Source organism: Anomaloglossus baeobatrachus, chromosome 4 (genome assembly GCF_048569485.1).
Source record: "Anomaloglossus baeobatrachus isolate aAnoBae1 chromosome 4, aAnoBae1.hap1, whole genome shotgun sequence".
In the NCBI taxonomy this organism is placed as follows: Eukaryota; Metazoa; Chordata; class Amphibia; order Anura; family Aromobatidae; genus Anomaloglossus; species Anomaloglossus baeobatrachus.
Window position 1 is genome coordinate 650,953,856 of NC_134356.1, and position 288,358 is coordinate 651,242,213.

At 48.0% G+C, this 288,358-nt stretch overlaps 1 protein-coding gene across 2 annotated transcripts; it reads right to left on the minus strand.

Annotated features, from left to right (window-relative positions):
• Positions 1-114,462: 114,462 nt before the first annotated feature.
• On the minus strand, positions 114,463-232,086 carry DSN1 (DSN1 component of MIS12 kinetochore complex). Of its 2 annotated transcripts, XM_075346478.1 has the most exons (11): positions 232,009-232,076; positions 230,853-230,992; positions 224,638-224,874; positions 216,462-216,535; positions 165,809-165,881; positions 163,216-163,303; positions 152,418-152,471; positions 142,794-142,883; positions 132,471-132,618; positions 114,680-114,767; positions 114,463-114,574 (listed from the first exon to the last, which is right to left on the minus strand). In XM_075346478.1, the coding sequence occupies exons 3-11, from the start codon at positions 224,861-224,863 to the stop codon at positions 114,507-114,509; spliced, it is 909 nt and encodes a 302-aa protein (XP_075202593.1). In that variant the 5' UTR covers positions 224,864-224,874; positions 230,853-230,992; positions 232,009-232,076; the 3' UTR covers positions 114,463-114,506. The 2 variants fall into 2 exon arrangements, with proteins under 2 accessions (XP_075202593.1, XP_075202592.1); XM_075346477.1 differs by lacking the exon at positions 230,853-230,992 and having other exon boundaries at positions 232,009-232,086.
• Between the last annotated feature and the right edge of the window lie 56,272 nt (positions 232,087-288,358).

Genomic DNA, 288,358 nt, shown 5'->3' on the forward strand with positions numbered 1-288,358 from the left:
CACTGGCCTTGGCACTAGACAGGGTGAGTGGATGGACAGTTAAGGACTAGACACATGACGGTGATTAGAGGAAAGACTCATTTAGAGACGTTAGGGGAGCACAGGGGCTAGACACCAGTTAGTGTCAGGACGTGTCACAGCCCCTGCTCACTATCATCAGGGCCTTCCTCTCCCTTTGCATCCCCGTAGTACCTCTGTGTTTACTGTGCATGATACTAGTGGGCCAATGGACGCAGAACGGACTTTTCCAGCACCAACCTACATCGATCTTATTAGTATGTTTATTAGAGATTGCTTGCTCATCAGTTTAAGGTACACAATTTGAAAGGGGAAGGGGTAGTAACAGTGTGTCATTCTAGCTGGCCTCCATGCAAGACCACAGTAGAATTTATTGTCCTTCATCTGGTGTGGGGTTGTGAGTCTTTTGTTCCACTCTGGAAGGGACTTCTCTAATACACAATCCTGCAGACAAGGACAGAGATTGGGCTTCAGAAACTTTCATACTCTGAACTTCATGTAGAAAATATCTAAGTGAGAGGGTGTGATGAAGTTTTCTGCCCATCCAAAGGGCTGATGCCAGGAGAGATACAACAATAAGCCACGCATTTGGTTTGTGAGGGAGTTGTTGCTTTGAGGTGGAGGGGTGAGGATCTGTTGCTGCGGCCAGGTCCTAGTGCCAATGAATGGACTATAGAGGTTGGAGCTGGATACACGTCCTACTGTCCTGATCACCGTCATCTTGATTTGAGCAACGATCCTAAGGACTATTGTTCATACAATTCCAACCCACAACCTTAGATTTCCACACCCTCATTATTAGAAAAATAGAGTAATAGCATAATATTAATAAATACAGAAAATGAACAAGTAATAACTGAAGGATCAATTAGCTCAAGCAATTGAAATTTTCCAAGCCAAATGGTTTCGATAAGAAGAGATTTTAATTCAATACAAAGGACTTGGTTAAAAAAAATCTTGCCAACGTAAGCAATACATGACTATAACTAGTACACTATATACACTATACAGCTCAACTGTGACTCTTTTGGAGCTATTTTCACAGCCAGGGCCGAGGGCACCAGCTGTCTTGAATAGAAAACTTATTAATAATTATATTACCTTGTGGGAGAATATTCCTGAAAGCCATCCATCTGTATATGTTCTAGTGAGTGAACATGATTGAAGTACTCAGGGTGTATCTGTTTTGATCTAAACAGTAATTAGAATTTAATCTTAGAGTTTAATCTAATGCAAAGTATTTGAAGTAATACATCAGTAAAGCATAGAGGTTAATGCTTTTGATAAATAAAGTCTTTGTCAGATAAGTTTTAAGAGAACTAAAAAGAAGTGATGACATTTTGTATAAGGCAGAACAACTAAATGCACCCAAAATAGCTGTCCTCCAGAATGAATTAAACTATCTCTTTAGTGCCAATGCAAACGAGGAAAAACTTGGCGGCAATCACCATACAATAAAATCTTCTTCTTCATTAGTGTAAATCGATTAAAGGCGACACAACCAGGCACAGGGAGTTATAGCAAAAAACGTTGATTTTTTTTTGTATGATGTGTGCAGCCAATTTTTTCATAATTTGCATTGGACTTTTATGACCGTTTTGTGGTAGATATACATATAAGAAACAATTAGAGCTAAACAAAAATGGAAAAGGAGAGAAATATATTATAGACCGAAGAAAAACTCCTAAAAAATATATATTTTATTAGACTATTAAAATACAAATATTAAAAACTCTGTAATATAAAAATGACCACTATATTCAGACAAACATCATGTGAGGTAAGTGCAAAAAGGCAAACAACTGGTGAGTGCATAGTGTTGTATAACTCAATGTATTCAACAAACTAAATAACAAAGACACTACTCAGTGATGGCCAAGGTGGCTAGCAGGGGAATGCCTTTTCTCTACCTTTCTCCTACCTACCAGTGGAGGTGTACCATTCCTTTTTTGGGTACACCCTTCTCCATGATGGCTGCCTCTAGAAGAGCGGGGAGGCACCCAAAAAATGATGGTGCACCTCCGCTGGTAGGTAGGAGAAAGGGAGAGAAAAGCTAGTCCCCTGCTAGTGTAGCACCCCTGAGTCACTCAGGGCAATACTAGGTACTGCATCCTCACCAGGATGCAGGGCCTACCCCCTAGGATCTGGAAAACCAGTGCCAGTAACAGCAACACACACCAAAATCCCAGTTCCGACTCCACACCAAGGGTCACTGCTAGTTGGACACAAGGGGATGGCCACTTAGAGGGTGGAGCCAGACCAGAGGCAACTAGGCAGCCTGGTGGGAGGGGACTACAGGCAGACTCTAGTAGTGAGTGAAAGTGGAAAGACGTGCCTGAGAGCTGGGTCATGTAACACAGCTCTCAGGCACAGGAGAGTGGTCGCCAGAGCAGCACTACCTACTACGTACCGGTGGGACCAGAGCATGCACGGGGCACAGGGCCCTAGGTCAGGCAACAGTTTCAGACAGCCTGGCAAACACCTGCACAGTGAGGGGACCTTCACAGACCTTGCTGACCTACAGATCCGGGGGCACCAGCAGTAAAGCAAGGATCAGGATTCGGGACACAGACCAGCCCTACAGGGTCCACACTGCCCACCGTATGGACAACGAGACTGCCACACAAAAGGGGCAGTTGGGCCTCAAACGCTCCACCCTATGGGAACCCAACCACACTGAGAGTGCCGGGGACAGAGCAACCGAGTCACCAAGCTGGGACTGGCTATCCAGGGACCTGAACCGGTCGTCCAAGGGCCCGGAGTGAGTAGAGACTGTTAATTACAACCCCGGTGTGGTCTCCTTTATTTCCAAGCAAGCATCTCCATTATACAAGTCCCCTGGCTCAGCCATACCTGCGGAGGGCCTACCACCATAGCTGCCATCACCACCAGCCCAGGGGTACAGCTACTCAGCAGCAGCGGTTCCATCCTATTAACCGCAACCCGCAGGTGGTGTCACACAAATGACTTTAATCTCCCCTGTAAATACAATCCATTAAAAAACACCCAGGGCATGGGCCCGGGCAACGTCCACCAAAGTGACATTCCCCAAGTGCAAACCGCCCGGTACCGAGTACCCCATTTCCTGGGCGACATATTAGCCCAGAGTATATTTTTTAGGACTTTTTCTATAGTCTATAATAGATATACATATAGAAAAGGGAGCAGATAAAAGCTTGTTCTTTACATATTTGGCATTTCACAGAAATACACACATTGGCCCTAATATGCTCCAGTCTCTTAAGCAAAATCTACTAGAGACCCAATAAATCCACTTTCTGTTTTTTTCATACCTATTACCAAGAATCCATCTAAAAACAGAATCATCTGTTATTTCAATCAGCTTCAATAAAAACCACAGCTTCTGGGTTTGAAACTAGAAATCAGCAAATCCATTGAAATTCAAATTCACTTATATTGGCGAATTTTACCAGGAAATTCAATTTGTGGCGAATCGATTTGCAGTGAATCAAAACTACTACAAAACCTTCAATTGCACGAAAAGTTGTAAATGACACTCACTCCCCCAGCTTTCTCTCATTATGACTTAAGCCTGTAATATTCTCTTTTCCTCACACTAATCTTCTTTAGGGTTGAGCAGACCCGAACTCTAAAGTTGGGGTTTCATAACACCGGATATCTGGTGAACATGGTCTTTTAACAGTCTATCCGGTTCCAGTTCGGGTTTGTCATCCAAATAAAACTTGTTGAAAGAATGCAGAGCAGCCAATTATTATGCTTTTCCAATGTGGGCACTTCTGGCCCCATCACAGCCATGTCAAGTATTGGCATGGCTGTGATTGGCCAGCGTTCCACTTGAAAAAAAAAAAAGGTTGATTGCCTCCTTATTTTTTTATAATAAGAGAGGGTAAAACAGACAGCTATGGGCTGAAACTCCCAGAAGTCTGCTTTATCTAGGCTGTTTATCAAAAATAGAGGTGATCCCCCTATGATTTATTTATTTATTTTTTAATTATCTAAATAAATAAATTAAAAAAACCAGAGTGAAGTCTCCCTAATATTTGATAACCACCCAAGGTAAAGCAGACAGCCGGGAACCTATTTCATCATGTCTGTAGCATACCAGGGAAAGTGCACGACTGAATCCCACGCCCACGGCTACTGCCCCTGACCTCATTTGTTGTGGTCAGTAGGATGTTGGTATCCTGCATGAAAACAGGGAGACTGTGAGCCTTGGCACAGAGAACGGAGCTCCTGAAGTTGAGTGACCTGAAGTGGTGCTTCAAAAAGACAGTGATGCTGAGAAAATGGTGACTAACTTGGCAGACTACAGTGTTACTCCTAAGATGATGGCGACATGTGGCCTGAAGAAAAGTGACCCTGTCTAGCATGGGTGGAGACGATGTAGGAGTGTCAGCCATGAAGAAAGGAGGCACTGAAGAGTGAGTCCGGCCTGAGAAGGGAAGACCCCACCAAAAAGTAGTCCGGTGGATGATGAAAATCAAGCCCAGAGGAGGAAGCACCCACAAGAGGGTGGTTTGGTAACCTAAGAGACGCCTGTTGATGAATGAAGCCCAGCATGTGAGAGAGGCATGGCTGTGGGCACGGTTGGCTGAACAGATGGGTGATGTAACAGGATTTTGGCACCCGAAGAGGCAGGCCCTGCAACGCAATAAGTGCACATCACTGGGCTGGCTAGCGCTATTTTGTGAGAGATGACATCAAGCCAGGGAGGCTGCAGCTGCCAAAAAGATGAAGCCCACACCCACCGCACTCTGATTGCAGCCATAATGGAAGAGCTGAAATGTACCAATATTACAAAGCCTGATGAGAAGTTGAGTGTTATGAGCGAAGTGAATCAGTGTTTTAAATTTGTTTCATGTAAACTTAATGCAGTTTTTAACTGTTGTGTAGTTGTCTCTAGTAACCGTGCACGCAGAACTGCAAAGTGTGAACTAGACTTGAAGCCAAGAAGTACCACTGTTCCCAGGTAACACCTCCAACCTACTCTACCATGCACCCATTCCGACGTGTCTATAGTGTGCTGGGCCGGGCACAGGACTGCATCCCTCACCCATGACTACCGCCCCTAGCCATGTTACATGGGGGACAATAAAGAGGTTTTGTAGTGGGTGAACACACTAAAGGGCACTTTACACACAGCGACATCGCTAGCGATGTCGCTGGTGAAAACCCGCCCCGTCAGTTATGCGTCACGGGCAAATTGCTGCCCGTGGCGCACAACATCACTAAGAACGGTCACACGAACTTACCTGCCTAGCGACGTCACTGTGGCCGGTGAACCACCTCCTTTCTAAGGGGGCGGCTCGTGTGGCGTCACAGCGATGTCACTAAGTGGCCACCCAATAGAAGCGGAGGGGCGGAGATGAGTGGGTGTAACATCCAGCCTTCCTCATTGCCGATGGACGCAGGTACGGTGATTTTCCTCGTTCCTGCGGTGTCACACATAGCGATGTGTGCTGCCGCAGGAACGACGAACAACCTGCGTCCTGCAACAACAACGATAATTGGGATTAGAACGACGCATCAATGATCAACGATAAGGTAAGTAATTTTGATCGTTAACGGTCGTTCATGCGTTTCACACGCAACGACGTCGCTAACGAGGCCGGATGTGCGTCACGAATTCCGTAACCCCAACGACAGCTCGTTAGCGATGTCGTTGCGTGTAAAGTGGCCTTAAGGCACGTCAGTTGGGGCACTATTTGTGTATTTGTGCTCCGATACTTGTTCCGACCCTTTGTTTATTAGTTGGAGTCATGCCCTTCTGTGACTTTGCTGAAAAATTTTTTCCTTTTTGGTGAGGGGGCACAATTTGGCTTAAGGAGCCCATGATTTATTTATGAACTCTTGTTTGAGGCCTATTATTGTCAAAGTTTGGGCCCAAAAAAAGACCTTCTGGCATTCTGGTGAGGCAGTCCAACTCTGGAAGTCGAGGCATTCCTGTCCTCACATTCAGTTATATTGAAGAACAACTTTCTGAGAAAACAGAATTGAAGAAGCTGAAATGTAGAATCAGGTCATTAATGTGTGGTTACTGTCATCCTGTCGGAAAGATTCAAGATATTACAAGCCAGACTGTCGGCATGCTTGTTGTGATGAGCAGAGAAGAGCAGAGGCGGGAGAGCTTTTCAATGATTTAATGTAGTTTCCTCTATGTGAATATATAACCAGACTTTAATTCAGTCTAACTACATTATAAATCCATGTTTAATTTTGTTTTGACTCTGTGCTATATAACTTTACTGACTATTGTGCCTTCCCTGGATGGAGCTCATTATAGCTGCACTGTATTTAATCTTCATTCCTCCATAGTGTGAATGATGCATTTTTCCAGTGTCGTAGAGCAACTGGATGATTAGGACGCTGAGGCTATATGGCGACACTAAAGTAGCACTGATAGGTCCCTTTCATTAGCTTTACGAGTACTACTAATCTGTCAGACATGTTATGCCTTTTACGAGCCCTATTAAATGTCTGCTTGGAAACATAACGCAATCCGTGAGCTGTTTCCCATTTATAATAGTAGAGGTAAACGTCGGGTGATACCGGGCACTTACAAGAAAAGCCATGTCTTAAGGAAAAGAAATCTAATATTTGTTTAGAGATTTTGAATATTTCATTATATAAGCAATGATTAGACTCAAATGGCTTTCAGTGGTTTATCCTCAACCTCCTCTCTATTAAGGGCACTTAACGGACAATTCCAATGGCTCTTCCACATGGAAATGAAGCTTATGTGATGTCAAAGTACCTGTAGCTCTGTTTCCCAAATTAATGAGTTTAGTCAAAACTAAGTGATGGCTGGTCTTTATTTTGAGGTGTCTCCAGAACTACTCGTATCCCTATTCCCTTACCAAGACTGAATTTGCGATGCTAAAGGGGTTTTCCACCTTTGGAGACTTTGTTTTTACTTAAAGGGAAGCCGACAGCTGATAAAATGCTGTCCAATGCATAGGCAGCATGTATGAAACACTGGCTCCATGATTTGAGGTTCAGATCAATAAATAAGAATATCATCAAAAATGCATATATTATATAGAGTCATTACACACAGAGGGATCTATTCCTATATATTATAGTCATTACACACAGAGGGATCTATTTCTATATATTATATAGAAGCATTACACACAGAGAGATCTATTTCTATATATTATATAGAGTCTTTACACACAGAAAGATCTATTTCTATATATTATATAGAGTCATTACACACAGAGGGATCTATTTCTATATATTATATAGAGTCATTACACACAGACTGATCTATTCCTATATACTGTATTATATAGAGTCATTACATACAGAGTGATCTATTTCTATATATTATATAGAGTCACTATACACAAAGGGATCTATTTCTGTATATTATATAGAGTCATTACATACAGAGTGATCTATTTCTATATATCATATAGAGTCATGTAGATTCTCTATGGGGTTTAGGTCAGGAGAGTTTGCTGGGCAATCAAGCACAGTGATACTGTGATTATTAAACCAGGTATTGGTACTTTTGGCAGTGTGGACAGGGGCCAAGTCCTGCTGGAAAATTAAATTTCCATCTCTAATAAGCTTGTCGGCAGAGGGAAGCATGAAGTGCTGTAAAATATCCTGGTAGACGGCTGTGCTGACTTTGGTCTTGACAAAACACAGTAGACCAACACCAGCAGATAATATGGCTCCCCAAACCCTCACTGATTGTGGAGACTTCACATTAGACCTCAAGCAGCTTGGATTATGACCTCTCCACTCTTCCTCCAGACTCTGAGACCTTGATTTCCAAATGAAATGCAAAATTTACTTTCATCTGAAAACAACTCATTGGAGCACTGAGCAACAATTCAGTTCTTTTTCTCCTTGACCCAGGTAAGACGCTTCTGGCATTGTCTATTGGTCATGAGTGGCTTGACACAAGGAATGTGACAGTTGTAGCCCATGTTCTGGATACATCTTGAAGCACTGACTCCAGCAGCAGTCCACTCCTCATAAATATCCCTCCAATTTTTGAATAGCCATTTCTTAAGAATCCTTTCTAGCCTGTGGTTATCCCGGTTGCTTGTGTACCTTTTTCTACCACACTTTTTTCTTCCACTCAACTTTTCATTAATATGCTTAAGCACTCAGTGAACAGCCAGTGTCTTTAGCAATGACTTTTTGTGGCTTACCCTCCTTGTGGAGTGTGTAAACAACTGCCTTCTGGAGATCTGTAAAGTCAGCAGTCTTCCCCATGGTTGTGTAGCCTACTGAACCAGACTAAGGGACCATTTTAAATGCTTAGGAAGCCTTTGAAGGTGTTTTGTAGTAATTATTCTAATTTTATGAGATGCTGACGTTTGGGTTTTCATTGGCTGTAAGCCATAATCATCAACATTAACAGAAATAAACACTTGAAATAGATCACTCTGTAATGACTCCATATAATATATGCATTTCCCTTTTTGTATTGAATTACTGAAATATATTAATTTTTGATGATATTGTAATTTATTGAGATACACTTGTAGTTCCTCTGTCTGCTGAGCTGTTGCCTTTTATTCCCTGTTCAAAGGCTGAGGGTTTCTATTGTCTTTGTTTTCCCTTCTTGGTTTCTTCTCACCAGGTGTCTCTTATTTCCCATTTGTGGTTTGCCCTATCACATTCTGGATTTGGTTACACATTTTTTTAATACATTTATACCTCTCACCTTACTTTCTTGCTGGCTATATCTCTATGAGAATCTATCTATAGAAGTTCCAGTTCTTCAGCTTAGAATGTTTACCTTTGAGTAAACAACAGTTGAGTGCTGGCTGTGTTTTGCTTTTGTTTTCCTTAGGAGCGTCTATTCCTGGTACCTAATTTAGGTTTATCTCATTCTGGGTTTGTGTTTGTTCCTGCACACCTTACTCTCCCTTTGTTGGCAGTTTCTGGCAGCCTCATCTCATATCCTTCAGGAGGCACGTGAAAACTCTTTGACAGCCTTTTAGGGAGCGAGGTCTGAGGTGGTGCTTTTAGTTGTGCAGCTACGGTCTTTAAATCTGTACAGGGATTTGTGGAGTGCAGTGGCTCCTTCCCCCTTTTTCACTACCTATGTGTTATGATCCGGAACCATGGAAGACCACCATAACTCATTGGTAAAAGGTGACAAGAGCATTGGCAACTAATCTGGCCGCCATCCCCTTACTAACCATCAACACTAGAAGTAGCCGAGGGGTGAACTAACATCCTGTGCACCGCGAACCCAGCCGGAGAACTAGCTATACTAAAGGAAGGAAAGATGAACAACTCTCTGCCTCAGAAAATAGACAACACGGAGAAAAGGCTGTGGAAAAACAAGCGCAATAGGGTCTTACCCCAATATGTGAGGGGTAGGGAGGGGGGAGTAAAATTACTCACCAATTGCAGTTGTGAGAAGCCACAACTACTATAACCGCATATATCATAGATCCAGGGCTGCAGCCACCAAAACCGGTAGATAACAGAAAGCACAAGAGAGAGGTGTTCAATGCCGCGCCAATAGATCACTTCAGCAGATGTTCAGATCAGTGTCACTTTATTGTTATTCAGGTCAACGCGTTTCTGGAGCATCTGCCCCCTTCATCAGGACCACCAGGAATAGAAATAACATCCAATCACAATTGGATGTTATTTCTATTCCTGGTGGTCCTGATGAAGGGGGCAGATGCTCCAGAAATGCGTCGACCTGAATAACAATAAAGTGACACTGATCTGAACATCTGCTGAAGTGATCTATTGGCGCGGCATTGAACACCTCTCTCTTGTGCTTTCTGTTATCAGAAAATAGACAAAGAATAGCAAGCCCCCCCACATTCAAAGACTGTGGTGATATAGGAAAACACAATACACAGATAGATGATAGGATTTAGCAAAAGGTGAGGCCCCCACTGACTAAAATAGGAAAGGACAGGAAAGGGGTCTGATGGTGGCCAGAGAAAAACCCTGCAAAATTCCAAATTCCTGATAGTACAAAAAGGCCCTCAGATCACACGATCTGCACTCCGTCCTATACCAGGCGCTCTTGTCATACCAATGAACAGAAAACAAGAATCATTACAAGTTCAAAAAGCCACAAACACATGGACTTATAGGAGCTATACTCCAAACATAACTGCAGGGAGTTTCCCAGCTAAGCAACTGAGAGGGAAAATCCCTGCATGCAAATAAACTGAAAACAACCACAGCAAATGACAAACTCAGATAAGAGTAAAAGAACCAACCAACAAATAAAGAGCAAAGCACTTATCTGGGGTAGATGTGGTGTGGAGCAGAATGAAGCAGGCTGGTGAACAAAGAACAACTGACATCCGGCATAGCCTGCTATCAGTTCAGGATTTAAATAAGCAGAGCGTTAGCAATGGAAACGGCCATTGCTCAACACACCTGGTCTATGTCCAAACCATTCCTGGCCACAAGAGGGAGCCTCCCAGCAGCCAAAGCATAACTGACATTCACAAAACCCATGTGTGTTAGAAGCATAATAGTTTTGCAACAAAAAGGTTGTGAGGGACTTGAGACAGCTCACTGGTTTTACCCTTCATTTGATGTTTCTTGTGTGGTTCCTTGGTAATGAGACACCTTTTAATAGTCCACCAGTTGAACCAGATGTTATTATATTTCACTAAGTGACAGGAATGTATTTTAATTACTGATAGATTTCAGCTGGTGTCATGACTTTCCATGCCTATATGTACTTCTTTCTTCATATGTTCAATACTATTTCCCTGTATTATTTCTCACTATTACACATAAGGTAATTTTTGGTAATCTGTGGTTTTATTCTTTGCCAATGTGGATTGGATGGGCTGTTATAGACATTTGATCAGAAATGTCAATAGCACCTTTAGAAATATATTTACCTAGAAAATTGGTGCCATGTTCAATACTTTTTCACTCATATACGTAGAATTTTTTTTGGTCATGAAAACAATTAACAAACAACATCCATTACACATTTCCTCACATATATCACCATAACCTTAATAATAACCTAAGCGACATTTTTTAGGCTAAATTGTGAATCGTATGCGAAAATAAAAGGCAGTGGTGGAATATTATTTTCATTATCTATGAGTCAAAAAAATGAGTATTCCAAATGTATACTGTATATGCCCCAAATGATGTGAAAGTGTGTCATCACAGGTTTCTGCACAATCTTTCTCTTCCCGTGCAAGGCACAACCCCCATGGTTCTGGGTCCCTATCTTGCAGTAATGCCTCCACCAGCATTCACAAATCCTAGTGACACCCTTCACCACACCTGTCAGGCACACCAGTGGGCTGTTTAAGCTGGAATAGGGCCTCCCACCTAGGGATCAGGCAGGGAGGTGGGAGGTGACAAGTTAGTTAGCTCTAGGGGAGCGAAGTGAGCAGTTAGCTCCAAGGGAGCAGAGTGAGCAGTTGGCTCCAGGGGAGCAAAGAGCGAGGAGCTGAGTGGTAGCCCTCGAGCTGTGAGGAGCTCGAGGAAGCTGGGAGTTGGAGCTCCCAGAGGAGAAGTATCCTAGGTTGCAGGCGGTGGTCTGGACCCGGAGGAGTTGGAGACCCGGTCACGGGAGGGCAATTAACCTGCGGAGGACAGGGCCTCTATGGACTGTTCCCATCAGCTCAAGCTCCTTTGCTAGCCACAGCAGGGAGCGGGGCCCGGAAAGCTCCAGGCTGACGGGCCAAAACGGAGAATCTAAATTCAGGAGCCAGGAGAGAGGCCACAGACCACTAGGCAGTGCTGCAGGGGACGGGACTGAGATGAGCTCCCCTCAGGAGACAGCGGCAGTCAGAGACTTGGTTTACTACGTTGTCAGTGTCTGCATTCTTCTGAATGAGTACCTGATTAACCGCTGCAACCGGCGAGCCTGCAAGCCCCTGCATTCCCAAGGCACCATCCAGAGTCCCGGGCTAATCCCCTACCTGTGGAGGGTCACGTCAGCTAGCTGCCCTGCTCCATCTTCCCAGGTACTCCCAATGGCAGCGGCGATACTCCCTATTATCGCACACCACGGGTGGCGTCACGAACTATATCTCCCCTGTAAATAGCCCCTTCTTCATTTGAGTGTGGCCCCTAGCCCCCGGGTCTGGAGACCCTCGAGCTGCAAGCAATCATCACCCGGATCCGAGCGGTTCTACGGCTGCAGGAGCAGCACAAAAGAATAAAATTCTTACATCAAACAAAACTCTATACAACTAAAGCCATGTGAAGATTCTATTGTGATAGAAGTGGGTTAATAATATGAGATTTCAGCAACGTGCATTGCCAATTTTATACTTGTCTCTTGTCTGCTCTAGATTTTTGACATTGGTAAGATGAACACGTGGATTGAGGTCATTCATGATTCTGATCCCAATTCCTTATCTGATATGGCCCCAAACCATCACATTTTACACCAATTTTTCTAAAGAAAAAAAGATCTCCCTCAGTGCCTATTTAATTTTCCAAAATAGTTCCTACAAGAAAGAAGATTGAAGAAAACTTAAATTTTTAAACTTTACATTTATCAGTTCAAATCATATTAAAACCATTAGAGGTTGTTTATAAAGCAGAATAGAGAAAAAAATATTTTAGAGCAGCTTCGGATCTACAGTGAAACAAACAGAAGAAGACAATAGGGATATTTACGAAAGGGAATCCATCAACATTATTTCAGACCACAAACTATTTATATGCTCACGTATGTCTTTCATAGACAAGTCCAGCAATAACTTTACATGGCCAGTCCACTTCTCTGAAAGTGGAAGATTAGCATGTGAATTGATATGCAAATGAGAATGTAGATCTGAATCCTCTGTCACTCCAGCTCTAATTCCCCCCCATTACCACCGCCACCTCTTTGGCTGACAGCTTTTATGCTGTGTGACTTCAGGCAAAGGAGCCAGCAGTAAAACAAGAGGATGTGGCACTGGGAAGGGTATAGAGCTTGAGTGACAGAGATCTACAAATGGATCTTCAGCCTAATTTCCATAACCACTCAAATGCAGATTTCTCAGGAATGGAAAAACAGACTGGCCATGTAAAGGTACTGCTGGACTTGTCTTTGAAAAAGTTACATACAGGGGCGGACATGTCATTGGTGCTACCTGTGCTGCCGCACAGGGACCCAAGAGGTTGGAGGCCCATTTCTACTTCCATATCAGGTGGAATTTTTACTTTTGATGAGCTATTGGATTGAAAAAAGGCCCATATACTGTTCTTGCATAGGGGCCCATTTTTATCTGTGTCCGCCAGTGGTTACATACATATATAGTTTGATAAAATCCTGATGATAAATTTCGTTTAAGCAATGTGCACAAGAATTCTGTCAAAAAGTTGCAAAAATTGGTTGAAAAAACAGACATCCTTCAAGTCTAACCAAATATAAATGCAAGAAATATAGGTGCAAACATAATGCATAAACCAATATTGCCTAAAAGAGCAAATTGTTCCCTCTTGATCCCAAGTGTCAATCGACTTGGAAAATGTTCTTATGTTTGCATTGTATATCTTATTTTCCTAAAAACAAAAACCATTGAAGCTCTTTTAAAACCTCCGACGGTCCTTCTTGTGACCAATTCTTGAGGTACGCTGTTCCACCGATTAATAGTTCTTCTGTTAAAGAAGCCTCTTCTCTTTCTCTCCAGACGTAAGGAGTGCCACTTTGGCTTTTGAGTTGATTTTACATAAAACCTTTTGATTTCGTAACTTTAATTCCATCAGATAACTGGAACAAGTAAGTTCATGAATGTTTCCTGTCACCGGTAGATTACAAATAGATATAATACATTTATTAGACTGAACATCTGCTGTACAGACTCAGTTTTTGCACTACATATTTCGAATGATATAGTAAAAATCTGTATCAAGTTCTGAGTTCTGATTCCTGATTTTCAAGTGCTTATTTTTATTAAAATTGACTCATAAATGTACACAAGGAATATTGTCCTTGAATAGCCCTACTTTATCAATTACACAGCTTTCTCTACTAGTGATCAATTGACAGTCTACCTGAACTTGCATTTCGAACTAACCTAAGGTGAACATGTTCAAGTCTAGGTTTTTCTTTTCATTAGACATTGATACCATGTAAAAAAATATTTGCTGGTAGATCCAAAAAAAATTTTCTCAGCCAAGCAGTAGAATGCTGCTGAAGCATCTATAGGATCCTTATAGGATCAGGTCCTATCGGAACAATTCAGAGCAATACAAATCAGGTATCTACCTCCATTACTATCAGGATTCATTCTACAATTGAACTATAAATAGATAACCTGCAATTTTCATTTCTACAGGTCATTTTTAACACTCCATCCATATAGGCCACAGATAGTGAGCCCTCCTGTGTTTCACATAAAGGTATCTGCACTCAGGCTGCTCACATAGAATCTCACACGTTATATTATTTCCAATAGGTGATTTTGCATTTTCTCTTTTTTTTTTTTTTTTTTAAGGAACCCATCCTTAACTCCACTTTTTCTTCAAATTATCCAATTTTAGTCAACAAAAAGGGCTACCATCGGGTAATAAAATAAATCTCTTTACCCCCGTTTCATTATACCTGTCATCCCAAATACAAATACACTTACCCCTGTTTGTCTCTTCTCTTGACGGTTTTTCACACCTACCCAGTTGGCTCTTCACTGCCACTCTGAGCCTCCATTTTAGTGCATTACCCTGAATTAATTTTGTATTTATTTAATAAAACCTATATATTTTTATATTACCACTATTATAGCGTATCATTTACCACATTCTCACCCATATCTAATTATTTTATTTATTTTTCTGACCGACACCACCACATAAACCCCTTCTTACCCACTCTAGTGAGTGCAGTAGTACTTGTATTATATTTACCCTAACTCTGACAGGCTTCCGCAGACCCTGCCTACTACCTGCAGCTCCTACTAGTTATAACACAGTTACAACTAGGTTCGCCCCTCCCCTATTATCCCCCTGGGTGAGCGCTATTGTCCATTTTTAATTTATATATGTTGTTTGCCTAAAATACAAAGGAAATGTGTCATCTTTAACTTTCTGCCTTTTAGAGATCATTTAATCTTCAACTTGCTTAACTTTCACAAGTAATTTTGACCAGAGGTGCCCAAAGTTTGGCATGCCACTGTATCTCGTACATATTTTATAGACAAACTATGCAACTGCTTTGGGCCCCAGACCTGGTTATTCAGTTCTTTTGCTATTGGATGGTAAGAATCTTTGCAGAACTGTTAAAGCACTGCTCCAGCACGTTTTTCACCACTAGAGTGGTGCTTTTAATCTATGGTCTTATATTCACCCTTCATCTTCTATCACCACTGCTCCTGTCAGTGTCCAGCAGTTTGTGACCTTCCGGATCACTCCAGTATTTCACTCCTTAATGAGAGTTTATGAGCACCTGGCTCTGGCCTAGTTGTGGCTCTCAGAGTTGTATTGAGAGATTGTGAAGCCAGTCAGAAGTTTTGGTTACAAAATGGTGCTGCAGGACCAGAGCAACACCAACAAAAGGTAGATGCCAAAGGGTAAGTATAATAACAGGAACAGTGACCTTAGACTACTGTAGAAGCACCACTCCAGTGCTGGGTAAAAAAAAATACTGGATTGGTGCGTTAACAAATCGGTTGGAAGCAATTTGAGCCAAGGTGAAACCATTTTTATGCCCTTCTGATTTCGATGGGAAAAACCTGCATCATAATGGGGAGCCTTTATTAAATTCTTTATTAAAGTTTTGGTTTTCCCACTTCTTACGCATGCTAATGTAGTGCCCCGGAAGCCATCAGGGTGCTACAAGGTTCTGCATCCCCACCAGGATGCAGGGCCTACCCCCTAGGGCCCCGGAAGACCAATGCTGGTAACACACAAAAACTCCAGGTAATCCCAGTTTCTCCCCAACAATCCTCAATACAATGGTACAAAGCTAGGGTCGGACCAATGGATGGCCACCTAGAGGTGGAGCCAATCCAGTCCGCTAGTTGACCAGGTGGGAGGGGCAGATGGAGGAGAGATAGTCAGAGAAATTTGAGGAGAGAGGAGAGTGAAGGTGGACATGAGGAGACATACTGATGAGGGGTTAACAGTAACCTGGTACCCAGGAGAGTAGTTGCCGGTAGAGTACTCCCAGATCTACGCACCGATGGGGTACAGGACCCTAGGACAGGAAAGAGCTCCAAGCCGACCTGTTAACACCTGCACAACGAGGGGACCATCAAGGACCTTGCTGATCCTAAGAATCCAAAGACTCAGTAGCAAAGGGAGGACTAGGGACAGGACCAGAAGCTCCAACCCCACTGGGTTCACGCTACCGTCAGGCGGACAGAAGTGGACAAAGCACCGGATGGGGACCCCCAGTTGCTCTACGCCACGGGGACCCATTACTAGAGACAGGTGCAGGGGAAGAAGGTACCAGATCACTACACTGGCACTGGGACGAAGGGAACCTGGAGGTGAAACCAGCTGGCCTCGAGTAACCAGTTACCATCAACCAGCAGTGAGTAAAAACCAGTTGCACTAAACCTCTGTGTGGACTACCTTCTTCTGACACCCGTCACATCACCCATCCTCTGGGGCCTGGCCCTGCTTGTGGAGGGCCTACCATCCGGGCTGCAATTAACACCAGCCCCAGTAGTGACTTTCTGCAGCGGCGGCTCCATCTAAATAGCCGCAACACCGCAAGTGGCATCATGTATGAACACTAATCTAATCCCCTGCAAATACACCCCCATTACAAAAAGGGCCCAGGGTACGGAATCTGGCAACGGCCACCACCGTGACATTCCCAAGATAGACACTGCTCGGGACCGAGTACCCCATATCCCTGAGCGCGACACTAATGCCGCCAGATTCTACAAATATTAGCTTTAGAAAAATATATCTTTTATCTAGATGATTGAAATTGCGTGCATTTCATTTAAATTTTAAAGTAAGAAAAAAAGAGAGAGTGCGGGTTTATTCAATACAGAAATGTGAAATTCAATCCCTAGCTTGATTAGTTATTTAAGCTTCATTCTCCATTGTGTTGACTCTGCGCAGTGTGAAAGGAAAAGGAACTTTTAGGTTTTGTGTCTCTTGTCATAACATTGCATTAGCTTTTACCTTGTTTCCTATTTCTATTGTATTTCATTTAAGTGCACATTCACAGATGGCAATCATAGCGCGTAACTCGTTTAGGTTTCTATTCTTTCCTCAATATTATGTATCAAGTTAGACGTATTGTCTGATATTCATTTCATATATTAAATTGAACTTTTTACGTCATTGAATAGTGAACCACTATCCTAGACCCCACATTTTAATTAGCGGGAGCTTAAAGAGAGCCTGTCATTAAATTCAAACCACGGGCAGTATGAATCGAAACCTGGCTGGATGATTGCTGCCACTTATAGTCATGGCCAAGTGTTATCACCCTTGAAATTGTTCCAGAAAATTAAGTATTTCACCCAAAAAATTATTGTAATTACACACGTTTATTTACTTTGTGTGTATTCGAACAACATAAAAAAATACAGAGAAAGAAAGGCAAATTGGACATAGTTTTACACAAAACTCCAAAAATTTGCTGGACAAAATTATTGGCACCCTCAACTTAATATTTGGTTGCACATCATTTGACATGAATAACTGCAATCAGACACTCCCTATAACCATCAACAAGCTTCTTACACCTCTTAAATGGAATTTTGGACTATTCTTTCGCAAACTGCTCCAGGTTTCTCTAATTTGAAGGCTTTCTTCCAATAGCAATGTTAAGATCTCTCCACAGGTGCTCAATGGGATTTAGATACAGACTCATGGCTGCCACTTCAGAACTCTCCAGCGCTTTCTTTCCATTCATTTATGGGGGCTTCTTTGAAACCCAAAATCTTTTGGTAATCTTCAGATTTCATGATGACTAGCACACAGTCAACTTAGTGAGTTGAGACACACTGTACTTCTGGGGTGGTGCTCAAGTAGGATCCAAAACCGTCTCAAGTAGATGTAGAAACTTGGCACTCAAAATAAATGTGAATAGTCGTCTTTTATTGAGAACTTGTAGGACCAGCACAAGCACAGACGTTTCGGTCAAAGACCTTCATCAGTGTGCGTGCAGGGGGTCCTCAGAAGGTAAAGCAACTTGGCAACTGACATAGTGAGGTATGATGCGACACCGTCAGGTATTACCTTGCATATTTATTTTTTTATGCTGTTCACCTTGTGGTATAAGTGATTAGGTGGCTTTATTCCTCTGATCAGTATGATTATAGCAATGCCAGATTTATATTTTTTTTTTAGGTTTGGCTACAGTCACACTAAAAATGCTTTTTTTTTTACAAAATAAATGTTTTTGCATGACTGAATTTTGAATGCTATAGTTTTTTTTTGTTTTTTTATTTTTCTGTCGACAATCATGTGAGGGCTTGTTTTTTACAGGATGAGTTTAACTTTTTATTGGTAACATTTTTTTCTGTTGACTAACATTTTTGGCCACATAATATTTTTTGATCGCTTTCTATTCCACTTTTTGTGAGACAGAATCAAGAAGAATCAAGAAGAAACAGCAACTCAGGAATAGTTTTGGGCATTTATTTTACACTGTTCATCGTGATAAGTGGTGAGTTTTATTCTTAAGGTCAGTACGATTACTGTGATATAATTTATATAGTTTTTTATGCTTTGCCAGTTTTACACCATAAAAACTATTTTATAGGAAAAAAAACAGTTTTTGCATTGCTGTATTCTGAGATTTATAATGTTTTTTTTTTTTTGCTGATGGAGCTGTATGCTGGCTTGTTTTTTGCGGGACAAGATGATGTTTTCAGAGGTACCATTTATATATTACTTTTTGATCGCACTTTATTTTATTTTTTTGTAAGCTGTATGATGAAAAGACAATGTTCTGTCAGGTAAGCCAAGTCCCTGGCAGCGATCGCGGGACACAGTATTCTGTGCCCTCACGATCGCCAGGACATAACAGTACCACCTTGATTGGTAAGTACAGTACCAGAAAATAGGATGTACAGATACATCTATGGTTGTAAAGGTGTTAAAAGTATTGTTCGATCTAAATCCACAAGTCTGTAGCCACTGTATGTCACTCCGTGACTGCAGACTTGTGAATCCTCGCATAACACACACTGCACTGTGAGGTTTCGCTGGTGTCAGAGCCATAACCACAAGTTGATGAAATGCATACTCCAGGCCACATTACGACCAAATGGGAGCAGCTTCGCTCAATACACTTCCATATCGCATACTTGTTGTGGTCATGTGACAGCGTACTTCAAGAAAATGGTGCCAGAGAAGGCACATGCGCAGATTGAGGTCTCGGGAGCTGAGATCTCATTCTGCGCTTGCGCCACCTCCGGTGCTGATTTCTTGATGTGCCTTATGCCGCAAGTACACCCCCTTCTCCCAGCCCAGGGCCCGCAGCATCGCTTGACTCGTTTCGCTGATGGCTTCCTATGACCACGTGCAGCCCCAGAAAGTTACATTCGGTCTATAAGATGGACCATAAGACGGGCCCCCATTTTTACATTACAAAATCTTTTTTTCCTATTTCCTCCCTTAAATTTGGTGTGCGTCTTATAGTTCGGTGCGTCTTATAATCCAAACAATATGGTATTCATATTATGAGAAGGTACACCTATTGAATTGGACCAGTTTATACCGTTCCCTAACAATAATAATCAGAACCTTACATTCACTCATGATTGTCACCACAAATCAATACACTTTCTAGTTTTAGAAACTTTTAGAAATGGATATAGGATAGATACACAAAATCCCTTCAAGGCCTGGATTTGAATAGCTGCATTGAATCATCTAGTTGCCACCATTGCCCCTGGTTAGAGAATATTCCCAAAGGACAATTTAAAAGGTTAAAAAGGAACTTGTTCCAATGTAAATGACTTCACTTCATAATCACAGATCATTAAAAAGAAATGTTAGAATATGGATAAAGTGCTTTTAGCAGATGAGGATATAATAGAAAAAACTATGGTTGCTAGTTTTTCAAACATCACACCAGATGGGAGATCTAACAGTAATAATATAGTTATAGTTCAATTCTAAACTGATTATAAAAAATGTTAGAAAAAATTAAAACATGATCCTTTAATAAGTCTATTTATTTCTGAACAAATTTATTATAGGGGCTCAAAAAACCTTAAAGATTCCTTCACACGTAGATATATTAGAGCAAATAATTTGGCTTCACTCATCGCTTTTGGTGCTTTATGTGTATGCTATGTTAATTTTGTTTTGGGGGATGGTTGGGGGTTTCATTGCTATTAATGTTATTACTTTATAAATATGCAGCACATACCATTTGTTGTTAGATATACACAATACTAACTTATGTATTGAATTTGAAGGAGAATATTAAAGCTCACAGGACCTAGGAAGAAGCCATCAGGCGAAACTCAGAGTCAATGAAGAAAAAACAAAAAAGTTAGCACTAAATGTGCACTACAGCACTAAAAATTCCAACTGTACTTATTATAAATTTGAGATTTTTGGCAAAAAAATTGCAATTTCTTGAGCCACCCCGCCACTCCACGGCAAATCTCATTTGGGGCAGTCCTAACACTAAAATATTTTTATAAAATGTGCCAAACGGCCTCACATATGAAATAGTAGAACTGCTCTTAGCAGCACTCACCTGGTCTATTTCAGTCCCGTATCCATGACTGAGTCATGGCTGTGGGCGGGACAGGTCCAAGCAAATGCTGCATGAAGTAAATAGCCTGTGGACAGGGCCTGATGACTGAATGTGAACAGTCACCAATCGCCAAAATCTAGACAGATGGAATACATCCTAAATTGGGGTGCATAGCAAGGTGGGGGTCAGTCACCGAACAATTCAATGAAGAAACTCAGAGTCAGGCTAGGGTTGGCTTATCTATATTCTTATTGTTTTATTTTGCAATTTGACCACATTGTTTCTGTTAATTATGCCAAGAAAGAAAAAGAATATACCCACAGAGGGATCACCAAAAAACAATTGTAAAAATAGAAAATCTTTATTACAAATAGGAAGACATATGGAACTCCATACTGGGAGTGAACATACAATGAACAATTAAAAACCATTTAAAACATACACAGATCCCCTAAGCAAAAGCACATATGGGATAAATACTAGATAGATAAATATTGTACCACACCCTTAACAACCAACAATCTTATGGCTTGCTATATCATATACATAATGATGTTAGTCATGAAAAAATGATATACCTTATATCAGCAACACAATAATCAAGGTTGACAGCACTTATAGGCACAAAAAAAAAAAAAAACTTCATAGACATGTGAAGGAATTGTATAGCATCTATAATACAAAGGCAATTCCTATGGATCTTTCAGACCATAGGGACATATAGACAGGAACCCTGAATAAGGCTTGGCTGTATTCGATAAGATGTGTAAGCGAGGTTCAGCATACCACTCCTGCACCGAAAATGATAGTAATAGAGCAAATATGATATATTTGACCAGTACAAAATGCTAAAATAGGACAGAACCCCGCTTAAACAATCATTCCTAAAGGCTAATGCATCTAGTTGGAGCATACACACAGCACATAAGGCATAAGGTAACTAGCACATGCAGAAAATGCACAATGAATACATGCTGTTTGCTGTGTGGGCCGATCAAAAAAAAAAAAAAAAAATTGCCAAACAGCCTCTTCAGCCGCCCAGGTATAATAAGGTCCCAACTCACTGTCCTAGTTTACCACAGAGCAAAAGCCAGGTTGCAAAGAAGGGTGGGATGCTTTGGCAAAGTTACCCCACGCGTATCGCCCCCAAACAGGAGGCTTCCTCAGGGGAAGAAAAATAGACAGTGTGCAGTCCAGAGTGTGTCCTATTTAAGTCACAGAGCAAATTAGATAATCACTCACCAGCCTGCAGCTTTGGGAGGTGCAGTGTTATGGTATACAGCGTTTTTTTTTTTTTTTTTCTTCTCTTTTTCTCTTTTCTTTCTTTTTCTCCTTCTTGTGCATGGCGGCCGCCATTTTGGCCGAATCATATGATGCAAGATTAATGAGCATTTCCCACTGACTTACATTGCGTCCGCTACTCGTAACGAATATGGAATTAGCGGATAGTATTCACTAAGAGCATAGCGACTACGATTAGTCAGCTACTCGCTCAACACGAAATATAACAAAATCTTTTGGATAACTCTTATCTGGCTGGGCCAGCACCGAATATTTGAAGAATGGAAGTGAAGGAGGATTGCATGTCTGTCACACCAAGGTTTTTGTTTTCCATCTACATGCCAATGCTGTAAATGTGCTAGAGGAGAGCAATTCTGGTACATATTTAACGTGCAGCAAAAATCATGTTTGTGAAAAAGTGCAATCTACTACTTTAACTTTATGGAAATGTTTGGGCTGCTTCTTTGGCCTGTTTCACACATTACTGATTTTGGTACGTTTGTGCTTTTTTTTATATGTACCAGAATCACTGACAGACGCAGACCCATTATAATCAATGGGTCTGTGCACACATCAGTGATTTTTCACTGACAGTGTCTCCATGCAGCGTACACGCGTGTCCGTGATTGCCGCACGAAGATGTGGTGCCCTGGACAAGCCAGGTGGTCACAGGTACTGCAACAACACACCCCACACCCCGGCTAGGCACACCGAAGTCAGACAAAAATCCTTGTTGCCTCCCTCCAGGGGCTGATGTCCAAACCAGGGGGTGGAGCCAGGCAGTTGGCCCCACCCACCGAGGAGTTCACAGTCCTGGATGCGGGAAAAGGCAGTGAGATCGGTTAGGGAAGTGGTAGTAGAGGAGACTGACCGTGTCCGGGTGCGTGGCCCGGGCACATACAGCAAGGTTGGCAGACAGTGGTGACCGTCTGCAGGCGAGGCAGATTGACGTGAACCGTAAGGACCGGGGACGGGCGGTGGCCCGCCGGTACCGAATCGGGAAGCGAAGAGAAGCCAGCACCATTCGGCAGGGCCTACAGACCCCGACCAGGCTTGGAGTCGCTGTAAAACCGGTCAAATCCGTTAGCGAAGGGAACCTCCGGGGTTTCCCAGCAGTCAAGACCCGATTGAAGGCAACAGCTCAAACCGTGAAGGGAAATACAGTCACCGCCAAGGCTACAGTTCCTAGGGCCAGAGCCTGCGGGCAAAAGGGGCTCCCTCAGCATCCATCCAAGCTGGGGAGCGGGTTACCGGTGGGAAGCCACCAGAACCGAGAACACAACACAGGTGCAGGGAAAGGCAGTCACCGCTAACCTACCGGGAGAAGAACCACCACAGCCATCTGTGGGACCCTTCCATCCAGCCGTTTGTTTTACCGAAGACTTTGTGTTCATCATTGGCTGAGTGAGTACCACTGTGCCGTGTGGCACCGCGCTGCCCCCGCGACCCTGCACCTCACCAGGTCCCGTAACCCACCTGCCATCCTCCCCTCACCGGGCCCCGGGACAACCAACCCCCCTACCCACGGAGGGGAAAAACAACATCCAAGCTGCTCCCTGTCATCGCTCCCGGGATCCCCGTCCAGAGCAGCGGTGCTGTTACAACCTCACCACAACCGTAGGTGGCGTCACGGACAGTAAATCCCCAAAATCATTCCCCTTTTCACTCACGGGCGAGGAGCGCCGCTCGAGTCCCCGGGATCCGGCCCACCGCTCGAGCCACCACCAAGCAGCAGCAGCAGCCGGACCCGAGCAGTGGGTGAGCGCAGCGTCCCCTCCTCCTCCCGCGACAACTTGGCGTCACGAACAGGATCTTACCGCTCTGCTGTCTAGTAGAGGTGCGCCTTGTGACCGCCGGAGGTGTCTGGCCGAAAAATTTGAGAAGCCGCCATTTTGGGCGCGAAAAATCCCCGCTCGTGCGTCTCCTCGAGCATGCATTGGAGGCGCGAAAGCCGAAACCCCGCCTCTGTAGAGGAGGAGCCGGGAAAAGACTAAGGGGGACGGAAACAAGATGTCCGCGCCCAACGGAGCGGCTGGAGGAGCGGCGGTCGCAGCCGCCGCGGTCCCAGCTCTCACTCAGGTGATGCCGTTCTCCTTGCCCTATGTGCCCGGAGCTACCTGGCTGCCGCAGTACAATGGGAAGCCTGACGCGTTGCAGGTCTTCCGGAAGAAGCTTAGCCCGCTATTAGAACTGTACCCCCTGACTGATAAGCAACGGGCAGCGGTAGTGCTAGGGCAGCTAACCGGCGCGGCTGAGCAGGAGGCGGAGAACTGGGCCGAAGGGGACCGGGCCTCTGTAGCCACCATCTTTGAGAAGCTGCTGACTGCCTTTGAGACCCGTACCGAAGCCGAGCTGCGGATGCAGATTTATCAATGCCGGCAACGGCCTGTGGATAGCATTCGGGACTACGCCTTGCGTCTGCAAACCGCCCTCCGCACACTAAAGCGGGTAGACACCATTAATGATGCGGACAGCAACAAAATATTAGTTGAGCAGTTTGTGCAGGGGATGAGTTCCTCGGGGGACCGCAAACAACTCCGGCTGTGGGCCCTAGAACACCCTGATGTGGACTTTGCCGTGTTAAAGGAACGGGCCATTAAAGCGCTGCAGCCCCCAGCATCGGAAGTCCTCGAGACAGCCCCATGGCCAACTGATACGGCTCCCGTCGTGGTGGCCCCTGCTCTCTCAACGCCCCCAGTACCTGCAGCCCCAAGTGGAATGATGGAGGAACTGGCTGCCCAGGTCCGCCGCATGGATGGGGACCTCGCCAAGATCCTCGCCGCACTCCAGCCTCCGACCAGGTCCCAGCCCCCGGGGAAGATGCAGCTCGCCGACAGCCCTGAGGACGTCCCCTGGATGCAGCGGAGAAGGGCCAATGACTCACGGTATGGACCTCCGATTTGTTACAGGTGCAGCAAGCCCGGCCACTACTCCCGACGGTGTCCGTTAAACGAGCAACCCCTGGGGCCACGGGCCAATCCTCAGGAGTAGAATCCAGTGGCTCCCCCGACTGGCAGGACCGGTACATCAGAGCCCGGCCCATCATTCCCCTGGCAGTGGACGGCATCCCGCTGATGGCTCTCCTGGACACTGGATCTCAGGTAACCACAATACCATACACACTGTATCAACGGTATTGGGGGAAGGACGAACTAGCCCCCCCAGATGGCAGCATGACACTGATTGCCGCTGATGGACTCCCATTGACCCAAGTGGGGTACAAACAAGTGGCTATAACTATGGGACAAGCTGAACTGCAACACCAGGGGTTGATTGTGATAATGAATGAACCCAGTGATCATAACCCAAAAGTGGTGCTAGGGATTAATGTGATGGAGCACTGTATGAGTGAGGTGCTGACCCTACTGCAGCAGCTGGCCGCCACAGCGGCGGGGAGCCGACAGAGAGCTGTGCAGCGTGAGATTCGGGCCCTGATGTATCGCCAGCATGTGAACTCAACAGGAGGAGAGATTGGAGGAGTGAGAGTGATGGATGCGGCCCCTTTGATTGTGCCTCCCAGGAGTGAGATGATGATTTGGTGTAGGGCAGCGGTAGGGCCCCAAGGGTGAGACTACCCCACCATGATAGAGCCCATGTCCTCCGAACACTGGCCCACAGTAATGGCTGCCCGAGGGGTGGTAGACCTCAAGAAAGGGAGAGTGCCCGTACGAGTGCTGAACTGTGGGGAGGAAGAGGTTAGGCTTCCCCGGTACGCTACCCTTGCCAAATTGCTCACTCTAGATCCCCACACCATCCATGAGGCCGTCCCCCCGATCTCACCGCCTACCGCCAGTTCTCACCCATCCCTGGGGAAGTTAGACGAGTGGTGTCAAGAGCTACACGTCGGCACTAATGATACCCCTACACATCACAAGGAAGGGGTATACCGGGTGGTACAGGAGTATGAGCGGGTTTTTAGCAAACATCCTCTAGATTTTGGGCAGATTGAAGGGGTCCAACACCCCATCCCTACCGGTGAACACCCCCCTATTAAAGAGAGATACAGGCCTATTCCCCCTGCACACTACCAATGCGCCAAAGACATGTTGAGGAACATGAAGGAGGCGGGGTTTATTAGGGTCAGCTGTAGTCCCTGGGCCGCACCGTTGGTGTTGGTTAAGAAGAAGGATGGCACCATGCGGATGTGTGTGGATTACCGGAAAATTAACCAGATAACGCATAAGGATGCATACCCTCTTCCCCGTATTGAAGAGTCCCTGGCCGCGCTGAGAACCGCTACCTTCTTCTCTACCCTTGACTTCACCAGTGGGTACTGGCAGGTGGCCGTGGCACCTGAAGACCGAGAGAAGACTGCCTTCGCCACTCCTATGGGACTCTGTGAGTTCAACAGCATGCTGTTCGGGCTGTGCAATGCCCCCGGAACCTTCCAACGGCTGATGGAATGCTGTCTGGGGCACCTAAATTTCGAGACCGTCTTGCTGTACTTAGATGATATGATTGTGTACTCACAGATGTATGAAGCCCACCTGGAGCACCTAGCCGAGGTGTTCGCGTCCCTTGCCAAGTATGGGATGAAGTTAAAACCCTCAAAGTGTCATCTGCTGAAGCCCAGAGTGCAGTACCTTGGACATGTGGTAGGTGCGGAAGGTGTCGCCCCCGACCCCGAGACCGACCACAGTGAGGGAAGTGAGGCAGTTCCTGGGCCTGGTGGGATATTACCGTCGCTTCATTAAGGGGTACACGAAACTGGCTGCCCCCATGCAAGACCTCCTTGTGGGACAGACCAAGGGTGGTAGACCCCTAGGAGCCCCATTGGTGTGGGAAGAAAAGCATGAAGAATCCTTCTGCCAGCTGAGAGCGGCTCTGACCGGGGAGGAAATCCTAGCGTACCCCGACTACAGCCGCCCATTCATCCTCTACACCGATGCCAGCAATGTGGGCTTGGGGACTGTTCTATCCCAGGTCCAAGATGGAAGGGAGAAGGTGATTGCTTATGCTAGCCGAAAACTCCGACCGACTGAGAGGAATCCGGAGAACTACAGCTCTTTTAAGCTTGAGCTCTTAGCACTGGTGTGGGCTATCACCGAGCGGTTCCGCCATTACCTGGCAGCAGCCAAGTTCACCGCTTAAACGGACAATAACCCGCTAACCCATCTAGATACAGCCAAGCTGGGCGCGCTGGAGCAGTGGTGGGTGGCCAGGTTAGCCAACTACGATTTCACCATCAAGTACCGGGCCGGCCGTACCAACGTTAATGCCGATGCACTCTCCCGGATGCCCCACCTGTTGGAAGAGGGGCCAGAGGATGATGACCTCGAAGAGATCGAGTTGCCTGCGTTTCACCGGCCGCTAGCTGAGAAAGTGCATGTCCATCAACAACGGGTGAACCTAGACCCGCTGCCCAGCCAGGAGTGGCAAGAAGCTCAGGACCAGGCATCTGCTGTCCGTCTGGTCAAGACCCTGGTGGAACAGGGTTCTGCTGGGATAGACCCTGCCACCCCTGCCGAAGCCCAACGTCTGTGGCGAGAACGGACCCGGCTGTACCTACACCAGGGGAAATTGTATCGTGAGCTGATAAACCCGAAGACCCACGAGAAGGTCCGCCAGCTAGTGATTCCCCAGGCTAACGTACCCACCATCTTGCAAGCCTACCATGATGGTGCTGGGCACTTCGGGTGAAAGAAGCTGGAGGTGTTTTTGAGAGAGCGGTTCTATTGGAGTGGAATGCGGGAATCTGTAGAGGCCTGGTGCCGAGAATGCGGCCCCTGCGCATTGAGAAGGAAGGACGAGGCCAGCCAGAAGGCACCCCTACACCCGATCATTATGCATCAACCGCTGGAGCTGGTTGCCCTCGACCATGTGAAGCTCACCTCCAGCCGAAGTGGGTACACCTACGCTCTGACCATTGTAGACCACTATTCAAGGTTCATGGTGGTTGTCCCAGTTAAGGACTTAACCGGCCGTACCGCCGCTAGAGCATTCCAGGCTTATTTCTGTCGACCGCATGGGTACCCCGAGAGAGTGCTTACCGACCAGGGTCCGGCCTTTGAAGCAGAGGTTTTCCAATAATTCTGCCAGTTGTACGGCTGCAAGAAAATCCGGACCACGCCTTACCATGCCCAAACCAATGGCATGTGTGAAAAGATGAACCACTTGGTTCTGGGCCTCCTCAAGACGTTACCATTGGAAGAGCGGAACCTTGTGGCCGGAGAAACTACCTGACCTGGTCGATATGTATAATAACATCCCTCCCAGCTCCACGAAATGTACTCCAGCATACCTGATGAGGGCTTGCCCCGGCAGGCTACCAGTGGACTTAGAAATGGGGTTGGAAGCCCCAGAAGCACTCCCTTCGACAGCTGGATGAGACACCCGGCGGAGAGCACAGTACCGACAGGTCCAAGAATATGTTGAAAAGAACTTGTTCCGGAGTCGGGGACAGCAGGAGCAGTGCTTCAACAAAAAGGCGCCTGCCAGTCCCTTCCAGCCTGGGGATGTGGTACTAAAGCGGAAAAGAAGGACCCACAAGCTGGATGATCAATGGGAAAGGACCCCGTATGTTGTACAGCCCACTGGATGGGAGAATGGGAAGGCCTACCAGATCAGCCGTGACCAGGGGAGGACTTTGGCCACGGTTTCCCGGGACCATCTAAAGCAATGCCCACCACCATTGAGGGAAGCAGCTGAAGCTCCAGTTCCCCAACCGGCAGAGAAAGAAAAAGAGGTGATCCATACCATGATGGGTGATTTCCCGGCAGACTGGCCTACGCAGAACGGCGCAGTGATTCTTCCAGTGATACTGTTCCCACAACCCGTGGATGAAGAAGTGATGGAAGTTATTGACCATGAGCCAGTGCCCAGGGATGTACCTGTACCCAGCTCCCCTACGCCTCCGCCTACCCCACACGATAGCAGGGAGGAGGAACTAGTTGTTCCCTCTGCCCCACTGCCTGCCACCACTGACACCGCGCCCCGAAGGTCCACCCGTCCCAACCTAGGTAGACCCCCACTTAGGTACCGGGAAACTACTCTTTAAAGGGGGCTTTGTGTGTTGAGTGTAAAGTTAAGAAACTTTGAATGATAAGAATGATCAACCAAAGTTTACCTGATTGGAACTGTGATTAAACCGGCCGTTGCCGGCAACTAGTCCCCGTGGGGACTTCCTGCAACCGTTGCGTAAGGGACTTCTTACAGACAAGCCTGAGAAATTGCAGGGCAACCACAAACTGGTGGAATGTAAATAATATTTGGCTTAATCCGTTGCCGCCTCTGGAGAGGCTGATTTGGGAGGATGGGCCTGGAGGAAAGGGATGGCCCAGGCCCGCCACTACCATAACCGGTGGCGATCCTCCGGGGGTTCAGGGGTCCCCATGGACACGGGTCCCCTGAAAGAGACAAAACCCGCTCGGGCAACTTGGGTCTGGACTGGGGTCAAGGGGTGCTGCCCACATCTTAGGGGCAGAATCAGGGCCAGGTTGTTTGGGTGGGAGAAGAGCGGAAGCCGTACCGTTATAAAATGTTTGTGATGTTTTTACATGTGTCTTTTACCGTTTTCTATCTTTTTGCAGTTAACAAAAATAAAACCGGTGATGGACGGGCAGCCCGCGGACGATCTGCATTTTACTAAGGGGGAATGTGGCACCCTGGACAAGCCAGGTCGTCACAGGTACTGCAACAACACACCCCACACCCCGGCTAGGCACACCGAAGTCAGACAAAAATCCTTGTTGCCTCCCTCCAGGGGCTGATGTCCACACCAGGGGGTGGAGCCAGGCAGTTGGCCCCACCCACCGAGGAGTTCACAGTCCTGGAGGTGGGAAAAGGCAGTGAGATCGGTTAGGGAAGAGGTAGTAGAGGAGACTGACCATGTCCGGGTGCGTGACCCGGGCACATACAGCAAGGTTGGCAGACGGTGGTGACCGTCTGCAGACGAGGCAGATTGACGTGAACCGTAAGGACCGGGGACGGGCGGTGGCCCGCCGGTACCGGATCGGGGAGCGAAGAGAAGCCAGCACCATTCGGCAGGGCCTACAGACCCCGACCAGGCTTGCAGTCACCGTAAAACCGGTCAAATCCGTTAGCGAAGGGAACCTCCGGGGTTTCCTAGCAGTCAAGACCCGATTGAAGGCAACAGCTCAAACCGTGAAGGGAAATACAGTCACCACCAAGGCTACAGTTCCCAGGGCCAGAGCCTGCGGGCAAAAGGGGCTCCCTCAGCATCCATCCAAGCTGGGGAGCGGGTTACCGGTGGAAAGCCACCAGAACCGAGAACACAACACAGGTGCAGGGAAAGGCAGTCACTGCCAACCTACCGGGAGAAGAACCACCGCAGCCGTCTGTGGGACCCGTCCATCCAGCCGTTTGTTTTACCGGAGACTTTGTGTTCATCATTGGCTGAGTGAGTACCACTGTGCCGTGCGGCACCGCGCTGCCCCCGCGACCCTCCACTTCACCAGGTCCTGTAACCCACCTGTCATCCTCCCCTCACCAGGCCCCGGGACAACCAACCCCCCTACCCATGGAGGGGAAAAACAACATCCAAGCTGCTCCCTGTCATCGCTCCCGGGATCCCCGTCCAGAGCAGCGGTGGTGTCACAACCTCACCACAACCGTGGGTGGCGTCACGGACAATAAATCCCCAAAATCATTCCCCTTTTCACTCACGGGCGAGGAGCGCCGCTCAAGTGCCCGGGATCCGGCCCACCGCTCGAGCCACCACCGAGCAGCAGCAGCAGCCAGACCCGAGCAGTGGGTGAGCGCAGCGTCCCCTCCTCCGTCCACGACAGAGACAAGTCCGTTTTTTTCTGGCATCACTGATGTCCCACGGACCACACTATGGTGGACTAGAAAAACACGTACATATAAAATAAAAAACATTTTCAACTCACCTTTCAAGCAACGCTCTCTGCAGCCTCTGCTCTCTGCAGCTTCCTGGCCGGCTCATGCATAATCATGAATGCAGCCAGAGAGGACCCAGAAGTAGCTGCAGAGAGCGGCAGGCAGAATTTGCAGAGCCGAGGAGTTCAACACCCTGGAGAGCACTAACATGACAGGTGAGTTTACATCCATATGCAATGCCAGATCACGGATCACGGATTGAACATGGACAACCACCGTGTGCCGTGAATCATGGCACATGGAGGGACATAAGCGTTTTTACACGTCAGTAAAGAACGTCTGTGTGTTTTACTGATGTGTGAAACAGGCCTTTGAACTTGCCTGCATCAGCCTTAGTTTTACATTTACAAAGTGGGTTTGTGTTTGACTATTGTTTAACCAACTGTATTTCAGTGAAAATGTTTGAAAACCTGACTGCAGACCATAGGGGGAGACATCACTAGTGCAGCGGTGGCCCCTTGTTGGCTTCCTCCTGCTCCACTGTAGTTGTTGGACAAGTCTTTCCCTAAGTACACAAATGAGAGAGAACAGTCAGTCACCTAGAGTAGAGAGGGGAATAGTTGGCTTTTCAAGTTTTATTACTTTAGTGGTGAAAAAAATCAGAAATTAAAAAAAAAAAAGAAAAGTTATTGTGTCACCATTTTTTGATGATAGTATTGTTTAATTTATTCAGTCAATATTGCCATGTGAGGGCTTATTTTTTTTGACATGTGAGACGTTCCTCTTACTACCATTTTGGGATAGATATTTTTTGATCACTTCATTTTTGCAATGTTGTGGCAACATCCCCCCCCCCCAAAAAAAAAAAAATCACAATTTTGTCATTTTTAATTTTTTACTGTTTTTGGTGTATAGATAGTGGGTTAATTATTTTTAAATTTAAGCTCTAATAGAGCAGATCTTTTTCGATGCTTGGATGCCGTCATACTGCATATATATATATATATATATATATATATATATATATATAATCTTTTTTTTTATTATTTTTTTCTTTGTATTATCATTATTTTTAATGGGGAAACCTGGGTTGATTTGACCTTTTGGATTTTTTTTTCAGTTTTTTGAAAACTTTTTTTCCCACCGTATTTGGTAGTATTTGTTTGAACCTGAAATAATCTGAACACTTGCACTATACATATTACTATACTGGGGTATTGGTGCATCTAGTAAAAATCACAGTCTCCTTAGAAGCCCGCAAGAGACATGGTTTCAAAAGATAAAAATAGCAACAAAAAGAGGACAATGTCCTCCAAAAATTAAGTATTACTCACAGCAAGTTGGGCTGCAGTGTGTACATCGCCCAGTCCAAAAGCTAATGCTCTACCAGGATACAGCTAAACCCCCACTAATGTGGAAGCGTCACAGGTGCAGGAGAAGCAGATCACACACACACACACACACCTCCATGGAATGGAGGGGAGGCGAATGCTAGATGATAAAACTGCACACTAGTGGCTTACATAGAGCGCTGTTCACATGCAGATGGCACAGTCACAAACCCGCAGCCTATTAGGTGACGCCCTTCTATTAGATCAGGCGGGCTGACAAGCCGTACCCCACAGTGTATCATGCACGGACAGACACTCTACAATGCAAGGCCCAACAGAAAGGGGCCTGGCTGCATCCTGCACAAACAAAAAAATATGAGGTTTTTGTTGGTATTTATGGCCATTATGTGGCGCCCTGGACAAGCCAGGACGTCACAGGTACTACAACAACACACCCCACACCCCGGCTAGGCACACCTAAGTCAAACAAAAATCCTTGTTGCCTCCCTCCAGGGGCTGATGTCCACACCAGGGGGTGGAGCCAGGCGGTTGGCCCCACCCACCGAGGAGTTCACAGTCCTGGAGGCGGGAAAAGGCAGTCAGAACAGTTTTGGAGTTTGAGAAGTGAAGTGGTAGAGGAGCAGCCTGACTGTATCCGGGTGCGTGGCCCGGGCACATGCAGCAAGGTTGGCAGACGGTGGTGACCGTCTGCAGGAGAGGCTGATTGGAGCGAACCGTAAGGACCGGGGACGGGCGGTGGCCCGCCGGTACTGGATCGGGGAGTAAAGAGAAGCCAGCACCATTCGGCAGGGCCGACGGACCCCGACCAGGCTAGGAGTCACCGTAAAACTGGTCAAATCCATTAGCGAAGGGAACCTCCAGGGTTTCCCAGCAGTCAAGACCCAATTGAAGGCAACAGCTCACACCGCAAAGGGAAACACAGTTACCGCCAAGGCTACAGTTCCCAGGGCCAGAGCCTGTGGGCAAAAGGGGCTCCCTCAGCATCCATCCAAGCTGGGGAGCGGGTTACCGGTGGGAAGCCATTGGAAACGTAAACACAACACAGGTGCAGGTAAAGGCAGTCACCATCAACCTACCGGGAGGAGAAACACCGCAGCCGTCTGTGGGACCCGTCCATCTAGCCGTTTGTTTTACTGGAGACTTTGCATTATTCATTGGCTGAGTGAGTACCACCATGCCGTGCGGCACAGCGCTGCCCCCGCGACCCTGCACCTCACCAGGCCCCGTAACCCGCCTGTCATCCCTCCCCTTACCGGGCCCCGGGACAACCAAACCCCCTACCCACGAAGGGGAGAACCAACATCCAAGCTGCTCCCTGTCATCGCTCCCGGGATCCCCGTCCAGAGCAGCGGTGGTGTCACAACCTCACCACAACCGTGGGTGGCGTCACGGACAATATCCCCAAACCACACACCACCCCCTTTCACTCACGGGCGAGGAACGCCGCTCGAGTCCCCAGGATCCGGCCCACCACCGAGCAGCAGCAGCAGCAGCCGGACCCGAGCAGTGGGTGAGCGCAGCGTCCCCTCCTCCGCCCGCGACAACTTGGCATCACGAACAGGATCTTACCGCTATGCCGTCTGGTAGAGGTGCGCCTTGTGACTGCTGGAGGTGTCCGGCCAAAAAATTTGAGAAGCCGCCATTTTGGGCGCGAAAAATCCCCGCGCCACCACCGAGCAGCAGCAGCAGCAGCCGGACCCGACCAGTGGGTGAGCGCAGCGTCCCCTCCTCCGCCCGCGACAATAAAACGTAAGCCTACACCCTCGTCACGGGACCTCATGTCTGTAGGTCCCTACACTAAATGTAAAAATAGCAACAAAAAGAGGACAATGTCCTCCAAAAATTAAGTATTACCGTATTTTTCGCTTTATAAGACGCACCGGATTATAAGACGCACCCCCAAATTTGGTGAAGGAATAGAGAATTTTTTTTAATAAATGGGGTCCGTCTAATAATGCCAGTGTCTGTCTAACAACTCATATAGAGTATATGTCCCTCATAGCCCCCATCCTAAAATTAGCCCCCTTAATCTGGATATGGCCACCTTATATTGAATATAGCCCCCTTGGGCTGGCACACGTCCCCCAGTGATGCAACATGTCCCCTATGGCTGGCACGCTGCCCCCTGTGGCTGGCACAAACTGGCCCCCTGTGGCTGGCACACACGCTACCCCCCTGTGGCTGGCACACACGCTGCCCCCTGTGGCTGTCACACACGCTGCCCCCTGTGGCTGGCACACACACTGCCCTCTGTGGCTGGCACACACGCTGGCCCCTGTGGCTGGCACAAACTGGCCCCCTGTGGCTGGCACACATGCTACCCCCTGTGGCTGGCACACACTCTGCCCCCTGTGGTTGTCACACACGCTGCCCCCTGTGGCTGGCACACACGCTGCCCCCTGTGGCTGGCACACACCCTGGCCCCTGTGGCTGGCACACACGCTGGCCCCTGTGGCTGGCACACACGCTGGCCCCTGTGGCTGGCACACACGCTGGCCCCTGTGGCTGGCACACACGCTGGCCCCTGTGGCTGGCACACACCCTGGCCCCTGTGGCTAGCACACACCCTGGCCCCTGTGGCTGACACACACGCTGGCCCCTGTGGCTGGCACACACGCTGGCCCCTGTGGCCGGCACACACGCTGGCCCCTGTGGCTGGCACACTTGCTGGCCCCTGTGGCTTGCACACACCCTGGCCCCTGTGGCTGTCACACACGCTGCCCCCTGTGGCTGTCACACACGCTGGCCCCTGTGGCTGGCACACACGCTGGCCCCTGTGGCTGGCACACACCCTGGCCCCTGTGGCTAGCACACACCCTGGCCCCTGTGGCTGGCACACACGCTGGCCCCTGTGGCTGGCACACACGCTGGCCCCTGTGGCCGGCACACACGCTGGCCCCTGTGGCTGGCACACTTGCTGGCCCCTGTGGCTTGCACACACCCTGGCCCCTGTGGCTAGCACACACCCTGGCCCCTGTGGCTGGCACACACGCTGGCCCCTGTGGCTGGCACACACGCTGGCCCCTGTGGCTAGCACACACGCTGGCCCCTGTGGCTGGCACACACGCTGGCCCCTGTGGCTGGCACACACGCTGGCCCCTGTGGCTAGCACACACGCTGGCCCCTGTGGCTGGCACACACGCTGGCCCCTGTGGCTGGTACACACGCTGCCCCATGCTGCTGCTTTTAGTAAAATAAACTCTTTCCTTACCTTCTCCAGCGCTGTGCTCCCTCGTGTACCCCTCCTCAGGGTTGAACTCCGGCCTCCTGCATTTCCTGGTTCACAGTCCCCGTCATGTGATCGGCACAGCAGTGTGTTATCTCTGCATGCCTGATCATAGCGGCAGGAGGGAGACGGCAGATGCTGGAGGAGGTGAGTAACGAGTTTATTATTTTACTATGGGTAGCAGCATGGGGGCCATAGATAACACAGGGGGAGGGGGCATTTGTGAGCAAAGGGAAGCACGGGCAGATATAATATGCACAGCTCCCCCAGCCCATCACCGCGGTGCAATTTCAGCACCACAGGGGTGGACAGCAGCTGTGCATATTATATGAGCGGGTGCAGGAGATCAAACGCTGCCGCCCTCAGCTTCACAAGTCTATACCAGCCTCCACCAGCTCCCCCAGCACCGCTCCAGAGCGGCCCCACCTCCCCTGGACCCTGCAGTATATAATCCGTATATTCGGTTTATAAGACGCACCCCCTACTTTCCCCCAAAATTTGGGGGAACAAAAGTGCGTCTTATAAAGCGAAAAATACGGTACTCACAGCAAGTTGGGCTGCAGTGTGTACATCGCCCAGGCCAAAAGCTAATGCTCTACCAGGATACAGCTAAACCCCCACTAATGTGGAAGCGTCACAGGTGCAGGAGAAGCAGATCACACACACACCTCCATGCAGCTCACTGTTCTATCTTCACTAAACTGAACTGAAGTGCTTTCCTTGCTCTGTCTGCAATTACATCCTTTCCTCCATCCACTGTGCTCTGGCTCTCCAGTTACTACTCTACTGCTCTTCCTGTGTTCCTATTCTAGCCTATTAACTACTTAACTACCACTGTCTTTCTCACTCCTGCAGCTTGGTCCCTAGTAGTGTTGAGCGGACCCGGATCGTCAAAATCTGGATCTGCACGGTTTGAGTGGCAGATCCGAGTCCGACACGGATGCGGGATTCCGGGTGCACGCTCCGGATTCCGTTTTTTTTTTTTTTATCTCTCTCTCCTCTCTCTCTCTCCCCAATACCCCCCCCCCCCGGATTCCACTCCCCATTGACATATATGGTGGCGGATTCCAGATCGGATCCGGACTTCTTTATCAACCCGCCGCAGATCCGCCGGACCCGGATTATTTCCAGTCCGCTCAACTCTAGTCCCTAGTTATAACTAGAACATTCTATCTTAATATACCTATGACTGATACTTACTATAGTTTACTCCATATTATCCTACTTAACACTTCTATATTTTACACATTATTAATACCATTTTTCCTGTAATAAAACACCTTACATAAAACATGTTACACTCTATATATATTCAGCATAAAGCACATTTGCAGCACAGGACTGTGCATTATGGAAAACACTGTATAATAGGAGGGGGAGCGAATCGACCACCTCCTACAGGCACATAGAATGACACTCCTCCATGGTGGCACGCTGCTAATGTCACTGTCACAGTTTGACAGTGTTATTTAACAGGTTGACATTTTCAGAAAGCGCTCCACTCCACTCTCGGCTGTTGAAGGCAGTTCATGACTGTAACACATTGTCATAACATGCTGGATTCGGGGTGACAAATTTTACAAATACACAATACTACGTTGTGACGTAGATGTACCACAGATGTCGGTAAGAAGTTAAAGAAAATTTATTTGCAGAGTGGAGAGAAAAAAGTATCACAAAGAGGGCAACTCCCCCCCCCCCACAACATAGGAGGAAAACACATGAGGAGGAAATGTGTGCTAGGTATATTCCAGATACTGGGAGAAAAGGGTGGATCCCAGATTTCAGAAGGTTATAGATCCAAACGTACTGGACAGGATACTGAGCCAATGGAAGAGGAAGGTGGCTATGACAAGCAAAAAAAGGGGCGTAAAATAAGATGGTAGAAGGGGCTTCACAGTTTGTGTCACTTTTGTTAACCTCATAAATGCTCTTGTACCGCCCCGTGCTCGGCTGCGGGTCCGGGCTCGTTGGTGGGTGGCTGGAGTGCCTCTGGACCCGGGGTCACTTCACTCTGAAAGGGGATGCTGGCGCTTTTGGTGGGGGTTAGTTAGGTGCACGGCCGGAGCCGCGCTTGAGTTCATGACGCCACCCACGGGATGTGGTGAAGGTAGACACCATCGCTGCAGTTACGGGGCACCTGGGAGAGATGGTCATGCAGCAAGATGTTAACCCCTTCGTGGGCAGGGATGGTGGCCCCGGGACCCGCTGGGTGTTAGTACCTGGGCGGTGCAGGGCGGTGCACGGCCGGTTTGCACTGTTGAACTCACTGTTATTGACACACACAAGTCAAGTTGATGGTGGTCGGTGCCCGCAGCCGGCTGCGTCTGGTCCTCTACCCAGTTCGGTGGTCTTGGCCTTTCTCCTGCACCATGTTGTGTATTTGGGCTGCCTGCGCTTCAGCGATGGGAGTCCGCTCCCTGGCATTGTGAATGTCGGGAGAGCCCTTTTGCTCGTAGACGCTGGCCAGTGGGATCTCTATGCCTGTGCGGTGGCTTTCTATCCCCCTCGTTGGGCTGTTGTCTTCAGTGGGTGGGAAAGGACCTATAGTCCAGACCGCAATCAGTCAATTAACTCAGTCCAGTGGATTCTGGACCTCATTTCAGGGTCTGTGTACCCCCCTGTGTGCTCCGGTTTCTGAGTCGGTTCCCCGGGTCGGTACCGGTGGGCCACTACCCTGTCCTGGTCCACCACGGTTCCACCGAGCCATCTTCCCAGCTCCTGCAGGCTAAGGCCACCATATGCCTCCTAGCCAAAGGTGCCCGGTCTCCAACCCCGGTACCTGTCAGATTTTTGCAGACCTGGGCACGGGCCTGCTTTCACTCTCCTTCACTCCTACCAACTAATCTGCCTGTGTTTCCTGCCTCAGGCCCTCTGAACTCCTCAGTGGACGTGGCCAACCACCTGGCTCTGCCCCCTGGTGTGTTCATCAAGCACTGAGGGAGGTGACAAGGTTTTAATGGTTGGCTGATTACACCTTTTTGGGGGACAGGTGTAGTGCGGGGGTCTATCTGTGATTACCTGGCTAGTCCAGGGCGTCACACTCTCCAAACATCATATTCTCCGAATCACCACTTCCCAGGTTCATCTGGAGCCCCCATCTCTAAGGGGTACTTTGTACGCTGCGACATCGCAAGCCGATTCTGCGATGTCGAGCGCAATAGTCCCCGCCCCCGTCGCAGCAGCGATATCTTGTGATTACTGCCGTAGCGAACATTATCGCTACGACAGCTTCACACGCACTTACCTGCCCGGTGACGTCGCTCTGGCCGGCGACCCGCCTCCTTATTAAGGGGGCGGGTCGTGCGGCGTCATAGCGACGTCACACGGCAGGTAGCCAATAAGAGTGGAGGGACGGAGATGAGCTGGACGTAAACATCCCGCCCACCTCCTTCCTTCCGCAGAGCCGCTTCTCACAACATCGTACCTGTCACTGCTGCCAAATTATTGAAATGTTGGAGCCTACACCGATGATACGATAACGATGCTTTTGCGCTCGTTAATCGTATCAAAAAGGATTTACACATTACGATATCGACTGCGACGCCGGATGTGCGTCACTTTCGATTTGACCCCACCGATATCGCACGTCCAATGTCGTAGTGTGCAAAGCCCGCCTAAGACTAGGGCATTGGCTGCATTATGTATCTGTTTTTAAGTCTTTGGTGAAGTTGTGCCCATGCGGCAATACCCCCTAAAGGTGAGCACCCCCACTATCAATATATTGGTCCTACTGTTATTGATGGCATTTAATACATATTGAATATAACCAAAAATGCTGGACTAATTTAAAATGACGCTTGATTTTATCTAACACACCCATTGTCTAGTCGTTTAAGACAAAGGGACTTTCCCTGGATCATAAGACATACTTTTATTAATACATGCTGTCACGATCGGGGGGTAACAAGTGGGAGTCACACCCCTCCTTTATACCTCCCGACCGACAGACAGAGCACGTGACGCGCTCTCTAGCGCCCCTCTTATAGTCAGGCCAATTATGGAATTGCCCGAAAATAAGCAAAGAGGCCGCTATTCTACTATGCCGATGGTTGAAGGGTTCCCGGTGAGAGTAAGGTATATATTCCCCCGACTTCAGCAGACAGAATATATTAAAATCTCCCTGAATCTCACCGGCCGCCCCACAATGACCCCTGACATAAACTCGCTGCCACCAACCGATTTACGGTAACTATTAATCGAGCACACAGACGTGGGATTCAAAATCGAGATAACAGAACAGCCCAAGAATAATTATATAATTTAATCGGCCTAAGCCACACTAGAAACTACAATATATACAATAGGGAATCTACAGAATATACAGTTAGGTCAGATTACAGTTAAAGATAAAGTATGGGTTACAAACAGGCATACAGTTCAAGCAGTTACCTTGTGCGTCTGGCCACAGGGGGGTGCTGTTAGACCAGGTTTCCAGGAACGTTTCCCACAGGTGTATCCACACGTGACCCTCGGCAAAAGAACAAGCTAAAATGTCCGAACTGTGGTTATCAACCTGACCGAATCCCTGTCCCCTCCTGCCTTCGTGACCTCAGAGGGAAGCACTGCCCCTCCCCCGGCCTTGAGTCAGAGTAATATCCCAGAAGGGACTATTACCCGCAACTCCGGACTGGGAGGTCCGAGCGGGACGGTTCTGGTGTCATCAGATCCGCCCGGGTCCCCTCTGCATTTTGAGTCCAAGCACGACTCATTTACCGGACTCCTACTAGCAGTTCTCTATATCTCGCAGCCCCAGGGCGCCACATAGACTTCGAGGATATGCAGAGATTCAGCTCGAAGTCCAATTCTAACGATGTAGGGGGTGTATGGCTGAGGCACACGGTAATATCATAACTGTGTATGATATTACGGAGCCAGCAGTATGCTCTCCTGCTGTGACTAGCTTCCTTTTGGTTTTGCTAGGTCCCTATCCACTCGCTTTGATGAATGGATACAACCCCCCAGGGGGTCTTCCTCTCTCCTTGTTGTAAAGGCCTGACGGGACACCTAATCTTCATATCATAGGAGATTGCTTTTGGATGTGTTGCTGGGATTTGACACCTTTCCAGATGTTGGGCATCTGAGAAGCAGCTCTGTATGTGTGAAGGGAGGGGGGGTGACATCAGGAGGGCTGACTGGCATGACTGAATATCATACTTTATCGTCATATCTTCGGATTTACCTCACACATGCTGAGTTAGCTTAATATAACATTATGAAATGCATATATATATATATATATATATATATATATATATATATATATATTACTCAACATAAGCTCTTTTAGCTACTTAACCAATAGGATTATAGTAGGCACCCCTGGCCCTCAGCCAGGGGCTTCTTATATTATTCCTTGTACTTCCTCAATAAATCAGAATTCTGCATTGATCATGACTGGCTGTCTTTGATTTGTGTGGAGATATATATTGCATGCGATAAAGGCCTTTAATTACTAATTTGGAGTGCAGGTGTCAAAGAGTGATACGTATCATGTGAATAGCATCAACCTAAATTTAAAACCATATCACTACTGTTGTAATTACAATTTTTTATACCTACTGCCTATACTCCTGGGGCAAAACTCTGAAACTTAATTCAGTCTGCAGACTGCATTTCAGGTGTCTCAAATCAATGAAGAAATGAAGATTGTAGACTGAAACTTTATTACATAAAGGTAACCCCTGACGTGTGAAAATTATTTTCTTTCTCTTCTATCTATCTAGGAAAAACTTTCTGACAGTGAGGGCAGTCAGAGAGTGTAACAGGCTAACACAGGAGGTAGTGACGGCAGTCAGAGAGTGGAACAGACGAATACGGGTGGTAGTGAAGGCAATGAGAGTGGAACAGGCTACCATAGGAGGTAATAAGGGCAGTCAAAGAGTGGAACAGGCTACCACAGGAGGAAATGAGGGCAGTTAGAGAGTGGAACAGGTGTAAGGAGGTGTAGGGCTCTGCCCACCCCAGACCTGCAAACCTGTCATATACTAAGGGTATTGTGTTAAGTGTATGGTGTAATGTGTTTAAACGGCCACTAGGTGGTCACAATGTGTAAGCTGCTTCCCTGGTTCTCCTGGGCTAGAAGGAGTTTGTGAAGGGGAGGTGCTTAGTTTGAAAAATGACAGTTAAAAAGTCAGTTAGTGTGAGGAGAGTCCCTGAGGGAGAGGAGCAGGCTGCGTCTGTGAGAGACTTGGTGGAGGAAAATCCCAATAACTTTAATTTGGCGTGACCTCCAAAGACATACAGATAGGGACTCTAGATTGTGAGCCCCAATGGGGACAGTGTTGCCAATTTATGTAAAGCGCTGTGGAATTAATAGCGCTATATAAATGAATAAAATTATTAATTATTATTATTATTATTACCTTGTGGGTCAAATCCGGGTGCCAGACACACAGTGTGGCCCGGGTGGTGGCCATTCCCTGGCGGAGACTTAACAAATCCCCTCAGGCAATGAAAGGTCAGAGTAGCTCCTGACTGACCGGAAAAATGGTTGATTCTGCTGTGGATAGTGAAGCCGAAGGGGAGGAAGAGTAGCTTAGGGACTCCAACGGGAGCCTAAGTACTAGGGAAGCAGTTGACTGGAAAAATGTATAAATTATCCATTGCTATTGGTAACCCCTTCGAGAAACAAGAATGTGCCCACCACAGACAAGATAAAGAACTGTTTTTGAAGATGTTGACAAGTAAAGAAGTTTGGTTAAAAGAACCTGTGACCGTGTCAGTTCTTGTGACACATGAAGAAAAAGTATGCTTATTACTGTATTGCACTAAAGTGGTGGTCGGGGTGCAGAGGAAGAACACCAGGCTGTGTGGCAGCCAAACAGCAAGCTCTGCCATGACTACAACGGCTCTTTTAACACAGGCTAAAACGGGAGGTAATGAGGGCAGTCAGAGAGTGGAACAGGCAACAATGGGGGGTAGTGAGGGCAGTCAGACAGTGGAACAGGCTACCATGGGAGGTAGTGAGGGCAGTCAGACAGTGGAACAGGCTACCACGGGAGGTAGTGAGCTCTCCATCAATGGCAATCGTCAAGTGGAAGATGGATAAACATATAGCTGGGATGATTTAGGAAAACCTGCACCTTCAGGGGGTTGGACCCAATGGCCCTTGAGGTCCTTTACAACCCTATGATCCCAAACAACATTCTATGATCTAGCTATCTATTTATGTATCTATATCTATCTACCATCCACCAAAATATAAAAAATACTCATGATATAGCAATTAACTGCACAATTCTGTTCAGTTGGGATGGAGAATGGTAATGAGATGCTATAGGGTTATAATTATACCAAAATTAATTGGCGTCACACACCCACTGCTTTGCTGTATGAGAATGAAAAACACATTGGTACATGGAGAATGCTTGTTCCGCAGTGACTGAATAGCAGAAGTAATATGTATTGTTGCCAGGCTCCAATCTGCCATGGAGAAATCAGCAGTGTATCGGAAATGGCTTGGAAGAGATAATTTGGGGCCTCATCCAGCTGGTCCCATTCCAGGACTTGTTCTTTGCAAACTGTTGTTTTATCTTGGGTTGTAATTGTCATGGCTGAACCTTTTACTGGCTATTTTATGGGGAAGAAATAAGATTAGCATTCATTTTACTATAGAGGAGTACAGCTGCGGCATTTGTATTTAAACCTTATATGATAATAAAAAAAAAAAATAAGACGTCTTTAAGGCAGCCGGCAGCCCTACTACTTCCAAATTTGTGACAAGTGTTTTCTTCTGAACTATAGATAGCAGGAGCAAATGGAGGATATTCAAACAGGGAGATCCAAGTGCGTTGGTGCACTTTGCATAAATTACATTACATATTTTTACATTTTTTATCTCTCTAAGGTAAAAAATCGGATTCCGGAGATACCATTCATCGTAATGATCAGATCCGTCCTACTAAAGCTTAAAATTTCCCCATACAAGTCATCATCATAAAGACAGGAAACACTAAAATACAATAGGCATGATAACTGGTTCTAAATCTGTTACCACCAGGCTGACCTCTCTGGTGATATCTGCCAGGATAGGAAGCAATGACGTCCTATCATTTGGTTACCTGATTGCTAAGGCCGCAAATGTCATGTGACTAAAATGGGACTTGATTGGTGGGCATCTGATGATGTCTTGTTTGCTGCAGCCAATCACAGGCCTCATCAGGTGATTGATGTATGGGACATTATCACTTATGTATCACAGAAAAGATAATTTGGAGTTACACTACACTTTATTAACTTACAGAAAAAGTTACCGTATTATTCGGATTATAATACACACTTTTCCTCCCAAAAATTTGAGAGGAAAATGAGAGGTGCATTTTATAATCTAAATGTAGCTTAGTGGTAGGTGGTGAAGAGTGGTAGCAGGAGGAAGGGGCAATGCTGCAGGTCCTGTGCTGGGGCTGTGGGTAATGTGCTGCAGACAGTGAGGCAGGGGCCACCATGAAAATGTCAGCAATTTGGGCTTCAAATAATGGCGTCTGGAGTTGGCGCGTGCGCAGATGAAGCTCCCGGCTCAAGATTTCATCTGCGCACGCACCACCTCCAGTCCATTGATCTCCCGCCAGCAGACTTAAAGAAAATGGTGCCCAGATGTGGCACTTGCACAGATGAGATCTCAGCTTGCCATTGAGCCAATAGCTCAATATAGCCGACAGTATCTAGGACAGCATCTGGGACACCTACCGTACCGCCCACTGCATCGTCCTTCTCCACGACCACCCCCGCATCCTGTGACACTGCTCCACCACTGCTGCCGCCTCCCCCAGGTAAGACACCACCAGATTATAAGATGGACCCCATTTTCTTTTCACCTTTTTTTTCTTTAAATTTAGGGTGCATCTTATAATCCAGTACATTTTATAAACCGAAAAATACAGTAACTCCTAAAAAAAACCCATTTTATTATTTCCAACATTAATATGGCAATCATGCAATAAAGATAAGAATTATGAATTATAACACAATGAAAACAACATGACAAAACATAATGCACAAATTAGCTATAGAGGTGCAACAACAGTAAAATTGTATATGGTATAACCTAAGGTAAGTGCTAGACTGGCCCTGGAAATGCCTAATAATTTCCCTGCCTAGCAACAGAGGTGTACACCCTAATTGTATTTAATACACTATGCCTCCGTTCCGCGTAGACTGTCCCAAAACACCCTTCAATGCTCTACATTAAGATGCCATGGATGTGCTCTTAGGGTGAGATAGTATAAAGAGAGGAACAAAGAAAGGAAGGCAGAGTCATGTAGAACTTGGATGTACAGAAGAAAAAAAAATGTTCATACAGTGGAACCTCGCTTAAAGAGTAACCCAGTTAATGAGAATTTTGCTTAACAAGCAAAGCTTGCTGTAAATTTGTAACTCGGTTTACGAGCAAGCTTTGCTGTATGAGCAAAATACTCACCGCATACACTTCCGGTTCCGTACATCCACCGCGCTCTAACCCGCTCTTGCAGTCCACAAACACACACAAGCACGCACAAACACACAAAAAAAACCACACATGCACACACATACAGTGTTATGCTCACCTTACCTTCCGTTCCATCGCCGGCCTCATGGTTCTTTGTAGTTCACCGGTACATCGCAACGAGGGAGGAATCCTCGCGGCAAACTACAAGACCCAGGAGGCCGGCGATAGAATGGAAGGTAAGGTGAGCATAACATGTGTACCTTCCGTTCCATCGCCGGCCTCCTGGGTCTTATAGTTCGCCGCTCCGGGATGTGTATCCGCAACCATAGCGACGAGGCAGGAACATCCCCTGTCAGACGCTAATCAAAGGCAGCGCGCTGACCAATCAGAGGCAAGCGGCTCCTGCCTTTGATGTCAGCGCTCTGGGTGCGGAAGTTCCTCCCTCATCGTGATGGTTACCCGATACACAGCCCGTACTAGCGAACAGCAAGTCCCAGGAGACTGGCGATGGAACGGAAGGTAAGGTGAGCATAATATGTGTGTATGCGTGCGTGCGTGCTTGTGTGTGTTTGTGTGAGTTTGTGCGTGTTTGTACGTGTTTGTGTGTGCTTGTGCATGTGTAGAATGGCACAATAGGTTGTGGAACGAATTGTCTACATTGCAATGATTTCCTATGGGAAATCTTGCTTTGCTGAACGAGTAACTTGGTTAACAAGCACACTCCCAGAATGGATTGTTCTCGTTAACCAAGGTTCCACTGTACTACAAACAGTACACCACCAGTCAGTTCACCTACATATAAACAAAGAACAGAAGTGTAATGATAATACACATCTATAAGGTACACAAAATAGGCAAAAAAGACAAAATGGGAAAAGCCATTTCCTTGCTTATGTATATAATAAGTAACAAATCCCAAGATGTACAAAACCCAAGGAGAGAAACCACTCTGCAGTTTGCAGTTGAAAAGTTCCAAGGGTCGATTAAGGACAGAAAACAAAAGCAATTGCAAGTGATCTAGTCGATTGTAAAGTAAAAAGAGTATACGTTTCCATATTGGACAATCCACGTGGGAAGTGATGGATATTTCTTCTTCAGACGCAGATTACTCGGATACCAAGAGGAATCTTCAAATTAATACACAAAGGGAGAAGAATTATGGGAGACAGGACAACAGTATTTTTTTTGAGCAACAGAGACCTAAGAAGTCTTGGGGCAAATCTAGATGAGGACAAGAAAGGAGAGAAAATTTGCAGCTTCCGGCGCATCCTTTACCTCGGCAGCGTCTCCTTCCTCTTCTTCTTTTTTAGAGAAGAGAGCATAGCAAACCAACTATGATCTGAGCGAGAAGCAAGGACGTCCCATCAACAGGTAAATAATAGCAGCAACAACAACAAAATTATCAATTTGACTTCATATATTTTGACTCCATTGAAAAAGAAGGTCCTAAATAGAGGATTATCATATGCCCCCACTAATTTGAGTGGTTAAAGGAATGATATCCACCTCTTTGCTCAAAAGTTAAAATAAATTAAAAAACCATGATAAAAAGAATTTTTGGAGTTAGGTAACTCAGATGAGGATCTTTCTGCAATAAGAACTCTGACCATAGCACCCCACCCATGGCATCCTATTGTAGGTTGCTGAAGGGTGTTTGGGGACAGTCTACAAATGGGGACACCATATATTATATACAATTAGGGTGTACACCGCCACTTCTAGGAAGGGAAATTATTAGGGATTATTAGGGCCAGTCTAGCACTCACCAAAATTGCCAAATTAAATTTTGCAACTAGACAAACTTCAATGTAATGAGAAAGGATAGGAATTATTTAGCCGTGATCCCCAAAAAATATTTTTATAAGTTCATCAAAACAAAAACTCAGGAAATAAATTTGAAAGACTGGTGCATGTGTGCCGCCCCCGTGCCAGCAGCCGGCGCTGCTCGGGTCCGGGCCTTCAGGGGTGGTGGCTCGAGGGTCTCCGAACCCGGGGGTCTCGCGGACACGCCAAATAAAAGGGGGGAGGTATATGTACGGGCTGGGCCGTATTAAGTTCGTAACGCCACCCACAGTGCGTGGTGAATTTGGGACACCACCACTGCAGTTATGAGGCGCCCGGGGGAGATGTTATGCAGCAAGTTGTTAACCCCTCCGTGGGCAGGGATGGTGGCCCCGGGGCCCGGTGGCTCGGTGCGGGGGATAGTGACCGCAGGGGGTGCTGGTGTACTCACTGTTAGTAAATCACACGAGTCTCTGGTAAACCAAGGTGATGGTCGGTTGCATTAAGGGTCCCCCACCCGGCTGGTGGTCTCTATCTCTGTCCTCTGCACTGTTTTAAGTAGAAATGACTTCCCAGTTTTAAAGGTAGGAGTCCGCTCCCGGCTGGATGTGGCCTAAGGTGCCGTGCCCGCAGACGCTAGCCCGTGGGATCTATGGGCCCTGGTGGTGACCTCTTATCCCTAATCGGTGGGCTGTTGTCTTCTATGAGGGACTTTGGGTGGGACAGGACCTCTAGTCCTGGCCTCAATTGGTTAATTAACCAGTCCGCTTGATTCCGGTTTCTGGCTTCAGGGTTCGAGTACCCCCCTTGTGCTACGGTCCCGGGTCGGTTCCCCGTGTCGGTACCAGCGGGCTACAACCCTGTCCCAGTCCACCTCAGTTCCACCGAGCCGTCTTCCTGTCTCCTGCTGATGGAGACCACCGTCTGCCACCTAGCCAGAGGCACCATGGCTCCTACCCTGGTACCGTTCAATCTGGACTTCTACTGCTGGAGCTATACTTAGCTCCAGCCCACACTCCTCTCCAACTTGAACTCTAAAACTTATCTGCTTGCTTTCCCGCCCCGGGCTGTCTAGACCCCTAGGTGGGCGTGTTCCAACCGCCTGGTCACGTCCACTGGTGTGTCTATCTTTCCCTAAGGGGGGGTGACTAGGGTTTCAGGTCTGCTGTGTGTTGCCTTATTAGGGAAGGTGTTATGCAGGGGCCTAACTGTGACTACCTGGTTTTGCCAGGGCGTCACATTCCCCCTTGCTTAAATACAGACCGTCCGCGGGCTGTCTGACCACCACCATTTATTGAACTAGAAAAAAGAGATAAAACGGGTAAAAGATTTAACAATTATAATAACATATTTACATAGAAGTATATTTTAACTCTTCCCTTACGGGAGGCATTTTGCTTAAATGTTGCACATATAAACAACCAGGACGGGACGGACCGGGTCCGTCTCACCTCACCCACCCAAAACAACCTAGCCCTGATGCCACCTCTAAAACACAGGTTGGCACCCCTTGCCCAAGTCCAGGTTAGGTCCGGGTGTTGCCCAAACGGGCCAGGTAAAAAGTTCCTTACCTGGCAGTCCTTTCCAGGGACCCCACGTCCAGGGGACCCCTGACCCGGAGGATAGTCGCCGGTCCAAATGGTGACTGGGCCTTGGCCGACTCTACCACAGGCCCTTCCTCCAATCAGCCTCTCCGGAGACTGTTGCATGGTGAGAAGGTAGGTCTGGGGCTATTTACAAGACCCAAAAGTTTATGGGTTGGCTTGCAAGTTCTAAGCCATTGTCTTTTTAAACAGGGTTGTATCTGTCACAAGGGAACTGTAAACTCAACATGGTCCCACCGGGGACTTAAACTTTGGGTAGCCTGGGAACCGCTACCCAAGTTTCTTAATCTCCATCAGGTGAAGTTGGCGGGGAGAGGTGGGCATGGTGCTGGGCCTCGGTTTTTGCCATCTCTTCACATCGAGGGTAAACCACCCCCTCTCCCCGCAGTGCCGGGTGTAGACCACTAACTGCCCGGGCTCCAGGTCTCGGTCGGGATGACCGACGGGCAAATGCGGGTATACATCCCTCCGGGTCACGAATATCTTGGCCTCCAGGCCCGGCTCGAAGATAAAACCCTATCCCCTCTGGGGGTAAAAGTGCCGGATCTGGCCCTGGTAGACCAGGCCCCGCACCCGGAAAGTAGCATTCCGCAAATTGTCCTTCTCCGTGTAGGTCCGGGACAGGACCTCCGCCTTCCGCTTTTCCCGGGCAGCAATTTCTTTACCCAGCTGCCGCCGCTGCCTCTCCCAGTACGGAGCTTCTGCTGCTTACTCCGGGTCAACCTGCGCAGGAGACGGGCCCAGCCGGAGTCCCTCAGTGCCGGCTACAATCGACACCTTCTGCAATGGGGGACCCTGCTGTGATGTGGCCTGCTCTGCTGCCTGGCAGCTACATCACCGCCGTGCCTCAGCCGAGGCCGGGTATCTGGCAGCAAGCAGTGAGACTTTCGCTACTGGCTTCCAGTCGGGGACTGCCTCCGCTGTGGCCGGGTCGACTGCCGGGGCCGTTATCATCACGGACACTGTGTCCTCCGGGACCGGGATCAATGCTTGGCTCAGGGCCGGACGGGGCACCTTCCTGGCATGGGTTTTGCATGGGGCTGGGATGGATGCCAGGGCGGTGACGGGCGTGCTGTCGGCGGCTTCCTCAGGCAGGTCCTTGTGGGCCAGTGGAACAGACAACACTGCCGGTGCTGGTGGCAGCAGACCGAGCGGGGTATCAGCGGTAGGTGTGGGCAGTGAGGGAGGCAGTGTGGCAGGCAGGGGCAGGCCGGGCCCCTTAGCCTGGTTGGCCGGTCCCTGAGGGACATAGGGGCATGGGTAGCTTACCCGCTCCTCCAAGGTTGCCTCCACTTCACAGTCCGAACGGCTGCAGCCAACTCCGCCATCTCGGCTGTCCATCATTTAAGGATAAAGCGCGCCTGTGCCTGGATCCGGCGGCACATGCGCTCCGTCTAGGCTTCTACCCAGGCAGCTGTTCCGGGCACGGGCCCCTGCACTCCGGGCTTGCCAGACAGGTCAGACATGTTGCTCTGATGGTGTCCAGGAACAAGAAGGGTGGCAGGGTCCTGGAGTCCCTGCCCTTTATCTGTTCGGTCACATGCTGTAGAATCTTCACCCGCCCCCCCCTTAGTCTTTTGCTGGCACTCCTCTTTCAGGCCTGCTAGTTTTGTTTTTCGACTTCCGGCCTCGCTTTTCGGCCGCGTTCCCAGGAGGCGGGGCTTCGGCTTTCACGCCCTTTTCGCGGGGAAGAAGACGCTGGGCTGCAGTTTTCGCGCCTAAAAATGGTGACCAAAATGGCAACTTCAGAAAATTTAGCAACGGATCACCGCTGACTGTCCAATACAAGGCGCACTTCCACAAGGTAAGTGGATGGGTAAGTATCCTGCTCATGATGCCAGGTTTCGGGGTGGGCCGCCCCCGTGCCAGCAGCCGGCACTGCTCGGGTCCAGACCTTCAGGGGTGGTGGCTCGAGGGTCTCCGGACCCGGGGGTCTCGCGGACATGCCGAATAAAAGGGGGGAGGTATATATACAGGCTGGGCCGTATTAGGTTCGTGACGCCACCCACCGCTGCAGTTATGGGGCGCCCGGGGGAGATGCTATGCAGCAAGTTGTTAACCCCTCCATGGGCAGGGATGGTGGCCCCAGGGCCTGGTGGCTCGGTGCGGGGGATAGTGACCGCAGGGGGTGCTGGTGTACTCACTGTTAGTAAAACACACGAGTCTCTGGTAAACCAAGGTGATGGTGGCCGGTGCCGCGGCCGGTAGCATTAAGGGTCCCCCACCCGGCTGGTGGTCTCTATCTCTGTCCTCTGCACTGTTTTAAGTAGAAATGACTTCCCAGTTTGAAAGGTAGGAGTCCGCTCCCGGCTGGATGTGGCCTAAGGCGCCGTGCCCGCAGATGCTAGCCCGTGGGATCTATGGGCCTTGGCGGTGACCTCTTATCCCTAATCAGTGGGCTGTTGTCTTCTATGAGGGACTTTTGGTGGGACAGGACCTCTAGTCCTGGTTGTGATGACATGGACACTCCTGGGTTAAAGTTTCTTAACATTCAGCCAGACGTATTGTTCTTTTGTGTATTACCTCATGTTTGCTTAGCTATTGTTTCTCTAGACCCTTCCAGTAATCATTGTAATGTAGTTGTGTATTGCTAATCTAATGTAAATTACCTTAGTAGCCATTGTCGAGTCTGTGACTTGCAGACTACATATAGATATCCTTAGTCTTGCTATGCACATCATTTATATGAACATTATCCATGCAGCTTGAAATTCATCCAATGGGAGAAGCAATCTTGTCCAACCAATCCGATGAGGACGCAGTGTATCCAAGTGGAAGGCTGTGGCTATAAAAGGGATTTCTTTAAGTCACCAGGTTGTTGTTGATGGATGTGCATGATCCAGTCTAAGCTCCTAGCAGCTGGCTAGAGGATCAGGATACCTTGTGGCTTCAATCTAGGGACTCCGGTTCCGATTGGAGACCATATCCACAGTCTAGGGATTTCGACTCCGGCTGCCAGGATTATATCATCATACCAGAAACTACTTAAGGAGGAAACCCAGGTTGGGACAAATCGGTCACCTGGTACAGACTTTGCAGACCTCAGCCAGCTTCCTAAATCTGGTGTTATTCCAGTCACGGTGGGTGCCCGCCGAAAGTGGGGTGTTGCTGGAATGGAGTAATTAGCCCTGGAACATCTGAGGCATGGACATTCTAAATCCCTGGTGAGCCAGCGGAAGGGTGAGACTCTGTTGCCTGTTACATTTGTGTGTTTTGCTGGTTATGTGTTATGTGCCGTTAATATTTTGGGGATCCAATAAAGTCTAATTATTGTGGTTCCCTCAACCTGTGTTGTCTGAGAAGTGTTCCGTCCACGGTTAAGGAGGCCGGCGTTCAGTTGGGATGAGCCCTGAGCCACGCTGTCTTTCTAAAGGCGACTGGGCCAGAGGACGAGAGCACCCACTGAGCCCTGTGTCTCCACAATTGGTGGCAGCAGTGGGATCCTACTCAGCCTGGTTTACCCAGGGGAGCTGCAGCGGACTGGTGTTCGCGGACACCGTCCAGGGCTCAACAACCAGGGAGGCACATAAGCATACCTAGCGGGCCATAGGGGAGGCATTCAGGTTTCGAACACTGCCATGTCCAACCCCACCAGCTCAGCCATGGGACAAGGACAAGAGAGGAGATACGACCGCAGCAGTAAATGGATGCTACAGGATCTGTGCCGGAGACGAAAGATTGACTACAGGAACGCTGACACTCGGTCAGACTTGATCTGGAAATTAGTCCATTGGGATGCCCAAAATGATGCAGAGGACGATGAGGATCCCGCCGATATTGACCCAGAGGATTTAAACTATGTGCCACATCATAGATCTAGTGACAATCGGGAATCAACTTGGTCCAAAATGGCCCAAGCCACAGCGTTGTTGGCTGCATTGGGGCGCCTAAATCCTCAAGAGAAGAGAGGGCTTATGTTCTGGAATATGTTTATGGGATTCAAGCTGCCGTACTGCTAACTCCAGCTGCACGAGAAGGATAGTCCCATTACCCAGCGGAAGCTGCGCCAAAACAAAGGACTACAAACAGGGCCTGTGACTCACCCAATCTATGGCGCTGTTATACATGTGGGTGCCATGGACATATAGATAAAGATTGTCTCCAAAACCAAGGCCGCATGCTTGGAGCCCATCTGCCAGCTCAGCCGGTCAAGAGCCAGGGACTACGAGACACTGGTTCCTCCATTACCGTGGTAAGCCCAGTTATTGTTTCCCCAGAAGACCCTTTACCAGATTCCCAATTATCCATCTCCCTGGCTGAGGGCCAGCGCTCAGACATCCCTCTGGCATATGTGCAGTTGGACCTAAGGACCGACCAGGGAGAGGTCGAGGTGCAGCTTGTGGACAGCCTCCCCACACCTGATATTTTGGGGACCAACCAGGAAGTGATCGATGTGGGGCTTGTGAAGACCCTCCCCATACCAGTCATTGTGGAGACTGACCAGAGGAAGGCTGATGTGGAGCTTATGGACACCGTCCCCACACCAGATATTTTGGAAAATGATCAGGGAGAGGTTGATGTGAGACCTGTGAACAGTCTCCCCACACCTGTCATTGTGGAAACTGACCAGAGCAAGGCTGATGTGGAGCTTATGAACAGCATCCCCACACCTGTTATTTTGGGGTCTGACCAGGAAGAGGTCCATATGCAGTTTATGGATAGCCTCCCCACACCTGTTGTTTCGGGGACTAACCAGGAGAAAATTGAGGTCGTGTTCATGGATGGCCCCACCAAGCCTGTTGTTTTGGATACCACCCAGAGGGGAGTGGAAGTGGGGCGTGTGGATTACCTGCTCACACGAGTTATTTTGGAGTATGACCTAGGACAAGGACTATCCAGTCAGTTTGAAGCAGCCATCACCCACTTCCAAGCCAAGCAGGACCCTGATGTGGATCTTTCTAACATCTTTTCCAAGTATAATTCACATTCCCAGTCTCCAGCATCCACTTCTGAGCCAAGAACCGTGAGTAAGCCTAACCACACTGTGGCTATTGACTGGGGGAAGTTGATAGTAAGAAATGTATGCAAGCCCAACTCATGGACTCCACCTTAGTGCTTGTCCGCAATATGGCTGCTCAACTTGGGGAAGGTAATCAGGGGGAGGTGTATAGATGCAAGCCTCTGTTGCTGGCCTCACCATTAAAAAGGACAATGCCGTCAAGAGGAGAAGGATGTTCGGAAGCCTATCATGTCTGGCTAATATTAAGAAGGGGGAGGAATGTGACGACATGGACTCTCATGGGTTAAAGTTTCTTAACATTCAGCCAGACGTATTGTTCTTTTGTGTATTACTTCATGTTTGCTTAGCTATTGTTTCTCCAGACCCTTCCAGTAATCATTGTAATGTAGTTGTGTATTGCTAATCTAATGTAAATTACCTTAGTAGCCATTGTCGAGTCTGTGACTTGCAGACTTCATGTAGATATCCTCAGTCTTTCTATTCACATCATTTAAATGAACATCATCCATGCAGCTTGAAATTCATCCAATGGGAGAAGCAATCTTGTCCAACCAATCCGATGAGGACGCAGTGTATCCAAGTGGAAGGCTGTGGCTATAAAAGGGATTTCTTTAAGTCACCAGGTGGCTGTTGATGGATGTGCATGATCCAGTCTAAGCTCCTAGGAGCTGGCTAGAGGATCAGGATACCTTGTGGCTTCAATCTAGGAACTCCGGTTCCGATTGGAGACCATATCCACAGTCTAGGGATTTCGACTTCGGCTGCCAGGATTATATCATCATACCAGAGACTACTTAAGAAGGAAACCCAGGTTGGGACAAATCGGTCACCTGGTACAGACTTTGCAGACCTCAGCCAGCTTCCTAAATCTGGCGTTATTCCAGTCACGGTGGGTGCCCGCCGAAAGCGGGGTGTTGCTGGATTGGAGTAATTAGCCCTGGAACATCTGAGGCATGGACATTCTAAATCCCTGGTGAGCCAGCGGAAGAGTGAGACTCTGTTGCCTGTTACATTTGTGTGTTTTGCTGGTTATGTGTTATGTGCCGTTAATATTTTGGGGATCCAATAAAGTCTAATTATTGAGGTTCCCTCACCCTGTGTTGTCTGAGTAGTGTTCCACCCACGGTTAAGGAGGCCGCTGTTCAGTTGGGATGAGCCCTGAGCCACGCTGTCTTTCTAAAGGCAGCTTGGCCAGAGGACGAGAGCACCCACTGAGCCCCGTGTCTCCACACTGGCCTCAATCAGTTAATTAACCAGTCCGCTTGATTCCGGTTTCTGGCTTCAGGGTTCAAGTACCCCCCTTGTGCTGCAGTTTCCGGGTCGGTTCCCCGTGTCAGAACCAGCGGGCTACAAACCTGTCCCAGTCCAACTCGGTTCCACCGAGCCGTCTTCCCGTCTCCTGCTGATGGAGACCACCGTCTGCCACCTAGCCAGAGGCACCATGTCTCCTACCCTGGTACCGTTCAATCTGGACTTTTACTGCTGGAGCTACAATTAGCTCCAGCCCACACTCCTCTCCAACTTGAACTCTAAAACTTATCTGCTTGCTTTCCCGCCCCAGGCTGTCTAGACCCCTAGGTGGGCGTGTTCCAACCGCCTGGTCACGTCCACTGGTGTGTCTATCTTTCCCTAAGCGGGGGTGACTAGGGTATCAGGTCGGCTGTGTGTTGCCTAATGAGGGAAGGTGTTATGCAGGGGCCTAACTGTGACTGTAATATATCAGACACATTCATAAATATATAGTTTTTTTTATTTTATCTGAATATCATATTTTATATTTCAAAAAGATAACAATACATAGAGTGCTGGTGCTCACAGAGGATTAAAAACCCCCACCCCATAAAAACATCCAGAACCAAACTGGTGCGTTGTGGAACCAATATAATCAATAAATATATATGACTGAGTATCAAAAATTTCATGAGAAGAACCCCCAATTACCACTCACAGCATGCATAAAGTGCTAGTGCATTCATATACTAATATAGACCGCCAATAAAGGCCCAAAACCAATTGATTTGAATAGCAACAGAATCGATTATTGAGTACTCTATAATATAAATATGTCACCATATAATTGCAATTCAAATCATTCATAAGGTAAAGGGCTTTTAGCCACATGTCTGGGTAGCCATTATAGTTACCGTTATGGCTGGAGGGTAAGACAGAGGAAACCAGTAATAATAATCCAAATTGGTGAACCACAACGCCCAGCACCTCGACGCGCGTTTCGCCTCTCGCTTCGTCAGGAGGTGCTGGGGTAGCTGCGGGGTCACCCATTTGTATTGTGAAGCCCACCTGAAGTCCATTATGGCGCGCGCCGCGCGAAGGAGTCTGCGTCATCCATCTCAGTCGGCGTCCCAGAGGAGATCCTGCGCGTGCTCGAGGAAAACTCCCTCTATTGGGCGCCAGCCGGGAAGGGGAGGCAGACTCCGACACGCAGAGCGGGCTCTGACATCAGTGCAGCCTTGTGGCCATTTTAAAGAAGGGCAAAAGTAATGGCAACCATAACGAGCAGGTATAACGGGAAATAAGAGCAGCAGATCCATATTTAGTGACAGTAACAATCATATATATATGAAGCAATCCCCATATACCGGCATAAAAATATAATTCAATGAGTATAGGAGATCCTGATAAGTACATGTACAACAAAGTGAGATCTACATAGTATAATGAACATACACATATGTATATATCATGTTTAAGTTGCAAGATCTATCACATGAGAACAGTTTCAAACAAATCCCAATCCTCGGTCTCCATATATATTGAAAGTAATGATTTTCACATTGGTCATTTTCCATGCTCTGCAATATTTCGTCCATATAATCCATATATATACTTCATCCCATCAGGTGCTCGACATGGGTGCATGACGGATTCTATGTAAAAAGACATATATATATACTGATATTAGAAGGTGACCATACAGATTAAAAAGTGAGATAGTCGGCAGCAAACAAAATGTCAGAAACCTAACCCTCATACCTAATCCTCTATTCTAATCCTACATAAACCGAACCATCAAATTATAAGAGGACCATACCCACAGAGAGCGGAGAGAGCAGGGCGGAAAAACAAGGAGGCTTATTGGGCAGATCACGTATTGGAGAATCCCGTCACAAGAATGGCTTGAAGGATATAAAATCATTCAGACCATTCGGTTTTTCAGTCTCCAACACCGTGATCCACCTGACCTCTTTTTGTGCGAGAGTTTTCTTAGGGTCACCCCCCCTAGGGCTCAAATAGATCCTATCAATGCCTCGAAATTTAAGAAGGCGCCAGTTGCAATTATGATTTTCCTTAAAATGCTTGGGGATGTTTTTTAGCATTTCAATTTCCTCCAATTTAACAATCTTGGCAGCCTTCTTAATATCCCTGATGTGCTCAAGGATCCTCACCCTCAATTCACGAGAGGTGAGGCCCACGTAGATGAGCCCACAGGGACATTTAGCCCAATAGATCACATAGGTCGTCCTACAATTGATACTATGAACTATCTTAAAATCCCTATCATTGGCTGAGTTATGAAAGGTAGTTGCCCTTTCCATCTGTAAACAGGCCCCACAATCCCCACAACTAGAGGAACCCCATCTGGGTCCCCTAGTTTTCTCCAAGAAGTTCGAGGGCGGAGGTATATAGTGGCTTTTCACCATTATGTCCTTGAGGGTCCTGGATCTCCGCGGGGTAATAAAGGGTCTGTCTGACAGAATGGACTTCAAGTCCCTGTCTGACAAAAGTATAGGCCAATATCTTTCAATTACCTGTTTCATTTCAAACCATTTGGAATGGTACGGTGTTATCAGTCTCACCTGGTTGTCTATTTTCCTTGCAGCTGGTCGTAACAGGTCATCCCTTGATGTTGTTCTGGCCCTATCATAGCCACGTTGAATGGCCTGATCATTATAAGATCTATTTCTAAACCTTTTTTTTAATTCCAGGGCTTGGCCCTCAAACAAGTCAGAATCTGAACATATACGACGGGCTCTAAGGAACTGACCTGTTGGGACTGAGTTAATCACTTGTGGAGGGTGAAACGATCTGGCATTCAAGAGGGAGTTGACAGCTGTAACTTTTCCTATGGATGTCATAATGGACTTCAGGTGGGCTTCACAATACAAATGGGTGACCCCGCAGCTACCCCAGCACCTCCTGACGAAGCGAGAGGCGAAACGCGCGTCGAGGTGCTGGGCGTTGTGGTTCACCAATTTGGATTATTATTACTGGTTTCCTCTGTCTTACCCTCCAGCCATAACGGTAACTATAATGGCTACCCAGACATGTGGCTAAAAGCCCTTTACCTTATGAATGATTTGAATTGCAATTATATGGTGACATATTTATATTATAGAGTACTCAATAATCGATTCTGTTGCTATTCAAATCAATTGGTTTTGGGCCTTTATTGGCGGTCTATATTAGTATATGAATGCACTAGCACTTTATGCATGCTGTGAGTGGTAATTGGGGGTTCTTCTCATGAAATTTTTGATACTCAGTCATATATATTTATTGATTATATTGGTTCCACAACGCACCAGTTTGGTTCTGGATGTTTTTATGGGGTGGGGGTTTTTAATCCTCTGTGAGCACCAGCACTCTATGTATTGTTATCTTTTTGAAATATAAAATATGATATTCAGATAAAATAAAAAAAAACTATATATTTATGAATGTGTCTGATATATTATTGTGACCCTTTTGGGAACAGCGCTCTCCTCTTATCGGGGTGTATGTATTTCTCAGTGAGACCTGCTGTAATAAGTACTATTAAGTTATGATATGGATCTGTATCCTCTTTTTTGGTTTAAGCCTAACTGTGACTACCTGGTTTTGCCAGGGCGTCACACATGACTTTGTTAATCCCAGGATATTTTGAGCAATCAGGACTAAGCATCAAAAGTAAATTCGTCAACAACTCTGCACCACATTTGGTTCAAAAATAGAATATAAAATGTTAGTCTGTATTACAGACAAGCGGACCCGTGGATCTTCAGTTCAGCAGATTCAGCCTGACTTTAGACAAATTTCTGTTCTGTACCCGAACTTGACCAGAACCTCATTGGAAGTCACTGATTTGGCAGTTCGGCTCTCTGCCCACATACAACCAGCCTGCCATAAAGAGTCAGCCATCTTCTATTGCCACCCCTCCAGTCGATCTCCCAAGATTTGTGGCCTGCCAACAGCTCCAGTCTATCATGGAGGGCTAAAGAGGTCACATCTTAATCCAGCTCTATAAGAGCTTTGTTTTGGCTCTCAGAGTTGCATTGAGAGCTTACCACCTAACATCTCACTTCTAGCAAGTCACAAGTTACAGCGGTTGCCTGATAATTCAGCTGCAAGTCTAAACATTCACCATAAATATCCATGGTTTAAAAACAATGATACATTTTTGTAAGTTTACTGGGGTGTTTTTTAAATAGCATGTTGGAGTAGGTAGATTGTTCTACAATTTCCACGTCAAAAACTGCTTAAAATACTCTTTAAATAAGCACCATATTGAGTTTGAAAGGAATAAAATTGTGTACACACTGCTGTTTTTTTGACAATTTTTAGCATTGCAAAAAAAGAAAGCATGTCAACATGTCATAAACCATTTCAACCTTAAAAAAACCCCTAAATTTGGCAACTGAATGAATAAGTATATATATATATATATATATATATATATATATATATATATATATATATATATACATATATATATATATATACAGAATATACAGTGCCTTGCGAAAGTATTCGGCCCCCTTGAATATTTCAACCTTTTCCCATATTTCAGGCTTCAAACATAAACATAAAAATGTTAATGTTCTGGTGAAGAATCAACAACAAGTGGGACACAGTTGTGAAGTTGAACGAAATTTATTGCTTATTTTAAACTTTTAAAAAAAATAAATAACTGAAAATTGGAGCGTGCAATATTATTCCTCCCCTTTAGGTTAATACTTTGTAGCGCCACCTTTTGCTGCTATTACAGCACAAGTCGCTTGGGGTATGTGTCTATCAGTTTTGCACATCGAGAGACTGAAATTAATGCCTATTCTTCCTTTGCAAAGAGCTGGAGCTGAGTGAGGTTGGATGGAGAGCGTTTGTGAACAGCAGTTTTCAGCTCTTTCCACAGATTCTCGATTGGATTCAGATCTGGACTGTGACTTGGCCATTCTAACACCTGGATACGTTTATTTGTGAACCATTCCATTGTAGATTTTGCTTTATGTTTGGGATCATTGTTGGGAATTAATTTTTTTTCCCTATGGGAAAAATTGGCTTCTACTCTGTGGGTTTTTGCCTTCCCCTGGTTCAACACTGCAGAACAGCTGCACTAAAAATAGGCTGAACTAAATGGACATAAGGTTTTCCTTCAGCCTTAGAAACTAAGTTACTATGTTACTAAATAGCCAGACAAATACATGCAATTAAAACAAATTTTTCAAAAACCACATCAGAAAATAAAAATTGTGTTGTCAAACGATATGGAGGGATGAATTTCTGATGTACATTTTTCTTGAAAATCACAATGGATTTTTCAATCTCAAATATCTCTGTATAAATATCGTATTTTCTAGATTGTAAGATGCTTTTTTTTCCCCAATGTGGGTGCATCTTACAAAACAGATATGGCTAACCGAGGTAGTGGTAGAGTGGGGTCATAGGAGACAGGGTTGCAGGACGCACTCAGGGTTGTCGTGACGGGTGCCATTGATTGGCGGGTGGGCTGCGGGGGTGTCACAGGATAGGGTATCTCGGTGGCGGCTGCATTGAGCTGACTGCCGGATCCAATGAATCGCCAGTGGTTGACGTGATGAACTTCAAGAAAATGGCTGTGGAGGTGGCGCGTGCGCAGATTAACACGATGAACTTCAAGAAAATTGCCGCAGAGTCCTATCTGCACATGCGCTGCCTCCTCAGCCATTTTCTTGAATTTTATCATGTCAACCGCGGTTGATTCAATGGAGCCAGCAGTCAGCTCAATGCACCCGCCGCTGAGACACCTCGTCCTGTGATACCCCTGCAGTCCGGTCACCCACAGATTAATTGCGCCTGCCACAACACCCCCGAGTGCATCCTGTGACCCTACCTTCTATGACCCTGCTCCACCACGGCCGCCCCAGTAAGCCATATCAGATTCAACGGAGCCCGCTGTTAGATTAATGGTGCCCACTGTGACACTCCTGAGCCTGCAGTATCGCCGACCCTCCTGAGCCACAACACCCCCTCCCCTGAATTTGCAGCATCGCTTACCCTGCTTCTTGTGACCTTCCTGAGCGGCTCCAACCCCGCCGCTCCCCTGGTGAGCATTAGGATTAAGACGCACTAGGATTATAAGACAGACCCTCATTTTAACAATAAAAAATATTTTTTCCTATTTTCCTCCTCTAAATTTTGGGTGCGTCTTATAATCCGATGCGTCTTATAAAATGAAAATTACGGTATATGATGTAGTGACATTTTTCATGCAGAGTATCTTTAATTATGTGCTTGCAGTGAAAAACAATTATTTCTTATTAGTTCTTTTAAATTTGCTGTTTCTTTTTGTACATTTTCCTAAAATATCTATTACAACTTTCAGTTTGATCCAATAATGCAATGAATCCATAAGACATTTTTTTTTTTTCGGAAATGTCATCTAATTATAAATGTCATGAATCATCATGCAATATTTTCATCTCTATATTTTTAAGATGTCGGCGTATTCAGTATTTCTCAAAAGGAAGGATATTACGCAGAATTTTGCCACAAAAGAAATTTAGAACGCATTCATCAAGAAGCAAATGAGGGCCAGGTTTGTTGGAACGCTAGTCCTCGAAAAAGGCATATTTCAAGAGGAAAAAAAGAGAGATTTGTACATCACTATTTCGGGTCTATCACATCTCCCCCCGTTCCTTCTGCTCTTGCGGCGTGTATGAGAAATTCTCCATAAAAAGAGGATATTTTTAAAACTTGGCAGTCGGAGGTAGAAAGACATAAGCATTTAATGATCTTTGCAGAAGCTTGCCGTTAACGGATGTGCCTTTAAGTGTCTGCCAAAATTAAACTTCCAAGGTCAGATACTGTCACAATCAGCAAAGCAATCATATGTGTATAGGGCGTAAAGGGTCAGCACTATGTAGACATATGAAAAATACAATTATTTAGGGCAAAAAGCCTCCCGAAGTGATGATTTTCTATGACCTGGAATAATAATTGAACATTTTTTTTCTTCTCGATGTACCTTCGCATTGAGTAATGAGATATGTTATTGGGTTGGATTTCTCATTCTTGCTCCAAGACTACCCCCACCTCCTAAAATCGAAAACTCTTCATCTCTATCTTCACTAGAGGAGAAAGGCAATATGGTTTGTTTGTGATTTATGCATGGCCAATAATCTACCCACCTCTTGTCACCCGTCACATAAAAGGTGGAAATATTAAGAACACAGCAATTAACCGTGTGGTGTGAAGTTCATGGATGCCCACATTTTTCAAGGATTAGCTTTGCTGCTCCGGGGAAAGCAAAAGCTCTTTCAGGCAAAGCGGAAGAAAGCTCAGAGAGTTTATTTAAGGTGTACGGTTTGTCAAAGCTGTGTGCCGCATTAATAATCTAGACAACGCGTCGGTACACACACAGCTGGGAACGTTGTTCTACATTTGTTTTATTGCTATGCTCAGGTTCTTTAAAACAGCAAGTTGCCTCTATGCAAGGCTCGGCTTATTCTCTGGAAAGGATGGGGTCGTAGAAGCGCTTCCCACATCATGTTTATGGTTATACAGAAGAGGCTTATGACAAAAAGATATTTGATACAGCGGCATACACCTTCCATTGACTTTTACTGTTATTGTGTATTTAGCATACAATGGCTTCTAAAGAGGACAGGCAGGCTACACTGGTAGGGAATAGAGATAAGCGGACCCAGCGGTGGGTTCAGCTGGACTTTACGAAAAGTTCGGGTTTGGACCCAGACTTGACCTGAACCCTAATAAAAGTCTCTGATTGGACAGTTATTAATATTTATTTATAGAGCACCATTAATTCCATGGTGCTGTACATGAGAAGGCGGTTACATACAGAATACATATACAAGTTACAATAGAAAGACTGGTACAGAGGGAAGAGGACATTCTATAGGATTTTGGGAAGGAAACAGTAGATGTGGTGTAGGTTGGGCAGCAGTTCCGCACGGTGGTGGGGCGGCAGCTCTCCGCCCACATACAGCCAGCCATATACAGAACACTTCTAGGGGAGGGTGGGCAGGCTTTTTCAATTTTATTTTTTTTTTTTGGTGCACCTTACATCCAATAATGTTGTTGATACCCCCAGTGCGAGCCAATCAAACACTTCAAGCAGCTGTCAATGGGCTGAGCACCAAGCGTACCAGAACATAGTGATGCTCGCTCAAGCGGTCAGCATACGTAAAGCAGCCTAACTCGAATATTGATTGTTTTTTTAGTAAAGTTGGTACAAATACCAAATTTTACTTTTCAGGTGTGCTCATCTCGAGTAGGGAACCTCATTCTTTTTAATATCAATGTCATTGCAATTCAATGGTCACATGATACAATACTTCCATCCAGAGATAACTCTGCTGTTCTGTTCGCATTTACTATAAACTTGTACTGTTTCAAGTCAATATGACCCGGCCTATTAAAATCTTGTTTTTAAGCTACTGTGTTTTATTTGACTACCCATTTCATTATTAAACTGTATGTCTTGAAGCTGAAATGACACAGAGGGGCACAAATGGTGTCTTATCCGGTGATACCAGAAAGAATTTAAATAGGTGCACTAACCTGGTGCGGTTGTGTTATAGACACAACCACTATAACCCCATGTTGAGGAAGTCTGCTGCAGAACCCAGGAAGATAGCGTTGGAAGAGATGGAAAAAAGGGTTAATCCGCGCTGCCAAAAGAAGATCACTGAAGATCAATGGGGACTAATGTACATTATTGATTTTTTTTCCTGAAGAAGGGGTCACACAGCTCCGAAACGTGTAGAACAATAAAACCCGATGTCTTAATACACATTGATCTTCAGTGATCTTCTTCTGGCAGCGCAGATTAACCCTTTTCTTCCATCTCCTCCAACATTATTAAACTGTATGTGAATATGGTTGATCATAAGCAAATGTAAAATGAAATTAAAACTTTTTTTTTTTTCAGAAAAAAGGTTACACGAACTGTTTGCAATTATGTTCGCTTTATAGCATTCTGCACACAAATAAACGTGCTTTAGATTTCTATTACTATAACATGAAAGCTAACTAAATCTAACTTTGTGATAACATTTTATAAAACAACAAATGATAAATAATAAAAACTTCAGTTTTTCTTTTTTGGTTCTAAAAAGGTTGAACAGGTTCATGCATTTTTACATTGAACACAATAATAAAAACACATGTTCTTTATATAGATAGTTTGCACACACACACACCCAGCACATGTCAGACTTGTTGTATTGTCACAAGAAGATGGACAGAAGCTTTCTCTCTTCCTTTTTTGGCTGGTAGCTGTGCTGGTGGAGGCCGTGGAGACTCTTTCTGGTAGCTGTGCTGGCGGAGGCCGTGGAGACTCTTTCTGGTAGCTGTGCTGGTGGAGGCCGTGGAGTCTCTTTCTGGTAGCTGTGCTGGTGGAGAGCGTGGAGTCTCTTTCTGGTAGCTGTGCTGGTCGAGGCTGTAGAGTCACTTTGTGGTAGCTGTGCTGGTGGAGGCCATGGAGTCTCTTTCTGGTAGCTGTGCTGGTGGAGGCCATAGAGTCTCTTTGTGGTAGCTGTGCTGGTGGAGGCCGTGGAGTCTCTTTGTGGTAGCTGTGCTGGTGGAGGCCGTGGAGTCTCTTTCTGGTAGCTGTGCTGGTGGAGGCCGTGTAGTCTCTTTCTGGTAGATGTGCTGGTGGAGGCCGTGGAGTCTCTTTCTGGTAGCTGTGCTGGTGGAGAGCGTGGAGTCTCTTTGTGGTAGCTGTGCTGGTGGAGGCCGTGGAGTCTCTTTCTGGTAGCTGTGCTGGTCGAGGCCGTGGAGTCTCTTTCTGGTAGCTGTGCTGGTGGAGGCCGTGGAGTCTCTTTGTGGTAGCTGTGCTGGTGGAGGCCGTGGAGTCTCTTTCTGGTAGCTGTGCTGGTGGAGGCCGTGTAGTCTCTTTCTGGTAGATGTGCTGGTGGAGGCCGTGGAGTCTCTTTCTGGTAGCTGTGCTGGTGGAGAGCGTGGAGTCTCTTTGTGGTAGCTGTGCTGGTGGAGGCCGTGGAGTCTCTTTCTGGTAGCTGTGCTGGTCGAGGCCGTGGAGTCTCTTTCTGGTAGCTGTGCTGGTGGAGGCCGTGGAGTCTCTTTCTGGTAGATGTGCTGGTGGAGAGCGTGGAGTCTCTTTCTGGTAGCTGTGCTGGTGGAGGCCGTAGAGTCTCTTTGTGGTAGCTGTGCTGGTGGAGGTCGTGGAGTCTCTTTCTGGTAATTGTGCTGGAGGATACTCGCAGCAGCGGATATTGTAGGAACGGCCAGTGTGGGGAGTGGCAGCAGCAGCACCAGATTTGACATGCACTGAAACACAGACAGGAATCAGCAAGAACACAAAGCACAGCAACAACAGTGGTAGCACAAAGGAACCTGAGAACAAGCAATGTATAGAACTCATTGCCCAGGTACCTCCCTTAAGTGTAGGGTGCCTTAAAGGGGTGGTTCACCCATTTTTTTTATTTTCTATATGAGTGTAACTTACCATTTTAGGTGTTTTCTTCATTGGCCTCTATTTGCACTTCTGGCATTGAGCGGCGCTATCCTGCACGCTCAGTGCCGGTCACATGACCCCCTGGTGCTGTGCCCGCTAGTATCCTCTCACGTCCCATCAAGTTCCGGGCTCTCAAACTGGACGGGTACGTCAGAGGATGCTGGTGTCACTCACAGTGATTGACAGGGCTGTGGGCGATATCTACCACACATCACAGCCCAGCATCAAGGGGAGGATCCGGAGGGCACCTATAGGACGCAAGACACTGACCAGCTTGTGACATGCAGCACCGCATGTGTCAGAGCAGAGCATGTCACCGCTCTACTCTGTCACCTGTCCTGCTGCAAGGGACCAACTGTCTCTACTCTGTCACCTGCTCCACAAGTAACAGAGTGGAGCAAGTTGGTGACGGAGCACCTCTCTCCCCCCTCTCTTCTCTCCACCCCTCTTCTCTCCCCTCTTTCCCCCCTCTTTCTTTTCCCTCCCTCTCTCTTTTCCCTCCCTGTCTCTCTTTTCCCTCTCTCTCTTCCCTCTCTCTCTCTCTGAAAGCGCCATTTTCTGGGGTGGCTGTGGACTGCAATTCGTAGCGGGGGGGGGGGGCAGAAAGATTGGGCCACCTTGCACTGCGGATTCCAATCCCCAGCTGCCTAGTTGTACCTGGCTGGTAAAAAAATGAGCAAAGCCCACGTATTTTTTTTTTTTTTTTTATTATTATTTCATGAAATTCATGAAATAATTTAAAAAAGGGCTTCCCTGTATTCCCCAGACAAATAGGCAGCTGGGGTTTTTTTTTACCCAATTATTTTTTGCACATGTTGCGCCGGCTAATAATCATAATTTATGTACACACACACCCACACACACAAACACACACACACACACACACACACACTATGAACTATATGAGAACAAGCAGAAGATAGATGCTTTCTTCCTCTGGTTGTGCAGAGCTGGGAGCTTCTGCTGTCTCTGCTGTGATTGCTCTCAGTGCATCCACAGGGAAGAAGCAGGGAGGAGTCTTTGGATGGAGAGGAGAGCTGAGTGGGTGTGTTAGATACATTAGATACAGCCCTAGAGCCACAAAGAATTATGGGAGTTGTAGTAACTGAACCCAGGAAGTCAGAAGAGAGATTAACCCCATCAGTGCTGGAACCAGGAATGAGGATGTGCTGCTAGAGCACAATAAAAGGTAATATTGCTGAAAAAACATAATAGATATGTGGAGAGGCACATATTAGCAAGATTTATGAGAAAAAAAAAATCAGTTTTGGTAACTGGACAACTTCTATAAATACTTGCTGCCTGTTAGCCATGCTGAAAGGCACTTCCAGATTGGGGCATACTCACTCTTCAAGAAAAGAGGCATGTCTGAGCGAGCACCCTAAGGGCTCTCTTGGGGGGCCTGTGTGGCATGTGCAGGCCAAGGGAGACAGCAGCAAGAATCAGGGATGGACCAGACACCAATGGGCGGCCAAGAAGGTGGGAGTTCCGGTGTCCCCACCGGGAGAGGGGAGCCGGACAGTGTGGGAATGCCACTATGAACATTACACTGGACACATGCAAAGCATTTTTGTGATTTTGGTGTGCCAGGGTTGTCTATTAATTAATTCCTTGTGCTATAAATGCTTGGATGACCAAGTCAGGCATTGTAGAAAATACACGCTGTGTCTTTGTCATGAAATGAGGATATAGTATAGGTGATAGCAGAGCATTATATATGTATGTATATCGGTATGAGCGGTTTCTGCAGGGGTGTCCTAGCTGCTCAACTTGAGGGGCTGGTGAAGAAGACAGAGATAACAATGTAAGTAGATGGTGGTCAGATATCGGAAGAGGTGAGGTTATACAGAGAACAGTGACAAGGTAAAAATGAAGTTTACTGTATGTCTGTGTGAGTAGGGTGCATGTGGTGGACCAATGATGAAACAAATTACAAGAATTTGCTGTTGACTCGTGGGTGTCAATGAGGATATTGAAATCACTTATGATGACGGCGGAAGTGTCAGCAGAGAGAAAGTGAAGAAACAATGTGGAAAAGTAGCAATAAAGGCAGAAGCAGAGCCTTAAGGTCAGTATATGATAGCCACTTGTTGGTTGAATATACTGGCAGAGTGAACGTCAAAAGAAGGGAGGATAAGGAAGGGTAAAGGTGGGTTTGGGTTTCAGGTGCAGTTGGTAGAACCAAGAAGGCAAAACTCCTTCACAATGTTTATTGCCAAGGTGATTAGTGTGAGTGAAGTCAAGGCCACCGTAACAGTGTAGCGGGGAGGCTGTGTCACTGGGTGTCCGGCATTCTGTGAAACCCAGGAAAGATAGATTGCGAGAACTATAGAGGTTGTGAATAATATGGAACTTATTGCAGGCTGCACAGGTGCTCCGTTGTTCTCCATGGAGAGGGAGCAGTGGTGAAGGTCAAGTGGATGGGATTTAACATACCTCTTAACTCTTACAGAGTAGAATGAGGAATAAATTAAAAGGTGTGCATAGAACACCTGGTCACAAGAAGATAATTCTTTAATTCATTGAATAGGCGTCAGAATAGCATTATGTCATCCCTGCGCCCAAAGAGAAGGAGTTACATAGTGATGAAGACATCTGACAAATGGAGTGAGTAAGAGGGGGTCCAGACAAAGCCGTGACTTGCCAAGGACAATGAGACTGCCCCCTCAAATCTGGACAGTCATACTGTATCTGCAACGGTTGAGAGCTATGGTTTTGGATAGGAGATGTAGAAGTATCTAGTAGCTGGGGATTCATAAGAGGAAATAATAGAGGTCATCATTAGCTGTGGATGTCCAGGATTAGGATATATGTCACCAGCAGTTAGGAGAAGCTGAGAGAGAAAAAAAGAGGTGGGGGAAACGAGAATGCATGGTCTGTTTTGGGTTCTAACCCCTTAACGAACCTTTGTTGTGGGCCCACATGTTTCCCCGCACATGTTGGCTAATCTGATCAGCCGACATGTGAAGTTAACAGGAGCGGGTGGTACTGTCACGTGGCAATCTAACCCTCTCCAACGGAGTTTGTGCCATTCACCACTGCCACAATTCGGGTCCACCCATCACTAATTGTGATGTAACTTCTGATTTCTAGCCAGTCGGAAATTACAGTCTGAAGATGGCTCCGAGGGACAGGTACAATGTTGGTAATAAGTAAAGATGGCGGACAAGGAGAATAAGACGGGGAGAAGGATACTAAAATCACCACTCAAGTGGTGAATACCCCACCCCCCTCTGCTGGAGTGGTGCTTTAAAAAGAATAGTACAAGGGATACATGTGATAGAGTGTAGCACGTTATTAGAACTTGACCCATGAACATCGGGATAATTTTGTGCAGGTAAAAAATATATATGGAAATTTAGAGATATATAAAAACTAAAAAAATGATAATATGGAATATTGGGTGTGATGATAGAACAGGATTTCTTTAAATAAAAAAAGTAAAAAATTATTTCATTTGTATTGTTATAATAAAGCATGGTAGTAAAATATTAAAATGGTCTGAGGATTTATATTAAATAATTTGTTTAAATGCTTTTGTATAAAAGTGTATTAAAATAGCTCATTTGTGTTTGACAGAAATATCCTTAGTTATGTGTTGTGATAAATAACCTTTAATTGTATTATAGTATGAATGTGTATAATAACATTTCTAAAATATGATGGATGCATAAAAAAAGATTTTAAAAAATATTTTTTTTTACCAAAAAAAGTAATTATTAATTTATGTATAAAAAGGGAAAACTTTTTTTTTTAATCATGTTAAAGTTATGTAAAACTAGAAAAGATATATTAACTCCTTCACCTTAATGACCGGACCATTTTTTGCAATTCTGACCAGTGTCACTTTGAAAGGAATGAATGTTTCACATGCATTTATGTCTTTTTAGATCAATTAAGAAATGTGCTCCTCAGAGCATCTGGGGGCATCACAACCCGGATCAGACTCCAATCAGAGGACAATAAAACTTTCACACTACTTATCTATGAACTGCTGCAATATTTATGGCCACAAGTTTGCCCCTTGCCATACTGATCGCACTGCTTCACATAACTTGTCTTTACTGCTCCATTCTATGTCCTGTTGTGTATAAATATGTGACTCCAGATCTTGTGTTATGCTGAGCCTGATGAAGACACCTGAGTAGTCTCGAAAGCTGCTATTATTACCATCTTTTCAGTTAGCCATTAAAAGGTATCAACTACTGAGGACTCTCCGTTCTTTTAAACAATTTTGAAAGGTTATAATTCTGGAACATTTCAACGGATCCAGGTGATTCTGACATTATATTCTGGTTACATATTGTACTTCATGATAGTTGTAAATTTAGGCCGATACTTGTTGCATTTATTTGTGAAAATATTGTAAATTTGGCGAAAATTTTTAAAATTTTGCAATTTTAAAACTTTGATTTTTTTTCCCCTTAAATCCAAGAGTTACGTAACAGTAAATAGTTACTAAATAACATTTCCCACATGTCTACTTTACATCAGCGCAATTTGGAAACTTATTTTTATTTTGTTAAAAGGGTGAAAAGTTCATCTGCAATATCTCATTTTCCAACAAAATTTACAAAACCATTTTTTTAGGGACCACATCACATTTGAAGTGACTGAGAGGCTTAGGTGACAGATAACACCCAAAAGTGACACCATTCTAAAAACTGCACCCCTCACACTGCTCAGAACCACATCCAAGAAGTTTATTAACCCATTGATGCTTCACAGGAACTAAAGCAATGTGGAAGGAAACAAATTAAAATTTTACTTTTTCCCACAAAAATGGCATTTTAGCCATACAATTTTGCATTTTCACAAGGGTAATAAGAGAAAATGCATCACACAATTTCTTGTGCAAGTTCTTCTGTGTACGCCTATACCTCATATGTGGTGGAAATCAACTGTTTGGGCACATGGCAGGGCTCAGAAGGGAAGGGGAGCTGTGGAGACACGGGGGTCAGTGGGTGCTCTCGTCCGCTGATCCGGCCGCCTTTAGAAAGACAGCATGGCTCAGGGCTCATCCCAACTGAACGCCCGACCTCCTTAACTGTGGGCGGAGCACTACTCAGACAACACAGGATGAGGGAATCACAATATTAAGACTTTTCTGGATCCCCAAACAATTAACGGCATATGGCACATAACCAGCAAAACCACAGAATGTAACCGGCAACAGTTTCTCACCCTTCCGCTGGCTCACCAGGGCTTAGAATATCTGTGCCTCAGAGCTTCCAGGGCTACTCACTCCAAACCAGCAACACCCCGCTTTCGGCAGGCACCCACTGAGAATGGAATAACACCGGATTTAGGAAGCTGGCTGAGGACTGCAAAGCCTGTAGTAAGGTGACTGTGTTGTCCCAAGCTGGATTCCTTTCTTAGGTAGTCCTTGATATTTCAGCCGAATCCTTGCATTCGATGCTGAAGTCCATGTAGTATTGTAATCCAGGTTCGATTATGGCTTTCCAATCGGATCTGCAAATCCTAGATTTGTATTATGTAGCAAATGTCCTCCTTCTTATACCCCTGAGCTCTCCATTCAGACCATTGGGGTCTTCACGATTTGTGGATAACACTGGGCTCTTATTGGCTAGATTTCAAGCCGTATACAAAATATCCCTAGTAGTAATGCAATGGGAAGTTCGCATAATTGTTTTGCCTGGGTATCTGACCTTCATGGCCAAGGCAATTACATGAGTCAACAAGAACTTTAACACTAGACTCCTAAGAGTCTTGTAGAGACAATGAGGGGCTTATCCCCCATTTATAAACAAACTATCATCATGTCTGGCTGAATTTTAAGAAACTTAACCCATGCTAGGCACTGACAGAGTCCATGTCGTCACAAGCACCATTTGGATTTTTAAGGCAAAATTAGCTGGAATCATCATTTGCAGATGCTATGTCGTGTTTGGAGACCCCCTGATGTGCCTAAACAGTGGAGCTCCCACACAAAAGACCCCATTTTAGAAACTAGACCCCTCAAGGAATTGATCTAGATGTTTGGTGAGCAACTTGAATACCCTGGTGCTTCAGAGAATTTTATAACATTGAGCCGTGAAAATAAAAAAAAAAAATACAATTTTACTACAAAATTGTTATTTCAACAGCTTTTTTCCCAAAAGGATATCAACAAAAAAATGCACCATAAACTTTATTGTGCAATTTCTCTTGAGTATGCCAATACCTTATATGTGGTGGAAATTAACTGTTTGGGCACACACCAGGGCTCGGAAGGGAAAAAGCGCTATTTGACTGCAAAATTGTCTGGAACCATTAGCGGATGCTATGTCACATTCGGAAAGCCCCTTATGTGCTTAAATATAAAAATAGCCACTAAAGAGGAGCGCTGGGGAAGCTGGAAGGTAAGAGATTCATGTGCCTCCTGCAAGAATGCTCAACTACTTTCCAATCTCCCATGTAAGTGTAAACCAAGATCAGAACATGCAAAGCCACCTCAACATTGAGTATAGTTTTTAAGATGGATGCTCACATCTTTCAAACATAACACTGGTCATAAATGTCAAGGATGGGAATAACCTTTTATAACAGATATCCAGTCATGGATCAAGAAAAATATGTGAAAGATAAAATTATACTTTAACAAAGGTGAAAATCACTAGTAAAGTGCAGCGTTGCTTTTCTTTTCTCTACACTCTGTCACTTGTAATGTGGACAGAAAAGATTCTGAGCAGAAAATGGTGCCAAAGTGATTGGTTTTTAATCCTTTCCTGCCGCACACAATTTTTCATTTTTGTGTGTTTGTATTTTTAGTCTTCTTATCCCAAGAGTCATGATATTTTTATTTTTCTGTTGACTTGGCCTGGTTTGGTTTTTTTTGTCGAAACGTTGTAGTTTTGAAAAAAAATCAGTAATTTCACCAAATAATGGACTAGAAAACATCAATGTACCTGTGCACAGGCTTATTGTTTTTTTTTTTCTTGGCCAGCTGTAGTTTTGATTGCCAAGATAAGGGGGTACATAATTATTTAGATTGCTTTTTATTATATTTTTGGGAGAGACGCAAAGACCAAAATGATGTATTGATTCTTCTGTGCTTTTTGGCATTTGCCAAATAATGTAAAATAATAATATATTTTTGTAAAAAATCTGACTTTTATAGACACGGCAATACAATATATGTAAATATTTTTGCTTGTCTCTTTATTTTTAAAGCGTAACTATTGTCTTAATTTTTATTTAATAAATTAATAGTAGACTTTGTAATGTATTGTATTGGATAAAAATGCTTCCTTCTCCTCCCGGATTGATCTTTCACTCTCTATATTGGTGAGTAATATCTGTACTTTGTGAAAACACATTTACCCATTATTAAGATGGGAGATGACAGTTGGTGCTTTTAAAACTCTATGAATGAGGGAGGAGCTAGAGGCCACCACAGACAGAAAAGGGAGGAGCTAGAAACCGCCACAGACAGAAGGGAGGAGCTAGAGGCCGCCACAGAGAGAAGGGAGGAGCTAGAGGCCACCACAGAGAGGAGGGAGGAGCTAGAGGCCACCACAGAGAGGAGGGAGGAGCTAGAGGCCACCACAGCCATAGGAGGGAGGAGCTAGAGGCCGCCACGGCCATAGAAGGAAGGAACTAGAGGCCGCCACGGCCATAGGAGGAGCTAGAAGCAGACACAGGAGAGAGACGCTAGAGGCAAACACAGAAGGACAAAAGGAGGGAGGAGCTAGAGGCAAGCACAGAGGAGGGATGACCTAGAGGCAGACACAGAGGAAGGAGGAACTAGAGGCAGACACAGAGTAGGGAGGAACTAGAGGCAGATACAGAGGAGGGAGGATCTAGAGGCAAGCACAGAAAAGGGAGGAGCTAGGGGCCAACACAGACAGAAATAAAAGGAGGAGGGAGGGGCTGGAGCCCAACACAGAGTGGAGAGAAGAGCTAGAGGCCGACACAGACATAGTGGAGGGAAAAGCTAAAGGTCAACACAGTTAGAAGGGGAGGATCTAGAGTCCGACACAGACAGAGGGTGAGGAACTAGAGGCTGACACAGACACTGAGGAGGTAGAAGAGAGAGGAGCTAGAGGCAGACATAGACACAGGGAGGGAGGAGCTGGAGGCCAACACAGACATAGGAGGGGGATGAGCTAAAGGCCAACACAGACAGAGGAAGGAGAGGAGCTAGAGGCAGACACAGAAATTCTGCTGCAAGTTCTCCTGAAATGACAGTTACAATTCTCCATAGAACTTAATGAGCACCAACTGTCATCTATCTCAGTAATGAGAAAATTTGTATTCACTGAAGACACATCTTAAGCCTGCTTTACACGCTGCAATCTATCTTACAATGTGTCGGCGGGGTCACGTCGTAAGTGACGCAAATCCGGCATTGTAAGTACATTGCAGTGTGTGACAGGTACGTGCGATTGCGATTGAACGTTAAAACGTTCATCGCATACACATCGTACCTGTCTCTAGAATTGCACGTTAGATTGTTCATCGTACCCGGGGTAGCACACATCGCAGTGTGTGACACCCCGGGAACGATGAACAGATCTTACCTACGTCCTGTGGCTCCCGGCCCACAATGCAGAAGGAAGGAGGTGGGTGGGATGATTACATCCCCCTAAGCTCCCCCCCTCCGCTTCTATTGGCCGGCTGCCATGTGACGTTGCTGTGACGCCGAACGTCCCTCCCACTCCAGGAAGTGGACGTTCGCCGCCCACAGCGAGGTCGTATGGACGAGTAAGTTCGTGTGACGGGGGTTACTCGTATGTGCGGCACGTTCAACAAATTGAACGTGCCACACATACGAAGGGGGCGTTGCAAATCGCATACGAAATCGTATGCGAAATTGCAACGTGTAAAGCAGGCTTTACACTGAATTGAGATTTTTGAGAATGAAAGATTATTCCAGGAAGAGAAAGAAACAGATTTCTCTAATTAGGTATATTACATTTCTTGTTTGTTTTCACATGTACTATTGATTTAGAAAGGGGGGGGGGTAATAAAACAATGATTACACTTTTTAAATAATATTTTAAAAAAACCCTTTATTTTCACTTGGATTTTTAGTTCCTCTAGAGGAAATGAACATAAAATTGTCTAATTGCTTGTTTTTTAATGCTACAGCATTGCAGTATATAAAGTGAGTGAAAGTCTCTTATGATCCTTACTCTGATCACGCCATACATCTCAGCACCGCTCCTGTTGTGTCAATATGGCCAGCTTGCCTGACCAGTGACGGAGACAGGGGGAATGTGTGATGGGCCTTAGTTCTTCAAGGACAAATAGACATAATTTGCCCAGGTCTGTATGAGACTGTACAGCTATTCTGATGTTTGTGGAATACTGAATCGAATGTACCCATGGATCTTTACACCTTCAAAAGTCTCCTGATGAACCCCTATGCCTAATATGGTTTAGGGGGGAAATGCATTGAGGTGGAAGACTTGAGGATATTTGTATGCTATTACTACTTACAACATATTGTTGGCTGGCTCCATCTATACCGGATTGATGTGCCTCCGACTAAGGCCGGTGTCACACTTGCGAGTGCCACTCGTGTATCTCACGCGAGTCTGGCGTTGCATCACTCGGCACGGACTCACACTCTCCTCACAGGAACGAGTTGGTTGCATAAAGATACATGCAACCGACCCGCTCCCTTGAGGAGAGTGTGAGTCCGTGCCGGGTGATGCAACGCGAGACCTGAGTGAGATACACGCAAGTGTCACACCGGCTTAACATCACTAATCGTATGAAGGTGGAAGAGCTAGGTAGCTAAGTAAGTCTGTACGTAACCGACTAAACACTACTAACCTCATGGAGGATGGAGGTGGAAGTCATGGAGGAGATTCCATCCAGGAGGCGGAATGAATGTGGTGCCAACTATAAGAGGCATTTTGAAAAAGTTGGATGCTACTAATTCCCTGTGTTATCCGTTATATACCTGGTTAGGTGGACTTCTTAAGTCAATGACTATATGGTCCAACTATTTTTCTATGATGTGGGTTATCTTTAACACAGCCAACTTTGCATGTGTACTACTTTAACAAATCAAACTTTTTTTTTCTCTCATATGGGCAGGTGTTTGAATGTTGTATGGATCTGGTAAATGTGTAACTATCTGTATGACAAAAAGAAGGACAACATTTATATATATACAGTATTTACCTAATGGGGTTTTCTTAGGTTTGTTAAAAGTAGAGAGGCTAACCATTATTAGGTATCTATTGATTAATATATTGGATAGTAATTCACATATATGGAAACATTTTGCTATACATGGCCATGGAATATAGGCCTCTCATCGTTTTTGTTATATTATTTTGAATTTTTCCTACTGTCTCATCACCTGTTTCTTCTCTGCCTATTGCCCTGTCTTTCTCTTTATGTCAGCATATGGTTGCTGACCAGGCTATTAGGACAGGGGAGGAAAAGGAGAGGGCCCTTTAGGATGAGTCGCTGCGGAGTGGGGGCAACCTTTTACCTTATGGTGGTCTTCCGCTGGATAGGCAGGATATCAGAGATAGGGAAAAGCATAGGGTGAGTATTTATTTATAGGCCTCCCCTTATGATAATAACGGCATTGTTTTTTAGTCTGTTCATAATATTCTTAATATTTGTAACTGTATTTGTGGGGGTTTTTTTTGTGGGTGATTTTATCTTTAAAGGGAACCTGTCAGGTCCCATATGCATTCTAACCTAGAAGTAAGGTGATGTGTGGCCTAGTAACCCCTTCCTATGCATCCCTGTGTTGTAATATTGTGTAATATGAATGTATAAAAATATGTTTTATTACTTACATGTTCCCTATGTAAATGATCAGAGGCACTAGCCCCCTGGGCGTCGCATCGCTCTGTTGGCATTTGCATGGTTTCCAAGGTATCACGTCCCTGTGGGCGTGATACCATGGATTTAAATGAGTGACGTCACCGTCGCTACTTGGATCCTGCACGTGCACGCTTACCATCCCCGCATCCTTGTTTTCCGGGTGCTTGCTTCTAGTCTTCAGATACGCTCTGCGCATGGTTGGAACCGCAGGAATCTTTTGAGCATGCGGAGTGCCTGTCTGAAGACGAGAAGCAAGCACCTGGATAACAAGACTGCGGGAATGGCAAGTGTGCACGCGCAAGATATCAAGGAGCGACGGTAACGTCGCTCATGTAAATACATGGTATCACGCCCACAGGGGCGTGATACCACGGAAAGCATACAAACGCCCACATGGTGATGCGATACTAGGCTACACATCACCCTGCTTCTAGGTTAGAATGCATACGGGAGCTGATGGGTTCCCTTTAATTATAATAGAGAATTGATTGGGGTAAAACTTATTTAGATGTTATTCTGTAAACACAATAGCAGTGACAGGAGGCTTCAGCAGACCTTTATCATTTTTATGCAACAGAACCCTACAATCGCACCACAGGCAGGTGATGAGGTGAAAAGTGATTGTGCCATTTACATGCCAACATCTAGGACGAACAGTGACATTTTAAGAGAATCAATGACATATAAGATAATCTGTCAATTGGATTAACTCTCTTAAGTAGTCTATATGGCCATTCAGGTCATGGAAAGTTAACTAAAATTATATCAACGTTTCTGTGATCCGATGTCTTATTTCAGAGTAATTAAAGTTTTTATTAATATGTAAATGAGCTGTTAATTTATGGGCTGGACATATAGCTCCCTGAGAATCTCCCTCCACAGATTATTTTAAATCAATGGGGGAACTAGCAGTATGAAACATGTAACGACTGACAGTCTGCTCTCCTGATTTACATGTCTCCCACTGGTACCGCTCCCTTTGACTTAAAATAAGCTCTAGAGGCAAATTTTCAGCTAGAGTTATGCCTGGCCCATAGCTCTTATCAACTCCTTTACATATTAAGAAAACTTGGATTACTCTGGAAAAAGACATTGGATTGCAGATATCAAGGTATCATTTTATTCAAATTTTCATGACCTACATGCACATATAGATGGCTTAGAAGGGATGGTCTAATCGACAGATTCCCTTTAAGGGGTTAAGAAGCAACTTATAGAGGCAGGTAAAACATACTCAATACCCATTTTGTGTGGAGCAGCCGTAACTCCTGAGCCTGCTCCATAAAACTGCACTTGAGATATGCTAGAGATCTACGGCACATGTCGAATGGTGGCTAAAGGGGTTGTACATGATGAGAAAAACATGGCTGTTTTTGTGTTGACAGTTTGCATGCTAATACAGCTCAACCTCATTCAATTAATAGGGAGCTGATTTGCAAACCCAAGCCCAACCTAAGGAAAAGTGTGAGGCTACTTTTGACATCCTGAGCAACCTCTTAAAGATGGTGCACTATTTCGATGACCCCTACTCATTCCCCTTTTTCGCCCCTGTAAAAATTAATAAGCCTACACTTCCAGTGTGGTTGTGGTTCCAGCGATGTCTGAAGCCACATTCCTGGACTTGGGTCCCGCAACCAATAAGCACCTGGCGTCTGTAACCTTGCATTTGGACATTTGAGCAGAATGTGAGCGCTGTGCTGACTTCCTGCTCAAGTGTCGGAAGTTGAACGATTGGTTGTGGGTCTCGCGTGTCATAACAACGTCACATGGGTCCCGGGAACACGACTTCAGACATTGCTGAAATCACACCTGCACCGGATGCGAGTATAGGCTTATTTATTTTTATGGGGGCAAACAAGGGGAATGAGTAAGGGTTGTCCAAGTAGTGGACAACCCCTTTAAATTTATATAATCGAATAATTTTAACTCTATGTGTATGGGAATGGAACCAGATTTGGAGTTTTATATCAGTAAAATACATCTCAAATTGCTTAAATAAAATGGCATAGTCACTCACTTGAAGGGTATATTCACAAAGACATCTTGAAGTTGCCGGCAAACCCACTGAGTATACCCTAAATAAGGAATCATGTGCTGGACTTAAACGAGGCAATAACAAACTGATGGGTCTCATTGAACTAATATTAGTATCTATTACTATATGTAAAGTAAAAGCCCACATTATATAGAAACTGGGAACCTCTTATCGTCTGCCGCAACATTAATATGGAAATGCCAAGGGAACGGCCCATAAAGTTTACAATGTTATTATAACTGGAAGACAAACTACCATATGGGGATCTCCGCCCTACAATAAACATTGATTATGGATATTATGCTGTATTTATCCACATCGCGTGGAATATTTTAGAATTTGAATTATTTCACGTTTCTATGAGTGATGATCATATTTACAGGTTTAGGCACTTTCAGGCATTTCCGGATGATAAACGAAATGCAATCTAGCCCTTCTGCAGTTTTGTGTAATACATGCAGCATAAAGAACGACCGGCGCCAAGAAGCGGCTGATTCTAACAAATAGGATTCTTATTGAAGGCACAGACGATATTACAGTTTGCTCATTGGCACTCTATGACTAGAGGTCTATCTAGGGACACACACAGTTCAATAATATTCATAAATAAAAATAGCGCGGACCCGAGCTCTACCGGAATTATACTTTCATGAGAACCTGTGCTTTGTATTCTGGAGGACTTAAAGATTTGTCGTTTTAACAACCTTGGCAGAAGGAACGAGACATCTTCGCTTGACTTCGCTCCTCCATATTCTCAGGGTACCTCAGGGAAAGCGGCAGCAGTAGGCTGCAGTATGTGCTAAACAAGGGTTCTTGTGTGTGCGACCATCGTACCTTTGTTCTTTCATTACTCAAATGTATTTTCTATGGAGCAGAGACGTAATACAGGAAAATTTAATGTGAAGGGTTGTAAAACATTGATAAAAAGGATTCCCTTTGTCCAGAAACAATACCACTTTTGGGCATATGCTATAACGGATTTGCTTGAAAACAGTTCAATATACAGTGTGTCCACCGCCATTAATTTGAGACGGTGGCAGCTATAGACATAGAAGCGGTATCTAGGTATAGTAAAGTAGCCATGCGCTACGCAATGAAACCACCTATAGCGCCACATGGTGGAAAACAACGGAGTTAGCATTTTTATCTCGAAAACGTAACGAGATAGAGAAAAAAGTGAAATACAAAGTTACAGGGCATCAACAATTCAATACGAATCGACCCCTTGCATGCAGAAATCCTTTGATATGAAACCCATGACCACCCCCCCCAAAAACATCATTGAATGCTGGTCACGCATATGGCGCTTATTTATCTTTGATGCTCAAAGTGGCCACCATCACCTGCAATGCACTTCTGGCCTCTGGACAGCATACTGTATCTTGCTGCACGTTTTGCAATATGGTAGGTGACACGTTTGCACAAGCATCTGTGATACGTCGTCGTAGGTACTGCAATGTTGGTGGAGGGGTTGCATACACCTGCTGTTTGATGTGCCTCACAGTAAAGAAGTCCAATGGGGTCAGGTCAGGTGAGCGGGGAGGCCACTCCACGCAGCCACCATACCCAATGACTTGTAGAAAGGTCTCCATGAGGTATCGCTTCACGTCCGCAGCCTTGTGAGTTTTACACGTTCTAATCATAGCATTTCTGTATGCAAGTTGTCGATTCGTATTGAATTGATGATGCCCTACAACTTTGTAATTCACTTTTTTCCTCTATCTTGTTCCGTTTGAGATAAAAATGCTAACTCCATTGTTTTCCACCAGGTGGCGCTATAGGTGGTTTCATTGCGTAGCGCATGGCTACTTTACTATACCTAGACACCATTTCTGTGCCTATAGCTGCAGCCGTTCTCAAGTTAATGGCGGTGGACAGGATATGGGTGGACACACTGTATACATTGCATACACCAAAATGCAAATGTTATCAAATCACTATTACATTCATTCTAAAATTAATTCATAAGGATTGTTCAGCAAAATTCTTTTTTTTTTTAAATGGGCTGAGACTGGATTAATACTTTCTCCCAACATTCACCGTAAATATACAGCACAAGTCAGGAACAGGCCTACTCTGTACTTGGAGGGTGGAGACTGTGTTACACAGCTAGCGCTTGCCGCTAAAAACAGTAATCATAGCTAACTCGGATCACTGTAGTTTAACCAATAAAAGGGTATCTCTCAGCAGGTTTTTGCTACTTTGTCTGAGAGCAGCATGATGCAGGCATAAAGACTCTGAATCCAATGATGTATCACTCAGATTGTGTTCTGCAAACAAGAATTTTTAGATTTAGTCATGTAGCAAAGCTGAGAGAGCTGTCCTCGCCCAAACCATCATCTCTATAGAGATTGTACGTTGACACTGAGGTGTGCCAGACTGCAGTGCATGTGACATTGTAGTCCAAGCAATTGAGGTCCTGATGCTTAAACAATCATAGCAAATAAACAACAGATTGGACCTTGACAAGACAAGAAATCCCTGAATTATCTGTGTTAACCCTTGCAGCATGCTGGTTTCAGCTTACATAGCAAAAATCTGTTGACCGCTTTTAAACGGAACTTGTCATCTCCCCAAACTTTAACAACCTTTTGATATTGGGTTAATCTTAACATTACAATGCTGTGCAGTCATCTTCCTGAAAGTGCAAACAATGAACTTGCCACTCCTTTTTTGCTGTATAAAGGGGTTGGACCCTACTTGAGCTAAAAGTTATACAGGAGTGCCTTGTTCATATTTATAACCTTACTGAAAGTGTAGCTGTCAAGCAAATATGAACTTTATTTCTCTAGGAGCCGCTGGCTTTCAGTCAGAGTGGTGGTTACATTCACCCCTCAGTACACGGTGAGCAGCAGCTGTAAGCACGCCTCGACACTTTGACACTTTGATGGACAGTTCAGTTTGCAACGCATTCGCGTACAGCAAGCTGTCAAAGTGCCAGGGTAGGATTAATACCGCCAATCATAATGCTGTGAGGGATGACTAACTTCTTCATGCATGCCTTTATGACTTACAACCAGCGGCTACCAGGAGGAAGTGCATTTTCTCTTGGTGGCTGGACTTTTAGTATAAAGGCTAGACAGCATTGTTACCCTATTTACCTGCAGATTAATACTATATCTGCAGGTTAATAGCGTTTTGGGGACATGGTAAGTTCTCTTTAAATGCTGCTGTCAATCACTAACTGGTATTTAGAGAGCACTTAATTGTATTTTTTTAATTTATACAATCTTCCAATTGATGATCTACTGATTCTGGAACAATTTTTATTTTCCTTCTGTGGCTCTTCTGTTCCAAACTTACTGCCCTGGTAATTTTCCCTTCAACGATGGGCATGTACCACAGAACTTGGGAACGATTGATTGCGTTTTAATTGGCCTGCGTCATAGAGGAGAAGTGATACATAGCCAGTTTGTCTTGGAAAATGTGTTTCATTATTTCCGAGGGGCTTAATTTTGGAGCAAAGGTACACAGAAGACAATCCCTTTTCAATTACTATATTTCGCAATGAAAAATAAAAACAGCCTGTACTACCCTCTGGTACTGGTGCCGTTTTAGCAACATCAGTGTCCTGTGACATTGTTATTCCATGTGAGTCCTGCAGCCAATCAGTGGCTGCTAATGGGCCACTTCACTTTCACTTCCTTCAGATAAAACTGACGTCAGAGGAAGAAAGCAACAGTTCTGACTTCCTTTCGATGTCAATTCCGTCCATAGGAAGGAAGTATGAAGTGGTACTCGAAAGCTAGCGCCACTGTTGCTGGAACGTTGATGGCACTGTAGGTGAACATACTGTTTTTAATTTACATGTGAGAATATAGTAATTGAGAAGAAATTGTATGGACAACTCTTTTACGACACATGACGTGCTATGTACATCATGGGTCTTCTCTCTGCCTTTGATGCGGGCCCACACGCTGAGTCTGCATCTATCAATGGAGATGAAGGCTGAATCATTCAACCTTCATCTGCCTCTAATAGCAGTGGTTTTTAGTGGTGCTTCTCCTGCGGCTGTTAACTTGTTAAATGCTGCTGTCAATCTCTGACAGTGGGGTTTAAAATACGCTGGATGGGGCGCCCTCTTCTGAGCCCTCATCGGCGATGTCGATGAGTTGTCAAGACAGTCATGGGTTTGCTAATGACTCCTATGAGTCTGTCATCTTTGCTGTGGCATTGCTGTATACAGAACAAGTGATCAGACTATTGCAGATACATGTCCCGTAATAAGACTATTAAAGTAAAACTAAGTAAAAAAAATGATTTCAAAAATATGAAAAAAAAAAAGTTAAAATCACCCCTTTTCAATCACAAAAATTAAGAAAAAAAAATCCCAAAAAACACATATTTGGTATCAATGCATTCGTAAAAGTCCGATCTGTCAAAATATAAAAATAGATAAAACAGATTGATAAACAGCATAACGAGAAAAAAAAAAATTACAAACCACCCGAATGAAAAATTTTTGGCAGTTGCATCAACAGGAAAAAAAAAAAAATGAAATAACAGGTGATCCAGTCTGTGATGTGACTGCTGAAAACTCATCTGGATACATCAAGACGAGTCTAGTAAAGCCCGCTTTACACGCTGCAATATATCTTATAATGTGTCGGCGGGGTCACGTCGTAAGTGACGCACATCCGGCATTGTAAGGTACATTGCAGTGTGTGACAGGTACGTGCGATTGAACGGTAAAACGTTCATCGCATACACATCGTACCTTTCTCTAGAATTGCACGTCAGATTGTTCATCGTACCCGGGGTAGCACACATTGCAGTGTGTGACACCCCGGGAACGATGAACACATCTTACCTGCGTCCTGCAGCTCCCGGCTGACAATGCGGAAGGAAGGAGGTGGGTGGGATGTTTACGTCCTGCTCATCTCCGCCCCTCCAATTCTATTGGCCGGCTGCCATGTGACGTCGATGTGACACCGAACATCCCTCCCACTCCAGGAAGTGGACGTTCGCCGCCCACATCGAGGACGTATAGACGGGTAAGTACGTGTGACGGGGGTTAATCGTTTGTGCGGCACGTTCAACAAATTGAACGTGCCGCACATACGATGGGGGCGTTGCAAATCGCATACGATATTGTATGCGCAATTGCAACGTGTAAAGCAGGCTTAAGATGCCTAGTGGTCAGAGTGAAAATTGCAAAGTGATATGGAAAATGTAAAAGAAAAAACATAAAAAAATTGAACTAAAAATAGATTTATTCTTAAGATCTGCTTTAAACAATAGGACATTTTCGGATGACACATTTTAAGGGGTGCTTCACACACAGCGAGCTCGCTGCCGAGATCGCTGCTGAGTCACGCTTTTTGTGACGCAGCAGTGACCTCATTAGCGATCTCGCTGTGTGTGACACTGAGCAGCGATCTGGCCCCTGCTGCGAGATCGCTGCTCGTTACACACAGCCCTGGTTCGTTTTCTTCAAAGCCGCTCTCCTGCTGTGACACACAGATCGCTGTGTGTGACAGCAAGAGAGCGACAAATGAAGCGAGCAGGGAGCAGGAGCCGGCGTCTGACAGCTGAGGTAAGCTGTATCCAAGATAAACATCGGGTAACCAAGGTGGTTACCCGATATTTACCTTAGTTACCAGCCTCTGCAGCTCTCACGCTGCCTGTGCTGCCGGCTCCGGCTCTCTGCACATGTAGCTGCTGTACACATCGGGTTAATTAACCCGATGTGTACAGCAGCTAGGAGAGCAAGGAGCCAGCGCTAAGCGGTGTGCGCGGCTCCCTGCTCTCTGCACATGTAGCTGCATTACACATCGGGTTAATTAACCCGTTGTGTACTGTAGCTAGGAGAGCAAGGAGCCAGCGCTCAGTGTGCGCGGCTCCCTGCTCCCTGCTCACACTGGTAACTAATGTAAACATCGGGTAACCATACCCGATGTTTACCTTAGTTACCAGTCTCCGCAGCTTCCAGACGGCGGCTCCGTGCAAGCGCAGCGTCGCTTGCACGTCGCTGCTGGCTGGGGGCTGTTCACTGGTCGCTGGTGAGATCTGCCTGTTTGACAGCTCACCAGCGACCATGTAGCGATGCAGCAGCGATCCTGACCAGGTCAGATCGCTGGTCGGATCGCTGCTGCATCGCTAAGTGTGAAGGTACCCTAAGAAAAAGAATAGTGATGCTTTATTATCACTTTACTCCTGAAAAGATAACCAAGGAATGGCACAATGCATAGTCCTAAGGTGGCGGGGTGTTGAGATTAGATAACGCAGAGATTGGTACTAAACAGATGTTAGGAGAATAGATATGTTCCTTCCAATCATCTTCTCTTCACCTTTGTGTCACCAGCTCTGACATTGGTATTAATATAATCTCTGGACAAACTCAAAAAAGAAGTGGCCTCAAAAAGCAAAAGTGACCATGGATACATTTGGTCGATCCTGACATATCTGATCGCTGGCTGTAATCTCCTCTATGGTCCAGATAAATGTCTATAGGGATGTTACCTGGACACAATTGCAGTATATCACCACATTATGCACTAGCAGCCTGCTTTGCTAATTGCATTTTTCCTGTGTTTTCCCTTTTTTTTTTATGTATTTTTGGTATAAATTTGAAGAAATGTATTTTTTTTATGCATTTTTAAATCCTGGGACTGTGCACTTTAAAAACGCAACTGCTTTTTTAACGTGTATTTTTTTCCCCCACATTACACGTGGGAGCCTTTGACCATGTACTTATGTAGAGTGAATACTGTTTTTTTTTTTTCTGTGAGTTTTTTGCAAAAAAAATTGCAGCAAAACAAAAAAAACCCAAACACTCCATTATGATCAGTGAAGACTGTAAGGCAATTTGCGCACGTTGCTTTTTTTCTGCGTTTTGGCTGCGTTTACAACTGCACTGTGTCATTGACAAAATGCATGCATTCTGATTCCCCAGCAAAGTCTATGAGAATCATGCAAAATCTGTGCGCCCGATGCTTTTTGAAAAGCAGCGTTTTGATTGTCAAAAATGTCAAAATCTCTGCGTTTGAAGAAGCAACATGTCAATTGTTTTTGCCATTTTTGGCTGCGTTCTACACCCATTGAAATCAATGAGTTGTAGAAAAACACTGCCAAAATACTCAGCAGTGCGCTTGCACTGCATTATTGTTGCAATCCGCATGTTTTTTTAACATAACAAAAGGCAGGTCTTTAGTCTCTCTCTCTCTCTCTCTCCCACCCCCTCTCTCATACTCACCAATCCACGATCACCGGCACGGCACTGCACGGCGTTCACACTGTGGCGGCTTATTCTCTTTTGAAAATGCCAGCCGCTCATTAATCCATCACGTATTCCCTGCATCCCCTGCCCATCGGCGCCTATGATTGGTTGCAGTGAGACAGCTGTCACTCAGCGTGGGGGCGTGTCTGACTGCAATCAATCACAGCCACCGCTGGGCGTGTCTATATCGAGCAGTAAAAAAAAAAATAATTGAGAAAAAAAAAACGACATGCGGTCCCCCCAATTTGGATACTAGCCAGGGTAAAGCCACATGGCTGAAGGCTGGTATTCTCAGGATGGGGAGCTCCACGTTATGGGGAGCCCCTTAACCCAACAATATCAGCCAGCAGCCGCCCGGAATTGCCGCATCCATTAGATGCGACAGTCCCGGGACTTTACCCGGCTCATCCCAAATTGTCCTGGTGCGGTGGCAAACGGGGTAATAAGGAGTTAATGGCAGCAGCCCATAGCTGCCACTAAGTCCTAGGTTAATCATGGTAGGCGTCTCCCCGAGATACCTTCCATGATTAACCTATAAGTTAAAGAAAATAAACACACACATCCAAAAAATCGCATGAATTCTCCAGGAATGTGCTCACATTGCGTTCTGCCAAACGCGTCTCAGAATGCAGCTTTTTCGGCTGCGTTCTGAGACGCACAGGCAGTGACTTACACGCTGCGGAATAGAATGCAACGTGCGCACTTGGTCTTAGTGTATTTTGGTATGGATACCTAAAGAAAATAAAGCATTTATGCTACATGTCAACACAACCATCAGTTTTTAAAATAAATAAATAAAATATAAAAATGCACAGTTCTACACTATCTTTAACCCCTTCATGACATACGACATAGTAACATCATATGTTGTGTCCCTGCCTTTGATGTGGGCTCACACAGTGACAGCCGGAGAGGAGTTACAGTTCTGGCGATTAAAGCACCACGCCAGCATTTTTTTCCCTCAGCGCTAAAGTGACGCTTTAAGGATAAGTGCAGCGGATACAATATGATAATGTACCTCAGCTCAGATCACAGCTGCGGAGGAGAGGGCGGGTGTTGCAGAGTAGAGGGAGGGATTAATCTCCCCATCTCCTCCATTCTCAGCTGATGCGATTATCACACTACACTCTTATGTCATCTAAGTGCAGTCCAATGTTTCACTTGCACCCATAGACTTGTATGGGTGTGAGTGACACGTCTCTTGCTGACAATCGCAGCCTGATGCAAATTATCGCTCATCCAAAATCTGGGAAAAAAAAAAGTCGTCTACCTGCTCTCCCTTATTGAATAACATTGGTTCGAGTGCAATGTGAGATTTTCTCGCATTGCACGAGTCCAAGTCATACGCTCAAGTGAGTGTACCTTAAATGTAAGCCCCCCTATACTCACCTTCAGGCGTCCATCATTTTCTGTGTCTCTTTGGTCCAGTGCTGCCATGTTGTGTCCGTAACCTCTGACTGGCTGGAAGTCAGAAGTTACATAAGCTCCCAATGCAAGTCTATGAGAGCCGGAATGAGGCTTTCATAGACTTATTGAGTTGTGACCTCTGGTGCTCTCCAGGAAACATCAGAGCAGCCAACAGGTCCCAAATCGCAGGAGCCTGACTGCAGTGGCGGTGATAGATGATGAAGCCGCTAGAGGATAAGTAGATGACCGAGGACAGGGGGCTTAGATTTAAAGCACCACTCCAGCAGTGGAATAATATATATAAAAAAACCAAAAACAAACAACAAACCACTGGAGTGCTGCTTTAGGCATTTGCATTCCGATTTCAATCTTTGAGAGCTGCATTTATATGAAATGCACATCAGCTCTTATCGGTTCCATACTATGCAATGACAGGACACAGATGGGTTACTATTATCGCCAGGGGTCCATCAAACACTTTTCTTGCTGTTATCTCAGTCATCCTGTGAAGCTGAGGTGTAGGCTGTGCTCCATAGGAGAGAGATTTTCACTACATACTGCAAATCTATAGCTATGAGTAAGAAAATGTAGTCCGAAACGCGTAAAAGTCTTCTACAAAATTGCACATTGTATGGTTTTAGGTCCCCCCCCCCCACACTTTTTTTGGAATTTTTTAAAGAGTAGGGAATAAAGTTGATTTTATTAATACTTCAACCGGACAAGATACTAGATTTTTTCTCCAGAAACATGCAATACTATAGCAGCATGTAGTACAAGCAAATCAAATCACAGGTTAAAGCCCCTAAGGGGACTAAAGGAAAAAAGCGTAAGAAATAAAAGAAGTTTTAAAAATATATTTAAAAGTTCCAATTACACTCCTTTTACTCAGTTAAAAAGGCAAAAAAAATAAGACATTTAAAATCTCGATCTGTAAAAATCCAACTTATTAAAATATGGAATTAATCCAAATCGATAATCACCATAAAAAAAAACAAAAAAAAACAAACAAAAAAACCCAAAGATTAGAATGGCAGAATTGCGTTTTTCCGGTAACTCGTCTGTAAAGAAATGTAATAATAAGCAATCAAAGCATCGCACATACAAGAAATTGGTATAAAAACGTTATCTCACAGCTGAAAAACCAAAGCCATAACCCCCACATCCCAGAGGTTACGCTACCTGTGAACATGGCCTGATACTGTATTGCAAATTAAGCTTGTTGGAAACATAACTCTACAGGACCCGTCCGGCTACATCCATTGAAAAAGAAAAAAGGGACACATCCATCGATAGACATGAAATGGACTGCACATGGGTGAATAGTAGCTCACGTGCTAGTACACATGGGCAATTTTTCACAGAAATTCACATGCAATTTTGCAGAGCAAATGAGTGACTGTAATCAGCAAATAGCTCCTGTACCCGTCCACTATACAGACGAGCACGTAGAGCCGGTCAGGTCTGCAATCTGTGAACGTGACTGGTCTGCAAAGTTAAGCGCTCGTCAGAAATAAGGCTAGGAGGGGAAAAAAAACAAAACAAAAAAGGGGTCACAGACCATAAAAGAAGCAGAGAATCCAAATAGAATGCAAATCTCTGCACAGCATTCACAAAGGTATGGAAGCTGGAGAAACCTCTAACCTGGTTTATTTCATGTGTCCAAGCTTAAACAGTTGACCCACAAGTATTATTTAGAGTCAAATGCATTAGTAAGAAAATAATTTGAAAACTAAAGCATGGTTTTTCTCATTGTAAAAAGTTTAACACTGCCACAGAGACTTAGCACAGGGCTATATCATAGAAAACTTTGTTTCCATATACAATGAAAAAGTGTATGGCTCAGAATCATTAGCCTAAACGATGTGCGTACAGGAATTAAAAGCACCAAATTCTTTAAAGTGGCTAAAGGCCCCTTTACACACTGAGACTTTCTAGCGATCCCACCAGCGATCCCAACCTGGCCAGGATCGCTACAAAGTCTCTGGTGAGTCGCTGATGAGCTGTCAAACAGGCAGGCCCAACCACGCAGCAGCGATATGGACCTGCAGAACGACCTCGCTGGTTATTGGGCACGTGTTAAAGCAGCTATTTGAAAGGGAAGTCACTAACGAAGTCGTTGTAACGGTGTCAATCACACCGATGCATGCTGCTCAGCGGGAAACAAAGGACCAAAAAATGGTCCTGAAAGATTTTTAGCGATCAGCAACCTCACAGCGGGAGCCAGGTCGCTGATGCGTTTCACACACTGCAATGTCGCTGGGGAGGTCGCTATTACGTCACAAAACTGGAGACGTTACAGCGATGTCGTTAGTAATGTTGCAGTGTATAAAGGGGCCTTTACTCTTCTCGGTGGTCTGCAGTACTGAAGATTTCCCGGAAAAAATGCTTGAGCTCCCCCGTTGACTTCCATTATATTTGGTTATTCCAGAAGCGTCCATCCAAACATTAACAGGTCATCAAGGCCGGTTTCACACATCCGGCATTTCGCCCCTTTGCTGGATCCGTCACACTCCAGTACAGTGCAATACAGTACAATGGCATCGCGGAAGACTCCGGTCACATGCTGTCATGTGACCGGAGCATGTGACCAGAGCTTGCCGCGATGCCATTGTACTGTATTGCACTGTACTGGAGTGTGACGGATCCAGCAAAGCGGCAAAATGCCGGGTGTGTGAAACCAGCCTAAGAGTACCAAGCACCAGAGGATGGTAGCGCTTATTCATCACCTCTGTGCACCTGGCCAGAAAATAATACTCCCAGAGTAACATTTCTGGGGTTAAGAAACGCTGCTAGTTTTGAAGAATGTGACGTGTTTAGCCGTGCTCTGTCCTATCCTTAACTCTGCACATTTCTGAAAACCTTATAACCAACATGAAAATGCCCCCCACCCCCCAACAAAAGGCTTTTTTTTTGAGCATTACGAGTTGTTCAAAAATTTTGCTACTAATAAAAACAGTTTTATGCCACCTTGACGTTTCAGCCCTTATGTTTTTAAAGAAGTTATCCACTACCCTACTCATTTCATTTTTTCTTCATCTATCATGCTTTTTCTTACCACTAAATGCATTCATACCCTTATTATAGTAATATAAATCGTTCATCATGCAGATATCATCACTTGGTGTCTCCCAGCAGTAACTATGATGTTTACATAAATCTATTCCCCCTCCCCAGGCTTACTCTGTGCTAACACAAGGTCCATAATGCATTGCTGCAGCCTGTGAAACAGCACTTAGCTCACCCCCTCCCTTCTCCACCATGTGCGGCTATATATATATATATTGGGAAATACCAAGTCTCAGAGCAGCCAAGGGTAGGTACCAGCTCATCTCATCTTTCATTTTCGGATGGCCAGTATAGCCCTGTCACTGTTTGTTATGCAAGTTTCAGCTGTTCATGGCAGTGATTGGAACTCTTTGCTTTTGCAATGCAGATAGCAGCACTTCACTAGGTGTCAGCCATTGCTGGATTAAACAGTCGGCAAAGGTTGCATGAGGCAGACTAGCGATTCAATCCTAAATGTCCATAGCCTCTTTCAGAAACCCAGTGACAACTTAATTTCATTTTGTTTGATTTCTGTGCCAGAAAAGGAATTATCAGACATAACAGAGGAGGAAGAATCTGCATGACAATCCAGTAATAGGTTATCCCTGGTGAGATGCGCTCATAGAAGCTATACATCCAATATAAGTATATTACAAAATATAAAGTTTAGAAGAAGGGGGCGATAAAAGTAGTGTAAAACCTTCTTAAGTGGATCTTATAGTAGAGAGCAAATGTTTTTGCAAATCAGTCCTCTCTTTTACTAGCCGTACAAGTTCTTCTGCATACACTTCTTACAAAGTACCATGCATTTCCATAATTTGAGGTTACTTCTTTTAACCATTTCATTGATTTCCAAACCCTAAAAGGTAGTTAAAAGGGATAACAAAAGATGGAGCATTTGTACAGCAAGGTAGTTTGTACAATGTGCTGCGCATTATGTTCATTTTTTGCAAATACCCGGTTTCCAACGAAAAAAACCCCACAACCATGGGGGAGGGAGAATCCCAGATTCTGATGGAGTATTTTGGAGTAGACACTACTGATTCATTAAGAAGCTCACGCCCTTTAATGAATGAGGCCAGACATATAGTGGCTTTTGCCGTTATGTACACTTTGCCACATATCTTACTCCAGCCCCTGTGTGTAGCAAACGTTAATGCTAGTCATGAATTTGACAAACGGGGGTCCCTGCGCCCTGTTCTGCTCCAGCTATACACACTTGGTGAGAATGGCATGAACACGCCACAAGTTGCATTTGTTTGTGTAAAAAAGTGACTATTCAAAGCTTTAAGCCATAAAACTAGCAAAAAAGAAGGGAATTTTGTTTACTTACCGTAAATTCCTTTTCTTCTAGCTCCAATTGGGAGACCCAGACAGTGGGTGTATAGCTACTGCCTCTGGAGGCCGCACAAAGAACTACACTTAAAAGTGTAAGGCCCCTCCCCTTCTGGCTATACACCCTCCCGTAGGAGTACGGATTCCTCAGTTTTAGTACCAAAGCAAGAAGGAGGAAAGCCAATAACAGTTTCAAAAACAAATTCAATCCGATAACGAGATCGGAGAACTTAAGAAACAACATGAACAACATGTGCACCCGAAAAACGAAACCCTAAGAACAAATAGGGCGGGTGCTGGGTCTCCCAATTGGAGCTAGAAGAAAAGGAATTTACGGTAAGTAAACAAAATTCCCTTCTTCTTTTTCGCTCCTAATTGGGAGACCCAGACAGTGGGACGTCCAAAAGCAGTCCCTGGGTGGGTAAAAAGATACCCCAAGAACGGGCTGTCAGACAGCCTCTTCCTACAGGTGGGCCACCGCCGCCTGAAGGACCTGTCTACCTAGGCTGGCATCTGCCGAAGCGTAGGTATGCACTTGATAGTGTTTGGTAAACGTGTGCAGACTCGACCAGGTAGCCGCCTGGCACACTTGCTGAGCCGTAGCCTGATGCCGCAATGCCCAGGACGCACCCACGGCTCTGGTAGAATGGGCCTTCAGTCCAGATGGAATCGGAAGCCCAGCAGAACGGTATGTGTGAAGAATTGGTTCCTTTATCCACCGCGCCAGGGTGGATTTGGAAGCTTGCGATCCCTTATGCTGACCAGCGACTAGGACAAAGAGCGCATCAGAACGGCGTAGAGACGCCGTGCGAGAGATGTAAATCCTGAGTGCTCTCACCAGGTCCAACAGATGTAAACCCTTTTCAAATTGGTGAACTGGATGCGGACACAAAGATGGCAAAGTGATATCCTGATTGAGATGAAAGGAAGAAACCACCTTGGGAGAAAACTCTGGAATTGGACGCAGTACTACCTTGTCTTGGTGAAACACCAGGAAGGGAGATTTGCAAGATAACGCCGCCAGCTCTGACACTCTCCGAAGAGACGTGACCGCCACAAGAAAAACCACCTTTTGTGAAAGCCGAGAAAGGGAAACCTCTTTCAAAGGCTCGAAAGGCGGCTTCTGGAGAGCAATGAGAACCTTGTTCAGATCCCAGGGTTCCAATGGCCGTCTGTAAGGAGGAACGATATGACGAACTCCTTGGAGAAACGTGCGTACTTTAGAAAGCCGTGCCAAGCGCTTCTGAAAGAATACAGATAGCGCGGAGACTTGACCCTTAAGAGAGCTAAGCGACAAACATTTTTCCAACCCAGACTGCAGGAAGGAAAGAAAAATTGGCAATGCAAATGGCCAGGGGGAAAACCCTTGAGCCAAGCACCACGCTAAGAATATCTTCCACGTCCTGTGATAGATCTTAGCTGAGGATGGTTTTCTAGCCTGTCTCATTGTGGCAGCAACTTCATGAGATAAACCTGAGGCCGCTAGGATCCAGGACTCAATGGCCACACAGTCAGGTTCAGGGCCGCAGAATTCAGATGGAAAAACGGCCCTTGAGACAGCAAATCTGGACGGTCTGGTAGTGTCCACGGTTGGCCTACCGTGAGATGCCACAGATCCGGGTACCACGACCTTCTTGGCCAATCTGGAGCGACGAGTATGGCTCGATGGCAGTCGGACCTGATTTTCCGGAGAACTCTGGGTAACAATGCTAGAGGTGGAAACACATAGGGGAGTCGGAATTGCGACCAATCCTGAACCAAGGCGTCTGCCGCCAGTGCTCGGTGATCGTGAGACCGTGCCATGAAAACTGGGACCTTGTTGTTGTGCCGTGACGCCATGAGATCGACGTCCGGCGTCCCCCAGCGGCAACAGATCTGCTGAAACACGTCCGGGTGAAGGGACCATTCTCCTGCGTCCATGCCCTGGCGACTGAGAAAGTCTGCTTCCCAGTTTTCCACGCCTGGGATGTGAACTGCGGATATGGTGGACGCTCTGCTTTCCACCCACATCAAAATCCGCTGGACTTCTTGAAAAGCCTGGCGACTGCGTGTTCCCCCTTGGTGGTTGATGTACGCCACCGCCGTGGAATTGTCCGACTGAATCCGAATCTGCTTGCCTTCCAGCCATTGTTGGAAGGCTCGCAGGGCAAGATAGATTGCTCTGATTTCCAGAACATTGATCTGCAGGGTGGACTCTTCCTGAGTCCACGTCCCCTGAGCCCTGTGGTGGAGAAACACCGCTCCCCACCCTGAAAGGCTCGCATCCGTCGTGACCACTGCCCAGGACGGGGGAAGGAACGACTTTCCCTGTGACAATGAGGTGGGGAGAAGCCACCAACGCAGAGAGTCCTTGGCAGTCTGAGAGAGGGAAACAGTCCTGTCGAGGGACGTCGATTTCCCATCCCATTGGCGTAGGATGTCCCATTGTAGAGGGCGCAGATGAAACTGCGCGAACGGGACTGCCTCCATTGCTGCTACCATCTTTCCTAGGAAATGCATGAGGCGCCTCAGTGAGTGCGACTGGCTCTGAAGGAGAGATTGCACTCCAGTCCGTAGCGAACACTGCTTGTCCAGTGGAAGCTTCACTATCGCTGAGAGAGTATGAAACTCCATGCCAAGATAAGTCAGAGATTGGGTCGGGGTTAGATGAGACTTTGGAAAGTTGATAATCCACCCGAAACTCTGGAGAGTGTCTAGTGCCACCTTCAGACTGTGCTGGCATGCCTCTTGAGAGGGTGCCTTTATAAGCAGGTCGTCTAGATACGGGATGACCGAGTGACCCTGCGAGTGCAGAACAGCTACTACTGCTGCCATGACCTTGGTGAAGACCCGGGGGGCTGTTGCCAGACCGAAAGGTAACGCTACGAACTGCAGGTGTTCGTCGTGTATGACGAAGCGTAGGAAACGCTGATGCTCTGGTGCAATCGGCACGTGGAGATACGCATCTTTGATATCTATTGATGCTAGAAAATCTCCTTGAGACATTGAGGCTATGACGGAGCGTAGGGATTCCATCCGGAACCTCCTGACTTTTACATGTCTGTTGAGCAACTTTAGATCCAGGACGGGTCGATACGAACCGTCCTTTTTTGGGACCACAAACAGATTGGAGTAAAAACCGTGACCTTGTTCCTGAAGAGGGACGGAGGTCACCACTCCTTCCGCCTTTAGAGCGGCCACCGCCTGCAACAGAGCATCGGCTCGGTCTGGTGGTGGAGAAGTTCTGAAGAAATGAGTTGGCGGACGAGAACTGAACTCTATCCTGTACCCGTGAGACAGAATATCCCTCACCCAACGGTCTTTGACGCGTGACAGCCAAATGTCGCCAAAGTGGGAAAGCCTCCCACCGACCGCGGGTGTGGGAATCGGAGACTGCAAGTCAGGAGGACGCCGTCTTGGCAACGGTTCCTCCGGCTGTCCTTTTTGGGCGTGACTGAGACCTCCAAGAATCTGAGCGTCTCTGGTCTTTTTGAGTCTTTTTTGACGAGGCGAATTGGGACCTGCCCGGTCCTCGAAAGGACCGATAACCAGACTGACCCCTCCTCTGTTGGGGTTTGTTTTGTCTGTGTTGCGGTAAGGATGAGTCCTTACCCTTGGAGTGTTTGATGATTTCATCCAAACGCTCTCCAAACAATCGGTCACGAGAAAAAGGCAAGTTGGTTAAGCACTTCTTGGAATGAGAATCTGCTTTCCAATGTCTCAACCACAGGGCCCTACGCAAAACAACGGAGTTGGCTGACGCCACTGCCGTGCGGCTTGTAGCGTCAAGAACAGCATTAATCGCGTACGACGCGAATGCCGTCATTTGCGAAGTCAATGGTGCTACCTGCGGGGCAAATGCACGTGTGACTGAGTCGACTCGCGCAAGCCCGGCTGAGATAGCTTGGAGTGCCCATACGGCCGCAAACGAAGGCGCCAATGACGCTCCAATTGCTTCATAGATGGATTTCAGCCAGAGCTCCATCTGCCTGTCAGTGGCATCTTTAAGTGCCGCTCCATCTTCAACTGCAACCAAGGATCTAGCTGCCAGCCTGGAAATTGGAGGATCCACTTTTGGACACTGGGTCCAACCCTTGACCACCTCAGGGGGAAAAGGGTAGCGTGTATCTTTAAGCCGTTTAGGAAAACGCCTTTCAGGATAAGCGTGGGGTTTCTGGATTGCGTCTCTAAAGTCAGCGTGGTCCAGAAAAGTGCTTAACGTACGCTTAGGGTATCTGAAATGGATTCTCTCGTGCTGCGAAGCTGACTCCTCTGCAAGAGGAGCTGGTGGGGAAATATTTAACATCTTATTGATGTTAAATATAAGATCATTAACTATGGCGTCACCATCTGGTGTATCTAGATTGAGAGCGGTCCCAGGATCAGAATCCTGATCAGTTACGTCCGCCTCATCACCCATAGATTCATCTCGCTGGGATCCTGACCATTGAGATGAATGTGAAGGCCCGTCATAGCGAGCCCGCTTAGGCTGCCCGGGGCCATCGTCCGAGTCAGAGTCTTCACCCTGAGGTGTAGATGCCCGTCCCGGAGCTTGGAGGTAATTCAGCTGAGGGGGACCAGGGGGCAATGATTGCACAGTGTCCGTGGCCTGAAGTACAGGCCTAGCTCGCAATGTGTCAAGAATTTGTGACATAGTGAGAGACATTCTGTCAGCAAAAGCTGCAAACTCAGTTCCTGTCACCTGGACAGCATTCACAGGTGGTACACCCTGGGTCACGTCCAGCAGAGGTCCCGACTGTGCAAGCGCCGCAGGGGCCGAGCACTGCACACAATGGGGGTCCGTGGAGCCTGCCGGTAGAAAAGTCCCACATGCGGTGCAGGAAGCATATAATGTCTGTGCCTTGGCACCCTTGCGTTTTACGGACGACATGCTGCTGGCTCTCTGCAATGTGAGAGAGTCTATAGCCAAAGGGCGACCAGCGCTATGTAATACCAAGTATTTGTAGAAACAAAATACTAAGAATAGTACTGGCACAAGAGGGGGTGAGCCCTGAGGGCTGCTTACCGCCCGCTGAATAGCGGGTAAGAGGCGCAGAAATCCTTGTCTGGGTCTCCCCGGCTCCCCTCTGCAGCTCAGCGTGTCAGCAGGAATGGCTGCCGGCGTCTGTGGAGAGGGGCGGTCCGTGGGAGTTTCCAAACAAAAGTGCGGGAAACAGTGTCCCCTCTGTGCCGATTGTGAGGGCTGGAGTATGTAAAAACGACTCCAGCCCTCGGCGCTGATGCACTGGCCAGCGTCCCGCCCCTCTCCTGACTGGCAGGTCTGGGGGCGGGAACGAACGGAAGCAGGCCGCAAAAGCCGGGGACTCGAGTTATCAGCGCGGCCGCCGTAAAAGCGCGGGCCGCGCTGAAGTCCCCGGCGCACCACAAGTGCCAGCCGCGCCGCAGTCCCAGCGGCCGGCGCGACCGATTCCCAGAAGTGGCCAGCGTCCCGCCCCTCTCCTGACTGGCAGGTCTGGGGGCGGGAACGAACGGAAGCAGGCCGCAAAAGCCGGGGACTCGAGTTATCAGCGCGGCCGCCGTAAAAGCGCAGGCCGCGCTGAAGTCCCCGGCGCACTACAAGTGCCAGCCGCGCCGCAGTCCCAGCGGCCGGCGCGACCGATTCCCAGACGTGTGCCTGCTTCAGCGAAGCTGAATGAGGCCATGGCACAAGCGCCGTAGCGCTGATGTCCCCCGGCGCACTACAACACCCAGCATGCTGCGGTGTGAGCGCCAAATGCACGGGGACACAGAGTACCTTGAGGAAGCAGGGCCATGTCCCTGATGTACTCCGCTCCATCCAGCATCTTCTCCAGGGGCTGTAGATGGAGCACGGTCTCAGTGCCTGGAGACCGGTAAATCCCACTTCACCCAGAGCCCTGTAAAAAGGGATGGGGAAGGAATCAGCATGTGGGCTCCTGCCGCCGTACCCGCAATGGGTACCTCAACCTTACAAACACCTCCGACATACAGTGGGGTGAGAAGGGAGCATGCTGGGAGCCCTGTATGGGCCCTCTTTTCTTCCATCCGACATAGTCAGCAGCTGCTGCTGACTAAAAACAATGGAGCTATGCGTGCGTGTCTGACCTCCTGCGCACAAAGCTAAAACTGAGGAATCCGTACTCCTACGGGAGGGTGTATAGCCAGAAGGGGAGGGGCCTTACACTTTTAAGTGTAGTTCTTTGTGCGGCCTCCAGAGGCAGTAGCTATACACCCACTGTCTGGGTCTCCCAATTAGGAGCGAAAAAGAAAAAAGCTTTGATCAAGTGCCCCATTGTGTGCACAAAACCTCAATGCTGGCTGCAATTTGTTTATAATAATAATAAATAATAATCAGAATCCGCATTACATACCATCACCTTGTCTAGTGCTGAATCTCTGCCGCTGCCCCACTTGTCTGTTATTGTCTGCAATGTTCACTTCATGGTGACAGCATTGCAGCCGGTGAGCTGTGTAGCCCTTGCCTCAAATCGACAGCACAAGCTGCTGAATCCACAGATTGCTAACATGATATTAATAGCACTACAGATAAACACCAGAAGCCGCTACAGACTCAGCAGTGGAACTGGGAGGGTAGTGAGTAGAGCATATAAACAAAAAAAATAGACAAAAAACAAACTGTATCAGGGTTTACTCAAAAAGCCTCTTTAAGAGGGGCGTGGCCTGACGATGGTGCATGCAGGAGGGCTATGAATTCTAAGGCTCCTGAGACCACTGGCTTTCCTCAGCCTGGGAGACAGGTGCTGCAGGTTTGTGTTGGAGCTATTACATCCCCTCACCTCTCTGCACATGGAAGAGCTTTTATTACTGTTATCAGGAACCGGCCAGTACTCAGAACAGCAAAGTTGCAGTAAGTAAAGGGAAGCATTGAATTACCAAGATGGCTGACGCTGAGTGAGAGACTGAGCAGCAGAAACAAGCTGGGAGAGGTGGGTGAGAACCATCCTAGCTGGGACCTCTTGTTTCTTAACTCCAGGGAAAGCTTGAGGGATTTACTATATGTGGAGATTAACTAGTTAATATCAACACTGGAGCTACTGATAAGACAGAGCTGCAGGTAAACAGGGGGCCCTGTGTGACAGCCTCTCAGCAGGAGAGTGATAATCACCAAACAGTTGATCAACTCTCAGGCTATGTGTCCACGGTAGAATGTACCTGCGGATTTTTCTGCATGAAAATCCGCGACTTTCGCGGCAAATCCGCACCCGCGGATTTGCCGCGGATTTTGATGCGGATTTTTTTTTTTCCCCCATTCTATACCCAAAATCCGCACCAAATCTGCAACAAACAATTGACATGCTGCAGATTTTTCCGGATCAAAATCCGCGGCAAATCTGCAGCGGAAAAATCCGCAGCATGGACACAGCATTTCCAAAATGCCATTGAAATGGCTTGGAAGTGCCGCTGCTGCAGATTTTCGGGAAATCCGCGGCAAATCCGCGGCAAAATCCTCGGTAAATCCGCAGCGTGGGCACATAGCCTCATGCTGCCAGTGCACGTCTTGTGAAAGCCTGCAAATTAAAAGACTAAAATCCAGCTGAAAGTCAGACTGACACACTAGTGCCTGTTTGTAATAACACAATAAACCGTCCCAATACACCTTAATGCTCAATTCACAAACACTGATCTAGATTGCAGCACTTGCTGAGCACAAGGATAAAAAGAACTTAACCCAAACAATTATGTTTTATAAGTCTCTGCCCAGTGGATAAGCTGTGTGGCATCTGCAGCATCTCGGGTCTCACGTGCTGACCGGGTTCTGGCACCCATGTGTGCCCCTGGCTGCCAAGAGACCAAGTTACTGAGAAGGCATTACTGGGCATTTTAGAGCTACCTCCCTGCCAGAGACCCTACATCCTGACCAGTGTCTGCCATAAAAATCTCGTTTTCCTGGATTTTTGGAGCCCACCTCTTTCTAGTGTGCCCTGTTATACTCGCATGGAAGCAATATGGCTCCTAAAAAAGCCCCAGCCACCCCAATTGCTGGGATGAGTGCACCCAAATCTAAAGCCAAGGATGGGAACATACAGAAATTCTTGGCTGAACCCCCAGACGTGTCCCTGGCGGTCACACCAGTCTCCTGCGGGGTCCCTTAGGGATCCCTGGACCCGCACTCCACTGAACCCCTGGCTTCCAAGGCTCACTTCTCTGAAGCCTCTGATTCTGTACTGTGAGACATTAAAGACCTGCGCTCCAGAATGTCCGAAATACCTACTAAAACGGACATGGAGTGCTACATATCCCGCCTTGAAAGTCTCTGCAGAGCTGAAACACAGGGACTCAGCACCTCTATCTCACAGATTTCTGACAGAGTTACAGCTACAGAAACGGCCGTTGCTGAAACAATCGCTGCTCAGTCTGAATATGCTAAGACTCTACATCTTCATGCGGACCAAATCTCTTCTCTCTTCAACCTAATGGAAGACTCCGAAAATAGGTACCGCCGCAACAACATACGCATCAGGGGTCTCCCAGAAGCGACAGGACTGTTGGATCTTGTTTTTACATTACAAGGTCTACTGAATAATCTGCTGGACAGACCCCCAAACGCAGTCATTATCTTTGACAGGGCCCATCGAGCCTTGAGGCCTAGATCTCGACCCCAACATCCCAAGAGTCGTTATATGTCGCCTTCACTACTATCATGAGGAGGAGATCATGAAACAGGCCCGGCTCAAAGGCCCTTTTGACTTTGATGGGGCTGTGGTCCATATCATGACAGATCTATCCAGGGCTACACTAATCAAGCGTAGAGCACTCCAACCCATCACAGAAGCTCTCAGGAGAGGGAAATCCCCTATTCGTGGGGGTTCCCTTTAAAGTTGCAGGTCCGTCATCATAGAGGTCTTTTTAGTCTCCGAGGCCCGTCCGACCTGAGCTACTTCCTGGAAGGACTGGAATTACCCACAATCTCAATTCCGAATTGGCCCTCTAATCCATACTCACCCTTCCGCCGTGGTGAAGAGAGACGTCGACCTTCATCCTCTCAAAGACCCTGGAGACGTGGTGTTGCGGGACCTCGCATGGCCGAGCAGTGACTTTGTCCTGATGGTTCTCTTGGTCTGCTCCTCCATGAGATATGTTCATGTTGTAGCTAGGACTGAGTACCTATGACCTGTGGGCTGACGCTTGCCCATCCGTTCATAATTGAACATTTGACTCATCCTGGTATTTGTATACATAATGAGCATTATTTCATTTTGGCACTCTCTCCTTGTGCTCTAATACCCTCCCTCCTCCCGTCCTTCCCTCCCTTCTCCCCCCTCCCCAACCTCCTTGTCCCCCCCCTTTTTTCTTTTTGCTTCCCTTTGTCAGGGAGAGGGCTCTATTTTGATCTTGATGGGAATGTTTTCTTGTTGCAGTTATCAAATGTTTTAGCTAATGTATTGATTGATATTTTGTTGCTGTCTCCCTGGTGGAGTGTTTGTCTGGCGGTTTCGGCGTTTCTGTTGCTAGACTCACCCCACTAGGGACACTTGTTTTTCAAGTGTGACTGTATTGACCCATCTTAGGCCTTTTAGTCTTTTTTTGCCTCAATCTAAGAGCGAGGCCAGAGCCTATACTCTTGGTAGGCTTTCCTCTTTAAGTTTTTCGGTCTCTACTTTTTCTTGCTTGTACTCCCTCTTTTCTCTCTTACCTCACCTTCTTCCTTGTTCTGCCTACCTCTCTCATCCCTCCCCCGACCCTCGCCTGTCCTACCCCTCTACTGCTTGGGACTCCCTACATTTTAGAAATCCAAGTTTGTCTTAACCGGTACACACTATGGTCTCCTTGATGTTTGCATCGCTGAATGTACAAGGGTTTAATACCCCGCAAAAGCACAACCAGATCTTGCACGGTATGCACAAAATGGGAGTCCAGGTATTCCTGTTACAGGAGATTCACTTTAAGTGTGGTCATGTGCTGGATATCCCCAACAAATACTACACGCTTTGGAATCATGCTCCCAACCCTTTGGTGAGATCAAAAGGGGTCAGTATTGCGCTACATAAAAATTTTCCATGCACGGTGACAGAGGTTAGCACTAATCCACACGGCAGATTCCTATTTGTCTACTTTGTACTCTATAACCAAAAATACACAGGTCGCTAATTTTTATCTCCCTAATAAAGGTCAGACAGTTGCCGAGGCTAGATCCTGAAGAGACTGGAGACTTTTGCAACTGGACATCTGATCATTAGTGGAGATTTTAATTTACCTCTGAACCCGAAGCTCGACACGTCAGCCGGTAAGTCGGTGATTTCACACAGTCAGCTAGCAACTCTTAGGTCCGCTATGCATTCGAGTAGGGTTGTTGACATCTGGCATCTACTCTATCCGACGGTCAAGGACTTTTCACATTTTTCGGTAGTACACAATTCGTATAGCCATATTGATTTTTTTCCTGATTAGCCATAACCTGCTCTCCTAGTCCCCCGCTGCTTCCATCAGCCCAGGGAATTGGTCTGACCATGCCCCTGTCTACGTGACTCTGAATCCCCCAACTCTCCTTCTAAGTCCTGGAACTGGAGACTCAACCCTAATCTCCTCCTAGATCCAGATGTTAAAGACAGGATATCCATGACTTCCTTCAGTACCATGCAGATGACAATACCCCTCTTCCCACTAAGTGGGAAGCACTGAAGTGCGTAACCAGAGGGGTACTTATATGAGAAGGAGCTAGACTCGAGAGACAAAGCTAAACAGATTCAGGATCTTCTTTCCAAAATCCATCCCTTGGAACAAACACAAAGTGACTCCTGACCAGGATACCTTACTCAAACTGACTAAGACGAGGGAAGACCTTAAATCAGTACTCGACTTGGCTCACACTAAATTTAGAGAACGCTCCCAACAGTTTTTTTTATGAGTTTGCAGATAAGTGTGGGGGTCTCTTGGCAAGACATATCCACCCGAAAACAGTGGCAACGTATGTCCCCTCGATTAAGATGTCTGACAAACAAACGGTGCATCACCCCACTAACATCGCTTTAGCCTTTGAGAAGTATTACGAGACATTATATAACATCAACGACAACTCTGTAGCCCCCACTAACTCCCGGCTTCTGGAGAAAATGGACAACTACCTGTTAGACATGCCGCTTCCCTCCCTATTAGCGGAAACAGCTGATGAGTTGGATTCCCCATTCTCACTAGAGGTCACCCAAGTAGTGTCCTCTTCTCCCCCAACAAAAGCCCAGGCCCAGATGGCTTTTCTACCAAATTTTACCAAACGTTTCTAACGGAGCTGGCACCTTTTCTTACTAAGGTCTTCAACTCCATCTCCAAAGACCATCTTTGAAGAAACAATCACTGTCTGCTACTATCACGGTAATTCCCAAGCCGGGCAAGGACACCTTGCTCTGCTCAAGCCATCGCCCTATATCTCTAATTAATGTGGATGTGAAGCGGTTTGCTAAACTTCTGGCTAACAGACAGAGTCCTTCTCTGCCGCTATTGATACATAATGACCAGGTAGGGTTTGTACCTGGCAGAGAAGCTAGAGACAATACTATTAAATCGATCCTAGTTATCTCCCAAATGTTGAAGCTAAAAACACCAGCCTGTGTGTTGTCAGTAGATGAAGAGAAAGCCTTTGATAGGGTCAGTTGGCCATTCCTTGGGCGTGTGCTTGAGCGGGCAGCTTTCGGTCCAAGCTTTAGAGAAAAAGGTTCTAGCATTGTATATTCTCCCTACAGCCAAGATTCGCTGTAATGGAATTTTTTCCAACTCTTTCAATATCAGAAATGGGACTCGACAAGGATGTCCTCTGTCCACCCCTTCTGTATGCATTGGTGATGGAACATCTAGCCATAGCAAATCAGGAAGAACTCTGATATTCATGGGATCTGCATAGGTAAAAAACACCCCTCAAACTGGCCCTATATGCTGACGACCTCCTCCTCTACATCGTGAACCCTGAAATATCTCTCCCATCTATCCTGAAGGAGTTTGAGTGCTATGCTGTGGTTAGTAATTTCAAGGGTAATATGCTAAACGTAAATCCTCTTTGCAAGAAGCCTTTCCCTTTAAATGATGTGCCACTGCTCTGAAATTTCTAAGGACTTATCTAATGCCAGACCCTTCACATCTATTTAATTTGAACTACAAACCACTACTGCAGTGCATTGACGCCGATCTTCAGGCTTACAATTAGCGGGCTCTGTCCTTGTTTGGACGTATCAACGTTTTAAAAATGGATGTCCTCCACAAACTCCTTTTTCTTTTTCAAGCAGTTCCTATAGCCGTACCCAGATTCTTCTTTGCCCATCTTTGACGGATCACGACAGCTTTTGTATGGGGAAAAAAAAGTAAACCCCGACTGGCCGCCTTTAAATACTTGATGAGATGTAAGACAAAAGGGGGCACAGGACTTCCAGATTTATGCTTATATCATACATCAGCTATCCTCACCAGAGTAGTAGATTGGTTTCATGGGGCTGAGACGAAGCAGTGGGTGAATATTGAGGCTAATCTTTTAGATTAAAGATTTCAAAAAACTGACCCGCACATCCTACAAGTGTGTATAGGTGCCAGCTGAAAAAACCTAGCAAATACAAAATGGATACAGCCGCACACTAAATACCATCAATGTATAAGGGAACTCTGGTACTGCATTACTGCTATATGAAAAAGAAGGGAATTTTGTTTACTTACCGTAAATTCCTTTTCTTCTAGCTCCAATTGGGAGACCCAGACAATTGGGTGTATAGCTATGCCTCCGGAGGCCACACAAAGTATTACACTAAAAGTGTAAAGCCCCTCCCCTTCAGCCTATACACACCCCCCGTACTGCTACGGGCTCATCAGTTTTGGTGCAAAAGCCAGAAGGAGGAAAAAATTATAAACTGGTTTAAAGTAAATTCAATCCGAAGGAATATCGGAGAACTGAAACCATTTAACATGAACAACATGTGTATACAAAAAACAGGGGCGGGTGCTGGGTCTCCCAATTGGAGCTAGAAGAAAAGGAATTTACGGTAAGTAAACAAAATTCCCTTCTTCTTTGTCGCTCCTAATTGGGAGACCCAGACAATTGGGACGTCCAAAAGCAGTCCCTGGGTGGGTAAATAATACCTCATAATAGAGCCGTAACGGCTCCGTCCTACAGGTGGGCAACTGCCGCCTGAAGGACTCGCCTACCTAGGCTGGCATCTGCCGAAGCATAGGTATGCATCTGATAGTGTTTCGTGAAAGTGTGCAGGCTCGACCAGGTAGTTGCCTGACACATCTGCTGAGCCGTAGCCTGGTGTCGCAAGGCCCAGGACGCTCCCACGGCCCTGGTAGAATGGGCCATCAGTCCTGAGGGAACCGGAAGCCCCGAGGAACGGTAAGCTTCGAGAATTGGTTCCTTGATCCACCGAGCCAGGGTTGATTTGGAAGCTTGTGTCCCTTTACGCTGGCCAGCGACAAGGACAAAGAGAGCATCGGAGCGGCGCAGGGGCGCCGTACGAGAAATGTAGATTCTGAGTGCTCTCACCAGATCTAACAAGTGCAAATCCTTTTCACATTGGTGAACTGGATGAGGACAAAACGAGGGTAAGGAGATGTCCTGATTGAGATGAAAAGTGGGCAAGGCAAATGGCCAGGGAGAAAACGCCTGAGCAGAGCACCACGACAGGAATATTTTCCACGTCCTGTGGTAGATCTTGGCGGACGTTGGTTTCCTAGCCTGTCTCATAGTGGCAATGACCTCTTGAGATAATCCTGAAGACGCTAGGATCCAGGACTCAATGGCCACACAGTCAGGTTGAGGGCCGCAGAATTCAGATGGAAAAACGACCCTTGAGACAGCAAATCTGGTCGGTCTGGCAGTGCCCACGGTTGGCCGACCGTGAGATGCCACAGATCCGGGTACCACGACCTCCTCGGCCAGTCTGGAGCGACGAGGATGGCGCGGCGGCAGTCGGCCCTTATCTTGCGTAACACTCTGGGCAACAGAGCCAGAGGAAGAAACACATAAGGAAGCTGAAACTGCGACCAATCCTGAACTAAGGCGTCTGCCGCCAGAGCTCTGTGATCTTGAGATCGAGCCATGAATGTTGGGACCTTGTTGTTGTGCCGTGACGCCATTAGGTCGACGTCTGGCATCCCCCAGCGGCAACAGATCTCCTGAAACACGTCCGGGTGAAGTGACCATTCCCCTGCGTCCATGCCCTGGCGACTGAGAAAGTCTGCTTCCCAGTTTTCTACGCCCGGGATGTGAACTGCTGATATGGTGGATGCTGTGGCTTCCACCCACAGCAGAATCCTCCGGACTTCCTGGAAGGCTTGCCGACTGCGTGTCCCACCTTGGTGGTTGATGTAAGCCACCGCTGTGGAGTTGTCCGACTGAATTCGGATCTGCTTGCTTTCCAGCCACTGCTGGAACGCTTTTAGGGCAAGATACACTGCCCTGATCTCCAGAACATTGATCTGAAGTGAGGACTCTTGCTGAGTCCACGTACCCTGAGCCCTGTGGTGGAGAAAAACTGCTCCCCACCCTGACAGGCTTGCGTCCGTCGTGACCACCGCCCAGGATGGGGGTAGGAAGGATTTCCCTTTCGATAATGAGGTGGGAAGAAGCCACCACCGAAGGGAAGCTTTGGTTGCTTGAGAGAGGGAGACGTTCCTGTCTAGGGACGTCGGCCTCCTGTCCCACTTGCGTAGGATGTCCCATTGAAGAGGACGCAGGTGAAACTGCGCGAAAGGGATTGCTTCCATTGCTGCCACCATCTTCCCCAGGAAGTGCATGAGGTGCGTCAAGGGGTGTGACCGACCTTGAAGGAGAGATTGTACCCCTGTGTGTAGTGAACGCTGTTTGTCCAGCGGAAGCTTCACTATCGCTGGAAGAGTATGAAACTCCATGCCAAGATATGTCAGTGATTGGACCGGTGTCAGATTTGACTTTGGAAAATTGATGATCCACCCGAAACTCTGGAGAATCTCCAGAGTAACGTTGAGGCTGTGTTGGCATGCCTCTTGAGAGGGTGCCTTGACCAGCAGATCGTCTAAGTAAGGTATCACTGAGTGACCCTGAGAGTGGAGGACCGCAACTACTGTAGCCATGACCTTGGTGACAACCCTTGGGGCTGTCGCCAGGCCGAACGGCAGTGCCGCGAACTGAAGGTGTTCGTCTCCTATGGCGAAGCGCAAGAAGCGCTGATGCTCTGGAGCAATTGGTACGTGGAGATAAGCATCCTTGATATCGATCGATGCTAGGAAATCTCCTTGGGACATTGAGGCGATGACGGAGCGGAGGGATTCCATCCGGAACCGCCTGGTCCTTACGTGTTTGTTGAGCAGTTTTAGGTCCAAAACAGGACGGAAGGACCCGTCCTTCTTTGGAACCACAAACAGGTTGGAGTAGAAACCGTGACCCTGTTGCTGAAGAGGAACCGGGACCACCACTCCTTCTGCCTTCAGAATGCCCACCGCCTGCAGAAGAGCCTCGGCTCGCTCGGGAGGCGGAGATGTTCTGAAGAATCGAGTCGGAGGACGAGAGCTGAACCCTATCCTGTAACCGTGAGACAAAATGTCTCTCACCCAACGGTCTTTTACTTGTGGCAGCCAGGTGTCGCAAAAGCGGGAGAGCCTGCCACCGACCGAGGATGCGGTGTGAGGAGGCCGTAAGTCATGAGGAAGCCGCCTTGGTAGCGGCACCTCCGGCGGTCTTTTTAGGGCGTGATTTAGACCGCCATGCGTCGGCGTTCCTCTGATCCTTCTGAGGCCGTTTGGACGAGGAGGATTGTGACCTGCCCGCACCCCGAAAGGATCGAAACCTCGACTGTCCCCTCCTCTGTTGGGGTGTTTTTGGTTTGGCTTGGGGTAAGGATGTTTCCTTTCCCTTGGATTGTTTGATGATTTCATCCAATCTCTCACCAAACAAACGGTCGCCAGAAAATGGCAATCCAGTTAAGCCCTTTTTGGAAGCCGAATCTGCCTTCCATTCCCGCAGCCACAAGGCCCTGCGTATTACCACCGAATTGGCGGCTGCAACCGCCGTACGGGTCGCAGAGTCCAGGACAGCATTAATAGCGTAGGACGCAAATGCCGACGTTTGAGAGGTTATGGACGCCACCTGCGGCGCAGACGTACGTGAGTGCGTTAATTTGCGCCTGACCAGCTGAGATAGCTTGGAGTGCCCATACGGCTGCGAATGCTGGAGCAAAAGACGCGCCGATAGCTTCATAGATGGATTTCAACCAGAGCTCCATCTGTCTGTCAGTGGCATCCTTGAGTGAAGCTCCATCTTCCACTGCAACTATGGATCTAGCCGCCAGTCTGGAGATTGGAGGATCCACCTTGGGACACTGAGTCCAGCCCTTGACCACGTCAGGGGGAAAAGGGTAATGTGTATCCTTAAGGCGCTTGGAAAAACGCTTATCTGGATAAGCTCGGTGTTTCTGGACTGCCTCTCTGAAGTCAGAGTGGTCCAGAAACATACTCTTTGTACGCTTGGGAAACCTGAAACGGAATTTCTCCTGCTGAGAAGCTGACTCCTCCACTGGAGGAGCTGAGGGAGAAATATCCAACATTTCATTGAAGGACGCAATAAGATCATTCACTATGGCGTCCCCATCAGGAGTATCAAGGTTGAGAGCGGCTTCAGGATCAGAATCCTGATCAGCTACCTCCGCTTCATCATACAGAGAGTCCTCTCGCTGAGACCCTGAACATTGTGATGATGTCGAGGGAATTTCATAGCGAGCTCGCTTAGTCGGTCTGGGGCTGCGGTCCGTGTCAGAGACCTCACCCTGGGATCCATGAGACACCCCGGGAAGACATTGCTGTTCCAACTGAGGGGAACCAGGGGACAATGATAACACAGTGCCCCTGGCTTGAGATGCCGGCCTGGACTGCAAGGCTTCTAATATCTTAGCCATAGTCTCAGAAAGTCTTTCAGTAAAAACTGCAAACTCCGTCCCTGTCACCTGGACAGTGTTAACAGGTGGTTCTCCCTGGGCCACCCCTAGCAGAGGCTCCGGCTGAGAAAGTGCCACAGGGGCCGAGCATTGCACACAATGAGGGTCAGTGGAACCTGCCGGCAGTATAGCCGTACATGCTGCACAGGCAGCATAGTAAGTCTGTGCCATGGCACCCTTGCTATTTGTGGACGACATGCTGTTGTCTCCTCTGAGCAATACAGGAGGGTAAATAGCCACAAATCAACAGTGCACCCTACAGTGTAAAGTATAGACTATAATCATATAAACTATAAATACACTTCTGCACTAGTGGGGCCAGCACCACAGGTGCTGCTTACCGCCTGCGCAAAGCGTTTGTGTGGGCACCAGAATTCCTGCCTGGGTCTCTTTGAGCTTGTCTCTCCTCTCCAGCGTTAGCAGAGCTGAGAGGAATGGCTGCCAGCGTCCTGGGGAGAGGAGGGAGCCGTGGGCATGACCCAGAAAAGTGCGGGAACTGGTGCCCCACTGTGCAGAGTGAGGGGGGTGGAGTATGCAAAGCATGCTCCAGCCCTCAGGGCTGCCGACCTGTACAGCGTCCCGCCCTTCCCCTGACTGGCAGGGCTGGGGGCGGGAAAAGAATGAGACTAGGCCGCAGAAGCCGGGGACTATAGTTATAAGCGCGGCCGCCGTATAAGCGCGGTCGGCGCGGAAGTCCCCGGCGCACTAACAGTCCCAGCCGTGCCGCAGGCATAACCATGGCAGCGGCGGTCAGTGCGGCAGTCCCCCTACACAAATACACTCAGCGACGCTGAGTGTATAGTGGCACACATGCAGCCAGCGCTGCTGTCCCCGGTGCACTAGCACACCCAGCAATGCTGGAGTGTTGCTGTGCGCAGTCCCCACGGGGACACAGAGTACCTCCAAGTAGCAGGGCCATGTCCCTGAACGATACTCGGCTCCTATCCAGCAGGGTCCTCAGGAGCTGTGGATGGAGCACGGTCTCCTGTGCCTGGAGACCGATGGGATCCCACTTCACCCAGAGCCCTAATTGAGGGATGGGGAAGGAAAGCAGCATGTGGGCTCCAGCCTGCGTACCCGCAATGGATACCTCAACCTTAACAACACCGCCGACAAAAGTGGGGTGAGAAGGGAGCATGCTGGGGGCCCTGTTATGGGCCCTCTTTTCTTCCATCCGACATAGTCAGCAGCTGCTGCTGACTAAGCTGTGGAGCTATGCGTGGATGTCTGACCTCCTTCGCACAAAGCATAAAAACTGATGAGCCCGTAGCAGTACGGGGGGTGTATAGGCTGAAGGGGAGGGGCTTTACACTTTTAGTGTAATACTTTGTGTGGCCTCCGGAGGCATAGCTATACACCCAATTGTCTGGGTCTCCCAATTAGGAGCGACAAAGAAATGAGATTTTTAGTTTATGAATTGGCCAATGCATGTATGCCGGAAACCAACGGCAAGGTAAATCTCAATATTCTAGGTACCTAACTAAAATGCCACTATCTAGGTTAAAAACATCCATGTCTGGGCTTACATGCATTGGCCAATTCATAAACTAAAAATCTCATTTTTTCATATAGCAGTAATGCAGTACCAGAGTTCCCTTATACATTGATGGCATTTAGTGTGCGGCTGTATCAATTTTGTATTTGCTAGGTTTTTTCAGCTGGCACCTACACACACTTGTAGGATGTACGGGTCAGTTTTTTGAAATATTTGCAGTGAGTTTCTGACTGAGCACTCCGCCCTATAAACCAGGCTGTGTTCATAATCCCTATACCAGGAGTCCTAGCTGCCCAGACATGGAGGTTAGTCCAGATAGTGGCATTTCAAGTTAGATTTTTAGTCTAGCTGCCTAGACATGGATGTTTTTAACCTAGATAGTGGCATTTTAGTTAGGTACCCGGAATATTGAGATTTACCTTGCAGTTTGTTTCCGTGCTTACATGCATTGGCCAATTCATAAAACTAAAAATCTCATTTTTTCATATAGCAGTAATGCAGTACCAGAGTTCCCTTATACATTGATGGCATTTAGTGTGCGGCTGTATCTATTTTGAATCTTTTAGATTAGACCTTGACCTCCTTGCCCTGGATCGCAAAACATAGAAGACCTACGAGCATTTTGAATTGCCCTCTGACAAGGGACCTACTCATCATTTGGGACAGAACTAACGTGCATTTTAATCTGTCTGAAGCATGGGGCCCCCTGACACCCCTTTTTGATAATCCCGACGGCTGTTTGTGTGGACAGGTATGATCTGGTCTTCATCCCAGAGGCCTAGGGTTGGCGCTACTCTGCTCGGAGCGCCTTCTCTGCAAACCTTACAGCATTTCCGAGCCGCCTTCCCTGATCAACAATTCCAGTGGTTCATGTACTTGCAGTTGCAATCGTTCATCTACTCTGCTCGCTCAGCCTCCGACCTGGCCAGGGTCTGTACCAACTTTGAATTCCTTTTGATCCAACTAAAATCCCTATCCCAACATAATTTCCCAGATTTACTCCATTTTAATTGACCCAATCGATTCTGATCCAGTCGGGTATGTGAAATGCTGGGAGAAAGATCTGGGGAGTGCTTCCTCTGACCTGGATTGGGCAAAAGCTTATATGTGTGTACATAGACTTCCCTTGCCTTATAAAGGTGCAGGAAAAATACTTTAAGATCATTTCCCGTTGGTACAGGTGTCCAAAGGAGCTACACAAAATCTTCCCAACCATCCCTGACACTTGTTGGAGATGTAATGCTGCTGAGGGGATCCATGCTACATATCTGGTGGTCCTGCCCGATAATTCAGGAATTGTGGCGTAAAGTTTTCCAAATTCATAATCACATCACGGGGCTGACAATCACATGCTCTCCGCAGATCGGTCTCTTGTCCATGATCCCTGGAGCTTTCAAAGAGATCAAGCAAGGTCTTCTCCATCATTTTGTTGCCGCGACCAGAGCGATCATCCCGAGAAAGTGGAAGTCGGGTGTAACCCCAACAATTCTGGAGTGGTTGGTGGAAATGGATCACATTTGCAGGATGGAGAAACTATCCTCCCACTCTGAGCTCCAGCCGAGCAAGTTTTTCAGCTCTTGGACGCCGTGCCTTCTATTTAGAGAATCCGCTGATTTCGAGGTAATCCTTTCCTCTTAGGAACCAATCGCTTAATTATTGCTCGGTTCGTGCTGAGAGGTGGAGTGTAGACCTCCTTAAACCGATTGTGTTCCAAGGGAGACCCCAAGTCCCTCCTCCCCCTTCTCTTTCTTTTTCTGATCTGTCTTTCCTCTCATTTGAATTCTTCTTTGCTTAACATTTTTCTCTTTCCAGTTTTTATTAATCTAAATTTAGTGCTTCAGAAATAAACGTTCTTATTTTCATTGACTCATTACCTAAGTCCACATGGAGAATTGTGTGTACTTGATCTCTTATTGCGATTATCTTTATTTCCTCGATATGTGGAAGTATTCATGCACAAACTGAAAATATGCCAGTTAGTTACTTATACCTGATCATGTATGATATTTTCTCCTTTTCAATAAACATTTTTGAGAAAAAAAAAAGCTTCTTTAAAATACAAGTGGCAATGTATATTGATGCTAATACAACCCACTGGGTAGTCCCTGAGCAATATATATATATATATATATATATATATATATATATACACACACACACATATATATACACACACACACATACACACAGTTCATTAAAAATATAGGATTTCAAAAATATTTGACCCCCTAACCTTAAGCACCACTAGGCAATGTACAGATGAAAAGTGAAATTCATTTACAGGCCTGTCATAACCGCACAATGCAGATGTGACTGCATCAAAGTAGACCAGCACAGGTAGCTGCAGTTTTACGATAGAACCAATGCATTTTTGCTGCCACTTTGCAATTTACATGCTATTAAAAATACTGTTTGGCTATCCTTCACCACTGCAATTTAGCAGCATTGCCTGAGCATGTGCAGTGTAGAGATTACAAGCTTTTCTTCTCCAATAGATTTGTGAGCACTGCAGTGAAGCTGGCCTGATCGCACGGTATGATTTTATTGCCCCAGTGCTGCATAGGGAAAGCTTCCGCTGCTTGCAGAATTGGAGGACTGAACTAGGACAAGAAGGAAAAGAAGGGAATTTTGTTTACTTACCGTAAATTCCTTTTCTTCTAGCTCCAATTGGGAGACCCAGACAATTGGGTGTATAGCTTCTGCCTCCGGAGGCCACACCAAGTATTACACTTAAAAGTGTAAAGCCCCTCCCCTTCTGCCTATACACCCCCCCGTGCATCACGGGCTCCTCAGTTTTGGTGCAAAAGCAGGAAGGAGGAAACTTATAAACTGGTCTAAAGTAAATTCAATCCGAAGGAAGTTCGGAAAACTGAAAACCATTCAACATGAACAACATGTGTACACAAAGAACAACAGCCCGAAGGGAACAGGGGCGGGTGCTGGGTCTCCCAATTGGAGCTAGAAGAAAAGGAATTTACGGTAAGTAAACAAAATTCCCTTCTTCTTTGTCGCTCCATTGGGAGACCCAGACAATTGGGACGTCCAAAAGCAGTCCCTGGGTGGGTAAAATAATACCTCGTAATAGAGCCGTAAAACGGCCCCTTCCTACAGGTGGGCAACCGCCGCCTGAAGGATTCGCCTACCTAGGCTGGCATCTGCCGAAGCATAGGTATGCACCTGATAGTGTTTCGTGAAAGTGTGCAGGCTCGACCAGGTAGCCGCCTGACACACCTGCTGAGCCGTAGCCTGGTGCCGCAAAGCCCAGGACGCACCCACGGCTCTGGTAGAATGGGCCTTCAGCCCTGATGGAACCGGAAGCCCAGAAGAACGGTAGGCTTCGAAAATTGGTTCCTTGATCCACCGAGCCAGGGTTGATTTGGAAGCTTGTGACCCTTTACGCTGGCCAGCGACAAGGACAAAGAGTGCATCCGAGCGGCGCAGGGGCGCCGTACGAGAAATGTAGAGTCTGAGTGCTCTCACCTCCTCCTTCGCACAAAGCATAAAAACTGAGGAGCCCGTGATGCACGGGGGGGTGTATAGGCAGAAGGGGAGGGGCTTTACACTTTTAAGTGTAATACTTTGTGTGGCCTCCGGAGGCAGAAGCTATACACCCAATTGTCTGGGTCTTCCAATGGAGCGACAAAGAAAAGAGGAGTCTTGCTCATCTGGTCATTGTACAGGATGAAAACCTCTTCAAATGCATTAGGAGACAGATTGGTTTTCGATTTGGACCATTTCAAAGCTAAACTAGTAGGAGGAACTGCTGAAGTGCAGCCATCCCTGGACTCTATAGAGAAGTCACTTTTGTGCTAAAAAGACAAGGCTAAAGAGGACTAGTCGTGACCATTGCCTATGGATGTTAAATGAGCAAACAAAAAGAAAGTGACAACAATCCATTATTCACCATCTGACAGCACGAGCGACTGTTCAAGGCCGGGGCCACACGGGGTTATGTGCGAGTCCTCGCATGATACGTGGCTCATGCTGGCAGCACAGCGGGAGTTGAGTGTCATTGAGACTGTGGTACAATCGTGCAATCAGAACACAGCTGTGGGGGTCAGGCCGGCACTGAGGAGGGGAGGGCCGGCACTGAGGAGGGGCAGAAGGGATTTATCTCCCTCCTCAGTTGCCGGCAATTGCGATTCTCGCACTGCTCTCTCGTTACACCGGTATAACGCGAGTGCAGTGCGATGTTTCTCTCGCCCCACAGATTTGTATGGGTGCGAGTGAAACAAGCTCGCATTACACTCGCAGTATGCTGCGACTGTTTTCTCGGTCCGATTAGGGCTGAGAAAATAAATCACTCATGGGAGCGGGCACATAGTAATATTGGTGTGAGTGGAATGCGATTTTTTACTGCATTCAAGTCGCTTCATTTTTCTTGCAGTATGTCTTAGGCCTAATGGTCACAATTGTGCCTTAGGCATCGCTAAAGAAAAACGGAAAATGTCCTAATAAAAATGGGGACTGTAAATGTGACATGCTCCCTTTAAATCTTGCTAGACAGAACTACTGTACATGTCTCTTAAAGCAATACACATAATAGCCACTCTTAGAGTATAAGAGGGGTTGTCTTATTTTTTTAATTTAAAAGGAGCGAGAGGCTTCCCCACCTTCAGACTTCCTGCTCTTTACAGATCTGACCAGTAATGTCAATGGAGCTTGGCAGAACAGTGTGCGGCTGCACTCCAACATCGGAGGAGCACAGTGGCCTTGAAGCCGGAAATATCCAATCCGTACAAGAGCTATACAAAATGGCTTGTAACCGCTAAGCTCCTTGCTGAAAAACACAGTGGTGGCCAGTATTTGGACAACAAACAGAATTTTTATTTTTACATAGGACGTAAATTGCAAAAGTTGTTTTTTTTTTTTTACAAGGACTTTGCAATTTAACCCATTAAAACAACCTGTACACATGGTCTCCACTATGTTTTGAGTGGTGTGTTTGAGTTTCTGTTCTCCCATGTCCGAGTCCGTTTGTGAGGTTTTGTCTGTGTTTTCCGGCCCGCCCAAAGGGTGTGGGAGAAGGGGAGTAAGATCGGGGTACGGCCCAGAGTTAGGACCACGCTGGGGGGACGGGGGGGGGGGGGGGGCTCGGCCCGGAGTTAGGACCACGCGCGGGGGGGGGGGGGGGGGGGGGGGCTCAAAACTGGCTACCATCAAGCCTACCTCTGAGATCAGGGACAACGCAGGGTCTAAGTCTGAGGACCAGCCTAAGGTCACCTGTCATTACATTCCTCATGGTGACAGTCCATCAAACAAACAGAGGTGGTGCTGGGCAAGAAATAGAGCTGGATTGACAATGGAATCTGATCCACAAAAGCTCAACCTAACCTGAAAACCATTTCCCAGAAAGGACTGAACGGGATATGTAAATGTATTGATGGACTTGTTTTAGGATTATGGGATGGATTTTTAAACTTTAAACTACCATTGTTTGTGTCTGTGGAAGAGAACAAATCACAGACTGTTCAAATTTGTTACAAAAGTGGGATCACATTTACATCATCTATCCCGTATTTACAGTTAAGAGAGACTCGAGATATGCAAGTCATCATTACAAACATGGTCACAGTTTAATAACAATATCTCCACTTTACACTATTTTTTGTAAACTTTCAAAAATGTTCGAACTGGCGAGTCTTCCATCGGTTTAAAAGATTGGGATTCTGAAAATGGGAGAAAAAAAAAAAAAAGCAGAAATCTTTATATTTTTTCATTTTACAAGTAAACCTCATGTGCTCATAGTGATCGCAAAATAACAGAAGACTTACTCAGCTGCGTCGATAAATGCCATAAATGGGTGGAGTTGTCACTCAAGAAGGAGTTTAACAAACTGGTTGACTGTTGAAGATTATCAATCTGAAATAGAGTAAAAAATAAAAAGTATAATTAAATAATTATATAATTAATATATAAAGCTGTGTGTGTGTGTGTGTGTGTGTGTGTGTCGCCGCTAAAGGAATCCGCACCATCGCATTTACAATCACGAAATTTTGCACAGATGCCCCATGTGACTCAGGGAACATCATAGACGGGTGGTTTGCTGTGACAGCTAGAGAGCTAGAGGAATCCAGCTGTGGAGCGACAGGCTCCACAGCTGGAGTCCTCCAGCTATCACAGCAAACCACCTTAGTGACTTCAGTAACGCCCTGAACCTGGCCATGACTTAATCGCTGCGACACCCGCCATATTGCGGGACCTGTAGCTGTGATGTCAGGGGTTCACCCTAGTTTATTCTGATCGCTGCAGCTCTGTCCACACTCACAGCTGGCAGCCATGCTGTATGACCGCTGGCTGTGACAGGACAAGGATGTAGCAGAGCTGGAAGCGTCGTGGGACCTAGTGTGGATTACTTCGGACCTGGAGGGGTGTTTGGGGGTTAATAAAGTGGTGAAAGAAGGTGGCTTTTTATTTTATTTCAAATAAAGGATTTTTTGGGCTGTTTGTGGTTATTTACTTTCACTTACATATTAGTGATTTAGGCTCTCAGAGACGCATGACATCACTAACCTAGGGCTTAGTGGCAGCTATGGGCTGCTGCCATTAACTCCTTACTATCCAGATTGCCACCGCACCAGGGCAACGGGAACAGCCGAGTCCAGTGCCAGAATTGGAGCATCTTATGGATGCACCAATTCTGCGGCGGCTGTGGGCGGCTATTGTTAGGCTGGAAAGGGCCAAATAACGATGATGTCTGCTGCACCTTGGCTGGTATTAGAAAAATGAGGGGATCCCACGTCAATTTTTTTTAATAAATCAAATAATTAAAACAAAAAAGTGTGGGATCCCGTCTATTTTAACCAGACAAGGTACAGCAGAGAGCTGAGGTTTGCAGCCTGCAACTGCTGCTGTTCCTGTGCTGGATATGAAAAATGGGGGGACCCCATGTTATTTTTTTTTTTACCTAAAAAAAAAAAAAAAGATAAAAAAAAGCTAACCAAGCTGGCTATCCCTCTATCAAGCTATTCTATTATTTATTTCTATGTATTCTGTTCTTTCTTATTATCTAATCTATATGTTCTTATTATCAATATCTATCTACCCACCTAGCTATTCTATTTTATCTATCATATTTTGTTTCTCCTTTAAAAAACCGCAATGACAAAAACGCACCTATATTACAAGCATTTTTTGGGACAATTCCAGGCTCTCTCTGACAAGGTGCAGTTTTGATTGCAGTTTGTGTGCAGAAAAAACTGCAGCGTGCGCATGTAGCCTTAAAGAGAACCTGACCTCTGATAAATGCATGGCCCGTGGATGGCTGAGCATCAGCCACTAGCTGTATGATTACAACTCTGTACGTTTGAAATGCGCCAACGTTTCAGAGAAAAGTATACTTTTAATAGCCGCTGTGGACCGAGCAGCACTGGAGACTAGTTGAACCAGAGTCTCTATCCCCCCCCCCCCCTCCCTCCCGCTGCCCAGAACTGACAGGTCGGTGTACGCTTTTGTTCCCCAACAGTTCTATACATGCACGCAAGCATACAGAGTAGTATCACCTGGTAAAGGTAGTCCAGGGTGGGAGTGTGCACTCACCTGGCAGTGTTGTGTGAAGGCACAATACCTACTGATGAGTAACTGCTGCGGCTAAGTCACTAGAGGAGACTACCTTTTTCTACGTATTAAATAGTACAGAAGGGCAATATCGCGTAGCATGGGCTGTGCTGCGGTATGTGATATTGTCCTCTTCTATTAAGTGCATGTATAGACAGAGACCTGTCAATCCAGGGCAGCGGGCAGGAAGAAGCAGCTGGGGACCCGCCTGCCTGACTAGTCTACAATGCTCCTTGGTCCAGTGTTCCAGAGTCGCACATACCCGGCTGTGATCAGACAGCCAGTAGCGGATACATGCTGCCCCAGGATTGGGCAGAAAGTCTCAGATGTCGGGTTCGTTTTAAGCAGTCTTCACATATCTGGGTTTTGCAAACCAATTATGGACTGGCCACAGGTCTCACAATCTAAACTTGACAGCCTTATATATCAGGCTGTTGAGTTTGGGTCATAGTGTCCTCAGACCGAAAACCACTGTTTATTTTTCCTGGCTTAGGTCAGTTTTACACATCATGCAAGAAGGAGTTCCCTGTTGGTGAGCTCTTGCTTTCAGTACTGTCTCAAAAAAATAAAAAATAAAATGAAAAAAAAAACAAACAAACAAAACACTCCACCCCGAAAAGGAGTCTTAACAGGGTTTTTTGACCTCTCTGAAGTAGGCTTGCAATATAAGCCCTACTCCAATAATAAGGCCAGAATCACACTTGCTAGTGCCTCGCGTGTAACTCGCGCGAGTCTCTCATTGAATCACCCGGCATGGCCGGACACTATGCATACAGGAGCGTCTGAGCTGCATAGAGATACATGCAACCGACCCGCTCATGTCAGGGGAGTGTGCGGCCGTGCCGGGTTCTACCATGAGAGACTCACGCGAGTTACTAGCAAGTGTGATTCTGGCCTAAGCCCTAGTTTTGTACTCAAACAGTATCCTGAAACAGGGCTTGTGTAGCCCTAATTCATTGTCCTTTTGTGTTGCTCTAAGCCCAGGCTAATTAAGTGAATGAATATTCACCCTCTTCCCCACCCAGAATTCCATCCACTGTCTGAACCCTGCACTCACTGTCTATGCCTGCAGTACTGGGACTCTTCACGAGGATTGCATTGCAGTCCTCGGTGGCTCCCCAGCACTTTGTGTGACAGCTGTATAGACAAACACTATCAATCACTGAGATCAGGAATGCCGCTGTTGATTGCGATAAGCAAGCACATGGCTAATTAAGTGAATGAATATTCAGCCTACTCTCCTATAAACCCGCACACCACTATGAGTCCAACACGGGCAACTGCACTCTATGCTTGCTGTATTACTGGTATTGCAATCATCGGTGGCAGCATTTCTGATCTCAGAAATATACGCTGCCACTCTATGCAACTGTCACTGTCAGCTCAGAAGAGATAATGAGGATTGTGGGCACTAATAAAGCAGGAAATATAAGACACCTTCTGAAAATAAGCCCTAGCACATTTTTCAAAGTAGAAATAAATACAAACCCCTGTTATTTTCTGGAAAGCCCAACAGTCCCAAAATGGTTTGGCAAAAATGAGGAAAATGGCAAAATGAAAACATGTCGTAAAATGTCCTTTAATTCGTTTAATGAAAAAGCAAAGGTTCGAAACCTTTCAAGTGAAGAAATTCTAAAGGAACACGAAGGAGTTAAGAAATCTCAAATGCTCCTTTTCTTGGCACCAAGCATCGGAGGGATTTTGACTTGCACAGCACATATTGCTATAATTTTAAGCTGTTCTTCCTGACATATTAAATTATTTCTCTATTTCCGTGACTGACGCACCTGCTGCAAGTCTTCAGAAAAATGTCAGAGCTCTTACATGTATAAAACAGATGAATTCTAGACGCAATAACACAAAACCAAAGCAAATACATACTAGTTACACGTACATATAACCAAATCTCCAGGTCATTGGCTTTGGCAAATCAAATTTCTTATGTATTCTGTATTTCTGATAACATGACGATTTCTTAAAAGTGGTTTTGCACAATTTTTATTAAGTCACATATTTGCAGTGTTTTATCTAATTTTTTTTTGGAGGAAAAGGCAATGAAGAGATATTAAAGAGAACCAACCACATGGATTTTGCTCAATGAGGTAAAGGCAGTGCCATACAGGCACTAGGATGCGGAATCCAGGCATACCTGTTCTAGAAAGATCTGATGCTTGGTTGATTAAATGTCGTTAAAGAAGTAGTGGAGCCGATTACCTACGGTTCGTAGTTGCTATAGTATAGTATCAGTTTTGTTACACGGACCAAAACCGGTCCTAGAATATTAAGTAAGGTGCATGTGCAGTTAGAAGCTCCACTGCTGTGACCTGTAGATGTACACCATGTACTGTCACAACATGCCCAATTCACATCTGACATGGCCAGCAGTGTGAGCAGCCTCTTCTTACCTCAGCACCCCTGATATACCCTGATGAGCAAAATGTTTTCAACGTTTGACTTTCAGGCTCCATATCTCACCATCCACTACAGCTTAGCATGTGTGATGACCTTACTTTTACACTGTGTGCGGAATTATTAGGCAAGTTGTATTTTAGAGGATTTTTTTTATTTTTGATCAACAACTATGTTCTCAATCAACCCAAAAGACTCAAATATCAAAGCCTAATATTTTTGGAAGTTGGAGTGGTTTTTTTTTTAGATTTGGCTATCTTAGGGGGATATCTGTTTGTGCAGGTAACTATTACTGTGCAGAATTATTAGGCAACTTAAAAACCAAACATATTCCCATCTCACTTGTTTATTTTCACCAGGTAAACCAATATAACTGCACAAAATTTAGAAACAAACATTTCTGACATGCAAAAACAAAAAAAAAAAAAATAAATTAGTGAACAATATAGCCACCTAATAATATAATAATCTTTATTTCTATAGCGCCAACATATTCCGTAGCGCTTTACAATTCAGGAGGATCATATACAAACAAGTAACAGTTATAGAAATACAATATTTAGAGGGGAAAAAAAATACAACCCTGCTCGTGAGAGCTTACAATCTACAATGAGATGGGGGGAGAGGCAAGGTTCAAGTGCTTATTTACAATGACAATCCAACCATCTATCGGAAATGGGGCTGGATAATGGTTTCCTGGACCAGTGGGCCCGAGCCTTGAGATGCCTTTGGGTGCCATGGAGTTTGATGTGGAGTTATGTTGTGAGAGGTTGTAGAGGGACTATGTGAATCGAATCTGATTAGGGAGTGTGATAGGCCGCCCTAAAAAGATGCGTCTTTAGGGTGCGTCTGAAGCTGAGTAAGTTGTGATTTGTCCTAACTTCTTGGGGTAGAGCGTTCCAGAGGGTTGGTGCAGCTCGGAAGAAGTCTTGGATCCGGGAGTGGGAGGTTCGAGTTAGTGTGGATGTTAGTCGAAAGTCGCTTGCAGAGCGTAGAGAACGGGTGGGATGATAGACAGAGGAGGGTGGAGATGTAGGGGGGTGCTGCACTGTGGAGAGCTTTGTGGGTGAGAACAAGCAGTTTGAATTGGATCCTATGATATATGGGCAGCCAGTGCAATGACTGGCACAGAGCAGAGGCATCCGAGTAGCGGTTAGCCAGATAGGTGACCCTGGCTGCTGCATTAAGGATTGACTGTAGAGGAGAGAGTCTAGTTAGGGGGAGACCAATTAATAGAGAGTTACAGTAGTCCAAGCGAGAGTGGATCAGGGCCACGGTGAGGGTTTTTGTCGTTTCCATAGTGAGAAAGGGGCGGATTCCAGAGATGTTCTTGAGGTGCAAGCGGCAGGTGCGGGCAAGAGATTGTATGTGGGAGGTGAAGGAGAGATCAGTGTCAAGTATAACCCCCAGGCAGCGGGCTTGCGGCCTAGGACTTATCGTTGTGCCACACACAGAGAGGGAGATGTCAGGTTGAGGAAAGTTGGAAGATGGAGGGAAAAGAAGAAGTTCAGTTTTGGAAAGGTTAAGTTTCAGATAGAGAGCAGACATGATGTTACACACTGCAGTCAGGCAATCACTTGTGTTCTGTAGTACAGCGGGGGTGAGCTCAGGGGAGGAGGTGTATAGCTGTGTGTCATCAGCATAAAGATGGTACTGAAAGCCAAATCTGCTGATGGTCTGTCCAATTGGGGCAGTGTAGAGGGAGAAAAGAAGAGGGCCAAGGACTGAACCTTGAGGGACCCCAACAGTGAGAGGAAGAGGAGAAGATGTGGAGCCAGCAAATGATACACTGAATGAGTGGCCAGAAAGATAGGATGAGAACCAGGAGAGCACAGTGTCCTTTAGGCCGATAGAATGGAGCATAGCGAGAAGGAGATGGTGGTCAACAGTGTCAAAGGCAGCAGAAAGGTCAAGAAGAATAAGCAGAGAGTGGTCACCGTTACGTTTTGCTGTCAATAGGTCATTGGTCACTTTGACAAGGGCAGTTTCTGTTGAGTGTAAAGGGCGGAAGCCAGACTGTAAAGGATCTAGAAGAGAGTGGGAGGAGAGGTAGCGGGTGAGACGAGAGTAGACCAGGCGCTCCAAGAGTTTGGAGATGAAGGGGAGATTAGAGACTGGTCTGTAGTTGCTTGTGCAGGACGGATCAAGAGAAGGTTTTTTTAATAATGGAGTAATGATAGAGTGTTTGAGGGAGGAGGGGAAGATACCAGAAGAGAGAGAGAGATTGAAGATTTTAGTTAGGTGAGTGGCGACAACCGGAGAGAGGGACTGGAGTAGAGGTGTGGGGAAGGGATCAGTAGGGCAAGTGGTAGGACGAGAAGAAGAGAGGAGCCTGGAGACTTCCTCCTCTGTGACTGGGTCAAATGTGGAGAGTGAGCTGGATGGGATATGGGGAGGGATGGGATTCACAGGGCTTGGTGGCTGGGAGCTGATCTCTTGGCGGATGTTTTTTATTTTCTCTGTGAAATGCGAGGCTAGGTCATCAGCATGAAGGGCTGTGACAGGGGTCTGTACTTTGGGACTGAGGAGGGAGTGAAAGGTGTCAAAGAGTTTTTTTGGATTGTTGGCAAGTGGGGAAATAAGGGTGGTGAAGTAGGTCTGTTTGGCGAGGTGAAGGGAATAGTTATAGGTCCTTAACATGAACTTGTAGTGGATGAAGTTTTCTGGTGTGCGGGTTTTCCTCCATAGGCGTTCGGCGCTCCTGGAGCATCGCTGAAGAAGTAGAGTTACCTTTCTTTATGATGACACTCAACAGCCTACCATCCGTAGATTCTGTCAGTTGTCGAAGAATATGGAGTGTGAAACCCTGAAGACCCAGAGTGTGAAACTCCGAAGAATATGGAGTGTGAAAAGGACGACATAGTACTCGAGTGTAACTTGTCTTGTAGAATATTCATGTATAACTCAGCGTTGAGACCACTATGGTCAACTATCTTCTGGATCTCGGCTGGAGAAGGACTCGGACCTATAGCTGAGGCTAGATCCTAGTGCCTGTGTATGGACTGTTTCAGCTTGGAGATCAGTGGCCACGTGGGATTGTGTTTTGTTGTTCACCCTGTTGGACTCAATGAACTCATAAGGACCATTGCCATATTTTCCCTGGCGTCGGAATACCGGGAGGCGCCCCCAGATCTGTTTTGTAGTGGACTTCTTCCAGACTTTAAGGATTTATATTCATGTTTGGTGCTTCATCTTTGTGGTTCCAATAAAGCCCTTTGGATTGTTCCTTGGCCTGGCGTCCCTTACTGCTCTGTCGCATACCCCGTCACAGCATGCTCCAATTATTTAGCCCCCAGCTAGTCGAATCCTTCGAAAAACGGATCCATCGCATCAGTTTTGCCACAATCTGAAAAAGGATTGTGACTGATGGCAAAAAAAACGATGTGTGAAAGGGGCCTAACTCAGACAGGTGAGTATTCGATAAGTACCCGATTTAAAAAAACAAGACTAGGTAGTGGTGGTCCTGACATACTGCTAGTCAGATCCCTGGGCGCTAGAAAAGTGCTTTGTTACAGTATCTGAAGAAGAGTCACTTTCATGCCCACAGCACGTCTTGCAGAGGAAAGAGAAAAAAAGCTCAGAACAGAAGTAACTCGCCACCTGTCTTCTCATAGCAGTTGTCAAAACAGAGCAGCAAGCATGAAGATCGCTCGCAGAGCCTTCTACAAACAGGTTTAGGTTTAAACCAGTAGATATATCAGTGAAGAGCCGAAAGGGCATTTGTTTTCTTGCAGAATATAATTAACTTCACCATGTAGAAGAGATGTATTCAATGTTACATAAAATTTTCAAGCTGTCCTTAAACAAAGAGCTGTTAGCAAAATCGAAATGGTCACCTAAAAAATGTTTACATGCTACAATGAATCCCTTTGGACACGTGAAGTACATACATGTAACATATCAGGCGCTGCTGCATAGAGCGGGCTCAGGAGCCGAGCCAGCTCAATATATGGCTGTATAACACAGCTGGCATCAGCAAACGCCTGCCCACGACTGCTGCCAATTAGGCGCGTTGTGAGAATCACACTGACTGCAGACTTGCACCCCAAATTACTTTAATTTCTAAATTTACTGATCCTAAGAAAATTAATGTTGATATATAGCTGTATGAGGGATTTTATTTTTTATGCAAGCAGCTGATTACATTGGTACCATTTTGGGTTATATCAGGGGTGTCGCTAGCATCAAAGATATGGGGCTCCGGTCTCAAATTTCTTGCCCGAAGCTCATGACCTCCTGAGACCGCTGCACTGAAATGTATTACCATCACCATAACACCATTCAATCCAGTGATAGAGAAGGGGGTTTGTCTCTCGCTGCGCTATCACTGCTAGTCTCCTAGGCCGCAGACATTTTAAAGTGGCCTCTTAGGCCCAGTGCCCACGCTGTGTAGTTCTGACACATATTTTCAGAAATCTGCATCAAAATCCGCAGTGTGGGCACTGGGCTTTACTGTGGCCAGCCAAAGGCACACCTGTGCAATAATCATGGCAGCTAATCAGCATCTTGATATGTGACACGCGTGAGGTGGATGGATTATCTCTGCAAAGGAGAAGTGATCACTAAGGCTGCTTTCACACATCCGGTTTTTCCTGTGCGGCACAATCCGGCACTTTGCAGGAAAAACGCAACAGTTTTTTTTTATGCCGGTTGCGTTTTTCCTGCATAGACTTTAATTAGTGCTGCATTGTGCCGCATGGGCTTGCGTTCAGTCCGTTTTTTGCCGCATGCGGCAGATTTAGCCGATGCGGCGGCCGGATGGAATGTTGCCTGGCACGGTTTTTTGTGCGGCAAAAAAAACCGCATTGCGCCGCATGTGGTTTTTGCCACTGCGCATGCTCAGTAGCATGCCGCAAGCGGCAAAAACCGGATGGGCTGCATTTAAAAAACTTATGCAAAGGATGCGGCTTTTTCGCCGCATCCGTTGCATAGGTTTTAGAGCCGGACTGGCCGGCTCTGCACCTACCGGATGTGTGAAAGCAGCCTAAGACTACTCTCACACATCAGGTTTTTGCCGTCAGGCACAATCCGGCGAAATGCGGATAAAACGGATCTGGCACTGGATCCGTTTTTTCCTCATAGTCTTGTATTAGTGCTGGATTATGCCGCATGGCCTTGTGTTTGATCCGGCGTGCGACGGATCCAGCAAGAGTTGTCTGTGCGGCCGCCGGAAGCAACGCACCATGTACGGCCTCTTTCACACATCACTTTTTGCCATCATGTGCAATCCGGCGATTTTTGTAAAAAAAAACAGATCCGGCGCCGGATCCATTTTTCCTCAGTATTTTTGAGCCGGATTGCGCCGCATGGCCTGGTGTTTGATCTGGCGTGCGACGGATCCGGCGAAATTTGTCTGTGCGGCCGCTGGAAGCAACGCACAATGCAACGTTTGCGTACGGCAAAAAAACCAGATGGCGACGGATCCAGCGCCGTCTTTTTTTTTTACCATGGAAGCCTATGGGCGCCGGACTTGTTGTCATCCGTTTTTGTTTCTGGGCATGCCCAGAACATATGTAAATTCACTTCTGGAAAAAGGAAAAAAAAAACAAAAAAAACCTCTCTCCGGAAGAGGCAAAATGAGACTGATCCGTTTTTTTGCTTGATCTCTCACATCAGTTTTGTTACAATCTGCAACGGATCCGTCGCATCAGGCACAAACCGGATTGTGCCTGAAGAAAAAAAAAAAAAAAAAAAAAAAAAAGTGTGAACAAGTGTACATTTTTTTGGTGACCGTCAAAAAAAAAAACAAAAAACAAAAAAAACAAAACACGGACGGCGACTGATCCGATGCCGTCCGGATTATTGTATAATGAAAGCCTATGGGCGGCAAAAAATGTAATTCAGCGACTGATTTAGTTTTATTTTTTTAAACTGAGCATGCTCACTATCACAATGGATCCGTCGTAAAACGGAAGGAACAGATGAAAGAAAAAAAAAAACAAAACTGATGCAACGGATCAGTTTTTTCGACGGATGAGTTGCACCACTTTTTTCGCCAGATTGTGCCTGATGGCAAAAACCTGATGTGTGAGAGTAGCCGAACACAGATTTAGACAAAATGTTTGTAAAAGAGAAAAAAAAAGGCCACTGTGTACATTGAAAAAAGATGATGATCTTTGGGTTCAGCTCATGAAAAATGGAAGCGACTGTCGCGTTTATATAGGTGGGGGGCCATCATACTACATGCAGAGGGTGCGTTATGTGGAGACACGTACTTTGGGCCCCTGATCTTCTAGAACCCTAGTAACGTACTCATTGGATACATACAAGATTTTGAATCACTTTTTTTCCCCCCTACATATCTCGTACAGGTTCAAAATATAATATCGCCTAAAGATTGGACTTTTATGGTTGCGGGTAATAAATACACTTTTCTTTTTAAAATCTCCTTACATTTAAAATCAGGAAAAAAAAAGGGTCAGCAAATGAAAATTTTTTTTTTTTTTTTTTTTAAAGATCACCAGCCACATGCCAGGCTTTAAAGAAGCAGTCATTGCAGGCATGGGAACAGACTAGTGTTGAGCAAGTAGTTAACTATTCGTACTTGCTATGCTGTTAGCAAGTACTGTTCGCTACTTGCATAATAGTTACAAGTAGCGGGCGCAATGTAAGTCAATGGGAAATACTCGCTAAGTAGCGAGTAACCCTAAAGCCGTACTTTTCGTGCGAGTAGCGAATAGTATGGCTTTCGGGTTACTCGCTACTTAGCGAGTATTTGAAATTGACTTACATTGCGCCCGCTACTCGTAACGAATATGCAAGTAGCGAACAGTACTCGCTAACTACTCACTCAACGCTAGAACAGACCGCTCGGCTGGTTTGCACATTTTAAATAATTGAAATCAGCATTTAATAGGATAAGAGTGCGAAGGTTCAGGCTATGAATCAATTGTCCAAAATAAAGAGAATTTTGTTTACTTACCGTAAATTCTTTTTCTTATAGTTCCGACATGGGAGACCCAGACCATGGGTGTATAGCTAGCGACCTCCGGAGGACACACAAAGCACTACACTCAAACGTGTAGCTCCTCCCTCCGGGCTATATACACCCCCTGGATGACAATCTACCCAGTTCAGTGCAAAAGCTGAAGGAGGACATCCACCCATAAGTAGAGATAGAGTAAAACTCGGCAAAACCAGAACTCTGTCTACTAACAACAGCCGTGAAGCACACGGAACAAAAACTGCCAACAGGCAACAGGGAGGGAGCTGGGTCTCCCATGTCGGAACTATAAGAAAAAGAATTTACGGTAAGTAAACAAAATTCTCTTTTTCTTTAACGTTCCTTTATGGGAGACCCAGACCATGGGACGTTCCAAAGCAGTCCATGGGTGGGAAATAAACTAAACTGAGAAGTAGGCAAAACCTAACTTCACAAATGGGCGACAGCCGCCTGAAGGATGAGTCTGCCCAAGCTCGCATCTGCCGAAGCATGAGCATGCACTTGGTAGTGCTTAGAAAAAGTGTGCAGACTGGACCAAGTGGCAGCCTGACACACCTGCTGAGCCGTAGCCTGGTGCCTGAAAGCCCAGGAGGCACCGACAGCTCTGGTCGAGTGCGCCTTAATCCCCGACGGGGGAGGCACCTGAGAAGACTGGTAGGCATCGGCTATGGCCGACCTAATCCAACGAGCTAGGGTCGGTTTAGAAGCCGAAAGGCCCTTGCGATGACCCGTGGTTAGCACGAAAAGTGAGGTGCACCGCCGAAACACGGCGGTGCGAGACACATAGATGCGGAGCGCCCGCACCAAATCCAAGGTGTGCAACGCCTTCTCAAAGCGATGCACAGGGGCCGGACAAAGAGAGGGCAATGAAATGTCCTGGTTAAGGTGGAAGGAAGACACCACCTTAGGAAGAAAGTCCGGAGTCGGACGAAGAACCACCTTGTCTTGGTGAAACACCAAAAAGGGGGATTCCGAAGAAAGCGCAGCCAAATCGGAAACTCTCCTGAGAGAAGTTATGGCTACTAGAAAGACGACTTTCTGTGAAAGTCTGGACAAAGGAACCTCCCTGAGAGGCTCAAAAGGGGGTTTCTGTAAGGCCGTGAGGACCAAATTAAGGTCCCAGGGATCCAAGGGTCGTCGGTAAGGAGGAATGATGTGAGATGCGCCCTGCATGAAGGTGCGCACCTGAGCCAGTCGAGCGATACGCCGCTGGAACAATACCGACAAAGCCGACACCTGTCCCTTAAGGGAATTGAGGGACAGACCCAACTGTAGACCTGACTGTAGAAAAGACAGGATGGTCGGCAAGGCGAACGGCCAAGGAGCATGGCCGGAAGAGCGACACCAGGACAGGAAAATCTTCCAAGTCCTATGATAAATCCTAGCCGAGGAAGACTTCCGAGCCTGAGTCATGGTGGAGATGACCTCAGAGGGAATGCCTGAAGCCGTCAGGATCCAGGACTCAAGAGCCACGCCGTCAATCTGAGAGCCGCAGAATTCTGGCGGAAGAACGGACCTTGAGAGAGAAGGTCTGGGCGGTCCGGGAGATGCCACGGGATCTCTACGGACAGGCGGAGCAAGTCTGGGTACCAGGCTCGCCTGGGCCAGTCCGGAGCAATGAGTATGACTCGACGGCCCTCCATTCGGATCTTGCGCAGAACCCTGGGCAAGAGCGCTAGAGGGGGAAACACATAGGCCAGACTGAACTGAGACCAATCCTGAACCAGTGCGTCTGCTGCGAAGGCTTGAGGATCGTGGGAGCGAGCCACGTAAACCGGAACCTTGTGGTTGTGCCGGGAAGCCATTAGATCTACTTCCGGAGTGCCCCACTTGCGGCAGATTGATCTGAACACTGACGGATGCAGGGCCCACTCGCCGCCGTCCACGGTTTGACGGCTGAGATAATCGGCCTCCCAGTTTTCCACGCCTGGGATGTGGACTGCGGATATGGTGGACTTTGAGTCCTCCGTCCACTGGAGGATTCGTTGAACCTCCAACATCGCCAGACGGCTGTGAGTTCCGCCCTGGTGATTGATGTAGGCAACCGCTGTCGCGTTGTCCGACTGAACCCGAATGTGCTTGCCCGCCAGTAGGTGGTGAAAGTCTAGAAGAGCTAGAAACACAGCTCTGATCTCCAGCACATTGATCGGGAGGGCTGATTCGGACGGAGTCCAAGTGCCCTGTGCTCGGTGATGGAGAAACACCGCTCCCCAACCGGAGAGACTGGCATCCGTGGTGAGAATCACCCAGGACGGAGTCAGGAAGGACCGCCCCTGTGACAGGGAGAGGGGCTGAAGCCACCACTGAAGGGAGTTCCTGGCCTGTGATGACAGAGCCACTAGCCTGTCCAAAGAAGAGATCCGCTTGTCCCAACAGCGGAGAATGTCCAGCTGCAAGGGACGCAGATGGAACTGGGCAAAGGGAACCGCTTCCATGGACGCCACCATCTGACCCAGCACCTGCATGAGGCGTCTGAGGGAATGACGGCGGTGCCTCAACAGAGAGCGCACCGCCAGACGAAGGGACTGCTGTTTGACTAAGGGCAACTTGACAAGTGCCGGCAGAGTCTCGAATTGCATCCCTAGGTACAAGAGTACCTGGGTCGGGGTCAGAGTCGACTTGGGAAGGTTGACAAGCCACCCGAACTGAATTAGCGTGGCGACAGTGAGAGAGACACTCCGTTGGCAGTCTACACTGGAAGAGGCCTTGACTAGAAGGTCGTCCAGGTAAGGAATCACTGCCAATCCCTGGAGGTGCAGGACAGCAACCACTGCTGCCATGACCTTGGTGAACACTCGGGGGGCCGTGGCTAAGCCAAAGGGAAGAGCCACGAACTGGAAATGTTCCTCTCCGATCGCAAAGCGTAGCCAACGCTGGTGTGAAACCGCAATAGGCACATGCAGATAGGCATCTCTGATGTCGATGGATGCGAGAAAATCTCCCTGGGTCATTGAGGCAATGACCGATCTTAGAGATTCCATGCGAAAGTGCCGCACCTGAACATGCTTGTTGAGAAGCTTGAGATCCAGGATGGGCCGGGAGGAACCGTCCTTTTTGGGAACTAGAAAGAGGTTTGAGTAGAAACCTCTGAACCGTTCCCGGGCGGGGACCGGAACAATTACCCCGTTGGTCTGCAGGGATGCCACGGCCTCGAAGGCGGCGGCTTTGGAGCAGGGGGGGGTGGACAGAAAAAATCTGTTTGGCGGGCTGGAAGAGAAGGGTATCCTGTAGCCGTGGGTGATGATGTCCCGCACCCACTGATCGGAGACGTGTTGCAACCACACGTCGCCAAAGTGGGAGAGCCTGCCCCCGACCAAGGACGTTGCTGGCGCGGCCAGATAGTCACGAGGAGGCTGCCTTGGTGGCAGCGGCTCCTCCGGTCTTTTGAGGACGCGGCTTTGCGCGCCAGTTGGATTTACGATCCTTGGCGGTAGTGGACGAGACCGTGGGCTTAGAGGATGACCAGTTAGAGGAACGAAAGGAACGAAACCTCGATTGGTTCCTGCCCTGGGTAGGTTTCTTGGGTTTAGCTTGTGGCAAGGAAGTACTCTTCCCGCCAGTAGCCTCCTTAATTATGTCATCCAGCTGTTCCCCAAACAGCCGTGACCCAGTAAAAGGGAGACTCGCAAGGTACTTCTTAGAGGAAGCGTCCGCTTTCCACTCTCGAAGCCACAAGATCCTGCGGATCGCGAGGGAATTAGCGGAGGCCACTGCCGTGCGGTGAGAAGCTTCCAGGACGGCAGACATGGCGTAGGATGCAAAAGCTGAAGCTCGGGCGGTTAAAGCATCCATCTCAGGAATAGAGTCTCTGGAGAGGGAATGAATCTCCGCCAGAGAGGCAGAGATAGCCTTAAGAGCCCACACCGCCGCAAAAGACGGAGAGAAGGAGGCTCCTGCCGCCTCAAATACAGACTTGGCCAGAAGGTCAACCTGGCGGTCAGTGGGATCCTTAAGAGAAGTGCCGTCGGCCACCGCAACTACTGTGCGGGCTGAGATTCTGGACACTGGAGGGTCTACCTTTGGGGACTGGGCCCAGTCCTTAACCACCTCCGGTGGAAACGGGAAACGGTCATCTGAACTACGTTTCGGAAAACGTTTGTCAGGACAGGCCCTTGGGCTTGTTAACAGTGGTCTGAAAGCTGGAGTGGTTAAAAAACATACTCCTAGGCTTCTTAGGAGAGGTAAACTGGTGTACCTCTACCAGAGAGGGTTGATCTTCTGACTCCTGTGGGTTAAGGTTCAGTACGGAGTTAATGGACGCAATCAAGTCACTAACGTCCGCATCGCCCTCAGACAAGTCAATGGGGTACATAGAGGCAGAGTCTGAGCCCACAGTAAATGAATCATCCTCGCCCTTCCAAATCTTTAAAACATTAAAATAAAATTGAAAAAAATATGAGGAAATAAAAGTGTGTGTGATCCTCCTGGAACACAAAGCGTTGAACTGGGTAGATTGTCATCCAGGGGGTGTATATAGCCCGGAGGGAGGAGCTACACGTTTGAGTGTAGTGCTTTGTGTGTCCTCCGGAGGTCGCTAGCTATACACCCATGGTCTGGGTCTCCCATAAAGGAACGTTAAAGAAAATAAGAATCTGTCTTTGTATAACCATTGCTTAAATGCCATCATGTATACTAAGGAGCACATCCTGGAATGTATTATAATCATGTTAAATAGAACAAAGCAGGCATTCAGGAGGCTAGCTTAAGGCCCAGTCACACACAACGACTTACCTTGCGATTCCGACAACAATACGTCCTGGTAAGTCGCTGGTGAGATGTCACACAGTGAGACATTACAAACGACGCAGGAACGATACAGGTCGCTGTAGCGACCTGTATAACTATCTCGGCGGTCATTGGGACCCTGTCACCCAGCGTCAAACACAGCGATGCATCTTGCCCAGCAGGACATTGCCATTGAAGAAAATGGTCCGGACCATCTTGCAACGACTAGCGATCTCACAGCAGGGGCCTGATCACTGGTAGGGGTCACAGAAACTGACAAACTGTGACTCAGCAATGATCTCGTTAGTGATCTCGTGTGTGACTGGGCCTTTAAGCTGGGTTTACACACTGCAACATCGCAAGCGACATCGCTGTAACGTCACCGGTTTTGTGACGTTACAGCGACCTCCCCAGCGACATTGCAGTGTGTGAAACCTATCAGCGACCTGGCCCCTGCTGTGAAGTTGTAATCACTACAAATCGTTCAGGACCATTCCTAGGTCCTTTGTTTCCCGCTGTGCAGCATGCATCGCTAAAAAGTTTCAGTGTGTGAAAGATTTTGCAGCGACTTTGTTAGCAACTTCCCTTTCAAAAAGCTGCTTATCAACGTCCCCAACAACCAGCTAGGTCGCTCTGCAGGTCCGGATCGCTGTTGCGTTGTTGGCCAGGTTTGCCTGTTTGACAGCTCACCAGAGACTCAGCAGAGACTTAGGGAGGTCGCTGTTACGTCACAAAACCGGTGACGTTACAGCGATGTCCTTTGCGATGTTGCAGTGTGTAAACCCAGCTTTAGACTGGTCGCTTGAATGTCAGGATCAAGCTGCTGACGTAGGCGCATAGACTTTTTCTTATCTCCAGGTGTCTTATCAAGGACAGTATAGTTTTGTAAAGAACTCTAGCCAAATAAGGGAGTAAGTGAAATCAAGTTAGATAATTGGTCAACAGCAATATAAATGTACTGAATTGTATAACTGATTATTTTACAATATACGGGTTAGATGAGCATTGTGCTTCTGGGAGAGATAGACACGTCTGTGTGGTCACTTTTCCTGATTCATTTACATATGCGCAGTTCTAATCTGGAATCCTCCTCTGCGACCCTAAGAGACCCCCTTAGAGGACTCCCCTAACAAAAGCAGCAACTGGAGCTTGCTCTGGTCGCTGCTGTCCAAGACAGATGCTCACAGTGTAACATAGCTGGCATCTTTCTTGCTAGGATCCACACACCACACTCCGGCCATGGGAAGACCGACCCGATATAACTTTAATAAACTGACAGAAAATTTAGATTGTGAGCCCCAATGGGGAAGAGATGCTGAGGTCTGTAAAAAAAAAAAAAAAAAAAAATGTGGAACTAATGTCATTATGTAAGTGAGGAACCAAAACAAATAACTATGGGGCAGATGACTCCAGTCAGAAAGGCCAAAGTTGGTGTCAAAATACAGATCCATGCATGAACTGGGAAATGCGATTTTGTAGAGCTAACCTCATTATTGGTATCAAAATGGACAAGTTTAATGCGAAGGTTTAGATAAATCCACTTTCAGTAATGTAATTTTAAAAAGGTTTTGAAGCTTTTTTTTTTTGCAATTTTGAGTTTCAAGTGGCTTGGTCAAGGAATCCACATCAGTGACACGTCCCACCCTCAGTAAATGTTTATAAAAGCTTCTTGGAAACACAAAAAAAATTGCTGTATGAACAACCATGTGGATTTCACATGGACATTAAAAAGGGAAAAATATTCTTAGTATTTTAAGTAAATCTTATTTTAAAAGACAACCGGTACATAAAAAAAAAAAAAAAAAGTATATATGGACTATGAAATCCCCCTTCTAAAAAAAAAAAAAAAAAAAAAAAAGCTCATGTTCAAATGATATAACGACACCACAAAAGGACTTGAAAATGGAAAGATATTTTTACATGAAACATACCACAATTTCCATGCAGTCAAATACTGCCCCCTGCTGGTGTAAAATGGCGCTATAGTCTGGTCTGCTCTGAAGGACTTTATCTTGAGAAGATGGCAGATCAGGGACGCTGAGAGGTGGCTTGTTAGTGGATTGGCTTTCTTCAAGATGCCTTTTAAAGCAAGAGAGTACAGATTACTTATGATAAAGTTTCACAAGAGCATTTGAATCATTTGGGAAAAATAGATTTGAAAAATAAAAAAACAAACCTTACAAACATCGCAAATATCAGAAAATTAAATTTTATAGTGGACGTGAAATCCTAAATTACTGGAGGTTTTACAATGTACATTAAAGGGAACTTGTCAGGTGCAATATGCACCCAATACAACGAGCAGTTTTGGGTGCATATTGCTAATCCCTGCCTAGCTGTCCCTGTATCTAGTAGCATAGATAAATAGTTTTTCTAAGGATCTCTTTAAGATCTTTTATCATATGCTAATGAGCGCAGGGACTGGTCACAAGGGCGTAAGTTCCTGCACTAATTCCGCCCTCTTAGCATGTTAGTACGCCCACAGATCGAGCGGCTGTCGTTCCATATGCCAGAAACATCCCAGAGTAAGGACTTCTGGCATAGCACATGCCATTCATCAAGACTCTAGATTCTTCATAAATCAGAAGCGTCTGTCCACACCATATCCCCCTAAATCAAGAAAAAAAAATCGGCACCATTGTGTTCAATTCATATTTGCGGCTATACCGAGAAAATCAAGTTATATCCTCTCTGGCCCCTCACTTTCAGTCATTGGGGTGGAGTAGGGAGTGTTAGGCCATGTGCCCACAGGACGCTCGTACCTGCGGATATATTCGCAGGTACGACCGCATGTTTCCCGCAGCTGCCCGCCGGCAGCCGCAGCTATTTTTAGCTGCGAGTTCCCAGCGGAATAGCTGCGGGAAACATGCGGAGATTCACGCGATTTACCTGCGGACGTCCCGGCCTCTATCTCCATAGCGGAGGGCTGGGATCTCCGCAAGTAAATCCGCATGAATAATTGACATGCAGTTAGGTGCGGCTGAGGGATCTCCGCAGGAGATTCCGCAGCGTGGACACAGACACTCCCCATGTCCCATAGGGTAACATGGGGAGTGCCTGTACATGCTAGAACCTGCGGATTTATCTGTAAAATCCAGAAAAATCCGCAGGTTTTCCGCGGCAAACTCCGCAGCAAAAAGCTCCCGTGGGCACATGGCCTTAGGCTTTGTACGCACATTGCGTAAATTCATGCATTTACGCTGAGTTTAGCATTGCAGCGTAAATGCATGCGTCCTGCATAATCTATGTAGATTGTGCATAATCCATCCGCACATTGCTTGTTTGAACGCAGCGATTTGGAAGCCAAAATTTTAACACAAATCCGTACGGTCAAAAAAAACAGCATATCAATTATTCCGTGCGCTTTGGATGTTGCTCCCACTCTGTCTATGGGAGAGGCAGCATCCCGATGGCATGAAATCGGGATTTAATCAGCTGAAACACTGCATTCATTAGGCAGTGTTTCTGCAGCAATTTGAAGCACATGTGCTGTCAAATCGCTGCAGAAATTTCAGCATTTACGTGCGCACATAGCCTCACAGTCACTATATTATGATCCAAGCTGTAATCGCTCCTAGGCCCAATGACTGACAGTCATTGGGTCTAGGAGCAATTACACACTCCTCACCCTACAGTGAACCGTGATAAACCACTCCCTCCTCTTCCACGATGACTAAGCAAGCAGGTACAGGGAGGATATAGCTTAAATTTTCTCCCTGCAGCCACTGTTCCCATAAGATTGCCAGACACGATTTAAACACTATGTGGGCATTTCTTGGAAGTGGCCCATTCCCATAAATACGGAAATGCTACTTTTTTCTTTTCTTTAACCTCCTACTGGTTGTTGTAGGCCACCAGAAATTAATTTATTTTGCTTAATATTGGGGAAAATTGAATATTTTTATCTCTATATATGAGATTAGAGTCACAATTAGGCTGGGTCTAGTTCGATATTGAGCTGGAGGCATATAGATCACAAAATAAGGCAGACCCAGAGACTGCTGTTTAAGTTTGTTGAAAGTAAAAGACAAAAGCAGCGCGCTCCAACATGTAGAGGATATAGAACAATAAAGTGACGCAGAGTAAGCAGAACTGCTCAACATAATGAAATGTGCTTATGATAAGGCATAATCATGTCCCAAAGCTTGTAAAGAATCGAGAGCTGCTTATATGTACAATGGTCACCGCGATAACTACAGCAGGGTAGAGGAAAAATAAGGAACCAATGGGCGATGCTGGAAAAAAGGACGGCTCGAGTCACTCTATTGAGAATTTACGCTTCAGCACCGAAAAGGTTCTTTCATCAGACCGTATTTCTACTTATAAGGCCCCCTTTACAAGTCAATGATTCCAGTACGTATGACGCAGTTATCATATGTACCGGAATCATGGACATATGCAGTCGCATTAAAATCAATGGGTCTGCACACATCTGTTTTCACAAGGACTGCGTGTTCCGCACGGTGACAAGTCAGTTTTTCTTCGGCAGCAGTGATGTCACACTGACCACACAGTGATGTGATCCATGTGACACATACCGGAGAAAACAAGTGCCTGACATAAAATTAATTTTTATACTCCCCTGTCGCCGATGCTTTTGTCACTTGCTTCAGGGCCCACTTATTATGTTCACACATATTCACTGCACCGCGGACCCAGAAGCAAGTGTGACCGCAGCACCAGAAACATCAGCACTACAGACAGCAGTGTCGGGGAGAGGTGAGTAAAAAGTTCCTGATCTCTGTGTGCTATCACGAATCGCACACGTACCAAAAGAACGGAATTTTGTTTACTTACCGTAAATTCCTTTTCTTCTAGCTCTAATTGGGAGACCCAGACAATTGGGGTGTATAGGCTATGCCTCCGGAGGCAGCACAAAGTATTACACTCAAAAGTGTTAAGCCCCTCCCCTTCTGCCTATACACCCCCCGTGCTCCCACGGGCTCCTCAGTTTTGGTGCAAAAGCAAGAAGGAGGAAATATAATTACAAACTGGTTTAAAGTAACTTCAATCCGAAGGAACATCGGAGAACTGAAACCATTCAACATGAACAACATGTGTACACAAAAAAACAGGGGCGGGTGCTGGGTCTCCCAATTAGAGCTAGAAGAAAAGGAATTTACGGTAAGTAAACAAAATTCCGTTCTTCTTTTTCGCTCTATTGGGAGACCCAGACAATTGGGACGTCCAAAAGCAGTCCCTGGGTGGGTAAAATAATACCTCGTAAGAGAGCCGTAAAACGGCCCTTTCCTACAGGTGGGCAACCGCCGCCTGAAGGACTCGTCTACCTAGGCTGGCATCCGCCGCAGCATAGGTATGCACCTGATAGTGTTTCGTGAAAGTGTGCAGGCTCGACCAGGTAGCCGCCTGACACACCTGCTGAGCCGTAGCCTGGTGCCTCAAAGCCCAGGACGCGCCCACGGCTCTGGTAGAATGGGCCTTCAGCCCTGAGGGAACCGGAAGCCCAGCCGAACGGTAAGCTTCGATAATTGGCTCTTTGATCCACCGAGCCAGGGTTGATTTGGAAGCCTGTGACCCTTTACGCTGGCCAGCGACAAGGACAAAGAGTGCATCCGAGCGGCGCAGGGGCGCCGTACGAGAAATGTAGAATCTGAGTGCTCTCACCAGATCTAACAAGTGCAAATCCTTTTCACATTGGTGAACTGGATGAGGATAAAAAGAAGGTAAGGAGATATCCTGATTGAGATGAAAGGGGGATACAACCTTAGGGAGAAATTCCGGAACCGGACGTAGAACTACCTTGTCCTGGTGAAAAACCAGAAAAGGAGCTTTGCATGACAACGCTGCTAGCTCAGACACTCTCCGAAGAGAGGTGACTGCTACTAGGAAGACCACCTTCTGCGAAAGGCGTGAGAGAGAGATATCTCTCATTGGCTCGAATGGTGGTTTCTGAAGAACCATCAGCACCCTGTTCAGATCCCAGGGTTCTAACGGCCGCTTGTAAGGTGGAACGATGTGACAAACTCCCTGCAGGAACGTGCGTACCTGTGGAAGTCTAGCTAGGCGCTTCTGGAAAAACACCGAGAGCGCAGAAACTTGTCCCTTAAGGGAGCCAAGCGACAAACCCTTTTCCAGTCCAGATTGAAGGAAGGACAGAAAAGTAGGTAATGCAAATGGCCAGGGAGAAAAACCCTGAGCAGAGCACCATGACAGAAAAATTTTCCACGTCCTGTGATAGATCTTGGCGGACGTTGGTTTCCTAGCCTGTCTCATAGTGGCAATGACATCCTGAGATAATCCTGAAGACGCTAGGATCCAGGACTCAATGGCCACGCAGTCAGGTTGAGGGCCGCAGAATTCAGATGGAAAAACGGCCCTTGAGACAGCAAGTCTGTTCGGTCTGGTAGTGCCCACGGTTGGCCGACCGTGAGATGCCACAGATCCGGGTACCACGACCTCCTCGGCCAGTCTGGAGCGACGAGGATGGCGCGGCGGCAGTCGGCCCTGATCTTGCGTAACACTCTGGGCAACAGTGCCAGCGGAGGAAACACATACGGGAGCTGAAACTGCGACCAAACCTGAACTAAGGCGTCTGCCGCCAGAGCTCTGGGGTCTTGAGACCGTGCCATGAACATTGGTACCTTGTTGTTGTGCCGGGACGCCATGAGGTCGACGTCCGGCACCCCCCAGCGGCAACAGATCTCCTGAAACACGTCCGGGTGAAGGGACCATTCCCCTGCGTCCATGCCCTGGCGACTGAGATAATCTGCTTCCCAGTTTTCCACGCCTGGGATGTGAACTGCGGATATGGTGGAGGACGTGGCTTCCACCCACATCAAGATCCGCCGGACTTCCTGAAAGGCTTGACGACTGCGTGTGCCGCCCTGGTGATTGATGTATGCCACCGCTGTGGAATTGTCCGACTGAATTCGGATCTGCTTGCCTGCCAGCCACTGCTGGAACGCTTTCAGGGCAAGATACACTGCCCGAATTTCCAGAACATTGATCTGAAGCGAGGACTCTTGCCGGGTCCACGTACCCTGAGTCCTGTGGTGGAGAAAAAACCGCTCCCCATCCTGACAGACTCGCGTCTGTCGTGACTACTTCCCAGGATGGGGGAAGGAAGGATTTCCCCTTCGATAATGAAGTGGGAAGAAGCCACCACCGAAGGGAGGCTTTGGTCGCCTGAGAGAGGGAGACGGTCCTGTCGAGGGACGTCGGCTTCCTGTCCCATTTGCGTAGGATGTCCCATTGAAGGGGACGCAGGTGAAACTGCGCGAAAGGGACTGCTTCCATTGCTGCCACCATCTTCCCCAAGAAGTGCATGAGGCGCCTCAAGGGGTGTGACTGGCCTTGAAGGGGAGACTGTACCCCTTTCTGTAGTGACTGCTGTTTGATCAGCGGAAGCTTCACTATCGCTGAGAGGGTATGAAACTCCATGCCAAGGTACGTCAGCGATTGGGCCGGTGTCAGATTTGACTTTGGAAAATTGATGATCCACCCGAAACTCTGGAGAGTCTCCAGGGTAACGTCGAGGCTGTGTTGGCATGCCTCTTGAGAGGGTGCCTTGATCAACAGATCGTCCAAGTACGGGATCACAGAATGACCCTGAGAATGGAGGACCGCTACTACAGTAGCCATAACCTTGGTGAAAACCCGTGGGGCTGTTGCCAGGCCGAATGGTAGTGCCACGAACTGTAGGTGTTCGTTTTCCATGGCGAAGCGCAAGAAGCGTTGGTGCTCTGGGGCAATCGGAACGTGGAGATAAGCATCTTTGATATCGATCGATGCAAGGAAATCTCCCTGGGACATTGAGGCGATGACGGAACGGAGGGATTCCATCCGGAACCGCCTGGTCTTTACGTGTTTGTTGAGAAGTTTCAGGTCCAGGACAGGACGGAAGGACCCGTCCTTCTTTGGGACCACAAACAAGTTAGAGTAAAAACCGTGGCCCTGTTGCTGAAGAGGAACAGGGACCACCACTCCTTCAGCCTTCAGGGTGCCCAGCGCCTGCCGAAGAGCCTCGGCTCGCTCGGGAGGCGGAGAGGACCGGAAGAATCGAGTCGGGGGACGAGAGATGAACTCTATCTTGTAACCGTGAGAGAGAATGTCTCTCACCCAGCGGTCTTTTATGTGTGGCAGCCAGGTGTCGCAAAAGCGGGAGAGCCTGCCACCGACCGAGGATGCTACTAGAGGAGGTAGAAAGTCATGAGGCAGCCGCTTTGTTAGCGGTGCTCCCAATGGCCTTTTTAGGACGTGACTTAGACCGCCATGCATCAGAGTTCCTTTGTTCTTTCTGAGACCTTTTGGACGAGGAGAATTGGGACCTGCCCGCGCCCCGAAAGGACCGAAACCTCGACTGCCCTCTCCTCTGTTGGGAGAGGTTCTGCTTGGGCTGGGGTAAGGATGTATCCTTTCCCTTGGATTGTTTGATGATTTCATCCAGGCGCTCGCCAAAGAGCCTGTAGCCAGAAATTGGCAAACCGGTTAAACGCTTTTTTGGAAGCGGAATCTGCCTTCCACTCCCGTAGCCACAAGGCCCTGCGGACTACTACCGAATTGGCGGTCGCAACTGCCGTACGGCTCACAGAGTCCAGGACAGCATTCATAGCGTAAGACGCAATTGCCGAGGTCTGGGAGGTAATGGAAGCCACTTGTGGCGCGGCCGCTTCAATTTTCGCTTGACGTTTAAGCGAGGCCCCATCTTCCACTGCAAGTATGGATCTAGCCGCCAGTCTGGAGATTGGAGGATCCACTTTGGGACATTGAATCCAACCTTTAACCACTTCCGGGGGAAAAGGATAACGTGTATCCTTAAGGCGCTTAGAGAAACGCTTATCCGGACAAGGATGGTGATTCTGGATTGCCTCTCTGAAATCAGAGTGGTCTAGAAACATACTCTGTGTACGCTTGGGGAACCTGAAGCGAAATTTCTCCTGCTGAGAATCTGACTCCTCCGCCGGAGGGGCTGAGGGAAGAATATCCAGCAACTGATGAATGGATGCAATAAGATCATTCACTATAGCGTCCCCGTCTGGAGAATTAAGATTGAGAGCGCTCCCAGGATCAGAATCCTGATCAGCTGTCTCCGCATCATCAACCAGAGAATCCCCCCGCTGAGACCCTAAACAATATGATGTCGAGGGAATTCTAAGCGGGCCCGCTTAGACGATCTGGGGCTAGGTTCTAAGTCCGAACCCTCCGTCTGGGATGTATGAGATACCCCGTGAGGACCTTGTTGGTCCAACTGAGGGGGGTCAGGGAACAATGATTCAACAGAGTCCCTTTGCTGAGATACCGGTCTGGACTGCAAGGCTTCTAGTATCTTAGCCATAGTCTCAGATAGTTGATCCTTAAAGGTTGCAAACTCAGTCCCTGTCACCTGGACAGTGACAACAGGTGGCTCCCCCTGGGCCCCTCTTAGCAGAGGATCCGGCTGAGGAAGTGTCACAGGGGTCTTGCTGCCACCTGGGTCTTACATGCGGCGCAGGCAACATAATAAGCCTGTGTTTTGGCACCCCTGCCTTTTGTGGGCGCCATGCTATAGTTTTCCCTGAGTAACACAATAGGGTATATAGCCAGAAAGAACTGTGCTCATACAGTGTAAATTATATACAGTACACAAATAATGTACCAATACAATACAGCACCATGGGGCTAGCACCACATGTGCTGCTTACCAGCCGCCTAAGCGGTTGTGAGGCCACCAGAGACCGTGTCTGGGTCTCCGATGAATATGTCCCTCTCTGCAGAGTCGGTGGAGCTGACAGGAATGGCTGCGGCGTCCTGACGAGCTGAGGAAGCTGTGGGCGTGGCCTAGAAAGAGCGCGAAACGGGCGCTCATACTGTGCACAGTGAGGGGAGTGGAGCATGTAAATCATACTCCAGCCCTCATTGCTGCTTGTCCCTGAACGGTATCGGCTCCTATCCATCAGGCTCCACAGGAGTTGTGGATGAAGCCCGGTCTCAGTGCCTGGAGACCGATAAGATCCCACTTCACCCAGAGCCCTAAGGGGGATGGGGAAGGAAAAACAGCATGTGGGCTCCAGCCTCCGTACCCCAATGGATACCTCAACCTTAACAACACCGCCGACAAAAGTGGGGTGAGAAGGGAGCATGCTGGGGGCCCTATATGGGCCCACTTTTCTTCCATCCGACCTAGTCAGCAGCTGCTGCTGACTAATCTGTGGAGCTGTGCTTGCATGTCTGTCCGTGCAGCGTCCCGCCCTTCCCCTACCTGTCAGGGCTGAGGGCGGGAGAAAAAAAGGGAAACTAGGCCGCAATGAAGCCGGGGACTGTAGTAATAAACGCGGCCGCCGTAAAAGCGCGGTCGCGTGAAAGTCCCCGGCGAACTACAAGTCCCAGCCGCGCCGCAGTGTCCCGTGGCAATGGCGGTCAGTGCGGTAGCCCTTACATATAAACACACTCAGCGACGCTGAGTGTGTAATGGCACATATAGACCCGGTCAGCGCCGCGGTCCCCGGTGCACTAGCACACCCAGCAAAGCTGAGGTGATGCCGTGCGCGGTCCCCATAGGGATACAGAGTACCTTTAAGATGCAGGGCCTCCTTCGCACAAAGCAAAAAACTGAGGAGCCCGTGGGAGCACGGGGGGTGTATAGGCAGAAGGGGAGGGGCTTAACACTTTTGAGTGTAATACTTTGTGCTGCCTCCGGAGGCATAGCCTATACACCCCAATTGTCTGGGTCTCCCAATAGAGCGAAAAAGAAATCACAGCACACGGAAGGCCATACGCACCTTCAACACGTCCGTGAAAAACGTGTGTGTTTCCTATGGGTGTGTGAAAGAGGCCTAAGGCTATGTGGACGCACTGCGTTTTCTGAAGTGTTTTTTTTTCTTGCAGATTTTCATTAATGTGCAAGAGAAAACGCATTATAGCAAAATCTATGAGGATCCTGAAGTGCTGTGCACATGTTGCGGATTTTTTTCTTGCAGACTTTGGTGCAGAAAAAACAAAACGAACAAAAAAAAAAAAAAAAAAAAAAAACCGAGGTTCCCTTCGCTAACGGATTTGACCGGTTTTACGGCGACTCCTAGCCTGGTCGGGGTCCGTAAGCACTGCCGAATGGTGCTGGCCTCTATTTGTTCCCTGATCTGGTACCGTCGGGCCACCGCCCGTCCCCGGTCCTTATGGTTCACTCCAATCAGCCTCTCCTGCAGACCGTCACCACCGTCTGCCAACCTTGCTCTATGTGCCCGGGCCACGCACCCAGACACGGTCAGTCTCCTCTACTACCACTTCACTTCTCTCACTCCAAAACTAATCTCTGACTCCTTTTCCCGCCTCCAGGACTGTGAACTCCTCGGTGGGCGGGGCCAACCGCCTGGCCCACCCCCTGGTGTGGACATCAGCCCCTGGAGGGAGGCAACAAGGATTTGTGTTTGACCTAGATGTGCCTAGCCGGGGTGTGGGGTGTGTTGTTGCAGTACCTGTGACGTCCTGGCTTGTCCAGGGCGCCACAACTGCACCAAACAACTGGCATGTCAATTGTTTCTGCATTTTTCCAGCTTTTTTTCCGCTATCACAATGCATAAAAAAAAAAGCGTAAAAAACCCCCACATTAAAAGATGCAGATTAAGAGATGCAGTTTGAAGTGTCGAAAAACAAACAAATCTGCAACATACCCTTACCCGCCACCTTTTCCAGCAGCAGCCAGTGCCTTGATAGGGAGCTGATGATTTCACTTTATTCTGAGCAAGGCTGTGTGCCCACGATCCGTGTTTGCAGCGGTTTGGATGTAGCGCGTTTCCGCTGCGTCCAAAACACTACGTTGTACAGTATAAGCACAATGGTGGTTTCTAGAAATCCCGTACCTACTGCTAGTTTTTTTCCCACAACATGCACCGCAGATCAGTGTGTCTTTCCAGACCACTGCATGTCAATTGTTTGCTGTGGATTTGCATGCGTCCTCTGTAGGGAGAACAGAAGCAAGAGACCGCAGCGCACTGAACCCTGATCGTGGGTACAAGCAGCTGCAGTCTCCTGCGGAGGAGACTCGCGGCCCCGTAGGTCCGGATCCGCTGCGTCCAGGACAGTGAGTCCTAATCGTGGGCACATACCCTTACAATTTGTAGCCTTGTATCAACAAAAAAAAAAAAACACAGAAAACACACAACAAAAAAAAACGGAGCTGTAATTGTTGACTCAGTGTATCCTTCAAAAGCTAAAGGTGTGCTGACAGGTTGGTATTTTCTTTAAAGCAAATATTATATAATTAAAACCTACTTTGGGGTAGGCAAAAGAAATAAGATGTGCCGCTCAGTACTATTTACCTGGTTAAAGCGTCGTGTTTCTCTTTAGAAGTGTGTTTCTCTTTGTAATCTTCCAGGAGCTCTCCCCAGCGTTGGGACTCGGCAGTGAATCTGAGGAAACAGGAGGCTTAGCTAGGCGTTGGTAATAAATGTCAAATCAAATGACATTAAAACCTTGAAAATGCAACTTCAAAAAAGACGTTATCCTGTGGTTACAGACTCTGTACCCGCCATTGTTTGCCTTTTTATAGATATGCTGTTGGGCAAGGAGCGGCTGTAATAGTCACTTCAGCCTCTGAATTGCCGAGCGCCGAGGGGGATGAAATACAGTGACAGCCGCAGTGCACGAGGTCGCTCATCCGTGCTGTAAGGTCTGGAAAAGACGGCCAATTAATAGACTATTGCAGGTTATTTCCTGTGTAACACTTGCTGCCGCTGCTGCCTCTGGTGCACTCGTGGCTTTCTTAATATTGTTACATTCGGCAGAGTTTCCTCAAATCCTATTAATTACATCGGAAAGAGTTTGAAGTTTTCAGTCTTCGATCCGTGGCGGAGAAAGAAAAAAAAAAAGAAGGGAATTTTGTTTACTTACCATAAATTCCTTTTCTTCTAGCTCTAATTGGGAGACCCAGACAATTGGGTGTATAGCTACTGCCTCCGGAGGCCACACAAAGTACTACACTTAAAAGTGTAAGGCCCCTCCCCTTCTGGCTATACACCCCCCCGTGGGAGCACGGGTCCCTCAGTTTTAGTGCAAAAGCAAGAAGGAGGAAAGCCAATAAACTGGTTTAAGCACATTCAATCCGAAGGAATATCGGAGAACTGAAACCATTCAACATGAACAACATGTGTATACAAAAAAACAGGGGCGGGTGCTGGGTCTCCCAATTAGAGCTAGAAGAAAAGGAATTTACGGTAAGTAAACAAAATTCCCTTCTTCTTTGTCGCTCTATTGGGAGACCCAGACAATTGGGATGTCCAAAAGCAATCCCTGGGTGGGTAAAATAATACCTCGTGATAGGGCCATAAAAACGGCCCTTTCCTACAGGTGAGCAATCGCCGCCTGAAGGACTTGTCTACCTAGGCTGGCGTCCGCCGAAGCATAGGTATGCACCTGATAATGCTTGGTAAAAGTGTGCAGACTCGACCAGGTAGCCGCCTGGCACACTTGCTGAGCCGTAGCCTGGTGCCGTAATGCCCAGGACGCACCCACGGCTCTGGTAGAATGGGCCTTCAGCCCTGATGGAACCGGGAGCCCCGCAGAACGGTAGCTTTCAAGAATTGGTTCCTTGATCCACCGAGCCAGGGTGGATTTGGAAGCCTGCAACCCTTTACGCTGGCCGGCGACAAGGACAAAGAGTGCATCCGAGCGGCGCAGAGGTGCCGTGCGGGAAATGTAGATTCTGAGTGCTCTCACCAGATCCAACAAATGCAAATCCTTTTCACATTGATGAACTGGACGAGGACACAAAGAAGGTAAGGAGATATCCTGATTGAGATGAAAGGGGGATACCACCTTAGGGAGAAACTCCGGAATCGGGCGCAGAACCACCTTGTCCTGGTGAAACACCAGGAAAGGGGTTTTGCATGACAGTGCTGCTAGCTCAGACACTCTCCGAAGAGACGTGACCGCTACTAGAAAGGCCACTTTCTGTGAAAGGCGAGACAGGGAAACATCCCTCAAAGGCTCGAAAGGCGGCTTCTGGAGAGCAATTAGAACCGTGTTCAGATCCCAGGGCTCTAACGGCCGCTTGTAAGGAGGGACGATATGACAAACCCCTTGCAGGAACGTGCGTACCTGAGGAAGTCGTGCTAGGCGCTTCTGAAAAATACAGATAGCGCAGAGACTTGTCCCTTAAGGGAGCCGAGCGACAGACCTTTTTCCAACCCGGATTGCAGGAAGGAAAGAAAGGTAGGCAAAGCAAATGGCCAGGGAGAGACTTCCTGAGCAGAGCACCAAGTTAAGAATATCTTCCACGTCCTGTGGTAGATCTTGGCAGAGGATAGTTTCCTAGCCTGTCTCATGGTGGCAATGACCTCTTGAGATAGTCCTGAAGACGCTAGGATCCAGGACTCAATGGCCACACAGTCAGGCTCAGGGCCGCAGAATTCTGATGGAAAAACGGCCCTTGAGACAGCAAGTCTGGCCGATCTGGTATTGCCCACGGTTGTCCTACCGTGAGATGCCACAGATCTGGGTACCACGACCTCCTTGGCCAGTCTGGAGCGACGAGGATGGCGCGGCGGCAGTCGGACCTGATCTTGCGTAGCACTCTGGGCAACAGCGCCAGAGGTGGGAACAAATAAGGCAGCCGGAACTGCGACCAATCTTGAACTAAGGCGTCTGCCGCCAGAGCTCTGAGATCGTGAGACCGTGCCATGAAGGCCGGGACCTTGTTGTTGTGCCGGGACGCCATTAGGTCGACATCCGGCCTCCCCCAGCGGCGACAAATTTCCTGAAACACGTCCGGGTGAAGAGACCATTCCCCTGCGTCCATACCCTGGCGACTGAGGAAGTCCGCTTCCCAGTTTTCTACGCCCGGGATGTGGACTGCGGATATGGTGGATGCCGTGTCTTCCACCCACGTCAGAATCCGCCGGACTTCCTGGAAGGCTTGCCGACTGCGTGTCCCTCCTTGGTGGTTGATGTATGCCACCGCTGTGGAGTTGTCCGACTGAATTCGGATCTGCTTGCCTTCTAGCCACTGCTGGAAGGCTTGTAGGGCAAGATACACTGCTCTGATTTCCAGAACATTGATCTGAAGGGTGGACTCTTGCTGAGTCCACGTACCTTGAGCCCTGTGGTGGAGAAAAACTGCTCCCCACCCTGATAGACTCGCGTCTGTTGTGACCACCGCCCAGGATGGGGGTAGGAAAGACTTTCCTATTGACAATGAGGTGGGAAGAAGCCACCACTGAAGAGAATCCTTGGCCGCCTGAGAAAGGGAGACGTTCCTGTCCAGGGACTTCGACTTCCCGTCCCATTGGCGGAGAATGTCCCATTGTAATGGACGCAGATGAAACTGCGCGAAAGGGACTGCCTCCATTGCTGCTACCATCTTCCCCAGGAAGTGCATGAGGCGTCTCAAGGGATGCGACTGGCCCTGAAGGAGAGATTGCACCCCTGTCTGTAGTGAACGCTGTTTGTCCAGCGGAAGCATCACTATCGCTGATAGAGTATGAAACTCCATGCCAAGGTATGTTATCGATTGGGTTGGGGTCAGATTTGACTTTGAAAAGTTGATGATCCACCCGAAACTCTGGAGAGTCTCCAGCGCAACGTTCAGGCTGTGTTGGCATGCCTCTTGAGAGGGTGCCTTGACAAGTAGATCGTCCAAGTAAGGGATCACAGAGTGACCCTGAGAGTGCAGGACTGCTACTACTGCTGCCATGACCTTGGTGAAGACCCTTGGGGCTGTCGCCAGACCGAAAGGCAGGGCTACGAACTGAAGGTGTTCGTCTCCTATAACGAAGCGTAGAAAACGCTAGTGTTCTGGAGCAATCGGCACGTGGAGATAAGCATCTTTGATGTCTATTGATGCTAGGAAATCTCCTTGAGACATTGAGGCGATGACGGAGCGGAGGGATTCCATCCGGAACCGCCTGGTTTTCACATGCTTGTTGAGCAGTTTTAGGTCCAGAACAGGACGGAAAGACCCGTCCTTTTTTGGCACCACAAACAAGTTGGAGTAAAAACCGTGACCTTGCTCCTGAAGAGGAACAGGGATCACCACTCCTTCTGCCTTTAAAGAGCACACCGCCTGCAGAAGAGCATTGGCTCGGCCGGGAGGCGGAGAAGTTCTGAAGAATCGAGTTGGAGGACGAGAACTGAACTCTATCCTGTACCCGTGAGACAGAATGTCTCTCACCCAACGGTCCTTGACATGTGGCAGCCAAATGTCGCCAAAGCGGGAGAGCCTGCCACCGACCGAGGATGCGGAGAGAGGAGGCCGAAAGTCATGAGGAAGCCGCTTTGGTAGCGGTTCCTCCGGCTGCTTTCTTTGGGCGTGACTGGGCCCGCCAAGAATCTGAGCTCCTCTGATCCTTTTGAGTCCTTTTGGACGAGGAGAATTGGAACCTGCCCGAGCCTCGAAAGGACCGAAACCTCGACTGTCCCTTCCTCTGTTGGGGTTTATTTGGTCTGGGCTGAGGTAAGGATGAATCCTTACCCTTGGACTGTTTAATGATTTCATCCAATCTCTCACCAAACAGTCTGTCACCAGAAAAAGACAAACTGGTTAAGCACTTCTTGGAAGCAGAATCTGCCTTCCATTCCCTTAACCACAATGCTCTGCGTAAAACCACGGAGTTGGCGGACGCCACTGCCGTACGGCTTGTAGAGTCCAGGACAGCATTAATAGCGTAAGACGCAAATGCAGACATTTGAGAGGTTAAGGACGCTACTTGCGGAACAGATGTACGTGTGACAGTGTCAATCTGCGCCAAACCAGCTGAAATAGCTTGGAGTGCCCATACGGCTGCGAATGCTGGAGCAAACGACGCGCCGATAGCTTCATAGATGGATTTCAACCAGAGCTCCATCTGTCTGTCAGTGGCATCTTTAAGTGAAGCCCCATCTTCCACTGCAACTATGGATCTAGCCGCAAGCCTGGAGATTGGGGGATCCACCTTTGGACACTGGGTCCAGCCTTTGACCACGTCAGGGGGAAAGGGATAACGTGTATCCTTAAGACGTTTGGAGAAACGCTTATCTGGATAAGCGTGGTGTTTCTGGACTGACTCTCTAAAGTCAGAGTGGTCCAGAAAAGTACTCAATTTACGCTTAGGATACCTGAAATGGAATTTCTCCTGCTGTGAAGCTGACTCCTCCACTGGAGGAGCTGTGGGAGAAATATCCAACATTTTATTGATGGACGCTATGAGATCATTCACCATTGCGTCCCCATCAGGTGTATCCAGATTGAGAGCGGTCTCAGGATCAGAATCCTGATCAGCAACCTCTGTCTCATGAAACAGAGAGCCTTCCTGCTGGGACCCTGACCAGTGTGATGAAGTCGAGGGTCGCTCATAGCGAGCTCGCTTAGGCTGTCTGGGACTGTCGTCCGTGTCAGAGCCATCACCCCGGGATGCATGGGACCCCCCCGGAGCACGGATGTGTTCCAAAAGAGGGGAACCAGGGAGCCTTGAATCAACAGTGCCCATGGTCTGAGTTACCGGTCTGGACTGCAAAGTCTCAAGGATTTTAGACATAGTCACCGACAGTTTATCAGCAAAAACTGCAAACTCCGTCCCTGTCACCTGGACAGTGTTCACAGGTGGTTCTCCTTGGGCCACCTCTAGCAGAGGCCCCGACTGAGCAAGTGCTACAGGGGCCGAACATTGCACACAATGGGGGTCAGTGGCACCTGCCGGTAGAACAGCCTTACATGCGGTACAAGTAGCATAGAAAGCCTGTGTCTTGGCCCCTTTGCTTTTTGCGGACGACATGCTGTTGTCTAGCAATCTAGGAGGGTATATAGCCAAGAATAGCAACCGTACAATGCAATGTATAGCATACAAGCATAAAGTACAAATGAACACAGCGGCACTAGTGGGGTGAGCCCTCGAGGGCTGCTTACCGCCCGCTGAAAAGCGGGTGTGTGACCGCCAGAATCCCGTGCCTGGGTCTCCCAGAGCTCGTGTCCCTTCTCCACTCAGACTGCAAACAGGAATGGCTGCCGGCGTCCTGTGAAGAGGGGCGGGCCGTGGGCGTGCCCCAGACAAAGTGCGGGAAACTAGCGTCCCACTGTGCCTAGTGAGGGGGGTTGGAGTATGCTAAGCAGACTCCAGCCCTCAGCGCTGACGTTCTGACCAGCGTCCCGCCCTTCCCCTGACTGGCAGGCCTGGGGGCGGGAACGAAACGGAACTAGGCCACAAAAGCCGGGGACTCGATTTATAAGCGCGGCCGTCGTATAAGCACGGCCAGCGCGGAAGTTCCCCGGCGCACCACACGTCCCAGCCGCGCCGCAGTGTAAAAAAAACGCCAGCCGCGGCCGGCGCGGCAGTTCCTAATACAGAAACTCACTCAGCAAAGCTGCAGTGAGTAAAGCACCAGCGCGCCGCGCTGCTGTCCCCGGCGCACTAACACACCCAGCAATGCTGGTGTGTGTGCGCGATCTGTACGGGGACCCAGAGTACCTTAATGTAGCAGGGCCCTGTCCCTGACGATACTCAGCTCCATGTCCAGCAGATTCCCAGGGGCTGTGGACGGAGCACGGTCTCCTGTGCTTGGAGACCGATAGGATCCCACTTCACCCAGAGCCCTAAGGGGATGGGGAAGGAAAGCAGCATGTCGGCTCCAGCCTCCGTACCCGCAATGGGTACCTCAACCTTAACAAACACCGCCAACAAAAGTGGGGTGAGAAGGGAGCATGCTGGGGGCCCTAGTATGGGCCCTCTTTTCTTCCATCCGACAAAGTCAGCAGCTGCTGCTGACTAAACAGTGGAGCTATGCGTGCATGTGTGCCTCCTTCGCACAAAGCATGAAAACTGAGGAGCCCGTGATCCCACGGGGGGTGTATAGGCAGTAGGGGAGGGGCCTTACACTTTTAAGTGTAATACTTTGTGTGGCCTCCGGAGGCAGTAGCTATACACCCAATTGTCTGGGTCTCCCAATAGAGCGACAAAGAAAGTGAACAATTATCCTGATTGTTTTGATGGCTTCTTCTGTATATTTTTCCATTACACAAACTCCACTCTGATAGCAGACGTCATGAAAGACTTTTTCTTTGCTACCTGCCGTCCTGCATTTACTGGCTGGTTATTCTATAATTACAGAAGGCAGAAGCAGGAGCTTGGCTGAGGCTTACTGTGACTACTGGGAGCAGGTGCAGCTGTAAGGTCGGGGCCACCTGGTGAGACCACTGGCCATGAAGCAAGAGGATACAGGCATAAAGCACAGTGGAACCTCGGTTTACGAGTAACTTTGTGTGCGAGTATTTCGCTATATGAGCAAAGATTGCTGTAAATTTGTAACTCATTTTACGAGCAAGCTTTGCCGTATGCAAATACTCACCGCACACACTTCCGGTTCCGTACTTCAACCATGCCCTGGCCCACTCTTGCAGTACACACACACACACACACTATGCTCACCTTACCTTCCATTCAATCACCGGCCTCATGGTTCTTGTAGTTCGCTGGTACAGGATGTGTATCGGGTAACCATCGCGACGATGGAGGAACTTCCGCTGTCAGCCACTACTCAAAGGCAGCGCGCTGACCAATCAGAGGCAAGCGGTTTTTGCCTTTGACGTTAGCGCTCTGGCAGCGGAAGCTCCGGCATCGGTCGCGATGGTTACCCGTACACATCCTGTACCAGCGAACTACAAGAACCGGGAGGCCATCGATGGAACGCAAGGTAAGGTGAGCATATGTGTGTGTAATATGGCACAATAGGGGACCAGGATGGGACATTGAACAAGTTGTGGAACAAATTGTCTGAGCTTGGATTATTTCCTATGGGAAATTTAGCTTTGCTAGACGAGTAACTTGGTTTACAAGCACATTTCCAGAACGGATTGTTCTCGTAAACCAAGGTTCCACTGTACATAAAATATCTGTATATACCATTTTGCGTACAGTTGAACAAAACTGGAGCATTCTATAAACAAAAAGGTCCAAATATCGTATCTTTAAATTATCGTGCCCAGGGTCAAATGTTCATGTCAAAGGTCTCCAGAACAGATAATTAGGAGGCATAACCTTGTAACCTAAGAAAAAGACTGAAGGCACATCCTACCTTTCTAATGTGAACGGGTGCAACCGGAATATGAAACAAAGTAATAAAAAGTTGCACACAGCAGTGATAAGATATGTGGAACAATGAATATGGGAATAATAGACATGCATTACTGCTGTGAAAACATGTAAAATATAGAGATACTTAGCACACAAAATTGGCCAGTTTTATGTGAGCCCAAAAGCCAGCGGGAAGGCGGCCTCTTTTTTTGTTGGGTCACTATCAAACTAACGCCTCTGTTTGGGTTAAAAAAAATAAATAAATAAACCCTACAATTTATGGGTAGACAGGAACATGCAAATGGAGAATTAAAATTGCCTGACGCTGAAGAGCATGAGGGACCCAGCAAAAATGAGGTTGCCTTGCTGCTGGCTGTTGGGCTCACATAAAATCCGGCCAGTTTTGTGTGATAAGTATCTCAATTTGTACATGTTTTTACATAGCAGTACTGCATGTCTATGGTCCCATTGTTCTACATATCTTAGCACACCAACTCTCTTTTTGTTAGATAATCAGGAGGCACGTTACAGTATCGCTAATGGTACCAATCATTGCACGGGCTCCTGAGAGGACAGGTACCTTCCTATTCTAGTGAGCTCATTAGTGGCGATATCACATGGCCAGCGAGTGCTTTCAACACGATTCATTAATGAAGGGTAATATTGAGGTTTCATGAGAACGACAACAAGATTCTTTGTGCAAGTACTGGAGGGAAACAGCACAGGTTAAACAGTTTCATCAGAAAGTGAGCTGAATCGTCTCCAGGTTGGAGGGACTAGGTGGAGATGCATAGATGTGTCTGTATTTTACCTTGGTATATGTAAGGGCACTTTCACATTGCGTTTTCACGTAAGTTCACTGGTCCCATCGGGGCATCCGTCCGAACCCCTCTGCCCCCGTTCGGGTGTCCGCCTCCAGAAAACGTACATGCCCGAAAATGTTGCAAGACAGAACACACGCTGACTCCGTCTGCTCCATTATAGTCAATGGCCCCGTCCTCGTATGTGTCCGAAACAGGTTTTGCGAGGGGGGAGGGGGAGGTTCGGATGGGTGCTCAGACGAGACCAGTGAACGTAGGTGAAAACAAAATGTGAAAGTGCCCTTTGTCACCCAGTCCTGGTTTTGGCCAACACAGAAATGGTGCAAATGTTTCTATTAGGGCCCATGCCAACGATCAAGAATAGCAGCGTTCCGAACGCAGTGTGTCAAAAACGCCCTGCACAGTAAAAGCACAGTGTACGGGATTTATAAAGATCTCATGCCCACAGCTTTTTTTCCCCGCAATGTAAACTGACAGACTGAGGGACGGCTGCCCAATCCACAGCGTATCAATTTATGTTTTCGGGAACATGAGTGTTCTTGGCAGGAGAACAGTGAAAATCCACAGCGCCACAGAACCCTGATAGTGGGCACTAACACTGCGCTCTCCTGCGAAGAACACTCATGTCTCCGCAAGACAAGACACGTGCAGCGTGCTTGTACGGTGGGCATGTGCCTTTATACTTCTCCTCTTATTGATTCACCTCTTTGTTTTTTTTTGCAAATCCAGAAGAAAAAAAAAAAAAAATATATAGCACTCAAATACTTGGAACATGTGCACACGTTGAATATCAAATACCAAGGCATGGGTTATGAACCCCTTCAGGACCACCCAACTGTTTTTTCCTTTCCCTCAACCGAGAATTTGTTATTTTCCAATTGTACAGTATTTTTTTATAATTGTTATTAATATTGACAGTAATATTGCTGTGACACGGAGCTGGGGTAGTGGAGGGAGTACAATTTTTATTCACGAAAGACATGTAGTGCTCCTGTCTGACTATTTGGAGCCGTTAAACACCATGCATGAGATGTTGCATAAAAGCAGACTTTATAATAAAGCGGTTATAAATTGGAAAACTTACTTTGCGATACCAACCTTCAAGTCGGTCACAGCAGCCGTAAATTTTTCATCTTCACTTAAATGTTTGAAAAACAAAAAAATTAAAAATGTATGCATTAGATAAACTTGCAAAGTTTTTGTAAAGGGCAAAGATTATATACAAATTAACAATAGAATTAACAATAGTAGATGTACATAAGGATTAATAATAATCAAAAAAACAAAACAAAAATAAAAACCAAAAAAACAAACATTCTATACAGGGGTCAGATAAAATAATGTAAGGTATATCAACACTATTGTGAATGTGTCGTTAAGGAATGAAGGCGGCACTGAAGAATTCCCTGGATGACCGATGTTCCACAGTCTCCGGATAGTAGCTGCCCAAGATGAGTATGTGACGGTGTGCAAGCACCGCCAGCTGGACACTACAAAGTAAACACCCAAAAAAACCACACCCCACAGACAGAGACACACACACACACACACACACACACACACACACACACACACACACACACACACACACACACACACACACACACACACACACACACACTTGCAATGGCGTCTCCCGTAGCCCAATTCTTAAAATGGAACCTGTCAGGTTTAATATGCACCCAGAACCACAAGCAGTTCTGGGTGCAAGTTGCTAATCCCTGCCTAACTGTCCCTGTATACACTAGCATAGATAAAGAGATCTTTAGAAAGAGTATTTCTAAAGATCTTTTACCATATGCTAATGAGGCCAGCGACTAGTATACCGCCCCGGGGCTCGGCCGGCTGCCGAGCCGCTCGGATTCGTGCTCGTCGGTGGGTGGCTTGAGCTCCTCACGGACCCGGGGGTCACGTCGCTCTGAAAGGGAGTTGGCGCTACACGTAGGGACTTTGGTGGGGAGGTCCACGGCCGGAGCCGCGGTGGTTTTTAGGGGGGTTTAAGTTCGTGGCACCACCCACAGGTTGTGGTGAATGGATGGACACCACCGCTGCCGTTGACTAGGCCTCCCGAGGACGGTGTTGCGCAGCTTGGTGTTTACCCCTCCGTGGGTAGGGGAGTGATGGTCCTGGGGCCCCGAGGGAGGTGCTGAGGCGGGGGAACGGGTGCATGCTAAGGGATGTCGGTGCAGTGCAGCGCAGCCCGAAGGCACTGTTGTACTCACTATGATGAAACACGCTGGAGTCGTTGGTAAACCAAACAAGATGGTGAAAGGTGCCCGCAGCCGGCTGCAGTTTTCTCCCCTTAATAGGTTGATGGTTTCCGCCTTTCTCCTGCACCTCACTTGCGTAATCTGTATTGACTCCTATGCCTGAGCAACGGTAGTCCACTCCCCAGCTGGTTTGTGCCAGGGGAGTTCTCTTTGCCCGCAGACGCTGGCCCCTTGGGCCTCTATGCCTGAGCGGTGGCGTTACCCTTTATGGTTGGGCTGTTGTCTAACGGGTCTTAGATGGGATAGGTCCTTAAGTCCAGTCCTCAATCAGTTGATTTGACTCAGCCCTGCTGTTTCTGGGCCTCGTACTAGGTCTGAGTACCCCTCCTGGTGCTCCGGTTTCCAATCTGCTCCCCGGTTCAGTACCGGCGGGCCACCGCCCGTCCCCGTTCCCTACGGTTCCACCGGCTGTAACACCAGCTCCTGCAGGCGGCCAACACCATCTGCCTCCTTGCCAGAGGTGACTGGGCTCCAACCCAGACACCTGGTAGACTATGGCAGGCCTGGTCACAGGTCTGCCCTTGAATTTGACTACTCCACTCCACTGTCAAAGCTAATCTACCTAGAACTACTGTTTTTCCCGCCTCCAGTGTGTGTGTGTGTGTGTGTGTGTGTGTGTGTGTGTGTGTGTGTGTGTGTGTGTGTGTGTGTGTGTGTGTGTGTGTGTGTGTGTGTGTGTGTGTGTGTGTGTGTGTCTACCTGGGACGACCTGACTAGTCCAGGGCGTCACATTAGTCGCAAGGGTGTGATTTCCCCAGACTAGTCGTCTATAGGCACGTTAGTATGCCCCTGTGGGTGTGCTAACATGCACAGAGTCAGAGAGTGGTCGCGCTCACCTCACTGCTGACATTGTGTCCGAGTCCTGGAATTAGGCTCAGTGCGCATAATCCCGGACTTTCAGTCATGTGCACTACATGGGTTTGAAGCCAGGACTCGTAGACCCGGCTTCATAGTGCACATGACCGCCGGGTGTACTAGTCCTGGCTTCAAACCTATGTAGTGCGCATGCCCGAAAGTCCGGGATTATGAGCACTGAGCCGAAATCCAGGACTCGAATAGAATGGCAGCAATGAGGTGCGCGCAACCATTCTCTGACTCTGTGCATTTATTAGCATGTTAGCACACCCACAAGGGCGTACTAACATAAGGGGCTGACTAGCCAGGGGAAATCAGCACTTGCAACTAGGCCCTGTGCTCATTAGCATATTATAAACTATCTTTAGAAATACTCTGTATTCCAATGCCACGCCAGCCTCACAGCTGCTCATACTACAGTGTGTCAGCATCTGCCCGCAGAGCTGTGCGAGCAGCTGCAGGGATAACAAGTGCCGACATCAGGAGGTTAGTTAAGTTTATTACCTGCGGTGATTGAGTCCACTGCACTCCTGACATCCGTGGTCGATACTGACTTCCATGCCGGCCGTATTCTCACATCAAGTATCGGCGAGTGGCCCAAGACTGACTAGCGGTGACATCACATGCAGCTCGCGATACTTCACTTGTGAACACAACGGACAATGGAAGTCAGTGGCGAGGGCTGACATCAGGAGTGCAGTGGAGTTAATCACCGCAGGTAAAGTACCTCGCTAACCTCATAAGGGCAGGACTCGTCATCCACTGCAGTGACCTGGGCTGACCTATTGATATAAGCTCATGTCACTGCACTGCTCTCCCAGCCAATGGGAAATATGTTCTTCACTGACTGGGACAGTGAGTAGGGATCATCGTGGGACCCCCTTATTGGATTACACCAGACCCAGATCTGATTTTTCTTTCCAATAAATTGGTGAAAGAGGGAATATATTGGGGAGTGGGTTTTTTTTCAAATAAAATTTTGTTTGTCGTCTTTTTTTTATTACTGGCTGGGTTTGATGTCGGGTATCTGATAGACGCCGTGACATCACTAACCCAAAAGCTTGATGGCAGGTGACATTACACAGCTAGTATCAACCCCATATATTACCCCATTTGCCACCGCACCAGGGCAACGGGATGAACTGGTTCAAAGAACGAGGATTGGCACATATACTGGGGCGGTTGCAGCCTATTTTTAGGCTGGGGAGGGTCCAATAACCGTGGACCTCCTTAGTCTGAGAATACCAGACCACAGATGTCAGCTTTACTGGCTGGTGATCGAATTTGGGGAAACCCCATGCTTGTTTTAAATTATTTAATTTAAAATAATAGCGTGGGGTGCCCTTCGTTTCGGATTACCAGCCAAGGTGAAGCTGCCAACTGTGATCTGCAAGCTCCAGCCATCGGCTTTACCCTAGCTGGCTAAAAAAAAAAAATAGGGGGGACCCTACGTCGTTTATTTAATTTATTTTTTAGCTAAGTACAAGGCTAAACACTCTTTAGTGCCACATGAAAGGCACTAAAGGGTGCAAAATTACAAAATGCAGGGGAGTGGACCATTCTATATGTCTTTCTCATCTTTCTATCAATTTATGACAAGCGCTGACATCATGAGGTTAACTCAGTTCATTACCTGCGGTGATGAGCTCCACTGAACTCGTGAGGTCAGTGCTAGTTACCGAGTTTCATGGTCGCCACGTTCTTACATCAAGTATCGAGGGTTGTAACTAGCAGTGACGTCACTCAGGTGATGTGCGGTCACAGCTGGAGTTCTCCGCCGGTGACCAGAAATCACCTGAGTGACGTCTCAATGACTACATGGATCACTTCATTTGCAGCCTGACTCTCTGTAGCAGTGCTGGAGGTGTTATAAGACCTCGTGCGGATTACGTTGGACCTGGGGGCGTGTTAATAAAGCGGTGAAAGAAGGTTGCTTTTTTGTTTTTCATTTCAAATAAAGGGGGTTTTTTTTTGGCGTTTGTTTATTTACTTTCACTTACAGATTAGTGATGAGGGGTGTCACAATTTTGGGGGGGGAACACGACTTTTTTTTTATCATTTATTTTACTGTATGATATAGACCTGCTCAAAGGCAGCTGTGATTAGTTGCAGTCACACAGCTGTTACTCAGCATGGGGGCGTATCTGACTGCAACCAATCAATCACAGACGCCGGTGAACAAGGGAAGCAGTGAATATTTATGAGCCTAATGAGCGCCGGCTCAGGAAGAAGAAAGAGCTGCCATGGGAGCAGTGTAAGCCACCCCGATGATCTGTGATTATGTAGTGCTTGCTTCTACCCCTTTGCTCCATATTCTGTTCCCCATAGACTTTATATGGGAACTAGCATCTGGTCAGACACTGTGGACCGTATGTAATGCTCCTTCCGTTTTTTTTTGTGGTCCACAAAAAGAATGGAAGTCACACTGATGGCATACAGACCATATACAGAACGGAAGATGCATCTGCAAAAAAGAAGACATTTTGCGGACTGCAAAAAAGAGAATTTTGTTTACTTACCGTAAATTCTTTTTCTTATAGTTCCGACATGGGAGACCCAGACCATGGGTGTATAGCTAGCGACCTCCGGAGGACACACAAAGCACTACACTCAAACGTGTAGCTCCTCCCTCCGGGCTATATACACCCCCTGGATGACAATCTACCCAGTTCAGTGCAAAAGCTGAAGGAGGACATCCACCCATAAGTAGAGATAGAGTAAAACTCGGCAAAACCAGCACTCTGTCTACTAACAACAGCCGTGAAGCACACGGAACAAAAAAACTGCCAACAGGCAACAGGGAGGGAGCTGGGTCTCCCATGTCGGAACTATAAGAAAAAGAATTTACGGTAAGTAAACAAAATTCTCTTTTTCTTCATCGTTCCTTATGGGAGACCCAGACCATGGGACGTTCCAAAGCAGTCCATGGGTGGGAAATAAACGAAACGGAGAAGTAGGCAAAACCTAACTTCACAAATGGGCGACAGCCGCCTGAAGGATGCGTCTGCCCAAGCTCGCATCTGCCGAAGCATGAGCATGCACTTGGTAGTGCTTAGAAAAAGTGTGCAGACTGGACCAAGTGGCAGCCTGACACACTTGCTGAGCCGTAGCCTGGTGCCTGAAAGCCCAGGAGGCACAGACAGCTCTGGTCGAGTGCGCCTTAATCCCCGACGGGGGAGGCACCTGAGAAGATTGGTAGGCATCGGCGATAGCCGACCTAACCCAACGAGCCAAGGTCGGTTTAGACGCCGAAAGGCCCTTGCGCTGACCCGTGGTTAGCACAAAAAGTGAGGTGCACCGCCGAAAAACGGCGGTGCGAGACACATAGATTCGGAGCGCCCGCACCAAATCTAAGGTGTGCAACGCCTTCTCAAAGCGATGCACAGGGGCCGGACAAAAAGAGGGCAATGAAATGTCCTGGTTAAGGTGGAAGGAAGACACCACCTTAGGGAGAAAGTCCGGAGTCGGACGAAGAACCACCTTGTCTTGGTGAAACACCAAAAAGGGGGATTCCGAAGAGAGCGCAGCCAAATCAGAAACTCTCCTGAGAGAAGTTATGGCTACTAGAAAGACAACTTTCTGTGAAAGTCTAGACAAAGGAACCTCCCTGAGAGGCTCAAAAGGGGGTTTCTGTAAGGCCGTGAGGACCAAATTAAGGTCCCAGGGATCCAAGGGTCGTCGGTAAGGAGGAATGATGTGAGATGCGCCCTGCATGAAGGTGCGCACCTGAGCCAGTCGGGCGATACGCCGCTGGAACAATACCGACAAAGCCGACACCTGTCCCTTAAGTGAATTGAGGGACAGACCCAACTGTAGACCCGACTGTAGAAAAGACAGGATGGTCGGCAAGGCGAACGGCCAAGGAGCATGGCCGGAAGAGCGACACCAGGACAGGAAAATTTTCCAAGTCCTGTGGTAAATCTTAGCCGAGGAAGACTTCCGAGCCTGAGTCATGGTGGAGATGACCTCAGAGGGAATGCCTGAAGCCGTCAGGATCCAGGACTCAAGAGCCACGCCGTCAATCTGAGAGCCGCAGAATTCTGGCGGAAGAACGGACCTTGAGAGAGAAGGTCTGGGCGGTCCGGAAGATGCCACGGCACCCCTACGGACAGGCGGAGCAGGTCTGGGTACCAGGCTCGCCTGGGCCAGTCCGGAGCAATGAGTATTACTCGACGGCCCTCCATTCGGATCTTGCGCAGAACCCTGGGCAATAGCGCCAGAGGGGGAAACACATAGGCCAGACTGAACTGAGACCAATCCTGAACCAGTGCGTCTGCTGCGAAGGCTTGAGGATCGTGGGAGCGAGCCACGTAAACCGGAACCTTCTTGTTGTGCCGGGAAGCCATTAGATCTACTTCCGGAGTGCCCCACTTGCGGCAAATTGACCTGAACACTGACGGATGCAGTGCCCACTCGCCGCCGTCCACGGTTTGACGGCTGAGATAATCGGCCTCCCAGTTTTCCACGCCTGGGATGTGGACTGCGGATATGGTGGACTTTGAGTCCTCCGTCCACTGGAGGATTCGTTGAACCTCCAACATCGCCAGACGGCTGTGAGTCCCGCCCTGGTGATTGATGTAGGCAACCGCTGTCGCGTTGTCCGACTGAACCCGAATGTGCTTGCCCGCCAATAGGTGGTGAAAGTCTAGGAGAGCTAGAAACACGGCTCTGATCTCCAGCACATTGATCGGGAGGGCCGATTCGGACGGAGTCCAAGTGCCCTGTGCTCGGTGATGGAGAAACACCGCTCCCCAGCCGGAGAGACTGGCATCCGTGGTGAGGATCACCCAGGACGGAGTCAGGAAGGACCGTCCCTGTGAAAGGGAGAGGGGCTGAAGCCACCACTGAAGGGAGTTCCTGGCCTGTGATGACAGAGCCACCAGCCTGTCCAACGAAGAGATCCGCTTGTCCCAACAGCGGAGAATGTCCAGCTGCAAGGGACGCAGATGGAACTGGGCAAAGGGAACCGCTTCCATGGACGCCACCATCTGACCCAGCACCTGCATGAGGTGTCTGATGGAATGACGGCGGTGCCTCAGCAGAGAGCGCACTGCCAGACGAAGGGACTGCTGTTTGACTAAGGGCAACTTGACAAGTGCCGGCAGAGTCTCGAATTGCATCCCTAGGTACAAAAGTACCTGGGTCGGGGTCAGAGTCGACTTGGGGAGGTTGACAAGCCACCCGAATTGGACTAGAGTGGCGAGAGTGAGCGAGACACTCCGCTGACAGTCTACACTGGATGAGGCCTTGACTAGAAGGTCGTCCAGGTAAGGAATCACTGCCAACCCCTGGAGGTGCAGGACCGCAACCACTGCTGCCATGACCTTGGTGAACACTCGGGGGGCCGTGGCTAAGCCAAAGGGAAGAGCCACGAACTGGAAATGTTCCTCTCCGATCGCAAAGCGTTGCCAGCGCTGGTGTGAAACCGCAATAGGCACATGCAGATAGGCATCTCTGATGTCGATGGATGCCAGAAAATCTCCTTGGGTCATTGAGGCAATGACCGATCTTAGAGATTCCATGCGAAAGTGCCGCACCTGAACATGCTTGTTGAGAAGCTTGAGATCCAGGATGGGCCGGGAGGAACCGTCCTTTTTGGGAACTAGAAAGAGGTTTGAGTAGAAACCTCTGAACCGTTCCCGGGCGGGGACCGGAACAATTACACCGTTGGTCTGCAGGGATGCCACGGCCTGAGAGAAGGCGGCGGCTTTGGAGCAGGGGGGGGTGGACAGAAAAAATCTGTTTGGCGGGCTGGAGGAAAAAGGTATCCTGTAGCCGTGGGTGATGATATCCCGCACCCACTGATCGGAGACGTGTTGCAACCACACGTCGCCAAAGTGGGAGAGCCTGCCCCCGACCAAGGACGTTGCTGGCGCGGCCAGATAGTCACGAGGAGGCTGCCTTGGTGGCAGCGGCTCCTCCGGTCTTTTGAGGACGCGGCTTTGCGCGCCAGTTGGATTTGCGATCCTTGGCGGTAGTGGACGAGACTGTGGGCTTAGAGGATGACCAGTTAGAGGAACGAAAGGAACGAAACCTCGATTGGTTCCTGCCCTGGGTAGGTTTCTTGGCTTTAGCTTGTGGCAAGGAAGTACTCTTCCCGCCAGTAGCTTCCTTAATTATGTCATCCAGCTGTTCCCCAAACAGCCGTGACCCAGTAAAGGGGAGACTCGCAAGGTACTTCTTAGAGGAAGCGTCCGCTTTCCACTCTCGAAGCCACAAGATCCTGCGGATCGCGAGGGAGTTAGCGGAAGCCACTGCCGTGCGGTGAGAAGCCTCCAGGACGGCAGACATGGCGTAGGATGCAAAAGCCGAAGCTCGGGAAGTTAAGGCATCCATCTCAGGAATAGAGTCCCTGGAAAGGGAATGAATCTCCGCCAGAGAGGCAGAGATAGCCTTAAGAGCCCACACCGCCGCAAAAGACGGAGAGAAGGAGGCTCCTGCCGCCTCAAATACAGACTTGGCCAGAAGGTCAACCTGGCGGTCAGTGGGATCCTTAAGAGAAGTGCCGTCGGCCACCGCAACTACTGTGCGGGCTGAGATTCTGGACACTGGAGGGTCCACCTTTGGGGACTGGGCCCAGTCCTTAACCACCTCCGGTGGAAACGGGAAACGGTCATCTGAACTACGTTTCGGAAAACGTTTGTCAGGACAGGCCCTAGGCTTGTTAACAGTGGTCTGAAAGCTGGAGTGGTTAAAAAACATACTCCTAGGTTTCTTAGGAGAGGTAAACTGGTGTACCTCTACCAGAGAGGGTTGATCCTCTGACTCCTGTGGGTTGAGGTTCAGTACGGAGTTAATGGACGCAATCAAGTCACTAACGTCCGCATCACCCTCAGACAAATCAATGGGGTACATAGAGGCAGCGTCTGAGCCCACAGTAAAGGAATCCTCCTCGCCCTGCACCTCGGCTTGTGAATCAGAGCCGTGGGACGAGGAAGGAGAAGGGTCCGTGCGTCTCCGTTTAGGGGGACGGGGTCCTAGGACATGCTCTGAGGGCTCTGCAGAGCTCGGAGCCGCAGAGACACCCTGAGAGGGAGGCTGATGCATAGACAGCAGCGTCTGGGACAGCTGCCCCATGGAATCGGCAAACGACTTGGAAAGAGCCTGTGAAAAGGATGCTACCCAAGCCGGGGGTTCAGCCACCGGGACCGAAGCAGCCTGAGGGACCCCTGAGGAGGCTCCAGGCTGAGACACAACCATATTAGCACAGTTATCACAATGTGGGTACGTGCTAGGCTCTGGCAGAATTAGCTTGCAAGCAGTGCATATAGCATACATGTTTGCAGCCTTGCTCCTAGTGACAGACATGCTGCTGTGGAGGAAGCTCTGCAGCCAAAACACACTCCTGTAGAAAGCCTGAGTGTATAAAAATCCACAACCATAGGTTGTGGCTTACCAGCCCTGCTCTCTGTGTCCTCCGGATTTCACCGCTCCCCTGTAAAGTGACAGCTTTCCAAAAAGTATGCAGCTGCAGCATCCAGCGCTTCTCAGTGATAAAAACGCTGATAAAATGGCGCTGGGAGAAGGAGGGGGGGCGTGTATAAGCCCAGGAGCGGGAAAACAGAAGCACAGAGATACAGGGGGGTAGACAGGGGAGGGGACATCTCCTTAGAGAGGAGTGCCCTCCCCTCTGCTGGCCGGGCGGTGGGCGGCGCTGTATGCAAAACATACAGCAGAAGCCAAAAACGAAACTAGGCCCAAACTGAAGCCGGGGCCTAGATTTTAAAGTGCGGCCGACGAGCAGGCACCGTCGGCGCGGTTCTCATGGGAAATTCCCAGAACCGGCCGAAATTAACAGTAACGCTAAAGCACATACTGCCCCCATAATAAAAGCACCCGGGACCCCTGAAAAAACGTCTCAATACTTAGCTTTGAGACGCAGGGCCATGTCCCTGAGTGGGGTTAACGCTCCTTCCAGCAGGGACCAGACAGGGCTGCGGATGGAGCCGGCCTCCTGCAAGCAGAGAGGACCGTGGAGGCTCCCACTTCAAACAGAGCCTCGACAGAGGATGCGAAGGAGCACGGCATGTGAAGGCTCCAGCCTTATGAAGATCAACCTTAACAGCACCCCGCAGAGTGGAGCGTGAAGGGACATGCCGGGAGTCCAGATTGGACCCGCTTTTCTTCCAAAACTTTAAAAAATTAAAATAAAATTGAAAAAAATATGAGGAAATAAAAGTGTGTGTATCCTCCTGAAACACAAAGCGTTGAACTGGGTAGATTGTCATCCAGGGGGTGTATATAGCCCGGAGGGAGGAGCTACACGTTTGAGTGTAGTGCTTTGTGTGTCCTCCGGAGGTCGCTAGCTATACACCAATGGTCTGGGTCTCCCATAAGGAACGATGAAGAAAATGGAACCGTCGTGTTAACGTAGCCTTAGATTACTGTCTGCAGCCATTCTGACACAATGAGAAGGTTTCGATTTAGCAACAGAGCAAAGGTAAGAGAGGTGCCCCAGCCCAGACATTGAATAGAGACTGTACATTGACAGTGAGCTGTCAATCACAGGAGTGGAGTGCCGGACTGCTGTATGCATGACACTGTAGTCCAGCAATGATAATCACTAGGTGATAAAGCCTTTAGTTTAAGTGAATAGCATACAGTTTGAAGAGAGGCATAGTTGATTTTTGTTCTTTAACTCCAACGGCATGCTGTCCTCCGAATACATAGCAAAAACCTGCTGACAGATTCCATGTAATAAGTTTTCAAGCATGTCCGAAATCTATCCCACCGCATTGAAAAATTTTCAGTGTTCACCTGGTAGACTTCTCTGTACATTTTTGAAGATTTCCACTACAGGACAATCGTTCTACGAAGCGTTTAAACTTTTCTTTCACTGACAAGGCTAGAATATTAAACAAATATTGATTAACAGTTGCACATTTCAGGCTAATTAAAAAAAACAAACAAAACACAACACCACTAGTTGGTCAAAAATATAACTTGATTGGAAAACAGATGCTGGGCAGCACTTCTGCAAAGTAAGACCTCAGACAGATGTCTGCTTATCACTTACATGTTTCTATGTGTGCTTTTCACAAATCAAACAGTCAGAATCTGTACGCCCGATTACAAGTCCGTTTTGTGGATCTAAATCACCCATACAAGCCAATGGGTCTGAAAATCTCAGACAGAACAGGGAGGCAACCTGTGTGCGCTGTCAGTTTTTAATATTGCAATGGGTAGGAGAAGCTGTGTATTTTTTTTCACTATATTTCACATATTTTATTACTGATGAATCACTTATGGTAAAAATGAAAATATAATTTTTGCATGTGATTAAACAAAAAAAAAAAACAAAACAAAACACCAAACTTTCATTCAGCTTTGCAGCCACTATTCTATGATATGGCCAGTTTAACGTGCTTAAACTGGAAAAATCTTGTCTTCAAAAAAAACCTCATTTCAATTACTCAGATTAGGCTATGTTCACACTAGAAAAATGATTTTTCTTAAGAAATTTCTTAAGAAATTTCTTAAGAGTGCACCTGTGTTAAAAAACGCACCAAAAACGCACTTGCGTTTTTGCCGCGTTTTCGGTGCGTTTTCGGTGCGTTTTTACCGCTGGTTGCTCCCTGCGTTATTGTGCCAACTATATATGGCAAAAAACGCAGTTAGCTGCAGAAAAGAAGTGACATGCTCATTCTTTTTCTTAAGAAAATCTACTGAAAGAATTTTCTTAAGAAAAAAACGCAGTGTGCGCACAGCTCATTTTTTTTGCCATAGGTTTTGCTGGGGAATGTCTGCAGAAAGGTTACAAGAATTTCTCAAGAAATTTCTGCAGCAAAAACAGACCAAAAACGGACCAAAAACGCAGGTGAAAAACGCAGTGTGTGAACATAGCCTTAAGGTATACTGTAGAAATATAATGAAAAAAAAAATATAAAAGTAACTTAAAATTACTACATGTTACTAAATACCTTTATTTAGCAAAATGGTAATCTTTGGCCCAGTGCCCACGCAGTCTAGTTTTGACGCGTATTTTCAAAAATCGGCAGCAAAATCTGCATGTCCATTGTGAAGCCAGCAACGTCTGTGAGAATTCAGAAGTGCTGTGCCCACGTTGCTTATTTTTCCCTTGCGTATTTGATGCAGATTTGGTGCAAAAAAAAAAAAAAAGAAATCTTCACCAAATATGCAAGAGAAAAATACTCAACGTGGGCAAAGCACTTCTGAATTCTCATAGACTTTGCTGGCTTCACAATGGATATGCAGATTTTGCTGCAGATTTCTAAAAATCTGCGTCAAAATCTGTATCAAGATACGCAGCAAGGCCACAAGGGCCTTAGGTAGTACACTATCAGTATTTAAAATATATGTCAGCTCTCAGCAATTTCCCAGCTATCCCACATTTTAGGACAGGGTGTATAAAGAAGTCTGCTGGAGACAGACATCGGGTATGGGCAGCGTCCTGTCAGGTATCATGAAAAGTGCATTCCTCTGTTCACAACCTGACAGGACAAGTGAAAGACAGTTTGTACAGTTTATTATAATAGCCATCCTCCTGCCCTCCAATAAGCCCATAAGGCAGATGAGATACATTTTCAATATGAGTCCGCTAGTAAGATTATATTCTGCCTTAGGGTATGTGCCCACGATCCGGACCTGCTGGGTCCTTACCTGCGTGGCCACGAGTCTCCTCCGCAGCTGCTTGTGCAACACGATCAGGGTTCAGGGTGATATGGTCGCTTAATGTGTTCTCCCTGCGGAGAACGCTTGCGACTCCGCAGCAAAGATTTTACATGCTTGCAGCTCAGAAAGTCACGCTGCACGTCTGTATGCTGCGAGCAGTACACTCAAAGTGGGCATGGGATTTCTATAAATCCCATTCACTGTGCTTGCACTCTACAACGCAGCGTTTTGGATGCAGCTGAAACGTGCTGCATCCAAAATACTGAACCCTGATCGTGGCCATGCAGCCTTAGTCTGCACTCTGTTCCTCAGTTTGTCTTTTCAAGTTCGATGAACAGAGGCATGAGAGTCCACGATACCCGACAGGATGCTGCCCTCACCCGATGTCTGTCTCCAGATGTCTTTACACATCCTATACTAAGACGTGGGACTGCTGGGAGCTGACAAATTTCAAATCCCGATAGTGTACTAACTAAAATTTTGCTACATTTTTACTAAATTAAAATGTAATTTTGTAAAATTTGTAATATTTAAAATGTACTTTATTTTAAGTACAATAAAATGGATCCCTGCTCAGCTCAAATGCAAATTTAAATAATTTTTTGCTTATCTTTAAAAATGATCACTCCCTGAAGCCAGGCTCCTAAGGTAAACTGTATGCTAGCGTTTCCCTATTAGAAGCTACGTTACCTAACCCAGTAAGAAAAAAAACACTTACCGCTGACGTTGAACGACTCAACACTGAAAGCATCGGCCTGAGACAGGGACGTTTCCAATTTGCGAAGGGAGAACTTGATAAGATAAAAACAGAGGGGAAGGATAGAAAGAAAAAAAAAAAAGAAAATAAATCTTGAGCATAACAGTTTTGTACGGAACTGATGCATATTTATTAAGATACAAAGAAAAGCTTTAGGAAGGTGTGGAAATAATGTAAAATTAAAAAAAGCTTAAAATGCAAAGTGATTAAACAAATGAAAAATCTAAACCAAACATACATAAGGTGCGACCACTCCTTGCCTTCATCTCTTCTTCTAGGTACACTTCCACACAGGTCGTAAATGAACCTTGGCACAGTTTGTTCCAAATAGCTCGGATATAGGCTTGTGAAAATACTTAGTCTTCTTGTAATTCCAGATGGACTCCATGATGATGAGATCAGGGCTCTGTTGGGCCATATTTCTTCCAGGACTACTTTTTTTTTTTTCTTTTCACTTAAAAATATTTCTCAATGACATTGACATACGCTGGGGTTAATGGTCAGCTGCAGAGTAAATTTTGAGCCAGACGCCTCCTTGATACTACTGCATGATGGAGAAGTATCCATCTATATTTCTCAGCAAGAAAAGGACATTTTTGTGTACTCACCGTAAAATGTCTTTCTGGGAGCCTTTCATTGGGGGACACAGACAGTGGGTTATATGTTGTCTCCAGGGGAGGCTTGACACTAGGTTTAAAAAAGAGTTAGCTCCTCCTCCCACAGCATATAACCCCAGCTAGGCGGGAACTAGCTCAGTTTGGTGTAAAAGCAGTAGGAGAAGGACAACCAAAACCACAAGGGCGGGAGCTGTGTCCCCCAATGAAAGGCTCCAAGAAAGACATTTTACGGTGAGTACACAAAAATGTCCTTTCCTTTCTCGCCTTTTCATTGGGGGACACAGACCGTGGGACGTCCCAAAGCAGTCCCTGGGTGGGAACTGAACTATTAACAGTGTATAACATCAGACTAAGCGCCGACTAACAACTGCAACTGCAGTGAACACATATCAAAACACTGTCAAGAACCGAGCAGTGGCCACTTATAAATGGGCCACTGCCGCCTGAAGGACTTGTCTTCCAAGAGCAGAATCCGCGGATGCATTCGTATGCACTCTGTAGAATTTTGTGAACGTGTGCACACTGGACCAGGTAGCAGCCTTGCAAAGTTGGGCCGCCGAAGCCTGATGGCGGATAGCCCAGGAGGCACCCACTGCTCACGTAGAGTGGGCCCGCACAGATTGAGGGGGAACGGCACCTCGTGCTTTACATGCATCACAGATGGCAGTCCTGATCTATCGAGAAATCGTGGATTTAGACGCCGGGTTGCCCTTTTTGTGTCCTACTGGGAGGACGAAGAGGGCATCGGACTTGCGCAACGGCGCTGTTCTGGAGGTGTAGATCCGCAAAGCCCTGACAAGATCTAGAGTGTGAAGGGCTTTTTCGAAGGAGTGGATCGGGACCGGGCAGATGACGGCAACACAATGTCCTCGTTCAAGTGGAAGGAGGATACGACCTTCGGAAGAAAGGCGGGGGAAGGCCGAAGGACTACCTTATCCTGATGGAATATCAGATAAGGTGAGCGACAGGAAAGAGCTGCCAGTTCGGACACTCGCCTGAGAGGTAATAGCGACTAAAAAGGCAACTTTCCAAGACAGTCATTGAAGAGAGATTTCTCAGAGGTTCGAAAGGAGGAAGTTGAAGGACTCCGAGAACCAGATTCAGATCCCAGGGATCTAAGGGGTGGCGATAAGGAGGGACCAAATGCGCTACCCCTTGAAGAAAGGTACGGACTTGAGGGCGAGAAGCCAGCTGCTTCTGGGAAAAAAAAAAAAAAAAGACAAGGCAGAAAATCTTAATTACTCACCGGTAATGGGATTTTCAATAGCCCATGACAGCACCACATGAGAGATAGGTTCCGCCCACATCAGGACAGGAAACCCACTGATAAAAAGGCGGTACCTCTCCTCCACATCAGTAGGTTTTCAGAGCCAGAGAGGACCAACAAAACACAACAAACAGATTAATCATACCACCACCCAAGGAAAAACACCCATAACTAACACTCCCCGAAGGGTGCCCACAACCAGTGAAAAGGGGGGGAACTAAGGGTGCTGTCATGGGCTATTGAAAATCCCATTACCGGTGAGTAATTAAGATTTTTCCCTGCCGCCCATGACAGCACCACATGAGAGATTTATATAGACCATCCACCTTAGGGAGGGACCACCGCCTGCAAGACCCGTCTCCCAAAGGAAAGGTCAGTTGTGGAGGACAAGTCCAGCCTATAGTGCCGAAAGAAAGTCCCAGGAGATGACCAAGTAGCCGCCCGACAGATCTGGTCAATAGAGGCATCCGCCCTCTCTGCCCAAGACGTAGACACTGCTCTAGTGGAGTGCGCCCTTATGCCCGGAGGAGGAGTGGCGTCTTTAGCCGAGTACGCCAAACCGATGGCATCCCTGACCCATCTGGCCAAGGTAGCCTTAGAAGCCCCATGCCCCCTGGACTGCCCCTGAAAAGTGACAAACAGGACCTGAGACTTCCTCCATTCCCTAGTCCTATCTAGGTACGTGACTAAGGCCCTCCGGACATCCAACGTGTGTAACCTAGCCTCCTTCTCGTTCCGAGGGGGGTCACAGAGGGAAGGGAGCACGATCTCTTGGGACCGATGAAAAGGTGTAGAAACCTTGGGCAAGTAGAAGGGATCAGTCCGCAACACCACCCTATCATCCAGAATCTGGGTATAAGGGTGAACCACAGACAAGGCTTGGAGATCCCCCACCCGCCTGGCCGAGGTGAGTGCGACGAGGAGAAAAACCTTAAGGGACAGCAGTTTGAGAGGGACTTCCCCTAAGGGCTCAAACGGTGGCCCTGTGAGGGCATCCAACACTAAATTAAGGTCCCATGGGGGAACCCTGGGAGCCTGAACAGGCACAGACCTGGACTTAGATTTAATGAACCGGCAAATCCATTCATTCTGGGCCAGACTACAATGAAACAGAGCCCCTAAGGCCGACACCTGCACCTTGAGCGTACTGGTGGAGAGCCCCAATTCCAACCCCCTCTGGAGGAATTCTAGAATAGCCGAGATAGGAGGGGGGCCCTCCGCCCGAGCCCCCGACTGAAGGAGAAAACGCTTCCAGACCCTACCGTAAATGGCCGTGGTGACCACTTTCCTACTGCGAAGAAGAGTATCGATTAAGGAAGAGGAAAACCCCCGTCGAGCTAGCAGCCGCCGCTCAAACGCCAAGCCGTCAAATGGAGAGCCAGGTCGGGGGGGTGACGGACTGGGCCCTGGGACAGGAGATGAGGGGCGTCCGGGAGAACCCAAGGATCCACCTGAGACAGTGTCCGCAGCCAGTAAAACCATGCCCGTTTCGGCCAGAAGGGGGCGATGAGAATAACCTCCGCTCTGTCGGTCCGGATTTTCCGGAGAACCGAAGGCAACAGGATCAGGGGAGGAAACGCGTACAGGAGGCCGTGAGACCAAGACATCTGGAAGGCATCGAGGGCAACAGGATCGTCTCGGGGGTTGAGAGAGCAGAACCTGTCCACTTTCCGATTCGCCTTGGTAGCGAACAGGTCGAGAACAGGGGCAACCCCATAGAAGCGTGAGCTTGCGAAAGACCCCCGGGTCCAAGGACCACTCCCCCTGACTGAGACAGTGCCGGCTGAGGAAGTCTGCCTCCTCGTTTTCCGCCCCCTTGATATGAAGAGCTGTCAATGAGGAGAGATGTTGTTCGGCTAGCTGGAAGATGCGCATAGTCAGAGCCAGAAGAGAAGGGGATCTGGTGCCTCCCTGATGGTTGACGTACGCCACAGTCACCCTGTTGTCTGAAAGGACCCGAACATGGCGACTTCTCAAGAAGGGGAGGAACCCCTCTAGTGCCTTGAGAACCGCCATGAGCTCCCTGTAGTTTGAGGACTGTCTGACCAACCGAGCGTCCCAGGGACCTTGAAGCACCTGTTGGCGCAGATGGGCGCCCCACCCCCAACGGCTGGCATCCGTGACTATAGTGTCCGTGACCGGGTAGAGCCAAGGAACCCCCGTCCGGAGGTGAGAGGGGTCCTGCCACCAACCCAGGGAGTGCAAGGAGTCTGCAGACAGGGTCAACTTCTTCTCCAAACAGCCTCCAAACAGTCTCTGAAACCGAAGGACCTCCAACAGGAGGATTATGGAATGCAGCTGGGCCCACCATACCCCTGGGATGCAAGAGGTAAGAGTCCCGACCAGCGACATAGCCTGCCGTAAGGACATGCCTGGGCAACTCCTTACGGAAGAGATTAAGGACAAGATCCTGGTGACCTTGTCCACCGGCAGGTGGCACAACTGACTCGTAGAGTCCAGGACGAGACCCAGGAAGACCTGACACTGGAGAGGCTGGAGTCCGGACTTCCGCAGATTCACCACCCACCCCAGGCCTTCCAGGATGGTGATGACCCTGGTCACATGAGCCGCACATAGAGACTCCGACTGACCCACTATCAGGAGGTCGTCCAGATACGGAACGATCAATATGTCCTGTTCCCTGACATGTGCCATGACCTCTGCGAGGACTTTGGTGAAGATCCGCGGGGCCATGGAAAGCCCGAATGGCAGCGCTGCGAATTGGAAGTGTCTCAGCCTCCCGGAGACGTGTAGTGCGAACCTGAGGAACCGCCGGTGAGCCGGAAAAATAGGGATGTGATAATAGGCGTCCTTCAAGTCGAGGACCGCCATAAAACACCCTGGATACAACAGTCTGACAGTTGCCTTCATGGTCTCCATTTTGAAGGCTCGCTGCACCAGATGCAAATTCAAGCTCCTCAGGTTGAAGATGGTGCGGAAGGTGGAGTCCGGCTTCCGAACCAGAAACAGTGTGGAGTAAAAGCCGTCCCCTTCTTGACCTATGGGGACCTCCTGATCGACTTTCCTCGAGAGGAGAGTTAGCACTTCTACTTCCAAGGCCATCTGCCGCTCTGGGGACCGCAAGGATGTTATTATGAGAGACCCCCGAGGGGGTGAACGGAAGTCCAATTTTAACCCTTCCGCCACAATCTGAAGGAGCCACTTGTTGGAGGAGATTTCCTGCCATGCATGGAGGAAGAGGGACAGCCGACCCCCTACCTGATGACAGGCGTCATTGAGAGGGCTTGGGCTTATTATCGGAGTACTTGCCAAAGAGAAAGCCCGAGGTAGTCTTTCTACGGTCCTTCCACTGATCTTGCGGTTTCTGAGACTTCTTTGCGAAAAACTGACGTCTCCGAAAGGGCCGGCTGCGAGAGGACGCCACCGGAAAAACTGTAAACCCCTGTTTCTTATCGGATGCCTTAGTGAGGAGGTCGTCCAGGCCAGAGCCAAAAAGATAGGCACCTTCACAAGGCATGCTGCATAGTCGCCCCTTGGATTGGACATCACCCTTCCAAGTTTTCAGCCAGAGGGCCCGACGCGCGGAATTGGAAAGCGCCGCCGACCTGGCAAATAGTCTTAAAGAATCAACCGAGGCATCAGCCATAAAGGCAGCAGCACCCTGTATTAAGGGCAAGGACGAGATAATATCTTTCCTAGGAGTGTCATTGCGCAACTGGTCTTCTAACTGCTGAAGCCACACCATTAAAGACCGGGCAACACAGGCGCTGGTCACGGCAGGGCACAAGCCACCTGCCGTAGACTCCCATGTACCTCTCAGAAAACCATCAGCCTTCCTATCCAGCTGATCCTTAAGGGACCCCAAGTCCTCAAACGGCAAGGTAGTGGAACGAGACGCCTTGGCAATAGCGACATCAATTTTCGGGGTTCTATCCCAAGAGGTAGACGCTTCCTCATCCACAGGGTACTTCCTTTTAAGGGAAGAGCTAAGATTCAACCTTTTGTCCACTTTCTTCCACTGGTCAGCAATGAGACTTTGAACCTTCTGGGGAATGGGAAACCCCTTACGCTTCCTGGAATCCAAGCCCCCAAACACGACATCCTGGGTAGATTCGGGCCCCCTGGGGTCCACTATGCCCATGGTCGAACGTACTGCCTTCACCAAAGGTCCTACGTCTGCTGTAGGGAAACAAGGACGACCACCTTCATCGGAAGAGGAGCCAGAATCGGAGGGGGAGGATCCCGAGGAGCCCGACGACCGAGAGCCCTGAGCCGAACCCGCCGAGGTATCGGGAGTAGACCGCTTAGGACGACGGGATTTCTTGTGCCTCTTGCCCCCCTTAAGGGATTTAAGGGACTCCTGTACTACTGCTCTGATAATGGAATGCAATTCAGATGAGAACCCCGGCCCCTCTTTGAGTAGGGTCTGTTGGATACAGCCTGCACACAGGGCCTTGGTGTAATCCGAAGACAGGGAGGATTGGCATATGGCACATTCCTTGTGACGCTGCTTGGAGGCACATTTTTTCGGTACCTAACAAGAGAGGGGACACGGAAACGGGGACTTAGAAACATGGAAGACCACGAAGTCCACTCACCCCCACGACTCCTGGCAATACCGGATCAGGAGGCGGATTCCTATCTCCCTTGGACCTCTTGGGACCCACCGACCGAACGCTGCCCGGACTGGATACAGCCTTCCGGGAACGATCCGCAGAGCCGCGTTCCGAGCCACGCTGTGGCGACTCCTTGCGCTGCTCCTTGCTACGGGGTGAATCTCCTGCCATAATGGTAACAATGGAGGAGAAAAAAACTCACCAGTCCCAAGCGCCGGTCATATTTGAAACAGAGATCCCTCGTTACAAGGGCGCCGCCATCTTGGATCCTAGTGCGCATGCGCACACCAGTCACTTCCTGGTCGCATTGCGCACGTCACCATGGAATCGCGTCACTTCCGGCCGGAGCGTCCAGCTTCACTCCAGCGTGCTGCCCAGCAGGGACAAGCCTTCCAGCGGCCGCCGTGAGTGCGCACATCCCTGGAGCGACGCCGGGCCGAGCTCCCGCTCCAGGCCCGCACCTCACCGCCGCAGAGGTCTGAGACCGAGGGGGGGTGCAGCCAGGCCCGAGCACCGGCTTCAGGTAAGTACCAGGCTTCCACACCGGGTCGGACCTGGGACAGCAATGGGTTGTCCATACCAGGACAGGAAACCAAACTGATGTGGAGGAGAGGTACCGCCTTTTTATCAGTGGGTTTCCTGTCCTGATGTGGGCGGAACCTATCTCTCATGTGGTGCTGTCATGGGCGGCAGGGAAAACTTGTCCTTTAAGGGTACTGAGCGCAAGACCAGAGTCCAGACCGTCTTGCAGAAAAGCAAGAACATTAGGAAATGAAAAGGTCAGGGGCGACCGATTATGACGGTCACACTAGGAAAGATAGGTCTTCCAGGTCCTGTGGTAAATGCTGGCGGAGGAAGGCTTCCGAGCATTAAGCATGGTATGAACTACCCTGGAAGAAAGACCCGATTTGGCTAGAATCAGGGATTCAAGCGCCACGCCGTCAAATGCAGCTGTGCTGTATTCTGGTGGAATATTGGACCTTGCGACAGAAGATCCGGGCAGTCGGGAAGACGCCAGGGAGTGTCGCTGAGAAGTTGGAGGAGCTCTGGATACCAGGCTCTCCTGGGCCAATCCGGGGCCACGAGGATCACCGGGATTCCCTCCGCTTTGATTTTCTTGATTACTCTTGGAATGAGAGGAAACAGAGGGAAGATGTAGGGCAGGCGAAACTGCGACCATGAAAAGACTAGAGCGTCGGAGCCGAGCGCTAGCGGGTCTCTCGACCGAGATATGAAGGGACGTATTTTAGCAATCGAGATGCCATGAGGTCCACATCCGGGAGTCCCCAGAGTGATCTGATGGAACACTTCGTCGTGGAGGGACCATTCCCCTGCTACTAGACCTTGCCTGCTGAGAAAGTCTGCGGCCCAGTTGTCTACCCCTGGGATATGGACAGCTGAAATAATGGGGATGTGCTTCTCTGCCCAAAGAAGAATCCTGGATACTTCCTTCATCGCTGCGAGTTCCTCCCTGACGGTTGATGTAAGCCACAGCCGTGGCATTGTCTGACTGGATCCGAACAGGGAGACCCAATAGTAAGGGTTGAAAATTCTGAAGGGCCAAAAATATGGCTCTGATCTCCAGAACATTGATGTGCAGGGAGCGCTCGGAAGGAGACCAGCGTCCGTGAACAGTGTGGTGGAGAAACACCGCCCCCCAGCCTATCAGGCTGGCATCCGTTGTGTGACGGCGAGAGAGGAGGGATTAGGCGGCCCGGATCAGGGAAGACCTCTTGTCTTCTGGAAGAAACCCGGGACTGAGCCGTGTCTATCAGCATACCTAAAAAGGTGATGCGCTGATAAGGAATGACTTGTTGAAGTTGATAAGCCACCCTAGCCTTGACAGCGTGTCTAGGCAAATCTGCATGCTTTCTGAGCAAACGTGAAGAGAGCTCCCTTTGACAAGAAGGTCGTCCAAATAGGGAACGACCAGGATGCCTCTGGGGTGTAAAATGGACATGACGGCTGCCATGACCTTTGCGAAGACCTGAGGCGCAGTGGCCAGCCCAAAGGGGAGGGCACTGAATTGGAAATGACTGTGTCCTACGGCAAAGGGAAGGAACCGTTGATGAGAGACACATATGGGAATGTGTAAATAAGCATCTTGAATGTCTATGGAAGATAGGAATTCTCCAGGTTCCATGGCGGCTCGCACTGCTCTCAATGATTCCATTCGGAAAGTTCGAATCAGTACGAATTTGTTCAGCCGTTTGAGGTCCAAGATAGGGAGGACAGAGCCATCTTTTTTGGGAACGACAAAAAGGTTTGAATAGAAACCTTTGCCGCGCTGTTCCAGGGGCACTGGAATGATAGCCTCTTTACAGAAAGCAAATGTTATGGCCTGAAATAAGGCCTGGCTTTGCGTTTTGGACTTTGGAAGACGAGAACGCAGAAACCTGTTGGCCGGCAGGGAATGGAAATCGATCTTGTAACCTGAGGTGACGATTTCTCAAACCCAAGCATCATGAGTATTGTCTAGCCAGGTATCCCGAAAAAGCAGAAGCCGCCCTCCCACGGGAGTCAGATCTGAGGGATACCTGGCGTCATGCTGAGGGGGCCTTTACAGAGCGAGGTCCTTTGGGTGTAGGTTGCTTGGAGTGGGAACGCCAAGAAGAGCCCCTTGAGGGACCGGATCCTCGATCTGAGCGTTGGGACGATCCTTGGGCTGATGGTTTTTGGGGGGGCAGGTCGAAAGGACTGCCTGCGCCAAGAAGATTTTTTGAAATTTCTGGCTACAGGTCGCTTTTGTGGTAGAATGGTACTTTTACCACCCGTCGCCTCAGATATGAGTTTGTCCAGGGATTCACCAAACAGACGAAGACCCTGGAAGGGAAGTGTGGACAGGGACTTCTTAGAGGCACTGTCCGCATTCCATATTTTTAGCCTCAGAACACTGCGGGCGAAGACAGCATTGGCTGCCGTTAGGGCTGACCAGCTAGCTCCATCTAGGGAGCCGTGAAGAAAGAAGGGAATTTTGTTACTTACCGTAAATTCCTTTTCTTCTAGCTCCTATTGGGAGACCCAGACGATTGGGTGTATAGCACTGCCTCCGGAGGCCACACAAAGCAATTACACTAAAAAGTGTAAGGCCCCTCCCCTTCTGGCTATACACCCCCAGTGGGATCACTGGCTCACCAGTTTTAGTGCAAAAGCAAGAAGGAGGAAAGCCAATAACTGGTTTAAACAAATTCACTCCGAAGTAACGTCGGAGAACTGAAAACCGTTCAATATGAACAACATGTGTACCCGAAAACAACCAAAAATCCCGAAGGACAACAGGGCGGGTGCTGGGTCTCCCAATAGGAGCTAGAAGAAAAGGAATTTACGGTAAGTAACAAAATTCACTTCTTCTTCGGCGCTCCATTGGGAGACCCAGACGATTGGGACGTCCAAAAGCTGTCCCTGGGTGGGTAAAGAATACCTCATGTTAGAGCTGCAAGACAGCCCTCCCCTATAGGGAGGCAACTGCCGCCTGCAGGACTCTTCTACCTAGGCTGGCGTCCGCCGAAGCATAGGTATGCACCTGATAATGTTTGGTGAAAGTGTGCAGACTCGACCAGGTAGCTGCCTGGCACACCTGTTGGGCCGTAGCCTGGTGTCGTAATGCCCAGGACGCACCCACGGCTCTGGTAGAATGGGCCTTCAGCCCTGATGGAACCGGAAGCCCCGCAGAACGGTAGGCTTCAAGAATTGGTTCTTTGATCCATCGAGCCAGGGTGGCCTTAGAAGCCTGCGACCCTTTGCGCTTACCAGCGACAAGGACAAAGAGTGCATCCGAACGGCGCAGGGGCGCCGTGCGGGAAATGTAGATTCTGAGTGCTCTCACCAGATCTAACAAATGTAAATCCTTCTCATACCGATGAACTGCATGAGGACAGAACGAAGGCAAAGAGATATCCTGATTAAGATGAAAAGAGGATACCACCTTCGGGAGAAACTCCTGAATGGGGCGCAGCACTACCTTGTCCTGGTGGAAGACCAGGAAGGGAGCCTTGGATGACAGCGCTGCCAGCTCAGACACTCTCCGAAGAGATGTGATCGCTACCAGAAAGGCCACTTTCTGTGATAGTCTAGAAAGTGAAACCTCCCTCAGCGGCTCGAAGGGCGGCTTCTGGAGGGCAACTAGTACCCTGTTTAGATCCCATGGATCTAACGGCCGCTTGTACGGGGGTACGATATGGCAAACCCCCTGTAGGAACGTGCGCACCTTAGAAAGTCGTGCCAGACGCTTCTGAAAAAAGACGGATAGCGCCGAGACCTGTCCTTTAAGGGAGCCGAGCGACAAACCTTTTTCTAACCCAGATTGCAGGAAAGAAAGAAAGGTAGGCAATGCAAATGGCCAGGGAGACACTCCCTGAGCAGAGCACCAGGATAAGAATATCCTCCACGTTCTGTGGTAGATTTTAGCGGACGTGGGCTTCCTAGCCTGTCTCATGGTGGCAACGACCCCTTGGGATAATCCTGAAGACTCTAGGATCCAGGACTCAATGGCCACACAGTCAGGTTCAGGGCCGCAGAATTCCGATGGAAAAACGGCCCTTGGGACAGTAAGTCTGGTCGGTCTGGTAGTGCCCACGGTTGGCCGACCGTGAGATGCCACAGATCCGGGTACCACGCCCTCCTTGGCCAGTCTGGGGCGACGAGGATGACGCGGCTGCAGTCGGATCTGATTTTGCGTAGTACTCTGGGCAAGAGTGCCAGAGGTGGAAACACATAAGGGAGCCGGAACTGCGACCAATCTTGCACTAAGGCGTCTGCCGCCAGAGCTCTGTGATCGCGAGACCGTGCCATGAAGGTTGGGACCTTGTGGTTGTGCCGGGACGCCATTAGGTCGACGTCCGGCCTTCCCCAGCGGCGACAGATTTCCTGAAACACGTCCGGGTGAAGGGACCATTCCCCTGCGTCCATGCCCTGGCGACTGAGGAAGTCTGCTTCCCAGTTTTCTACGCCGGGGATGTGAACTGCGGATATGGTGGAGGCCGTGGCTTCCACCCACATCAGAATCCGCCGGACTTCCTGGAAGGCTTGCCGACTGCGTGTCCCCCCTTGGTGGTTGATGTATGCCACCGCTGTGGAGTTGTCCGACTGAATTCGGATCTGCCGTCCTTCCAGCCACTGCTGGAAGGCTAGTAGGGCAAGATACACTGCTCTGATTTCCAGAACATTGATCTGAAGGGTGGACTCCTGCTGAGTCCACGTACCCTGAGCCCTGTGGTGGAGAAAAACTGCTCCCCACCCTGACAGACTCGCGTCTGTCGTGACCACCGCCCAAGACGGTGGTAGGAAGGATCTTCCCTGTGATAATGAGGTGGGAAGAAGCCACCACTGCAGAGAGTCCTTGGCCGTCTGGGAAAGGGAGACTTTCCTGTCCAGGGATGTTGACTTCCCGTCCCATTGGCGGAGAATGTCCCATTGAAGTGGGCGCAGATGAAACTGCGCAAACGGAACCGCCTCCATTGCCGCCACCATCTTCCAGAGGAAGTGCATGAGGCGTCTTAAGGAGTGCGACTGACTTTGAAGGAGAGCCTGCACTCCAGTCTGTAGAGACCGCTGCTTGCCCAGCGGAAGCTTCACTATCGCTGAGAGAGTATGAAACTCCATGCCAAGATACGTTAGTGACTGGGTCGGTAACAGATTTGACTTTGAGAAGTTGATGATCCACCCGAACGTCTGGAGAGTCTCCAGCGCAACATTCAAGCTGAGTTGGCATGCCTCTTGAGAGGGTGCCTTGACCAGTAGATCGTCCAAGTAAGGGATCACAGAGTGTCCCTGAGAGTGCAAGACTGCAACCACTGCCGCCATGACCTTGGTGAACACCCGTGGGGCTGTCGCCAGACCAAATGGCAGAGCTACGAACTGAAGATGGTCGTCTCCTATCACGAAGCGTAGAAAGCGTTGGTGCTCTGTAGCAATCGGCACGTGGAGATAAGCATCTTTGATGTCTATTGATGCTAGGAAATCTCCTTGAGACATTGAGGCAATGACTGAGCGGAGGGATTCCATCCGGAACCGCCTGGCGTTCACATGCTTGTTGAGCAGTTTTAGGTCCAGAACAGGACGGAATGAGCCGTCCTTTTTTGGCACCACAAAGAGATTGGAGTAAAAACCTTGTCCTTGTTCCCGAAGAGGAACAGGGACCACTACTCCTTCTGCTCTTAGAGAATTCACCGCCTGCAGAAGGGCATCTGCTCGGTCGGGATGTGGGGAAGTTCTGAAGAACCGAGGCGGAGGACGAGAACTGAACTCTATCCTGTACCCGTGAGACAAAATGTCTGTTACCCACCGGTCTTTGACCTGTGGCAGCCAAATGTCGCAAAAGCGGGAGAGCCTGCCACCGACCGAGGATGCGGAGGGAGGCGGCCGAAAGTCATGAGGCAGCCGCTTTGGAAGCGGTACCTCCGGTTGCTTTCTTGGGGCGTGAGTGAGCCCGCCAGGAATCAGAGCTCCTTTGCTCTTTCTGAGTCCCTTTGGACGAGGAGAATTGGGGCTTGCCCGAGCCTCGAAAGGACCGAAACTTTGACTGCCACTTCCTCTGTTGAGGTTTGCTTGATCTGGGCTGGGGTAAGGAGGAGTCCTTACCTTTGGACTGTTTAATGATTTCCGCCAATTGCTCACCAAACAGTCTGTCTCCAGATAATGGCAAGCTGGTTAAACATTTTTTAGAAGCAGAATCTGCTTTCCATTCTTTTAACCACAATGCTCTGCGCAAAACTACAGAGTTGGCGGATGCCATTGAGGTACGGCTCGTAGAGTCCAGTACCGCATTGATAGCGTAGGTCGTAAACGCAGACATTTGCGTAGTTAAGGACGCCACTCGCGGCACTGCTGGACGAATGAGAGAGTCCACCTGTGCCAGACCAGCTGAAATAGCTTGGAGCGCCCACACGGCCGCGAATGCTGGTGCAAACGACGCGACGATAGCTTCATAGACAGATTTCAACCAAAGGTCCATCTGTCTGTCATTGGCATCTTTAAGTGAAGCCCCATCCTCCACTGCAACTATGGATCTAGCTGCAAGCCTGGATATTGGAGGGTCCACTTTTGGACACTGGGTCCAGCGTTTGACCACATCAGGGGGAAAGGGATAACGTGTATCCTTAAGGCGTTTAGAAAAACGCTTGTCCGGATAAGTATTGTGTTTCTGGATGGATTCTCTGAAATCAGAGTGGTCCAGAAAAGTACTCAATTTACGCTTGGGATACAGGAAATGGAATTTCTCCTGCTGTGCAGCTGCCTCCTCTGCTGAAGGGGCTGGGGGAGAAATCTCCAACAGCCTATTGATGGCCGCTATAAGGTCATTTACCATGGCGTCACCATCTGGCGTATCCAAATTGAGTGCGGCGTCAGGACAAGACTCCTGATCACCCACCTCTGAGTCATCATATAGAGACCCTTCTCGCTGAGACCCTGACCCGCGTGAAGACGTGGAGGGTCTCTCCCAGCGAGCTCGCTTAGGCGGACTGGGACTGTCATCGGAGTCAGAGCCCTCAGCCTGTGATGCCTGGGACCCCCTTGAATTACGGATTAAATCCAACTGAGGAGGACCGGGGAACATAGACACAGCAGTGTCCATGGTCTGAGCAACTGGCCTGGACTGTAAGGTTTCCAGGATTTTTGTCATAGTCACAGACATTTTATCAGCAAAGACTGCAAATTCTGTCCCCGTCACCGGGGCAGGGTTCACAGGCGACTCTGCCTGGGCTACCACCACCATAGGCTCTGGCTGACGAAGTGCCACTGGGACTGAACATTGCACACAATGAGAGTCGTTGGAGCCTGCTGGTAGATTAGCCCCACATGCTGTACAAGCAGTGTATGCAGCCCTTGCCTTGGCACCCTTGCGTTTTGTGGATGACATGTTGTTGTCTCCTCAGAGCAATATAGGGTATACAGCCAAGAAGCGACCGAACAGTGCAGTATATATGTATATATATAACTGATACAGAAATACAATACAACACTGAGGCACTAGAGGGGCCAGCACTACTGTGCTGCTTACCGCCCGCCAAACGCGGGTGTGTGGTCGCCAGAAATCCCTAGTCTGGGTCTCTCAGAGCCTGTGTCCGTCCTCCAGCCAGACTGCATGTAAGGAATGGCTGCCGGCGTCCTGTGGAGGGGGGGGCGGGCCCTGGTCGTGCTCAGACTAAAAGCGGGAAACCTGCGTCCCACTGTGCCTAGTGAGAGGGCTGGAGCATGTAAATAAGGCTCCAGCCCTCGGCGCTGCCGATTACACAGCGTCTCTCCCTTTCCCTGATTGACAGGGAGGGGGCGGGAACGAAGCGGAGCTAGGCCGCAAAAGCCGGGGGCTAAAGTTATAAGCGCCGCCGCCGTAAAAGCGCGGTCGGCGCTAAGTCCCCGGCGCACTACAAGTCCCATCCGCGCCGCTGCTCCAAGAGTGGCCGGCGCGGTAGTTCCCATCACCTGAAGTCACCCAGTCCAACTGCTGTGACTCAAACCCAGCGTAACGCTACTGTCCCCGGCGCACTAACACACCCAGCAAGTCTGGCGTGTGTGTGCCTGTCTGTACGGGGACACAGAGTACCTGAAAGTTGCAGGGCCTTGTCCCTGAACGGTACCCAGCTCCGAATCCAGCAGGTTCAATGGGTCTGTGGATGGAGCCCGGCCTCAGGGCTTGGGGGCCGGTAAGATCCCACTTCCGCAGAGCCCCTCAGGGGGATGGGGAAGGAAAACAGCATGTGGGCTCCAGCCTCCGTACCCGCAATGGGTACCTCAACCTTACAAACCACAAGTGGGGTAAGAAGGGAGCATGCTGGGGGCCCCATATGGGCCCTCTTTTCTTCCATCCGACATAGTCAGCAGCTACTGCTGACTAAACAGTGGGGCTATGCGTGGATGTCTGACCTCCTTCGCACAAAGCAGAAAACTGGTGAGCCAGTGATCCCACTGGGGGTGTATAGCCAGAAGGGGAGGGGCCTTACACTTTTTAGTGTAATTGCTTTGTGTGGCCTCCGGAGGCAGTGCTATACACCCAATCGTCTGGGTCTCCCAATGGAGCGCCGAAGAAATAATTAGAGGCTAGAGAGAACAAATCAAGAATCTCAAGAGCCTCTGGAAATATATTGCAAGGGCGAAGCAACTTGCGCAGGTTCCTACTCCACACGCTCATAGCTCTTGCCACCCATGTCATGGCAAACAGGGGGCGCAGAGAGGAGCCCGAAGCCTGGAAAATAGATTTGACCGCAGCCTCAACTGCGCGGTCGGACGAGTCCTTGAGAGACGCGTTGTCTGAAACAGACATAACCGTGTGTTTAGCCATTCTGGATACTGGCGGATCCATAACGGGGGGTACCGACCAGGGCTTAACCATTTCCGGAGGAAAGGGATAAGCGAATGAAGAGGAGGATTTTTTATTAAACCTCCTATCAGGGTGATCCCACCGTTTACATATGATTTGATGAAAAATCGGATCCTGGGCAAAGGACTTAGGAGGCTTCTTGGCTCGCTTGATTGCCGACTGAGAAGTCGGGTCCGAGGTCTGATCAGAAATCGACAGAGTGTGATTGACAGCCGCTATTAAAGTGTCTTCCATATGCCTAGACTCAGAAGGGACATCTGAATCAGAGTCAGAGTCTCGGGAATCGTGACTACTAAAGGTCACGGAGCCGGAGTCAGGCTATGTCTGCACGTTGCTTTTTTGCTGCTTTTTCATCTGCAGCGTTTAATGCCAAAATGGTTGTGTTCTGCTTTTCAAGCTTAGTCTATGGGAATTTGGGTTTCTTGTCCGCACTATGCAGTTCAAACTGCAGCCTTTTTGTTGCAGAACTTTGGTCAAAAAATCAGCTTTGCAGTGCAAAACCCAAATGGCAAAAACAATTGAAAAGTCAATTGTTTTTGCCATTTGGGTTTTGCACTGCAAAGCTGATTTTTTGACCAAAGTTCTGCAACAAAAAGGCTGCAGTTTGAACTGCATAGTGCGGACAAGAAACCCAAATTCCCATAGACTAAGCTTGAAAAGCAGAACACAACCATTTTGGCATTAAACGCTGCAGTTGAAAAAGCCGCAAAAAAGCAGGTAAAAAGCAATGTGCGGACATAGCCTCAGACTGACCATCGTGTGAGTAAACAAAAAAAGAATACTCTGATCCATATTAAAGATGCATGAACCTTAACAAGAGTCACCAAAGCAGAGATTAGTTTAAACAATAGACTCTATTTGTAAGTACCGTAAATCAGTAAATGAAGGCTACGTGCCATAAGATTTATAAAAAATACAAAATTTGGTTTATTAAGCAATGCGATACAGGGACACACAGTTAGTGCAATGAGTGAAAATAAAATCAATAACAGACAAAAAACAGGGCAGCTATGCGTGTCAGGATAAAATATCACACCAAAGTCTTGGTTACAAGGAAGATGTAATTATTAAGAGACCAAACGTGATTGGAAGTGGTACAATGCAAAATAGCATGGATGTAAATATATCTGAATGGATTGTACTAAAATCAACCACTAGAGGTCGCACAAGGTTAGGTCACAGATTTAATGCAGGATACTGCAAACCACAGCTGAACACAGTGTAGCAACAATGTGGCACAGATATTATAATAAATATGGGAGTTTATAATAATACATAAATAATGACCAGAATTGGTCTTTTACACTCTCAAAATTCATCACAAAAGAGTCATAAACCATAAACATGCCAACTGTTTCAGCAAAGATGTACTATACATGCAATGTGCATTATATGGTTGCAAAAAGATTTTTTTATATAAGTGATTGATAATGGTTCTACAAGAAAACAATGCAACCAAAAGCTAGTAAACCTGTATAATGTGCAGCCTCACATCCCCTATGTAAAGTTACAGACCATAAGGTAAGCAGTAAGAAGGCATGTTGCCAATGATCAGCAGGGGGAGATCATGGGGGGGGAATATCACTGTCAATACCCCTAACTTTAAGCTGTCTCCAATTACATCCATGTCGCTCCTTGAAGTGTCTCGGTATATTTTTTAATTGAGCTATTTCATCAGGTCTCTGGGCCTTTGCATCTGTGGGATATTAAAAATGCTGCAAAGGCCCAGAGACCTGATGAAATAGCTCACCTGATGTGCCGACGCGCGCCGCTATTGGCAGGTAAGCGCCACAATGGGGGGATTTAAACCGCTGGCAGCACACTCCCTGCACCTCCCGATGAAGCGGAAGCGAAACACGTGTTGAGGTGCAGGGTAGCGTGTTCAGTCAGGTTTTATTCTCGGTGGGTCGCTCCATCTTCCTGGAGTATTTTCTCCTTTATGTGCAGCATGATCTCCCCCTGCTGATCATTGGCAACATGCCTTCTTAATGCTTACTTTATGGTCTGTAACTTTACATAGGGGATGTGAGGCTGCACATTATACAGGTTTACTAGCTTTTGGTTGATAATGGTTCTACAAGAAAACAATGCAATCACTTATATAAAAAAATCTTTTTGCAACCATATAATGCACATTGCATGTATAGTACATCTTTGCTGAAACAGTTGGCATGTTTATGGTTTATGACTCTTTTTTGTGATGAATTTTGAGAGTGTAAAAGACCAATTCTGGTCATTATTTATGTATTATTATAAACTCCCATATTTATTATAATATCTGTGCCACATTGTTGCTACACTGTGTTCAGCTGTGGTTTGCAGTATCCTGCATTAAATCTGTGACCTAACCTTGTGCGACCTCTAGTGGTTGATTTTGGTACAATCCATTCAGATATATTTACATCCATGCTATTTTGCATTGTACCACTTCCAATAACGTTTGGTCTCTTAATAATTACATCTTCCTTGTAACTAAGACTTTGGCGTGATATTTTATCCTGACACGCATAGCTGCCCTGTTTTTTGTCTGTGTGTTATTGATTTTATTTTCACTCATTGCACTGTGTGTCCCTGTATCGCATTGCTTAATAAAACAAATTTTGTATTTTTTGTAAATCTTTTGGCACGTAGCCTTCATTTACTGATTTACGGTACTTACAAATAGAGTCTATTGTTTAAACTGACCATCGTGTGAGTCAGACAAGGCGGAGCGGTCGCAATGGCGCCTTTTGGAGACAGCCTTTTTACGTACTGGGGATGATACACCAGACGAAGGCGGGCTCCTCTGAGGGAGCTGAGCCGGGGGGAGGCTGCGGGAGCCTGTGGAAGGCTGGGATATCTGAGCGGCCAGATCATCTAACCTTTTAGACATCAGAAGAGCACATGCAGGGATAGCCTCCTCAGACGGGGGTGCTGCCTGAATGGTGGCCGGGGCCTAGACTGCACGACCCCCTGGTCCGGAAACGCCTGTTGTGACACTGTAGTAGGGGCATCGCAGCCCCGGCAGAGTGGATAGCTTCAACCATTGGGAAACGAGCTTCCACAGGTGGTACAAGCATAGTACAGGTCCATAGGGTATGTGCGCACTAGGCGTTTTTTTCACGCTGCGTTTTTATGTGCGTTTTTGTCTAAAAAAACCGCACCCGCGGCTAAAAAACGCGGCAAAAACGCATGCGTTTTTGCCGCGATTTGGTGCGTTTTTTGCTGCGTTTTTGCTCACTGCGTTTTTAATCAGTGCACAATGCCATTAAAGATTGTTGATGAAAAAAAAAAAAAAAAAGGTCTAATGTCATTTCCTTCTTCAAAATGTTCATTGTATGCAGGAGAGCAGACAGCTGCAGAACTAGTGTATGCAGGAGAGCAGACAGCAGCTGCAGAACTACAAGTCTCAGCATCCTCCATTCACTAGTGTATGCAGGAGAGCAGACAGCAGCTGCAGAACTACAAGTCTCAGCATCCTCCATTCACTTGTGTATGGAGGAGAGCAGACAGCAGCTGCAGAACTACAAGTCTCAGCATCCTCCATTCACTAGTGTATGCAGGAGAGCAGACAGCAGCTGCAGAACTACAAGGCTCAGCATCCTCCATCCAGGACTGTATGCAGTTTTTTGCCCAAAAAGAAAAAAAAAAATGACATGGGCTTCGCCATATTTTTATATGCTAGCCGGGTACAGCAGGCAGGTACGGGCTGCCCCCAACCCCCAGCTGCCTATTTGTACCCGGCTGGGAACCAAAAATATAGAGAAGCCCTTTTTTTTTTTTAATTATTTCATGAAATAATTAAAAAAAAAAATGACGTGGGCTTCGCCTAATTTTTGAGTCCAGCCGGGTACAACTAGGCAGCTGGGGATTGGAATCCACAGTGCAGGGTGCCCATGCTTTCTGGGCACCCCCACTGCGAATTGCAGTCCGCAGCCACCCCAGAAAATGGCGCTTTCATAGAAGCGCCATCTTCTGGCGCTGTATCCAACTCTTCTAGCTGCCCTGATGCCGGGTGGCTAGCTAGGTAATAATGGAGTTAGGACTAGCTGTATATTATCAGCTAGCCCTAAGCCCGAAATTCATGGTGTCACGCCAATATTAGACATGGCCACCATGAATTTCTAGTAATGATAAAAAAAAAACACAACACAGAAAAATATTTTTATTAGAAATAAAACACAACACAATTAGCGACTCCATCTTTATTGAAATAAACCCCCCTCCGCAGTAATCCTGGGTTAGGGTCCCGCGCCGTCCAATCCGGATCCAATATCATCTGATCGGTTTGCTGGAAGGCAAAGCGATCAGATGATGTGTCAGGTTCAAGTGCCTGAATCACATCACACATCAGCTGATTGTATAAAAGCCGGTTATACAATCAGCTGATGCATCAGTAGAAAAAAAAAAAAAAAATAATACTCACTTATGTGCTGTGCTGATTACCGGCAGCTAAAGCTCCTGCAGCGATCGATTGGACAGGAGTCTGATCCTATACGATCGCTGCCGGAGCTGCCGGTAATCAGCTGATGAAGTCCCCTGACGGCAGGATCAGCTGATAGCCAGCCGGGCGCGAAAAAGCCGGCGACACCGCGATCAGCTGATGCGTCAGGTGACTGCATCAGGTGATCCACCGCCAGGTCCTGCAAGCAAGGTCCTGCCCCAGGGAGACTGCACACAGCCGAAGCGGCGGTACCGGGAGGAGCTGGGAGCGGGCATGGCACCGGGACCCTGCGGACAGGTGAGTATATGACATTTTTTTTTTCTACTGTTCACTTTGTTTTTCGCCGCTGCCTCCACCTCCTGCCTGTACATGGCGCCGCACGGAGCTGACATGCACAGGACGGGAGGTGGACGCAGCGCTGACGGTACCGGGAGGATTCCTGCTTCTGTGTTTAGCAACAGAAGGAATCCTCTTCCTGTACACGTCACTGTAGTGCCCACCCCTTGCGTTTATAGCTGCGTTTTTAGTCATAGAAACGCGGCTATATGCGTTTTTCATTGCGTTTTTAACATCTCATTGAATTCAATGAGTGAAAAACGCAGTGGAAAACGCAGAAATAATTGACATGCTGCGTTTTTGTGGTCACCACAAAAACGCAGCTAAAAAAAAACGCTGTGTGCGGACAGCACTTATGAAAACCCATTGACATTGCTGGGGAAGCAACGTCACTGCGTTTTCAGCACAAAAACGCGGTAAAAAACGCCGCTAAAAACGCGGCAAAAACGCCTAGTGCGCACAAGGCCATAGAGGATGCCTGGGAAGCTTTATCACCCTTGCGGTTACGCAACAAACGTACAATTAGTACTGTGAGCCTCTAGCAGTATTACACTTCTGTAGGTGAGGAGCTACTAGCAGTATTAGAAAGGGACTGCTATACAGAGCTGGTATATACCAATAGTAAAGTGGCATACACTGCCAAACAGTCGGTATATACCTGCAGGCACAGTCAGTATATACCGCTAAAAGCTGATATACACCGCCAGCCAGCAGGCACACACCGCTAGAAAGACAGCGATATACCGCTGAACAGAGCGGTATATAGTGCTGCAGAGTTGCAGAGCCAAGGAGGCGATCTCACCCGTGTCTGCTCCCCACATGTAATGGCGACCAGTGTTCTCTGGCAGCATGGAGGGGAGAGACGGCCCACTAGAGAGAGCGGCTTCTGGAGCAGTGGAGGGGGCGTTGCTAAGAATGCAGGCCGAAGCCGGGAGCTAAATTTATGATGCTTCCCAGGGGAACACGGCCTACATCGCCCCACCGGCGCCTCCTCAGGCGGCGGATGGATGCAGGGGACGGATACACGTCATCTCCCTACCTGCTCTTTCTCCGTCTGAAGACGCGTCGGTCCTGGGATGCATAGATCTCGGGGACGCATCTTCGGCTCAAGGCTAGCAGGTGCTCTGCTCTGCTTAGCCCTCTGGAGCTACCTTTGTGAGGTGCTTCCATGGAGCCTGGAGGGGTACGCAGACCCGACCACTTGGGCGCGAGGGAATACTGACTGCTTTTGCACGCCAGGTTTCCTCTGCCCGTAAGCGGGGGGAACGAGGGTGAGCACACTCTGGTATTGCCCCATAGTCAAAAATAGAATAAAATCACAAAGAAAAAGAAATAAATAAAAAACATGAGCTGGCCTGGGGCTCAGGGCAGACGTGTCAGCCTCCCTGCTGACACTAGAAAGAACTGAGCTAGTTCCCGCCTAGCTGGGGTTATATGCTGTGGAAGGAGGAGCTAACTCTTTTTTTTTAAACCTAGTGTCAAGCCTCCCCTGGAGACAACACATAACCCACTGTCTGTGTCCCCCAATGAAAAGGCGAGAAAGGAATGGCAACAATGAGGACCGTAGATGCAGTGGTCAGCCAAGGAAACCTAGTGCAGCAGATTAAAGACGACATGCTTCTCTTCGAAATTGGAAGATGTCCAATGGTGCCATCAGCTCAGCACTGGCATCATCTATTCTTAGAGGAAGTCTAGCTAGAAGTGGTCTTCATGGAAAGATTGTGGCCAAAAAGCTATGGCATCGACATGGAAACAAGGCCAAGAAACTAAAGTACTGTGTTTTCCTGAAAATAAGATATGGTCTTATATTATTTTTTTGGCTCTGAAAGATGCATTAGGGCTTATTTTCAGGAGAGGTTATAGTTATATATTTTTTTTTATTGCTGTATGTTGCCCCATTGTGCTGCTGTAAGCTCCGGAAAATGTATAGTTGCGCACCCACTGTTAATAGAAAATGAATATTCACTCTTACTCCAGTCTACCCATTTGTGCCGGTGTCAATGATTGGTGAAGTCAGACTGCTGTATTCCTCGCCAAACGATCACATCGCAATCCTTGGACTGGCCGGTGACTCTCCTAACCAGGGTGACAGCTGCATAAAAATAAATGCTGACACGCTTGGTTCAGGAGAACCGCAGGTCAGGTCCGGAGATTGCAATCCCATCGTCGGGCAAGGAATACAGCAGTCTGACAGAACCCAATCACTGATGCCAATGCTAATGGGTGGGGGGGCGGGAAAGGGGTGATTACATTTTTTTTTATTAACCACGGGAGCGCAACTAAATTTTCCAAGGCTTACAGCAAAACAGGGAAACATACAGAGATAAAAGTAACATATCTTGAAAGGGCAGCACAAGCCCTATTTCCGGATACTATTGGTATGATGAAATGAAACCAGGGCTTCAATTTTTGGCATACACCAAAAAGGCCAAAAAATTGTGTTGGGGCTAATTTTCGGCGAAACTAGGTACAGACAAATAGGTATAGAAGTGCGGCACTCCTGCTTTAATGAGGTGCCTGAATAGGGTCCAACCCCGTATCAGTAATATATCAAAATTCGGCACTCAAATTGAAATAAATTGATTTCTTTATTTATCAATATTTGTCAAGCAATATTGTATTGTATTATATTTTACTCAATAGAACATCAGTTGATCTCGACATCTTCTACTGAAGATTTTGCGAAGATCAAAGATCAGACTACACGGGATTTACAAGTACATAAGACTGAGAATCAGAGGATAAAACGTGATAAATTCTTACGGGACACCGAGGACTATAAGAATAATCGAGTATACAGATGGCGCGATACATCTTTTCGTATGTTTCCAAGACGTTACCAGTATTCTTCAAGCGACAACTCAGCTTCGGATACAGAATTTTCCCATATCCGACGACCGAGACCTACTCATTTTTTAGGTCAGAGAAATCGAAGAGGCCAAAAAGGCAACCAAGGCGGGGGGGACAATGCCGCCGACTCAACCAGATCCACAATTGTAACCAGATCTCAGGTACGTCGGAATCAATCGTAGTTAATATTTCCTCAAAAAATTTATCCCATGACCAGGTTAATCTTCTCCAAAAGGGTCTCTCTTTTTGTCCATCATATAAATTCAATTGTTTTCAGTTACAAATGGATTTACAAAGGTTTTATCGTAATCTACGTATCAAGGCACACTTTTCATCAACCCCCATTACTGGTTTACGACCATTAGAACCTCCCACAATAAGGACTCCCATTAATATTAAGGATCTAGGACTCAAAACTAAGAGTACTTTTATGCCCCCTAATAATAACCCTCCAGTAGAGACCTTTATAGGCCTACTGGAGAAGGATGTAGCATCGTTCTTTAGAGAATTATCCAGTAAAACATTACATTGTCCCTCCAATTTTTCTGCCAAGGATCAGATGGCTTTAACATCACTAATGGAAGATAAAGATGTTATTATCAAACAGGCGGATAAAGGTGGGGCACTGGTCGTTATGGATCGGCATACTTATCTACAGGAGATAGATAGACAATTAGGTGTTAAAGAGGTTTATGGGGCCCTATCTCACAATCCAACAGCCAGAATACGTGACAGAATTAGAACCGTTACCAACCACTATCTACAGAAGGGTATCATTGATAAAAAAACTTTTGATTTCTTACAAAAGCAAAACCCTATTGTTCCAGTTTTCTATGTGTTACCCAAAATTCACAAGACGTTAGTTAATCCCCCTGGGAGACCGATTGTGGCGGGCACGGATTCTATTTTGTCACCTCTAGCGATGGTTCTTGAGAGATTATTAACTCCATTAATTAAAACTACACAGTCCTTTCTCCTAGATACCAACCATTTTTTGCAAATACTTAAAAATTTGGGCAATATTCCTTCTAATGCTTTATTAGTCACTTGGGACGTGACAAGCCTGTATACCTCTATCACTCATAGTAGAGGCAAGACAGCAATACATGATCTATTGTTAAAAAATAACTTTCCTGTCGATGTATGTGAATGTTGTTTGGATTTCTTAGATATTGTTTTGACTGAAAATTTCTTTCTGTTTCAGGACACTTATTATATTCAAAAACAAGGTACCGCGATGGGGTCCAATGCAGCACCCCCCTATGCTAATGCGTATATGTCATTTTTTGAAGAGAAATTCATCTATATACATCAAGGGTTTCGAGAGCACTGTGTGTGTTGGAAAAGATATATTGACGACATATTTTGCATATGGGGGGGGCTCATTGGACTCTCTCATGGATTTTCATCAGTACATCAATGGTATATGGCCAGAACTTCAATTTGTTATACAATACCATTCACATCAGATAAGCTATTTAGACACAACTATCATCAAGGATAGCAGAGGTTACTTACAAACTGATTTATTTGTAAAGCCTACAGATAGGAACAATTTACTTTTATACGATAGCTGTCATCCCAAAGCAACCAGGAATTCCATTCCTAAGTCACAATTTTTAAGAGTACATAGGATTGTTAGCCAACTTGATACAAAAAATAGTAGATTGCAAGAAATGGAATCCAAATTCTTAGCAAGAGGCTATCCCAGGGGGATATTGAACAGTGATATGACCACTCAAACATCATTACTCGATAAAACTAGAAGAAATCGTCTAGCATTTGTACATACATATCATCCGTTTTCTTACAAGATACATAAATTCATTAGAAGCCATTGGAATATTTTACATAAAGGCTATCCAGAGGTGGAGGAATTTAAAACATCTTTCCTTCCATGTTTTAGGCGCCCCTCTAATCTGGGTAATAAGTTGGTCAGGGCTGATTTGGGTTCAAAATTAACCGGTCCAGTACAGACTCATTTACTTACTCCAAGACGAGGAACATTCCCTTGCTTGAGCTGCCCACAATGCAGTAATGTACAAAAGGGAGATAAGGTTTTACATCCCCATACTGGCCGGGGTTATCCTATAAGAGGCTTTTTCACCTGTGAAACCTCGTTTGCAGTTTACGTCATAAAATGTCCATGCGGACTTTTATGTGTAGGAGAAACAACACAACAAGTTAAGGATCGTATTTCACAACATAAGTCCACTATTAGGTGTGAGAAACTGACGTTACCACTTCCGTTTCATTTTCACAAACAAGGTCACAGGGTTAGCCAATTGCGATTCCAAATCTTAGAACAAATTCTACCACATAGAAGAGGGGGTGACAGGATCAAAACCTTGAAACAAAGGGAAGCTTATTGGATTTTTACACTTCAAACTTTAGAGCCAAGGGGTCTTAACCAGGGCTGTGGAGTCGGTAAGCCAAACCTTCGACTCCGACTCCTCAAATTCTCTTGCACCGACTCCGACTCCGGCTCCGGCTCCGACTCCGGCTCCTACATATATTGCTTAGTTAGGTGAAAAATTTATTGTAGTACATGAATATGTGTATGTGAACATCAGACATTTAATAATTTTTATGATACGATAATCAAGATATTTGGATAGAACATAAAATATATTTATTGGAATACAACTTTAGAACACAAAAAACTGTAATAAATTGTAAATATGTAATACACTATGTAATATACAGTAGATTACATATATATCTTGTGTGTGTATATACACTGTGTGTATATATATATATATACACATTACATATTTACAATTTATTAGTTTTTTGTGTTCTAAAGTTGTATTCCAATAAATATTTTATGTTCTATCCAAATATCTTGATTATTGTATCATAAAAACAATTAAATGTCTGATGTTCACATTGTACTACAATAAATTTTTCACTTAAATATAAGCATTATACTAAATGTTATTATTTAGTAAAATATTCAGCACATTCTGCATTGCACTCCTGTCCCCAATTTATTATATATTTTAAGAGTCGGAGTCGGTGCATTTTATACCGACTCCGACTCCACCAAAATGAGCTCCGACTCCGACTCCGACTCCACAGCCCTGGTCTTAACCGAGACTTTGACACCTCAAGCTTCATGTAAAATATCTTTTTTAATCCTTTTTTTAATCTTGATTTTTGCCATTCATTAGTGTTCTTTATCTTTTCTTTCTAGCAGAAAAACTGATCCAGCATAGAAGATGGCTGAACCATATAGGTATTCCTTATTACCTCTTTCCCTCCCCGTTTTTCCTAAATATCCCTCACTTTTGTATATTCTCTTTTATTTATTTTTTATGTTTATCTTTACTAGTGTTTTTTTTTTTTTTTTTATACTTTTATTATTAATTTTTATTTAGTTATTCTAATCTATTTTTTCTAACTATTTTTACTTTATTTTTATTTAGTCTACTTAACTTATTCTTTTTTATTTTTAATTTTCCCTCTTGCATTTATGTTCTCCCCTTTCCCCTTTTTTTCATTTTGTTTCACTTCTAATTCATGATTACTTTTAATAGTGTGCACTGTTACAGAACACCTATTTCCCTTTTCCCTCCTTACCTGTTCCCATTATTCCCTTCCTTCATCCTATCCCTTTATGTGATAGAAGCATTAAAACCCCTAAAATAAACGGGTCCTATGTACCACTTTAAGCACTAATAGCGCCGCTCTCCTTTTCCCTGTTACACTACTAAGCGTATATTACTTTCCTAATTTCCCTGAGCGGGCGCTGATTACTTCTGCGCAGGCGCGAGCTTGCCAACCAAGCCTGTTTACGTGATGCCATTCAGGATCGTCACTTCCGTTCACAATACCGGAAGTGACGTTACGTTCAGTTTACTCGAGCGAGAGCTGATTACTTGTGCGCAGGCGTGAGCTTGCCAACCAAGCCGGCTTACGTATTGCCATGCAGGATCGTCACTTCCGTTTATAACATCGGAAGTGACGTTACGTTATACCATAATCACATGCTGATCATCCTATTAAGCGGTCTATTTAAACTCAGGCATCCCACAGGCAGGTCATATGCATTACGGACCCGGAGAGGCAGCTTCTTATCTCTAAACTGATAACATTTATTCACATTATTCTACTAACTTTGGTAAGTTCAATAGCTATATTATGCTCCTAATCCAGACATTATTGAAATTTAATCTGGTTGTTCCAGTCTTGATCACATTTATTTACTTGCTTTCTTACCTAATTATTGTTCCCCCTTTTTTATAGGAGACAGTTTTCAATGTTCTCTGAACATAGATCCATGCTCCATAGTCCAGTGACAATATATTTTTCTGATATCCTGTTTGTTCTGTAGTTCCATTTATACATGATGTATATTTGACATTTTTTGACAATGAGATCCTCTTTGTATTAATTGAGGACACGTCTTTCAATTTATGTATAATGCATTTAATGATATTCATGCTATATGATTTGTTTATTATTGTGTTTATTATTACATTTATTTCTTTCTTTTTTTGTAGTGTTATAAAACTTGATGAAGGTCGTGTGACCGAAAACGTTTTTTTGATAACACAATATTGCTTGACAAATATTGATAAATAAAGAAATCAATTTATTTCAATTTGAGTGCCGAATTTTGATATATTATAGGTACAGACAAAAACAGGAACTCGCAGCAGACGTTCTGGACGGAGCAGTCAGAAATGTGAAATATTTGGCTGTAACAGAAAGCAAGTGTCTGCAGGCAACAGTGAAGCATAGTGGAGGGTCCTTGCAAGTCTGGGGCTGCATTTCAGCAAATGAAGTTGGGAATTTGGTCAGGATTAATGGGGTCGTCAATGCTGAGAAACATATGGAGATGCTTATTCATCATGTAACACCAACAGGGAGGCATCGTATTGACTTATGTTTCGGGTCATTATCCGGCTACAGAATAAATTTGAAACCAACTTCAGTAAAGAACAAGGAGTCCTGGAGGTGATATGGCCCCCACAGAGCCCAACAACATCTAGTATGCCTGGGATTAAACGAAGAGAAAGAAGGATTTGCGCAAGCCACCATCTATAGAAAATTGGAACCTCCCTGCCACGTTTCTTCAAAATCTGCTTTATCTAAAAGAATTTATCGCAACAATGCTGTTTTGAAGGAAAAGAGTGGTCAAGTCAAATATTGATTTGATTTAGACTAGTTCATTTACATTGCACTTTGTTGTGAGTGACTGCAGACTTGTCATTTAGACCGGATGAACCTTTTAACTGTCTATGACTCCTACAGATAGCTCTACAAGAAGTAAGAAAGTACAGCAACAGGCTGAGTCTAGCGAATGCAGTGATAAAGGATAAAACAACATCAAAGATAAAAACTAAATATATCAGCCTGGCCCAAGCATATTTACGATTGAGAGGATTATCACTAATATTAACTTAGAATATTTGGCCACAATCAGGTAGAAATTCACTAGTAACATGCTCTATCAAAAGGAAGACCCTAGACTGAAACTAGAGCTATATCTCTCTATCTATATTACACACACACACAGTATATCTGTTAGACACACATACAACCCCCATTAGGCTCACATCGACAGATAAAAAAATAAATTCACAATGACTTGCGTATTATTATTTGCTATAATTCTTAGTGTTAGATCTATCACCCATTTGAACCCAAAAATAGGTTTAGGCTATGTGCGCACTTACCGGATTTTGCCGCGGATTTTCCGCGGATTTGCTGCATGTTTCGCTGCAGAAAATGTTCATAACATCTCTGCAGTGAATCACCAGCAAATCCTATGGAGAAAAAAAATCCTGTGCGCACTGGGCGGAATTTGACAACTGCATGTTTTGCTGCGGGAATCCCGCAGCAAAGAAGGGAATTTTGTTTACTTACCGTAAATTCCTTTTCTTCTAGCTCCAATTGGGAGACCCAGACAATTGGATGTATAGGCTATGCCTCCGGAGGCCGCACAAAGTATTACACTAAAAGTGTAAAGCCCCTCCCCTTCTGCCTATACACCCCCCGTGCTCCCACGGGCTCCTCAGTTTTGGTACAAAAGCAAGAAGGAGGAAAAAGAATTATAAACTGGTTTAAAGTAACTTCAATCCGAAGGAATATCGGAGAACTGAAACCATTCAACATGAACAACATGTGTACACAAAAAAACAGGGGCGGGCGCTGGGTCTCCCAATTGGAGCTAGAAGAAAAGGAATTTACGGTAAGTAAACAAAATTCCCTTCTTCTTTGTCGCTCCATTGGGAGACCCAGACAATTGGGACGTCCAAAAGCAGTCCCTGGGTGGGTAAAATAATACCTCGTAAGAGAGCCGTAAAACGGCCTCTTCCTACAGGTGGGCAACCGCCGCCTGAAGGACTCGTCTACCTAGGCTGGCATCCGCCGAAGCATAGGTATGCACCTGATAGTGTTTCGTGAAAGTGTGCAGGCTCGACCAGGTAGCCGCCTGACACACCTGCTGAGCCGTAGCCTGGTGCCTCAAAGCCCAGGACGCGCCCACGGCTCTGGTAGAATGGGCCTTCAGCCCTGAGGGAACCGGAAGCCCAGCCGAACGGTAGGCTTCGAGAATTGGTTCCTTGATCCACCGAGCCAAGGTTGATTTGGAAGCCTGTGACCCTTTACGCTGGCCAGCGACAAGGACAAAGAGTGCATCCGAGCGGCGCAGGGGCGCCGTACGAGAAACGTAGAGTCTGAGTGCTCTCACCAGATCTAACAAGTGCAAATCCTTTTCACATTGGTGAACTGGATGAGGACAAAAAGAGGGTAAGGAGATATCCTGATTGAGATGAAAGGGGGATACCACCTTAGGGAGAAATTCCGGAACCGGACGCAGAACCACCTTGTCCTGGTGAAAAACCAGGAAAGGGGCTTTGCATGACAGCGCTGCTAGCTCAGACACTCTCCGAAGTGAAGTGACTGCTACTAGAAAAAACACTTTCTGCGAAAGGCGTGAGAGAGAAATATCTCTCATTGGCTCGAATGGTGGTTTCTGAAGAACCAGCAGCACCCTGTTCAGATCCCAGGGTTCTAACGGCCGCTTGTAAGGAGGAACGATGTGACAAACCCCCTGCAGGAACGTGCGTACCTGTGGAAGTCTGGCTAGGCGCTTCTGGAAAAACACAGAGAGCGCTGAGACTTGTCCCTTAAGGGAGCTGAGCGACAAACCCTTTTCCAGTCCAGATTGAAGGAAGGACAGAAAAGTGGGCAAGGCAAAAGGCCAGGGAGAAAAACCCTGAGCAGAGCACCACGACAGGAAAATTTTCCACGTCCTGTGGTAGATCTTGGCGGACGTTGGTTTCCTAGCCTGTCTCATAGTGGCAATGACGTCTTGAGATAACCCTGAAGACGCTAGGATCCAGGACTCAATGGCCACACAGTCAGGTTGAGGGCCGCAGAATTCAGATGGAAAAACGGCCCTTGAGATAGCAAGTCTGGTCGGTCTGGTAGTGCCCACGGTTGGCCGACCGTGAGATGCCACAGATCCGGGTACCACGACCGCCTCGGCCAGTCTGGAGCGACGAGGATGACGCGGCGGCAGTCGGCCCTGATCTTGCGTAACACTCTGGGCAACAGTGCCAGCGGAGGAAACACATAAGGGAGCTGAAACTGCGACCAATCCTGAACTAAGGCGTCTGCCGCCAGAGCTCTGGGATCTTGAGACCGTGCCATGAACGTCGGTACCTTGTTGTTGTGCCGGGACGCCATGAGGTCGACGTCCGGCACCCCCCAGCGGCAACAGATCTCCTGAAACATGTCCGGGTGAAGGGACCATTCCCCTGCGTCCATGCCCTGGCGACTGAGATAATCTGCTTCCCAGTTTTCCACGCCTGGAATGTGAACTGCAGAGATGGTGGAGGCCGTGGCTTCCACCCACATCAAAATCCGCCGGACTTCCTGGAAGGCTTGCCGACTGCGTGTGCCGCCTTGGTGGTTGATGTATGCCACCGCTGTGGAATTGTCCGACTGAATTCTGATCTGCTTGCCTTCCAGCCACTGCTGGAACGCTTTCAGGGCAAGGTACACTGCCCGTATTTCCAGAACATTGATCTGAAGTGAGGACTCTTGCTGGGTCCACGTACCCTGAGCCCTGTGGTGGAGAAAAACCGCTCCCCACCCTGACAGACTCGCGTCCGTCGTGACCACCTCCCAGGATGGGGGTAGGAAGGATTTCCCCTTCGATAATGAAGTGGGAAGAAGCCACCACCGAAGGGAAGCTTTTCTCGCCTGAGAGAGGGAGACGTTCCTGTCGAGGGACGTCGGCTTCCTGTCCCATTTGCGTAGGATGTCCCATTGAAGAGGACGCAGGTGAAACTGCGCGAAAGGAACTGCCTCCATTGCTGCCACCATCTTCCCCAGGAAGTGCATGAGGCGCCTCAAGGGGTGTGACTGGCCTTGAAGGAGAGATTGTACCCCTGTCTGTAGTGACCGCTGCTTGATCAGCGGAAGCTTCACTATCGCTGAGAGGGTATGAAACTCCATGCCAAGGTATGTGAGCGATTGGGCAGGTGTCAGATTTGACTTTGGAAAATTGATGATCCACCCGAAACTCTGGAGAGTCTCCAGGGTAGCGTCGAGGCTGTGTTGGCATGCCTCTTGAGAGGGTGCCTTGATCAGGAGATCGTCCAAGTAAGGGATCACCGAGTGACCCTGAGAGTGGAGGACCGCTACTACAGTAGCCATAACCTTGGTGAAAACCCGTGGGGCTGTTGCCAGGCCGAACGGCAGTGCCACGAACTGCAGGTGTTCGTTTTCTATGGCGAAGCGCAAGAAGCGCTGGTGCTCTGGAGCAATCGGTACGTGGAGATAAGCATCTTTGATATCGATCGATGCAAGGAAATCTCCTTGGGACATTGAGGTGATGACGAAGCGGAGGGATTCCATCCGGAACCGCCTGGTCGTTACGTGTTTGTTGAGAAGTTTCAGGTCCAGGACAGGACGGAAAGACCCGTCCTTCTTTGGGACCACAAACAAGTTGGAGTAAAAACCGTGGCCCTGTTGCTGAAGAGGAACAGGGACCACCACTCCTTCTGCCTTCAGAGTGCCCAGCGCCTGCAGAAGAGCCTCGGCTCGCTCGGGAGGCGGGGATGACCTGAAGAATCGAGTCGGGGGACGAGAGGTGAACTCTATCTTGTAACCGTGAGACAGAATGTCTCTCACCCAACGGTCTTTTACCCGTGGCAGCCAGGCGTCGCAAAAGCGGGAGAGCCTGCCACCGACCGAAGATGCGGAGTGAGGAGGCCGAAAGTCATGAGGAAGCCGCTTTGGTAGCGGCACCTCCGGTGGCCTTTTTAGGACGTGACTTAGACCGCCATGCGTCAGAGTTCCTTTGATCTTTCTGAGGCCTTTTGGACGAGGAGAATTGGGACCTGCCCGCGCCCCGAAAGGACCGAAACCTCGACTGCCCCTTCCTCTGTTGGGGTATGTTCGGTTTGGGCTGGGGTAAGGATGTATCCTTTCCCTTGGATTGTTTGATGATTTCATCCAAACGCTCGCCAAACAATCGGTCGCCAGAAATTGGCAAACTGGTTAAGCGCTTTTTGGAAACAGAATCTGCCTTCCATTCCCGTAGCCACAAGGCCCTGCGGAGTACCACCGAATTGGCGGCTGCAACCGCCGTACGGCTCGCGGAGTCCAGGACAGCATTAATAGCGTAAGACGCAAATGCCGACGTCTGAGTGGTTATGGACGCCACCTGTGGCGCGGACGTGCGTGTGGCTGCGTCAATTTGCGCTTGACCTGCTGAGATAGCTTGTAGCGCCCATACGGCTGCGAACGCTGGGGCAAAAGAAGCGCCGATAGCTTCATAGATGGATTTCAACCAGAGTTCCGTCTGCCTGTCAGTGGCATCTTTGAGTGAAGCCCCATCTTCCACTGCAAGTATGGATCTAGCTGCCAGTCTGGAGATTGGAGGATCCACTTTGGGACACTGAGCCCAACTTTTGACCACGTCAGGGGGAAAAGGATAACGTGTATCCTTAAGGCGCTTAGAAAAACGCTTATCTGGACAAGCATGGTGATTCTGGACTGCCTCTCTGAAATCAGAGTGGTCCAGAAACATACTCTGTGTACGCTTGGGAAACCTGAAACGGAATTTCTCCTGCTGAGAAGCTGACTCCTCCACCGGAGGAGCTGAAGGAGAAATATCCAACATACGATTGATGGACACAATAAGGTCGTTCACTATGGCGTCCTCGTCCGGAGTATCAAGATTGAGAGCGGCCTCAGGATCAGAATCCTGATCAGCTGTCTCCGCATCATCAACCAGAGATTCCCCCCTCTGAGACCCTGCACAATATGATGATGTCGAGGGAAAATCTAAGCGAGCTCGCTTAGTCGGTCTGGGGCTGGGGTCTGTGTCAGAACCCTCAGCCTGGGATCCATGAGATACCCCGGGAGGACATTGTTGGTCCAACTGAGGTGGGCCAGGGAACAAAGATTCAACAGAGTCCCTGTGCTGAGATACCGGCCTGGACTGCAAGGCTTCTAGTATCTTAGCCATAGTCTCAGAGAGTTTTGCAAACTCCGTCCCCGTCACCTGAACAGTGTTAGCAGGTGGCTCCCCCTGGGCCCCTCTTAGCAGAGGCTCGGGCTGAGTAAGTGCCACAGGGGCCGAACAATGCACACAATGAGGGTCAGTGGAACCTGCCGGTAGCGGGGTTGTACATGCGGCGCAGGCAACATAATAAGCCTGTGTTTTGGCACCCCTGCCTTTCGTGGGCGCCATGCTATTATCTTCCCTGAGTAACACAATAGGGTATATAGCCAGAAATCAACTGTGCACCATGCAGTGTAAAACATATATACCATAAACATATAATGTTACACTACTGCACAATGGGGCTAGCACCACAGGTGCTGCTTACCACCCGCCTAAAGCGGTTGTGAGGCCACCAGAGTCCCTGCCTGGGTCTCCCAGACTTTGTCCCCCTCTGCAGCGTCCGAGGAGCTGACAGGAATGGCTGCCGGCGTCCTGAGGAGAGGAGGGAGCCGTGGGCGTGACCCAGAAAGAGCAGGAACTGGTGCCCGCACTGTGCACAGTGAGAGGGGTGGAGTATGCAAAGCATGCTCCAGCCCTCAGTGCTGCTCGTTCTGTGCAGTGTCCCGCCCTTCCCCTGCCTGTCAGGGCTGTGGGCGGGAGGAAAGGAAACTAGGCCGCAAAAAGCCGGGGACTCTAGTAATAAACGCGGCCGCCGTAAAAGCGCGGCCGGCGTGAAAGTCCCCGGCGCACTACAAGTCCCAGCCGCGCCGCAGTGTTTCCATGGCCGCGGCGGTCAGTGCGGCAGTCCCTATACATAAACACACTCAGCAACGCTGAGTGTGTAATGGCACATATTAACCCGGTCAGCGCCGTGGTCCCCGGTGCACTAGCACACCCAGCAAAGCTGGAGTGTTGCTGTGCGCTGTCCCCACAGGGATACAGAGTACCTCCAAGTAGCAGGGCTATGTCCCTGAACGATACCCGGATCCTATCCAGCAGGCTCCACAGGAGTTGTGGATGAAGCACGGTCTCAGTGCCTGGAGACCGATAGGATCCCACTTCACCCAGAGCCCTGAGGGGGATGGGGAAGGAAAACAGCATGTGGGCTCCAGCCTCCATACCCGCAATGGATACCTCAACCTTACAACACCACCGACAAGAGTGGGGTGAGAAGGGAGCATGCTGGGGGCTCTATATGGGCCCACTTTTCTTCCATCCGACATGGTCAGCAGCTGCTGCTGACCAATCTGTGGAGCTGTGCGTGCGTGTCTGACCTCCTTCGCACAAAGCAAAAAACTGAGGAGCCCGTGGGAGCACGGGGGGTGTATAGGCAGAAGGGGAGGGGCTTAACACTTTTAAGTGTAATACTTTGTGCGGCCTCCGGAGGCATAGCCTATACACCCAATTGTCTGGGTCTCCCAATGGAGCGACAAAGAAAACAAGTGCATGTCACTTATTTTCCGCACATCGCTGCGGGATTTCACTCCATTGACTCAATGTTAATCATGAAATCCCGCAGGGAATAACGCAGGCAGCAAATTCTGTGCGGTTCACTGCGTTTTCCTGCGTTATTCCCTGCGGTATTTTGCGGTTTACCTCCGGTAATGTGCATCGCTTGTCTGCGGTTTTGCAGGGAAGTGATGTCATTACAGGAAGAGGAAGCCGTACAGAGAGTAAACACACACACAGATCACACACACACACACACACAGACATCACAGACATAGAAACATAGAACACACATAGAAAGAAAACGGAAATATAGGAAAAAAAGAACGTGGGCTCCGCTGCATATTTACCGTCCAGCCGAGGTAAGCACACAGCGGCGGCCCGATATTCTCAGGCTGGGGAGGGAGAGGGGCAGGGGTAATGTCCCCCGCCTCACTCCCCCTCCCACAGCCGAGAATATCAGCCGCAGCTGCCCCGGCACTGTCGCATGCAATATGCGGCAGCACCGGGAGTGTCCTCGGCTCTTCTTGCCACCGTGTAGCAGTGGTGGCAAGGTAATACAAGGGGTTAATGGTGATGGACCACCGCCATTAACCCCAGGCTTGATCATGGCAGCGTCTATGTGACAGCTGACATGATCAACCCGTAAGTAAAGTGAAAAAAACACAAGACACCGAAAAATCCTTTATTTTAAATAAAACCAACAAGCCTCGTTCACCATTTTATTAACCCCCCCCAAGCAAAGCTCCGACATAATCCACCGCTCCGACGTAATCCACAGGGTCCTGCACTGCTGACATCCAGCCGCGATGTGTCACAGACACAGCGCTGAATGAATGCAGCAGACAGCAGAGGTAATTACCGGTCATTTCCCACGGCCGGTAACGTGAACTCACTGCCGACCGTGGGAAATGCAGCGATCTGTCCTCTATCTATCCCTCTATCTATTCTTCTGTCTATCTACTATCTCAGAATTAAATGACTTTTTTTTTTTTTTTTTCAATGTGCTTTATTGCATTGAATGCAATAAAGCACATCCCAACCCGCACGCGGCAAAACCGCGGCAATACCGCGAATAATACCGCGGTAAAACCGCGGCAAACCGCATGCGGTTTTCGGGTGCGGTTTCCCGCGGTTTTTTACCGCGGGTGCGGTAATCTTTGAGAGCATGCGGAATTTTCTCAAGGAAATTTCATTTCCCAGTGCGCACAGAGCCTTACAGTGTTTAATTGGTAAAGAGCTGATATGAAGAAGGGAATTTTGTTACTTACCGTAAATTCCTTTTCTTCTAGCTCCTATTGGGAGACCCAGACGATTGGGTGTATAGCTACTGCCTCCGGAGGCCACACAAAGCATTACACTAAAAAGTGTAAGGCCCCTCCCCTTCTGGCTATACACCCCCAGTGGGATCACTGGCTCACCAGTTTTAGTGCAAAAGCAAGAAGGAGGAAAGCCAAGAACTGGTTTAAACAAATTCACTCCGAAGTAACGTCGGAGAACTGAAAACCGTTCAACATGAACAACATGTGTACCCGAAAAACAACCAAAAATCCCGAAGGACAACAGGGCGGGTGCTGGGTCTCCCAATAGGAGCTAGAAGAAAAGGAATTTACGGTAAGTAACAAAATTCCCTTCTTCTTCGGCGCTCCATTGGGAGACCCAGACGATTGGGACGTCCAAAAGCTGTCCCTGGGTGGGTAAAGAATACCTCATTGTTAGAGCTGCGAAGACAGCCCTCCCCTACGGGGAGGCAACTGCCGCCTGCAGGACTCTTCTACCTAGGCTGGCGTCCGCCGAAGCATAGGTATGCACCTGATAATGTTTGGTGAAAGTGTGCAGACTCGACCAGGTAGCTGCCTGGCACACCTGTTGAGCCGTAGCCTGGTGACGCAATGCCCAGGACGCACCCACGGCTCTGGTAGAATGGGCCTTCAGCCCTGATGGAACCGGAAGCCCAGCAGAACGGTAGGCCTCAAGAATTGGTTCTTTGATCCATCGAGCCAGGGTGGCCTTAGAAGCCTGCGACCCCTTGCGCTTACCAGCGACAAGGACAAAGAGTGCATCCGAACGGCGCAGGGGCGCCGTGCGGGAAATGTAGATTCTGAGTGCTCGCACCAGATCTAACAAATGTAAATCCTTCTCATACCGATGAACTGCATGAGGACAAAAAGAAGGCAAAGAGATATCCTGATTAAGATGAAACGAGGATACCACCTTCGGGAGAAACTCCTGAATGGGGCGCAGCACTACCTTGTCCTGGTGGAAGACCAGGAAGGGAGCCTTGGATGACAGCGCTGCTAGCTCAGACACTCTCCGAAGAGATGTGATCGCTACCAGAAAAGCCACTTTCTGTGACAGTCTAGAGAGTGAAACCTCCCTCAGAGGCTCGAAGGGCGGCTTCTGGAGGGCAACTAGTACCCTGTTCAGATCCCATGGATCTAACGGTCGCTTGTACGGGGGTACGATATGACAAACCCCCTGCAGGAACGTGCGCACCTTAGAGAGTCGTGCTAGACGCTTCTGAAAAAAGACGGATAGCGCCGAGACTTGCCCCTTAAGGGAGCCGAGCGACAAACCTTTCTCTAACCCAGATTGCAGGAAAGAAAGAAAGGTAGGCAAGGCAAATGGCCAGGGAGACACTCCCTGAGCAGAGCACCAGGATAAGAATATCCTCCACGTTCTGTGGTAGATCTTAGCGGACGTGGGTTTCCTAGCCTGTCTCATGGTGGCAACGACCCCTTGGGATAATCCTGAAGACGCTAGGATCCAGGACTCAATGGCCACACAGTCAGGTTCAGGGCCGCAGAATTCCGATGGAAAAACGGCCCTTGGGACAGTAAGTCTGGTCGGTCTGGTAGTGCCCACGGTTGGCCGACCGTGAGATGCCACAGATCCGGATACCACGCCCTCCTTGGCCAGTCTGGGGTGACGAGTATGACGCGGCTGCAGTCGGATCTGATCTTGCGTAGCACTCTGGGCAAGAGTGCCAGAGGTGGAAACACATAAGGGAGCCGGAACTGCGACCAATCTTGCACTAAGGCGTCTGCCGCCAGAGCTCTGTGATCGCGAGACCGTGCCATGAAGGTTGGGACCTTGTTGTTGTGCCGGGACGCCATTAGGTCGACGTCCGGCCTTCCCCAGCGGCGACAGATTTCCTGAAACACGTCCGGGTGAAGGGACCATTCCCCTGCGTCCATACCCTGGCGACTGAGGAAGTCTGCTTCCCAGTTTTCTACGCCGGGGATGTGAACTGCGGATATGGTGGAGGCCGTGGCTTCCACCCACATCAGAATCCGCCGGACTTCCTGGAAGGCTTGCCGACTGCGTGTCCCCCCTTGGTGGTTGATGTATGCCACCGCTGTGGAGTTGTCCGACTGAATTCGGATCTGCTTTCCTTCCAGCCACTGCTGGAAGGCTAGTAGGGCAAGATACACTGCTCTGATCTCCAGAACATTGATTTGAAGGGTGGACTCCTGCTGAGTCCACGTACCCTGAGCCCTGTGGTGGAGAAAAACTGCTCCCCACCCTGACAGACTCGCGTCTGTCGTGACCACCGCCCAAGACGGTGGTAGGAAGGATCTTCCCTGTGATAATGAGGTGGGAAGAAGCCACCACTGCAGAGAGTCTTTGGCCGTCTGGGAAAGGGAGACTTTCCTGTCCAGGGATGTTGACTTCCCGTCCCATTGGCGGAGAATGTCCCATTGAAGAGGGCGCAGATGAAACTGCGCAAACGGAACCGCCTCCATTGCCGCCACCATCTTCCCGAGGAAGTGCATGAGGCGTCTTAAGGAGTGCGACTGACTTTGAAGGAGAGCCTGCACCCCAGTCTGTAGTGACCTCTGCTTGTCCAGCGGAAGCTTCACTATCGCTGAGAGAGTATGAAACTCCATGCCAAGATACGTTAGTGATTGGGTCGGTGACAGATTTGACTTTGAGAAGTTGATGATCCACCCGAACGTCTGGAGAGTCTCCAGTGCAACATTCAGGCTGAGTTGGCATGCCTCCTGAGAGGGTGCCTTGACAAGTAGATCGTCCAAGTAAGGGATCACAGAGTGTCCCTGAGAGTGCAAGACTGCTACCACTGCCGCCATGACCTTGGTGAACACCCGTGGGGCTGTCGCCAGACCAAATGGCAGAGCTACGAACTGAAGATGGTCGTCTCCTATCACGAAGCGAAGAAAGCGTTGGTGCTCTGTAGCAATCGGCACGTGGAGATAAGCATCTTTGATGTCTATTGATGCTAGGAAATCTCCTTGAGACATTGAGGCAATGACTGAGCGGAGGGATTCCATCCGGAACCGCCTGGCGTTCACATGCTTGTTGAGCAGTTTTAGGTCCAGAACAGGACGGAATGAGCCGTCCTTTTTTGGCACCACAAAGAGATTGGAGTAAAAACCTTGTCCTTGTTCCTGAAGAGGAACAGGGACCACTACTCCTTCTGCTCTTAGAGAATTCACCGCCTGCAGAAGGGCATCTGCTCGGTCGGGATGTGGGGAAGGTCTGAAGAACCGAGGCGGAGGACGAGAACTGAACTCTATCCTGTACCCGTGAGACAAAATGTCTGTTACCCACCGGTCTTTGACCTGTGGCAGCCAAATGTCGCAAAAGCGGGAGAGCCTGCCACCGACCGAGGATGCGGAGGGAGGCGGCCGAAAGTCATGAGGCAGCCGCCTTGGAAGCGGTACCTCCGGTTGCTTTCTTGGGGCGTGAGTGAGCCCGCCAGGAATCAGAGCTCCTTTGCTCTTTCTGAGTCCCTTTGGACGAGGAGAATTGGGGCTTGCCCGAGCCTCGAAAGGACCGAAACTTTGACTGCCACTTCCTCTGTTGAGGTTTGCTTGATCTGGGCTGGGGTAAGGAGGAGTCCTTACCTTTGGACTGTTTAATGATTTCCGCCAATTGCTCACCAAACAGTCTGTCTCCAGATAATGGCAAGCTGGTTAAACATTTTTTAGAAGCAGAATCTGCTTTCCATTCTTTTAACCACAAGGCTCTGCGCAAAACTACAGAGTTGGCGGATGCCATTGCGGTACGGCTCGTAGAGTCCAGTACCGCATTAATAGCGTAGGTCGCAAACGCAGACATTTGCGTAGTTAAGGACGCCACTTGCGGCACTGCTGGACGTATGAAAGAGTCCACCTGTGCCAAACCAGCTGAAATAGCTTGGAGCGCCCACACGGCCGCGAATGCTGGCGCAAACGACGCGCCAATAGCTTCATAGACAGATTTCAACCAAAGGTCCATCTGTCTGTCATTGGCATCTTTAAGTGAAGCCCCATCCTCCACTGCAACTATGGATCTAGCTGCAAGCCTGGATATTGGAGGGTCCACTTTTGGACACTGGGTCCAGCGTTTGACCACGTCAGGGGGAAAGGGATAACGTGTATCCTTAAGACGTTTGGAGAAACGCTTGTCCGGATAAGCATGGTGTTTCTGGAGTGATGCTCTGAAGTCAGAGTGGTCCAGAAAAGTGCTCAATTTACGCTTGGGATACAGGAAATGGAATTTCTCCTGCTGGGCAGCTGCCTCCTCTGCTGAAGGGGCTGGGGGAGAAATATCCAACAGACTATTGATGGCCGCTATAAGGTCATTTACCATGGCGTCACCATCTGGCGTATCCAAATTGAGTGCGGTGTCAGGACTAGACTCCTGATCACCCACCTCTGTCTCATCATATAGAGACCCTTCTCGCTGAGACCCTGACCCGCGTGATGACGTGGAGGGTCTCTCCCAGCGAGCTCGCTTAGGCGGCCTGGGACTGTCATCGGAGTCAGAGCCCTCAGCCTGTGATGCCTGGGACCCCCCTGAAGGACGGATTAGTTCCAACTGAGGGGGACCGGGGAACATAGGCACAGCAGTGTCCATGGTCTGAGCAACTGGCCTGGACTGCAAAGTCTCCAGGATTTTTGTCATAGTCACAGACATTTTATCAGCAAATACTGCAAATTCTGTCCCCGTCACCGGGGCAGGGTTCACAGGCGACTCTGCCTGGGCTACCACCACCATAGGCTCTGGCTGACGAAGTGCCACTGGGACTGAACATTGCACACAATGAGAGTCGTTGGAGCCTGCTGGTAGATTAGCCCCACATGCTGTACAAGCAGTGTATACAGCCCGTGCCTTGGCACCCTTGCGTTTTGTGGATGACATGTTGTCGTCTCCTCAGAGCAATATAGGGTATACAGCCAAGAAGCGACCGTACAGTGCAGTATATATATATATATATCTGGTACAGGAAAAAGTACACCAATATACACTGTGGCACTAGTGGGGCCAGCACAAAAATGCTGCTTACCGCCCGCTAAACGCGGGTGTGTGGTCGCCAGAAATCCCTAGTCTGGGTCTCCCAGAGCCTGTGTCCGTCCTCCAGCCAGACTGAGGAATGGCTGCCGGCGTCCTGTGGAGGGGGGGGGGCGGGCCCTGGGCGTGCCAGACCAAAAGCGGGAAACCTGCGTCCCACTGTGCCTAGTGAGAGGGCTGGAGCATGTAAATAAGGCTCCAGCCCTCGGCGCTGAGTAATCGTACAGCGTCTCTCCCCTTCCCTGATTGACAGGGAGGGGGCGGGAACGAAGCGGAGCTAGGCCGCAAAAGCCGGGGACTAAATTTATAAGCGCCGCCGCCGTAAAAGCGCGGTCGGCGCTAAGTCCCCGGCGCACTACAAGTCCCAGCCGCGCCGCCGCTCCGAGAGTGGCCGGCGCGGTAGTTCCCAGCACATGAAGTCACACAGCTAAGCTGCTGTGACTCAAACCCCAGCGTACAGCGCTACTGTCCCCGGCGCACTAGCACACCCAGCAAGCCTGGAGTGTGCGTGCCATACGGGGACACAGAGTACCTGAAAGTTGCAGGGCCTTGTCCCTGAACGGCACTCCCGCTCCACATCCAGCAGGTTCTATGGGTCTGTGGATGGAGCCCGGCCTCAGGGCTTGGTGGCCGGAAAGATCCCACTTCCTCAGAGCCCCTCAGGGGGATGGGGAAGGAAAACAGCATGTGGGCTCCAGCCTCCGTACCAGCAATAGGTACCTCAACCTTACAAACCACAAGTGGGGAAAGAAGGGAGCATGCTGGGGGCCCTATATGGGCCCTCTTTTCTTCCATCCGACATAGTCAGCAGCTACTGCTGACTAAACAGTGGAGCTATGCGTGGATGTCTGACCTCCTTCGCACAAAGCAGAAAACTGGTGAGCCAGTGATCCCACTGGGGGTGTATAGCCAGAAGGGGAGGGGCCTTACACTTTTTAGTGTAATGCTTTGTGTGGCCTCCGGAGGCAGTAGCTATACACCCAATCGTCTGGGTCTCCCAATGGAGCGCCGAAGAAGAAGGGAATTTTGTTACTTACCGTAAATTCCTTTTCTTCTAGCTCTTATTGGGAGACCCAGACGATTGGGGTATAGCTACTGCCCTCTGGAGGCCACACAAAGCACTACATTAAAAGTGCAAGGCCCCTCCCCCTCTGGCTATACTCCCCCCGTGGTATCACGGGTTCTCCAGTTTTAGTGCCAAAGCAAGAAGGAGGAAGCCAATAACTGGTTTAAACAAATTAACTCCGAATAACATCGGAGAACTGAAAAACCGTTCAACATGAACAACCTGTGTACCCGCAAACAACAAAAAAACATCCCGAAGGACAACAGGGCGGGTGCTGGGTCTCCCAATAAGAGCTAGAAGAAAAGGAATTTACGGTAAGTAACAAAATTCCCTTCTTCTTCAGCGCTCTATTGGGAGACCCAGACGATTGGGACGTCCAAAAGCTGTCCCTGGGTGGGTAAAGAAATACCTCAATGTTAGAGCTGCAAAACAGCCCTCCCCTACGGGGGTGTCACTGCCGCCTGCAGGACTCTTCTACCTAAGCTGGCATCCGCCGAAGCATAGGTATGCACCTGATAATGCTTGGTGAAAGTGTGCAGACTGGACCAGGTAGCTGCCTGGCACACCTGTTGAGCCGAAGCCTGGTGACGTAATGCCCAGGACGCACCCACGGCTCTGGTTGAGTGGGCCTTCAGCCCTGAAGGAACCGGAAGCCCCGCAGAACGGTAGGCCTCTAGAATTGGTTCTTTGATCCATCGAGCCAGGGTGGCTTTAGAAGCCTGCAACCCCTTGCGCGGACCAGCGACAAGGACAAAAAGTGCATCGGCACGGCGCATGGGCGCCGTGCGGGAAATGTAGATTCTGAGTGCTCTCACCAGATCTAGCAAACGTAAGTCCTTTTCATACCGGTGAACCGGATGAGGACAAAAAGAAGGCAAGGATATATCCTGATTAAGATGAAAAGAGGATACGACCTTAGGGAGAAACTCCGGAATAGGGCGCAGCACTACCTTGTCCTGGTGGAACACCAGGAAGGGAGCCTTGGATGACAGAGCTGCCAGCTCAGACACTCGCCGAAGCGATGTGATCGCAACAAGAAACGCCACTTTCTGTGACAGCCGAGAAAAGGAAACTTCCTTCAGAGGCTCGAAGGGCGGCTTCTGGAGAGTAACTAGTACCCTGTTCAGATCCCATGGATCTAACGGCCGCTTGTACGGGGGCACAATATGACAGACCCCCTGCAGGAACGTGCGCACCTTAGAAAGACGTGCTAGACGCTTCTGAAAAAACACGGATAGTGCCGAAACTTGCCCTTTAAGGGAGCTGAGCGACAAGCCCTTTTCTAACCCCGATTGCAGGAAGGAAAGAAACTTGGGCAATGCAAATGGCCAGGGAGACACTCCCTGAGCAGAGCACCAGGATAAGAAAATCTTCCACGTTCTGTGGTAGATCTTAGCCGAATTCGACTTTCTAGCTTGTCTCATTGTGGCAACGACTCCTTGAGATAATCCTGCAGATGCTAGGATCCAGGACTCAATGGCCACACAGTCAGGTTCAGGGCCGCAGAATTCTGATGGAAAAACGGCCCTTGGGACAGTAAGTCTGGTCGGTCTGGCAGTGACCACGGTCGACCGATCGTGAGATGCCACAGATCCGGATACCACGACCTCCTCGGCCAGTCTGGAGCGACGAGTATGATGCGGCTGCACTCGGATCTGATCTTGCGTAGCACTCTGGGCAAGAGCGCCAGAGGCGGAAACACGTATGGGAGCTGAAACTGCGACCAATCTTGAACCAAGGCGTCTGCCGCCAGAGCTCTTTGATCGCGCGACCTCGCCATGAATGCCGGGACCTTGTTGTTGTGCCGGGATGCCATTAGGTCGACGTCCGGCACTCCCCAGCGGCGACAGATTTCCTGAAACACGTCCGGGTGAAGGGACCATTCCCCTGCGTCCATGCCCTGGCGACTGAGGAAGTCTGCTTCCCAGTTTTCTACGCCTGGGATGTGAACCGCGGATATGGTGGATGCTCTGTCCTCCACCCACATTAGAATGCGCCGGACTTCTTGGAAGGCTTGCCGACTGCGCGTCCCTCCTTGGTGGTTGATGTATGCCACCGCTGTGGAGTTGTCCGATTGGATTCGGATCTGCTTTCCTTCCAGCCACTGTTGGAAGGCCAGTAGAGCAAGATACACTGCCCTGATCTCCAGAACATTGATCTGAAGGGTGGACTCCTGGGGAGTCCACGTCCCCTGAGCCCTGTGGTGGAGAAACACTGCTCCCCACCCTGACAGACTCGCATCTGTCGTGACTACTGCCCAGGATGGGGGCAGGAAGGATCTTCCCTGAGACAATGAGGTGGGAAGGAGCCACCATTGTAGAGAGTCCTTGGCCGTCTGGGAAAGCGAGACTTTCCTGTCCAGGGACGTTGACTTCCCGTCCCATTGGCGGAGAATGTCCCATTGAAGTGGGCGCAGATGAAACTGCGCAAAGGGAACTGCTTCCATGGCTGCCACCATCTTCCCTAGGAAATGCATGAGGCGCCGCAAGGGATGCAACTGGCCCTGCAGGAGAGATTGCACCCCTGTCTGTAGTGACCGCTGCTTGTTCAGCGGAAGCTTCACTATCGCTGCTAGAGTATGAAACTCCATGCCAAGATACGTTAGTGATTGAGTCGGTGATAGGATCGACTTTGGAAAGTTGATGATCCATCCGAAAGACTGTAGAGTCTCCAGCGTAGCATTCAGGCTGTGCTGACATGCCTCTTGAGAGGGAGCTTTGACCAATAAATCGTCTAGGTAAGGGATCACCGAGTGTCCCTGAGAGTGCAAGACTGCTACCACCGCCGCCATGACCTTGGTGAAGACCCGTGGGGCTGTCGCCAGACCAAATGGCAGAGCTACGAACTGAAAATGGTCGTCTCCTATCACAAAACGTAGAAAACGTTGATGTTCTGTAGCAATTGGCACGTGGAGATAAGCATCTTTGATGTCTATTGAGGCAAGGAAGTCTCCTCTGGACATTGAGGCAATGACAGAACGCAGGGTTTCCATCCGGAACCTCCTGGCGTGCAAATGTTTGTTGAGCCGTTTTAGGTCCAGAACAGGACGGAACGAGCCGTCCTTTTTTGGAACCACAAAGAGATTGGAGTAAAACCCTTGCCCTTGTTCCTGAGGAGGGACTGGGATCACCACTCCTTCCGCTCTTAGGGAGTCCACCGCCTGCAGCAGAGCATCTGCTCGGTCTGGATGTGGGGAGGTTCTGAAGAACCGAGCTGGAGGACGAGAATTGAACTCGATTCTGTACCCGCGAGACAAAATGTCCGTCACCCACCGGTCTTTGACCTGTGACATCCAAATGCCGGAAAAGCGGGAGAGCCTGCCCCCGACCGGCGATGCGGAGGGAGGGGGCTGGAAGTCATGAGGTAGCCGCTTTGGAAGCGGTACCTCCATTTGCTTTCTTGGGGCGCGTGTGAGCCCGCCACGAATCTGAGTTTCTTTGCGTCCTCTGAGTCCCTTTGGACGAGGTAAATGGTGTCTTGCCCGAACCTCGAAAGGACTGAAACCTCTGCTGCCACTTTTTCTGCTGAGGTTTGGTTGTTCTGGGTTGTGGTAAAGAGGAGTCTTTACCCTTGGACTGCTTAATGATGTCAGCCAATGGCTCGCCAAACAGTCTATCTCTAGATAAAGGCAAACTGGTTAAACATTTTTTGGAACCAGCATCTGCTTTCCAGTCCTTTAACCACAAGGCTCTGCGCAAAACTACCGAATTGGCGGACGCCATTGAGGTGCGACTGGTAGATTCTAGGACCGCATTGATAGCGTAAGACGCAAACGCCGACATCTGCGTGGTAAGGTGCGCCACTTGCGGCACTGCTGGATGTATGATAGCATCCACTTTTGCTAAGCCAGCTGAAATAGCCTGGAGTGCCCATACGGCTGCGAATGCCGGAGCAAACGACGCGCCGATAGCTTCATAGACAGATTTTAACCAAAGGTCCATCTGTCTGTCATTGGCATCTTTAAGTGAAGCGCCATCCTCCACTGCAACTATGGACCTAGCTGCGAGTTTGGAAATCGGGGGGTCTACCTTTGGACACTGTGTCCAGCGCTTGACCACCTCAGGGGGGAAAGGGAAACGCGTATCTTTAGATCGTTTAGAGAAACGCCTTTCTGGGTGAGCGTCGTGCTTCTGGATTGATTCTCTGAAGTCAGAGTGATCCAACAAAGCACTCAATTTACGCTTGGGATAAAGGAAACGAAACTTCTCCTGCTCCGCAGCCGCCTCTTCTGCTGAAGGGGCTGGGGGAGAAATATCCAACAGCCTATTGATGGCTGAGATAAGGTCGTTTACCATGGCATCCCCATCAGGGGTATCCAGGTTGAGAGGGGTTCCAGGAATGGATTCCTGATCACTCTCATCAGACACATCACAGGGAGACTGATTGCGCTGAGACCCAGAGCAGTGTGATGACGTCGAGGGTCTTTCCCAGCGAGCTCGCTTAGGGTGGCTGGGGCTATCATCTGAGTCATAATCCTCGGCCTGTGAAGCCGGGGACCCCCCTGTGGGCTGGATTAATTCCAAGTGAGGGGGACCTGAGGACAGAGGCCTCGCCGTGCCCAAAGACTGAGCCCCATGCATAGATTGCAAGGTTTCAAGGATTTTTGCCATAGTCACAGACATATTATCAGCAAAAACTGCAAAGTCTGTCCCTGTCACCGGGGCAGAACTTACAAGCGTCTCAGCCTGGGTCACTACCTCTCCTGACTCCGGCTGGCGAAGCAGCACCGGGTCGGAGCATTGCACACAATGGGGGTCATCGGAGCCTGCTGGTAGATTAGCCCCACATGCAGCACACGCAGTATACACAGCCCTAGCCTTGGCAGCCTTGCGTTTTGAGGATGGCATGTTGTTGCTTCCACAGAGGGATCTGGGATATGCAGCCAGAAGCGACCTCACAGTGCAAGAAATACAATCCCTCTATATCCTACACAGTACACCGATACACCGTGAGGCCCTAGAGGGACCAGCACAGAAAAATCGCTTACCGCCCGCTTAAAAAGCGGGTGTGTGGTCGCCAGATAGCCCCTAGTCCAGGTCTCCCAGAGCCTTGCGTCCTTCCTCCAGCCAGACATGCATGTAATGGCTGCCGGCGTCCTGAGAGAGAAGGGGGGCGGGCCCTGGGCGTTCCTGACTAAGTGCGGGAAGCCTGCTTCCCTCTGTGCCTAGTGTGAGGGCTGGAGCATGTAAATCAGGCTCCAGCCCTCGTCGCTGCTAGCGAACAGCGTCTCTCCCCTACCCTGAATGACAGGGTGGGGGCGGGAACGAATCGGAGCTGCCGGCGTCCTAGGCCCAAAAAGCCGGGGACTCAATTTATAACCGCCGCCGCCGTAAAAGCGCGGACGGCGGATCCCCGGCGCACCACAAGTCACAGCAGCGCCGCCCGGTCCAGAGGGGGTCGGCGCTGCGTTCCCATACACAAAAAATCCCCCAGTAATCTGTAGGGACACTAACTCCAACGTTGCGGTCCCCGGCGCACTACAACACCCAGCCAGCCCGGAGTGTGTCTGTGCCTGCCGGGGACACAGAGTACCTGTATGATGCAGGGCCTGTCCCTGATCGTACTCCTGCTCCGTCTCCATCAGGTTCTAATGGGTCTGTGGATGGAGCCCGGCGTCAGAGCTGAGAGGCCGGCAGGATCCCACTTCCACAGAGCCCTACCAGGGGATGTGGAAGGAAAACAGCATGTCAGGCTCCAGCCCTGTACCAGCAATAGGTACCTCAACCTTACAACACCATCCAGGGGTGAGAAGGGAGCATGCTGGGGACACTATATGTGTCCTCTTTTCTTCCATCCGAAATAGTCAGCAGCTACTGCTGACTAAAATCTGTGGAGCTATGCATGGAATGTCTGACCTCCTTCGCACACAAAGCTAAAACTGGAGAACCCGTGATACCACGGGGGGAGTATAGCCAGAGGGGGAGGGGCCTTGCACTTTTAATGTAGTGCTTTGTGTGGCCTCCAGAGGGCAGTAGCTATACCCCAATCGTCTGGGTCTCCCAATAGAGCGCTGAAGAAATGAACGTTTATGATAACTGGGCAACGTAAACAGCGTTATAAACAAATTATTTTAAGCTGGTGATGGTTATCTGTATCTATCTACACATTTCACCTGCTGCATGTATGTATTTATGCATTTACTAGTATTGCATGCACACGTCACATGTTTCTAAGTAAATATATTTCTAAAGGTGCCATTAACATAAAATGTCTCTAGATGTTGGTAACAACCCATCCAATCCACACAGGCAAAGAAATCAAACCATACATGTCCATAAATGTAGTGATGTGTAATGAAAAATGAAACAGGGAAAAAAGTTTTTAACACATGAAGAGGTGCAAAAAGCCATAGAAAGCCATGACACCAGCTAAAATCTAAGAGTAATTAGAAAGCAATCCTGCCCCTTAGTGAAAAATAACATCAGCTGGTTGAACTGATGTCATATAAAAAGGTGTCCCAGAAGACACCTCTCATGATGGGTAAAACCAGTGAGCTCTCTCAAGACCTTTACAACCTTATTGTTGCAAAACATACTGCTGGCATAGACTACAGAAGAATTTCCAAACTACTGTAGGCTTCAGTGAGCACTGTTGGGGGTCATAATCCAGAGGTGGAAAGAACATATAGTTTCCCCATAAACTGGCCACAACCAGGTGCTCCTCACAAGAGGTCAGAGGAGTGATAAGAATTATCAGTACAGTTGTTCAGGAGCCAAGCATCACCGGTTTAGAGCTACAGAAAGATCTGGACTCAGCAGGTACAATTGTTTCAAAGAAAAATATTGGCAATGTGGTCACCCTCCATGGCCTGTATGCACGCTCACCATGCACGATGCGACTGCTAAACAAAAAGTATGATTGAGCGCGCTTAAAGTTTGCTCAATAACATTTAGACAAACCTGTGAGAATATAGTCTGGTCAGAAGAGACCAAAATTGAATTCTTTGGATGCCATGATACACACTATATTTGGAAGCCAAAAGGCACTGCGTATCACCCCAAAAACACAAACAGTGAAGTTTGGAGGCAAGAACATCATGGTGTGGGATTGTTTCCAGTATGCGGCACTGGCAAACTTCATATAATTGAAGGAAGGATGAAGGGACAAATGTACCAAGACATTTCTTGACAAATCTGCTGCTACCAGGATGATTAAGATGAAACGAGGGTGGACGTTTCAGCAAGACAATGATCCCAAACACACAGCCAAAAGAAACTCAATTGATGGCGGAAAAAGAAAAAGCTGCTTGGATGGCCGAGCCAATCACCTGACCTTGAAATTTATGGAAGGAACTAAATGCTCAGAGTTCATAGGAGCCCACAGTAACCTTCAGGATGTGAAAAGTGTTTGTTGGAAAGAATGGTCCAAATCACACCTGAGCAATGCTAGCAACTAGTTTCACCATAAAGGAGGCATCTTGAAGCTCTCATCACTAACAAAGGCTTTTGTACAAAGTATTAAATACATTTCAATAAGAGTGTTCAATACTTTTTCCCTGTGTCATTTCTCATTAGCATGCATCACTAAATTTATGCACATCTATGGTTTGATTTCTTTGCCTTTGTGGATTGGACGGGTTGTAATTGACAGCTGGTGAAAAATTCATGTCAATAGCAGCTTTAGCAACATTAAAATACATGTACCCGCTGTACATGTATAACACACACACACACACACACACACACACACAATCATTACTATATCATTACTATATAATTGACGAACAAGGTGGGAATGGCATTACGCGTAGGTGTTGTCTTGCCAAATTTACGAAGTGCAACATTTAAAACGCACACAGAGTAAAAACATAACACATACTACCCAAATGTTAAAGGGGAATTTAGGAGTCTGGTATATTTATTAGAAGAGTAGTGCTCCCCTCTCCTCAAGCGATGTGACCAATAACTGATTCACTATCCTGAAGGTGAAGGACATTACATACCTGAAAGCAAGACTGCAGAAGTTCTGACAATCGCTGACTTTCTGGTAATTCCAAGCTGATTGCTTCACTGAGTTCTTAAGAGAGAAATAAAATTTTTATTTACTTTGAGATGTGACTGTATATTACCATATTTTTCGGACAATAAGACACACCTTTTCCCCCAAATGTTAGGGGAAAGTGAGGGGTGCGTCTTATAGTATGAATGTAGGGCTGCGGGGAATGAGGGTGGAGCGGGTCATCGGGGGCACGACCAGGCTGTAGCAGCCTGCCGTGACCACGTGGGCCCGCTCATTACTTATGCACGCCCATCCTCCCGCCCATCTCTCAGCGCTGAAGCCAGCGCTGACAGGTGGGCGGGGTGATGGGCGGGGGATGCGCGGTTACTAAACAGCCGGCCGCATGATCACCCCAGGCAACTACAGCCTGGAGTGATCATGTGCGGCTGTATTCACTGCTCCCCACACCATCATCAGCGCAGGGTGCAGTGAATCAGTATAACTCACCGGCCATGATACCTGCAGCACCGCGATGTCCTCCTGTCTGTGCCGGCAGCGCTGTGTGGAGTCGGCCACGATCCCTCTAGCATCGCGATGTCCTCCTGTCTGTGCCGGCGGCGCGGCTGTGTGTGGACACGTGCGCGATACTGCAGGGATCGTGGCCGCCTCCACACAGAGCTGACGGCACAGACAGGAGGAGCGATGCTGCTTGAAGCGAGGAAAGGCGAGTATAAACGTATATTTTTTTTTTTGTGTGCCACAGGATGCAGGACATTGAGCAGGATGGGGGCAAATGAGCAGGATGGGGGCAAATGAGCAGGATGGGGGCAAATGAGCAGGATGGGGGCAAATGAGCAGGATGGGGGCAAATGAGCAGGATGGGGGCAAATGAGCAGGATGGGGGCAAATGAGCAGGATGGGGGCAAATGAGCAGGATGGGGGCAAATGAGCAGGATGGGGGCAAATGAGCAGGATGGGGGCACATACATATATTTAATCGAATGCACCAGCAGACTAGTAATTTTTGAAAAGAAAAAAAAGGTAAAGAAGGAGGTGTGAAGGACTGTCAAAAAAGGGAGATGTGCACTACTGTTTTGGTTTTTTAAAAAAAGAATTTTGTTTACTTACCGTAAAATCTTTTTCTTATAGTTCCGTATTTGGAGACCCAGACCATGGGTGTTTAGCTTCTGCCTCCGGAGGACACACAAAGTACTACACTAAAAAGTGGAGCTCCTCCCTCTGAGCTTATACACCCCCTGGAGAGCCAGTCCTATCCAGTTTAGTGCAAAAGCTGAAGGAGAATAGCCACCCACAAGTCGAACCGAGCAAGAACCGGAACAACCGAAGACTCTGTCCACGACAACAGCCGGTGATAACACAAGGAACAAGAAAATTGCCAACAGGCAACAGGGAGGGAGCTGGGTCTCCCAATACGGAACTATAAGAAAAAGAATTTACGATAAGTAAACAAAATTCTCTTTTTCTTTATCGTTCCTATGGGAGACCCAGACCCTGGGACGTTCCAAAGCTGTCCTGGGTGGGAATAAACAGAAAAAACTAAGTAGGCGGAGCCTAACTTCACAAGTGGGCGACAGCCGCCTGAAGGATGAGTCTGCCCAAGCTCGCATCTGCCGAAGCATGAGCATACACTTGGTAGTGCTTCGAAAAGGTATGCAGGCTAGTCCAAGTGGCAGCCTAACAGACTTGTTGAGCCTGGTGCCTAAAAGCCCAAGAGGCACCGACAGCTCTGGTCGAGTGTGCTTTGATCCAGAGTATGCAGCGCTTTCTCAAAGCGATGAACAGGGGCCGGACAGAAGGAAGGCAAGGAAATGTCCTGGTTAAGGTGGAAGGGAGAGACCACCATAGGAAGAAAGTCCGGAGTCAGACGGAGAACTACCTTGTCTTGGTGAAAAAACAAAAAAGGTGACTCCGAGGAGAGCGCAGCCAAATCAGAGACTCTCCTGAGAGAAGTTATGGCAACTAGAAAGGCCACCTTTTGAGAAAGACTATACAAAGAAACCTCCCTAAGGGGCTCAAAAGGGGGTTTCTGCAATACCGTGAGGACCAAGTTAAGGTCCCAGGGATCCAAGGGCCGCCGATAAGGCGGAATGATGTGAGACGCACCTTGCATGAAGGTGCGGACCTGAGCCAGCCGGGCGAGACGCCGCTGGAACAGCACTGATAGAGCTGAGACTTGTCCCTTGAGAAAGTTGAGGGACAGTCCTAGCTGCAGACCGGACTGAAAAAAAGAGAAGGGTCGGCAACGAGAATGGCCAAGGAGGATGGTCGGAAGAGCGACACCAGGACAGGAAAATTTTCCAAGTCCTGTGATAGATCTTGACGGAGGAAGACTTACGGGCCCGAGTCATAGTGGAGATGACTTCAGGAGGAATACCAGAAGCCGTCAAAATACAGGACTCAAGAGCCACGCTGTCAATTTGAGTGCCGCAGAATTCGGGCGGAAAAACGGACCTTGCGAGAGTAGGTCTGGACGGTCCGGAAGATGCCACGGCATCTCTACGGACAGATGGAGCAGGTCCGGATACCAAGCTCGCTTGGGCCAGTCCGGTGCAATGAGGATGACTCGACGGCCCTCCATTCTGAGGGGGAAACACGTAGGACAGACGAAACTGGGACCAATCCTGAACCAGAGCGTCCGCGGCGAAGGCCTGAAGATCGTGGGAGCGAGCCACGTAGACAGGAACCTTGTTGTTGTGACGGGATGCCATTAGGTCCACGTCCGGAGTGCCCCACTTGCGGCAGATTGACTGAAACACTGCCGGGTGCAGGGACCACTCGCCACCGTCCACGGATTGACGGCTGAGATAATCTGCCTCCCAGTTTTCTACGCCTGGGATGTGGACTGCGGATATGGTGAACTTGGAGTCCTCCGCCCATTGAAGAATGCGTTGGACCTCCAACATTGCCAGGCGGATGCGTGTCCCGCCCTGGTGATTGATGTAGGCAAACGCTGTCGCGTTGTCTGACTGGACTCGAATGTGCCTGCCCGCCAACAGGTGGTGAAAGGCTAGGAGAGCTAGAAGCACAGCTCTGGTTTCCAGCACATTGATTGAAAGGGCTGACTCGGACGGAGTCCAAGTGCCCTGTGCTCTGTGGTGGAGATATACCGCTCCCCAGCCGGATAGGCTGGCATCCGTGGTGAGAATCACCCAGGACGGAGTCAGAAAGGAGCGCCCTTGGGACAGGGAGAGGGGCCGAAGCCACCACTGAAGAGAGCTCCTGGTCCGTGGCGACAGAGCCACTAACCTGTGTAAGGAGGAAGGCCGCTTGTCCCAACCGCGGAGAATGTCCAGCTGCAGAGGGCGCAGATGGAACTGGGCAAAGGGAACCGCCTCCATGGATGCCACCATTTGACCCAGCACCTGCATCAGGCGCCTGAGGGAATAACGGCGGGGCCTCAGAAGAGAGCACACCGCTAGCCGAAGAAACTGCTGTTTGACTAAGGGCACCTTCACAAGTGCCGGCAAAGTGTCGAACTGCATCCCTAGGTACGTGAGACTCTGGGTCGGAGTCAGGATGGATTTGGGAAGATTGACAAGCCACCCGAATTGGGCTAGAGTGGCGAGAGTGAGCGAAACACTCCGCTGACAGTCTGCGCTGGATGGACCCTTGACCAGAAGGTCGTCCAGATAAGGAAGCACTGCCAACCCCTGGAGGTGCAGGACCGCAATCACTGCCGCCATGAACTTGGTGAATACCCGAGGGGCTGTGGCTAACCCGAAGGGGAGAGCCACGAATTGGAAATGATCCTCTTCTATCGCAAAACGTAACCTACGCTGGTGTGACACTGCGATTGGCACATGTAGATAGGCATCTCTGATGTCGATGGACACCAGGAAATCCCCTTGGGTCAGAGAGGCAATGACTGATCGCAGAGACTCCATGCGAAAATGCCGCACCCGGACATGCTTGTTGAGAAGCTTGAGATCCAGGATGGGCCGGAAGGTACCGTCCTTTTTGGGAACTAGGAAGAGGTTTGAGTAAAAACCTCTGAACCGTTCTCGAGCAGGAACTGGTACAATCACTCCGTTTGCCTGCAAGGATGCCACGGCCTGTGAGAAGGCGGCGGCCTTGGAGCAGGGGGGAGTTGAGAGAAAAAAAATCTGGCGGGCTGGAAGAGAACTCTATCCTGTAGCCGTGAGATATGATGTCTCTCACCCACTGATCGGAGACTTGCTTTAACCAAGCGTCGCCAAAGTGGGAGAGCCTGCCACCGACTAAGGACGTGGCTGGAGCGGGCCGAGAGTCATGAGGAGGCTGCCTTAGTGGCAGAACCTCCTGCGGACTTCTGCGGACGCGCTTTTGTGCGCCAGTTGGATTTCTGATCCTTAGCTGAGTTAGCGGACGAGGCAGAAGGCTTAGAGGATGACCAGTTGGAGGAACGAAAGGAACGAAACCTCGATTGATTCCTACCCTGGGCGGGTTTCCTGGTCTTGGTTTGTGGCATGGAAGTACTCTTCCCGCCAGTAGCTTCCTTAATGATTTCATCCAGCTGTTCACCAAACAGCCGTGAACCAGCAAAAGGGAGCCCAGCAAGAAACTTCTTGGAAGAAGAATCTGCCTTCCACTCTCGAAGCCACAAAATCCTGCGGATAACAAGAGAATTAGCTGAAGCCACCGCAGTGCGGTGAGCAGCCTCTAGCATTGCAGACATGGCATAAGATGAAAAAAGCTGAAGCCTGAGAGGTTAAGGTAACCATCTCAGGCATAGATTCCTTGGTGAGGGAATGCATCTCCTCTAGAGAAGCAGAGATGGCTTTGAGAGCCCACACTGCTGCAAAAGTCGGGGAAAACGTGGCCCCCGCAGCTTCATACACAGATTTGGCCAAAAGGTCAATCTGACGGTCAGTGGAATCCTTAAGAGAGGTGCCGTCAGCCACCGACAACGGTCCGGGCTGAGAGCCTAGACACCGGAGGGTCTACCTTTGGGGAGTGAGACCACTCCTTGACCACCTCAGGTGGAAATGGAAACCGGTCATCAGAACCACGCTTTGGAAAGCGTTTGTCAGGACAGGCCCTGGGTTTGTTCACAGCGGTCTGAAAACTGGAGTGGTTAAAGAACACACTCTTTACTCTCTTAGGCGAGGTAAACTGATGTTTTTCTGCCAAAGAGGGTTGCTCCTCTGAGACTGGCGGATTGAGATCCAGCACAGAATTAATAGAAGCAATCAAGTCACTAAGATCTGAGTCACCCTCAGAGAAATCGATGGGATACATAGCCTCCGAGCCACCCGTGAGGGCATCCTCCTCATCTTGCGAGTCAGCTCTTGAGACAGAGCCATGGGATGAGGAGGGGGAAGGAAACCCTGCGCCTTCTCTTAGAAGGACGGGGTCTGGGACCAGATGATGAATCCTCCGAGAGCTCTGATGGACGGAGGTCAGAGGATAGGAATCCTCTGTCAAGAGTATTAGAGGCACCCTGTGAGGAGGGCTGATGCATATTCATCAAAGTCCTGGACAAAAGTCCCATGGACTCAGCAAATGACTGGGATATGGACCTAGAAAAGGACTCTACCCAGGCCAGGGGTTCAGCCACAGGTGCAGCAGCAGCCTGAGAGACCACTGGGGGTGAGACTCCAGGCTGTGGCACCGCCAAGTTAGAGCAAACATCACAATGTGGACAGGTGCTCTGCTCATGCAGCAGGAGCTTACATGCAGTGCATGCAGAATAAAGCTTTGGAGCCTTGCTCCTTGTGTGAGACATGCTGCTGGAGTGGGGGCTTTGCAGAGAATGAACCCCAGGGAGAATATACAGAGGTCCACAACCGGAGACCGGCTGTGGCTTACCAGACCGCTGGGTGCGGTTGTTGTGTGCCCTCCAGATCTCGAAGCCCGGTCCCCCAGTGCACAGCACCTCAGCAGAGATGCAGAGTGCAGAATGTCCCAGAGCAGAGTAAACTCTGCGTGAGAAATGGCCGCCGGAGCGAGGAGAGGGGGCGGGACTAGGGGGCGTTCCTATAGGAGAGCGGGAACTGGAGGGCTATAGAGACCTGCAGGGGAGGATGGACGCCCCAGCAGTGGGGAGTGTCCCTCCCCTGTGTAGAACGGCCGCCGGGAGGAGCCGAGCCTGTCCCTCTGCATGAGTTACATGCGAGGGCAGGAAAACGAAACTAGGCCTCCGGCGAAGCCGGGGCCGAAATTTAAGCGGCGAGGCCGACAAGCAGGCACCATCGGCGTGGTTCTCAGGCAAAAGCTAGAGAACCCGCCGGAAAAGTCAAAATAATCATATACAGCATACTCTCCCCATACAATAAAGAACCGGGACCCCCAACACATAAACGTCTCAGGTACTTAGCTGCTGAGACGCAGGGCCAGGTCCCTGGGGATGAGTGCTCCGGTCCAACAGGATCCTCAAGGGGCTGTGGATGGAGACCGGACTCCTGCCAGGCATGGAGACCGTGCTGGCTCCCACTTCAAGCCAGAGCCCAGGAGGGATGGTGAAGAAGCGCAGCATGTAAGGCTCCAGCCTTGGAAATCAACCTTACAACACCACCGACACAGTGGGGTGAGAAGGGACATGCTGGGAGTCCAGACTTGGACCCGCTTTTCTTTTCAAAAATCAAACAAATCAGATGAGAATGCATGTGTGGATGTATGCCTCCTGAACACAAAGCGATAAACTGGATAGGACTGTCTCTCCAGGGGGTGTATAAGCTCAGAGGGAGGAGCTACACTTTTAAGTGTAGTACTTTGTGTGTCCTCTGGAGGCAGAAGCTAAACACCCATGGTCTGGGTCTCCCATAGGAACGATAAAGAAAATGGGGTTGTGGTGGTGCTCAATAAAGTAAATCAACAGATACACTAAAGTGCCACTCTTCTTAAAAGGCCACTTTACACACAGACATCGCTAGCGATGTCGCTGGTGAAAGCACCCGCCCCCGTCGGTTGTGCGTCACGGGCAAATCGATGCCCGTGACGCACAACATTGCTAACACCCATCACACTACTTACCTGCCTAGCGACGTTGCTGTGGCTGGCGAACCGCCTCCTTTCTAAGGGGGAGGTTCGTTCGGTGTCACTAAGCGGCCGCCCAATAGAAGCGGAGGGGCGGAGTTGAGCGGCCGGAACATCCCGCCCACCTCCTTCCTTCCTCATTGCTGGCTGGACGCAGGTACGTTGCGGTTCCTCGTTCCTGCGGTGTCACACACAGTGATGTGTGCTGCCGCAGGAACGACGAACAACCTGCGTCCTGTAACAGCAACGATATTTGAGATTAGAACGACGTGTCAACAATCAATAGGCCGGATGTGCGTCATGAATTCCGTGACCTCAACGACATCTCGTTAGCGATGTCGTTGCGTATAAAGCCCCCTTAAGGCTGCCTGTGACCCTAGCTGGTTTCCTGGCTTCCTTTACTGGAGCGGTGAGCATCAGGTGACAATTGCAGCCGCTGACTGGCTGCAGTAGTCAAGTTTGTCATAGCTGGAAAATAAGAATAAAGGGTGCTTTAAACGCTGCAACATCGCTCACGATATATCGTTGGGGTCACGTCGTTAGTGACGCACACACGGCGCAGTTAGCGACATCGCAGTGTGTGACACCAAGGAGCGATGATCAACGAGCGCAAAAACGTGAAAAATCGTTGTCCGTTGACACGTCGCTCCTTTTCAAAATATCGTTGCTGCTGCAGGTACGATGTTGTTCGTCGTTCCTGCAGCAGCACACATCGCTGTGTGTGACACCGCAGGAACGATGAACATCTCCTTACCTGTGTCCACCGGCAATGAGGAAGGAAGAAGGTGGGCGGCATGTTCCAGCCGCTCATCTCCGCCCCTCCTCTGCTATTGGACGGCTGCCGTGTGACGTCGCTGTGACGCCACACGAACCGCCCCCCTTAGAAAGGAGGCGGATCGCCGACCAGAGCAACGTCGTAGCGAAGGTAAGTCCGTGTGACGGGTGTTAGCGATGTTGTGCGCCACTGGCAGCGATTTGGTCATGACGCACAACTGACCGGGGCGGGTACGCTCGCTAGCGATATCTATACCGATATTGCAGCGTGTAAAGTACCCTATAGAAGACATTCAGCCTTGATTTTGAAATTGAGGGATAATTTCAAGCTAATAAACTGTAGTGGGCAACACAAAACCTAGAGTTACATAAATCTGTATCCAAATAAGAATTCAAAACTTCTGACATTGTTTAAATACACCAATCCCAACCTGTTGCATTGTGGTAGATTGGAGGCAATGTCCTACGTCTCTTGCCAACAGATCTTCTTAAAGATTTTCTCCTTTGCTTGGGGCTGGGTGAGCTCTCTTTAAATGACAAGTTGTCTGAACTGTTTTTCTGTCTCTTTGCAGGGCTTGTTACAGCTGCACATGGAGAAGAGGAGGCAGCCTTCCTTGGACTTGATCTAGTAGGGGAGACATTATGAATGGTCTCCATTTTCTATATACCTATAAGATACATAAAAAGTAAGCAAGTGTGATATGTCCTCAGTATATTAAGAGCATTGCATCACTGTTTAACTAGGAGTGGCTAAATATACCCAACAGCAAGTAAAATCTACAGATGTCTACTAGTAATGAGCTGGTCAAAAACTTGGGAACAAGGAGTATACCATGCAAAACAGTTTATTCATTTGTCAAAAACAGATAGACATTATGACAGTGCATAAGAAAGGACAAGAAATGTTACATATCAAGGGAAAGTGAGACAATCCAATATAACTGTCATAGACTAGTAGTTAAATGCATGGACGGAGACAGTGTAAGCTCAGAGAGGATATTACTTGCATATAGACCTGTCCCATATAAAGTGCATGTGCCTAGATTTATAAGGGCTGTATCATGCTCATCATTAATCACACACTATTACCAAAATATTATCTATCCCAACGTACATTTCCACTTTTTTTTTTAACCTTAAAGAATAGTGAATACACGGCTTCCTCAGAAGGAAGGGGGGGGGGGAATAGGGGTCTGCCTAACTATCTCCAGCCAGTGTTATGAAATTTATAGCCAACTCTCAGGTTAATCAGTTGAAACAGTTGCGTTTGCAGCACGCACGTGCGTGTTAGATCTGCAGCGTTGTACTTTAATCTCCGGTGCTCTTGTCAGTCAACCTCGCAAGGTGTGTATGCGATGCAATCGCGGTCAGATCTAACATACACGCGACTGTTTCAACTTATTAATCACTACTCAGACAACCCTTTTTCCATTTACAATATTCCCCAATGTGAAATAAAAGCAGCCTAACCTCACCTCTGGTGCTGGGTCTCTTCACTTTCCTTCACACGTAACTGACATCTGGAAGAAGGTAGAGAGGATCAGCAGTCGCTCTCACTTCTTCCATATGTAAGTATTGAATAATGAAAGTGAAGCGGCTCTTTAGCGCTGCTGACTGACTGCAATGTCACAGGAAACACAGCACTGAAGAGTAGAGGGCTGTTTATATTTTACATGAGGGAATATAGTAATTAAGAGAAGTTGTCAGAGTAGTGGATAATCCCTTTAAAGTTTAAGCTTTAGCAGGCACTTTTTGATTGGCACCACTCCTCTGTTTTCAGACGATTTCAAGAATCAGGGGGAATCAAAGAGCACAGTGTAAATAGAGCAGTGGCTGATCACGTGCATTGATACTTCATTCATTATGAGAGCGCTGGAGATGGCCAAGACCTGCATTCAGCTCAACTTCAGCACTCCCGTAAGAACAAATTTGTAGGGGATCTAAGCCAGGGGTCTCAAACTCGGCTGGGTGTAAGGGCCGCACAGAGAAAAAAAAAAAAAATTGGGGGGGGGGGGGGGCGCATTCTTTGCAGGACAAAGTACATTTTTATTGGTACCAAATACTTTTTTTGTTGTTTTTTTTTTTACACACCTTTGGATCACTGATTTTGAAAAATGTTTCACTTGTTTATTATAGCAAACGTGCACATTGTTTTTAAATATAATTTTTTTTTTTTACTACACATTTCTTGTAACTAAAGGGTGCTTTACACGCTGCGACATCGCTACCGATATATCGTCGGGGTCACGTCGTTAGTGACGCACATCCGGCGCCCGTAGCGACATCGCAGCGTGTGACAGCATGGAGCAACGATCGAAAAATCGTTCAAAAACGGCGATCGTTGACACGTTACTCCTTTTCTTAATATCGCTGCTGTCACAGGTACGATGTTGTTCGTTGCTCCTGCGGCACTAAACATCGCTGTGTGTGACACCGCAGGAACGACGAACATCTCCTTACCTGCGTTCACCAGCAATGCGGAAGGAAGGAGGTGGGCGGCATTTTACGTCCCGCTCATCACCGCCCCTCCGCTTCTATTGGGCGGCTGCTTAGTGACGCCGCAGTGATGTCGCTATGATGCCGAACACACCTCCCCCTTGAGGGAGGGATTGTTCTGTGGTCACAGCGACATCGCTGACAAGGTATGTGCGTGTGACAAGTGCAAGTGCCGAAGCAATAATGTTCGCTACGGCAGCGATCCCCACATATCTTTACAACGACGGGGGCGGCGGGTGATGTCGCAGCGTGTAAAGTACCCTTAAGTCTAACAATTAGCAATATATAGAAATTTTGACCAACATATTTTAGTAATGTTCCCCATCTTGTTTTAACGTGCCCATCCTTGTCCCTATCTTGTAGTAATGTGCTTCATCCTTGTCCCCATGTTCTAGTAATGTGCCCATCCTTATCCCCATCCTATAGTAATGTCCCGAGCCTTGTCCCCATCTTATCTTTATGTGGCCATCCTGTACTAATGTGTTCATCCTGGTCCCCATCCTATAGTAATGTCCCCAATCTATAGTAATGTGTACATCCTTGTTCCCCATCCTTGTCCCCTTGTAGCACTGTCCCATCCTATAGTAATATCCCCATTCTATAGTAATGTGCCCACCTTGTCCCCATGCTATAGTAATGTCCACAGCCTTGTCCCCATTCTATAGTAATAATGTCCCCATCCAATAGTATTGTGCCCATCCTTGTAATGTCCCCATCCTATAGTAATGTCACCAGCCTTATCCCCATCCCATAGTAATGTGCACACTTTGTCCCCATCCTGTAGTAATGGGTGGGGGAGGGGCAGCGGCAGCTGAAAGGGGGCAGTGGCTGTAACTTACAGATTGCTCTTCTTCGCTTCCACAGACGCCGAAGTGAAGGTGAGGGAGCGGTCTCTGGCCCCAAATCCAGTGATTGGAGAGATCGGTCACAAGGCCGGTCTCGCCAATCAGAGCTGGGGGCGGGTGAAACAAGTCACCCAGCTCTAGCCAATGATCCGTGCTATAGCTGCACTGATCTTGGCTGGATTTCAATGTTGCAGTCATTTTCAATGGCTGAAACATTACAGTGGCTGTGATTGGCTGAATGGTGTCAGTCAGCCAATCACAGCCTCCATAGGTCCGGGGAGGAGACACTACCCCTCCTGAGGTCAGGCAGAGGTCCCCCTCCTCCCCGAATCTAAGGTACTTGCAAAGTGATCGCACCCACCGGGGCCGCGATTTCGCCATGACGTACTGGGTACGTCATGGGTCCTTAAGTAGCTGGGAGCCATGACGTACCCAGTACGTCATAGGTCACTAAGGTGTTAAGCCGACCTTCATACACACACACACACAAAATAAAACCACTATTCTTCTCACCTGTCCCATGCTCCATCCGCTGCCTCCCCTCTGCTTCGTGCGGCCCCCAGGCCCGTGCCCCCGGTGACTATCGCGGCAGGGGCCGCAGCCCCTCAGCAATTTATGTCAGATGATTGTATTGCCGGCGCGAGAGCGCAGCGCCAGAAAAACATTCATCTGACATAAACCGCAGACAGTGGCTGCGGCCCCTGTACCTGCCGCGATAGTTAACAGGGGTGGGCATGGGGGCCGCAAGAAGCCGCCTGAGGGGCCGCATGCGGCCCGCGTGTTTGAGACCCCTGATCTAAGCAGTCAAACCCCCATTAAATCGGGAAACTATCCCATAGAAAATACCCCAATACTCACAGGACCCATGCAGTATAGTCTGGGAACTTTACAGACAATATTAGATAGGATAAGATTATATTGGTTTTGAGGTAGTTGTGACTATTTAGCTAATGCTACAGGGCAACACCCTAATTCATCGTATTTTATTTGGAATCCCATTGACTCGGTAGAAATGATGAAATATTGGGGTCTGGTCCTTCACATGGGCATTGTGAAGAAACTAGAAATTCGCCAATACTGGAGTACTGATATTTTATATCAAACTCCAATATTTGGCATGGTCATGACCCACAAACGGTTTGAGGCCATTCATAAGTTTCTACATTTTAGGGACAATGCGGACAGCCTTCCCCGCAATGACCCGTATTTTGTTAGGCTATGTTCACACTAGAAAAATTATTTTTCTTAAGAAATTTCTTAAGAGTGAAGGATTAGTGCACCTGCGTTAAAAAACGCACCAAAAACGCACCTGCGTTTTCGGTGCGTTTTTACCGCTGGTTGCTCCCTGCGTTATTGTGCCAATTATCTATGGCAAATAACGCAGTTAGCTGCAGAAAAGAAGTGACATGCTCATTCTTTTTCTTAAGAAAATCTACTGAAAGAATTTTCTTAAGAAAAAAAACGCAGTGTGCGCACAGCTAATTTTTTTTGCCATAGGTTTTGATGGGTAATGTCTGCAGAAAGGTTACAAGAATTTCTCAAGAAATTTCTGCAGCAAAAACGGACCAAAAACGCAGGTAAAAAACGCAGTGTGTGAACATAGCCTTAGACTGTTCAAAATTCGGCCGGTCATCGAGCGCCATCTGACTTTTGGAGCTAATTTTCCATTCAAAAAGTCAAATGTTGCTCCTTGCCTTTCGAGCCCTGCTGTTCGCCCAAACATTTGATTTCCCCCACATATGAGGTATCTGTGTACTCAGGAGAAATTGCACAATAAATTTTATGGTGCAATTTTTCCTGATGCCCTTGTGAAAATGCTATATTTTATGGCTAAAATAACATTTGTGTGTAAAAAAAAAAAAAAAGTAAAATTTAAATTTTTTCTTCCACCTTGTTTTGGTTCCTGTGAAACACCTAAAGGGTTAATAAACTTTGTGTATGTGGTTTTGACTTTTGAGCAGTTTGAGGGGCGCAGTTTTTAGAATGGTGTCACTTTTGGGTATTTTCTGTCACCTAGGCCCCTCAAACACACTCCAAATATGATGTGGTCCCTAAAAAATGTTTTTTGTAAATTTTGTTGGAAAAATTAGAAATTGCTGATGAACTTTGACCCCTTCTAACTTTCTAAAGAAAAATAATTTTGTTATGAAAATTGCACTGGTGCAAAGTAGACATGTGGGAAATGATATTTAGTAACTATTTTCTGTGACCTGTCTTAGATTTATGGGCATAAAATTTCAAATTTTGAAAATTGAGAACTTTCAAAATTTTCCCAAAAAAAAAAAAAAAAAATCGGTTTAAGGCTGTGTGCCCACGGGCGCTCGTACCTGCGGATGTATCCGTAGGTACGAGCGCATGTTTCCCGCAGCTGCCCACCGGCGTCCGCAGCTATTTTTAGATGAGAGATTACAGCGGAATAGCTGCGGGAAACATGCGGACATTCATGCGAATTACCTGCGGACGTCCCGGCCTCTATCTCCATAGCGGAGAGCTGGGACATCCGCAGGTAATTCTGCATGAATAATTGACATGCAATTATACGTGCGGATGCGGACATCCGCAGCATGTTCGGCAACCGCACTTTCCGCAGCGTGGACACAGCACTCCCCATGTCCCATAGGATAACATGGGGAGTGACTGTACATGCTAAAACCTGCGGATTTATCTGGAAAATCCAGATAAATCCGCTTGTTTCCCGCGGCAAAATCCGCAGATGCAAGCTCTCGTGGGCACATAGCCTAAGGCCCTGTGCGCACTAGAAAAAGGAATTTTCTTAAGAAAATTCCAGAGGCTCAGTAAGTTTTCTGCACCTGCGGGAAAATACCGCACCGAAATCCGCATGCGGTTTGTTGCGTTTTGCTGCAGATTTGGTGCGGAAATGCCGGAGCCAGCGTCCGACTGGCTACCGGAGGAATCTCCAGTAATACCAGGCCTGGCCGCGGTTACCTGCACTGAACTCCGGAGCTCTCACCTGAGCTCCGGAGTGCAGCCAGGACTAAACTGCGAGCGCCGAGTGATTGATTCCCCGGCGATTGCTGTTTAGTTCAGGCCGGGCTGATCTCCGGAGCTAAGGTGACAGCTCTAGAGAGGCCGAGCTGCACTCCGGAGGATGGACATCACAGCAGAGGAGGAGCAGGACCAGAGGGCAGCGACACCCATCAGACTGGACTGCCTCCTAGGCAATTATAAACGGCCTGGGCTCATATACGGTATTCTGGAACGCTGTATATAAGTGCTCAGTGGTGGCCGCCGCAGCTTACAGTTGCCAAAACTAGTGACAGGTACCCTTTAAGCTTTCTTCGTACCTGCGCATTACAGTACTTTGATCTGCCTTCAGCAGGGCCTGCACATGACTGCAATGCCAGCCTGGGCTGGATAGGAGGATGGAGATTGCAGCAGAGGCGCCGGATCGGAGGGCAGCGGCACCACAGGACCGGACCTCCTCCTAATCGGAAAGTATTATAAAAGTGAGTATTAGAGTGTGTGCCCACAAAGAGTATTTGCAGTGGTTTGGACGCAGCCTACCTCAGCTGCATCCAAACCGCTGCGGTGTACAGTACAAGCATAGTGGACGGGATTTCTAAAAATCCCATGCCCACTATGCTTTTTTCAACAGTAAACACTGACCTGCGGTGTGTCTTTCCATACCAAAGCATGTCAATTGTTAGCTGAGGAATAGCATGCATCCTCCGTAGGGAGAACACAAGTGATAGACCGCAGCGCACTAAACACTAAACCCTGATCGTGGGTACTAACAGCTACGGTCTCCTGCAGAGTAGACATGCGCCCCCCCCCCCATGAGGACTCACTGCGTTCTGAACACAGCGAGTCCTGATCGTGGGCACATACCCTTATTTTTTTTTTTTTTTAAGTTCTACACAGCAGCCTGGGCTCTTGCATACAGTATTCAAGAATACTGTATATAAGGGGGTCACTGGTGGTGGCCACAGCTTGTAGTTGTAAAATCTGGTGACAGATTGCCTTTAAGCGCTTCTGCAAAATGATCATCACCAATGAAGAACCCTGCAGCTTATAAATGACCAAACATGTAAAATAAACATGCACTGCACATCCCTGTGGACACATCCGGCTCCAGACACTGTGCACCTGGAGAATCAGGACTAGTCCAACTGTCTCCAACCTGTGACTCTCCACCTACGCCCACCCACACTACAACTCCCAGCATGACCCAGTAATTACTGGCTAGGAGTTATAGTTATGAAGCTTCTGAACACACACAGCTCGGGATACACGGACACTGTCCCTTTATAGACTGCTGCAGAGTGACAACTGCTAATATACCCTGAACGCTTCAGGCTGGGAGCTCTGCAACTGCTGGAAGGTAAACACGGATATATGAGGAAGACGGCAAACCGGATAACAAACCGTCCACGATATATATATATATATATATAAAAAAAAAAAAAAAAAGAAAAACCGGAGCACAGAGAATATACCTACCTAACCGGCGGCGCCCGGGAACCACGGTCTGTGTACCCGGATGTCAGGAACAGCTAGCTGCTTCCCTCACAGCCAATAGGAGCCTGTCTCAAGAATTCACCAATAGCGATTCAGCTCTGCCTCAGCGCTCACGTGGGGTAAAACGACTCATGTGATTGGTCGGGTGAGAGGAGGTTTGGGCGCGCTTTTTTTTTCAAGAAGACGCTGATGAGTTTCCCCTAAGCTGAGGTAACGGCCGTCAGACGAGCCTGTGCCCGTGACGCAGTGACTCACCACACCTAATGGCGGACTGTGACGTAACGGCCTAAGGCCCCATTCAATATTGCATTCTTATCTTTTTTTTATTATTATTATTCTTATTTATTATTTATTTGTGCCAATTTTGTTTCTATATTGTATTTTTAGTTCTATACTTGTACTTATACTTATATATATATATATATATATATATATATTTATATATTATTACTATATTATTATATATATTATATACTTTTATTATATATATATACTTTATTTCTATACTTGTACTTATACTTATATATTTTATTTCTATACTTGTATTTTTAATTGTTTTAGACTCTGAGTGGAGTTTGTATCTACTGGATTCATCTTTATACATTTTTTTTTAAAAAGTCATGGGTGTAAGTGAAGAGGCAAATTGCATATTAAAAAGTCATAAGATGTGTTGAATATATTCTGCCATTTTTGTAAAATCTACCACTAGACACGTAAACTTGTGGGAGATGCAGTGGAACCTTGGTTTATGAGAACAATCTGTTTTGGGAGTGTGCTCGTAAACCAAGTTACTTGTCCAACAAAGCAAAATGTCCCATATGATTGGCCAGCGTGCAGATGTCAAAGGCATGAGCCGCTTGCCTCTGATTGGTCAGTGCGCTGCCTTTGAGAAGCGCTGACAGCAGAAACTCCTGCATCGTCGTGATGGTTACCGGATACACATACCTGCGGACTACAAGAACCAGGTGGTCGCCGAGGGAACGGAGGGTAAGGTGAGCATAATATGTGTGTTTGTGCGGACTGCAAGAGTGCGTCAGAGCGTGGTGAAAGTACACAACTAGAAGTGTGTGCGGTATTTGGTAGTACAGCAAATATTGCTCGTAAACAGAGTTACTAATTTACAGCAAGCTTTGCTCGTATAGCGAAATACTTGCACACCAAGTTACTCGTAAACCGAGGTTCCACTGTAACTGAAATGTGGGAAGACAGAAGTGTCTGCGAACTGCTTCTATTATTTCTCCTTTATTTTTTCTTGGTACTTTTAGGCAGTCTAATGGCTGCTTTACACCGAACGATCTCATTAGCGATGTGACACGCCAGATCGTAGATACGATTTGCCGACATAGCACATAGGTCGTTTTGCGACCGGTGCTACAAAAACGACCTATGTGCGATCTCGGCAAATCGTATCTACGATCTGGCGTGTCCCATCGCTAACGAGATCGCTAGTGATATCGTTGTGTGTAAAGCAGCCTTAAGGCTTTGTGCCCACAGGACTCTGTATCCATGAATTTTCAAGCGGGAAACCTGCAGATTTATCGGGATTTTCTAGCTAAATCCGCAGGTTTTAGCAAGTACAGACATTCCCCATGTTATCCTATGGGACATGGGGAGTGCTGGGTCCATGCTGCAGTATGTGCGGCTGCGGAATATGCTGCGATGTCCCGCAGCCGCACATAACTGCATGTCAATTATTACTGCAGATTTACTTGCGGATATCCCTGCCCTCCACTATGGAGATAGAGGCCAGGACTTCCGCAAGTAAGTCACATGAATGTCCGCAGGTGTACCGCAGCTATTTTGCTGGAATCCCGCAGCTATATGTAGCTGCGGATTCCGGGCAGCTGCTGCGGGAAACCAGGTGTGAGCTCCCGTGGGCACATAGCCTTAGCAGACAGGATTACAATGACCGATAACACCTCTATGCACAGCTGATAACACGGGATTGTATAGCGAAATACTCGCACACCAAGTTTCTCATAAAGCGAGGTTCCACTGCATAGCCTTTATTAACGCTCTTTCCCACCGTGCAATTTTCTGTTTCCAATTTTTTTTTTTTATTTTATTTTTTTTTTTTTTTTATATTTATTAATTATTTTTTTTGCTCCCCTTTTTCAGAGAGCTGTAACTTTTTATTTTTTTTTTATTTTTCCATCAATCTTGTCATATGAGGGCTTATTTTTTGTGGGATGAGTTGTACCTGTGAATGAAACAATGAGTTTTACCATATAGTGTACTTCAAAACAGCAAAAATATTCCAAATATGGAAAAATTGCAAAGAAATAAAAAAGTGCGATTGCATGATAGTTTTGGGGGTACTTTATTCACCGTGTTCACTATATGGTAAAACCGATGTCTGTGTGATGTCTCAGGTCGGTACAAGTTCGTAGACACCAAACATGTATAGGTTTACTTTTATCTAAAGGGTTACAAAAAATTTGGACGTTTGTTCCAAAAAATTGGCACCCTGTTGACGTCATTTTCTTAAATCTGTAACGTTCAACGTTCTAATTTTTTGGGATCTGGGGCTCAGTAATACTTATTTTTTGTGCTTCGATCTGACGTTTGTAATGGTACCATTTTTTGCAGATGCTACGTTTTTATTGCCTATTATTGGATTTTGTGCAGAATTCTCAACAACCAAAAAGAAACGTAATTTTGTCGTTTTAGATTTTTTTTTTTCTTTTTTTTTGCTCCTACGCATCTTATAGATCAGATTAATTGATTTTCTGAAAGCGGCGATACCAAATATGTGTATATGTTATTTTTTTAACCCTTTAATTTTCAAGGGGGAGGTGACTTGAACTTTTTAGGTTTTTTTTTTTTTTTTTTTTTTTTTTTTTTTTTTTTTTTTTTTTTTTTAATCTTTGTTATTTTACTAGTCCCCCTAGGGGGCTAGAAGGGTCAGCAGTCTGATCGCTCAATCATTTCTCTTGATCAGAGCTGCACAGCTCAGAACAGGAGAAATGCTCATCTTCTGTTACAGGCAGCACTCTGCTGCCTGTAACAGGAAGTGAGTCATGATGGCAACAGGAGTCATCACATGACCTTGTCCTACCATGGCAACCATTGGCTCCAAGTGATCACGTTACGGGACCTGTGATGGCGGCGGGTAAGTGCGCGTTACCTGCTCTGGGCATTTAATTCACGCTGTCACATTTTGACAGAACAATTTAAGGGGAGTGGATCGCAGATCCACCTGTGACTGCAAGGCACACATGTCTGCTGTACAAATCAGCAGACGTGTGGGGATCGCGGCAGGCTGCCCGCAGCTGCCAGCTGTGATCACCCCTTCATGATTTAGGACGTACGGGTACATCCTCGGTCGTGAAGGGGTGGTCCAACACACAGCATAGTGGCCACATCAATGTAATGGTAATAAAGAAGGCTTTTCTAAAATATCTTGTGTAGTCAATTGTGCCTCTGAGTGCCGCTATTGAGGTCCTTTCGTCCCCATAATGTGACCCCTGGGCTCTGTCACCTCTGAGATTCGATAATGTCACATCAACTTCCATTTGACCCGACATTTCCGAGGTGGCCCCAGTCTCCCTGAGTGACTGGGCTGGGGCCGGAGTTTCACCACTCTTCACAGCCCAGCATTGCTCCTGTTTGCGGCTCTCTGCAGCGAAGGAGAGAGTGCGTGCAAGATGCTGGGCTGTGATGAACGATATAACCTCGCTCACACCTCAGTCACTCACGGAAACTGGGTCCTGCCTCGGTGATGTCACGTCAACTTCCAGTTGACCCAACAGCACTGGATCTCAGAGGTCACGTGATGGGGATGAGTGGACCACAATAGCGCCGCTCTGAGGCACAATTGACTACACCAGGTATTTGAGAAAGGCCTGCCTTATATCAATGGGGTCACTATTCTGTGTAGTGGACCACCCCTTTAATAAATAAAAATAAAAAAAACAATGCCAGACTTCGACATCAATCTGTTCCAACCCCAACTTGATTGCTCCATGTACTGTATGTCGATAAGGCTATCGAGTTTGAGTTAATTTTTATATACGTATACATTTTATATATTTTATTCATTATTTTATTTTTTTTTCTACCCTTCGGCTGTGTTCACATTCTGCGTTTTTTATTTATGCTTTTTTTTGTTTTTTTTTTTTCTTGTAGGTTTTAATCAATCTGCAAGAGAAAACGCATCCCAGCAAAGTCTATGAGAATCCTAAATTGTGAACACTAGAGCTGGTTGAACTCACAAAAAGACGGGACCGGCAGGTCCCTGCTGAATTTAACGTGTATAGGTTTTTCCAGGATGTCTCCCCGGGCAGCACCACAGGAAGTAATCACCCTTGACCTTTACGGGGAGACAGTTGCATGACAGGTGCTCCTAGAGTGGAGCTATTTTATCCTTAGAATTTCATCATACGGACTCAGTGAGTACAGGATCAGGAGGATCGGGGGGGTCTCTGCCTTCCCTTCTCCCTGACAAGCAACCCAGGGCCAATACCTCTTGAAGTGAGGTCGTTCAGCCATCACTCGTTATATCAGAACAGGATCCGGGGGGGGGGGGGGGGCAGGTCTTTTCCTTCCCTTCTCCCTGTCAAGCGGTCCAAGGCAGACACCTCTCAAAAAGAGGTCCCTTAGCAATCAGTGCACCATCTGCAATGATGTGTTTCTGACCATGATGCCGCTTCTCTCCATGGAGGGCTCTTGGCATTTCCAGCTTTTCCTGTTCCTCTAAGGTTTAGAGGTGGAAGGAGGTGGTGAAGCAGGCTGCACAGGTAAGTGCACTTTGACTTTGCTGGGCCTCTAGACTGACTAAGTTGCATGCCCTTATGCAATACCTGGCCTCATGAACAAAAGTTTGATTTCAGGTCCAGAAGCCAGGCCTTGGAACTTTTTGACCGAAGATAATGGCGCATGGCTGAGATTGCTGCCTCAGATTATGTTTGGGATCAGAGCTTCAGAATTTAACTGTTGATGGGACCTTATGCTGATCCTCAGTTTTCGGTTATATAAAACTCAGATGCTTCCACTATTATCTCACCAGTCTAGGTTCTGTCTGACTACTCCTTCTATAGAAGGGCATATAAATGTGAATATAGCATATTTTTCCCTTCTCCATGACAGAACCCAGGAAAAAGGGTCCACCCACACCAAAGGATAGGAAACCTACAGTTTTTAAAAGGTGGAGCCTCCCTTTATGCTTCAGTGGTTTTCTGTCCTTTGGGGGTGGGGGAGAAGAGCCTACAGCACCTAGTCCTGCTTGGAGAAGAAAGGAGACTTGCCTTATAGCTATCTCCGGGGAGGGGTGGGAGCACGGCTTGGGTTTACATCGGTGCGTTCCCTGCGCAGACGCCCTGGCAGCACCTGTAAAGGGGAGCACGGCCTGGTTTGGCATCAGTGTCTCTTGGGGGCTGGAGCAGTCGGCAGCTAAGGAGGATTCCGGCGGAGTGCGACAACAGTTTAGGTGGTCAGGTGCTGTCTGCATGTGGTCAGTGTCCCGTACCAGAAGTGGAGTACTTCCGGTGACGTCACAGCAACAGGAAACCACCTCAGATTCAAAATTCATGCAGGAGAAATTGTGCTTTCCAAACATAGAGCAGCCTGCGGAGATCGTAGAAGAGACTGCATCTCGGCCCTGGTATTCTGGCTCCTTGGTGGATGAGTTCAGGGGGTTTCCTCATACAATTGTGAATGATGATTAGTATGCTTATTCTGTTTTGTCTAGGACAAGCCTAGGAAAGCACTGTCCAAGACAAAACATAGAGAATGTGCCCTTTGCAGAACTAAGTTGGGCGCTACTTAATAATAATAATAATATTATTTATTGATAGAGCACCATTGATTCCATTGTGCTGTACATGAGAAGGGGGTTACATACAGAATACATATATAAGTTACAGTAGACAGACTAGTACAGAGGGAAGAGGACCCTGCCCTTGCGGGCTTACATTCAGGATTTTGGGGAGCAGACAGTAGGTGGGGTGGCAGCTCCGCACGGTGGTGGTGAAGCAGTGAGGTCATTGTAGATTATAGGCATTTCTGAACAGATGAGATTTCAAGTTCCGTTTGAAGCTTGCAAGTGTAGCAGATAGTCTGACGTGTTGAGGCAGTGAATTCCAGAAGACTGGGGATACTCGGGAAAAGTCTTAGAGGCGTTTGCATGAGGAGTGAATGAGAGAGTAGGAGAGAATACGTTTTGGAGTGTAGCAAGAGATTAGTTCAGAGATATATGCAGGAGACAGATTATGGATGGCTTTGTAGGTCAGTGTTAGTAGTTTGAATTGGATATGGTAGAAGAGTTGGAGCCAGTGGATGGACTTGCAGAGAGGGGAAGCGGGGTGGTATTGAGGAGAGAGGTGGATCAGTCCGGCAGCAGAATTAAGGATGGACTGGAGAGGGGCGAGCGTGTTAGCAGGGAGGCCACAGAGGAGGATGTTGCAGTAATCGAGGCAGGAGATTGAGGGCATTCACTAGCATTTTTGTAGATTGAGAATTGAGGAAAGGACAGAGTCTGGAAATATTTTTCAGTTGAAGATGGCAGCAGGTGGTGAGGGATTGGATGTGTGGTATGAAGGACAAGGCAGAGTCAAAGGTCACTCTGAGGCACCGAACTTTAGGTACTGGGGAGAGCTCTGCCCACACATCGCACGACTCCAGCTTTTCTGATCACCTCTGGATTTGCTCCTTGGGAAAGTCGAGGCCTCACTGCTTTGGGCTCTGGTCTCTCTGCTTCTCAGGCTTTGACCTTCACAGCTTGCACCCCTGGTTCTCAGCCTCACTGGCGTACACTCTGGGCTTGTGCCTCGTGCCCTCTGTGCCTTGTGCCTCATGCCTCTGGGCTTGTGCCTCTGGGCCTATTGTCTCTGAGTCTCTCCGCGCCTCTGGCCTCTAGCCTTGCGCCTCTGGCTTCGCGCCTTGCACTTCTGGCTTTGCGCCTTGCACCTCTGGCTTCGTGCCTAGCACCTCTGGTCTTGCGCCTTGTGCCTCTGGCCTGGCACCTCGAACTCCGTGCCACCCATCTTGGGTCTCTAGCCTCGACTCTGATTAGAGGGGTCTTGTACTTCTGGACCTGGGCTTGGCTTAACCTGATAAGCAGCCATACTCTGATTGGCCTAGTACTTCTCCTCACTACTGTTTCAGAACAGGAGTCTAGGTTCCTCTATCGTCCATACTCTGGCTAGTCGGAAGTATTCAGCGGTGCTTAGTTGCTTAAGTCCGCCCTCTTGTTTATATCTTATGGTTAAAGGGACGTGTTTTGAGGTTTTTCTCATGAATCAAATAATGCAACATCTGACATCTGGTGGCAGAGAGCTCCAAAGTCTCCTTCATAGGCTCACTTATCTCACAAGATAAAATCAGGGTCTCACCGATCTCTGATGAAGAATCACTCTGTGATTTGAAAAGACCCTCTTTCCTCTTGAGGATATCCCCTGCTCACTATTAAAGACAGGGTAGTATGATTGTCCGCACTAGTGACTTGTATAGTGGCAATTTCATGCTAGTGCAGTATAATCCATTCCTAGTTATGCAGTCTGCCTAGGTGGTAGAGGGTTCTTTACACCAGCTCAGGGTAGGACTAAGGTCCTGTATTAGAAGCCTCAGAAATAATAAGTCCTTTCCTTCCCATATACAGCATATGTGCATGAGGTTTGGCCACCTGCATTTATCCAGGCTACTTTCATCAAATCCAGAGTACAAAACCCCTCTGTAATTAGCATCACCATCTTAGGAATGATGAACATTGCTTCTCCCTCAGGTGGTCTGATGATGAACCTGGCTTAGTAATGCCAGCAGACGTGCCTTCCAGACTACAATTCTATGTGTCTTTAATTTTAATATCTCCTTACCCGAGGCCCGGAGATTTATGGATAGAAGTCTTAGGGCTTCTGGGGCCAGAATGGAACATGTGGTTTAACGGGAAGCTTGTCTGTATCCAGGGGTAGTCATTTTTTTTAGTCTGGTAAAGCGGATGAAAGTACTGTCCTGGGTTACTAAGCATGGACAAGTTAATTATGGGTCTGCAACAGTTACATTTCACGTGAATTTCTTCATCCCTTTGATGGGCTGGTAGAGGACTTTAATATCTATTCCATGGCTGCTGTGCTATAAGAATGTTTCATCTAACACACTTTCTGCTTTTTCCTGACCAATGTTGCAATACAACACTGGTGTATCTCAAGGAAAAAAAGTTTTTCTTCAGCGCTCTATTGGGAGACCCAGACGATTGGGGTATAGCTACTGCCCTCCGGAGGCCACACAAAGCACTACACTAAAAAGTGCAAGGCCCCTCCCCTTCTGGCTATACCCCCCCGTGATATCACGGGTTCTCCAGTTTTAGCTTTGTGTGCGAAGGAGGTCAGACATCCATGCATAGCTCCACAGATTTTAGTCAGCAGCAGCTGCTGACTATGTCGGATGGAAGAAAAGAGGGCCCATGTAGGGCCCCCAGCATGCTCCCTTCTCACCCGTGGATGGTGTTGTAAGGTTGAGGTACTTATTGCTAGTACAGAGGCCGGAGCCCACATGCTGTTTTCCTTCCCCATCCCCATGAGGGGCTCTGGGTGAAGTGGGATCTTACCGGTCTCCAGGCACAGAGACCGAGCTCCATCCACAGACCCAAAAGAACCTGCTGGATATGGAGCTGAGTATCGTCAGGGACAGGGCCCTGCTACATCAAGGTACTCTGTGTTCCCATGCACATCGCGCCCACACACACCAGCATTGCTGGGAGTGTTAGTGCGCCGGGGACAACAGCGCGGAGCGCTGGTGCTATTATTCACTGCAGCTTTGCTGAGTGAATTTATGTATTGAAAACGGCCGCGCCGGCCGCTGCTGGTTGTTTTTTACATTGTGGCGCGGCTGGGACTTGTGGTGCGCCGGGGGACTTCGGCGTCGGCCGTGCACATAGGACGGCCGCGCTTATTACTAGAGTCCCCGGCTTTGCGGCCTAGTTTTCGTTTCGTTCCCGCCCCAGCCCTGCCAGTCAGAGGAGGGGCGGGACGCTGTACAGTAGCTCAGCGCAGGGAGCTGGAGTCTGCTTTGCATTCTCCAGCCCCCTCTCACTGAACACAGTGAGACGCCGGGTTCCCGCTCTTGGCTGGGGCTCGCCCACGGCCCGCCCCTCTGCACAGGACGGGGAAGAGAAGCCGGCAGCCATTATGGTTTCCACTCTGGGAGAACGGAACCAGTCACAGGTTTTTGGGCGACCTCGCACCCGCTCTTGTGCGGGCGGTAAGCAACTGACACCACTAATGCTGAAGTGGGTTTTTGGGCTGTGTGCTGATATGCTATGCACTGTACTGTACTGTCGCTATTCTGGGCAACAGCAGCAAATAAGCAATGCTGCTGAGGCACAAGCTTTCAATGCTTCTTCGTTTGCATGTGCTGCAGTGTTTACTGTCAGATTGGGCAACAGCAGCAGTAGAGCAATTTGTGCTAAGGCACAAGCTTTCAATGCTGCTTCGCTTGCATGTGCTGCACGGTTTATTGTTATGATATACATTCACTGTATGTCGCTATTCTTGGCTAATGCGCCCAGATAAACAGACAAAAGCAGCAGTAGAGCAATGGTGCTACGGCACAAGTTTTCAATGCTGCTTGACTTGCATTGGCTGCAGTGTTTACTGTCATGCTTGTATGCTATACATTCACTGTATGTCGCTATCCTTGGCTAATGTTCCTGGATAAATAGACAACAGCAGCAGAAAGGCTAGGGTGCTAACGCGCAAGCTTTCAATGCTGCTTGGATTGCATGGGCTGCAGTGTTTACTGTCATGCTGTATGCTATACATTCACTGTATGTCGCTATCCTTGTCTCATGCTCCTAGATAAATAGACAACAGCAGCAGAAGAGCAAATGTGCCAAGCCACAAGTTTTCAATGCTGCGTGTACTACATGTGCTGAAGTGTTTATTTGTACTTCATGCTTGTATGACTATTCACTGTACGGTCGCTATCCTCGGCTAGGCTCTTAGATAGCTAGACAACAACAGCAGAAAAAGACAAGTTGCCAATGCACGGGCTTTCTATGCTGCTTGTACTGCATGTCATACGGTTTCAGGACCCCCAGTGCGTGCAATTGCTCAACCGGGGTCTCTGCTATATGTGGCCAAAGGAACCACCTGTGATCTCTGTCCAGAGACAGGGACGAAGTTGCAGTTTTTCCGCTGATATATTGTCTGTGACTATGACAGACATCTTACAGACTTTGCACCCCAAGCAGACCGTGGGCAATATGGTTGCAATGACCCTGGCCGCCCTGATCTGGAGCATCTCAAGGCGCCAGAGTGATTCCAGGCATCCCAGAGAGCAGGCATCCGACACGGTCGACAGTCCCAGATGGCCTAAGCGGGCTCGCTGGCATTAGCCCTCGACTACATCACTGGGCAAGGTCCCAGCTGGAGTACTCTCTGTACGATGAGGCAGACGTAGCTGTTCAGGACTCTGTTCCTGAGACCGCTCTCAATCCGGATACACCGGATGGTGACGCTATAGTGAATAATCTTATTGCGTCCATCAACGAAAGGTTGGGTATTTCTCCCTCAACTCCTCCAGTGGAGGGGTCAGCTTCACAGCAAGAGAAATCTCTATATATTGAGTACTTGTTTAGCACTCTGACTCCAGAGACGCAGTCCAGAAACGACACGCTTATCACGATAAGCGTTTCTCCGACCGTATTAATGAGACACGTGTCGCTCCCCCTGACGTGGTCAAGCGCTAGACCCAGTATCCAAATGTGGATCCCCCAATCTCCATGCTTGCAGCTAGATCTATAGTTGTAGTGGTGGATAGGACTTCACTTCAAAATGCCATTGACAGGCAGATTGGCCTCTGGTTGCAATCTGTCTATGAAGCTATCGGCAGGTCGGCTGCTCCGGCAGTCGCAGCCGTGAAGGCACTCCAAGCTATTTCAGCTAGTATTGCGCAGAGGGTCGCTGTCACAGGTACTCTCGGTCCCAGCAGCGTCTTTAACTCGCAATGTCGGCATGGCGAATCATGCTGTTATTGCTGTCCGAGACTCTACGAGCCGGACGTCAGTGGCATCCGCCAACTCCGTGTTTTTACGCAGAGGCTAGTAGTTGAGAGATTGGAACAGAGGCTGCTTCCAACGAAGTGCTTAACCAGGTTGCCTTTATCTAGTGATAGTCTGTTGGTAAGGGTTGAATGAAATCATTCAACTATCCAAGACGACTCAAAAAGCCCAGAAGGGCATAGATTCCTAGCGGGCTCAATTCACGCCCGGGGAAGGCAGCCGGAGGATCCGCTACCAAAGCGTTTTTCCTCATAATTTTCGGCCCTCTCACTCCGCAACCGCGGGGGGGCAGACTCCCCCGCTTTAGCGGCATTTACCTACCGCAGGTTGAGGGCCTGTGAGTGAGAGTCAGTTTGTTTTCAAACTACCGCACCGACCGAGCCGAGGCTCTTCTGCAGGCGGAAAGAGCGGTAATCCCTGTTCCTCTTCAGGAACCAGATACGCATTTTGCCCCGACCTGGTCGTGGTGCCAAAATAGGACGGCTCCTTCCGTCCCGTTCTGGACTTTATACTGCTTAACGAGCACGTGAAAACCAGGCGGTTCCGGATGGCATCACTCCGCTCCGTCATTGCCTCTCTGTCTCAAGGAGTTTTCCTAGCTTCAATAGACATCAGGATGCTTATCTACACGTGCCGATTGCTCCGAGGCACCGGCGTTGGCTACGATTCGTTATTAAAGACGAGAATATTTCGTTTCGTAGCCATACCCTTTGGCTGGCGACAGCCCCACGGGTGTTCACCAAGTTCGTGGCAGCAGAGGGAGCAGTCCCGCGCTCTCACGGTCACTCTGTGATCCTTTACTTGGGCAATCTACTGGTCAAGGCACTCTCCTTTACAAGCATGCCAACACAACCTGAACATGGCGCTGGACCCTTCCCAGAGTTTCGGGTGGGTCTTCAACTTTTCAAGGTTGAACCCAATCGCTGGCATCTCCTGGAGAGTTTTCACACTCTCTCAGCGATAGTGAAGCTTCCGCTGGACAAACAGCGTTCACTACAGACGAGGGGACAGTCTCTCCTTCAAGGAGGCGCCTCATCCAGAGGCGAGTTTTAGCTTTTCCAGACGGTCAAAGACCATCTTCAGAGGAGTCCACTCTTCAACTCAGTGGTCTGGAGCTCTGGGCAGTGTATCTTGCACTGCAAGCCTTCCTGCAGTGGCTGGAATGCAAATAGATCCGAATTCAGTCGGACTATCCACAGCGGTGGCATACACCAACCACCAAGGCGGACTACGCAGTCGACAAGACTCCCAAGAGGTCCGGCGGATTCTGCTATGGGTAGAAGACAGAGCATACACCATATCAGCTGTTCACATCCCGGGCGTACGACACTAGGAAGCAGACTTCCTCAGTCGCCAGGGCGTGGACGCAGGGGAATGGGCTCTGCACCCGTTTGTTTGCAAGAATTCTGTAGACGCAGGATGAAGACGGACGTCGACGTCATGGCTTCTCGGCAACAACAAGGTCCCGATTTTCATGACGCGGTCTTACGATCAAAGAGCTCTGGCGACAGGCGCCTTGGCTCAGGATTGGTCACAGTTCCAGCTACCGATTGCTGCCACACCATCCTCGTCGCCCCAGACTGGCCGGGGAGGTCGTGGTACCGTGATCTGTGGCATCTCACCGTCGGTCGACCGTGAGCACGACGTCATTGCCACCATGAGACGGGCTAGCCAGCCGCGGTCTGCCAAGATCTACCACAACTCGTGGAAGATATTCTTATCTTAGTGTTCTGCTCAGGGAGGGTCTCCCTGGCCATCGGCATTGCCTACTTTGCCTTCCCTCCTGCAATCTGGTTGGGAAAGAGGTTGGTCGCTCGGCTTCCTTTAAGGGCAAGTCTCGGCACTATCCGTGTTCTTTTCAGAAGCGTCTAGCACGTCTTCCTAAGGTGCGCACGTTACTACAGGGGGTTTGTCATATTGTGCCCCCGTACAAGCGGCCGTTAGATCCATGGGATCTGAACAGGGTACTAGTTGCTCTCCAGAAGCCGCATTTCGAGCCTCTGAGGGAAGTTTCCCTTTCGCGCCTGTCACAGAAAGTGGCCTTTCTGGTTGCGATCACGTCGCTTCGGCGAGTGTCTAAGCTGGCGGCTCTGTCATTCAAGGCTCCCTTCCTAGTGTTCCACCAGGACAAGGTAGTGCTGCGCCCTATTCAGGAGTTTCTCCCTAAGGTTGTATCCGCGTTTCTTCTTAATCGGGATATACCCTTTCCTTCCTTTTGTTCTCATCCGGTTCTCCGGTATGAAAAGGATTTACAGTTGTTAGTTCTGGTGAGAGCACTCAGAATCTACATTTCCCGCACGGCGCCCATGCGCCGCTCTGATGCATTTTTTGTCCTTGTCGCTGGTACGCGCAAGGGGTTGCAGGTTTCTAAAGCCACCATGGCTCGATGGATCAAAGAACCAATTCTTGAAGACTACCGTTCTGCGGGGCTTCCGGTTCCTTCAGGGCTGAAGGTCCATTCTACCAGAGCCGTAGGTGCGTTTTGGGCATTACGACACCAGGCTACGGCTCAACAGGTGTGCCAGGCAGCTACCTGGTCGAGCCTGCACATTTTTCACCAAACATTATCAGGTGCATACCTATGCTTCGGCGGACGCCAGCCTAGGTAGAAGAGCCCTGCAGGTGGCAGTGGCTTCCCCATAGGGGAGGGCTGTCTTGCAGCTCTAACATGAGGTATTTCTTTACCCACCCAGGGACAGCTTTTGGACGTCCCAATCGTCTGGGTCTCCCAATAGAGCGCTGAAGAAGAAGGGAATTTTGTTACTTACCGTAAATTCCTTTTCTTCTAGCTCTTATTGGGAGACCCAGCACCCGCCCTGTTGTCCTTCGGGATTTTTTTGTTGTTTGCGGGTACACATGTTGTTCATGTTGAACGGTTTTTCAGTTCTCCGATGTTACTCGGAGTTAATTTGTTTAAACCAGTTATTGGCTTTCCTCCTTCTTGCTTTGGCACTAAAACTGGAGAACCCGTGATATCACGGGGGGGTATAGCCAGAAGGGGAGGGGCCTTGCACTTTTTAGTGTAGTGCTTTGTGTGGCCTCCGGAGGGCAGTAGCTATACCCCAATCGTCTGGGTCTCCCAATAAGAGCTAGAAGAAAAGGAATTTACGGTAAGTAACAAAATTCCCTTCTTTTTCAGCTCACCCGGTAATAAGTAGAACTGGTTCCTCTGTCCAGGACGGTGCAAGGAGGTGGGCTCCATGTTCAGGAGTGGAATGGCAATAGGTTTTGGAAAGGTGTTTCCTGTCCAGCAACACGTCCAGAGATGGTTTAGTTAAAATTTCATTTTAGAAAAAACATAAAACTAACATGACGTTAGATGGTCTAAGATTAAGAGCCACACCGGCTTGAAACGCGTAAGACGTTTTTTATCTGCTCTGGATGTCCATCTAACGTGATGTTAGTTTTATATTTTTTCTAAAATAAACTGGTGTATCTCACTATATCTGATTTCTGCTGTGTATGTTGTCTACCACATTTATAATGAGTATTTAGCAGTATAGATAATATCAGACACTCACTACGGTGATTTACTTTTTGTAGTTTTCTAGTAGATTAAAGGTATTTATCAAAGATTTTGTCCTGCTAATGTTTCATCAGTGCTTTGCTGTTTCTGGATGTTATGGATCTAAAGCAGGCATGTCATTCTTCAATAGGATACACCGCATATACTTTCAGATGCTTGTAAATTGATCCTACTGTCCATATTTCTGGTTTTGCAGATTGATTAATAAGTCTAACCTAGTTCTTGCCCGGGACTTGGGTCCTTAATTTTATGTTCACACGTGGCATTTTTTTTTTTTTTACCACAAAGATGCAGCGTTTTTTTTCCAAAAAAAAAGCACCAAACATGCATAAAAAACGCAATGCGTTTTTACCACCTTTTTGACGCGTTTTTGCCCAATGCATTTTCTAAGTCAAATTTATTGACTGGAAGGTCTCAAAAATGCTGGAAAAACGTAAAAAGAATTAACATGCTGCATCTTGGGTGAATCTTCAAAAATGCAGCCAAGATGCATCCAACAAAAGATGCTGAGTGTGGACAGCAAAATTAAAATCTCATACTTTGCTGGGAGAAGGAAATGCATGCATTTTGGTGCATCTTTGTGACCTCAAAAACGCAGCAAAAGATGCCCTCTGTGAACTTAGCCTAAGGCTTCTGTACACGCCCTGAGCTATTTATTTGGTATGGCTCCTGTGGTGCTGTCCGGAGGGACATCTTGGAACATAAGAATTACACCTACCGGTAATCAGTAATTCAGTTTCCACTAATCCCTCATGACATCACCCTTATTTCCCTCCCCTTAGGATTTATTTTTTTACATAGTTACATAGTTACTAAGGTTGAAAAAAGACCTAGGTCCATCTAGTTCAACCTTCCTCCACCAGTTCTACATTTGGTCACTGTCATTTATAACCAACAATGTTTTGTGTACTGAGGAAATCATCCAGCCCTTTTTTGAAAGCTGTTATAGTATCTGCCATTACTACCTCTTGTGGTAGGGCATTCCACAGTCTGACTGCTCTAATTGTAAAGAACCCTTTCCTATTTAGCTGTCGGAATCGCTTTTCTTCCACTCGCAGTGAATGCCCCCTGGTCCTTAGTATTGTCTTCGGAAGAAATAAGTCATGTGCCAGTCCTTTATATTGACCACACATGTATTTATACATATAAATGAGATCTCCTCTGAGACGTCTTTTTTCTAAGCTAAACATATCTAACTTTTTCAACCTGTCATCATATGGGAGGCCTTCCATTCCTTGTAGTAGTCTAGTTGCCTGCCTTTGAACTGACTCTAACTTCTGAATGTCCTTTTTAAAATGTGGAGCCCAAAACTGAATCCCATATTCCAGATGTGGCCTTACAAGTGATTTATAGAGGGGTAACAATACGTTGGGATCACGGGATCTAATCTCTCTTTTTATACACCCTAGAATCTTGTTTGCTTTTGCAGCTGCTGCTTGACATTGAGTGCTGCTGCTCAGCTTATTTGTAATGAGAATACCCAAGTCCTTCTCCTGTTCTGTAGTCCCGAGTTTACTTCCATTTAATGTATACGCAGTTATAGGATTACTCCGTCCTAGGTGCATTACTTTACATTTATCAACATTAAATCTCATTTGCCAAGTATCTGCCCATTCTGACATCTTATCCAGATCTTTTTGTAATAAGGTACTATCAAGGTCAGTTTTTAATATCCTACATAGTTTGGTGTCATCAGCAAAGACTGACACTTTACTATCAATCCCATCCACAAGGTCATTAATAAAGAGATTAAAAAGAATTGGTCCTAGCACAGATCCCTGCGGCACCCCACTGCTGACTATGGCCCATTTAGAGAATGTTCCATTTATGACTACTCTTTGTTTCCTATCTTTTAGCCAATTCCTTACCCAGTTGCATATAGTTTCCCCTAGTCCTTGCTTCTGGAGCTTTAGTATAAGGCTATTATGTGGTACAGTATCAAATGCCTTTGCAAAGTCCAAATAAATCACATCAGCTGCATTACCAATATCCAGGTTTGCACTTACCCCCTCATAGAACCCCAACAGGTTGGTTAGACACGACTTATTTTTCATGAATCCATGCTGTCTATCAGTTATTATATTATTTTCTGCAACATATTTTTGCATGTCATCCCTTAAAATGCCCTACTGCATACTACTGATGTCAGGCTTACTGGACGGTAGTTGCCTGGATCTACCCTCTTACCTTTCTTAAATATCGGTACCACATCAGCAATCCTCCAATCCTGAGGCACGAACCCTGTTACAAACGAGTCTAAAAAGATGAGATACAGCGGTCTGTCAATTACGGAGCTCAATTCCCTCAATATGCGTGGATGAATGCCATCTGGCCCTGGGGATTTGTCAATGTTTAATTTTCTCAGACGTAGGCGTACTTCTTGTGTTAAATTAATTATATCGGGTGGTCAACTTTGATTTTTCACTTGTTGAATGATCCCTGGTACAGTCAGTTCCTTGGTGAACACAGATGAGAAATGCCTATTTAATATCTCAGTCTTTTGTTTGTCCTCTATAACTAACTTATTATATTTTAAGGGGCCAATACTATCCTTTGTTTTCCTTTTGGCATTAATGTATTTATAAAAGATTTTGGGATTTATTTTAATGTCATTGGCGATTTTTGTTTCAGTAGCTAGTTTTGCTTGTTTGATTTCTTTTTTACATTGCCTATTGATATCTTTATACTCCTGCAATGCTATTTCTGTATTCTCAGCCTTCAAGATTTTAAACGCCCTTTGTTTTTGTTTTTATTATACTTTGTACAGTCTTATTTATCCATAGTGGTTTCTTTTTATTCCGGGATGTTTTATTACCAGAGGGTATAAGTTTATTACAGGATTCTAGCAGTATATCCTTAAACTTTCCCCATTTATGTTCAGTATCCCCAGTTACCATGACTTTGTCCCAATCTACACATTTAAGCTCTTCCCTTAATTTGTTGAAATCAGCTTTCCTAAAATTCCAGGTTTTAGAATTTCCCCTTTGAAATGTTCTATTGAATATTACGTTGAAGCTTACCATATTATGATCGCTGGTGCCCAAGTGCTCCCGGACCTGTAGATCTGAAATTGTATCCGGTCTCTTTGACAGGACCAAATCTAGCAAATTATCTCCCCTCGTCGGTTCATCTACCATCTGAGAGAGGAAATGGTCTTGAATGGTAGATAAGAACTTACAGCTTTTAGCACAACCAGAAGATTCTATGTCCCACTGTATGTCTGGATAGTTGAAATCCCCCATAATAAGAACCCGATTATTATTATTAGCTGCCTTTTCAATTTGTTTCAGCATTTCACCCTCTATTTGTTCAGGTATGTTAGGAGGCTTATAGCAAACTCCAATTAGCATTTTTCCATTATTCCCCTCCCCATGTACATTTACCCATACTGACTCTACATTGTTGCAGTTCCCCCCCAATGTCATCATTTAACACCGGTTTTAGGTTAGATTTGATAAATATACACACCCCACCACCTTTTTTGTCTTTCCTGTCCCTCCTAAATGTACTATAACCCTGTATGTTTGTCACCCAGTCATGGCTTTCATCCAGCCAGGTTTCCGTAATGCCCACCACATCATAATCCATGGTTGACATAAGAGTCTCCAATTCATTCATTTTGTTTGCAAGACTTCTTGCATTTGCCAGTAGACATTTAGTCCTATTTACACCATTATTACTCCTAGCCTCCCTACTTTCCTTGCATGTCCCATCCCCCCTAATCCTTCATTGACCCCTACCATCGCACTGTCTCTATCTGCTCTATCCCCTTTTTTTGCTCCACTACCCTCCCTCCCCCCAGATCCTAGTTTAAAAGCTCCTCCATCCGTCTGACCATTTTCTCCCCCAGCACAGCTGCACCTTCCCCATTTGAGGTGCAGCCCGTCCCTATCGTAGAGCCTGTAGCCGACTGAGAAGTCAGCCCAGTTCTCCATGAACCCAAACCCTTCCTTCCTGCACCAATTTCTAAGCCACGTATTTATCTCCCTAAGCTCCCGCTGTCTTTCTAGTGACGCTCGTGGCACCGGTAGTATTTCTGAAAACACCACCTTGGAGGTCCTGGACTTCAGCTTCTCTCCTAGTTCCCTGTAATTATTTTTAAGGACCTTCCACCTGCCTCTAACTTTGTCATTAGTACCAATGTGCACCATGACCGCTGGGTTTTCCCCAGCCCCACCCAGCAATCTGTCTATCCGATCCGCAATATGCCGAACCCGAGCACCCGGCAGACAACACACTGTTCGGCATTCACGGTCTCGGCGACAGATGACCCTGTCTGTCCGCCTAATTATAGAGTCCCCTACCACCAACATCTGTCTGGGCTTTGCTGCACTCCTATTTCCCTCCTTCCTACAGCAATTGCTTTCCTGGTTGCTAGGAGCAACGTCCTGCTGTTGTGACCCTAGTCCTGGCCCTTCATTCCTAATATCAGCCAAACAGGCATATTTACTAGGTTGCGCCAGGTCAGGACTAGGCTCCCTGACACTTTTTTCCCCCTACCTCTTCTTCTAACTGTTACCCAACTACCTACCTCTGGGTCCTGATCTTCTCCACCTCCACCCTCCTCCATATCACTGGCCCCAGCCAGAGAAAGCTCAGTGAGCTCTAAACTCCTCTCCAGGTTTGCAATGCCCCTGAGTGTTGCAAGCTGCTTATTTAGATCAGTTACCTTGGCTTCCAAATACGCAATATGCTTGCATCGAGTGCAGACATATTCACCCTCAAACGGCTGCTCAAGGCATGCATACATCTGACAAGATACACACCTGGTAGCATTGTCCATGGAGCACCTATTAAATGGGGATAAACGTTAAAGTAGAAAAACAAGAAAAAAAAAAAAACAAAAACAATGGGAAACGTATAAGGATAAATTCAAACTATGTTCTTGTGTTAAACTATGTAATTGTGTTGAAACTATGCCACACTTATTTTCTCTAGTCCCTTCCACGACAGCATAGGAGGTTGTCTCCCCACGCCCTAATTGGGACAGGAAGCACAAGAGGTTTAAAAGGACCCTCCCACCTCCCATAGCCAGTGTCTTTCCTGTCCCCATGGGGCATGGAGAGGTTTTCTTTTTCTCCTATGCTGTGGTGGCCGGCGAACTACAGTATATTTTTTTTTTTTTTTTTTTTTTTTTTTTGTTCCTACCTTAAGCCAGGCAGTATCGGTCGGGCCTTCGCCGCTCCTCCCCTACTGTTCCCTCACGCTGTGGGGGGACCGCTGCTCCAGCCTTTCGGAACTCCTCTGGGGTGATGCAGGCTGTGTAGCTCCCCGGCCGGCGTCCTCCCTGAGCCGCCGGCCGCTTCCTGCATGCACGCTGCTGGGCGATCCGTAAGTGCTACCGCGGGCGGGACTTCCGCTCTAGCGAACTTCCGGTTGGGCACTTCCGGTCGCGGAGGCAGCGTGGAGGACACGCCGACGCTGACACGGCCTGTCAGGGACCGGATGCAGGAGGCGGGGAACGTTCCCAGTCACTGGGGGGGGGCAGGCCCTTCTGCATAAGGGCTGCCTTGCAGACTTCAGATTCACGGTAAGGATTGCTGCTGTGCTCCCTGACATGTCTTCCCCTGCAGCTGCATCTGCAGAGCCCAGTGTTCCCCCTGCCACAGTAAGTACAGAGGGGGGGTGGTCCCTCATGCATAGGTCTCAGATGGATATTTATGGCTCTTTCTGGTCTGTGTTTTCCAGGAGGACAAGGCCACTAAGAAATTTGACAAAAATGAAAAGTCAGAGGTCTGAGAGGTCCGATTAAACCTGACCGCTATGAACGGACTGAAAAGATTAAAAAGTGTCCAGTCTGTGTAAAAAAGCTACCTGCAGTCTGGGATAAGAAGCTTTGCCAACAGTGTACGGACCAGATTATTAGGGCTGAACAACCGTCCCTGGTAGATGAACTACGGTCCATGACGAAGCAGGAGATTCAGGCCTCACTAGCCTCCCTCCCTGCTCCTGGCCCCTCTTCCCCAAAGAAAAGGAAACTCCAGTCATCCCCATCTGATCATGAGGATGCTGATTCCGCCTCGGAGGGTCCCGATGAAGGTTCTTCCTCTGGGAGGTCTGACCAGTCCTTCCTTTTTCCCTCAGAAGATTTGGGGGATTCGGAGTACTATGGGGTTAGAGGAAGTGCAGTCTCTTCCCTCTATCCAGGATGAAATGTTTGCTGGCCTGAAAACCATCAAACAATTAGGGTTTCCGGTTCATGCCAATATTCTGGATATTGTCTCTCAGGAATGGGAATTTCCTGAGAAGCGTTTCCGGAGTGACCCCAGACGCCGGTTTCCTCTGGAAACTTCCGAGTTACATTGGGAGGTCCCCAAAGTAGATGTACAGGTGGCTAGGGTAGCCAAACAAACGGCGCTTCCCTTTTGAAGATACTTCCCAACTTAGAGATCAGATGGATAGGAAGGTAGAGGGCCTCGTGAAGCGATCCTGGGAGGCATCGTCTTCTACCATTCAGGCCAACATTGCCTCCACTTGTGTATCCCGGTCCCTACTTAGGTGGTTAGACCAGTTGGAGGCTCATATTTCCCAGGGTACCCCTCGGGATGAGTTGCTGGAATCCCTTCCCTTACTTAGGAAGGCTACCAGTTTTTTAGCAGATACCTCGGTGGAATCAGTCCGCCTGGCGGCCAGGACCTCGGTTCTATCTAACTCTGCCAGACGTGCCCTCTGGCTTAAGGCCTGGAGTGGAGACTCCACCTCCAAAATGAGACTTTGCTCCCTTCCGTTTAAAGGGGATTTGGTGTTTGGGCCTGCCCTGGATGATATTCTGGACAAGGCAAATGATCGTAAAGCCTTGCCTGATCCTAGACCCCCCCCAGGAAGCGGTCCTTTCGTCCCTCGATGCCTCAGGCCTCCCAGCCCAGAGGGAAAGGGAAGGCGGGCCGGTGGAGCTATCCTAAGGGTAGAGGGAGAAACATCCTCATCCCTCCCCATCAACAACGTCCTCAGCAGGACGACAAACAGTGACTCGGCTCAGGTGGGGGGACGACTCTCGGCGTTTCTTCCCCAGTGGCGGTCCATCACCTCCTGCCAATGGGTTCTGAAGATCGTCTGAGGGTCTCTTAATAGAATTCATCTTCCCCCCCCCCCCTCTTCCGGGTCTCCGAGTCACGGCTCTGGCGTCGCGGGGTTCCCAGGCTCTACTGTACGCAAAGATTCAGGAGCTTCTGCACTCGGGGGTCGTTTCCCCAGTCCCAAGTCAGGAAGAAGGGATAGGCCACTACTCCCGTCTCTTCCTTGTCAGAAAGCCGTCTGGCGACGTCCGGATTATCATCAATCTACGGCGTCTAAACCGGCAGGTCAGGTACCGGCGGTTCAAGATGGAGTCCGTGAAATCGGCTATTCCTCTGATAGGTCTGCACCACCAGATGGCCTCCATAGATCTGAAGGACGCCTACTTCCATGTGCCCATACATCCGTGTCACAGGCAATACCTCAAGTTTGTGGTTCTACACGGGGAGGAAGTGCTTCATTTCCAATTCAATGTACTTCCCTTCGGGATCTCCTCGGCTCCAAGGATCTTTTCAAAGATCATGGCAGAGGTGGTCGCCTTCATACGATTGCAGGGTATCTGTCTGGTTCCATATTTGGACGACTTTCTTCTCGTGGCTCCCTCCGCTCAGACCCTCCGGAGCCATGTGGAGAAGTCTTTAGGAATCCTTCGGTCCTTGGGATGGATCCCCAATCTCAAAAAATCACAGTTGCACCCCTCCTCCACTCGGCAGTTTCTCGGAGTTATACTGGACTCCGACAGGCAGGCATCCTTTTTCCCGGAGGGCCACAGGGTGGCCCTGCTAGCCAAAATCTCAAAGCTTCGCCGTCAGGCTCGCCCGACCCTTCGAGCGGCTATGTCAGCTCTGGGTTCTATGACGTCCTGCATTCCCTCAGTCAGGTGGGCTCAGGCCCATTATCGGTGTCTCCAGGATCATATCCTGGCGCATTGGGACAGACTCCCGTCCTCCCTGAACAGACGGTTTCGCCTCTCGGGGACCGTCTCCTCATCCCTTCTCTGGTGGCTGCGGCTCAACAACCTGCAGGTGGGGGTTGCCTGGACTCAGACGCCCCTGGTCACACTGACAACCGATGCCAGCCTGCGGGGATGGGGTGCTATGGTGGCAAACTCCCCATTTCAGGGGGTCTGGAGTCCTTATGTCAGCTCCCAATCCTCCAATTACCGGGAGCTCAGGGAAGCCCTCCTTGCGGCTCAGAATCTCGTCCGGGACTCTCACGTCCTGGTCTACTCGGACAATGTCACCACATTGGCACATCTTCGCCATCAGGGCAGTACACGATCGGGCGCCCTGAAGTCTGTGTCCTCCCGGATCTTCCACTGGGCGGAACAGTCCCTGCTGTCCCTGCTATCCCTTTCTGCAGTCCATCTAAAGGGCTCCCTAAACCTTCAGGCAGATTTCCTGAGTCGTCGGGATGTTCATCCGGGGGAATGGAGTCTGGATCAAGCGGTGTTCTGCTCTCTGGTGGCAAGGTGGGGTACTCCAGAGGTGGACCTTTTTGCTTCGGCAGGAAATCGCAAGGTCGCAACATATTTCTCCCTGAACCCTCGGGACAAGGCATTGGGGGTGGACGCCTTCTGCCACGTTTTGGTCCTTTTGCCTCGCCTACGCTTTCCCCCCACTTCCTCTTCTTGCACGGACCCTGAGGAAGATCAGAGACGACGGAGTCACAACTATCCTGGTAGCCCCTCTGTGGCCTCGGAGGAGTTGGTACAGCCTGATCCTGACGCTCGGGATAGACGGACCGGTCCTCCTGGGTTCCGACCCCAGTTTACTATCCCAGGGTCCGATTTTCCATCCGGATTCCCAGAAACTCAAATTGGCAGCCTGGCTTCTGAGGCCCGGGCACTGAGGGCCCAGGGACTTTCTGACAGGGTTGTGGCTACTCTACAGAAGAACCGTAAACCGGTGACTAATAGTATTTACAATAAAATCTGGATGAAATTTTCCTCCTGGTGTGGTTCTCGGCCTCCTGACCCGCTCCGGCCTAACGTTGCGCAGATTCTAGACTTTCTCCAGAGTGGATTAGACCTGGGCCTTCGGCCTAGCACCCTGAAGGTTCAGGTCTCGGCACTCAGTGCAGTCTTTGACACGGCTCTGGCGGATCATCGCTGGATCCGCCGTTTCTTTGTGTCCGCTAGTAGACTCTGTCCGCGTCAGAGGGTCCTGACGCCTCGCTGGGATCTCAATGTGGTCCTTACCGGACTGTCTCAGTCTCCCTTTGAGCCACTGTCCTCCTGTAACATCTGTTCGCTTGGTCACAAGACTGCCTTTCTTGTGGCTATTACGTCTGCTCGTAGAGTCGGGGAACTTCAGGCATTGTCTATTCGGGAGCCTTACCTGACCGTCAGAGATGACAGCATTGTCTTTCAGCTGGACCCTTCCTTCCTTCCCAAGGTGGTTTCGGATTTTCACCGTTCTCAGTCCATCATCCTGCCTTCCTTCTGTCAGCATCCTAGGACTCCGGGTGAGGAAGTGTTTCATTCTTTGGACGTTCGTCGGACAGTGTTGCACTACTTTGTTACTGCACCTTGGCATCTTGATCATAACCTATTCATCCAGCCCTTTGGTCGAAATAAGGGCAGGAAGGTGGCTAAGAGTACCGTCGCCAACTGGATTGTGCGGGCCATTAGAGACGCCTACCTCGCTCAGCATCTCTCTCCGCCTACCGGATTCATGGCGCACTCCACCAGGGCTACCTCTGCCTCCTGGGCTGAACGGGCAGGGGCTTCTCCTGAGCAGATCTGCAAGGCGGCTACGTGGTCTTCCCTCCATACTTTCACGAAGCATTATCGTTTGGATCTGGATTCCAACAGGGATTTGGCTTTTGGCAGGAAGGTCCTGCAGGCTGTGGTCCCCCCCCCCCCCCCCCCAGGTATCAATTTGTTGGTATTCCTCCTATGCTGTCGTGGAAGGGACTAGAGAAATAAGAATTATTCTTACCGTTAATTCGGTTTCTAGGACCTTCCACGACAGCAGGTAATTCCCTCCCTTATCCTCGATATTCCTGGATGTGTTTGTACTTCTCATATGCTATGGGTTCTTTGTAAGACACTGACTATGGGAGGTGGGAGGGTCCTTTTAAACCTCTTGTGCTTCCTGTCCCAATTAGGGCGTGGAGAGACAACCTCCTATGCTGTCGTGGAAGGTCCTAGAAACCGAATTAACGGTAAGAATAATTCTTATTTCAAACCTTGCACACTTTGCTTCAGCACCTCGCTTGCTCTGGCTGGTTTATATAGTTCTACAAGGACTTTCAGAAGCTGCCAGAAGCTTCTAGAAACAGGTGTGACTAATGCTACTGATTAAATCCCAAGACAAACTTTTTTTTTTTCTTTTTTAACAGTATCACAGACAAACAATTCCCTAATGAAATTAAACAATTACAGTTATCACCACTATGTAATTGTGTTGAAACTATGCCTCACTTAAGCTGGTGTCACACTAAACGACAGCGACAACGACGTCGCTGTTACGTCACCATTTTCGGTGACGTAACAGCGACCTTGTAAGTCGCTGTTATGATCGCTGCTTAGCTGTCAAACACAGCAGAAGCAGCGATCATAAGGTCGCTGTGCTACATGTTCAGAGAGCAGGGAGCCGCGCTTAGCGCTGGCTCCTTGCTCTCCTGCAGCACACATCGGGTTAATTAACCCGATGTGTGCTGCAGCTACATGTCACAGTTCAGAGAGCAGGGAGCCGCGCTTAGCGCTGGCTCCTTGCTCTCCTGCAGCACACATCGGGTTAATTAACCCGATGTGTGCTGCAGCTACATGTCACAGTGCAGAGAGCAGGGAGCCGCGCGCACTGCTTAGCGCTGGCTCCTTGCTCTCCTTGCTACAGTATACATCGGGTTAATTACCCGATGCATACTGCAGCCACATGTCACAGTGCAGGAGCCGGCGCTGGCAGCAAGAGCGGAGGCTGGTAACCAGCGTAAACATCGGGTAACCAGGGAAAGGTCTTCCCTTGGTTACCCGATGTTTACGCTGGTTACAGCTTACCGCAGCTGCCAGTGCCGGCTCCTGATCGCTTCATTTCGTCGCTCTCTCGCTGTCACACACAGCGATGTGTGTGTCACAGCGGGAGAGTGACGACCAAAAAAATGAAGCTGGACATTCAGCAACGACCGGCGACCTCACAGCAGGGGCCAGGTCGTTGCTGGATGTCACACACAGCGACAGCGACGGAACGTCGCTGCAACGTCACAGAAAATGGTGACGTAGCAGCGACGTCGTTGTCGTCGTCGTTATGTGTGACACCAGCTTTATTTTCAAACCTTGCACACTTTGCTTCAGAACCTCGCACGCTCATGTTGCAGATTAGTTTCTATTTTTTTGTATAAATCGTTTGTATCCATCCTCCTGTAAGTACTTAAAAGACACTGGAGGGTGGAGGTGGAGAGGGGCCTTTTAACCTCTGTGATCCTGTCCCCATATAGGCCAAGGGAGATTACCTCCTGAGGTGCTGTCCTGAGGGACTACTGGAAACTGAATTACTGAATACCGGTAGGTGTAATTCTTATTTGTTTTATTTTTATTTATTTTTTTAACCTGTTTACTCTCTAACCTGTTTTCACCTTCATAACACAGACAATTTTTTAATTCTGACCAGTATCTCTTTATGAGGTTATAACTCTGGAACCTGGAACGCTTCAATGCATCCTAGTGATTCCACTTGTTTTTTTGTGACATATTGTGCTTTATGTTATTGGTAAATTTAGGACAATTTTTTTTTTGCGTTTGTTTCTGGAAAAAAACGGAAATTTGGAGAAAATTTTACAATTTTTAAACTGAATTTTTCTACCCTTAAACAAGAGAGTTATATCACACACAATAATTAATAAATAACATTTCCCACATGTCTATTTTTACATCAGCACAATTTTTGAAAAATTTTTTTTTTTTTTTTTTGTTAGGAAGTTAAAAGGGTTCAATGTTTATCAGCAATTTCTAATTTTTCCAACACCATTTACAAAACCATTTTTAGGTTTAGTGACCACTGTCACGGACTTGGGGAAAGTCCGGTGTGGGTCAAGACATACAACAAACAGTAGTTTCACCATTACAAGCAACGGGGACACTTAACTGTAGGCCCTGGTGCTAGGGAAGAGGATGATGGGACACCTCCTGCACTCACCTGCAGATGCACTCCTAGCCAGTCCCTATACAGTTTATGCACCGGTCGCCGAGCAGGATACCTGTAGCCCTCAGAGACCCTGTAATAACCCTGGCTAGCAAGCTGGCAGGTGAGGATCTCTAGTCCCACCACTGCACTAATACAACATGAAGGGAAAGTACATAATTCAGGGAAAAAAACAAAGGATAAAGCCCAACTTCACGGCTGCAGTCAGACATCAGGGCTAAAGCCTATACCACTTTACTGTAACAAGGGGTCCAGCAGCTCCTTCCACCTCGAGGCCTAGCTTCAGAATGAATTAGAATAACCAGCACTTCTACTAGGAGATATGAGTATATATGGTGGAAGGGAGTGGTCACCAACAGGAAGCACCTGTGGTCAGGAGTCAGAAGCTGCTGGCAACAAAACTGACATGAACTCTTTTAGCATCAAAGGAAAGAAATATACATTTGATCTTAAGAGTCTCCCAACAGAATGAGACTCAGGCCCTGAACCTGTCACGGGTCTCTAAATGCAGGGTCACCACCGTGACATTCAGGGCCTAGGTGCCACAAAATACCCAAAAGTAACATTCTAAAAACTCCATTCCTCCAAGTACTCAAAATCACATCCAAAAAGTTTATTAACTATCAATGTAGAAGGAAAAAAATTAACACTTTACTTTTTCCCACAAAAACTTTAGCCCCAAATTTTGCATTTTCACAAGTGTAAACAAGAGAAAATGCACCATACCATTTGTTGTGCAATTTCTCCTACGTCGATACCCCATATGTAGTGTAAATCTAGATGTTTGAGCACCTTGAACCTCCAGGTGCTTTACAGAATTTAACATTGAGCTAAAAAAAAAATAAAAATACGTTTTTACCACAAATGTTGCTTTTGTCACGTCTCCACCAGAGTTCGCTCCTGTGGCTTCTGTTTCAATCACCAGGTGCCACCGTATTTCCTCTGTGGGCAATGCTGGTGATAGGGGAGGAGTCAGTGCCAGTGGCTCTGGTGGGCACAGGCTCAATCAATCCACTAAGCTGGGTTTCCTTGGGACCTGCAGTACCACTGGCTAATTGTAGTGGCGTGTGTCTTCCAACTGAAGTTACCACCTTTCAGCTACAGCCAATGGGAAGGCACCACACCCTTCCTAGTCCCCCTCCTGTCTGCTGGTCACTGCCAGATATAGTCTTGTAGTATACTGCTTGTCTCTAGTTCGCACCGTGCTCCTGTTCTTTTGATCTCCGTGTTTTGATCTCTGCCTATTCTGACTACTCTTCTGCCTGCCATGTTTTGAACTTTGCTGCCATCTTCGGTTTGACCTTAGCTTTTCTGACCACCCTCTAGCCTGCCGATTTTGTCCCTTTTTGTACCTCCTTGTTTGGACCCTGCCTGACGACTACTGTTTCCTGGATTACAGCCTTCCATAGGCACCAACCTGGACCTTGTTGTAATTCCAGATCCCTGTACAGGGGTTAAAGAGTTTTGAGGTTCTTGGGATCCTGAGTGGGCGGCTAGCCTGTAGTCTGTTTTTGACAGTCATCCTGAGTCTGTGGTCTCGGGCAGACGTCACAGATTTAACCCTAAATATTTCGTTTTCACAAGGGTAACAGGAGATCAATTTGTTGTTTAATTACTTCTGAGTACGCCAATATCCCATATGTGGTTGAAAACTACTTTTGAGGCACAGTGCAAAGTGAAGAAGGGAAGGAGTCTCATATTTGAGTTCAGATTTAGTTGGAATGGCTTGCGGGTGCCATGTCACATTGGCAGAGCCCATGAGGTGCTTAACAGTGAAGATTCCACCCCCCCCCCCCCCCACAAGTGACCCCATTTTTGGAAACTACATCCTTCAAGGAATTTGTCTAGATGTTTGGTGAGCACCTTGAACCCTTGGGGGCTTCACAGAATTTTATAACGTTGAGCTGTAAAAATGAAAAAAATACATTTTTGACCACAAAACTGTTTTAACCCCAAATTTCAATTTCACTAGTTACAGGAGATAATGGACCATACAATTTGTTGTACAATTTCTCCTGAGTAAAGCCTGCTTTACACCTTGCAATTACGCATACGATATCGTATGCGATCGTACCCACACCCATCGTATGTGCGGCACGTTCAATTTGTTGACCGTGTCGCACAAACTATTATTTCCCGTCACACGTACTTACCCTTCCATACGACCTCAATGTGGGCGGCGAACATCCTCTTCCTGGAGTGGGAGGGACGTTCGGCGTCACCGCGTTGTCACGTGGCAGCCGGCCAATAGAAGCGGAGGGGGGGAGATGAGCGGGACATAAACATCTCGCCCACCTGCTTCCTTCCGCATTGCCAGCGGGAGCCGCGGGACGCAGGTAAGATCTGTTCATCGTTCCCGTGGTACCTCAGGAACATTGAACAACCGGACGTGCAATTTTATGGAAATGAGCGACATGTATGCGATGAACGGTTTTACGTTCAATCGCACATAGCTGTCACACGCTACAACACCACTAACAATGCCGGATATTCGTCACTTATGACGTGACCCCGCCGACACATCGTTAGATTTGTTGTAGCGTGTAAAGCCCACTTATGTCGATATACCATATGTGGTTGAAAACTTATTTTGAGGCACAGTACAAAGTGAAGAAGGAAAGGAGCGCCATATTTGAGTTCAGATTTAGTGTGAATGGTTTATGGGTGCCATGTCACATTAGCAGAGTCCCTGAAGTGCCATAACAGCCTAAAACCCCACAAGTGACCTCATTTTTCATATTGCACCCCTCAATGCATGCAATCAAGGGTGCGTTGAGCATATTGGCATTACAGGTATGTCACAAAATTTTATACTATTGGGTGGTGAACAAACAATAATTATATTTTTACCACTAAAATGTTGTTTTGACGCCAGACTTCTAATTTTAACAAGGTGTGAGGTAGCGTGGTCGGCTGCGCAGCAGAAGACACGGGATCCAGGCACCAAGGGTCACAGCACACGGTTTAATATCCAAAAACAAAAGTCCACAACAGTACACAGGGGCCTCTCCGGCAGAGAACTCAGGGAGTTGTGTTCACTTCCCCCACACCCGGCACACCTGCCCTTGTTCCTGTTTCCATTTAACCCTTCCTTCAGCCTGTAGGGAAACAGCATTAACCCTGGAGTGGATTTACTTTCTATCATGGAGTGAGCACAACCGACCGGTGCGAGACATACCGGCCGCCATAGATAACCCCGGTCACAGTCTCACATACCCCCCCCCCCTCAGTTCAAGCGTGCGGGGTTGAACTCCCGCCATCAAACACGGGCCGCGGGACAAGGCATCGGCATTGCCCAGCAACCTACCGGCCCGGTGTTCAACCGTAAACCGGAAGTTCTGCAGAGAAAGGAACCACCGGGTAACCCGGGCATTCCGTTCCTTGGCGGACCTCATCCAGACCAGTGGAGAGTGATCCGTCACCAAGCAAAACTGCCGTCCCAGCAGGTAATAGCGTAGGGACTCCAAGGCCCACTTGATCGCCAGGCACTCCTTCTCCACTACGCTATAATTCCGCTCGGGAGGGGTGAGCTTCCTACTTAAGAAGGTGACGGAGTGTTCCTCCCCCTGAACCACCTGAGACAGCACTGCCCCCAGGCCGACCACCGAGGCGTCAGTCTGTACAATGAACTCCTTCCGGAAATCAGGGTTTACAAGAACGGGCTGTCTGCACAGGACCCCCTTCAGGGCCCGGAAGGAGTCCTCGGCCTGCGGAGTCCAGCGCACCATGACGGACTTCTTGCCTTCGAGAAGGTCCGTCAAGGGGGCTGATAGTCCCGCAAAATCTTTTACAAACCTCCTGTAGTACCCCACGATACCCAGGAAGGCCCTAACCTGCTTCGTGGTCAGGGGTCTAGGCCACTTCTGGATCGCCTCAACCTTGTTAATTTGGGGCTTAATTACTCCTTGGCCTATCACGTAGCCCAAGTAGCGGGCTTCCTTGAGTCCCAACGCACATTTCTTGGGATTGGCTGTCAATCCGGCTGTTCGAAGTGCGTCCACCACCGCTTGTACCTGTTCCAAGTGGGTCTGCCACTCAGAGCTGTAAATAATGATGTCATCAAGGTACGCTGATGCATACGCCTGGTGGGGTTCCAGCACCAAGTCCATCAACCTCTGGAACGTGGCCGGAGCGCCATGTAACCCAAAAGGCAAGACAACATAGTGGAAGAGACCCTCCGGCGTAACAAAAGCGGTTTTCTCCTTGGCGGACTCAGTCAGTGGCACCTGCCAGTACCCCTTGGTCAGGTCGAGCGTGGTGAAATATCGCGCCTGTCCCAGCCTATCAATCAGCTCATCCACCCGGGGCATGGGGTAGAGATCGAACTTGGATATTTCGTTCAATCTCCTAAAGTCATTGCAGAACCTTAAGGAGCCATCGGGTTTTGGTATTAGGACAATGGGACTAGCCCATTCACTCCGGGATTTTTCGATGACCCCCAGGCGTAGCATTGTCTTCACTTCCTCTGATATGGCTTGTCTTCGAGCCTCCGCCACCCGGTATGACTTCAGGCGTACCTTCAGGTGAGGCTCGGTGACAATGTCATGTCGTATCAGACTGGTCCTACCAGGCAGCTCGGAGAAGACATCACTGTTCTGCTGAACCAGCCGTCTGGCCTCTCGCCTCTGTTGCTTGGTGAGGGCTTCTCCAATCCTTACTTCCGGTTCGTCCTCTCCGGAGGTCGCTGGAGCCGGATGTGAACGACCCGAAGAGGAGGGAGATGGGGAAAAGACAACCATCAGGCTTTCCCGTTCCTGCCAAGGTTTTAATAGGTTGACATGGTATATTTGTTCAGGTTTCTGCCTACCGGGCTGCAATACCTTTATAGTTGACCACCCCGACTCTTTCCTTTATCTTGTAGGGGCCTTGGCACTGAGCCAGGACTTTACTCTCCGCCGTGGGGATTAAAACCAACACCCGATCCCCGGGTTTAAAGGTCCGCACGGTGGCTTGTCTATTGTAGCGGCCGCTTTGCGCGGCCTGAGCCTCCTGTAAATGCTCCTTCACAATTGGCATGACCGTGCTTATGCGGTTCTGCATTCCTAAAATGTGTTCAATCACACTTTTATGGGGGGTGGGCTCCTGCTCCCAGGTTTCTTTTGCCAGGTCCAACAATCCCCGGGGATGTCGCCCGTATAACAACTCAAAAGGCGAAAACCCCGTGGATGCCTGTGGCACCTCTCGGATGGCAAACATCAAATAGGGAAGCAGCATATCCCAGTCTTTCCCGTCTTTTGAAATCACCCTTCTTAGCATGGTTTTCAGGGTTTTATTGAACCGCTCGACTAAACCGTCCGTTTGAGGATGATACACAGACGTACGCAACTGCTTGATCTGGAGTAACCGGCATAGCTCTTTGGTCACTTTAGACATGAATGGGGTCCCCTGATCCGTAAGGATCTCCTTGGGCAACCCCACCCGGCAGAACACAGCAAACAACTCCCGAGCTATAAGCTTTGCTGCAGTATGTCTGAGAGGTATCGCCTCGGGATACCGGGTGGCATAGTCAACGATCACTAGGATGTGTTGGTGCCCGAGAGCGGACTTTACGAGGGGCCCCACCAGATCCATCCCTATCCGTTCAAAAGGGACTTCTATAATGGGTAAGGGTACCAACGGACTGCGAAAGTGGGCCAGGGGTGCGGTAAGCTGACACTCCGTTCAGGTTTCACAGAACCGTTTTACCTCCCCGAAGACCCCGGGCCAATAGAACCTTTGCAATATTCGCTCCTGCGTTTTCTTGACCCCTAGGTGGCCACTCATCAGGTGTTTATGAGCCAAGTCGAGGACCCGCCGGCGATGCGGCTGGGGCACCACCAACTGCTCTACCCCCACGCCCCGTATTTCATCTACCCGGTAGAGTAAATCCTGTTTAAGAGTGAAATGGGGGTACCTTACCTGGGCACCGGGCAGCTGTGCCACCCTGTCAACTACTGTCACCCGACTCCGGGCATGTATTAATGTAGGGTCCTGGAGTTGGGCTGTCCCAAACGTATCCGGGGACGCCTCCAACTCCGGGATGGGTTCGACCGTCTCAGCCTCTCCTGCCAATACCTCTAGGGGCGACCTATCGGGCTCACATTCTGTCCCTATCATGGGGACCCCTACGGCAGGCGTCCCGGATTCAGGATTGTAGGGCTCAGGTCCCTTCCATAAAGTCCAAAAATACGGCAGATCCCTTCCTAGGATCACGTCATAAGGAAGAGTGTTAAGAAGTCCCACCTCATGTTGCACCTGACCGCAAGGTGCTGTGATGGTGACAATCCCCGTGGGATAGTCTCGGCGGTCCCCATGTATGCAAACCACCCCCACGGTACGTCCTGTGGCCTTTACTTTAGCCCTCAAGGTGGATCGCACAAGGGTCACTAAGCTTCCGGAATCCAACAATCCTGTAACCGGACATCCATTCACCTGTATTTGGCACAAGTGGGGCTCAGTCTCTGGGGAGACCAGGTCAGCGGTACACACCACCTGAGCATACATTGAACCCCGCCGGGTAACCCCACAATCCATGGGCTCCCTGGTGAGTGGACACTGGGCTTCCATATGTCCCACCCGCTGGCACCGCCAACATCTAATAGGGAAGGAAACCCCCTTGACAAGTTGTCGTTTAGGGAACAGAACCTTCCGGACCTCAGGAACGGCGGGCGCGGCCTCAGACGGGATGATAGCGGACTCCTGCACCGTTGTCAGCGGTGGGTCCTTGGCCCTAGGCTTGGAGGGGCCGGACCGACGGGCGGTACGCAAAGTCTCAGTGTCCCGTATCAAGTCCTGCGTAGCCACATGCCGCTCTACCAGGGACACTAATTGGTCCAGGGTACTCGGGTCACCCTGTCCTACCCACCGTTGAATGATGACTGGTAAAGTGCGCACAAAACGATCAACTACTACCCTTTCCACCATTTGCGCCGGGCTCAGAGTGTCAGGCTGCAACCACTTTTTTACAAGATGCAACAAGTCATAGGCCTGGGAGCGTACGGGTTTGGCTTCCTCATAGAACACTGATTAACCCGCTGAGCCCTTACATAGGTATTCACCCCCAACCGAGCCAGTATTTCGGCTTTCAGGGTCGCATAGTCAATGGCGTCCTCGGTACAGAGGTCCAGGTACGCTTTTTGGGGTTCCCCCGTCAGATAGGGCGACAATACCTCAGCCCACTGGGGGGTCGGCAGCTTTTCCCGCTCGGCCACCCGCTCAAACACCGCCAGGAACGCTTCCACATCAGCCCCCGGGGTCATCTTTTGCAACGCTTGTCTCACCGCTTTCCGGACGCTGCCGTCGTTACCCGGTCCCGGGGTTGTTGCTGCCGGTCCGGCACGGATCGACTTGGCCAGGAGAACCATCTGTTCTTGGTGCCTTTGTTCCTGCAATTGCAAGGATTTTTGCTGACGATCCACCGCCTGGAGCAGGTGTGCATTAGTCTGTTGCTGTTGTGCATTGGCCTGAGCCAGCTGCCTTAGTATGTCCTCCATGGCGTCGCCGGGTTTGGGCTGTAGTATAGCCGCTTGAATCCAGGACATGCGCTACCGGGGCACCAGAAATGGAAGCTACACCTCACCGGGCTGGCATGCCCGCATTCTCCACCATATGTGAGGTAGCGTGGTCGGCTGCGCAGCAGAAGACACGGGATCCAGGCACCAAGGGTCACAGCACACGGTTTAATATCCAAAAACAAAAGTCCACAACAGTACACAGAGGCCTCTCCGGCAGAGAACTCAGGGAGTTGTGTTCACTTCCCCCACACCCGGCACACCTGCCCTTGTTCCTGTTTCCATTTAACCCTTCCTTCAGCCTGTAGGGAAACAGCATTAACCCTGGAGTGGATTTACTTTCTATCATGGAGTGAGCACAACCGGTGCGAGACATACCGGCCGCCATAGATAACCCCGGTCACAGTCTCACATAGGGAAATGGATAAAAAAAAGGTCTCATAATGTTACACAATTTCTCCTGAATGTGGTAATACTGCACATGTGACTGTACAGTACTGTTTAGTTGCATCACAGGACTTGAGAGGGAAGGAGCGCCATTTGATTTTTGGAGCACAGATTTTTCCTAGAAAAGTTTGTGAATTCCATTTGCAGAGCACCATGGTGTCAAACGCAGTGAATGTTGCAGACCTAAAGATTGCAAATATGTCCTTGTCGTGCCCAGTACATTGTTCTTAGCTTGTGTTTTTATAAACCTCAAACCTCTAAATACTAAACATGTGGACGCTGAGATTTAGGCACATTGTGCTTCTCAGAAGGGAGGGGGGCATTTGGATTTTGGACCGTAGCTTTCGCTGGATTTTTTTTCTTGAGGAGGGGAGCCATAGCATTTTTCCAGAGCCTTTGTGTTATGTTATCAGTAACGTGGAAGCCCCCTATAATTCCATTAATAGAAGGTGGGCCTGAATGGGGACTTGTGTTTTTATGGGTTGAGTTGAATACTGTTTGGTGGTGATTTGGGCACAAACATTTTGGGTCAGTTCACATTTATCTTGTGCTCTATGCTGAGCGCTTACATTGTGGTTTTCATTTATATCTCCGAAATGCGTGATTCAGGTGAATCCCTCGACAAATCCATTCATTAATGAGGAAGGAGAATTAAGTTGCGTGTAAAGTGGCCGACATCGCTAATGAGATGTCGCTGGGGTCACGGAATTCGTGATGCACATCAGCTCTCGTTAGCAACGTCATTGCGTGTGACCCGTACAAGTGACCGCTAACTACCTAAAATACTCACCTTATCGTTGACACGCTGTCCATTTCCCAAATATTGTTGCTGTTGCAGGACGCAAGTTGTTCATTATTCCTGCGGCAGCACACATCGCTACGTGTGACACCACAGGAACAAGGAACATCTCCTTACCTGCGGCCACCTGCAATGAGTAAGGAAGGAGGTGGGCGGGATGTTCGTCCCGCTCATCTCCGCCTCCTCCGCTTCTATTGGGCGGCCGCTTAGTGACATCGCTGTGATGCCGAACGAACCGCCCCCTTAGAAAGGAGACGGTTCGCCTGTCACAGCGACGTTTCTAGGCAGGTAAGTAGTGTGATGGGTCCGAGTGATGTTGTGCACCACAGGCAGTGATTTGCCCGTGACGCACAACCAACGGGGGCGGGTATGCACGCTAGCGATATCTGTAACGATATCGCAACATGTAAAGCGGCCTTTACTCCGGGCTCTGTTTAAACTCTGTTCAGCATTGTCCATCTCTTCAAAGGTGAACAAAACTGTTGATGACCGCGCTTTTGTGCACTCCTAAAAGACACGTAAAAAGATGGACACTAAAGGCCAGACGCGAGGTCAAAGTGACTCCCTCTGTCCCATTAGAGTGAATTTTCTGTTGTGAATTTTGTCATGTTTTATACGTGGTATCCCCGGTGTTAAGTGCTCGGCGTACAGGTTTATTTAGTTTTCTATTAGGTGTAGCTACTATCACGCTAAAAAAACACCTTTTTTTTTTTTTTTTTTTTTTACACAAAATAAAGGTATTGTGCATCACTGAATTTTTAGAAGTCTACAGTTTGTTTTTTTCTGACGACAGTGAGGGCTTATTTCTTGTGGGATAAGTTGGAGTTTTTATTGGTCTTTATCGCTTTCTATCCCACTTTTTGTGAGGCAGATTCAAGAAGAAATAGCAATTCATTAATTATTTTGTTTTTTTTTGGGTTTTTTTTACGCAGTGCGCCATACTGTGAAAGTGATGACAACTTTACTTTATTATTCAGGTCAGTATGATTCCAGCAATATAAAAATTATTTTTTAGAAAAAAAACAGTTCATGCATTGTTGTATTCTGAGAGCTATAGCTTTTTTATATTTTTTTTTTTATTTTTTTTGTTGATGGCGCTGTATGGGGGCTTGTTTTTTTGCAGGACAAGATGACGTTTTCAGTGGTACCATTTTGTATTGATATAACTTTTTGATCACATTTTATTTTACTTTTTTGCTATGTATTTATTTGAAGGTGTTAACTAGTGTGACAGTGTTATACATCGGGTTGTTGCAGACGCGGTGATACCAAATATGTGTACTTTTTTTTTTTTTTTTGGTGGTTTTTTTACACAAATATTACTTTATGGGAATATTTATTTTTTGTCTCTTTTGTGAGACATGACCTTTAGTTGCTCTGATCACAGCTGCACTGTACTGCACTGATCTATTATTCCAGCACAGTGCGGTAGTCAGAGCTTCTCTCAGAAGCTTTTTAGTGATCATGTTTCATACTGCTAGCATGATCACTGAGGCTTCCCATAGTCTGGTGACACTGTCCTAGTCATGACGACCTCAGGTCACCATGGTGACGATTGGACCCTCGCGATTACATCACAGGGCACCTAAGTGTTGCAATCGATATTGATCGCGGCATTTAAGGGGTTTAAACAGCCAGAAACGGATCATCCATGGCTGTGAGAGCCATGGCTCAGCTGTTGGGAAAGCTGAGTTCTCGGTAGCGATCACGCCAGGCACAGCGCCTGTGCCACTGCGGTTGCCAATACGTACCTGTATGTCGTAGGTCAGCAACTCCCTCCCTCCAAGCTTGTTAAGTGGTGAAAAAAAATTCTGACGTTTGTATAAAAAGAAAAAAAAAAATTGCTTTTGTCGCCATTGCTTGTGAATCATAACTTTTTTTTTTTTTTTCTCGGGATCTGGAGATAGGTGATTGCCTTATTTTTTTTTCCTCCCTGAACTAACGATTTTACTGATACATTTTTTGGGTAGAAACAATATTTTGATCGCCTCTTACTGTATTTTATTGCAATGTTGCTGCAACCAAAAAAACATAATTCTGGCGTTTTTCATTCTTTTTTTTTATTTTTGTTACATGGTTTACTCATTGAATATTTTATTTTTTTTTTTTTATTGTAAGATGGTTGCCGGACATGTAGTCGATGGCAAGTATGCGTCGCAGAGGTGGTTATACTCTGTGATGTAAGCCCAGGATGCAAGCTCTAGTACACGTTGTACTGAGAGAGTTATTAGGGCATAACAAGGCAGGGTTTTACAAGCAGCTGGAGAGATGGGCAGGTCTGGCTGCTCATATACCGCCACCCATGGGAGTGGTATATGGTTTAATATGGAGTCAAAAAAAATACATACAGCTGCAAACTAAAATGCTAACTATGAATAAGGGAACTCTGGTATTGCATTACTGCTATAGGCTATGTGCGCACTTACCGGATTTTGCCACGGATTTTTTGCGGTTTTGCTGCATGTTTCGCTGCAGAAAATGTTCATAACATCTCAGCAGTGAATCACCAGCAAAACCTATGGGCAAAAAAAATCCTGTGCGCACTAGGCGGAATTTGAGAGCTGCATGTTTTGCTGCGGGATTCCCGCAGCAAAAAGAATTGCATGTCCAATTCTTTTCCGCACGTCGCTGCGGGATTTCACTACATTGACTCCAATGTTAATCGTGAAATCCCGCAGGGAATAACGCAGCAAGCAAATTCTGTGCGGTTCACTGCGTTTTCCTGCGTTATTCCCTGCGGTATTTCGCGGTTTACCTCCGGTAATGTACATCGCCTGTGTGCGGTTTTGCAGGGAAGTGATGTCATTACAGGAAGAGGAAGCCGTGCAGAGAGTAAACACACACACACAGATCACACACACACAGACATCACAGACATAGATCACAGACACATAGAACACACATAGAAAGAAAACGGAAATATAGAAAACAAAGAACGTGGGCTCCGCTGCATATTCACCGTCCAGCCGAAGTAAGCACACAGCAGCGGCCCGGTATTCTCAGGCTGGGGAGGGAGAGGGGCAGGGTTAATGTCCTCCGCCTCACCCCCCCTCCCGCAGCCGAGAAAATCAGCCGCAGCTGCCCCGGGACTGTCGCATGCATTATGCGGCAGCAGCGGCGTGTCCCCGGCTCTTCCTGCCGCCGTGTAGCAGTGGCAGCAGGGTAATACAAGGGGTTAATGGTGGTGGATCACCGCCATTAACTCCAGGCTTGATCATGGCAGCGTCTATGTGACAGCTGACATGATCAACCCGTAAGTAAAGTGAATAAAACACAGACACCGAAAAATCCTTTATTTTAAATAAAACAAACAAGCCTCGTTCACCATTTTATTAACCCCTCCCGCACCAAAGCTCCGGCGTAATCCACAGGTCCTGCGCTGCTTACATCCAGCCGTGACTGTCACAGACACAGCGCTGAATGAATGCAGCAGACAGCAGAGGTAATTACCGGTCATTTCCCACGGCCGGTAATGTGAACTCACTGCCGACCGTGGGAAATGTAGCGATCTGTCCTCTATCTATCCCTCTATCTGTCTGTCTATGTATCTATCCCTCTATCTATTTTTCTATCTATCTACTATCTCAGAATTAAATGACTTTTTCTTTTTTCAATGTGCTTTATTGCATTGAATGCAATAAAGCACATCCCAACCCGCACGCGGCAATACCGCGAACAATACCGCGGTGAAACCGCGGCAAACCGCATGCGATTTTCGGGTGCGGTTTGCCGCGTTTTTTTACCGCGGGTGCGGTAATCTTTGAGAGCATGCGGAATTTTCTCAAGAAAATTTTATTTCCCAGTGCGCACATAGCCATAGGAATATTTGAAAAAAAGAGATATTCAGCTTATGTATTGGCCAATGCTTGTGAGCCCAGTCACCACGTCAAGGTATATCTCTGTATACCGGGAACCTAACTTAAAATGCCACTATCTGGGTTAAAAGCCTCCATGTCTGGGCAGCTAGACTAAAAACCTAACTTGAAATGCCACTATCTGGGTTCATTCCCCTTTCTAGCAGGAGTCTAGCTACCCAGACATGGAGGTTTTTAATCCAGTTAGTGGAATTGCAAGTTAGGTTTTTAGTCTAGCTAACCAGATATGCTAAAATTGTTAGCATTTTTAGTGTGCAGATGTATGTATTTTGTTATCAGCTAGCACCTGTTCACACCTTTTGGATGTGCAGGTCAGTCTTTTGTGATATATTTTAAATGAAGTCTGTGTTTTTTCCACACGTGTTCTGTGTGTGAGGAGGTTGGAACCTCCTGTGGGACCTTGTTGTTGTGCAAAATCTTATGCGTGCGAACCCCGCAAACTTTTCTAAAGGACTTGTTATTTTTGCCATTGTTCATTTTGTGCCAGAAAAGGGTGTTTTGTTATTATTCCTTTGGAGGTTTATGAAGATTAAATAAAAACGAAGCTGTTCTTGTTTTTGCCTCTAACCCGCAGCCAAGGGAGTAGTCTGATTACAATTGGTGCTAGAGTGCAGGCGCAGCGTTCCCAGGGAGCACTTTTGACTGCTACAGGCATGTTACATGTCCTGGGTAAAGGTGGCCATAGAGATGGAAGTACGATGCACCTGGCTCAAGCCAATATGCAGCAGCAGCAAGCCTTGCAGCAACAACAAGAAACTGTTGATTTATCAGTGGCAGCAACAGCAACCGCTTCACCAGCAGGTGAATCTTTTGGCGGAGGCAGTTCATGGAAGGGAGACCGCCCAACACACAAACCAAGGAGATGACTCCAACATCTGGAAGGTGGTAAGACGAGCGCTACAGAAGATGTCCCCAGGGGATGATGTTGAGACGTTTTTAACTACCTTCTAAGGGTCACAGAGCGGGAGACACTGCCATATGAGCAGTGGGTGGAGGTCCTTGTGCCATATTTAATGGCGGAGCCACAAAAAGCATATAATGACCTAGCCTTACAGGATGCAAAAGTGCCAAACTAAAAAACAAAATATTAGCGCGTCTGGGTGTGACAACGGGTCTACCGCTGGGCGTATCACCATGACAAACCCCCTCGCTCTCAGATGTTTGACTTGCTACTCCTGGTCCAGAAGTGGTTTAAAACAGTCCTCTTCCCCAGCCCAGATAGTAGCGCGTGTTGTAATGGACCGATTTGTTCACTTCCTTCCAAGGCCAGTGCAGACATAGGTTGCGCAGGGAGATCCCCAAAATGCCGATGACCTGGTCAGGCTGGTAGAAAGGTGCCAGGGGGTCGAGAGATCCTTGGGAGGCAACCGAAATCGCCTTTTCCATACTGGGGTTCACAAAAGAGGGCAAACACCCAAAAGGGGGCAGGGCTTCCCAGATCCAAAGGGGCGATGCAGGTTGTGCCGAAGGTTTCAGCTGGAGAACTACTTTGCTGGGGATGTCACGGCCCAGGGCATATAGCCTCCTTTTTGTCCCTTAACCACCAAGTCCATGGACTGTGACATGGGGTGGCGCTGTTCATATTATGCCTATCCAGCCTGCAGTGTGGACTGTCAACAAGGCGAGGGTCCACAGGCATGCCTATTGACAATAAATGGGTTATTAGTGACTGGACTCTTGGACTCTGAGAGTTTGGTGACCCTGATAAGGGCCACACTCCCCCACTGGTTTAGAACCGGGATGATTGTTGGCATCCACGCTGATGCCAAAGACTACCCTGTCACCAGAGGGACTATAGAAACGAACTAGAAGACTGAGTGACATGAGGTCAGTGTGGTCAAGGGCCTACTACACCCAGTGATAATAGGGCAGGACTTTACGTTGTTCTGGGACTTGTGGCAAAAGAATGGAAGGCCCAATTGTTCCAGTTGTTTCTGGGTTGGCCCTAAAGAAGCCCCACTGCAGTCTTAGTCCGATGGGTTTCCCTTCTATGTGTTTGTGGGTGATGAGGAGGAGGCTACAGCCCCTGAGGCCAACATCCCAGAGAGGGGTGATTGGAATTTTGAGACTGCCCAACTTAGGGATTTAACAGTAAAATGGGAGTTTGATAATGTTACCTTTCTAAACTGGGTACCTCAGGAGCCAGGGGCCAGCATCTGTTTCCCTTATTTTGTGATAAATGGGGACTTGTATTGGGTTACCGAGCTGAGGGAGGAGATAATAGAGCAATTAATAGTACCAGGGCCTTATCAGGCATAAGGTATTGGACATGGCTCACTCACATGTCTTAGGGGGGCATCTGGGAGTAGACAAAACCAAAGAGTGGATCCTTTGCAGGTTCTACTGGCCCGGATGTCACCAAGAGATAGTAAACTATTGTAGGTCCTGTCCCACCTGCCAAGTAACCACTCCATCCTCTTCCGTAATCCCTTAGTGACATTCCCCATTATAGAGGTGCCCATTGAACGCATGGCCATGGATCTAGTGGGGCCACTGGTCAGGCCTGCGCAAGGACATCAATCTATCCTGGTGGACCTCAACTATGCACCATGGTACCCAAAGGCAGTACCTCTAAGAAACTCCTCTGTAAGAATCATAGCCCGAGAGTTAGTCCACATGCCTGGACAGGAATACCGAAGGAGATCCTGACCAACCAAGAAACTCCGTTTATGAGTAAGGCGATGAAGGAATTATGTAAAGTCCTCCATATCGCCCAACTGAAGACGTCAGTGTACCATCCGCAGACAAACGACCTAATTTAAGAGGTTCAATAAAACCCTAAAATCTATGCTACAGAAAGTGGTAGTAAAGGCTGTCCAGGATAGGGATTGTCTTCTCCCGTACCTGTTGTTTTCCATCAGGGAAGTGCCACAAGCATCTACTGGGTTCTCTCCGTTTGAACTACTGTATGGCCGAGACCCTCGAGGACTCGTAGACATGGCATGGACACATAGACATGGCAAAAGAGACCTGGGAAGCCAAAGCTACACCCTACAAGGGCGTCATCGAGCATGTCTCACACATGCAAGAAGTTTGCAAAGGTGATTGTGAAGGAAAGTCTCCTACAGGCAGGCAAGGGTATACAATTGTTCAGCAAGGATGAGACAATTCAACCCAGGAGACAGAGTGTTAGTGCTGATCCCTAGGGTGGAGAGCAAGATTGTGGCCAAAGGACAGGGGCCATATGAAGAAATAGAAAAACTTGTGGAGGTGAACTATAAGGTGCATCAGCCCAGAAGGAAGGAAGCCATACCAAATATACCATGTCAACTTGATCAAGCTGTGGCGAGTTAGAGAGCCGGTTAAAACTATGTGCCTTGAGGCTAGTCCCGAAGCCAATATCAAAGATGTCATGGTGGCAGAGACATTGTCACAGGCTCAGAAACAGCAGTGTCAAGAATTGCTCTAGCAAAACCTTTTCTCCGAATTGCTGTTTTGTACACAGATCATAGAGCATGAAATTCTAACAGAACCTCATGTCCGGCTAAACCTGAAGCTGTATCTGATTAGCGAGGCCCGCCGAGAACTCATTTCCATGGAGGTAAAATAAATGCTGAGTCATTGATGAGTCTAAATGCAGTTGGTCCAACCCGGTAGTCCTAGTGCTAAATCCTTGTGGAGAAAGGAGATTCTGCAATGACTATCGGAAGTTGAATAATGTCTCCAAGTTCGACACGTATTTTATGTCTCGGATTGACGAGCTGATTGAGAATAGGGGGTCGGCACAGTATATTACTACCTTGGACCTGACGATCGGATACTGGCAAATCTGTACTGGAATGTACAACAATAATATATTAGTGTTAAATCATCAAGGTGAATGTCTACTTTATTTTTTCTACTTTCAGTTCACCCGCTGTGTATGACCTTATCTAATGTATAATGTTCTTCTGTCAACTCTACTGTCTTGTCAATTATGTAATTCATGTTATGATTTAAGTTGTGCTGCTGTGATACCATAATTTCCCACGAGATTGTTAAAAATATACTCTTAAATATATTTTTCTTCAAATACGCGATAAGACGCATGAATAATGGACTTCAGAATATATAAAAAAAATAAATGTATTTTAGATCTGATAAAAATGGTTGGCTAATTATAAAGTTGCAGTTCAGTTACAGAAAAGGAAAAATCATATACTGCATTAGCTTACGTAAAAGAGTTCAATTAGTCCATACTGCTCAATAGAAAATCTTCATCCATCTCTCCTTGGATCCTGAATGGTAAGGCAGAGGTGATATACTATAGGCTTGACAGCATGTGTTCATCTTGTAGGCTGAAAGGATTCTGGGTCAGTTGGCGACGTGCAGGAGTGAGGAGCCCCCTCCATCGTGTCATGTTATGACAACTGTCCAAACCATATAGGGAAATTACTGCTGGAAGCATGTCACATGGTGTAATCACTAGAAGCTTCCAGATGGATAAATATACCATACTATGTCAGCACTTATGTATATTCAATATTGATATCTTAATATTTTTTACTTTTTTAAGAACTTTATCGATAAGCTATGCCCTCCAACATAAACAGAAATGTGAACATATATAATATGTCCTACTATAAAATGTTTGATAACTAGATGTATTAATTTTAATGTTTTTACAGAGATCAATAAAGTGTATTGTATCTTAAATCCCCATGTCACATGACACCAAGGAGAAGACAGCCTTCTGTATGCCTGATGGGTGCTTCCAATATACCAGGATGTTGTTTGGATTTCAGGGAGCTCCGGTCACCTTCCAGAGAGCTATGGACCAGATTCTGGCTCCACAGAAGAGTTACACAGCAGCCTATCTGGATGCCATCATAGTCTTCAGCCCGGATTGGGGAAGTCCTCTGACAAAGGTACACGTGGTCTTCGATGCTCTAAGGAAGGCGGGGTTTTCCATAAACCCAAAAGTGTGCTATAGGAAGGAGGCCAAGTACCTGGGTTATGTAGGGGAGAAGAACACCCAATACTCTGCCTGAGTAGGAAGCTGTCGGCCTGTGAGAAAAACTATTCTATTGTGGAAAAGGAGTGCCTGGCCATCAAGTGGGTGTCTTGCTAAATTCTACTAAAAAAGGGGGCTGAAAGCCCGTACTTACGAAGCGCTCACTGATATCCTAATCAGGCACGAATACTAATATTCTTTATAGCAAGATACTATTTATTTTAATAGCACATGAATATATATATAGTCAATGGTACATAGGCATAAGAACTATAGTCATAGAAACTTATACAATAACAGAAATATGCATCAACATTACCGTTATGTTGTAGCAATCCTTTCACATCGGAGGGACTCGAGTTAATGATAAGGAATCAACATGGCATGGCATCACAGGAACAGTGCGTACGTACACTTCAATGTCCTGGAAGGTATTTCCCTACCATTAAGCGAGTCTGGTGTATTTTTATAGGAAAATATTGTAGGTTGTGTTCAGCATGTGACAGCTGAGTCATGTTCATGTAACTTGACCACAAACTGCTGGAGGCACCGTTTGCTTCCTGCACATTTCCTGCACATCCTGCCAGTGGTCAACTGGTCAACTGGTCAACTGTGGTCGGCCATAGTGTTAGCGAAATATTGCAATGAGCCGTAAATTTCATATGTAAGCTTCCTTCAACCTGTCTTTACGCTAACCACAAGTTTCCTGTAAGTGGAACTGTAAATGTTACTTCCTTATTATCTAAAACTGCTTCAGAAACCTGTGTGACATGTATTCCTTGGTATTAGTGAAATTGGCCATCCAAAGGACATCTTCTTTGATACTGAATTATTGATGGATCAAATAATATCTGGGATCACTCCTATCTTATGATTATGATTTGATTCCTATCTAATCACACATTCTTTCAGTCATATCACATTGGTATCACAGTGGGCGGCGCTATGTTTTGGGCAGAAAGCTTAGATCAGAATCAGACAATGCTCTGCTCAGGTGGATGAGGTAAAAACATGGTAAAAAATGCCTGAATTACCTCTTATTCGTAGCCCTTTAGGATTTCAGCTTCCAGGTAGAACATTAACGCGGTAAGCTGCATGGTAATGCGGATGCACTATCAAGACTCCATTGTTAGTGGAAGGTGCTAAGCCCCACGGCTTTAGGCAGAGGGCTGAGGTATGCATGATGTCTGCCAGACATATAGTCGATGGCAGGTATGTGTCGCAGAGGTCGTTATCTTCTGTGATGTAAGCCCAGGATGCAAGCTCTAGTACACATTGTACTAAGAGTTATTAGCGCATAACCGGGCCGAGTTTTACGAGCCACTGGAGAGATGGGCTGGTCTGGCTGCTCACATACCGCCGCCCATGGGAGTAGTATATGTTTAAAATGGAGTCTGTTTGTTTCACATGTGTTCTGTGTGTGAGGAAGTTGGAACCTCCTGTGGGACCTTGTTGTGCAAAATGCTGAGCAAGGGAACTCCGCAGACTTTTTTAACCCCTTAAGGACGAAGCCAGTTTTGTCCCTAATACCCAGGCCATTTTTTGCAATTCTGGCCACTGTCCCTTTCACAGGTAATAACTCTGGAACGCTTCAGTGGATCCCGGTGATTGTGAGATTGTTTGTTTGTTTTTTTTTGTTTTGTTTTTTTGTGACATATTGTAGCTTAGGATAGTTTATACATTTTGGACGATATATTTTGCATTTATTAGTGAAAAAAAATGGAAATTTGACAAATTTTGAAAATTTTGCAATTTTCAATCTTTTAAGTTTTATGCCCTTAAACTAGAGAGTTATGTCACACAAAATAGTTAATAAATAACATTTCCCACATTTCTACTTTACATCAGCACAATTTTTGAAACAAAACTTTTTGGGGTTTGGAAGTTAGAAGGGGTTAAAGTTCATCAGCAATTTCCCATTTTTTTAAACAAAATTTGCAAAGCCATTTTTTTTTAGTGACCACATCACATTTTTTTAGTGACTTTGAGGGGCCTAGGTGACAGAAATACCCCAAAGTGACACCATTCTAAAAACTGCACCCCTCAAAGTACTGAAAACCACATCCAAGAAGTTTATTAACCCTTCAGGTGCCTCACAGGAATAAAGCAATGTGGAATAAAAAAATATATATATTTTTCCTAAAAAATGTTGTTTTAGCGCCAATTTATTCTTTTGAGAAGAAGTTACACAACAAAATGGAACCCAAAATTTGTTCCCCAGTTTCTTGTGAGCGCGCTGATACCCCACATGTGGTCAGAAACCTATGTTTGGACAAATGGGAGGGCTCGGAACAGAAGGAGCAATATTTTGAATTTTGGAAAGCAAATTTGGCTGAAATAGATTGCGGGTTCCATGTTCCATTAGTAGGGCCCCTAAGGTACCTAAACAGCAGAAAAACCCACAATTGACCCCATTTTGGAAATTAGACCCCTTAAGAATTTTATCTAGAGATATAGTGAGCATTTTGAACCCACAGATACTTAACAGAATTTGATAACATTAGGCCGCCATATTGAAAATTTTCATTTTTTTTTTTTTTTCCAATAAAAATATTGCTTTAGCACCAAATTTCTCACTTTTCAAGAGGTAACACAAAAAAGTGGACCTTACAGTTTGTTACTAGGGATGAGCGAATGTATTTGCCACTAGTCAGTATCCGACGGATAATAGGGTATCTGAGGTATCCGCTATCTGACGGCTAATATGGTATTTTCTCCGGTACTTTCATTGATGTTTCTGGACTTCCTGGAGCCATTTTCCAGCCAATGAACGCATCTGACGTTGCTTGCCCTCACAGTAACGCCTTAGCCATCTTTGTTGTGGTGTTACAGTGATTGGCTTGGCCGCACGGCGCCATAGGGGCTATATAAGCAGACGGCCATTATGGTAAGTCGGTCTCTCCCTCTTTCTTTCTTACTCACTGATCACGGGCGCGTCGCTGCACGTCTCTCACACTGTGGTGGGTTCTCCAGCTTTTGAAAAGGCCGGCCACACATTAATCCATCTTGTACTCCCTGCGTTCCCCGCCCACCGGCACCTATGATTGGTTGCAGTCAGACACGCCCCCAAGCTGAGTAACCGCTGTCTTACTGCAACCAATCTCTGACGCCGGTGGTGTGTAGTAAAATAAATAATTTAAAACAACGACGTGCGGTCCCTCCCCAAATGATACCCAGCCGAGGTAAGCACACAGCAGCGGGCCGGTATTCTCAGGCTGGAGAGGGTGGGGGCCATGGTTACGGCCCCCCCTCTCACAGTCGAAAACATCAGCCCGCTGCTGCCCCGAGAATGTCACATCCATTAGATGCTGCGACAGTCCCGGCGTGTCACCAGACCTTCCTGATAGCCATGATGCTGTGGCCATCAGGGTAATAAGGAGTTAATGGCAGCACATCGCTGCCACCAAATCCAAGATTAGTAATGGCAGCGTCTATGACACGCCATGACTAATCTGTAAGTAAAGTAAATAAACACAACACCGAAAAATCCTTTATTTGAAATAAAACACCAAAAAGCCCCTCTTTCACCACTTTATTAAGCCCCAAAATATCCAGGTACGGCGTAATCCACACTCGACGACGTCTGTGAGCGAGTGCTCAGTGCAGCATTCCGTGAACTGCTCCGATTTTAGAGGTGTGTCGTGAACTGCTCCGATTTTAGAGGTGTTTCCCGCGGCTCACCGCTGATGTCCGGCTCCTCCCCTCAGTGTATAATTAAATTACACAGGTCTACGACTAAAAAGCTGTTTGATTATTTTCATCTAATTTCCATGTATTTTCGTGTGCTGAAAATGAAAAAAATATTGAAAAAAATCCTGGACGTCAGGATTTGCCACAAAATGCAAAATTCTCTTCAAATTTAGTAATTTTTTTTTTTTTATTATTTTTTTTTTTTAGGGTTTTGAAAGTCAAATTACTATTAATTTACATCAGTGCATTGAAGATATATAATGCCAAGAAAATATAACTTTCAAAGAAAAGAACTTTCAGAGTGAGCTAATGAAACCAGCATCAACATTTTGCAAGCTGAATGAGCGGGCTCTGACATGGCCGGGCTTGTTTCAATTGTTTTATCTTTGTTCTCGCCTGTTCACACTTTTTAATCTCAGTTCATGTTAGCTCTTCATATTCAACTGTGTTTCCCAAAATTAGCATTATGGCTCAGCGGAAGTGTATTAATTCGCCTGACCGTTTCTGTTACATTTGTGGTGAATATGCAGTGTTAAAGCAACAGCTGAATATTACAGACTTTGTGGAAAAAATATACTTCGCATATTTCGGACTAAAGCTTGGAGATCAAGATAAAGCTTGGGCGCCTCATAAAGTGTGCAAACTGTGTGTTGAGGAACTCTGAAATTGGTTTAATGGTAAGAAAAAAGCTTTCTGTTATGGGATTCCTATTGTATGGTGAGAGCAAAAGAACCATAGTGACGATTGTTACTTTTCCTTTCGTCACGACAGCACCCAAACCTACAGATAAAAAGGGGCGGTCCACCTCCCTCATCAGTTGGTTTCCTGTCCTGCAGGGATCGGAACCTACAGTACCTGGGTCCAGTCGAGTCCGTGCGGTCTCCGAGGGAACGGCGGAGCTCAGGATCCGGAAGCACGGTCGGTGGAGCTCCCCTCGTGGACTCCGTCCTCCGGTGCACCTCGTCCTCTTTCCCTTGGTCCGGCTTTGCCTCCTGGGAAATGACGCCTGCAACAGCGGCGCGGCGGGGGGGGCCCTGCCGCGTCGGCGCGCGCTCTCTGCTGCAGTGACCCGGAAGTGCACAGGAGCCCTTCCGGGGGAGCGGCCGGGCAGGTTCCTGGTGAAGCCCGCGAACCCCTCCATCATGAGCCGGACGCTGGATGGTGAGTTGCTGCCTGGCCTTGGTGCCTCCTGGGTAGGTCGTGCCGGTGCCTCTCAATGTGTCGCGTGCCTTCGACTTCCGGCTGCACGGCGAGCCTGCTGCATCCGCGCTCTGTCTCCACGGCGGTGGCCCGGCAGTGCTTCTGCTCCTGCTACTCTGGGGGCTCGGATGAGGCTCTCTGCCGGCCCTTCCCCCTGCCCTCCTGTCCGGGGTTGGGCCTCTCTGGGTGACGGTTCCTCTGACTTCAGCGTCCCACATGCTGTGCTATTCCTGGCCTGTGCTCGGTGGCCTCTGTGAGTCTCCTGGCCCCTGTGGCCTCCTGGCCCTCTGTGGCCTCCTGGCCCTCTGTGGCCTCCTGGCCCTCTGTGGTCTCATGGCCTCTGTGGTCTCATGGCCTCCGGGCCTCTGTGGCCTCCGGTCCTCTGGGCTTCTGTGGCCTCTGGGCCTCTTGGCTTCTGTGGCCTCTGGGCCTCTTGGCTTCTGTGGCCTCTGGGCCTCCTGGCTTCCGTGGCCTCTGGGCCTCTTGGCTTCTGTGACCTCTGGGCCTCTTGGCTTCTGTGACCTTTGGGCCTCTTGGCTTCTGTGACCTCTGGGCCTCTTGGCTTCTGTGACCTCTGGGCCTCTTGGCTTCTGTGACCTCTGGGCCTCTTGGCTTCTGTGACCTCTGGGCCTCTTGGCTTTTGTGGCCTCTGGGCCTCTTGGCTTTTGTGGCCTCTGGGCCTCTTGGCTTTTGTGGCCTCTGGGCCTCTTGGCTTTTGTGGCCTCTGGGCCTCTTGGCTTTTGTGGCCTCTGGGCCTCTTGGCTTCTGTGGCCTCTTGGCTTCTGTGGCCTCTGGGCCTCCTGGCTTCTGTGGCTTCTGTGGCCTCGGGGCCTCCTGGCTTCTGTGACCTCTGTGCCTGTTGGCCTCTGTGCCTGTTGGCCTCTGTGCCTCCGGGCTTCTGTGCCTCGGGGCCTCGTGCCTCGGGGCCTCGGTCCTCTGTTCCCCTGGCCTCGTGCTTCCTGGCCCTCTATGCATCCGGGCCTTGGGCCTCTGTGCCTCCTGGCCTTGGGCCTTGGTGCCTCCTGGCCTCTGTGCCTCCTGGCCTCGGGCCTCTGTGCCTCCTGGCCTCGGTCCTCTGTGTCTCCTGGCCTCGGGCCTCTGTGCCTCCTGGCCTCGAGCTTCTATGCCTCCTGGCCTTGGTGCCTCCTGGCCTCGGTGCCTCTGTGTCTCCTGCCTCTGTGCCTTGTGCTTCCTGGCCGCGTGCCTCTGTTGCCTCCTGCCTCGTGCCTCTGTGCTTCCTGATCTTGTGCTTCCTGGCCTCCTGCCCTCTGTGCTTCCTGGCCTCTGTGCTTCCTTGCCTCCTGGACTCCGGCCTTCCTGGTCTCTGGGCCTCCTGTCCTCTGTGGCCTCTGTGGCTCCCTGGCCTCTGTGGCTTACTGGCCTCTGTGCCTCCTGGCCTCGTGCTTCTGTGCCTCCTGACCTCGGGCCGCTGTGCCTCCTGCCCTCTGTGCCTCTGTGCCTTTTGTGCCTCTTGGCCTCTGGGACTCTATACCGCTGGGCCTCTGGGCCTCTGGGCCTCTGGGCCTCTTGGCCTCTGGGCTTGTGTGCCTCGGGGCTTGTGTGCCTCGGGGCTTGTGTGCCTCGGGGCTTGTGTGCCTCTAGACCTGTGTGCCTCTGGGCCTCTGTGCCTCTGGGCCTCTGGCCCTCTTGGCCTCTGGGCCTCTGGCCCTCTTGGCCTCTGGGCTTGTGTGCCTCTGGGCTTGTGTGCCTCTGGGCTTATGTGCCTCTGGGTCTCTGGGCCTCTTGGCCTCTGGGCTTCTGTTCCTCTGGGCCTCTGTTCCTCTGGGCCTCTGTTCCTCTGTTCCTCTTCCTCTGGGCCTCTGGGCCTCTGTGCCTCTTGGCCTCTGTGCCTCTGGGCCTCTGTGTGTCGGGGCCTCCGGGCCTTTTGGCCGCAGGGGCCTGTGTTCTGGTCTTCCGGCTTCCGCCTCTGACGCCTTGTGCCTCCCTGGCCTTGCGCAGGCTTGGCGCCTCGGGCTTCATGCTTCGCTTCTGAGTTTTGGCCTGCTTCCTGTCCTCGTGGGGCGGGTCCCTCTCTTGGGGCAGCGGGAGGACTTGGCTCTGGTGTTCCTTACTGCTCCCTTCGGGACCTGCCGTCCCTGGTCCTCCCTCCTGAATGGCGTGCCTGTCCCGGGCCCCTGGGTTCTTCCGTCCCGGCCAGCCCTCCTGTCACGGTGCCCCTTCCTTCCTTCCTTCCTTCCCGCATCCCGGGACTCCCCTTGCCGGTGTGTTTTTTGTCGGGGCGTTGCTGCCTTCCCGTCCTTGCTGCGCTGTAGGCCGCCAGTCCGCGCCTACCCTTGTGGTCGGCTGTGGATGCTCTTCCTGGCCTCCCTTCCTGTCTCCTCGTCTGCTGTGTTCCCGATGTCCTCTGTTCTACCGTTCTCCGGTCGGGAAGGGTTTTGGGTCTCTCGGTCGGTCCCCTCCAGGTGCCTGTTTCTGCCCTGGGCGCCCTGTTCATATCTCGTTTTGCGGGTTCGGGGGGGGGTGCGCTTCCTTCCGGCTGCTGCCGGCCGGTCCGTTCACCGGCTCCCCTCTCTGGGATCTTGCTCTGGGGTTGGGGCGCCCTGACTCTTGCACCCTTCGAGCCCCTCTCCTCCTCGTCCGGTGCGTTGCTGTCCCTGGCCCCCACCTCTTGTCACCCTTGCTTCTGCCGGGCGTCTTCGCGCCCGTCCGGTCCTGTCCGTTGGTCCTTCCTTCCTTGGGGTGTTCCGGATCGGTTCTTCTTGTGGCGGGCCCGGCTTCTGGGCCCGGGTGGCGTCCCTGTTCCCCGCGGTCGAGTGCTCTTTTTCCCTTCCTTCGGTTCGCGGCCTTGCTTGGGGGGCGCTGTTCCCCCCTGGGTCGCTCAGTCGGCCCCTTGGCGGCTGGATGGGTCTTTGTTTTTTGTCTTTCAGGGTTCCGGCTGTGGTCCTCCGGTGACGTGACGTCCCTTACCCCGATGGCTGTGGGCTACTGTTTCCCTCGCATCTGTGCTGCAGCGTGTTCCTCTGTCCTCCACGGTGCCGGATCGTTCTCCGGGGCGGTGGCCTCCTCCTTGGTGGCTGTGGCGGCTGTCTCATCGACTGTATTTGTAAGGCTGCGACCTGGTCTTCTCCTTCCATTTTTCCGGGCTCTGCCGGCTGGCCCTTTTGTTATTCCACTGTCCTTCCATTTGGCAGCTTGGCCCTTCACATGGTTGTCCCGCCCTCAGTGTGTATTCTCTCTAAGTCTCTCGTGGGTGCTGTCGTGACGAAAGGAAAAGACTATATTACGTACCGGTAATGAAATTTTCCTGAGTCCACGCCAGCACCCTTTACACCCCTGCCCTTCCTTTGTTTGTTTTTTTTCACGCTTCGGTGTCCTGGGATTTGTCTGTTTTGTTTACTAATTCTTTGGCAGTTCCTCTCCCGGTCTCTGCAACCAACTGATGAGGGAGGGGGACCGCCCCTTTTTATCTGTAGGTTTCCTGTCCTGAAGGGGGTGGATCCCTCTCTCGTGGGTGCTGTCGTGGACTCAGGAAAATCCCATTACCGGTACGTAATATAGTCTTTTGTTCATGCAACGTGAATGGGTATAATTCAAAATGGAAACATTTCATTTCGTACCCCGATATTCACTCAACAATTCTTCCCATCCCCCATGGCACAGATATACCAGTACCCAAGGCCCCTGCTACCTTGGAAGAGATAACTACAGTGCTGGCCAAAAGTATTGGCACCCCTGCAATTCTGTCAGATAATACTTAGTTTCTTCTTGAAAATTATTGCAATCACAAATTCTTTGGTATTATCTTCATTTAATTTGTTTTCAATGAAAAACAAAAAAAAAAATGTCATTAAAGCCAAATTGGATATAATTCCACACCAAACATAAAGGGAGTGGACAAAGGTATTGGCACTGTTTAAAAAAATCATATGATGCTTCTCTAATTTGTGTAATTAACAGCACCTGTAACTTACCTGTGGCACCTAACAGGTGTTGGCAATAACTAAATCACACTTGCAGCCAGTTGACATGGATTAAAGTTGACTCAACCTTAAAGTTGACTCAACCTCTGTCCTGTGTCCTTGTGTGTACCACATTGAGCAAGGAGAAAAGAAAGAAGACCAAAGAACTGTCTGAGTACTTGAGAATCCAAATTGTGAGGAAGCATGAGCAATCTCAAGGCTACAAGTCCATCTCCAAACACCTGAGAGTTTCTGTGTCTATGGTGCGCACTGTCATCAAGAAGTTTAAAGCCAATGGCACTGTGGCTAACCTCCCTAGATGTGGAAAGAAAAGAAAAATTGATGAGAGATTTCAACGCAAGATTGTGTGGCTGGTGGATAAAGAACCTCGACTAACATCCAAACAAGTTCAAGCTGCCCTGCAGTCCAATGGTACAACAGTGTCAACCCGTACTATCCGTCGGCATCTGAATGAAAAGGGACTGTATGGTAGGATACCCAGGAAGACCCCACTTCTTACCCCGAGACATAAAAAAGCCAGGATGGAGTTTGCCAAAACTTACCTGAGAGCCTAAAACGTTTTGGAAGAATGTTCTCTGGTCAGATGAGACAAAAGTAGAGCTTTTTGGGAAAAGCCATCAACATAGAATTTACAGGAAAAAAAAAGAGGCATTCAAAGAAAAGCACACGGTCCCTACAGTCAAACATGGCGGAGGTTCCCTGATGTTTTGGGGTTGCTTTGCTGCCTCTGGCACTGGACTGCTTGACCGTGTGCATGGCATTATGAAGTCTGAAGACTACCAACAAATTTTGCAGCATAATGTAGGGCCCAGCTGGGTCTTCCTCAGAGGTCATGGGTCTTCCAGCAGGACAATGACCCAAAACACACTTCAAAAAGCACTAGAAAATGGTTTGATAGAAAGCACTGGAGACTACTAAAGTGGCCAGCAATGAGTCCAGACCTGAATCCCATAGACACCTGAATACAGAACACCTGTGGAGAGATCTCAAAATGGCAGTTTGGAGAAGGCACCCTTCAAATCTCAGGGACCTGGAGCAGTTTGCCAAAGAAGAATGGTCTAAAATTCCAGCAGAGGATTGTAAGAAACTCATTGATGGTTACAGGAAGCGGTTGTTCGCAGTTATTTTGGCTAAAGGTTGTGCAACCAAGTATTAGGCTAAGGGTGCCAATACTTTTTGTCTGGCCCATTTTTAGAGTTTTGTGTGAAATGATGAATAATTTGATTTTTGTTTCATTCTCTTTTTGTGTTTTTTCATTGCAAGCAAAATAAATGAAGATGATCATAATAACAAATAATTTGTGATTGCAATCCTTTTCAAGAAGAAACTGAGTATTATCTGACAGAATTGCAGGGGTGCCAATACTTTTGGCCAGCACTGTATGTCCGATGAAGGTGGAGTCATACCTGAAACAGATGAATCAAGTTCTGACTTTGAAGATGATATAAGACCAAAATTGTTTTCCCAGGAGGAGATGAATTATTTGGTAAGAGACTTAAATCTTCCCAAAGATGCCGCTGAGTTACTCGGCTCAAAAGCAAGAATTTATTGTTGCCAGGAGTATCTTTTTCATGGTTCAAAGATCGTGAAGACTAGTTTGTTCCTTACTTTGCCCAGGAAGATAAGTTGGTTTATTGCATCAATGTCAAAGGTTTGATGGGTCAATTCAAAATCCAATCTGATTCAGCGCAATGGCATCTTTTTATAGATTCTTCAAAAAGAAGTCTCAAAGTAGTTTTACTCCACAATGGCGGTTTTTATGCTTCCATCCCTGTAGGTAATTACGTACACCTTAAGGAAACCTACGAGAATTTGGAATTGGTTCTTCGTAAACTTAAATATGAAGACCACAGTTGGCAAGTGTGCGGGTATTTGAAAGTCTTATGCATGCTGCTCGGGCAACAAGCTGGGTATACCAAATACCCTTGTTTTCTGTGTTTATGGGACAGTCGAGACCGACAAAATCACAGGACCAAGAAAAATTGGCAGCCGAGGGTGCTCACAGTTGGTGAAAAAAATGTCCTCCGAGAAACTTTGGTTCCTCACCACAAAGTTCTTCCACCACCTCTCCACATCAAATTAGGATTGATGAAGCAATTGGTAAAATCACTTCCAAAGGATGGAGAATTCTTCAAATACTTGGTCGGCAAGTTTCCAGGCCTCTCAGAGGCAAAATTGAAGGAAGGTGTGTTCGTCGGACCAAACATTAGAAGGCTTATAGTTGATCAAGAGTTTATCAATACCATTACGCATCCTCAAAAAGAAGAGTGGATTGCATTTAAAGAGGTTGTAGAGAAATTTTTAGGCAATAAGAAAGACCCTGACTACAAACAAATTGTCGGACGAATGCTGAAAGCATTTCAAGCTTTAGGTTGCCTGATGAGTTTGAAAGTGCATTTCCTCCATTCCCACCTTGACAACTTTCCTGAAAATTTGGGAGCTGTGAGTGAAGAGCAAGGTGAACGATTCCACCAAGACATTAAAGAGATGGAAAGAAGATACCAGGGAAGATGGAGCATTACAATGATGGCAGACTACTGTTGGACGCTTCAGAGAGACATTACAGATGATACTCACAAGCGTAAATGTACCAAGAGGAGCCTCCAGGGAAGAAGAATCGATTTTAGTGTGTTAGTGAGCTCATTGCAGTTTAAAAATTGATTTTCATGAAACATTTTGTAATAAAAAATTAATTTTGAGTCTATTTTCATTTATTTTGAGGTATTGTCTTGTTTAACATAGTTACTTAAATTGTCAGAAAACATGATGTCCTATGACAAAACAGAGGTCATTTTTGGATTCAGCGCACTCAAAAACAAAGATTACGTGGAATAACCAAAACGTCTCTCGAAAAAAAATTTTTTGCAGACCTGTGTTTTATAATTATAAATAAATAAAAATTTTTACCTTACCGGTGCGGCTGGAGCTCGAACTCCTGAACTAATTCTCCTTAGGCAGCAACTCTACCCATTGAGCCAGTGCCTGTAACGAAAAGCATAGAAAGATTTGGTAATCTTGACCTTATTGCAGCAGAGAAACTAGAAGCAGATTATTCAGCTACAAAGATGAGAGAGAGGGAGAAGAGAGAGAGGAGGGAGAGAGGGAGAGGAGAGAGAGAGGGAGAGGAGAGAGAGAGAGAGAGAGGGAGGGGAGAGAGAGAGAGAGAGAGAGAGAGAGCTGGGGAGAGAGAGAAATGGATGGATGGAGGGATACATGGATACCTGGATAGAGGGATACATGGATGGATAGAGGGATGCATGGATAGAGGGATGCATGG

Coding starts and splice junctions, on each gene's coding strand:
- DSN1 (XM_075346477.1), bottom strand. CDS start 224,863: ATGGAGACCATTCATAATGTCTCCCCTACTAGATCAAGTCCAAGGAAG. Junction 165,882..216,461: donor TTCTGCAGTCTTGCTTTCAG/GTATGTAATGTC, acceptor TATCTTATCAAG/TTCTCCCTTCGCAAATTGGA. Junction 163,304..165,808: donor TGAGTCGTTCAACGTCAGCG/GTAAGTGTTTTT, acceptor TTAATATTCTAG/CCTTGTCAGTGAAAGAAAAG.